General features: G+C 38.1%; 6 protein-coding genes and 1 pseudogene across 10 annotated transcripts; 3 read left to right on the top strand and 4 right to left on the bottom strand.

Annotated features, from left to right (window-relative positions):
- Window positions 1-8,884: 8,884 nt before the first annotated feature.
- LOC306842689 (phosphopantothenoylcysteine decarboxylase-like) lies at window positions 8,885-10,770 on the bottom strand (annotated as a pseudogene). The gene is made up of 5 exons (XR_013785979.1): window positions 10,420-10,770; window positions 9,871-9,966; window positions 9,607-9,735; window positions 9,342-9,510; window positions 8,885-9,102 (listed from the first exon to the last, which is right to left on the bottom strand). The product of XR_013785979.1 is annotated as a phosphopantothenoylcysteine decarboxylase-like (transcript).
- A 13,549-nt stretch (window positions 10,771-24,319) lies between these two features.
- Window positions 24,320-35,615, top strand: LOC306842957 (very-long-chain (3R)-3-hydroxyacyl-CoA dehydratase-like). The gene is made up of 11 exons (XM_079374185.1): window positions 24,320-24,727; window positions 25,985-26,027; window positions 26,109-26,182; window positions 26,295-26,459; window positions 26,563-26,611; window positions 26,717-26,827; window positions 27,366-27,493; window positions 27,605-27,717; window positions 34,056-34,162; window positions 34,308-34,439; window positions 34,683-35,615. Exons 1-11 carry the CDS (start codon window positions 24,647-24,649, stop codon window positions 34,757-34,759), a joined length of 1,080 nt encoding a protein of 359 aa, XP_079230311.1. The 5' UTR covers window positions 24,320-24,646; the 3' UTR covers window positions 34,760-35,615.
- LOC306842956 (integrator complex subunit 14-like) lies at window positions 35,248-41,153 on the bottom strand. Of its 2 annotated transcripts, none has more exons than XM_079374184.1 (12): window positions 41,093-41,153; window positions 40,340-40,620; window positions 40,146-40,253; window positions 39,583-39,738; window positions 39,133-39,251; window positions 38,867-39,009; window positions 38,272-38,364; window positions 37,046-37,190; window positions 36,717-36,850; window positions 36,230-36,348; window positions 36,071-36,136; window positions 35,248-35,908 (listed from the first exon to the last, which is right to left on the bottom strand). In XM_079374184.1, exons 2-12 carry the CDS (start codon window positions 40,559-40,561, stop codon window positions 35,654-35,656), a joined length of 1,560 nt encoding a protein of 519 aa, XP_079230310.1. In that variant the 5' UTR covers window positions 40,562-40,620; window positions 41,093-41,153; the 3' UTR covers window positions 35,248-35,653. The 2 variants fall into 2 exon arrangements, with proteins under 2 accessions (XP_079230310.1, XP_079230309.1); XM_079374183.1 differs by having other exon boundaries at window positions 35,321-35,908; window positions 37,046-37,211.
- A 567-nt stretch (window positions 41,154-41,720) lies between these two features.
- Window positions 41,721-52,619, top strand: LOC306843372 (sodium/potassium/calcium exchanger 1-like). 3 transcript variants are annotated; one of them, XR_013781837.1, is made up of 11 exons: window positions 41,721-41,775; window positions 42,639-43,845; window positions 45,753-45,815; window positions 46,325-46,433; window positions 48,691-48,774; window positions 49,287-49,378; window positions 50,147-50,425; window positions 50,520-50,609; window positions 50,721-50,887; window positions 51,196-51,666; window positions 51,940-52,619. XR_013781837.1 is itself a non-coding variant. In XM_079374821.1 (10 exons), exons 2-10 carry the CDS (start codon window positions 42,808-42,810, stop codon window positions 51,443-51,445), a joined length of 2,172 nt encoding a protein of 723 aa, XP_079230947.1. In that variant the 5' UTR covers window positions 41,721-41,775; window positions 42,639-42,807; the 3' UTR covers window positions 51,446-52,618. The 3 variants fall into 3 exon arrangements, 2 of the variants coding, with proteins under 2 accessions (XP_079230947.1, XP_079230948.1); XM_079374821.1 differs by having other exon boundaries at window positions 51,196-52,618; XM_079374822.1 differs by lacking the exon at window positions 48,691-48,774 and having other exon boundaries at window positions 41,742-41,775; window positions 51,196-52,618.
- A 56-nt stretch (window positions 52,620-52,675) lies between these two features.
- On the bottom strand, window positions 52,676-84,488 carry LOC306843371 (C-myc promoter-binding protein-like). The gene is made up of 31 exons (XM_079374820.1): window positions 84,246-84,488; window positions 78,508-78,853; window positions 77,663-77,909; window positions 77,070-77,139; window positions 76,543-76,712; window positions 75,630-75,868; window positions 75,456-75,522; window positions 75,256-75,314; window positions 74,712-74,856; window positions 74,402-74,577; window positions 73,842-73,942; window positions 72,739-72,960; window positions 71,974-72,119; window positions 71,514-71,540; window positions 67,768-67,901; window positions 66,947-67,079; window positions 66,629-66,835; window positions 66,377-66,505; window positions 64,733-64,877; window positions 62,566-62,688; window positions 60,807-60,923; window positions 59,340-60,229; window positions 59,029-59,254; window positions 57,646-57,737; window positions 57,392-57,567; window positions 57,201-57,306; window positions 56,356-56,574; window positions 56,088-56,205; window positions 55,210-55,363; window positions 55,037-55,101; window positions 52,676-54,505 (listed from the first exon to the last, which is right to left on the bottom strand). The coding sequence occupies exons 2-31, from the start codon at window positions 78,816-78,818 to the stop codon at window positions 54,369-54,371; spliced, it is 5,151 nt and encodes a 1,716-aa protein (XP_079230946.1). The 5' UTR covers window positions 78,819-78,853; window positions 84,246-84,488; the 3' UTR covers window positions 52,676-54,368.
- A 4,953-nt stretch (window positions 84,489-89,441) lies between these two features.
- LOC306843343 (ras-related protein Rab-11A) lies at window positions 89,442-95,174 on the top strand. The gene is made up of 5 exons (XM_079374766.1): window positions 89,442-89,609; window positions 91,214-91,409; window positions 92,367-92,560; window positions 92,701-92,781; window positions 93,271-95,174. The coding sequence occupies exons 1-5, from the start codon at window positions 89,570-89,572 to the stop codon at window positions 93,405-93,407; spliced, it is 648 nt and encodes a 215-aa protein (XP_079230892.1). The 5' UTR covers window positions 89,442-89,569; the 3' UTR covers window positions 93,408-95,174.
- Window positions 95,175-97,591: 2,417 nt separating this feature from the next.
- LOC306842729 (multiple epidermal growth factor-like domains protein 11) lies at window positions 97,592-190,673 on the bottom strand (the record flags this gene model as incomplete). Its single annotated transcript, XM_079373762.1, has 24 exons — window positions 97,592-98,941; window positions 100,068-100,277; window positions 100,873-100,932; window positions 105,095-105,149; window positions 107,403-107,521; window positions 109,213-109,446; window positions 110,000-110,128; window positions 110,376-110,504; window positions 111,252-111,380; window positions 112,001-112,129; window positions 115,995-116,129; window positions 120,640-120,786; window positions 128,411-128,513; window positions 128,648-128,811; window positions 129,852-129,972; window positions 137,998-138,172; window positions 139,557-139,769; window positions 140,773-140,909; window positions 144,450-144,570; window positions 145,642-145,888; window positions 179,583-179,675; window positions 186,433-186,533; window positions 187,062-187,163; window positions 190,558-190,673. 24 exons carry the CDS (start codon window positions 190,671-190,673, stop codon window positions 98,766-98,768), a joined length of 3,345 nt encoding a protein of 1,114 aa, XP_079229888.1. The 3' UTR covers window positions 97,592-98,765.
- Between the last annotated feature and the right edge of the window lie 18,548 nt (window positions 190,674-209,221).

The following is a 209,221-nucleotide window of genomic DNA, read 5'->3' as shown; positions in this document are numbered from 1 at the left end:
AGCGCAAGTCAAGCATAAAAGAACTGCAGTTTAAATGCTCATTTTTTTTATGTTTCATTAGATTTTGCTTCGGTTGCACCTGCACTGAATAAATGAAGCTGTGTTTTAGACAACAACCTAAATAATTTGCTATTACAGAAAGTTAGGTCCAAACTTCTGTGAAAAAAAAATTCTTCCATTTTACATTATATTCTTATTTAAATCAGCATTTATTTCGAGCAGATCATTTGATCAGCAAAACAAATCGAGTACATGATCAGTGTAATAAATTTGATCTAAAAATGCATATTATTTCTTAATTGAATAAAAATAAAATACAAATAATACAACAAATATATTAAACATTATTTAAAATCTCAAATCTCTTTTCCAGTTTTAAATAAGAATAATTTAAAAACAAAACCTGATTGCAGTATATTTCTTGCTACACTGGGAAATATTGTAAAAGTGCTGTAGACTGTGTGCTATTTAGTGATTTACAGTCACTACAATGGTGTAAATTAACATTGGTTTTAACAGGAAACAGTGTACTGATTTAAAAAATGTTGTTACTGCTATCAGACAGCACCTTAACAGCCTTGAGCTAGAACAAACATATCCTGTAGGCCTATATGTGGTTTGTGATGCTTGAAAAGCCCATTCACCCATCTCTCTGTGGAAATATCACTAACTGTCAGTTTTTGAGCTGACATGGAAATCTCATGATACAAAACCTTGCCTTGGTTGCTCAGCTGAAAAAGAAAATGTATTTAGACTAGCTTCTCCAAGCCATTATGTCACTCATGGAGGATGTCAAAGTACCAGTCAGTACTTGGGATTGACATAGAAACTCACCAACACCATCACGTTTTGTCATCTCTTCTTCTTTGCAAAATAATATCAAAAACACAGAGTTCCAGAAATACTAACTTTATTTCTAACTTTATTTCAACACTTATTTTCAGGATTAACACTTTTTCCAACAACAGATGCAAAAACTGAGAACTTGTGTGACATGAGAGTTGTGACAAATGTAGTGAAATACCAAATCAGACTTTATATGTACAGACGACAAAGCTGTGATGCCAGCAGAACATTTACCGATCACATTTGCAACTCGCACCTACATATCGTTTTAAACTACAGATCTCATTACAGGTGCTTTCCTAATTTTTTCTTAACATCTCCCCAGTTGAGGGAGATGTTAATCAGGTTAGACACCATATTGAATTTTGCATCATAGTACTGTCATGAACATGTCAAATTCTGACATGGAAGAGAATAAATTGTTGATAAAGTCATTATTTTTGCTTTCTTTGTGCACAAAAAGTATTCTCATAGCTTCATAAAATTAAGGTTGAACCACCGATGTCACATGGACTATTTTAACAATATCCGTACTACGTTTCTGGCCGTGAACACGGTAGTTGCAGGGTCAGAAAGCTCTTGGATTTAATCAAAAATATCTTAATTTGTGTTCTAAAGATGAGCAAAGGTCTTACGTGTTTGGAACGACATTAGTCTTGTTTCATTCTTGTCAAAAATTAAATAAGTAAGATCTATACTTTTGCAACAGTTATTTCATTAATCTGCTAGTTCGGTTTTAATAGTGACATTCTGCGAATCAGATAAAAAAAAAAATAATCATGCTTTCAACAAAATATGGAATACGCTTGTATAATACATGCCGTTAGATACATATAAAACATTGATAAACATTTAGTAAATAGTAGACTTATAATGTCCTAGTTTGACCTATACTGGCTCTACAATGTTACACATGAGTAATAATTAAAAACACACCATATGAGTAATCTATTTAGTGTGTGGAATTATAATTATAAACCCATAATTAGTATGAAGGGGTATGCTTGTTTGTATATTCCATTCAGTTTAAGGCAGCCGTTTGATTTTTGTAACGTACTATACTTGCAAGTTCACTCCACCTAATTAGTCTAACTGGTAATGCAGGTATGTTATACATAAAGTTTATTTACTCTGAGGTTTGTATGGAATGGTGACTAATCTCATGACATTATATCTGATGTTATATCTGCCCTGCCGGATTTGTGTTTGTTCAATAAACTGCTGTTAGTGCAAAAGTCAATATTGAGAAGAAAAAAAAATGCAGAGGAATACATTAATGGCAGAACAAAGGAGATGATGCAATACCCTCTAACTAACAGGTCTTTGTGTTTCATCTTAGAAGTGATCTAAAAACACATTTGTACTCATCTGAACACTGGCATCCTTCCACATTTCTGTGTAGAGGAATGTAATACTTCCCTTTTTATCTATCCTGAGACACAGATGTGTCCAGTCATCCTGCTCATCCTGATAAAATTTTAGAACAATAGATCATGTTGACCTGAAAAGAATGTAGAACTAAGCATGATATAAGAAAATGAAACAGGAAATCAGATATCATGATTCTCCCATGACCAGGAATGACACAACAATGCCTTAAAGAGTCATCTTCAAATGGATACAAGCAAAAGGTTCAAGACTCGAACACTTGTGTATCACCATAAATTAGAGAAGTCGTGACTCGGTGCAGAGGCTTACTGCTCATGTTTTCCTTCACAAAGTTACTGAGTTGCAACCACCCCATCACCCCCTGTTAGGACTCATAACAGTGCTGATAGGTAGTCCAAACATTGCCGGTGGGAATGATAATACCGTTTCAATGTTTACACTGAAGGGTTCTCGCTTATCGGGAAGTTGGTGCAGCTAGAGAAAAAAGGGGAGGTTTATGTTCATCTACATTCAAACTGATTGGAGTATGAAATAGTCATTCTTATTAAAAATGCACAGAAATTGCCTTTACTAAAGGTTAGTGTGTTTGTGTATGTGTACTGAATAAACCATGTTTTGTATAAAAATAAAAATAATAAAATGTTGCACATCGTGTAAAAGAACACATTATGCTCTGCTAAAATGTGGGAAGAGGAATCCAGAAAATTGTGAAACTACATTGTCACATTAATTTTGTAATACTGCTGTTGTTTTGTTCTTTGAGCCTTATTATTTTCTTAAATATATGCTTATAAATATTTTGTACAATCTCAGAAAAAAAGGTACAACAGCGGTCGCTGGGGTGGTATCCCACCTTTTTGAAAGGTACTAAAATGCACCATTTAGGTATGTACACTTACTAATATGTAACTTTGAGGTACTAATATGCACCCTTTTTGGGTAAATAAAGTAATGTTTACCTTCTGAAAGTGTAACGCCCCTGTGACAGCTTTTGTACCTTTTGGTGTGTAGCCGTACTTTTGACTTTTGGAAAGTTACAATTGAATACATAATAATCCAACAAGTATTATCTCTTAAAGGGACAGATCAACCCAAAATGAAGCTTCTGTCATCATTTACTCATGTCTTTCTTCTGTGGAACACAATATACAAATGTTTTAACTGTTTTATGTCCATACAATGAAAGGCAGTCAGTGCCGTATCTACCATTGAGGACACCGAGGTCATGTCCTCGGTATTTTTTCTCGAAATTTCAAATGTCAATCCAGCAGTGATGATCAATGCCAAACACAGAACCCGGTCCGTGTCCGAATCCATATATGTCGTCTGTATTTTCTCCCAATTAAATTCACATTCTCCGTCTAATCTCTCAGGTGAAATCTCCGCCTCTATCTGTCTTTGCAGGCAGCGGCACTTGACGTCACGTTACCTAGGCTACAGATTCAGAGAGGCGGGAAAGCCGTATGTTTTTTCACGTAAGCTAGTACATCGATCGTAGTGTGGTCTTGAGCGAAATGCAGACATGAAGAGGAACTTGCATCAAACTAAATTAAGTTTTAAAAAGCCAACAACAGAAGGGCAGGGAAAGAGTAGGAGAGAAGGTGTTCAGCACTGTCAAGCGCTAAGTTTCATTTGTCATTAGAATCCACTGATCTATAATAGAGAACTGGATAGCTCATGACGTCATAAAAGTGAAGCCACCGCACCTGTGTGTGTGTGTGGGGGGGGGGGGGGGTTAGAAAAAATGACCTCGGTATTTGAAAAATCCTGGCTATGGCCCTGAAGGCAGTGAGGCCCAATGCAGTTTTGACTTTCATTGTAGGATACTTGTCTCTTAAGGGTGCTTTTCTGAATAATTCTATCATGAATTGTTAATAAGTTTATGCACTTCCAATCCATATGTAAGAGACCTGCTGGAAATACCTGAAATTGACATCTTTTAAAAATAAGAATAAGTGTATATAATGTCACATCTTCAGTGATTGATAGAACTGATGGAAGGAATATTCCCTGCCTTCACTCAGTATGTTCCATTACCTCCTTGTCCTTGCAAAGGTCAGGAGCTTTGCTGTCAATATGCGTGCTAGTATCAAATATATTGTATCATCTTGTATAATAAATGGTTAAGGGCAAACATGCATGGCCAATAACTTCTGCATCACTTCCTCTAATTATAGAAACCCTTATGAATATTGCTCTCTGTAATCACAGAATGATGTCTTAAGTATCTGACCCAGATAAGCAAAAATAAATATTGCTTGGAAGGACAAAGTTGCTTTAATTCATCACCCCATACACATAAATAAGGTACATCAGTTATACATTTACTTATTGCACACAACCATTTACTATACAGCAGATACTTCGACAATAATAGATGAGTACAAATTATTTACAAACCCAAATTTAAAGGGATAGTTCACTCGGAAAATACATGTCCTGTCATCATTTACTCACCCAGGTTTCGTTCCAAACTTGTATGACTTAATTTCTTCTGTGGAACACAAAAGAAGATCTTTTGAAGAATATTTCATCTGTTTTATTCATATAATAGCAAAAGAAAACTTTCCCTTTAAGAAACACCACCTCTAGTCTTACAATATAATATGAGAAAGGGCTAATCTAAAGGATTCTTCAAAGTCTGTTTTTTTCCAAGGAATCTCAGGTTTGACGCAAAACAGATGACAGAGATAAAGTATTCCAGCTGTCTGCTGTTTATTGAAGCCTGTCGTCTTGCTTGAGTTAATGGCTGGACATAATTGATACAGGAGGCCAGAACTAGGTCATTTATTATCTGAATCTACAGTATATTATATGTTTATTTCATAATAATTGATATCTGGAGTGAATCATATTCATGCACACAATATATTTTTCATCACTACTGTGAAGTAGGTCTATTGTAATTGGTATACATTTGTTATATTTTGTATATTGATTTATTTATTTTTTTCTGGAAAGAAAACACAACTGTTGAAAAAAAGAAGTCAAGGAGTTCCAGATGCCAAAATTAGACTTTATTTGTTAAGACAACAAAGGCAAGATGTCTGCAAAATACAATAAGAGAGACTGATTGAGAGTGATACATGTATAATCATTGGAAAATACACCATATATACTAATGCATGTTAATCATTGAGTAAATTGTGGACTTACAATATTATATAGGAAGAATAACCCATAAACAATACAGTACATCTGTCAACTGTGTCTAATTTTTTGCCTGTCGAGACTGCATCTACATAGCCTAGACAAGTTGATGTCCTCTGTAAGACCCCCTGTTCCCCAAGGGATGGTCTTTCCTCAGGAGCAGAGTCTCTACAGTATTTCCTACAATGCCTTGTGCTTCCAGTTTCCATGGTGTTATGTATTAATGCCGATCAACAGATGGCACCAGGAGTTCTATATATAAAACCCTATAAGAGAAGATGAAAACAATGCCCACATAACAAAAATATGTTCTGAGAATGTTTTGCTAACATTCCCAGAGTTATCAAAATGTTATTTCTGAATGTTCAAAACATCAATTTTTTGTGTTTTGAAAATGTTTTTTCTTCATTTTATACAAACGTTATGATAAAGTTCCATTTGATCATTTTGCAAACATTATGGGAATGTTACTTTTGAATGATCTCATTTAAACATTTAAAAAACATTAGACAAATGTCTAACTAAAACATTAAAACATGATTAAAGACCAGATATGTTTTGAATGAACATTATTTTTAACATTATTGAAGACAACATCATCATTATAGGAAGGACCATTGTTTATACCTTTGAGAGAAGCTTTAGCCAAAGTTCTGAGAATATTTTCTATTAGCAAGGTCTTCGCACACCTACCCTCTGGCATTTTGTGTTCTCATTGGTCTAGTATTCAAATTTTTACTTTAAGTATTTACTTTAAAAAGCAAATGTTTTGCGTAAGTTGAAACTTCATGAGTTCAGTATTTTCTTATGCAGAAGCCATAACTGTTTACCATTTTATATAAATAGTCCAAACAGTTCAGGAAGGGAACAATATTCAGAGGGAGAACAAAGGTTGTGAAATAACTGTGGTAGATGAAGGAAAAAGGAAGCCAAAGTATGAGCGCGTCCAGTTAATGTGATGGTTGTGACAAATTAAACCAGTTCTGGAGAGGGGGTGGGGTGTGATGAGATTTTTTGATTCTCAAAAAAAGTATGCACAATAACTCTGATGTTTTTCATGTGACCCTTTGGAGGTTGTAAGGTTTCATGTCTCAATCAGATATTTATTTCACTTAAATATAAACTGTAAGGTGTTTTGCAGTTACAGTTAGGAAATATCTTGGAAATAACATTTTCTGGACAAGGAAGAAAACAACAGAAAATAGCAATAGTTAAGAGATAGTAAAGTTCAATGGTTGCATCTTTCTGCAGGCACATCTTAAAGGAATAGTTCACCCCAAAATGAAATTTTGCAGAAAATGTACTTAACCTCAAGCAATCAAGATGTTTCTTCTTCATATTTGGAGAAATGTAACATTAAATCACCACGCTCACCAATAGATCCTCTGAAACAAACTTTCTATTCAATGGCTTGAGGAAGTGAATTTACATTTTTGGGTAAACAATATTTAGTTTCTTCATGTAGTAATACATTTTTAACAGAGTAAAGTGAGTTGAGTTAATGCATTATAAATGGTAAATTTATAAATAACATGAACCTAGATTTATAAATGCTGTTAAAAATGCTTACTTCTTAGTTTACGATACCTAACACATAAACTCATTTTATTCTCAAATGGTTCACAGCTGTACCTTTTTAGCAGCAGCAGCATTTGTGTTAGTTTGCATGTGTTTACTTTAATCATGTGATACGTTTAGTATGAGTAATGAAACCGTGCCAGCTCAGGAGCTACAGTCAGGAGCCATGAGTTCACTCAGCTGTAGAGTTACATCAGCCATGTCTGTATTACCTCTCAGCTACCTGGGGAAGAAGCACCAAGGGCCTGTCAGCATCCCCAAAGGACTACAAGCAGGAAATGTGACAAGTGTTTATTCAACCTTAGTGACACCTCCAACATCAAGCAATCTGTTGGGGTACACCTGAGCCCCGTGTGTGCATGCGAGTCCTTTGTGTGTGCAGTTTAAAGTCATAAATGAGATTTTCTATGATGATAAAGCTTAATGTACAGGCATGGACAAAAACTGTTAATTATATTACTATAAAATAAGTTTTTTGGTGCACTAAGTCTTCAAAAGCGGTGGACGTAATTGCACCAGAATTGTGCAACATTTGAGTTCTTGACATTTCGCAATATATTTCCCATGTAGTTTCCTGTCACTCCTCCACAAAGTGCATTTCAGTGACCTGGCCTTGACTAACAGATCAGTGCCATCTACAGCCCACATGTGACTAATATTTCACTCTCATTTAGCATGCCAAGAGATAGGAGCCTCCTCCACATTACACTCGGTTGATTTCACTCTTCCAGCACCTGCTTGATAAACGTTTCCCCTCCTGCCGGAGAGCCTGTTTTTAAAGTCTGGCTTGGCAGCCAATGACAAGAGGACACCACATCAGACTGGGGACTGACTACATCTGATGACAACACCTCCGCTGCTTTGCTAAACAAATAAGGATGAAAAAGTGTTTTGATTAAATGTTAAAATTGAATGTGCCAGTGTATGCATCATCTCCCATGATGGTTGTTTGACTGACCCAACAGCTACTGATTCTTTCATATGACGTATTTAGTTCATTTTGACTTAAAAAAAACAAAACAATTATTTGCCCTATTTGGACTTTCTGAAATGATGGGATATATTAAGGTGTACATTGTCGCAAAGGTAACATTTTTATTAAATAGCCTATTTTCCTAAATCTAAACAGAAATGCAAATTTGAACATTAAATGATTAATCTAATAACACATAAATTATGAAAATATTGCTGACAAATACCCTATTTTAATTATTGAATTTTATAAAAGGTTTCTAAAACAGGTCCAAAGAAAGCTGTTTTTGAACAATGTCTCTCTTAATAACAGTTTCACGGATTGTATAAGTGTTCACATAAGCTGTTTATCCCTATACACACATTAGCAGGATGTTATCTATCCTTTTAAACCGCAGTGACATAGATACACCCTTTGTTCTAACCCCAATGTCAGGCATGTGCGTTGACTAGACTTTTATAAATCTGTAGCCTTCAGGAAAAGACACGAAAAACAATGATCGATGAGGGAATAGTTTATGTAGACAGAGTAGGTGAACAAGAGCCATTAAGACTATAAGCCATATAGGTACAACCTATATATACAAATGAATGTGTTTGATTTAACGATTAAAATGTTTCAGATACTGACTAAAATTAATTTCTGATTATAATCTGGTGTCCTTCCCATGACACTCATTTCTATCATTTTTTCTCTGAAAACTCCATTAAATGCTGGCATGACATTAATAGCAGCAATACTGGGGACATTCTTTGTAATAAAAATGTACATGCAAATACTAAATTAACTAAAAGAATGATTCGGGTTTTAGGAAGTGCAAAATAGAATTTCTCCTTTAACACTTCTACTTTGTTACAGACGGGAATTTAAAAAGTCAGGGCAGATGAAATAGCCCAAAATGTTATATTTTAGGAAATGTAAGTTAGAAGTGTAAGATATAAACTCATAATTGCGAGGAAAAGAAAAACACAATTCCCTTTATTATTTTTTTTATTCCGGAATTTTTTTTTTCTTTTCTTTCATTTTTATTAGGAAAAGGGCTTCCATATATAACCTTGTGTCTCTTTACCACTGGTGTGTTTAGTCTGAGGTCACTGAGGATGTTTCTGGATTGTATTGTTTGACAGTTTCAACAATAGATGAAACCTCTGCCATGGCACCTTTACCTGTGAAGACAGCAATACTGGAATGTAAGATGAGCTAAAACACAAGAAACATTAATTCATTAAGTCCTTCTTTGATCAAGGAGCAGGCTTACCAAAGCCTGCCAGATTCCATCTGTTTGATCTTTAGTTAACGAATAATGCGAGTGATTTCACACGTCGATGAGAATTTTTTTTATCTGTTCCATTTTTCCTTATCAAAGCAATTGCCTCATAAAACCATACACTTTCTTAAAAGATACCTTTATCTCCACAGACTAGTGTTTTGGCAATGCATGGTATCTCAACGTAGCCAAAGCTTTTAAGCGTGGCCACTTGCTGTGCAGTGATAGGGTGCTGCCACATGGCTGTGTTCATAGCAGGACAGAAGAGCAGAGGACGGCTGGTGTCCCAAGCCCGCACCACACATGTCTGTCATCAACAAAATGGGTAAACACACTTAGATACTAATGTATCAAAACAAATCCATACAAAATGCCACAACAATGTAATAAATACACGCCCTACCAGGAGGTTATCACATATTCCACTGGCAATTTTACCAAGTGTGTTGGCATCCAGTGGAGCGATTACTAGCAGATCAGCCCAACGTCTAAGTTCGATATGAAGCACGGGGTCAGAGCGCTTTGTCCACATCTAGCATAGAAATATAAAGAAAACCTTTCATATCTTCTATGAAAAATGCTCTTATCAGTAGCCAATCTGGCTACTGATGTTTTTGTTCTTTGAATAGAGAAAATGCATTGCTTCCTCTTCAAAGGCTGTACTTACCTCCCACTCATCCTTATCTGTGTACACACGGACAGGGACTTCATTGATATCGTAAAAATGAGTGGCATGGTCTGTGGTGACCACACGGACATCAACCTAGAGAACAGAACACAAAAAATGACATGTTCACCCCCTAAAAACATATCTTTAAATACAGCTTTTAAGCAAATTTCCAATTTATTTAAAGATAAAAATATGAAGTTTTCATATATTTATTCAGTTATTTATTACTAAATCAATCAATAAAATAAACAAACAAATAAATGTACTCAAGAACAAACATTTTTTTATAACTTCTATTATATTAATTCTGAAAGGCGAAATGCAACAGCTGCTTAAACCAAAATAAATTATTTAAAATTATTAAAATAACCCCATGTTAACTTAAATTAGAACTAAACATAAAAACTCTTAAAAGAGAACTAGCATAATTTCCATCTTAAAAAGGTTTACTTTGTATTCTATAAATTAGGATATACAGTCATATAGGAATAACTTTCTTGGCTCTGTGAAATCAAGCAGAAACTGTTTGAATATATACACACTTACCCCTGGAATCTCCAGCAGTTGTGTTACCAACAAAGGCGCCTTGAGTGCAGCTACACTGCCAGTCAAACCAACTAGAACATGAAATTTTCTACTATTTGTTTGCAAGTCCAGTTGTATATGAGCAGATTCAGAATTCTGCTGCATCTTAAAAACATAAAACTTAACCTTGTTAACTATACGACACTTTTTATATTTGGTTAGTTTCCCCTGTCTAAAGTATTTATCTGATATTTGAATCATTCATATTTGAAATGTACATCGAGATTACATTTTATTGGACAATTAAACTGCATATTTAAGTAGCAGTGAGTCTAGAGTCCGTCTCATTCTTCATGTTTTGTCCACTTCCGTAAACATTGGAGCTGTTATCATCACCACAGCGCCGCCGTGGCTGGAAGCACCGAGTAAAATGACACATGAAGCCATGAAGTGTTGTGGAAAATCGTGCTCTCGTCGATGGTCTGGATCTCAGTCATGCAATTAGAAAGGCTCAAAAACAGCAGAGTTTCAAATGTGAAAGAAAAGACTTTATTATAACAAGACAATAAAGTCGAGAAGCAGCTGTCCCATTGACTGATTCTGATTCTGTGAGTGTTGGTACAGAGTATATATATGTTTCTTATTGCCCATATTTGGTAGTTCCTGTTATTCTCATTGTCTATGTCTGTTTGATTTACCACATTTAATTACTTGTTCACCTTGTCTATTTTTTAATGGTGGCATTCGTCTGTATTCGTCATTTTTAAAAAGTAAAAGTTCTTCTTCTCCTCCCATTGGTTGGCAGTGATCCCAGACGACATACATCACAGTTGGTTACATGTATCTGTCATATTCCTCATATTCTGGAAATCACCCAAAGTTCCCCAGGTTATCCTAAGTTTACTGTACTCCTTGACCGGTGTATACGGCCTATAAAACATCTATACTCAGTATGACCAATAGATGGCACTCTAAGACCATTTATCAGTATTCAGACATCCAGTACAGTAGGATATCACACTTTTGCATAGACTAGTACATGTTTGCATAGAACAGTGCATGAATTACATTTTTGAGCATGTTTTATCATTTTGAATAAGATAATGTTATAGTGAGTAAACAAAAATATACAATATATTCCTCTCTTTGAGACTTTACTAAGTCTCACAATCATGTTCATTACCTAGAGTGCAGTTCCATGAGTCCACCCCTCAGTTTATACCCTCTTTCAGCCAGCGTGTGGCCTCTCATAACCTCTTGTCAGATTATTTCTTCATGATACCGCACTCCAGAGGAAGCCAGACCCAAACATCTCTCCTCACCTTTGACTAGAGGAGAGTAAAAGAATCTGTCTTCCTATCCAACCATACTTTTCGGGATTAATAATTCAATCATTAATGTGTGTGTAAGCATGTGCACAAAATGTTCAAGCCTTGCCCATGGTTGTCATGGTTATGTAGAATATATGAGTGATTAATAAACACATCTAGAAAATAGATTTAAAACACTGGTTTGTCCCACGCAGCCAGAGGAACTCTAGGCATTTCCAGTAGCCTAGAGCGCTATCTGGTGTTGTTATCCTTCGTTGCCAGAGGAGCTTCCTCTAGCCCTATCTGGTGTTGGAGTAGATGGTGGGTTTTTAAACCCCAGTTGAATCTACTCGTTGCCAAGCACTGAGGTGCTCGTCGATCCTTCCTTCTTCCTTTCTGACAGCATGTTCCAGTGTATACAGCAATCATTGTTATAGTAACTAATGGAATGTTAGTGTAATAGCATAAAAAATAAGTATAGAAAAAATACATATTGATCTCTGAAGGCTGGGCTAAATGAATAAACACTGTTATTGCACTCCTGACTTGGGTCAGACCCTCAATCACCTTTCAGATACCAATTAATCCTTCTTTGTCAGTCCCTTTTTCTGGTTGCAATGCCTCATAACATGGACAATGACCTGCTTCATACCCTTATCGTTCCCTTTTTCTTTCAGTATTTACATTATACATTTAAGATTAGTAAATTATTTCAATATAAATGATATAAGGAGTAAATATAAATGATATAAGGAGTAAATGACTTCAGGAAGGGGCATATGCCAAAGGAAAATACATAGTACCCCTATCTCTCTCCCTACACTATCCAACACCTCTAATATATCTACAAAAGTGAAAATAAAGAAGTATATAAAAATTAAAAGGCACCCCTTCCCTACCACTCCGTTGTTCTTTCAGGAAAGGTTTCACAGAATAGTCTCTTCTAGGTCAAAGTCGTCTAGTTCGTCCAGTCCAGGGCCCACAGTGTATCCGTGAGCATATCCAATGTCAACTCCGGTTGGTCTTACTGATATGCTTAGCATCTGTTTGGCTGCAGCACTGGCTAGCATGGATCTGATGAAAGGTATAACACAACAAAACAGTGCAAAAAACACAACAATAGCAATAGCTATTACAATTCCCACCTTAATCAACCACCCTTTCCAAGACCCAAAAATTGAATTTAACCAGTCTCCAATCTGCAGATCTGTTCCAGCATTCAAGGTCACTTCTTCCCTCAGATTTTTCAGTTTATCCATCGCTTGGGTGAACGATCCATCTGGCGCTGTATTATTTGGGATATAGGTACAACAGTCAGAACCAAACATTACACAAACTCCTCCTTTCTCCGCCAACAGCCAATTCAAAGCTTGTCTATTTTGCCATGTCATTTTGCTTGTTGCATCTAATTGTTCTCCAAGAGCACTTAAGGCATCATTGGTGTAATTAATGAACCTCTGCTGATTATAGTAAATGTAATTAATCCATTCAGTGTTTTTGTTGGTGGCTATCCATACAAGTAGAGACTCAAAGCCAGACTTTACCTCATTTCTTGCTTTAAATTTATCTGGTATTCCTCTAGGTTGGCCAATTGCATCTAAGTACACCTTCGGGTCTGGAGCATACGCTCTCTTTGCTCTGCTTACTTGTGATTTGGGGTTCTTTACACTATCTATGTTTCCCTCTATTATTGTTATTCCTTGCATCAATCTTACTCTGGTACAAATACCTTTCCAATCTTTTGGAAGTGTGGTTCGCAATCTTTTTCCTCCACACATCCAATAGTAATCTGCCACGGCTTCTGTTTGATCCATTAGATAATAAATAAAAGGAAAGTGAATTGTAGCTTCTGCACATTTGTCTATTAATCTCACAATTGTCATATTTGTTTTTATAGTTGCGGTAGCATACATTATACTATGAAACTTAACTACATGTGGATTTCGAAACATGAATACATCCATATGCCAAATTACCGCACAGTTGCCCCCAAATTCACCCACATCTTGTTTTCCGTTGGTTCTGTTGAAGCATTCATAATCTAATGTGTAGTCAATATCATAGGCTGATGGGATCTCTCTTTTATTTCGAGCAACTCTAATATTCATCTGATTACACTCTTTTCCTATTCTTATTTTGCCAAAATCTCTATAGTAGCCCTTGTTTCCTAGCATAAGTAAGCATTCTGCTGGACAATATGTGGCATTTATAAAACGTATCCCTTTAGCTTTAGTGTCTTTACAATATTGAGCATAATGTTTACCACATTGGATGAAATCATAGGGACTGGGCACTACTGTTAATTTTTCGAGAGGGGATGGAGAACAAAACACACAACTATCCATTCCTGCTACTTTTGCAGTGTATTCTGCCCATTTGAACCACTCATTGTCATGGGCTGCACCTAGCAGTCCTTCTTTCTTTAAATCTGATGTTTTAGCATTGTTTTCATTATCGTTAGCCCTACTTACTGACCCCTTTCTAACATGTCCGTTTGCATAAATACCTGGTTTCTGATCAGTCATTTTAAGAGAATAATTCAGCAATGGTGTTTGGATCAAGCGTGAGGAATTCATCAGGTTGATATCTGGGTTGAACACTAGTTGATGGCTGTGGTTCGAATGGTCTTGTGGATTGCCCCGCGTCTTGGGCAATCTCTGCAGCAGATATATCATCACCAAGATCACGATCAGTTTCACCCTGACTTTCATGTTCCACTTCCGGAGGCTGCACCCCATCTTCAGTCAGTGCTGCGGCTTCTGCGCGCTCTGTTTCCCTGAAATGAGGTTCATCAGTATTACTTTCTTCCCCCTCCCCGTTACTTTCAGGACTCTGCTCTCTTGGAGGGGGCCCTACTTGCTCATTTTCTTCCCCACCTCTCTCTGGACTGTGCTCCCTTGAAGGGAGCTCTACTATCTGTTCTTCTCGTCTTCTGGGTCTCAATCTGGGTACTCTAGTGCAATGATTTAAATGATACCAAGTTGTGCTACCTTGCACCTGTACTGCTGTTGGGGTGGCTCTTTCTACAGTGTATGGCCCTTCCCTTCTTGGCTCATTCCATTTCCTTCTAAAGACCCTCAAATATACCTGATCTCCAGGTTGTATAACACTAGGTGTTTCCTCTTCCTCTCTTGGACCTCTATTCTGTTCTTGTGTATGGATGGCTTCATGAATTTTCGTCAGCTGTTTCATATATGCTTTTAACTCCATTTGCAACTGTTCAAGGGGCGGTCCTTCATATGGACCTCTCAAATATGGGACTGGCATTGGTCTACCTGTCAGCATTTCATGTGGGGTCAAGTTTGTTATCCTATTTGTTTGCATACGATAACTCATCAACGCCAGGGGCAGTGCATCTACCCAATTTAATTTTGTATCGGCGCAAATTTTGTTCAATTTCGCCTTGAGAGTCCCGTTAACTCTCTCCACGATCCCTTGGGATTGAGGTCTATAGACGCAACCTAGACGTTGCTTTACCCTTAACTGTTGTATTACTGCCTTTACTGTTCTTTGAATGAATGCTGATCCATTGTCTGAACTAATTTGGGATGGTATTCCAAATCTGGGAATTACTTCTCTGGTCAGAAATTTAATCACTGTTTGAGCCCCTTGGTCTGCTGATGGAACAGCTTCCACCCATCTACTAAATCTGTCAATTATAACCAGTAAATATCTTTTACCTCTGACAGTTCTTATCATATCTGCATAGTCCATTACCAAATGTTTGAATGGCCCTTCTGGGACAGGAATGTGGCCTACGGGTGCGGTTGTTCCCTTTCTTACATTATTTTGGGCACAGACGTCACACTCAGACAGATACTCGTCCACCATTGCTTGTAAATAAGGTGACCAAAATCCTTGGCGTTTTACCTTTCTAATCACTTCCCCCCTCGCGCAATGGTCGAAACCATGCGCGTCAGAGATCAGGATTGTAAGCAATGGTGTGGGAGCTATCATTTGTCCTTCATGTGACCGCCAAAGCCCATTTGCGTCTCTTGTCGCTCCTCTCTGTTGCCATACACTGAGTTCATATGGGGTAGCTTGTTGCTGCATCCGTGCTACATCTGCTAATTGAGGCTGAGGTTGAATTAGAATGGACGGAGCCATTATTGCTGTAGTGCAGCCAGATGCTTGTCTAGCATATTTATCTGCTTCATTATTGCCCCTAATCACAAAGTCATTACCCTTCTTGTGTGCTTGGCATTTAACGATGGCCAATCTCTTTGGATGCATCATAGCTGTTATTAAATCAATTATCTGATCACCATGTTGTACTGGTGTACCATCACTTTTCTTAAATCCCCTTTGCTTCCAAACTGCTCCAAAAAGGTGACATACACCATGAGCATACGCAGAATCAGTATAAATATTTGCTGATATGCCTTTAGCTAATTTACAGGCTTCAGTAAGAGCTTTCAACTCTGCCAGTTGTGCTGAGCATGGTTGTTCACAATGCTGCACCACCACTGGAATAAAGTCATCACTGTCACATCTAACAATTGCAAATCCTGCGTGATTACCCAAATGGTCTCTGAAGCATGATCCATCTACAAAGTAATCAACCTGTGCCTCAGAGATGGGTGTTGATTCTAAATCTGGTCTTAATCTAGTGAATGCTAAGGAGTCAGCTACACATTCGTGAGGTATTCCCTCATCTTGCAAAGGTATGTGATTGGCTGGATTGACTGTTGTGCATCTCTTTATCGTTATATCTGGAAAGGTCAATAATGTTGAATATGCCAGACACCTAGAAGGGGTAAGAACGAATTTACCCTGTTCCCACAACTCCACTATCTTATGATGTGCATATATTATGACTGGATAACCCATAGTTATTGTAGAGGCTTTTTCATATGCAAAGTACACTGCTGCTAATCCTTGTTGATAGCATGGCGGGTATCCTTCAGCCACACTGTCTAATTTTGTGCTGTAGTAGGCGATTGGTTGTTTTTTCCTTCCACTACAAGTCTCTTGCATAAGTACTGCAGATGCATAGCCATCTTTTCTATTTGCAACATACAAATGAAATACTTGGTCATATGCTGGTGTTGCTAATGCAGGTGCAGACTGCAATTCTCTTTTTAATGATTCAAATGCTATTAATGCATCTGTTGTCCATGTCAGTGGTGCCCTAAGATTTTGATGACCCACTTGTTTCATTAAGGCTCTTAACGGGGCTGTTTTAATGGCATAGTCTTCAATCCAATCTGAACTAAAACCTGTCATTCCTAGAAAAGTCATCATCTGCCCTACTGTTTGAGGTTGGGGTACTTTGCTAATGCCCTCTAATTGACTGGGTGATATTGCTTTCATCCCATGTGATATTGTTCGTCCTAAGTACTCAACCTGTGGCAGGCAATATTGGAGCTTGTCTTTGGAAACCTTATGTCCCCCCTCTGCTAATTTAGTAAGCACTTTAATTGAGTCCTGATGACACTGTTCCAGAGTTGCAGAAGCAAGAAGCAAATCATCTACATACTGTATTAGGGTACTATCTAACCTGAGGTCCTCTAGATCGGTTTTTAATACCTGATTAAAAATGTGGGGCGAGTGCTTGAAGCCCTGGGGCATTCGAGTATAACTTAATTTTTTACCTTGATAGGTGAACGCAAACAATGGCCTGCTTTCCTCTGACAGGGGAACACTGAAAAAGGCAGAACACAGATCAATCACAGTGTAATAGTTAGCAGTAGATGGAACATTGGTTAGCAGCGTATGCGGATTTGGAACCTCCGCAGGCCAGTCCTCCACAATCTCATTTACTGCTCTCAGGTCATGCACCAGACGCCATTTGGATTTATCTGCTTTAGCTACTGGCAATATTGGAGTGTTGCTAGGACTATTGATTTCAATTAGCACTCCTGCTGTCATTAACCCCTCAATTGTCTTTTTTATTCCTTCTACAGCTTCTGGTTTCAAGGGGTATTGTTTTTTCCTAGGTACTGTAGCTCCAGGTCTAAGTATTATTCTAACCGGGTTAGCTGACTTTACTAGCCCTACATCAGTTTCATGTTGTGACCATAATTCTGATGGCACTTGCCTCTCCATTTCTCTTATTAATTCAGTCTGTTTTGTTTGATGTTCCTCAACTTTTGGTTTGCTTTTTGTATTTACAATCATTCTAGGAACTCCCATCATTGGAGTTGCACATAAAATCTTAAGATACTGGTCATCTGTTGATTGAAATATTAGAGGATTTTCTGTAACTTCCCATTTACTTTTTTCTGCTTTTTTCATCATGGGGCCTAAGTCTTTGGAAACACAGTCTTTATTTACATACAGAGTAACATGGGGAACTGAGTTAGGCACATCAAACCACTCATCAATGAATTCTTCTCTATCTACCTGCAGAGCTGCACCTTTTGGTCCTATCACTATATATTGTGACATCATGGGGATGATTAGTTCTTTTGTGTCTTTTAGCCACCTTTTTTCAAATTCTGGGTCTTTACTTTCATCATACTTCACAGTACAATGAAATTCAGTTTTTGGTAGACTTGGTTCACAAAGTTGTTCTCTTATGTATCTTCCCCATTTGCTAAGTGTTTTTTCTACGTCTTCATACAAATCCCCTAACCAATATATATTAGCACATGGCTCTTGTGTTTGTTGTAATTCTGTCAGATTCATTTGTCTCACTGCCTTATCATTTATATAAATTCCATCTGGAGTACACCATATTTGCATTTTCAATTTACATATAGCATCCCTACCTAACAGGTTGACAGGTGTATGTTCTGAAACTAAAATTGGTAATCTTATTTCTGTGTCTTCTAAACTTATGCTTACAGGGGTCGTCATAGGAAGTAGCTGAGTCACTCCCGAGAATCCTACTGTCTTTATATATTTTCCAGACATGGGGAGGTGCGAGGCATATCTTGGATTTAAGCACGAGTACGATGCCCCTGTATCAAGCATAAGAGTTATTGGTTTTCCTTCAATATTAACTCGCAACATTGGTTCTTGATCGGCATCCGAAGATATCATTGGAAGTTGGTTCCTCCCCTCAGGATTCTCTGGGCAGCCCTAGTAACCTTGATTAGGACCACGCCACGGGTTGACAGGTCCTTGAACTCGGGTCTGCATTGGTTGTTGTTCATAACCAACCCCTGTTGTCATCAGTTGGTCTTGCATCCAAGGATTGGAGGGACAGTCTCTTTTAAGATGTCCAGGCTGATTGCATCCCCAGCATATTCCTGGTCTCTGTTGATTGTTGTTGAATCTGCCTCTACCACGCCCTCCTTGTTGTGGTCTGTTCCAATTCCTGTTGTTTGCTTGCTCTGGCTTGAGATATATTACCACTGGTTGCTGTCCTTGTGGTGCATTCCCTGGTCCAGCAGGTGGCGCCTGTGTTGTCACAATCTGATTTGCTGGTGCAGCCACATTCATTGGTGCTGGTGGATTAACTGGCACTGAAGTGTTGACAGGTGCCATAACAGCTGAGGAGTCTTCTTTTTGCACTGCAAGGATCCTTTTCTTTTTGTTCAGGAGCTCTTCAAGTTGCATTTGGGTCAGTTTTCTTTGTAGTTCTTTTTCTTGATTTCTCATCTTCAGTTCTTGCTTTCTGTATTGTTCCACAGCATGAACCACATGGTCTCTGAATTCTTTGTGTGACTTTGAATTCAGACCTACCACATCTTCCAGCTTCAGTTTTACTGATGCAGGCATGGCTTCCACAATTGCAGTCCTGAAGAGTGCTGTCAGTACTCTGTCTTGTTCAGGATCTCTTTCCAGTTCTTCTTTCCATCGTCTCAGTTGTTTCTGTATGTAGGTGGTAGGATTTTCTATTTCTCCCATTGGCTCTCCCTTCAGGCAGCTTGGGTCAGTTTGCATTGGGTACTCAGCTCTCAGCACCCTCCAAATATCACGTCGATGTTTGTCAAAGGAGGTTCCATCTGCTTCAGGTCTGTCCACTGCATGCAGAAGGCCAGACTGCTTTAGGATGTCATTCATCTTGGAGGCTCCTAGGCACTTTACAAGCAATGCTTTGATGTCACCAAGTGCCAACAGCTTTCCAGTTGTTTCTTCTTCCACTGTTTTGATCCATTTTCCAGCTCCTTCATGAATATCTGGGAGACGGGACACTAGAGAGTCCAAATCTTGACTTGCCCAAGGTATATATTGAGCATGCCCTTGCTTGATGAGAATAGGGCACTGATGTCTTGATTCACCATCCTTGGCTTCTTCTGTTGTTCTTGTTGGAGATCTCGTCGTCCGTGCTGATCTGTCTTCATTTCTTTGTCTTTGCACTTGATGCTGATCTTTCAGTGGCTCTATGTCCTGTAAGGTCAGTATCCCTTCAACTTGTTTGTACTGTTTTCGCTGAACTGGGTAACGCAGACTTGAATGAGGCTGCTTTGACTGAAGATGCAATAATTCATTTGCTTCTTGTTGTAATGATCTCTCTACCTGCTCATATTCTTCTCTTGTCATGTTAATAGCTTGCTTGATTTTCTCTCTTGTCCTGTTGCATCTTTCCTCCATCTCAGCCAGTTCTTCCTGTATTGAGTCAGCAGAGGGCGCTCCTTCCTCAGATGATCTTTCTGACTCACTCCCCTCACTTCTCTCACTGCCGCCACCTGCTGCTGTTTCGCGCTTATAACGCTCTTCCATCTCCTTTAACATTGATTCAAGCTCATGACGTGTGGGAGGTGCTCCTGATTTATTTTTCTTCTTGTGGGCTCCAGCCCCCCTTCCTTCAATTCTTGGCTCTTCTTTGTAGATTGCTGCTTTCTCTCTCTCTCTCGGCTGTGGTGCTGGTGTAGATGTCCACTGCCCCTCCTCCTGTAGCTCCAGCCTTTCCTCCTGTGGCTCCAGCCCCTCCTTCACGACCCTGCAAGCATATTCTTTCTCCCTACTTTCTAATGACAATGATTCTAGGCAGCTCTGCTCTTCTCTCTCTTCGTCTGAGCTTGTTTCATGTACATACCCCTCAAATTCTATGGGTCCTTTTATATCTATTTTTCCCTGTATGATTGGCATCTGATTGACGGCCTGGTCACAGCAAGGAGCATATGGAGGTGGTCTTTCTTCTTTTACTTCACCCGTTTTGTTTCCCCTTTCCAATTTCCATAATTTAATCCCATATTGCTTGAATAAATTCAACACCCCTAATTCTTGTTCCCTCTTGTCATTTCGTTTTCTAGATTTGTCATTGGTCTTGTGATTTTTAATCAGTACTTCCATCTCTCTACACATAGCCACATTAAATGTTCCCTCTACCGGCCACTTGGTGGCCAATTTCTTTGTTCTTTTTGCCCATTTTTTCGAGAGTCCCCCTATATTTTCTTTACATGCTGGATTTTCAGAGGCCAATAATTCTACTGGACTAGACATTATAAAATTTTTCCCTATCAATTTATTTAGCAAATAGTTTTTATCTAATTATTTCTCTGTTTATTAGGTGATTTTACCTCTATAATCCCAGTGGTTTAAAACTTAATAGCTAATTCTTCACCAAGCTCATCAGACGAGGATCACTAAAAGTATCCGACCCCTGATTACACCTGGACTTGTACTGGGCTGAGGACTTTATCACCTTTTTTAAGAAATCTGGTTAGTGTATCTCAAATATTTTAGAATAATCACAATGTGTTTTCTGGTTAATAACTTAAAAGGTAACCCAAAGCCCTTTGTTTCTTTTATCCGAAGATTAGCTTTTGTCCAAATGATGTGTTCCCCCAAGCTGAAAGCTTCAAAACTCCACAGTCTCCTCTCATGAAATTTGCGACCTGTTGCTGTCAATCCTCCTGTCCAAATTGAGTAATTAAGAGATGGCATTAATTCTATACAAAATTCTTTTATCCTAATTATATTGATATTCAATTCATTTCTTGTGCACCACATCGGATACAGAGGTTCCATATAGTCAATCAATAAGCTTCTTTCCGGCATTGTTAAAATTTTTCTACCTCTTTTTCCCCTTTTCTTTTTTCCCTTTATTTCCCCCTCTGCCATCCTTTCTTTTTCTTGTCTTTTTCTAATTTAATTGAGTATTGTTTTTAGCAATTTGCACTGAGATGAATCCGATCTTTCCTGATCTCCGTGAATCTCCACCCTCACGTGACGTATGAACTGAGGCTGTAACTTCTGCTCAATCGTCACTAGTAGGCGCCTCAGAGTTCTGCCAGTCACAAAGAGAGGCTGCGCACTTCCTATCTCTGGTGACTCAAACAACACTCTGGACGTCCAAATCACTTCTCTCGTCTCAGCTTCCACTCTGAGATGGATGTTATCTAGAATTGTAGCTCCTTTTTCGAGCACTGGCCAGGGTGCCCAACTATTTTTAATATACGGTGCTACAACTGGTTCAACTGGGATGTCAATTGCATTTGACTCAGCTCCCATCCAAGGAAGAGCTGCATCCCAAAGTCTAAACAAATTGTATTTCAATCGCCGAATCGTTATATGTTTCATTACCACATCTTGCCAATTTATTCCTGGCCATTCAGCTGATTTTTCTCCCAAATTTGTAATCTTAATCAATTTTCTGAAAAAGATATTTTTCTTGTATTCTGTCAATTTCTGTTCATGCCCATAGAGATCAATAAAGCTGGATTCCAACCAAAAATGATTGCGAATACCTTGTGTCTGTACCAATACTGCCTGAAACTGATTTTCTTGTTCAGTGTCAGGGTCATTCAAATCGATGTGTTTTATTTTTTCTGTCCGCTTCATGTCTCCGTATGGGCAAACTCAGAATAACAGAATCTCTCTCTCCCTCTCCTTCCTTTTCGCACACACACACACACACACTGCTCGAGCACTTCACACACACAGAAAGCCTCAGCCCCCACCCTCGCGGGTCCCCTCTTCTCTCCCTGGCGCAACAATGGGAAAACAGGCGCTCAGATTGCCTTTTTCAATTCTTTTCTTTTTATCAACAATTTAGTTTCACAATTTGGATCACAGCGTCGACACTGTGGAGAATGCCCAAACAAACGACACAACCAATTTTTTGGGGTGTTTCTAGTTCTTTCAATTTTCAATAATCCGTTAAAATATTCCATTCAATACAATATGATCTTTTTCAAATCTTAACGTGATTTTCTTCTGCAGTTTTATCAAATAACCGTGCACTTTTACTTTTAGACAAACATATATTACTCAAGTGTACCAACACTTACATATAACATATAACATATAACGAACAAAGACTAACGGTTTCGTTTCGAAACGATCTGCCCGAGCAGTCACCCTCTGTCCCAGGGCCGGTAACCGCAGATCCACGCCTCTCACTTAGGCGTTTGCCGGCATTCAGCGTCCCTCTTAACTAGACGCTCACACTTCTAGCCCTTCTTCACTAGGCTTTTTCACTACTACTTTATTTTGGCACCATCTGTGCTCTTTTAACTAATGGGCATATCCTTTAACACTTGAAACTCATCAATCCATATGCACCTTTTTACATTTAAATAATTTTACGTCCGTTAGCTGGTGAGGCCCTGTCCCAAAACACCGCCACAGGCTCAACCCTTAGTCAACCAGCAAACAATCTCCTTATATCCAAATATATAAGCAAAACTTGCTTACCTTGAGGCCTCGTAATTTCGGATTGTTTGCGTGTTAACCCAGGTCCCTCGCCTGCAACGGCCCTTCAAGACGCCGGAGCCTCAATCCAGTCCCATCTGGGGTGCCACTTTTATGTTGTGGAAAATCGTGCTCTCGTCGATGGTCTGGATCTCAGTCATGCAATTAGAAAGGCTCAAAAACAGCAGAGTTTCAAATGTGAAAGAAAAGACTTTATTATAACAAGACAATAAAGTCGAGAAGCAGCTGTCCCATTGACTGATTCTGATTCTGTGAGTGTTGGTACAGAGTATATATATGTTTCTTATTGCCCATATTTGGTAGTTCCTGTTATTCTCATTGTCTATGTCTGTTTGATTTACCACATTTAATTACTTGTTCACCTTGTCTATTTTTTAATGGTGGCATTCGTCTGTATTCGTCATTTTTAAAAAGTAAAAGTTCTTCTTCTCCTCCCATTGGTTGGCAGTGATCCCAGACGACATACATCACAGTTGGTTACATGTATCTGTCATATTCCTCATATTCTGGAAATCACCCAAAGTTCCCCAGGTTATCCTAAGTTTACTGTACTCCTTGACCGGTGTATACGGCCTATAAAACATCTATACTCAGTATGACCAATAGATGGCACTCTAAGACCATTTATCAGTATTCAGACATCCAGTACAGTAGGATATCACACTTTTGCATAGACTAGTACATGTTTGCATAGAACAGTGCATGAATTACATTTTTGAGCATGTTTTATCATTTTGAATAAGATAATGTTATAGTGAGTAAACAAAAATATACAATAGAAGCCGTCAAACGGATCATATTCCTACATATAAGATGATACACGCCTTTATTTGCGAGAATGAAATATAATTTGAACTTCATTAAACAAAAAGTAATTCCCAGTGACAAATTGTGCTACCCATAATCCTGAGGGCAGCTCAAGTATAGGCAATTAAATATTGTAAATATTTCATACTTATAATAAAAATCGATAATTTTTTAGTTTTGTATCGAACAATATATTTATTTCTTAATTTCGCATTATTGTAGTTCGATTACGTCATTCGCAGTGCTTCATGGGTAGCGTAGTTCATTGTCCTGTTCTCCGATTACCGGTTCTTTAAATACACGTCTGAAAGTTGTGACTTGTCTCAGGGCCGGGTGGTTTGATTCGAGGCTTAAAATCTCTTACTTTTGACATTTTATAGAAAATGAATTGGATACTTCCGGAACTTGAAAAAGTGGGCGGTGAGTGTTGCGTTCACGACACGTGCACGCACGCGCACTCGAAGAATATTCTGTGCAAATGACAGAATCCTTGGAAACGTCTTCCGGCTGCTTGTTGCAAGATTTACATTGCCTGTCATTCATTGTCAAATCTGAGTAAGGCGCTTTATTTAATGTGAATAATGCAGGTTCTCACACCTCACGTGTATTGGGCGCAGCGGCATGGGGAGATATACCTGCGAGTGGAGATCAGTGATGCACAGGTAAGAAAAACGTGCTCTGGGGCAATTATTCCATAATAGTTCTTTTCTTATTCTGCGTTCTTTGCGCATTTAATATATATGCAAATCCTGATCGTTTGTTACAGAACTATCAAAGTGAATGGTGTTAGGCCGATATTCTGTTGAATAACATCAGCTTATGTAGGTCTGTTGACAGGGCTTGCATCAAGCCTAGATCACTGAGAATAAAAATGAAGATTACTGAATGGGAGATCATGAATTGATCCTGCTGGACCAACTAACCATCTGGCCCAGTTACAATGACAGAGCATGTTTTATTTACAATCCAGTTTCTGACACAGTATCTGCCCCTTTCCCCCTCATTGCTTTCTCAGGGCAGGTTAAAGCATGTTTGACCAGTCTACTAATTAAGGTGAACAGATAGAATATCCTTCTGCCACTGAGTGCTCTGGAACAAACGTGGTATTGCTGTTCTATATTAATAGGGTTGCTTTATGTAAATAAATGTTAAAACAGTTTGGAAAGCTGTCACATTGTTTACCTTAGTTTGTTTTCAATAAGTCAGAATGGCAAAAGAAAAACAAATGCCATACATAGGTCAAAACATTATAACTTTTGGCATTTTAATTGCCAACCCTGTCAACACTAGCCCCAAAAAACATGTAATTTAATTTCATATATAGATTTCCAGGTCTACAAATAACACTTTTATATTTTATAAAAGGTTTATATTTTATAAAAGAAAAAACAGAGTTTAGGGGTGAATTAAAATAACAGATATCAAGATTTTTAGTTGCTTTAGCTTATTTAATGTTTGTTTTGTCTTTATTTCATCTCGCGACCCCCAAGTTTGCTGAGGACCCTTAGTGCGCATTGGCCCCCAGTGTGACCACTGTTATAAACTGAGCAGTTCATAATAGAATTTTACTGAAACCTCATGAAAACAGCAGGGTTTCCATGGAGCAAGAAGAAAAATCTGTGTTATAATATTGGTCTGTTGGTCCTTTGTAGACTAATAAGTGTAATCGTTTAAATCTATTCGTTTCAAATATTGTAACCACTTTAAAATGATGTAAAAAAACATGGAATATCAATGATCAGAAAGCCTGACAAAGTGAATGTGTTTTTCTATTGTAATCCACTGATGCTTTATTAGTTTATAACTGTGTATTTTAATGTCCGTTTTGAGGGCATTGTACTGATAAAACAGGCAGTGGGAGGAGGAGCTTGAAACTTTACTTCACACTTCTTTGTACTCGTTTTGTCTCTATCGCACAGAGTCTCAGTATTGGTGTAGAAGAGAACATCCTTCACTTCAAAGGTACATCTCATGACTAACCATCAGCTGGATGCTCTTTTTTTTCTCGGTTGTGTGACTTCTGTTTATTTTGCTCTTTTCAAGGTCAAGGGTATGGAGCGAAAGGAGAAAATGAATATGAATTCAGTCTGGAATTCCTAAAACCTGTTAAACCTGAGGTAAAAGCCATCTTCCTTTATACTGTTGTGAGAAATGTCTGAAAACATCTATGTAAAGTATTTGGTTACTCAATGAAGCGCAGGAGGAAGAGGAAAATGTTTGTGTCCACAGGTGAAACACAAATCCACCCAGCGGCAGGTGAATATCACAGTAAAGAAGCAGGGGCACGTCTGGTGGGATCGACTCACTAAGCAAGAGAAGAAGCCTCTGTTTTTAGCACCTGATTTTGACCGCTGGCTGGATGAGTCAGATGCAGAAATGGAGCTCAGAGAGAAGGTGAAGAGGTTTACTAATAACCAAAAACACAAATTATTTGTTATACTTGAGCTCCTTCACGGAAGTGCACTGTCTGACGTGTTAAAATGTTTTCTGTACACAGGAAGAGAAAATAAACAAAATCAACATTGAGTCAAGGGTTCGTAAGGACCGTAAGTATATATTTAAGTTTTTCAAGTAGAAAGTAAACAAACTGGGTCAGCTTATCAAATAATAGCCATCTATTCATTACTGTTTTTATGTTACTGTGTTCACAGCTTTTCTTGGCTTGAAAAAAGGTTTTCTCTTTATGTACAACTTGGTCCAGTTCCTCGGTTATTCCTGGATATTTGTCAACATGACTGTACGTCTGTTCATTCTTGGGCAAGGTTAGTCTAGTTTTTTTTTGTTTTCAGTTTAAAGATACACTTCTGCTTTTTAGCTGTTGTTATTGTGAGGAAATGCATCTCATTTGAATTTTTTTCTTTAGAAGGCCTCCAGGTCTGTTATGCAAATGTTTTTTTGGGCTACTAAATCCCTTTCAAACCCAGGTTAAAAAATTTCAATTATCACTGGGCATTTTAGAAGTGGGGTTTTTAACCAGGGGTTAAGAAACCCCTGCTCAGAAACATGGTTAGCACAGCTTTTGCAGTGTTTATGTAAACAAGTTGTATGCTGTGTTCGTCCAATCAATGACACTGACACCACAAATATGCAAATAAGAACGTTAACCCAGGATCTAGGAATGTACAGTGTGAAACATCAGCGTATCAATACCCAGGATTAATTGTTAACCTGGGATGAATTATGAGCAGTGTGAAAAAGCCACTTTAATTGGTTCTCCAAAGTGTAAAAACAGTGAAAATATAGTTGTCTATGTCCCGGAGTTCAGTATGGTCTTTACTGTTTTTTTTCTCAACCCAACAGATTCTTTCTACGATACATTTCATACCATTGCCGACGTGATGTACTTCTGTCAGATGCTGGCAATAATGGAGGTTATTAATCCTGCTGTTGGGTTGGTTAAGACTGGAGTCATGCCTGCTTTCATTCAGGTATGTCTGGTGCACCTCATTCTTTTGTAACCAATTAAATGCACTTCATTATATACTGCTTTGAATAATCAATTTCATCACAGTGAAATATTTACATTTCTCTTGTTAAAGGTGATGGGGAGGAACTTCATCCTTTTTGTCATATTTGGCACTTTAGAGGATATGCAGAACAAGCCAGTGATCTTCTTTGTCTTCTATCTATGGAGTATGATTGAGATATTCAGGTAATTAATAGTGTGTAACACGCATGTTTATTAAGAGCATAGTTTCTGCTGATGGTGAGGAAATGTAGGAGGTTGTGTGATGGGGTAGTCTGCATTTATCTACAGGATATCCTCTTTGTGCTAATATTTCAACTTCCTGTTTGCTAAAGCAAATGCATTTTCTCTTTCCAAAATATACTGAAAATTAGAACCTAAATTGGAATTACAGCCACAGAATACATACTTCATTTGAAAGAAATTTACCTGTGTATCTTTTTGAGCTTGGTATATGTATAAATATGTAGGTTAATGATTTGAGGCCGTTTTTATGTTCTTTGCTCTTTCAGCAGTGATGTGGTTTCTGTACAGCCACAGTTTATCCACACTTCTTCCGCTATCATTCTCTTCCTGTGGGCTCACTAGGAGACACACATCCGTGTGCAAATAGTGAAATGGCAGTACCTCAAAACTAGAGCTGAAAGCAATGTAACTAGTTCATGTGACAATATATAAATGAGAATCCATATCTGAAATAGAATTGAATGTTATATTTTTGTAATTTGTTTAGATTTTTATTTTATAAAATAAATATTTTTTATTCAAATGGATATATACTTACCAGTAACTTCAAAAGTTTGGGGTCACTAAGATTTTTTTAATTATTATTCATTATTATTATTTTAATTATTAATATAATTTGATTGTTGACAATTTCACATGATCTAGGATCATTTGGTTCTTCGAAGCTTATCCTGGACTTGCTGTCATAGCAACAGGTCCATAAATTTAACAGAGTGTCTATTTACACCTGCCTTGTTGGCAAAGGCTATTTACACTAACTCCACCCACCAATGTGTGATTGGGTTAGTCAACACCAAAAAAAGATGCTCATTCAGCATCAGTTTCAATGGCATAGATGGTAAGGTGTGAGCTTTTTGACGCAATCGACCCAAGTTCGAATCCACCTTTTTGATAATTTTTTTTCTCCCTTTTCAAATCTCATATCGCATCGGAAAGGCATTTATTTTCACTACTTGCCACTATTTGCAAAAGTAGTATAAATAGCAGAAAATCTTGCTATTTTAATATAGTGTAAATAGCATATTGTTAAAAAATACTGCTATTTTCACTTGGTGTACAGGGCTCACAAAATTTCAAAATCCCTGGTAGCCCTTCAGGCAGGTACTCTTCAGATTTTGGTAGCCTGAAAATTGATTTAACTAGCCCAATTAAAAAAAAGACCATAAATGTCAATCAAAAACATGTTCAATACACATATCAACGAATATCAAGGAAAAAGTTTTATTTTACTATTTACAGGGTATCTGCAGAATTTTTAAAAATCAATTTAAGGCAATTTGACTGAGCTGCACAAGTAAAATGAACACCGTATGAGTGGGGTTGGACAATATCTGTGGTAACATTAAGCCTTAAAATGACATGATTTACAATTCAGATACAGGTTTTCACAAAAACAAAAATCTTATAAAAAGGTATTTCAGCCTTAACATATGAATTATTATATTAATTTAAAAGATAAATATTACTGTCTAAATTGTTTGGATTTTTAGAAGGCACCCCACTTGAAAAAATACTATAGTAATTTGTAAAGGATTAGCCCTTATTTTAATTTAGCTTTTAGGGAATCTCTTCTTAAGATTCGATATTGATACTTACATGATTAATCGATATTAATCAAAACGTCCAACTTAAACCTTATTAACAATACCTCATTAACGACTTGTCCAGCAAGCATTAAAACCAGTATGTTTTAACAATTCAGATTATTCCTGTGGCCACGATAATAACACCGAATTGATTAGGTAATTTTGAGCATAGGTAACGCGATCTTTGGCAAATAGTTTAAGACTTGAAAATCACATAGCACCAGACAAAGATTTCTTAATAAATTCAAAGTTTATTTGCTACTCTACAACACTACTAAACTACAGCAACACAAAACATAATGCGTAACACACAAACACACACATTGCAGGCAATGAACTTGAAGAAAGCTTAAACCAGCACTCTTTTGCTAGTTACTGAAAACTTTGCTCTGAGGGAATTTCAAACAGAAAACTTGTCTGTCTTTGCTCTTAAATTACTTCAACCAGTTTCCAGCAGAATTAAGGAGATTTGTTTGATATTACTTGCTTTAAATTGAGTTTCCGTTCCTTTCCTGGTTGAGGGAACCCCGGGTGCGGATTGGCTGCAGAAATCGCTGTTGCGTGATGTCACTGGGGATGCCCTCTTGCGATTGGTTGGTTTCTCTGTGACGTGATGACGCTCTTAGGAAGTCTGTTACAGTTCTTACGGCTTCAGATGTTAAAGTTTCTTTAGAAGTTTGACTAAGTCTTGATAGTTGTTCAATGCTCGGCCAGATGTTAATGGCTGGAAGCGCTTAACAGCGCGATCAGAGCAGGAGCCGAAGTTTTAAACAGCACGCGAGCAAGCAAAGAGAGCCGAGACACCAAAGTTGGGTGTCTGTCTTTTAACGGGCTGATTTCAGTCTGCCCCTTTTGCTGTTTGATCCAATCACAAGTGTTTCTGTAGGGCGGAGCCCCGCCCCGCACTGCTCAGTTTTCCGTGCATAAATCCTTTGCTGCGTTATTTAATAAAATAAAGAGCATATCCTAGCAGATTCCTATAAGTGTTTTAATCATACATTATGATTATACAATTTTCATCTACCCCAAATTATTGCTGACGCAACTAGCTTTCATTCGAAATCAAACACCAAGTATTTTGCATACCCAAAGTACATATATCAATTTTATCTTTTACGCGGTTAAGGCATAGATTAAACGATCCTAAATTCTAAATAATCACACCAAGCATGTGAAACTAAACACTAGTGATCGGGAAAAATTAGACATCAAAAGATTACAACAATACCATAGATTCCAATAACACAGCAAGCTTAATTTCATGAAATACAATCTGAATATATATTGTAAATATATTGTATATATTGCTTTTGAGTATATTGCTTTAATAGCAGGAACAATTATAATTAGTTCTTTTTGGAATCCTTAAGCAAGATTTGAGTCTCTTTGTCTGTTAATAAGAAGAAAAGGTGCGTTTTCTTTGGAATGTGAGGAGGAGAGAGGAGAGTTGTCCGGGGGTCATGTGTGTCCCATTGGGCATGTATCTGTGAGACTTCAACGTCCAGTCTCATCATAAAAACGTCTCTCCTGGTTGATACAATCATTGAATTACATGTTAAGCAGTCAGGAGGTCGTGTCCAGATCCAGAGGTCTTTGTCCTGTTTCTGTTGAATTATGTTTAAGTGATAAGAAAGCCACAGTAAAGTCCTGTTCTGGAATACGTCCAGATGCTCCCTCAAATTTATCCTGGTTTTTAGAGGTCTCCTGAGATAAGGAGATTTAGGGCAGGAAATCGGCCAGCCAGTCAAATGCAGATGCTGGGAGTGGAAGTCTTAACTCCTGCTAAGGAATGTGCTGTCTTGAAATTATTTTGTGTGTGTGTCCTGGTCTACTTAGGCACTACAAATTTATAGTAAATACTATTGTGTTTTTGAACCATGCTATAGTAAAGTGTATTATACTGTATATATTATAGTATTTACAACACTTTAATGAATGGTACAGCATACTGTAGTATTAACTATAGTGAACATATAAACTGTATACTTTAGTATTCTTTAGTTTTTACTACAGTAAACTGTAGTGTATTGTAGTATACCCTATAGTTGTAGAAAACTTAGTACAGTATTGGGTAAATTAATTTGTTTATATTACTATAGTTGTTATATTACCACAGCATCTATAGAATTACCACAACAAATTAAAGTACTTTACTATAGTATGGATCAAAAACACTATAGCATTTATTTACTATAAATTACTATATTATTTTTTCATGTGGGACATTAACTTCTTTCACATTTACAACTCTCATGTATTTGCTACGTAAAAACATGGGTCGATCTAAACATAAGATAGGCTTTTTGACCCTGGACTGTTGTTGTGATTTGACGATGACTATTGTTGTTTTTTTTGTTAACTTTTTAAGACCTTAAACTCCATGCCCTGTATTTAAGGCAGCCTGTCGGGCAGGGCAGTGATACATTTTGGTAGCCCGACTGGAAAACACAATAGCCCCGGGACATCGGGCTAGCGATTTTGTGAGCCCTGGTGTAAATAGCATCTATTGCTATATTTACACTTAGTGCAAATAGCCGCTGCCTAAACTTAAACCTGCTCGGGAGCTGGCTTATTTCATGTAAACAGGATTAGATTGCATCTGTTTAAGCAGAATTGATACTTAAAATCTGTCCCAGCCACCGCTACTTTATTACAAGGGAACCCTACTGGTCCAGAGACAATAATTTAAAACAATAATAATTTGAAAATAATATAATAATGTTGTGTAGTCTATAATACTATAGACATAGCCAGTTTTACTCATTGAAAGATTTATTAGTGATGAAATAATTACTTTATAATTGTATTGGAGTCTTACACACATACCATAGAGTTCATCTGAGCCGTGCATTAATTTGAGTGGGGACAGCTATTATGGGAGTGGCTTGAGAAACTTTAATTAATGCTGTCATGTAGGGGTGGGCGATATGGGAAAAATATCATATCACGATTTTTTATAGAAATATCACGATTCACGATTTTTATCACGATTCTTTGTTAGTTTTACTATTTTGGTTTTACAAGTTGTCTGAGCATTACAGCCAAACTAGAAAGACAAAGATGCATGGCAGATATTTAGGCCAAAGTGGGCGAAGATAAAAAATCTTTGTCATTATTTTATTTTTCTTATTAAAAAATAAGAACAAAGATACACATTACAAATACACATAATATACAAATAAAACAAACAGTGCTTTATTTCCAGGTACAATAGGTGTATTTAGCAGAGCATTCAATGAAATTGAATGAACAAATATAAAAATAAAACACTAGATAGACTGATTCCTAAAGCAACTGTATTAAAGTTTTTCAGTCAAGAATAGTGAGTGATTTTTCTCTTTTGCGTTTTGTTGTTTTGTTAACGTTAAATGAATAGTTCCCCCACAAATTAATATTCTGTCATCTGTCTGTCAATTCTGTCATAATGTTGTATTTTTATATCATCATTTACTCAAAAGTTGTTTTAAACCGGAATGAGTTTCTTTCTTGTGCTGAACATTTATAAATGCTATTTTGAAGAAGGTGGAAAACCAAACAGTTGCTGGTCCTCAGTGACTTCCATAGGATTTTTATTTCCTGCTATCAAAGTCAATGTGGACCAGCAACTGTTTGGTTTTCCACTGAGTAAATAATGACAGAAATTAAATTTTAGGGTGAACCATCCCTTTAATGACAGTCGACAGCACGTTTAGTGTCCTGTCCCTTTAAGAGCTGCACGCATCTAATATACAGGCACGCATCCGTTTCTCTCTTAACTATTTACTTTCATTTTAGAGATAACCAACTCAGTCTGTATGTAAACCTTGTGTGTTTTGACAGTATTAGCGCAAAATATAACTTAGTTGAGTAATCAGGCGCTGTTAGACAGGCGTTTTAGTGCGCGTGCTTCAGGTGTATGCACTCAGAACAAGCGCACGTCAGACCAGCGCGCGAATTAAACATTTAACCAGCAAGGCTTGTATGCAAATAATGTACTTTTGCGATCGCGAATAAGTGCAGTGTCCTGTCAGAGTAACTCTACTGCTGTATGTCGTGTTGTACAGTATATAGAGACGGCGGCGCCAGAACTGTATTTGACAATGTGCGCGGTAGCGCGATACTACGATATTTCTTAAAAAGCAGATCGTGGAGACATTTTTATCGTCCACGATCAAAAATCGTCATATCGCACACCCCTACTGTCACGGTCAAATCTGCTTCAAATATCAAATGAAATGAATTGCTAATTACGATATTGAAATAAAAATGTAAAGCCTGTACAAATACTATAAAATCGTGAAAATAAATAATTGGGAATCATGTAAAAATAAATACAAATAAATTAAAAACTGTGCACATTTCATTATGTAGTTTTGTTCGCTTGGCTGTTTCCTTATTAAGGTCCAGAAATTAGTGAAGACTGGAGTAATGACAACTGAAAATTCAGCTTTGCATCACAGAAATATATTAAAATTGAAATAAATAAATTGTAATACTGTTTCACAATATTGTTCTACTATATTTTTGATCAAATCAATGCATTCTTTGTATGACAGACTTAAAAGAACAAAAATCTTACTGACGCCAAACTTTTTGTTTTGCTTTAAAAAGCAGTATTGTTGTAATCATCTGAGCCCCACAGCTCGGTCCTAAAAGGGACCTTATGTTGAATAAAACTGGATCTAATCCTGCATTTGTAAAAATGAACCATAGGTATCCTTTCTACATGTTGGCCTGCATTGATACGGAATGGAAGTTGTTGACTTGGTTGAGATACACTATATGGATGCCACTGTACCCTCTTGGAGTTCTAGCTGAAGGTATGTGTGCTCAAATCATAATCTGTTGATTAGCCCTACCAGAAGGAAAAATCATGATGGGCTGTTCATGAGAAGGTGAGACATTAATGTGTAATGTACACGTGCAACTGACAGCTTTTCTCATGCTCCCTTATATTATGATTAGCTGTGGCAGTGATCCAGTCCATCCCCATCTTTAATGAAACCAAACTCCTCAGCATTCCTCTGCCTAAAGCCATTGGCAGCTCTCTCAGCTTTTCCTACATCCTGCAGCTCTACCTGGTGATCATGTTCTTGGGTAAGGTCCACAAAAAAACACATGCAAAAAAGTGAATCCAGGGTTCTTCCCACAATGTTTGTCCAATGTATTTATAGACATTTTGAACACAAATGCCATTTATACTCCGTTTCATGACGTTAATATTTGAATGTTCATTAAATGTTTTAAATTATCTAATATTTCGAAGTTGTCCATGTCTGTGGGAACCCTGTAAAAGAGTATAACTGCTATGCAATATAAATATATTTTTGACAATTTCAGGCCTCTTCATCAACTTCCGCCACCTCTTCAAGCAAAGGAGTAGACGGTTTCGCACAAAAAAGAGGAAAGCCAACTGAAGGGAAGAGGAAGCCACGTGTCACTCTCCATGTGTATCTCTGTTTTCTTTGATTTAATTTGCCGCCTCCGTTTTCTTTCTTTACATTTGCCCTCTGTCACAGAGAAGTCATCACTGAGGGAAAACTATCTCTCTTCTTTCAAACATCAACTCAAGTGCATTTACTTTCTAGATGCTGAAAGATCATGACTGAGTTGTAGATGATATGGATGATTAATTTAAAACACTAGAAAGAAATAGATCTTATCAAACCAGGACCATGAAGTTATTTATACATTGTATCATTCCACCTATATGCAGTATGCTTGTGTGTTTGATGTTGTACATTAGCTGTGTGACAGGTTTACAGAAGCAACATTTTATTTTCCTGTCATTCCCTGAGATGTGTTGTAGTAGTCATTTCTGTTGACACAGCACTGATAACAACAACCTAGACCATGAACCTCAGGGAAAACGTCATGAAGCGTTTCAATGTCGTTGGATGTGAATGTGTAAATGAAACGGTGAAATGTTTAATTAAATTTCAATGAAACAAACCATTGATTTTCAGATGACTATCATTAAGCATAAACTACAGGCAGTTTCATTTTTATTGTTCATTGTTAGAAAAAGTTATTTACACAAACAGTTGCTGGTCTGAAAACAGATTCCAAAGTCTCTAAATGCATTTTCTTGGAAAACCAATGAATGTTTTTCTTTCCTCAAATTGAGTGTTCAATGTCATAATTTGTCACATGTTTCCAAACCTTTGTGGCACTAATAGAACATTGAAAATGCCACATTTGTGTGATTCTACTGCAGTAACTCATTTCGCATTGAGCAGAGTTTTTAAATAAAGGTACGTTCCTCTATAACTGATCTGGCAGTTGTCCATTGAGCATTGTACCTCCATCCTCTATATTCTGTCGGCTCCTCCACCCCCTGAGAAATCAGTGATCATGGGGGTGATGTTGTGTTCATAGGCTGCATACTTGGAATCTCCACTACTAGCCAGTTTGAGCTGCTGGGCAGCATGAGAGAGCTGGAAGGCGGCATCGGGATGGGCGGAGTCAGGCAGCAGCGTACACTCCCTCTCCAAAAGTTCAGCCATACTCTTTAGAAGCTCCCAGAAACCAAAGGCGAGAGCAGACTTCCGCAGACGGTTCAGTTCCTACAGTGATGAAAATAACATTTCACAACAAAAAATGTTTTTAACTTTAATCAAAAGGGTCATATATCAGCATATGATATCCTTTCTACATAATAAACTTTATTTTTTAAATACGTATATATAGAGAGAGAGAAAGAAATTGAAAAATGTATAAATATCCACCTTATAGAAGGTTTGTGTTTTTTCTGGCAGTTTCCTTGCATTACGGAGAATTTTCTGTACATCCGTCTGTAGTTGTGATTATAAAAATGTTTAGTAAAATGACATTTAATTAGTGTCCCGTCAGATATATTAAATGTAGTGTAGTATTCAGGTGTATACCTGAAGCCCACTGGCTTTAATCCAGACGGTAACATTCTGAGCATAGCTTCTTTTGTTTTTCGGCTGTATGGGAAAAGGACTTTTACTGTCATCTTCGCCATAGGGATTTTCAGCTGCATCTGTAGGTCATGCAAACAAAGAATCAGTCAACTGATATTTATATCTTTAGCCAGTAAGCAAAACCTTATGCAAACAATGAGCAAATATTTTATGTATGTATGTTCCTCCAGTCTCAGAAAGTACTAAAGTGTGAGAGAGGAAAATAAATATTTAATCATGCAAATGTTTGGTATTACTGTTATCCCTGACCCTCGTGTATTTACCTACAAGTTTCCTAACAGAACTCTGAACCATCCAGGTTACTTTTGTTTCAGTGTATTAATTATTAACTACTTGAACACAATGCATAAAACAATACAGTGCAGTTTATTTTTTATGCATTTTTAGTGTGGCTGTTACATAAAATTACTGAGTAAAAACTTGCTACCTGAGGCAGGGCCAAGCTGTGATATTCTGCCCAACCAGGGCAGAGGTTCTGAGCCAAGCTCAAAGAGTGACATCATTAGATTGGACTTCTTCTTACTGTCTGCCTGGGAATAAAGCATCCCAAACCAGTCTGGCCTGACAGAGGAAATATTATGCACAGGAAAACGTTTATTTCACAGTAACTAGATTATTCAGTTCAAATATCCTGGAGATTAAAACAAATCCTTCTCATTTGACAGTGCAATTCACTAAAAGCACATTTATTAATGTATTGCCAACATTTTGAATGCTTATGAAAAGGCAGATGCATATTTTCAAATTGATCCTTACCCTAGTTGTACAAGTGCCACCATGCCCTCCACCTTTAGGCTGCCATGCAGAAGAACACAGAAGTTTGGGCTCTTTCCAGCCATCTGATTTGTGGAGGTCTCTTCCTCTGTCTCATCAGTGGCCCCCGTACCAATCTCATCCCCCTCTGTCAAACCAAAGAACATGCCTGTGACCCCCAGCCGATCACACACACATATATTTATCATAAATTTTGTCGGCTCTGAGAAGTTTGCTTGGTATTTCTCCTGCTCTGTTTCTAGCAAAAGATCACTCATCACTAAATGAAAGCTTAAAGTGAAGGCCTGATTATTTCAGGGGGCCTTGTCACAAGCCTATTGTTTTTGAATTTGTTACTTTTGCAATATTTTCACACTTAAAACAATGATTTGGTGTTCCACTTGTACCATTGTCCTTTTTTGTGCTATGCAATAAGTCTCCTGACAGTTCTCTCTTAAGTGGTTCCATTGTTGCCAGCATTAAATCTTAGAATGATTCAGTGGGCTGTTTAACAATTTTAATTGTCAAGACATTACTTCTCTATAAAAGTTTTGGCTTAACATACTTACCTGTTGATCAAAAATTGCCTTAAACATTTTTTGTTTATTTAGTAACTTTGAGGAAGGTGTACTCATTTTTGCAACACAACATTTTATCACTTTGATTAGAAAATCTTATTTTCCAGAATAATTTTGACATGCTTCTTTGGTAATTGATCAAGCATACTTGCTGGAACATTATATCTCTAAAGAAGCATAACATGTCTTCTAAGTAAAGAGTAATTGCTGAATTTGTGAAGTTTCAGAGGAGGTGTACTCATTTATGCTGTGTGTACCGAGTGTGTGGGTGGGTGTGTGTATATATATATATATATATATATATATATAAAATCAAACACGTATATAACACAAACACACACAAACATTTATGACCAATATAATTTATAAAATATTTTACTAGGTAGCAACTGCTGTGTAATAATACCAATAATCAGGATAATCATGAACAACTAGAACAGCTATTCAAATTAATCGGTTAATAAAGTGTTATCTGTAATTATGGAATTCCATTAAATTATAATTGTTTTCTTTCACCATTTTAATATATTGGCACTTCTTTTTTTGTAAATAAACAAGTTGAACAGCTGTGTCATTACAACAGAAGTAACAGAAAATAAATAAGGATGTAGATAAGATGACCTAGGAAAAAATATGAAACAAAATACTGACCTTTGTTCACAGCAATTGGAAGGACCAGGTGCCTGGATAAAACCGGGGGGCTGGAGATATCTCCAATCTCAATAAAACCAATAATCTCCAAGTCTATATATAAACACAAGGTAACATAACTATCAAGTGCATTTTGATCCAATTTCCACTTTATGTAGAATCTAGCATGATTAGCAATAAATAAAAACATTTATTTACATTTATTGTCTGATTAAAGGCTTTAAATGTAATACTTAATATAGTAAATATAATTTTATATAATATGTAAACATGCTCACATAAAATGCCTTATTTATATGTGTGTGACACACCTGACACACTCGGAGGAAGGCTGAAAGCCGAAATGCATCAGTGTGCAGAATTAGATGGCCAGGATGTGAATAAAGGCGTTTTAACTCTTTTGGACCAGAAGAAGTGCCTTGGATTCTTTTTTTGTAATAGTTGCTTTAAACCCAACCAAAGAGCACCTTCTGGGATTACTTCACAAGGTCCACAAGTAGGTCCTTCACAAGGTCAGCAAGAAGCACTTCAAGATATCTCCAACGATCTATTAACATTAAGGACATGATCATTTCACTAGCTTCTTTGCTCATACCTGTTTCCACTGTTCTGGGCATGGGATCCACTTCCTCATCTATTGTCACTGGCTCTGGCCTGGGAAAGACCTGCACATCAGAGGCCAGGTTCCCGCAGCGCAGCACTGCATGGAAGGGAGAGTATGCCTGGTCAATCAGCTTTCTGCCAACAAAAAAGTAATGTTAACCTCAAAATGTTGCATAAACAGCAAAATGCAATTTATTAAATCAAATACAAGAGTATACAGTATTAAGTAGCATGTATGCACAAAGTAACATTACTCACCCAAACATAGACTGGACACTTTTAAGACAAAGGGGTCCCTCCATATTGTATATCTGACCCTCTCCGTCATTCAAATTAATCAGCTGCTCTAGGTTATCCATGCTATCCGTAGCTTGCAGCTTCAGGGGACATCAAAACAACAAATACATAAAATAAAGGAAGAAATTATAAATATATATATATATTAAAAAAATTATGAAATTAAGTGTATGTTCACAGTTCTTGAGTATGTTCATTGTGATGGAAAAACCAAGTTAGTACAATACAAAAAACAATCAGGAACTAATAAAAACGAAAGAAACAGACAACAAAATTACTAAAACTTGAACTAAAATTAAAACGGAAGATATAAAAATGAAAACTCATTCGAGATAATGATAAAAATAAAATAGTCTTTAAATCATACCAAAATAACATTACTAAGGACACAGTGAAAACAGACTAATGTACCTCTTCTGCATTTGCAATGCACATGACATAGAATTTAGAAGGGAATGGGAATGGCAGTGGAAATTTCTTGTCCTCCACACGTTGTTTCACTGTTTGCAGGGAATGACGCAAAGATCCACGACCAATGCCAAGTGCACCATCAGTAACCAGTACCACCTACAGGCCACCATAAGAACAACATAAACACTGATAAACAACATCAATGCAGACAAATCAAAACATTTAGCAATATATATATAAAATAATCATCTGTAGAAAACAGAATGGAACAATTATCTCAATTGTATATTACAAACATTAATGTTTAAAAGCTAGACATTCTACAAAATCAATCATATCCTTTAACTAAACAGACCTAACCTATTGCCAGCTATTTTGAAAATGTATAATACATTTATATCTAAATGTATAATGTTACTGTATATACTACATTGTGCATAACACTGTATTTCATACTATATTTATTATGGTTGTTGCAATATGTTTATATAAGTGTACTGTATATGCATGCTTCACTTATTGCTTTTTTCATAATATATTGTATTTTCAATATATTTTTTTACCTGGCATGGGCAAGAGGTTCCCCATTCCTGCTGTACTACATTACTAACACCTTGCAATGCAGCCTCTAGGCAGGTTTTATCATAGTCTTCAAGGTTATTCAAGGCTTCCTGCAAAACATTAAATGAGAGATAACAGTAAGACCCCAGACAACTTATATTTTATTTAGGCAGCATGACAACTGGTCTATTTTTACCTGCAGAGTATTGTAGTCTCTGGTGAAGGGCACCATAAGCTCCCAGAGGGAGGAGAAGGCGACAAGTGAAGTGAACTCTAGTCTGTAGTTTGTGGCCATGTGTTCAAACAGCATGGTCAGTCCATGAACTGCCAGGTTCTTTCTCTGAAACTCTTCACTGCCCTCCACTGACACGGGTCGTGTCATGGACAGCGACGAGTCCATAAGAACCACAGTGGGCATGGTTACAAGCTCTTCTCTTTACACGTTGAAGAACAGTTATGAATGAAAGCTTGAGATATCTGTGTAAAAACAGGAGCATATGATAGTGTGAGCAAAGAGGCTTGTGCAGTGGACATCACAAGCAGGTCTGGTTAATTGAAAACGCACATATACAAACATTTCCCTGCTTTTTTTTATTGTTGCACTCTGCTGAAGAAAAAATAAACAAACAAAAAAACAGCGTCTTTGCTGGTTTAAACTGGTCTTCCAGTCTGGCCAACTTACAGAAACCAAAAGCCCTCTAAAAACCAGAGCTGCTTGACCAGGCTGGGAGTCTCTTAGACGTACGTACACAGTTTATTCATGTATTTTCGTGTTACAGAACAACCAAAGTTAAATATGAATGTTGCTATGTCAGTGTCCTGCCAAACGCTCGCACTGTAAATTTGACTCAAAATGATTATAAACGTTTTAATTTCAGTAGATATTTTCTATGTAAGTTAGATATGCAACCCAACTTTTGAATATTTCAACAAAATGTTACAATTTTACCCATCGCTGAAATCGTCTTCTTCACCAAGTGTGCACCGTAATAACCGCCCCGTTTGGAAACAAAAGAAACCTGGCAATAGTTCCTAGTCGAGAACGCGCGCGAATATATATATATATATATATATATATATATATATATATATATATATATATATATATATATATATATATATATATATATTTCAAAAGTTGTATCTTAATATAAATTATCTTATAAAATAAACGGAGAAAAATACAAGAGATAGCCTATACACAAACGTACATATCTAGGATAATGCTGTAGATATTAAAATCAATAAAAAATCTCATTGTGGGCCAATTTAATATTAATCTGCAATCCATAACCATAATTATGCAATAATAATAAACTATTATCCAAAAGTTTAAGACTTCATATTATATTTTTTAATTAGCAGGTTTACGCGTGTTTTCACTTTCTACAATTCTGAAGGAAAAGCATAAGAGTAAAATAATTGGGATAAATGGTTCAAGACGTAATGAGAGTGTGAGGAGAGAGTACATCTAATCCTCTTAAAAGACTTCAGGTATTAGGTATTGTGCTGATCCACGCTGAAGAGCTGTCCTGCGGTGCGTCCTGCTTGACCTCAGCAGCGCTCCCAGCATCCGTGCCTTTCCCTGCAGCCCAGCTGTGAGACAGCAGCGCGAGCGGCGTCCTTCAGCAGGTAGGTTTTATTTGGCGTGTTCTGAATTATTTCTTGCATGAGAGCAAAGCAAGTTTTAATATGCATTTCTTTGTTAATATGCTTCATTTATGGTTGATATAGAAATACCTGCCGCCTCCAAAGAGTTGGTCACACTTTACATTTTAGTGTTTATACTACTGTTTTTACAAAATACGTAATTTCATTGTTTTATGGAGCTTCTTATAATGGCACAATGTTATTAGTAATATATGTATAGGCTTGACAAAAAACTTGAATAGAAACGAGACGGATATTTTCCATGCTATATGTGTTAAAGAAATGCTTCAAGAAATGCTTTTCTTAATCATTTATTCATTCAGAAGCAGTGTCAAAAGTTTTTATTTTTTATTAAGGGACAATATCATCTCTTGAAACAGGGGCTCTTTTATTTTTTATTATGGCGTTTTTCCTAACCATAGACTATATAACAAATAGCGTGCTATTAATTTATGTGTAGATAGATAGATAGATAGATAGATAGATAGATAGATAGATAGATAGATAGATAGATAGATAGATAGATGTGAATGAAATGTATAAAAGGTTGAAAAACTGATGAAAAGGGGCATTTTGCCCAAGCTCAGGTTTTTCTTTATTTCTGACCATCCATCGTAATATTGGATCCACATTTTAAACAATTCACATGCTTCTAACAATGTAATTTACAAGAAGCTAGAGTTGTTAAAATTTTTTTTAATTTTCGTTTTAATTTAATCCAATGCAACGTGTTGGTTAGATGAACAATTTTAGGAGTGTAATGGCCGTTGTAATCTGCTGATCCTGCATTCAGTGTTTCCTATACAACTGTTGCACTCAGTATTCCTCCTTTTATCCACTGTAAGGTCTGTGAGAGGAAACCCGCACCACAGAGAAAATGAGATGAAACAGTCTGAGAGTGAATGCTGTATACCCCTGCATCTTTTGGGTGTTTCTGGATGTTTGGATTCTGGATGTTTTGGGTGTCATTGCCCTAAAAAACAACTTGGTGCCCTTTAGGAAGCATACTAGAAAATGTTCCTGACTCGAAGAAAGAGACTTCACCTTAGCCGGATAATATTTCTTCTGTCTGGGGTTTTCCTTTGTTCTTTATATCAACTCACTATCAGAGCCAGACTACCAGAACCCTGGTCTGAGCCCCAGACAGCAGGAGAACCTGAGGATGGCTCTGAACTTGGCTCTGGAGGGTCAGAGATAACAGTGCTTTTGACTAATTTGACCACTGCTGAGCCAAAGAGCTCCAACCACACAGGTAGTTTCCAGTTGTCAGAACCAGCGACAAATGTACCCATCCCAACAATATCTAGAACAGAGTCACCTACAACAACCACAAACAGGACAATCATCCATTGCATCTATGTGGATCCAGACCTTCCAAAACCCACCCCAGTTCCTACACCAGCAACCGATACAACCACTGTAGTGCCCAACACTACAGCGTCCAGACCAGGAGAGGCACCACACATGAAGGGCGAGTACCCAGAAGACATCTTCTCCGTTGAGGATCGACGCAACGGCTGGGTCAGTCTTCACATCTTTGGAATGGTATACATGTTTGTTTCTTTGGCCATCGTTTGCGATGAGTTTTTCGTTCCTACGTTGGGGGTTATAACAGACAAACTGGCGATCTCAGATGATGTGGCCGGGGCGACGTTCATGGCCGCTGGAGGCTCTGCTCCTGAACTCTTCACTTCCTTAATCGGGGTCTTCATTTCTCATAGCAATGTGGGCATTGGAACCATCGTTGGCTCGGCTGTCTTCAACATCCTATTTGTGATCGGAATGTGTGCGCTGTTTTCCCGGGAGATGCTTCACCTCACCTGGTGGCCTCTTTTTCGGGATGTGTCATTCTATATCCTCGATCTCATCATGCTCATCATCTTCTTCTTGGACAATACCATTATGTGGTGGGAGAGTATGATGCTGGTGGGCGGTTATTTTACCTATGTTTTCTTCATGAAGTACAATGTTCAGATAGAGCACGCCTTTAAGTCTCAACTCAGGAAACACAAGAACATTGTCAAAGTTATCGCGGTCGAAGAACCTGAGAAGGTACGCCTCATTATTTTTGCCTTTAATATTCACTTTAATATTCATAGAGTTTTTTGGTGAATCACATCATATTTAACAACCTAAACTAAACTTGCCTTGTTATAAAAGATTTCAGATTTAAAAAAAATAATAAATAATACAAGTTTATGCCTGACTACTTAATAAGATTTTATTTTACATATACAGTTGTATAAGCCTGAAATTGAATCAAAATTAATCTTAAAACAGAAATGAGGAGGTGTATTCAAATGTATTTATAAATAAGTGTATTCATTGTATTTATAAATTGTCCAAAAAATAGCATCATATTAAATTACGTTTATTCACTAAATATATACCTTTATTCAAAGTGATTAATTGTGTATTTAATAAACACATTTTATCAGTACTTGGAATCGAACCCACAACCTTGTGCATTAGGATGCACGATTTCAAGAACATGGATTGCATGATAGTAATTATCAATTATCAATTTGATGGGTTTTTGATAGTGCTGACGGTTTCTGCAGTGGTAAGCCTTCTAGTGATGAGGAACATTTCTTCTGCTATAATATCTGTGATAACAGAGCTATAATAGCATCCCACTCAGGTGAATGTGAATGTGAGTCGCTTATGTTTATTCATTGAGCAGATACGCATGGGTTGCGTTTTCCTTTGATAAACAGAAATGAAAAGGATCTCTTGTGTCTGTTGGGGCCAGACATTGTTAATGAGTTGCCTTGTAGCAGGCGAGGTATTTGGAGCAGGTGCATTTGGCTCACTGTGACAGCCCCATCTGTATTAGTGACACAATCCCGTCACATAATAAAATTGTGTGGTAATTTTCACAAGTTCCTTTCTTCATCCTGAACATCCGTCAGCTTAGACGCTGTGGTGAGAGAGGGGTTTAGAGAGATCAACACTTGATAATCTGTCATAACATCTCTGTGTTCACACTCTACCTGAGAGGGAGACTTTAAACTGCAGTGACAAACAGTCTATTGATTACAGTAAATATGTCTCATACTGGAAAAAGGTCTATTGATAAATGGACAGCATATCAATAATCGTCTATATGATCAAAATAATAATAATTTCATCTAATATCTGGCAGAGACCCTCTGGACTGGTAAAACAATGACACTCTGATCTAAAGACGTTCACTTAATCCTTTGAGGGCCTGGTGTGATTTACAAACTGTGTAACATATAGAGTGTTTAAATCTGCTAAGTGTGATTGAAGCTTATATTGTGTAAGGAGGCTTACTAGACACAGAGGACCTAGATTTCTGTCAAACTAAACCCACTGGATTGAATTTATCACAGATGACAAATACAACAGTTACAATAAAATTTAACTAAAACTAAATCTATAAAAATTTTCGTTAATTGAAATAAAGCTGAAACAAAATTATATAAATATTAGATGGAAAACTTAAACTTCAAAAACATAAAGAGAAATTATAAATAATGCCTTGGCAAGTAACTGAAATAAAATAAGTTAATGTTGAAGAACTAAAAAAACTAAAACTTAAATTGAAACAATAAATTAAAGCTAATTAGAAATATTAAGAAAAGTGACAAAATCACTAAAACCTGAAGTAAAATTTAAATGAGAACTGAAAAGATAAAAAGTTAATTCTAAATAATAATAAATAATACTAAAATAATACTGGTATTTTATGTTACATCCTCTTATGTTACAGGTTTTCTTCCATTTAGAATAAATAAATTATATTGTAATTTTAAGTAAATACATACATTTTAAAAACACTCCTTCCGGTCTATGAGGGTACATGAATGAATCCTTTGTCAAGTTTGTGACGGTTGTCACCTTTATTCTCCAAACAGTAGAATGAGAGGTGAAGGTCAAAGGTCAAATCAGTGCCTTGCATCCTCTGTAATGTTTCAAACTGTTGTTGCACACAGGACAATGGGACCTCAGGTGAAGAGAACAGGCCGCCTGAACCAGAAGACACGAATAGATTAAAGGTAATCAAAAATATGGAAATATATGAACAAATAATAATAATTCAAAATATGTGATCTCTGATTACTCTTAAAGGAAAAGGGTGTAATCTATGCATTAGTATGCAACAATGACTATTTCCAAAGAGATCACGCAACTGGTTTAGCCAATGTTGATGTGTCGACCTAGACAGAGCAATGTTTAATTAAGCAACATATTTTAACTCCTGAGAAGTCAGCCTACAAATGGCTTTTCATAGTTGTCTTTGAATTACCAACTAAGATATGAGGAAGTATTTTAACATCCAAAAATGACAGACCTTATCTTTAAAAAATCATGAAAACGCAACAGAGACACACAACAGTCTTGATATGATTTGATAAATTTCACATGTCCTGTCATATGAATATGGGATTATTAATTTAATTAACATTATATGAAATAAACAACGTATATATGACATTTATTCTCCATAAAGTCCACATTATTTGCAGGTTCAGATATGAATTGTTTCTCTTGTGCTCTTGTGTAGCTGAAGCCCACACTGCAGCGCGGGGGCAGTTCTGCATCTTTGCACAACAGCACCATGAGGAACACCATCTTTCAGCTGATGATTCACACACTGGATCCTCTTGGAGAGGGTAAGAGCCCTTCAGTGCCTGAACCCTCATAATGATAACTCATTAAGCAAACATTGCACGAAGCCGTGACAAATTTCAATTCTGGTGGTTTAAAGGGATAGTCCACACAGAAATTACAATTCTGTCATCATTTACTCACCCTCATGTCTTTCCAAACCTGTACGACTTTTGTTCTTCTGTGGGAAACAAAAGAAGATATTTTGAAGAACGCTGGGAACCAAACAACATGCCTCCATTGTATGAGCAAAACATTTTTTATTATCTCCTATGTTTCATAGAAGAAAGAATGAAATTGAAGAAAAGATGGTGAGATGATGACAGAATTTACATTTTTGAGTGAACAATCACTTTTCAGATCACAAGGTTTATAAATGAGTTTTTGAGTAAATGTTACTATTAAACAAGCAGGAAAGGTATATGCTAAGTATTTAGTGTTTTTTTATTATTTGAAGACTAAAATTCTGCATTTTATGATGTTTACTGACTGTTGTTTATACAAAGTGATTGATTTAAACACTACTGATTTACTAGAGCTATGGGGTAGATGCCATTTTTGCTTTAGATGCTTTATGGTTACACCTTCTGTACTGTTTTGTATATCGATATTGTATAAAGATCAAAATACCAATCATATAATAGGCCTATACTCCCTCAGGCAAGCGCTGTAAGACATTCAGAAGTGGAGAACAGGAGAGTCCCTTTGTCCTTCTCCCAGTACAAATGGATTAGCAAAGCGTGTCCCACATGATGACAGCACTAAGTCCAGATTGATACTAAGAAGATAAATAGCTCTTTCTCAGTCTATGGAGTGGAGAGTGATTCATAGCAGTGAGAGAAGGCCCACTGCAGTGGCTCTATGACATTTTATCAAGTCACATCAGGGTGTATGTCACCATTTAAACATACACTATATTATTTCCTCATTGCACATGGGCTCTCAAACAAGATGGTATTATCTGCAGAAACACTGTTATTTTAGCATCACAAAAATGTCATCAGAAATGACGGTTCCTATTATAAGCTACAGAAACATCATCATAAATTTGAATTTCATTACATAAATACTATGTGCACTGAAGATATGTTTTCATATGATTACCTTGCATGGCTCCTTGATGGCTGGCATGCATACGTGTAAAGCAGAAGTCCTGGTGCTGAGGTCTCTGCCGGTCAGTGGTCCCCTTGACCTCTCCCGGTCAGTTGGTCCCCTTGACCTTCAGCCTGTCCTCAGGAGGCTGTGCAGCACCTGCGCTCTCAGGGTCCTCACAAAAACCTCCCAGCACTGTGCTGCTCCATCATTAAGCTGCTTTTGATTGAGCTCATAGAGGCTGGATGAGAGCCAGGCTCCAGCAGCTCAATCCTGTTATGGTGATGGGGTCCCTGCTCATTTACAAGCCTTAGTCAATGAGATAAATTTAAAGATTCAGTTGAACATATCTACATTTGACAAGCACGTAACAACTTTAGGACCTCAATTGTATTGCCTTAAAATGCTCTGTATACTCTGCTTATCAGTCTTTTGAATCTCATAAAGAAATGTCTTGGTTATATTTCACCCCAAAATTAATAGAAAATATTTTTTTAAAGAAATGAAGCCTATTGATTAGATCCATTTTTGTTGCATTTTGTTTTCATTATTTCCTTTACAATTAAACACCCCACCCCCAATTTTAATTTCATAATGCAAAATTTAATATAATAAAAAGTTAAAGTTTGAGTCAAAATCTAAAGTTTGGAACAATTACATTTTTTTATTTTAGGTTTTTGAAATAATGCCATAATCTAAGAAATCAGGCTTGATAAGCCAAACATTGCTTCACATGAGATTCACCCTTATGCATTTATACCTTGACCTGCAGATTTTTTTTTTTTTTTACAAATCTATTTTTTTTGGCATACAAGTCAGAGCAGACATGAGTAGTTTGAAGGCCATTAGGAGATGCATTTGTGACACTCACCATGGTATTATTTGTTGTATATAAATATAAATCTACTTTTACTTATTAGAGTCAGTGTTTACTGGAGATGTAAAGGCTAGAAGCTCTTTGGAATGTAAAGGTAAGGGGCTTAGTGTTTGTGATGTTATTCTTGTGATGTGATGCCGTCTTGTAGTAGCCTGTGAGATGTGAGGAAATGACATTTTGTTTTACGTCTGTGAAATGAGGGCTTCTGTCATTTGTGGTACTGCCATTGTTGACCCTGACAGTGTCAGTCAAAGTCTACATTCAAGCTATATTCTTCCTTTCCTGGTTTGCAGTGAAATTTAAAGACAAGGCTCAGATTTTGAACGACATGGCCCGGGGGAAGGTAGAGAACAAAAAGATGGAAAAATCTGGTGAAGGTGAGATTTTATAATCTTAGTCTGTTCTATTATGATTGCACAGAGCTTTGTAGACAGGTCGGTACATTGTCCTACCTCACAGATGAGCTCAGTTGCATATTCAAAATGGTTATTAATGTTGCATTTCCACAAGCGGTAACGCACCAGCTGTGTGCTGGATGAAAGGTACAAAGAGAGGGCAAGCTGCCAGGAGTTTGGCCCGTTTTGCCCTCTTCACAGCATCCCGCATTCCATATTTCCACCTTTTGTTTCTACTTGAGAGCTGCTTTACACATTACCTGACATAATGACCAAGCTCCATCTCATGAATTAAGCATGAGTGGCTTGGAATCAGTGTGGATTATCTTGTGCCGCAACTGCTTTGCTTGAAATTGCCGCCAAGCAATATAGCAACATTACTCACTCCTATTGAAGAAATCTTCACTCCACATCTGAGAGGAGCTTGTAGTATTGCAACATTTAGGAAATAATTGCAAGCTTGACTGATGTTTTATTATTGTGGTTTAAATAAGGTGATGATCAGACGGAACAGTCCAAGGATTCCAAAGACGCGGCTCCAGGAGCCAAAGAAGAAGAAGCTAGTCAAAAGCCTGAGGTAGAAAAGGTGGGCCTATTGCTTCTCGAAAAATGTTGGGAAGAAGAAGGAGGAGATCTGAGACACTTGTGTGCTTTTAATGAGCTCATCAATTCTTTACCTTGTTGCAGAGCTGACAGACTTGGTCTGTCAAACATTGTATGTGATTCATATTTAAGAAATAATTCACCCAGAAATGAAAAGTTATTTAATCACCCTCATGCCATCAGGAAATGTTTGAAGAATGTTCATTACAGTGAAGGAAACCTGGAGGTTTCAAAAAAGGCAAAAACTCACCATAAATTTAAGGTGTTATTTTTCATGATGCATTAACTATGTCTGTTTCATGACCTAATCATACTTTAAATCAAATCTTTCAAATCAACCAGTTCATTCAGGTTACAAAACTGGTCTGAATGATTCATTCACAGTTCGGACTGATCAACTTCTTAAATTCAGATCTCTGACTCAGGTTAACAGCTCAGTGGAGACAAAGATTATCTGTGAATGAATTCAGTGAAGCTATAGCTTCATATTATACTTTTATTGTGCTTTTGCATACTTTTTGAAGCTTGAAAGCTCCCATATCTATGTATTATTAACTGCATGAAAAAGAGCAAGCCTTCTGTGTTCCAAAGAATAAAGAAATTCATACTGGTTTGGGACTAACTGAATGTGAGTAAATTATGATAAAACTTTCACTTTTGGGTGAACTGTTGCTTTAAGTCAGTTCTCCTAATTCTTTTTTTCTGTGTGGGTATTATGTTTTCATCTGTCTCTTTCTTACTTTGTTTTAAGGAAGAAGACCCTGCAGCAGGAGGAGGTTCAGAGAAGCCAGGAGGTTCAGATGATTCAGGGGATGATGAAGATGACAGTGATGAAGACAGTGATGAAGACAGTGATGATGAAGATGATGATGATGAAAATGAGGATGAGGATGAGGCTGGGGAGGAAGGAGAAAATGAGGAACCTCTGTCCTTAGAGTGGCCAGACACCAGACGTAAACAGGCCACATATTTGTTTCTGTTACCCATTGTCTTTCCACTTTGGCTGACAGTTCCAGACGTCAGAAACCCTGTGAGAAACAAAACATCACATTAGCATTATTTTGTTTTATATATGTATTCCATTTCTACAAAATGTATATATATACTGTATGTTGTGCTTACAGGCATCCAAGAAGTTCTTTGTCATCACTTTCCTTGGCTCAATTGTATGGATTGCTATATTTTCCTATCTTATGGTGTGGTGGGCACATCAGGTCAGTGTAGAAAAACCAATATTTGTGGCACTTAAGCCACACTTAAATGTCATTGCATTTGAAAATAAAATATCAAAACAAGTAATCATTCATCAAGATTTTCTCTCCTAGGTGGGTGAGACAATTGGCATCTCTGAGGAAATCATGGGTCTTACCATTCTGGCTGCAGGAACATCCATTCCTGATCTCATCACCAGTGTGATTGTGGCTCGAAAAGGCTTGGGAGACATGGCTGTCTCGAGCTCTGTAGGCAGCAACATATTTGACATCACCATGGGGTAAGACAATGGAAACTTTAAGGTGTTTGTTAGCTGGAAGTGAAATATAGTCATACTACACATACATTCATTCTATATAGAACATAGTTTTTAGCAGTAGCCAAGTAACTACTTATTCAGAAGAAGCACCTATGCGGAGATATGCAGAGAGTATGTGTTTTCTGAACTGAAATGACAAAATAGACAAATTATCTAGTAATATTGCATCTAAAATGTAAGTTACTGAATCATCCCATTGGTATGAATAAATGCCAAATCTCTTATTGTCATTTTATATATCTTAATTATATCCCCTTTCACTGTTACAGGCTGCCGGTGCCCTGGCTGATGTACTCATTCTGCCATTCAATGGCGCCGGTGCCCGTGAGCAGTAATGGGCTGTTCTGTGCCATTGTGCTGCTCTTCCTCATGCTCCTCTTCGTCACTATCTCCATCGCTGCCTGTAAGTGGAGGATGAATAAAGTGTTGGGATTCACCATGTTCATCCTCTACTTTGTGTTCCTGGTGCTCAGTGTCATGCTAGAGGATCGAATCATTATATGTCCCGTGTCCATCTGAGCAAACCTGTGGATACAGTCCTGTCATTTGAAAGGTTCTGAACTGTAACTTCACACATATTTAAAGCATCTCTGGACTCGCTGTTGACTTGTTCTGTATTTTTCAAGATCTTTTGTAAAGGGATGCAATAACTGGCCATAATTTCCAAACTATGTTAACTGTTACAGACACTTGAGTTTTTTTGGTCAACACTTTTGGCTTGTTGCATTAAAATGACTGCAGTAACGGGCCCTGTCCCAAATGGTCACTATTTGTGTTATCCACACTTTGGTGATGTAATGCCATATGGATTGTTGAGTGTAGACTGCTGTGTTGGCCCACCAGAGTAGGCTTTGCAAAAGGGCACATTGAGACCACATACGGTGGCACTCTTGAGCACCCTTTTGAACCGTAAAATGATAAATAAGACACCCTACTGCCCCGTGGACTTGGCAAACACAATATGGTTATGATTGCATAATCAAAGGTCACATCCAGTGTACCATTTGGGACAGGGCCACAGAGTACTAAATATGTAAAATCTTCTTTTTTTTTCGAACTCTCACTTAGTGATTTGTGATGCAATTTATCCATTTAGGTTTATTGGGATGATACCAAGACACACATGCAAAACAAATGGACTATAACCTTATGAGAAGTCAAAGTGTTGCTATAATTTTTTCCAGTGATGAAAAATTGCATTTCATAACAAAGAAAATGTTTCCAAATTGTCTTTGATGAATTTTATATTGTGATTGTATTATTTGATGTTGTGGGGTTTCAGATAGCTATGGGACTACATTGGGAGAAATTGTGAGCTTATTGTAAATGATGTAATTTAATAATTCTGCAATGGAATTATTTTTGTGACATGGGAAAATGTCATTAGCAAGCGTTCTAATTGCAGATCCTGTGCTGTATGTAAGATATGACTTTTTTTTCCATCATAAAAGTAGAATCTCAAGCATATAACAAGACTTCTTTACAAAGTCTAATGTAATCAGTCTGATTCTGATAAAAACAGTTGTGAATTTCCATACAAATGTCACACTGCTGTTTGAATTCACTATTGAATAGAGGCAAGGATTGTTCTTTTTCGAATATTGCACATTGTGTTGATTTCTCTCTTGAGAGTTGCTCATTGTAAATATTCATTTGTTGGTTCAGTGCAAAATTAAATTGGGTTTCAAATGCAAATTTTTTCTCCCTCTATTTCATAGAACAAACCAGAGACAGCAACACAAACACACTGGAGTCGATTTAAATGTTTATTTACAGTTCTAAACAATTTTATAGACCTGGCTCAGATCTGACAAAATGATATATACAAATATAAATAGAAGTAACAAAAGGAGTGATATGTAAAGCACATTGCCCTAACATAAAATTATTTATTAAAGAAAAAACAAACAAACAAACAAGACGAATCACCTTACACATTAACCGCTTTAAATTAGCTTCCATTAAATAGGTCAGTTTGTTCACTACCATGCCATATGGATGTAAAAAGCAGGAGATAGAAAAACTGCTAAACAATAACAGCAGTGTAAATTGTTATTTTGTAGTTTTACACAGCATCAGGTCAATAAAGTTTTTTTTTTCAATAATGTTTAGGGCAGTATTATATTTTTTCCACTTGAGGCGTTAGAATCAGTATGTCATTGTGTATAGTTACATGTATTATTATCTTTTCCATAATCCATTGCATTTTAAACATTTAAACTTCATCAATCCTCTTTCCAACCACAGACTCAAAGTGCATCTTCATTAACATAATGATAAAAAATGAACAGTATTAAAATATAGCAGTTCCAGTTACCGCATGTTTATAGTTCGAACTGAGTAAGTAAGTGCTTGTATGCTTCAGGTACTTTATGTATCTTGACAATGGAAACTCATGTTTATGCAACACTGCACAATATAAAGCAATGTTTCAAAAACAATTATAATTACGTACCTTCATGGCAAACACATTGGATTATGTAAGTGAGTGTAAAATATTGACTTCACATTAACAGTCCATTTTATTTTATATTTGCTATATTACCCTTTATACCCTGTTGTAAAATTGTCTCCGTACTGTTCTTTGCCCCAAGGTAAGGCATTTCTCAATTCAAAATCTTATCAAATATTTTTCTCACCATGTAAACTGTGAGTCAAGAGTTTATATTTGGTCCAGTTCTGTACCTCAAGACGACAGTGTCACTGGCGGTCACCATACGACTGGTCTCCAGGACCAGGACGACAAACAGCACACGCTCAAAAGAGAAACCTATACAATACGAACAGCATAGTCTATACAAATGGAGACACGTCAATTATAACAAATTCCAGTCTTAAAATATAACTGTATAATACAAATATGCAAAATAATAAGAGTATGTACACAAAGTCTCTCTGTATGTGAAATATACAAGTGCCCCTAGATGGCCTAACGGGGACTGTGTTTGTTGGGGCTGCTCATTGTGCTTCTACGCATCCTAAACATGATCGTTTTGATTGTTCTATAGCTACTGGTCCCAAATTCACTCCACAATTCACTGGGCGTGAACAAATGGAGCGATGGAATGACCTGAGCACAATGATATTGCTCCTAATCTACAAATACCTCTAAACTGAAGTTTACCTGAGCGGTGCTAGACGATTAAAATGTGACCCCAAGTTTCCGAAAGGGGTTGAGGGTCAAGACATTAGGCAGATGGAAGAGCAAAAACGAGGGGGAAATGCAAAAATGAGCATGATCACAGACTATATAAAGTGACGTATTCACAGGAAGTGTATGAAGAAGAACAGTCAGGACTTGTGTCGAAAGAAACCTCATCGGAGCCAGAGGTAGCTTTGGTTACGATGAATGTTCAGGATCACATGAATGAAAGTGATCCTTCTTTGGATGCCTTCCTGTGTGATGGATGCAAGGAAAGAGGGATGAATGAGAGGAGGTGAATCAGAGACTGGGTAGCCAAAAGGTTCTCCTGCACTCCATGACTCCAGCGCTGGGTGGACGGTCACAATTGTGGGTCATCTTGACCTGGCTGGGCGTCAAACGGTCATATGCCATTTTGTATTCACGATCAAATGCATCTGTGAGAATAAATGAAGGTGTTAGCAATGATACTAGTGCTCATGTTCAGTGATTTGATAAACATATATTACATTTTAAAAGTTTGGGTCAGTAAATTAAAGTCTTTTATGCTCACCAAGGCTGCATAATAAAAAATGGCAACATTATGAAATATTTTTACAATTTAAAATAAACGTTTTCTATTTTATTATATTTTAAAATGTAATTTATTCTTGTGATGTTAATTCTAAATTTTTAACAGTCATTACTCCAGTCTTCAGTGTCACATGATCCTTCAGAAATCATATCTAATATGCTGATCGAGAAATACTTGTTGAAAATGCTGCTTAATATTTTTGTGGAAACAGTGATACATTTTTTACAGGATTTTATGGTGAATAGAAAGTTCAAAAGAACAGCATTTATTTGAAATAAATGAAAAATATTTTTTAGGCCTATGTGTGTCCTTATTGAATAAAAGTATATATTAAAAAATTCTTACTGAACCCAAACTTCAAAACAAAAGTATAACACAAAAGCAGTCAGCTCACCAATATTTATGCTACTCTTGCCCAAAGCCACCAAAGACAGGAACAGGATATCTCTATATAAGCTCCTGCATATGAAAAAATATAGAGAAATGAGTGATTAAGATTAGCTTGTCAAAAATGTTTATTAAAACCATTTCTGTGTTTAATTTAAACACTTTAGACTTTTCTCATACCGTTGTCTGACGAAGCCCAGTCTGGTGCCCAGTAGCTGCAGTATCTGACTCATGGGCTGGTAGACATCGTTCCTCTGGATGCTCTTCACGACACTCTGCAGCAGCTCTAGGCTCACAGCCTGCTCCTCCTCCTCAGATACTGCAGGATTTGCACCTATTAAAAAACATGAACCTATGAAGTAGATGGCTGGTACATGAAAGCAAAACTACTGCATCTGCTGAAGTGTTCTCAGAGGGTTTAAGTACATTTAGTGGCTTTTGTTAAAACTTTCAATGCTGTTAGTGTGTTCTGTGTGGTTAACTAAAACTATTAAAATCATTTTCAATAATTTAAATAAAGCTTAAATAAATATTATAGATATATCTAAGATAAATATTAGATAAAAAGCATAAATTAAAAAACAAACAAATAGTTTCCCTGTCAACTAATTGAAATAAATAAAGCTGAAGTACTAAAATTGTTAAAAAATTAAAACTGAAATATAAAAATAAATACAAATGACAGATGCATATAATGAAATACTAGAATTTAAAATATAAAACTGCTATTATAGTACATAAATAATATAAATACTGTTAAAAAAATAACATGACTACAACTCTGATATTCTGGCACCTAAATATGATTCCTTCTCCAATGTATGACTAAAATAGTTTTTTCCACATTTTCTCATCCACCAGGAAACATTGTACGTCTGATCTTTAGAAAAATAATGCCACACTTCAGCTTAAGCCTCATGGTTTGAGGCAGAACTCATGTCCATAGCACAAACAGGATAATATGTTGCAAATATTTCCAAGAACCACATTCATGCACATTTACAGCCATAAAGCTCTGTGTAAATGACTTGGTATATATATTTGTATAATATTCTTACAATATGATTTCCAGAGCAAGTAGCAAGGCTTGATGGGGTCCTGATGCAGTCTGGGATTGTCCCACAGGATCTGGACCAAGACATTCTTACTGTCTTCAGATGCACAACTTTGCAGAGGCTGCAGAAAAAAAAAAAGTCAATAATATTTATGCAAGCTCTTATTAAGAAGTACAGCAGCATCACCAACAGCTTCAATGAATTTACAATTATTTATTCATTCAAACACAAATGGGAAGAGGAACATCACGTGAGAATTCTTGAGACCCACCTGAGAATCTCTGAAGTAGTGTTTGGAGCTCAAATAGAGGCCCGGCAAGCTGCTGGCCAGGTCCAGCCTACGGAAAAACCACACCAGATTCCAGAACACAATAGGGTGGTGATCCACAATGGCTGCAGACGAGATGGCCTGGTCCCCCTCATTCTCCAGCAAGCTTTCCAGTTCCTTCCAAAGTACCAGAGGACTCAGGTAGGGCACGGTAACTGGCTCCTGCAGCACAGAAACACTAAAATAACTACCAGCATAATTAACTAAACTAACTTTTGTGTCACAGACATCTCAGATATTACAAAATACTGCATTTTCTGGAAAATATGTAGTGCATAGTGCAAAATGTTTGCATCGGTGTATGTCACATATTACAATAAAAAATAATGTAAAATACCAGTATACAAAATGTGATGTTTACAAACACGATAAACACTATAAACAAGTATTTTAGTTCTCTTCACAACAAATCCATTAAAATGAACGCTATTCAGAAGAGAACACGAATACAAAAACTGCCATAAAACAATGTAAAAGAAATTATGGCATTCATTATAAACATTATTTATTATAAACGCAAAGCCTAAACGAATGTATTCAAAGCAAAACTGAAACTACTGGCATGTGAGAAATGCACAGTATAAATAATTTGGCATTAAATCAAATATGTGTGCTTTGCATGTTTTGCATGCTTGACGTTAATTGCATTTCAAAGTGTAATTTATATTCCAGAAAATATGGTACATCGCACTACATATCATTATAGACGCTATAATAAAGATCTGATGCATTCAAAATATGATTCAGAAACACTGAAATATAATTAAGTCTGAGAAATGTATTCTTACAGGGTCTTTTTTGCCATTGCTGGATATACTGCCAGCCGCATCATAAACTTGCGGTAGTTCATCTACAGTGTCTGTCTGGCAAGTATGTGCATCTTGAGAGGGGGGTCTGATAAGATAAAAAAGAAAACAATTAGAAATGGTGAATATCTCCATAGAAATGTCTATTGTGTGGTTGCAGCAGACCAAATTACCTTTCCTGGTCACCCAGGCTCCTGATGTCCACATTGAGCAGAGGCAGAAACGGAGAGCCGCAAAAGGGGCATGTGCTATTGAGGTTAGAATCGTCAGCTGTCCAACCAGCCATGATCTCTTCATCATACACCAAACTCTCACAGGTGTTACAACGCGAACAACTGGACATACGTACCTAGAAAGTCAAACAAAATTAGCCACAATACTTCCTGCTACAGTAATAATTCACCATAACCGTCATTCAAAAACTCACTTCAACAGCGTAGTTCTGCATGGACTGAGAAAGGCTGGAATCAGAACACGCGTCTGGGGTCTGCAGAGCTTTTATTACTGTCAGCGGTGGACCTGAAGGACAAAAGACAAAAACAAAAGTCACTCTCTGCGGCAAAAGGAGCTTTGAAGAGATGATGTTTTTCATCAGAGAGCAATCTTCTCCAAAAACAAGTCACATTTCAAGGTGATTGCCTGCAGGGATTATGAATGCTAATTCTGATGGCGCTGAATGAGGAGAGAGGCTCTACAGAAGTCTGGGATAAGAGCGTGTATGCGGATGTGAGTGATTGTGGCGCACTCCAGCACAACCCCCGTCAGCCTGATTAAAGAGCCCCTCACAGACCCCATTACTGCAGAGCCAGACACACTCACAGCCCTGTCTACTGGCCTACTTCTGCAGCTGCTGGAGCAGAAACAATGACCAGCCTCATTAAAGACACACAGCACTCCATATGCAAAAACATGCTTAATCACCCACCCAAAGCATCACGAATAATGGCCAGGAAAAGCGGCAAATTACAATAGAATTGTTCACAATTAGAATTATCACTCCGTTACATGCATTTAAACATAGCTCCTTCTCTTTCTTTGGTTCTCTAATTGTACAACATTGTAATCTTAACAAAGGACTGGAAACTAACAAGCATTACTCACGGGAGAGTCTGATTGGTAATTTTCTAGCACACTGTCTATTTTTAGCCAATGTTATTCAGGAGAAACCTCAAAGTTTTACCCGGACAGAGGGAGCCACTTATAATCAACATTATTTATTAATATTAAAGATGTGGTATCTAATTTTTGCCATTTTGCCAAGCTTGCTCACTTCAACATCATGTCCTCAATTCACTATCTAGACAACCTAGAACTAAAAAAAGTAGGTCACTCTTTTGAGCCCACGTGTGTCACATAGACAAGTGTGTGAGATAAATATCAAGCATGAAATTGTAAAAACAACTTTAAAATTAAATAATGAATTTTTATATTGAAATTACAGTAAAATTAGTCAATTATTTTAATGAAACGGATAAACTCCAACACAAACACATAAAAACATATTTTTTCATAAAACTTTACATAGATAAACATTAAACAATATATTATGATTAAAAACAAGAACTGTCAATATAACAAAATGATGTCATACTTTCAAACCAGTCTTTAGAATGCAAAACAAAACAGTAATATAATGTAATAAAATCATTATTGCAATCTAAAAAAAAATCTAAAATATAAAGGATTGTGTCTGGATAAATCTATAAGAATATAGGATGATGCAAAGCATAAAAAATTAGCATGAGTTCCTGGCATTTAGATAACAGTGTTTCTTCAGAAGATCAGTGAACAGTTGATCCTGCAGACGTACCAGTGAGCGAGGACTGGCGGTAGAGTCGAGGTGGTGCAGATGGGCTTTCTAGGCAGTGGTTGCTCCTGTAAGGGCTCCTTTTGGAACGTGTGACCGGCTGAGCGGCGTCGCGCTGCGGGGAAGAGAGCCCATCGGGATCTACACAGTAATCACTCTCAATCAGAGAGGAGCAATCAGGGTCACCTGACCCCAGAGAGGACACACTGACCCGGTCAGAGTTCAAGTCCTGGTGAGGATGAGAAATACAGGTGAAGAGATTCAGCAAGGCCTTCATTATCAGAAAGTAAGAATTTCCAAAACATCATACATACCTGTGCAATGGATGTCTGGGAGGAAAGTCGCGAATACAGTCGGCTGGCTTTCTCAGCGACGCCCTTGCCAGCAGAGAGGAAGCTGCTCTTGAACACGTCCAGGGTCGGGGTGAGCAGAGAGTCCATGGAGAAAGAGGAAGAGGAGGGAGTGGGTGAGGAAGGTGAGGCCAGGGAGGTGGGCCGCTGCTCCCTGACCCTGCGCACGCGGCCCTGAGGGAGGGAGGGCGAGGAGAACAGTCGTGTTCGTGGCTGAGGTTGGAGTTGGGAGGTGCTGGGGGAGCTGAGCGCTGCGGACATGCTGGGAGAGCTGTGAGGGGATGGGGTCTGATGGCCCTTCAGGTCCACACTGAGAGACCGCTGGCTTAACGGGCTGCTCAGGTTGTTCATGTAGTGATGAATCTCTTCAGCCAGGTCTCGGCGGGCGGTTGGGGTGTCTGCATTATCGCCCTCACCGTGGGCTTGAGTCTCAGCTGCCATGAGGGACAGAGGATCAAACCCTGCTTCGATACCTGTTCTCTTAACCACTCGTCCAAGAGCACTGCTGCAGCTCACGCTCCTCTCCACGCCGATATGCTCCCTCTCCACGGCAACGGTGCAGCTATCAGTCCTCTCCACAGCAACTTTAGGTTGGCTCACGACGCCCCCCACTGCTTCCATTTCAATCAATGTTGGAACAGATTCATTGCTGAGTTCTCCTATGGTCTTATCCAGGGTTAGATCCAGTGTGCTTGGCCTTACAGGCTTTCCTCCGAAAATATCCAGGGAGTTTGGCCTTTTTGTCTTTGGAAGGGTTTCAGAAAAGACATCACTGGTTTCCCCATTGGTTGCAGATGGATGGATTCCAACCACAAGAGATGAGTCCTCTTTCTTTGAGAGTACAGTCTGGGACACTGAACATTGAAATGAGATGAAATACAGGGAGACACTTGTTAAAATAAAGCAAATAAAAAAGCAGTTTAATAACTTGCAGTGCCACACTGTACCACTAGGTGGAAGCATAGAGGTGTTCAATGCAACTCATGTTTGTAATCAAATACTAGCGTGTTGCTTACTGCGTAGTTGCTTATTAGCATGCCCATTATTAACATATTGGGTTATAACTACTAATAAACAGCAAATTGGTAGTTTATTGAGGCAAAAAGTTGTAGTTAATGGTTTGTTAATAGTGATAATTGTACCTTAAAATAAACTGTGAATAAAATGTTGAAAATAGTTGTACTGTTTAATAGTTTTGTGGAAACCATGATACAGTTTTTTCAGGATTGTCTGATGAATAGAAAGTTTAAAAAACAGCATTTATTTACATTGATTTTACGGTCACTATTCTGCATGTGACATGTTGTACTGTTAAAGGAAAACTTTTATTTTGGATTTTACTCAAATTCTGTAGAATGAGTATTATAGTAGTACACCATAGTGAACATACCCTGTTTATGTTTAGGGACAATAGCATTCTGTGTTACTCACATGGGCAAGAGTTTCTGTCCTTCTCCTTCATGTCTGGAGAGGAGTTCTGCTCCTCACCTCCTCCTAACCTCACCTCCTCTTTAGACAGTGAATCATAGCCCTGATCAGACTGACCACCTGGAATCAAACAATACATAGAAACACTCCTAAACACTTGGCAAACCATAAAAGTGTGCACAAAAAAACATTTTCATGCCTCACAAATTTGTATAGCATTTTCAGTATTACTTTACGGATTTTGGGTGATTTGATTCAGCTAGATAGAGACTCTAAGGAGAACGGCTTCAAACAAAGTTATTTCAGCATAACGCATGATAACATAACATCAAAAAGGAGCACTGATTTACTCTCTCATATAGCATAATAGGGCAGAAACAGTGAAAGACACTCACAGGATGGCTGCTTCTGAGCCATACTGAGAAAGCTGATAGGGCTCACATCATAGTACTGCCTCCAGAGGTGAGCTAAAATAACACCATTAGTCATTCCTTTCCTTTCTCGCCTCCTCAGTCAGACTCCTGCTACACTGCTGCCTGTGAGTGCTCAGTAACTGCGAGTCTCTTCAGTCAAACCATACATCTCTCAGATCTCCTCCATGGGCATCACTGCCTATAGCATTAGAATACTTCAAAAAGCTAGTCGAACATACAGAGGGGCTTTCTTCTCTGCCTTTTAACATATTCTCAGATATGGGTGTCAGGCACCTACTGCAGTCCTGCTCATTTGTTTTCATTTCATTACATTCCTTTTTCTGTGGAATGCAAAGGTGTACAGTATTTTTTTGTCATGTACTGAATATTAATGGGGCCTGATGCTGTTTTGAACCATATTGACTTTCATTCTACGGACAAATACAACAACAACAAATATGTATCCTTTGATATAAGTAACAAGAGATGATTGCTAGGCCCATTTCAGTTTGAAGATCCTGCAAAAACGTTGCACACTACTGTTTAAATACTTGGGGTCAGTAAGATTTGTAAAAAAAATAAATGCATTAATATGATCAAAAGTGATAGTAAAGACATTTATAATGTTACCAAAGATTAACTTTGAACTTTCTATTCAGCAAAGTGTCCAGAAAAGAATGTATCATGGTTATAACTGTTTTAAGCATTGATAATAATAGGAAATGTCTCTTGAGTATCAAATCAGCATATTAGAATGATTTCTGAAAGATCATGTGACAATGAATACGTAAAGTAATAGCTACTAAAAATTTAGCTGCCATCACAGGAAAAAATACATTTTAAAATGCACAGAAATAGAATTTACTGTTTTAAACTGTATCTTTCATCAAAAAAATGCAACCCTGTTGACCATAAGAGAGTCAAATATATTTAAAATAAAAAGTACAAACCCCAAACTTTTAAACAGTAGTGTATTTCATAATGAAACCATTCATTGTATTAAATCTGGTATTATTTGTTTTGTATTAAATTTGATACATTTTTTTTGTTTTGGAAGTTGCATTCAAAATGCATTTGGATCATCTGAGGGGGCATGTGAATGGGCGTAATGCTTTTGTCCACTGCACCAAATGTGCTATACTAATGTGTGCTTTAAAAAAAAGAAAAGATTGAAAGCGAGAAAAAAAGCGGGAGAGATGTCTTTTCACTCCCACAGTGAAAAATAATGACTCTCCTAGAGACTTCTGACAAGTTTGAAGGAGAGAGAAGCACGTCCTGTTGTGCCGAGAGCGCAGTGGAGAACTGATGATGGAACGAGAATACAGACAGACTGAAAGCAGACCGGGTACCTGTGCTGGATCTGTCATCACTGGAATCCATTTTAGTGAAGTCTGTATCAATGGAAACTTGCTCCGCCGAATCATTAGAGCTGTCCAGACTACCATGGCTGACACTGTCGAGATCACTGGCATCTGCTCGGAAGAAAAGTATGAAAGAAGTTAGCAGGAGAACTAACAAGTAGCATATTTCAAAACACAACAGTTTGCAAACAGTTTGCAACGTAATAAGCTCTCTGGCCAAAGATTGCATCATATTTCAAAGTGGTAACAGAGCAAAAAAGAGCAATGAAAAAAACGTGTGTACTGTGTTTTCTGATCCAAAATGAAAAATAAAGCCTCCCACATGGTGAGAAGGTTGTTGAGGGCTTTCAAATTGAGAATCTCTCTCAAACATACATTACCATTTTAAGCAAAATCTAACAAAAAAAACTTTAAAAGTGTAAAATAAACTTCATTCAAGATACATGCTTAGTCTGTATTACTGTCTTGTGCGGTTCATTTTTAAAGTTATCTTATTTTATGATATTTAGATTTTTGTTTACCAGAGGGAAAAAAATTAAATCTATAACATATATTTCATAATCAATAATCCAGCAATTAAAATTAAAATATACATTACTTTTCAAAAAGTTTGGGGTTGGTAATTGTTTTTTATAGTAATGTAATTGCAAGGTAAATTAACTGTTTCCAATTTAAAATGTAATTTATTCCTCTGATGGTTTTCTCTGCGGTTTGCAGTGTCACATGTTATTTCAGAGGTCTTTTTAATATTGTCATGATTATAATATGGTGCTTAATATTTTGGTGAAAACAGTGACAGTGTTTTTCAGGATTCTTTGATGAATCGAAAGTACAGCATTTATTCAAAATGGATTTTCTTTTCATGCTCATTATGCTTTACAAAAGTCTTTACTCTCACTTTTGATCAATTTAATGCATCCTTGTTGAATAAGAGGTATTAATATCTTTCAAAAGAAAAAAAAAATCACATTGACCCCAAAATTTTGAATGGTACTGTACATTCATTTATTATAACTTGGATTGAGAAGTAAATACATGCAATCTACCAATCAGGTCTTTATTCCCTAAAGTCTTTTAGTGTGAGATAAATTCATTCTGCAAGAAGCCGTTGCAGTTTTTGGGGGCTTGTTTTAATTATGAAAGCCCTATTGTGCCCTTCTCTAATATGCTGTTTACTGTGTGAGAAAGGAGATCAAATCAAGTGCAGACTGTGAACTGTAGTGGCAGAGAAGGCGGCTATCGACTCTTATCTTAATTGGACCCATTAAAGACTTTCTGGTTCAGCAGGCCTGCTGGATCTAGCCCGAGAACTGAGGGGGAGATAGCTGAGAGATGGTACCTCCTCAGGCACAAAACTCAAGTAACCCTGTCTTTGTGAGAAATGATGGAAAGTTTTTCTGACAGTGGGAAATTATATTGAGTCCATGCTCCCCTGCATACTTGGCTAGCGTCTCAAAGGGGATATCTTTTTTCTGAAACAACTCTGATGATATAACTATTTTGAAGCGAAATTAAACGTCCCGGTGAGGAACTGAGTCAGAATGATTATTACTTTGCAGAAGCAGTGAATGTAGTTATTAATGAACTGGCCCAAATTCTATGGCCATTGCCCAATATTGAACTCTGTTCCAAAATCTAGCAAATTACCTTGTCTATACACAGCTTCCTAACCAAAATGAAATCTAAAAAATTAGCCAATTTGGAACCAATTTTCAAAGGCAGCAATTCCAAGCATAATTCCTTCTCATATGAAGCACCTAGAGAGACTCACTCACAATTGATTTCAATAGAGTTTACCATTGCTAATCTAACATACATTGGGTAAAATACTCATATTTTCTAATGTATTTTTATTACATATATGTCATAGTTGAGGACAATGGGTAATTTGGGTAAAATATACTTAGATATTTTGCTGGCCTTGTACAGCATCTTATATTGATTTTGTAACTTTTACAGTGCATTAAAAGACTGTGATCTTATTTATTTATTTTTTCATTTAGGCAATATTACAAGGATAGTAGGAGGCTAGATAGGAAAGAAGCAGCATAATCCTGTGTAATTTTTCTAGACTGGACCTGACTTTGTTTTTACAGAAAATTTCAAGAGTGCGTCCACTTCTGTGGAATGTGTGAAATGGAGTTGGGGGTTTTACCAGAGAGATGGGTGTCTTTTGGGTGGGTGGTCTGCCTTCTCCATACTTGTTTGAACAGCACCACACCCCGAACAACATTTCTCAGCTTTCCCCACAGGAAGTATCCCCCTCTGGTGGTGGAAGGCCATGTGCTCTCCAGAACGGCCTGGGGAGAGAAGAACAGCACAGTGAGACACACACAAACACACACACACACACTCACATAGAGATTAACTAAATAATTCTACAGTGCAATGCCTCTCATTATCTTAAGTAGATTGTGTTCTCTCTCAAGGACTAGCTGTAATTACTCTGATAGAATTGGAACAACACTCAGCTGCCAAGACTTATGTCTCTGTGAGTGTGTCCTCTTGGTATTTTGGGACATCTTGCAAAGCACACACACAAAAATGGTCCCAGGGGAGATGATTGCTAGTCTAAGCTTTTGTCTAATGATAACAGGCATGAGAAATAGAGTCACATGCCAAATGCGCTGCCAGCTCAAGGCTCTTGAGCCTCAGCATAGCACACCTACATAGGATAAATCTGTTTTCTCTCTCCTTCTTCTGAAGAAGTGATTTTACAAAAAGAAATTACACAAATATGTCATCGGTCACCTTTTAATGAAATCTAAAGTGGCTCCAAAATGTATTTACATACATACACTTAAAATTTACTGATGTCATTTCATTAGATAACAAAATGTCAAACCAAGTGGCATTTACAAACCAATTATGCCAGAGCAGCAGTTGGGTTGGGACTCATAAATGGGTTGCAGATCTGTCCTGATTGTGTCTGTTCTAGCTAGTAGGCTAGTAGGAAAAATGCTAAAAAATTGCAGCTAATCATATAATTAGGGGAAGTCGTGGCCTAATGGTTAGAGAGTTGGACTCGTGATCCAAAGGTTGCGGGTTCGAGTCTCCGGCCGGCAGGAATTGTAGGTGGGCAGAGTGAATGTCCAGCGCTCTCTCCACCCTCAATACCACGACTGAGGTGCCCTTGAGCAAGGCACCGAACCCCCAACTGCTCCCCGGGTGCCGCAGCATAAAATGGCTGCCCACTGCTCCGGGTGTATGTTCACGGTGTGTGTGTGTTCACTGCTGTGTGTGTGCACGTTGGATGGGTTAAATGCAGAGCACGAATTCTGAGTATGGGTCACCATACTTGGCTGAATGTCACTTCACATAATTTGACTGCAAAATAAATATGGTTATTAACTTATAAAATTAGGAGAAAACAACATCTTATATCTTTTGTCGTCGATGTTGTTTTCATTTCAGTGCAAATTAATGTCACTTTTGTAAAATATAATAAAATCAAATGATGTGACACAGTTTGCGTGACATTTTCTCATTCTCAAAAACCAGCAAAACACCAAAGAAAAGGAAGTACCACCCAGACAACATTAAAAACAGGTGCACTTATGAGGATAAACATGCCATTTTGATATTTAATTTTAGAATACATTTCATAAATTTAGATTTTTTTTTAAAGGTCACTACATGTATTTGAACAAGAAATAGCAATAAAATTCTGAAATTTTCTATCATGTGGTCTACCACAAAACCAAAAGTATGAATCAGTACAGATAATATATGTATATTTATTTAGTATTATTTAGATTGCAATGTGTCTCTATGTAGCAGAAAAGAAAACTATGCTCACCCTGTTGTAGTATCCATAGGTAATGGCATTAGGCTGCACTCCGGCTTTCTTCATTTCAAAAAGAACCCGGACAGCAAGAACAGGCTGTCCATACTGCCCACACAGCTGCATCAGGACCCGGTAACACACCTCCATTGAAGCAGAAATGAACCATTACTTACAAAACCACAACACCGGTGGAAATTTCCACTGTCTAAGTGCAGCACAAACTGTACTGGCAAAACCAATCAATGGAAACCGTTTCGATTCTACCTCGTCAGGGGGCTGCAACTTTTTGTCCTGCATGTTTCTCAGCACGTCGTAAGCAGTATGCAACGCCCGCACCTTTGAGTGGCAGGCGCTGACATACGCGGGCAGGCACATGAACCACAGGCCGTGACAATGCCTGAGCAGACACTTGGACCACATCTGTGGGATGGAGGAGTACGTCTTAGCCATCCTCTGGGCTGATTTGATCTCCTACAAAGGGAGGATCAGAGAGAGGTTGGGGCATTAGAGAGGAGGGGGAGAGATTTGACAAGCGGCATCATGGGGTGTGATTTGGATGAGACTACTATTTGAAATTTCAACCTGTTGGGAACGCCTGAAAATGGCAGCTGGGCTGATGGGACTGATGTGTCTCACGGCTGATGTTGCTTTGGGGACTCTGGGACCATCCTGAAGCTCACAGAGTTGGGTGTTCAGTACCGGAAACCCACTGTAGCTGCAAGACATCAAGAGTGCATGCTAAGCTTGTACTTGATTGTTATTGTCACGTCAAAGTTTATTTATCAAAAGATGCTACAGCATGCAGCACTAACTGCAGGCAATCGATGTAGTTTCTGCAGCTTTAGAGAAGATTATTATAAAGATAGGATTGCAGATTTTAAAAGTTAAAAATAATATATAATATTAAAGGTAGAAATATTACAATTCAAAAAAATATGTTTATATAATAGAAAATAATATCACAAAATGCTTAACAAAAATAATCGAAAATCTGTCATTTAAAAAAAAAGTTCAATTTTTAAACTATAAATAGCAAGCCACATAAGGACAAACTTGGGCAACAAATATTAATTAAAAAAATTTGATATATGAGATATGGGAAATATTCATCTTTAATGTCAAGACACCCCATTGCCCATTGTAACAAAATAATACCAAATCCCGAAATAACAGATCCACTTAATATTATCACATGCTCTCTGAGGAGTGTGCATTATGCTTTAGTGAGAGTTTCTGTAGATACACGATCCTTAGAGGGGTTTACTCTACACGCTGCACCCTGGGAAAGGTTTAGAAGGGGATTACGCTATTGCTACAATGCCATCTGTAGTGTGGCACACTGTTTATGTGCACAGTGTTGTAGTGTGCATGGAAGTTTGTGTACCCAGAAGCATCTGTCATACCTATAAACCATAGGTGGCTCTTCTCCTTCTGGAACTGCTGGCAGCTCTGGGGGGGTGATGTAGACCGTGTGCTCGCTACGGTGGGATTTGTCAAGTTCAATAAGCCTTGTGTCTTCTGGCTTATCGCTATCCACCTAGAGTAAAAACACACTTTATGAGGTACAGACTGTGTTCTGTTTCCACTAGAACACACAGTAGAGGCAATGAGAAAAGATCAGGTTCAGTTAAGAGGACATATGTTTGCCAACACGGGTCTCTGAATAAAAAGAGGAAAGTAAAATGTCAAAAGAGGAACCGGAGAGAATATTTATAGCAACTGAAAGGCTTAAAAAAGCCTTATCACTTGCTAACTTACTCAGTACTACTATATAGTCAAACAGACTCATCACATATCAATGCAGAGCTACATTTTGGTCAGAATTGGGAACTGAATCTTGAAGCAGACACACATACTGCCATACAACCATGCCAAGGGATTTTCCACTGTCTGGACATGCTGCACTTTGCCAAGTGCAGATGATCTGATCTCAGATCAGATGGAGAACTGGTTTTAGTGTAAATGACCCTGATAATCTCCCACATCGCTGTGTCCGACTGATCTCACATCTGTACCAAGAAGATCTGATCCTCCTAGTCTTAATCCAATCCTCCCCATCTGCCACAGACGCACTACAAGTGCACTGACCTGGACTTAACGCTTAATGTTGTATTGCTTGAGGGGCACGAAACCATCCCAGTGCAATTTATAGGCTAGACAAGGTTTGGAGGAGCCACTGTGCATTTAGCCTTCAGACAAAAGTCTGTCTACAAGCCCTGTAAATGGACCATAAATGCATCATAAAGCCTATGCCACTGTACTACACTGGCTATCAAATAAAGCATGACTTTATATTTATTGATAGAGGGAAAATCAGTTTAAGTATCTGTAAAGCATTCTCAGCAAAAAGGTTTTGGATCATATTGTTACAAAATTAGTAGACAGACTATAAGAGCAACAGAACAGAATCAAGCTCTTGCTGGACTTGCCAAATGAGTTTGAAGGATTTAGATCAATCAGTGGCTCTTTTTACCAGAGAAAAACAGCATTGATGACTGTGGCGTCAATTAGAGCTCTCTGTAATGCACCAGGATGCCAAAAGGCACTTTCCATGAATACGGTACAAAATGAAGTCTAAAGTCCATTTTCAACAAGTAGTCAGTGAAAGCAGGTGCCTAACCTTTAGAAAATGCTAAAAATTGTTCTACCTCAGGGTGTCAAAGTAAATGGAATATGAACATTTTTATTAATAGCCTGATTTTTTTTCATGATATCAATTATAGAGTGGTGTGAAAAAGTGTTGGCCCACTTCCTGTTTTTTTGCATTTTTTTTGCATTTTTGCATCAGGTAATTTTTTTTGCGTTTGTCACACTTTAATGTTTCAGATTATCAAACAAATTTAAATATTAATCAAAGATAACACAAGTAAACACAACATGCAGTTTTTGAATGAAGTTTTTTATTACGAAGGGAAAACAAAATCCAAACCCACATGGCCCTGTGTGAAAAAGTGCTTGCCCCCTAAACCTAATAACTGGTTGGGACACCCTTAGCAGCACCAACTGCAATCAAGCGTTTGCGATAACTTGCAATGAGTCTGTTACAGCGCTGTGGAGGAATTTTGGCCCACTCATCTTGGCAGAATTGTTGTAATTCAGCCACATTGGAGGGTTTTCGAGCATGAACCGCCTTTTTAAGGTCATGCCACAGCATCTCAATAGGATTCAGGTCAGGACTTTGACTAGGCCACTCCAAAGTCTTCATTTTGTTTTTCTTCAGCCATTCAGAGGTGGATTTTCTGGTGTGTTTTGGATCATTGTCCTGCTGCAGAACCCAAGTTCACTTCAGCTTGAGGTCACGAACAGATGGCCGGACATTGTCCTTCAGGATTTTTTGGTAGACAGCTGAATTCATGGTTCCATTTATCACAGCAAGTCTTCCGGGTCCTGAAGCAGCAAAACAGCCCCAGACCATCACACTACCACCACCATATTTTACTGTTGGTATGATGTTCTTTTTCTGAAATGTTGTGTTACTTTTACGCCAGATGTAATGGGACACACACCTTCCTTTTGTCTTGTCATTCGACAGAGTATTTTCCCAAAAGTCTTGGGGATCATCAAGATGTTTTCTGGCAAAACTGAGACGAGCCTTTATGTTCTTTTTGCTCAGCAGCAGTTTTCGTCTTGGAACTCTGCCATGCAGGCCATTTTTGCCCAGTCTCTTTCTTATGGTGGAGTCATGAACACTGACCTTAACTGAGGCAAGTGAGGCCTGCAGTTCTTTAGATGTTGTTGTGGGGTCTTTTGTGACCTCTTGGATGAGTCGTCGATGCGCTCTTGGGGTAATTTTGGTCAGCCGGCCACTCCTGGGAAGGTTCACCACTGTTCCATGTTTTCTCCATTTGTGGATAATGGCTCTCACTGTGGTTCGCTGGAGTCCCAAAGCTTTAGAAATGGCTTTATAACCTTTTCCAGACTGATAGATCTCAATTACTTTCTTTCTCATTTGTTCCTGAATTTGTTTTGATCTCAACATGATGTGTAGCTTTTGAGGATCTTTTGATCTGCTTCACTTTGTCAGGCAGGCCCTATTTAAGTGATTTCTTGATTGTGAACAGGTGTGGCAGTAATCAGGCCTGGGTGTGGCTAGAGAAACTGAACTCAGGTGTGATAAACCACAGTTATGTTTTAACAGGGGGGTGGGGCATGAATATAACCTTCATTTAAAAACTGCATGTTGTGTTTACTTGTGTTATCTTTGATTAATATTTAAATTTGTTTGATAATCTGAAACATTAAAGTGTGACAAACATGCAATAAAATAAAAAAATCAGGAAGGAGGCCAACACTTTTTCACACCACTGTATATATATATATAAATATATATATATATATATATATATATATATATATATATATATATATATATATATATAGATATATATGCTACCTCAGGAGGTGAAAGTGTTATATTAGCTGTTTTATTGAAAGCATGATTTATTTATGTTTTTTAAATGTTTCTTATTGTTTATGTATATCGGTATATAAACTAAAAAATGTACAGTCAGCTATTCTTTACCCACAAAATAAACCTTCACCAGGGCAATGTAGATTGGATTCTGTTTTTTACACAGCTTACCAAGTAAATACATAAACGGATGTTGATTTGAGCAAAAATTTGTTTATTGTGTGAGAGCAATAGTATAACTCTAGCAGTGTAGGAGATTTGTTGCCAGGGACAACAGTGTAATAAAGAGTTTACAAATAGTTTCAATAATATTCCACAGCAGAACACTACAAAATTGTTCAATTATAAGCAAGTATTCGCGAGAGCTGTGTAATAATAATTCATAGTGCTGCAGAATGTTCTTTGAGAGTTTTGAACACACATTTTGAACACAAAGGCAGCACCAAAATCAAAAGTTTTACTCAGAAAGTGATACCCATGGTGAAAAACAAACCACAAAACAAAACAGGTCATGTCTGTCAACTGAGGTCAAAAAACTAGGTTGAGGGTTTTTCTTCCTTAAACAGTCCTAATGTTTTTTTTTTTTTTTTTTTATATTATTGATATAAATAAAGTTAAATAAAATAGTTCTCAGAACAATTAAAAGTCATTTTTTGTAATCAAGGTCAAGTACTCTAGTAACTGTTTTCAGATCTGCAATACATCAGAAGTTAAAAGACCCTGAATTAAGCAACTTACCTTTCCCCCTTTCTCCGTACCGAATAACTGTCCAAGCAAGCAAGTAAAGATAAAAGTTTAAAGAGAAAAGAGAAAAAAGGAAGTAGTGAGAAAAGCAAAAATAATAGGACAGGCTGTTTAGATGAAACACCAGAAAGAAGAAAAGAACAAACGAGAGAACAATGCTCACAGAAAATTAATAACCTGACATAAGTATGCCCAAGGGATCACAGCAGCACAGCTATTAACGACAACATTTCCGCTTACTGTTCTCACAAATCATGCCATGTACACTTCCTTGAACTCTTTGTATTTTTCACATGCTCTTTGCTAAGAGCCTGGAGTGTAGTTTAAAATGGTAACTCTTCATGAGCTTTGCAGAAGCAGTTTATATTGAATCTAATTAGAGGCGGCTGTATTCTGGATAAAGGCATGAGATGTATTTCTTAGCGGGAACTAAATATGTATATATGTTTCATACCTTGTCAACACAGTCATCAAAGAAAGCAAGGCTTGCATCCTTATCGCTGACAAAAGAGCACTCTTCGATGAAACGAATGAACATCTGAGTCTTGGTCATGAAGGAGTAAAACTTTTGATGGGATCGATCACGACTCTTCAAAAAGCCTGCAAAAAAAGCCATATTGAAAGTCAAGGGCATCAAGTCAGAGAGATGGCATTAAGATAAAAAAAGTGATTGCATTCATTATTTGATCACCGCCACAGTTGTCCATTGCGATTAAACATTTAATCAGTCAAATTTAAGAGGGCGTGTTGTGAATTGCGTGTTATTCACTAGACTGTCGTCATTGAGGAAGCCGTAGAGTTTACACAGTGTGAAAGATGCAACAGATTCTAACTCAGGGATTACATAAGAGGCTGGAGATGTGTTCCCAGACATTCTATTAATTATTGCAGATTGCTGGACCTGCCAGGCATGCCTAATTTCCAATGGGGCTTTATCAAAATCGCCACAATAATTTCAAGCTTGATTTAAGCCAGACTCCACGGGCACAGGGCCAGATTTGAGCATTCTCAGCAGCTGCTGAGCTTCAGAATGCCACTAATGTATCACAGTGGACTCACTGCATGTGTTTGGGTCAAAACAAGATTTTAATGCATTGTTTTTTCCGTTTTAACACTGATGAAGCAACTCTATTACAGCTGTTCCTGATGTTCACAAACAACCTGATACATCAGGACAAGAGAATAGGATTCAAGCATCATGTCCATCTTGGCTGCTCACCTTGCAGATCGAAGAGTGAACTGGCGTCAGTTGCTTTTTCAGATGGAGCCTGTGTGATGGGCAACAGGTATGATCGGTAGCCTTTCAAGATGGCTGCCATGAAGCGCAGGAAAGCCTCCTGGATCTCCAGCTCCAAGGTTTCCAGACTTTTCCCACCACTGCCAGGTTCCCGCTCACTCATGAAGGCCTCCGTCTGTCCTTCCTCACGGCTCATATGATAACCTGTGGAAGATCAATGCTTAAATTACTATTTTTAAACTACCATTCAAAAATTTTGAGTCAGTATGATTTTTATTTATTTCCATTTTAAAATGTTAAAACAGAACACATTAAAATTGTAGTCATATTTACTGTAATTATAGTTTGTACTGTATTTTTGATCAAATAAATTCAGCCATAGAATATTACACTAAATTTTACAATGGCAGAGTACAAGGCAACTGTCATACACAAGGAGAAATGTACTGATAATGTCTAGGTTATATACGTAGCATATCTCAATAATGAAGATATAGTAGGCTCAATTTGAGATATGGGTGCGGTACATAAGCTCATTTCACGTCACTTCAGAAAGGTCAGAAAAAAGATCATAGGCTCTGTCTGTTATTAAACATCCACATCAACGGACACATAAAGTTCTCCATAAAACATATGGGAACACAGTCACTTAGCACAGAAAGATACATCATTTTTATTCGTCGTACATTCCATACAGGATGTTTTCAAGAACCAAAAACACATTAAATAACTGAGTTCAAAGTCTGGTTCAAAGACTGATACATGAATCAACTCTCATGTATCAGATAGCATCCCAGCATTCAAAAAAAAACTTTGTGCCTTACTTCGCCTCTATCAAGCTAATTGCCCTCGTCTCTAAATCTCATCATATCTCAAGGATGACTGGTTTTGCTCTTACTCGGTCAAGCATTCATAAAACATTGTTAGGTAATAAAAATGATACTGTCAGAGCCCAAAAGGACAGTAGAAGGCCAATAAGAATGGCACTTTCTGAGCAGTGAAGTGAACTAATATTGCCTTGAAAAGGACAGAAGATAAGTGAAATCATTTCTTTTTTGACACCACAGTGACCCGCCCTCACTAACCCTCATCCAGTTGCTGGTGGAGATTGCTGAGGGTGTTGATCAGATGTTTACAGGCTTTTCTTGGCAGGATCTTCCAGGTCAGGGATCTGCGCTCTTCTTTGCTGAAATAGGCCACACATGTTTATCATTTGAGAGGGTAAACAGCGAAGGGAGTCCATGCCCGTGAACAACATAACTGAGGGCTGCTTTATAGTTTCAATGTAGCTTTTAAAAGGTCTGTAATCTTTAAGGTGAATACTGGAAAACAAACAACACAGGAGCATGTGTTCAACACATGGTGGTACTGAGGGTCCTATCTTTACTACAACATTCCTCACTGCTCATATATCTCCATCCTGATCTTTTAACCATCTGCATAAAGATAAAGAACATAATCACTCGGAATTTCACTTGAAAAATGTTTGCTATTGACACCAATCGTCATCTACAGAGGGAAATTAGTGTTTATTTTGTGATTTTCTGTGGTAAAAGATGACTTTATCTTAACAACATAGGTCAGAAAGGTCAGGAGAGGCTCTCATGGGAACTCAGAACTATGTAGAGGTAAAAAGGTCACTCACTGAGTTATAGTGTTGGTGTCCAGGTCCACACAGCTTATGTCCGTTGGTGGCTCATAGAAGTCAAAGTACCGTGAGTCCACCCCTACAATGAAAGGGCATGGAGCACTGAGCACATCTGCCAGGGCCAGCGGGCAGAGAGGAATGTATGGGCACGGCCAGTGGAAGGGAAAAATCATCTGTGGAACATGTAAAACAAGTTGAGATAAGACACAGCCAAAAGTGGGACAACAAGCAATAGGAAATGATACTGTGAGAATCTTAAAATAGAAATAGGAAAGGCATGAGCGAAAACGAATAGTCTTCCACTCACCGACACCAGGGCCTCAGTAACACTGGTAAGAACAGCTGGACGTAAGGAGTGAACTAGGATTTTATGTTCAGTCACAGCCAACACCAGTAGAGTCGCTGCATTTTTTGGGCCGAGGTTCAACAGCAGTGTAGAGAGCCTTCCGCCACTGTGGGCAGAGGAAATTGGCATGTAAACAACACATACTCACTAAAAATAAAACCAAACCAAAAAAACTAAACAAAACAAAAACAAACCACAACAAAGCATTGCATAGCATAGCATAGTATAGCAGAACAAAACAAAACAAAACAAAACAAAAATCCAAACAAAACACACAAAAAACACAAAGCAAAACATAACAAGACATGAATGATCATCTGCAATGAGATGAGCAATTGATCTGTGTTCAGGTAATTGCAAACTATAGAAAAAGGAGTCTCAACCCACTTTAAACATGTTATAAAGATATTACACTTAACTAGGTCCTGCTGAAGTATCATTTCCACACTTCATGCTTTGATCAGTATTCATCTGACATGGTCAGTGTATCTTGTGTCTGACTTACCTCAGAGGGAGTGGAGAGGAAACAGGCTGGCTCAGCATCAGGCTATCATGTGGAGACAGCTGTGAAAAACAAGCACACAAACAAGCGGTCACAGTGAGATGAGGGCCAGGGTTGGCAGCTATTTGACCACACAATGTAATTTGTTTTGACATTCAAGAAAGACGGTGTTCAGACAAAGATGCCACGTACACAAAACTCACCTGCACCAGGATACGTGGCCTTTGTGAGGAAGGGAAAGGAACCTTGTGCATGAAATGGGAAATATGCCTAAGGACAAACAAAAAAACATTACTTTATAGTGGCCGCAAAATGTTTTTGGACATTAAAATTTCAGCTCTAGCTTGGCAAACTCTAAAATTGTCCTTAGAACTCACTTTTCAATGGGCAGAGTGTGTGGACCTGAGATGGAGTATCTGTAGAGGAAGGTCAGGAAGTTACGGAAAGCATCAAAAAAGGGCCAGTGAGAGAGAAGGCAAATGCTTTTGTTGGTGTGGACAGTCATGGATCCATCAGGCCTGAGCCCGTTAGCCTGCAGGCCCAGCTGAGATCGCTGCTTGTCAGTCAAATGTTCTTCTGGGTAGGGCTCATAGAACTGGATGGCGGCACCATAAACCTGAGAGCAAAAGACAGACGAATGAACGAACAACTACAAGTATTTGGGATGGTTTACATTTTAGAGAAAAAAAAAGCTGTCTTGATACCCGCATGACGTTATTACATTTCTAAATTGCACAATGGCAACTATTTTAGCCTACTTAAAAGCAATCACCAACAGTATCTATTTCAAAACCGCTTTTCTCAAATCCACCCAGTGAGAAAGTGATACGGAAGATTTATTTTTGCTGTCTTTTAGATCAGAAATATCTCAGCTTACCCATGTTTCTTTGAAGCCGCTCACCTAAACGAATAAATTATACAATACTGCAGCACAAATAGCCTTGAGACTTGTTCGGCTGAGGAGAGTGAGCTGAGTGTACTGATGTGTTTGACATAATTGAGCTGACCCAAACAGCACATTAGCAATGCATTATTAAACAGGCCAATTACACATGCTCATCTTATTTTCGATTCTTTTCTGAGACCCGTTAGTTTTGATATTCCGCCCGAGCTAGTTTCTACCTGCTTTAAATTCTTTGCATATTGCTAAACCAGACAAGACAATTCACCTTCTTGTATGTCTGATTTTCTCAAGGAATGATGGTGCTGCAGTGAAAAGAAAACCTACAGAAAATCTAAATGTTTGTGTGTGTATTTGTGGTGCTCATGCATGAATTTTCCTGTCTGTACCTTCTCTCCAGAGGCGCCTGTGAGAACGAATGTCGAAAAGACAGGAAGAGAATATTTGGTATGAGATGGCCAGCACTCAATCGACGCTCCCATCGGCAGGCAAAACAGGGGCACGGATTCAGGCAAAGGAAAGGAATCATAATCCTCCTCTGGATATCTGGACAAAAGACCTGCACACACCCCATATAAACCCTCAATTAGGCTGTATAGCTCCATCAGAGACAACAATTATTACTGATCTTGCATCGCTTGCCCTGTAATTAATTACTTGACCCAGTCTTCCATATGACAAGCTAATCGCAGGCAGCGGTTGAAGCCTAGATCTTTTTGGTGCTGAGAGCACTGAGCTTAACAATGACATAATGTTGTTCTTGCTACATGGGAGTATCAGGTTTCATTCATTTGCAGTCGTCTCCTACTGCTCTGATGTGCCTCTCCCTAACGCATCCTTTCCCTCCTACTGTTCATTGCAAAATGCACAACAAAACACAAACTGTGAAAAACAACTCAAGGCTGAGATACAATACCTGCTTTGAATGCAAGTGTGTTGGTTTTGGCCAAAGATTTTTTGTAGCACAAGTACACAGAGGACCCCCACTGAAAAAGCAGGAAAAACAGAAATTAAGTTGATTTCAAATTTTACACAGATTTGTAAAAGGATGATTGTTGTGGTCTTATTTACTCATAATTTAAGGAAAACTACCCACCTAAAACGCTTTGAGCAGGGATACACCATTATTTAACGCCCAAAAAAAGCATGTCTTAAAGCAGGCGGTAATTTACACTGCTCTTGGTAGATTGCGCTGGTCATTATGGAAATGATCTGGCTGCGTCTGTGTTATTTAATGTGTGCGTTGTCAGTAAATCACACAATAATTTTCCCCTCCCATCAGTGCTTTTATGGAATTGCGCTGTAATGCTATATTGCCCTGTTTAGTAAATCTGGCCCAAAATCTCTACATTTTAATGTAGTTCAAAGCTGCCTAGAGATTGAACAAGGTTCCTTGATTAGCAAGACTTCCATGGACGACCAGCATTGCTAGAAAAACCATCACGGTCAACCAGTTTTCCTCCATCTAAACTTGTAATTTGAGGAGGATAGGGTGACTGTTGTGCTCACCATACTGCTGTTGAGATTCTTGTCCACCTTGCAGAAAGCATGTGGTGGTGTCTCTCCCTTGCCAGGAATAATGACACAGATGTCTGTGACAGCCAGCGTGGTATGAGAGTGATTCTCAGAGGCACGCCGATATGTGATGTAGATCCTTTGGGAGGAGGAGCTACTGATATTAGCGGGGCGGCCAGAAGGTGTAGTCTGTATAATTTGACAATCCGGCTTCAGTTTCTCCTTCCACTCAAAGAGGATGCTAAGAATCATGAAACAAAGGACATGAGGATAGTAAACGTTCTGCAAAACAAAAGTGAAAACACAACAGGTTCCAAAACCAACTGAGCTGCCTGAGCTGTCTACTGCCTACATTAGTAGCTACCTTAAAAGACAGCATCCTAAATGGTACCTTATAAATCAGTGATTTGGAAGCAGCTCCATTAATAGGCATTCCGCAAGTAGCATCAGAGACATGACTCACTTACTGTTGATTCCAGAAGAACTGAGTTTTAGCATGTTGCTAAAATAACTAGTGTTCTAATAAGCAAATTATATAGAATTAAATATTCAATTTTAAGAGTGTAGATGTAACTTTTTTCTTCAAGTTCTATATTTAGCCTTTTTCTTGATACTTTCTAATATCACAAAAATTGGGTATATTTATAGTCAACATTTTGTCTACAATCTTTTTGTCACTGAGTTTGTTGCATGGAAAAGAACAAAAGCAAAAGCAAAAAGCAAAAGCAACAGTTTTAGCAACTGTTTAGAACAGACTTGGCTTCAGGAGGATAACTTCAAATGCTTTCTAAGTAGGCAGCTTACTAGGTTTTGGAACAATCATATCTTAGATGTCTTACCCCAGATCTGTGAGCGGCGGTTTGTCTCTGCCTCTCCTATAGCAGAGGAAGATCTGCGGCCCCATGAGGCTTCCTCCATTCAGTTCGGCAGGAAGTCCAGAGGGGGTGCATTCAACGCAGGTATACCCTCGAGGTACTTCCTCTCCTAGGGAGCGAATCACCACAGCCACATCAGTGATGGGCGCCTTGAGCTGGGCTGAACTCCTATGACCACCATCCTCAGGGTGGACGTCTTCCTCGAGGGGCTTAGATGAGTCGGTGAGTCCTGCCACCACAAAGTAGTCTGCTACACGAAGGCTTTTGTCTTCCATCTTTGATCATCCCCATAAAACGAGGACTTTATATGCTGGGAACAAGAGAGCGATGTGAACAGAGTGAGCACATAAAGAAATGTGAAACTGCAGCCTAGTAAACACTTTTAAACAGTTGCTTAATAATGCCAGGTGTTCAGATTCGAACATCCTCACAAATGAAAACATCCTTCTTTAAACCGGGAGGGATTTAAAAAAAAGCAATCAGCATATGCAGTACAAGTTATACAACACTCCTAGGAAATACCATTTTTACTCTGGTTACATTTGCTCCCTTATGTGCTTAGAAAAGGATATGACCATTACACATCCACAGATGCAGAGCACAACCTCATATAACAATCTTTGTGAGAAATATAAACTGGACAGACAGAAGCAATTTTCCGTTCCTGCTGGGGATAAAAGGAATATGTCCTATTATGCTTTTGAATCATGAGTCATTGAGTTTGTACCTGCAGAGTAAGTGCACAGGAAGGAAGAAAAAAATGTACTTAAAAAGGTCAGACAACAAAGGGAATTCCTTCCGTCTGCATCAATGTGAAGTTTGTCACCATAAGCCTCACTAATACCACAACCACTGATATCTTAATTAGAGATTCCCTTCTCTTTCAGAAAAGGCCTGGTGCTTTTACAATGCTCAAGCTAACACATGTACTCACTCTGAGTCATTACAAGTGACTGACGTTCACATGGCTTCATAGCACCAAAAATAGCAGGGCACCTGCTGGTAGGTTGTAGGTCCAGTTTTATCTTTCTGCAGGGGTCATACAGTCCCACCAAATGACTGAAACCTAAATCTATGGGTGTAAAGTATGTATAATAATTTGTGTTTAAAATCTGACTTTTTAGCAGCCATTACTCCAGGCTTCAATGTCACATGATCCTTCAGAAATCTAATATTCTAATATGCTGATTTTCTACTCAAGAAACATGTTTAATTATTACCATATTGAAAACAGTTGTGCTGCTTAACATTTCTGTGTAAACCAACCACGATAAATGTTTTTCAGGATTCCTTGATGACTACCCTAGTGAAAAAATATGTGCTATATACTTTTACATATTTATGTGCCCAATAAAAATACCCTGCAATTGTACTTCTTGTATACTAAACTGGTATACTTAAAGTCTGCTAAATTGGAACAACTAATTTTAATGCACTTTAATTTTACGGAAGTAGTGCTGAGGTCCAACTAAAAATATATACATAAATATATCTGTGCTAAAGTGAAACTCTTGCAAGTATACTTCAGATATTGAAAATATCTTGCATTGAAGTCCTAGGATTTTTTTTTTACTAGGGTACACAAACATTTATTCGTTTGAGTATTTATTTGTAACAGAAATACATTTCTTTGCCGTCACTATCAATCAGTTCAATGCATCCTTTCAAAATAAAATTATATTTATTATATTTTGGAATCAGTAGTTCATTTTTCAAGTTTAATCTTTTAGAAGTGATTTTTACCTAATAAAGTGTATTCTTACATAAGTAGTAGCCTTTTTTTCCTGATCAAATATTGAACTGTACCAAAAATCATGAACTTAGAAATGTAAACTTTAACACGCCTGGTACCATCGTCATTATAGTGGACACCATCACAAGATTTTTGGTGGCTTGCAGCTTTATAGCCAATGGCTTCTCTGTGATTTAATGGCCAACAGAGTCATGGGACACAGCTTAAGAGTTTAGGAATTGAAACTGACCTACTGACTAGTTCTTTTGCCATAACGAAGTGTCTAGAAGTTTGTCTTTTGAGGAACCAGTGACGCTGATGGTGTGAAATGGGAAGTTACTGTTTCTACCAAATATTTTGGAAATGGTGACAAGTCATCGGCAGATTTCATGATCCCGGTTAGATGCCGAGAATAAATACAGGCCTTAAAACTCTAATCCTTCTCATCCTTATAAAGCTTTGGGCTTTGAAGGAGGGGTCTCTAGAACACTCTCTCTGTCACTTGTCCATTAACACTGACAAAGACCCTGATGCACACTTTGTTCCAGATGTCTCTCCTATAGCTGATTTCACATATTGTGCTCAACAACATCACACAAAGCAAACATAAATCCATCAATCTGCATGCAGAAACAATCAAACATTTCAAGATCCAATCACACCCACATTGTTCTAGACACATACAACAGAAAGTCCACCAGACCCAGTGAGGAGAAAATGTAGCAGATGTGTCACGTTACGTGAGAGATTTAGGATTATATATAGACATAATCTCTCGGTCTAACAACCACGACATCCGCAGAGGCTGGCTGTGCGCTCTCCACCATCAGCAGAGAGAAATTATAATCCTCACCATGGCAACCATGAAGAAAAACCAGCGAATATTCATCATTCGTCTTAAAAATGTAATAGGGGAGAGAAAATACTTGCATAAAACTAATAAAAATGAGTCACAGAGCAGAAAGCTGACTCTTACAATGATACAGTAATGTGGACCTCACAATCACATATCAACAGTTCAATAACTGCTGGGGAGGAAAGGAAACAGAGAAATTCAAGGCAGAGAATTATATTTTTATTATATTGTAATAAGGCATATTGCACACTGGAAAGCCCTGAGGCAAATTTCATTGTTATGTGATGCAATTATAGAGACTCTTGCACTGACTCAACACTTTTCAGACAACTCAGAGGAAGTCACTCCTTTATTGAGAAACACTATGGTAATGTCAATAAGGGACTCAAAAACGCCCGGAAGTGCGTTAGAAATGGCAATTTCATCACAACATGGGTCCTACGCAGCGGAAATCCTGGCATGGAGAACCCATGAAAGAAAATCAGACTTAATGTCTCTGAGCCATCCCATCTGGCTGCTGAGAGAGAAATAAGGAACTCCTTTACTTCCCTGATCTCTGACCGACTTGACACTTGTCATTCCAAAGAACAGGAGTAAGAGATCGATGGTTCCCTTTTCCAGTTTAAATGACTGAACAGTTCCAGTACACACAGTACAGAAAGCACAACGCAACAGAATGACGCCACAGACTTATATAATGGACATAAATCTGAGTTGCAGGAGGCTGTGAGTGTATTCATGTATTCTTTATGTGATCTAGGGTTAGCACTTAAAGTATGGGTCCATTATAAAAATTTAAAATAAATCATTACATTACATAAAATCCATGGAAAAACTGTAAAAACAAAGACACTAAAATTATTTTAAAATCATAATAATGTATTATTCATCAAATGCTAAACAAAATTTGCATCCATTAATTTTTTTTATATTGTCTCTTTTTTTGTTTTATCCAGATATCTATAGTTAAAGCCGCATAAAGAACTTCATAAACGGAAAATGTAGTAGTAATTTTCTGCCAGGATATTATCCAGTAATTTTATAGACAATTACGTTAACCTTAAAACACAATTCAGTGAAGTGCTATTTTTGTAGATTTTTTTCAGTGTAATACTATATAATGTTAAAATACTAGGAATAAAAAAATAAATAATCAGCTCTCATGGTGAGATTTCAACCAAACTGGGCTTTGACCTAAAATGAGTTTGGCACTCCTCATTTACATTAAAACCTCTTCAGCACAGAGTGTAGCTTTCCATGACTCATCATATCGGGGAAGAAAAAGACAAAGTCTTGTCCCAAACAAAACACCCACAACATAACAAACACCATTTTCTAATCATTTTATCTTAGTACTGCTGTAGGAGGCATGCTTTTGACATGATAAGCCTTGCCCTTCTTTCACCAACCTGTGCCGTGTAAGAGCCACAGGATAAGCCAGTTTAATAGCCTGCCCATAAAAACAAGCATGATCTTATCCAGCGGTGCTGGAGCTATGGGCTGTAGTCCTGAGTAAGGGCTCCATGGACCAACAGGCCTGGAGGAAAACACAAGAAGGGGGAACTAATGCAGCACATTTGGCCGAGCATCTGGTCCTGCTTAAGACACGGGGCGGACATTTGATTCCTTTGCACCATGCCGGGAAACAAGCAGACATCTGCATACTTTGGATAGGAGGAGGCAGGCAAGCTATTTCAGTGTGGAAATGTTTTGTCAGGAAGACTTTACTGAAGTACAAGACAGGCAGGAATTCTTTTCTCTTTAAAGTTCCAACTCAACTCCATCTACAACAACTTTTGGGTTAGAAGACACTTATAAAGCAATGCACTTATTCAACCTATTGTCAAGAGACAAATTCTGGCAAACATCTGGAGTTTCAAAACAATTTCTGCGCATGCAGGCTTTCCGAAGTGGATGGGAAGATGAAAACAACCAAGAGTCTTATTTTGATGAAAATGTTTCAACAGACATTTCCCTTTAATATAATTTACTGTAATGTCATGATGCATTTTAATGGAACGCCCAACCGAACTAAAGCATGCATTGTTGAAGCTAGTTAAGCACAGACTGTTAAACTTAACATATGTAATTACAATTGAGCGATGACGAAATGCAATAAACCGGGAAAACTGGAAGGATGCATCATACTTAAAACTCATAGTCATGCTTTAATGAATTTAAAGAGAATACACTGGCAAATATCACACATCAATCTGAAGACATGCTCAAGAATCCACTGCAGGTTTTTCTGAATTAAGATACATATCACAACCGACTCTGAATCCTGGATCAAAGCCAAATCACCACAATACATGATGGATGTATCTCTGAAATATCTTTTTTATGCTTTGCTCAACCAGGCTTTTTCTTTCAAACAACTACAGCGTCACATTATCACAAAATCTCTATCTTTGTAACTCTTATGATCTGTATTTGAGCGTGGCACCCTGTTGAGTAGCTATACCAAAGGATTTAACCCACATATTCAGAATTGGGAGGACAAAATGAACAAATTTACAAATAAATCATAAAAAAATAAATACACGAGTCAACCACTGATATTGATAGCACACATTCCCTTCAATATCTATGGTTGTTATGGCCCTGCAGACCACATCACACCAGTACTGACATTGTAGTGATCCTCTTTTCCAGTATAGATCCATTTTAATTACCAGGAAAGATAGAACATTGCATATTGAGCTATCCTAATAAAAAAAAATGCGGTGAAATAAATATGAAGGTGATGCATCCAGACAGCTGGGCTGGGTCAGTCTTACTATAATTCATAAATCATAAGGGCCATGCCATTTACATCCGAAGCTCAAAATCCTTAATTATACTAATATAAACATATTTCTAATAAACTTCACGGTGTAAGTGATGACTATCATCACATGGTGAGTAAATACACGATCAGAATCAAAACAAGAGCACAATTACCGACGCGTGATGACAGCAGTCACTCCAACGCCGGTCACTCTTATATATTCATTACATATATTGACTTAAAACGTTTCGTATTTATCATCTATCACCTAACGTTTTCCATTTCTAACAGAAGGCAAATTAATGTTCGTAACCAATAAATAGATAGGAGCATAGCAAACTCACTGTTTTAGTAGGACGACGATTCAGAGGACACGCTCATTGAAACACGCACCGTTATTCTGATTATTAATCACGGGACTGAAGAAGGCCCTTATGTATTTCCATCCATTTTCATCAGACAAGTAAAGGATTGCTCTATCACGTATAAACATTCACTCCGGGAGGGCTGTGCCTCATCTTCTCTATGCGCTTTCAGAGATGCGCTCAGCTCCAGACTCTCGCAAGCGCTTATCAAAACCTGCCACTGGGGCACGTGACTGCCAGCAAGCCGTGACGTCTGCTGAACAACATTCCGGGGACCGTCGCTGATTTAATGAGGGGGCGTCCCGACAGGTAGTCCATATAAAGACTGTGCTGCTGAATGTTATTGACAAAACGTGTTTAAATGTGTTGGACTTGGAAGTTGGATTTAAAGATACAGTCCGTGATAAATAACAAAGCAAATAAGCCTTGGAGTTATATGAGAGATACAAACAAAAAAAAGTAAATAGGCTATTCACTGTGCTTTTTTTTTTTTTTTTGATAGATAGTGATTAGACAGTGGACTAAAGTAGACTAGATCATACAATTAACCTAAATTAACAGTGGTAGTGTATATTTGAGGTACTAGTTTATTAATATGCCACCTTGGAATACTAAAATTATATCTGCATTCTGAGCAGTTTTGAAATATTGAGCTCCAAAGTTTATGCATTCCATATACTTTATACATATAGAGAACCCTTTTGTTTTCAAAATAAAAAGTATACACATGATGTAAATAAATTGTCACAGAATATGAATATGTGAATAACTCAATTTTGACAAAAATGTCAGATAAAAGCTTATAATTCTAAGATCTGAATCAGTTTTTCTTTTAATATATTTAGATTTCATCTTAATTTGAATATGGTTTTAGTAATTTTGTTGTGTTTTTGTTAGTTAGTTATTTTATTCATTTTTATTTTTTAGGTTTAGTTAATTTAGTAGGTACATCAATCTGTCGTACATAAACTGAATATAAATGAGAAATGTTTAATTGGCAATTAGCTGCAATAAAATAAGTTATATTATACAGTTATATAAATTCAAATATAACATATTATATATTTAATTTGATTTCTGTTAACATTTATTTCATCTGGGCCTGATAATTAGAATTATTTCAGCCACCCCACTATTTCGATACTGCCCTTCGCCGATAAAAAAACATATCGATTGACCACTAATTGTTACATGTCATAATATGGCAATGTAACATAAGTCAATGTATTTCATTCCATTTTGTATTATTATTATTATTGCTGATGTCCATTAGCAATTATAGTGCGGGGAAGTTTATGGAGGCAATCTCCTTCACATCTGATTCAAGGACAAAGTTATAGAGAGTAGGCCCTATGGGACTCCCTATGTTTGTTTGCAAATCCTGGTCCTGCACTGCTGATTTAACGGGGTTTTGAAAATGGCGATGCAGCCCTCACCAAACAGAGAATTTGCAGACGTTTTTTCTAGTTAATGGTGTGACTGCCAACAAAATGTCCCACTGACTCAGACGTTCCATGCCATTCTAGGTGGTCTGATGAGGGCGAATTTCCGCTACAATCTCAACTACAGCTCCTCAGCTTGTTAAGATAGGTCTCAACTGACATAGCATAAGGTGTTTTCTTGGATCTGAAAAGAACAGGGCAGATATCCACTGACAAAAGCTTACTTTTAGGAGGTGAACTTGGAAAAACTATATATTTGGACATATGCAATGTAGAATCTATAAATAATCTAGAAAACGTGTGGGGGTTAATGTGCTGTAAGAGAATGTTTGTTTAGAGGGTTCAGAGATCAAAAGGTGTTGCAAAGCACAGAGAGAGTACGACTGCTGTAGGCCACCTTCAAAGTCCTTCAGGTATCGTCATCAAGAAGACACCCAGAACACTTCTTAAACCCAGATGAATGATTTAATAAAGCAGTTTAAGTGGATGCTGGCTGGCCACCCAACTGGCTGTGCAAAGCCATAAACATCAGAAGGATTAGGACATCCACCAGCCCCTCGTGATATAGTCCAATAGCTATGTGGTTCCAAAGGCCACACACTGGCCACCCAAATGGCCTGACTAGAGTTTCAACCTAGTATGGCCTTTTTGGCGTCAATCAAGATAAGGTATTTCGAACTTCACTGACTGCCTTATGAGTTTCAGTCTGCTGTGGAATGTGGAGTACAACATTTTTGCATTATTTTTTCACTTCTGTAAGAGTCTTTACAGTGTTACAGAGAAGTTTTCAGTTTGAATTTTTGCATCTGAGACTGGAGTTGAGCTTAATACATTTGGCATGGGAGCAGCTGAACAAACTGATTAGAGCTTGAAGGCTGCTGTCACTGAGTTTGCGCCTACCACAGAGTTTGATGATATCCACTGCGGTCTACCAGAATCATTGCTTGTGATTCAGTGGTATTCAATATGTGGCGTATTTCTACACAACTTCACAGGATTCTCCATTTGTTTAGATATAGCAACTATGTTTGTTAGGCTAGAAATTGTGTTTGTTTGAAATGGAATTTATACACAGCCCACTTGTGGTAGTACTTCGGTTTGCCATAGAAATGTCATCTTGATGGATTTATCTAAGAACTGAGAGGTACAACTGGCAAAAAAATAAGATGTCTGTACTTACATTTTAGTCTACCGTGCTGCACAAAAATCATATTTATGTGTTTGGATATGTGTCTTGTGTTTGTGTCTACCTCAGTGTCTCTATAATTTCCCTGCGGAGCTGAAGTAATGTTATTATCGTACACTGTGTGCTTGTGTATGATTAGAATAACTAATTAACCCAAACTTGAAATTTTAATTCAGGTTGGTGGATAACACTGTTTGGTTAAATGCATGCAACATATGGCAAATAAGTACTTAAAAAGTTTATAAGCATTTTATGCTTAGAGAGTTCTAAAGTAGGGTGATTAGGCATCTCTTTTTTTTGGGGTCCTGTGTCTGAATGCTTTGAACATTTTGTAGCACAATCAACACCTAGCAAATTTCTTTATTGATGTTCTCATAATTCTTTTGTTTTATTTTTGTAATATGGTTTTGTAAAGACATAATTTTGCTATTTGAAATGGTTACTATTGTATTACAGTTTAATGAATTGTATTAAAACCAGTTAATGTCATTTTGAAACGCAAACATCATAATAATTATTCATTATGAAAACAGTATATGGAACCATAACAGTTACAACTAAAAAACAATGTACTGTTCCCATTTTTTTAATTCATAGATAATAACAAGTGAGACTTCAATTATATTTTGAAGACTAAACAGGAAATATCCCCATTTTCCATTTTAGATATTCTAAAATGTAAACCATCCAGTGACCTTTCACTTGCAAAACTACTTTCACACCTTGTAAGTTTCCAACTGCAAGCTCAAAAAAGCTGAAAACTAAACCACCTAAAATGAAAGGCATTGAATTGGCCATTGGTTGGTATAAGAACACATTTTGCAGTGAAGGAAAGCCCCCAACTGTCCAGCAGGCAATTCTTTTCAAATATGAGTCAGCAACATGACTACATTAATAGCAGACCTACAGAATATATATCAAAAATGCAGCTCTAATTACAGTCATGTACAGTTTGCTGCACAGCACCAGAGGATTCACTAGACCTTCTGCACAAAATCTTCCTGGGTCATGTAACAAAAAAAATAAATAAGAAAAAAAACAGGTGTTTTTGTTAAACATGTTGGAATAGTTAAGGAATGTTTGAATGCTGGTTTATTTGGCTCTCTGTACTAGAATCTAAGTACAAAACCTTCTTATAGCTGTAACCTAATTTTTTTGTGTAATCAAATGTAAAATTCTGAAAGAAAACAATCTAGACAAATTAATCTGTATTAAACAGAGTATTCCATATAATTGGAAGAAAAACAGGCCTGGTATACATTGCCAGGAAATGCATATGGTTGTCTATTATGAGTCACAGGCTTGGTTGCTATGATTGTGCAACCAAGTATGGAATTTGACACTTTTAAGAATATAATTGCAGAATGACTAAATGCTTTTGGTGGCATCATTGTCCTTGTCATTTCCACACTATCCACTCAACATAAAATAAATATAGGTGGCTAAGCATGAGATGAATATGCATCAGTTCAAATCTGAAATGTGTTTCTTACTGTATATACCGTGACTCGTAAACCATGGGGACTTTCCCATCACCACTGCAATGCATTGCCTTTCATCTACCTAAAGAAGGTACAACTGTATGTTTTAGATTACTAAATGATAGAATTCAGAAAGCCCCTTGTTTATGTCTATGCAGTCACATATTCAGTGCATTTCAACCATTTTGGGGTTTTTTGTGACTCAAGACATGCACAATACAGCACCCTAGTGGTCATACGTAAAGTTTAAATTTATTAAAAATAAGTTTTATGTTAGAAAACGCTTAACAGAATACGGTTTCATTTAATTTTAGACAATTAATACCTGATTAACACCTTTCCTATTTGTAATATTAAAAAAATGTATGATAAAATAATTATAATAGCCTAAATGAATAAAAAAAATAAGTCAAAAATTTACGGACAGTGTTTGAGCTAATTATTGGCCTTTTAAGCACAGACGTGTCATGCTCCTGTTAACTATTATAGGTAAATCCAAACTAACACTTTCTCAAAAACAATGAAAAGCTAGGTTCCACTGAGATTCGAACTCGGGTCGCTGGAGTCAGAGCGCTAACCATTACACCATCCAGCCAATCAGGTAAAATATACGGGGTTTGATCAAATATGTGGTCGCCTTTGTTGTTATTTTGTTTTTTCCACCAAACCTCCATCACCAGGAAGCATGACCTAAACACCCACATTTACAAGCCTTGTTTGAAAATAACTCTCACGAACACAATGGTACGCCACAAACCTCACTTTCATATCGCTCTCTTGCTATGTTCCCTGTTTTCTGTTCTACAAAAAATCTTTAATTTCTGACAAAGCACATATTTCATATTAAAACATATTAAACATACCATTTTAAACACGAACACACGACCATTTTAATGGTTCACTAAATACAAGATATTAACATATACGTTATGAACTATATTTTTACATTACAATGGTATCTCAACTTAATGAAAGCTTTTTGTTACAGTCAAATTAATATTATAACAAGGCATTTATTTTGGCAGTCTGTAAAGGCTCTAACCCGGAGATGCTCGCTGGTTCGTCTACTTGCTAACTTGTTAGCATGGCTACAGTCTGATCACAAACACACTGCAGTGCAGCTGCGGAGAGGACAGGGTCGGGTCCACTTTTCCTTCACATTCTTCCATTGTTTGCGCTTTTGTTTTAATCGAGATGGGGACGCGAGATGACGAATATGACTACTTGTTTAAAGGTGAGTGCAGAATACATTTGTCTCGAGTGTACAAGTTAAAGCGGCTCCGGTAATCGTGGTTATTGTTAGTTAGTGTGGTTTTATATTAAACACTGAGGGCCAGCTAACCGGCTAGCTGATTTCCAACAGCCCTAACAAACTCCTGCTCCTCGCTTGGATCGTTTTAGTGTTTGCCAATTTATGTGAAATATTCCTCACTTGGGGCACACTTAGTTCACATGGGTGATGGTTATCACATAAAACACAGTTTACCGTTGATCGGACCACACCTTGAAGCAGCTAACGTTAGCTGAAGTTAGCCGAGGCTGTCGCCGGAGGAGGTTAACGGAGCAGGCGGAAACTGGAAACGGCCTGTTTTTCCCGATTGTTTTTCCAAGCATGTGACGGTATGGCTTTCTTTTTTTCTTTGGACGACTAAAGAGTTATTTGGGACAACTTAAACCACTATTCACTTTCATTATATCGTCTTCAGTGCAGTTAAAGTGAATGGAGATTGAGGCTGTCATTACGCCTAACATCTCCGTTTGTGTTTTGTCGACAAGAATAAAATAATACGTATTTGTAAAAACGTGAATAATGACATGTTTTGGTTGAACTGTATCTGAAAAATTGATAATTGTTTGTGTCAGGTTATTGTCTTTTAAGTAAATAAAAGACAATAATGACACGGCCTCTCTTTGCGAGCGTATGTTGTTTTTCCTTCATGAAAGTCTATTTAGGACAAGTCCCTGAAACAAGTTGTTTTCCATTTTAGTGATATTTGCAATGCATTGTTTCAGCAGCTTGTGAGGTTTCACTCCTGTGAGAGATGTTGTCATCAGTTAGGAAATGACGTGCTGACATGTGATTCGTAGTAAACTACCTCTAATCTAGTAGTTTAGTCATGTTCAGGGTACATGTCTTAAAATAAGATTAGAACATTTCTCTTAAATCCACAATCTCCAACAAGTTCGTGCCACAGCAATATTACCAAAAATGGTCATCTCTCCAACAATGACATTTTTTGCCACTTATTTAAATGCACTTCACTTTGTGACATAAGCACTCAGTTTCCTAATGTGAAGAGGTTTGTTCCTTTATTTTATCACTCACACTCCTATTTAAAGGGATAGTTCACCCCAAAATGAAAATTCTGTCATTTACTCACCCTCATGTCATTCAAGACTTTGGTTTATCTTTGAAACACACATTAAAATATTTTATAATGAAACCTGAGAGATTTCTGTTCCTCTGTTAAAAGACCATGTAGGCCTAACTAAAACTTGGCTCAAAAACTCAGACATAGCAAACACCAAGTCTTCTGAAAAGGCTCAAGTGCTTTATGTAATTTAGTCTTTTTATTCATATATAAATATTGATCAATACATGTATATAGAGTATTTCAAATACGGTAAACACGGAACATGCTTGTTTCTGAACTGTCTACATTTTGATGGAGGGTTTTTATTCAAATGTCCTCATTTGTGTTTTGAAGATGTGGAAAATTCTTATGGGTTTACATGAGGGTAAGAAAATGATGACAGAATTAAAAATTTTGGATGAACTAGCCCTTTAAAAAGAGGTCTGATGTCAGATATGAAACCCTGATGTGTTTTATTTTGAAGTGGTCCTGATTGGAGACTCCGGTGTGGGGAAGAGTAACCTGCTGTCTCGTTTCACTCGAAATGAATTCAACCTCGAGAGCAAAAGCACTATTGGAGTAGAGTTCGCTACACGTAGCATTCAGGTGGATGGAAAGACGGTGAAAGCTCAGATCTGGGACACAGCTGGACAGGAACGCTACCGGGCCATCACTTCAGCGTAAGGCTCTTCAAATGTCAAAAATGTTATTCCTAATATTACAGATAACAGTTGATATTTCTTAATTTGTTGTTCTTTTTGATTAAGTCTAAAGGCCCATTCACAGCAAGGACGATAAGTGTGACTATGAAGTTTTAATAAACATTCTAAGTCTAGAAGTCCACACCACAACTATCACATCAGTCACAATAACAACATATGTTGTAGAATCACTTTCAGAATTTCTTTTCTTTCTTTTTTTCCAGTTGAAGAATGTGATGGTCAGAATTCACCTGACTTTAGAGCTCAAGCATTTAAAATGGCACATGAGATAACTGCTATGAATGATGATGATGATAAACAAAGTTATTGTGAGTTGATGTGAACGCAATACCGGTATAGTTAACATTATGGTTATTTTTATAGATATTGTTTTGAGTTCAAAGTCAATGTGAAAATCTTGAAGAAACGCATGAAAACTCATCCCTTCCTTCAGCATCTAACTGCCTTCTCATAAAAAAAAATCTATGCCTTCACCTTTTTTATCCTCTTACTATCCTTTATGCCTTCCTGTCCTATCTTTTACTATTTTGAACGATGACTGAAACCTTGTAAAACAGGCACTTCTCATGATTATTGCCATCTTAAGATAAAGTCGCTTGTATTCCTCAACTGTAAGTTGCTTTGGATAAAAGCGTCTGACAAATGAATAAACATAAATGTAAATAGCACTCCCAACTCATATTAGCATAAACTGATGTATTTTGTGACCACCCCAAAACGAAAGTTGTTTCAGAAGTTTTTACATGACTGATTGACACAACTGATTAGGAAGTCAAATATTTGTATTTCAATTGCAATAACCACTGCATTACTTGCATTATAATCAAGAAGTGTGCACTTTGAGTACGTGTACTCATTGAGCATACTCTTCACTTCTCCATCTACTTCTGATTTGTTCCTCATGTTGGTCTACAGGTATTACCGGGGAGCTGTTGGGGCCCTTCTAGTGTATGACATCGCCAAGCACCTGACCTATGAAAATGTGGAGCGTTGGCTTAAAGAGCTGAGAGACCACGCAGACAGCAACATAGTCATCATGCTCGTGGGCAATAAAAGCGATTTGCGTCACCTTCGGGCCGTGCCCACCGATGAAGCACGTGCATTTGCAGGTTAGATCCACAGTAAAGTAGACTTGTAACTCCTGATAAATTACAGGAAGTGTGTATAGCCAGAGCTTCTTTAGTTTCTTCTTTGCGTACTTTGTTAATTGTTACCATGTCCGTGACTGAATCTCCCCTCATGTTTGCAGAGAAAAATGGTCTGTCCTTCCTAGAGACCTCAGCCTTGGATTCCACTAATGTAGAGACCGCTTTTCAGACCATCCTGACTGGTGAGTGTGCTTTGAAAAACTGCGCAGCGGGTAGTTGAAGGATGATAAACTTTTATTTTTGTAATGAGGAATGCATGAATAAGGAAATGCACACTAAAGAAGCTTGAGGAAGCGACTGTGTGTTTGTCTAAAAGGAAAAGAAAGATTGTAAATGATTGGCTGAAGGCCATATTCTTATGAATGACTCATCAAAAGCCCTGCTTTGGTCGGGTAGGTTTCTCTAGCCTGACGTGACTGCAATAGAGAGTTTCGGTCGTCTTTTGCTCCTCTGTTCAGCTCCTGGCATCTGCAGAGGAGGAAGAAATATAAATGTTTCAAAAGCTTCGCAGTCCGTTGCAATGCTATAATTGCGTTCGCCCCTGACATCCAGTAATAACTGTAGGGTTTATAGGCTTTTATGGCAACACAAAGTCCGTATTCATCACCACTTCTTGGATTGTTGGCACCGTACATTGTCTTAGCATCAATATCTCTATTTCCGTTCTGCAGAAATCTACCGGATCGTATCCCAAAAGCAGATGTCTGACCGCCGAGACAATGACATGTCACCAAGCAACAATGTGGTGTCCATCCAGGTGCAGCCTACTGAGAATAAACCAAAGATGCAGTGCTGCCAGAGCATCTAGCGGCACCCATCCCGTCCTGTCCCGTACCCTCCCCCAACCACCCACCTGCTACACCCCCCTCCTCTTCAAGACTGCTTTGGGTCTGAGATGCAGCTGCACAACTAGGCTTGAGGCTGGTTCCAAAAGCTGGAATCTCAAAGGGTCACCACCTGCAGTCTGGACTAAGCTTGTTTTTTTTGTTTGTTTTTCTCCTTCCTGCCATAATAGGCTTTTATATTGCAGAATTTTAATAATCATTTGTGCCGATCTTCACTGAAATGTCTTTAATATATAATGTCATTCGCAAACGTGTGAGGTTCGCTTATGTATGTCTTTAGTAGCAGCCCCCTTGTCATTGGCGTGTCTGGGGTGGAGGGGAGAAACGTGCAGTATTGGAGGTTTTGCTATATTTAATGTTGTGATTGTAGAGAGATGATGTACCTGTTAGATGACGGTTAGGGCCCAAAGACCACAGTCTTCACCTTTCAGCCATATTCCAAGTATGGTTTACATCGCATGTACAGTCCCTTCACGCACTTGGCACGGGGAACATCGCGTCGCGTTCTTGATTTCACCATCGGGCCAATGGAAGAGGCCTTAAGGCATATAGCTACCGCGCTGTTTTATCATCACCTTCACGTGCTTCGAGGTAGAATAGTGGTTTTAGTGCCTTTTTTTCTGATGGAGCGTCCCACACATGGACGCCTTCACGCATGTGCTTAAAAACGCTGCACCTCTTCAGCTACCCGTGCCGGTGCGAATTGTAATGTAGTCTAACATAAACCTTTTCTTTTTGTATTCCAGCCCTTGTCTATGTATAGCAAAAGTTGAATTTGTACAAACAATAATTGATCATGCAAAAAGAGGGGAAAGTTCTCTTTGAAACACTACCACAGACCTATTCAGTTTGAAATGAGGGAATAGAGACTTCCTCTAAATGTAACAGTATCTTCTTGTCACAACCTTGAACCCATTGTACTTTTGCAGGTCACGCTCTGTCGTTAAAGTCGGAACAGGAAAAACACGCAGCGGTGAATGGCGGCCAGCCGACGGCCACATCACATGAGAGCACTCTAGGGAATAGACTGGATACTTTATCTTTTCATTTTTGCACTGAATGTAAAATCTCTCCCGGTTTGACTTCGCGCCACTACATACAGTTAATGATCTTAAGACCTGTAACTTGTATTGATTCTGTGGTAGTCACTTGAATCGAGTTGTTAGCCTTTAATCTTCGTGGCGAAGTGGTCAGACTCATAAACACAGTGTGATAATTTATGAATGTATTATGTGTTTTAGCCTACAAAAAAGTTGTTGTCCTGAGTCCAGCAGATGGGGAAACTACCACAAGCTGTGATGCTCTTCTTTGCTTAATGGCTGTCTAATAAAACTTACTCAGTGTGACATAAAATATCAGTAAAGACTGAACTAATAATGCATGTTATATAATGGTCACCACGGGTGACTTCGGAGCGGAGGAATACTGTAGACCTCGGCATCTTAGTCTGCAACCCTGAAGTCATTTATTTGCTGGAAATTTCACTTTGGTTATCGATCCCCATGACTTTAATTACTCCAGCCCTAGGTGAAACATAGTTTGCTATGATCATTCTCAGCAGTATCAGAACACATTCCAGGTGGAATTGAAGGCCCTTAAAGGCTGCAATATAATTAGTGAATCAGACTGAACCGACATTACTGCATAAGTGCATGTGAGTCATTTTACTGTTTTTAGTCTCCTGTATCTTCTAAGGTAAAACTCTAGGTCTTATAAGCAGCACATTGAGGTAGTATAGTACTTATCGCCATCAAAAGGAAAAGACCTGTTGATTATACACGTGTCAGGGTCTGCTTGTGCTCGTTTAGGACCCTGACTCTGATTGTATGACTGTTCTTTAGAGGCGGGGGTCTCTGGTGCTAACAGGGGCCAGTGCCAATGATGTGAGGGTACAGATGGCACAACTATGACCTGCCCATGCACTGCACATAGCTGGTGTGTCCTAGTAAGATTACCCGGATTTTTCTTTTCTGACTGTCGGATCTTTCACGTATTGCCTCGAGAACTTTATTTCTTTTTGTTTCTTTTGTCTGCACTGTACTGTGATTTATTTTGTATTGTTATGATTATACTATTACTCTGTCCACTGTAATTCCAATTTAAAAGAGCAAATAAAATATGTAGTTAATTCAAAGTTTGGCTTATCCTGTTTTTTTGTTTGGCTTATCTGTTCGTGTTTGAAGTAATAGTTTACCTAAAAATGAAAATGCAATCCCAGGCTATCCAAGATGTAGATAAACTCATCTCCTCTGGCCAAAATAACATCCCTAATCCATAATGATGTTTCCTCCAATGAAGTCTATCCCCTGTTATCTTATCACTTCAAAATCCACCAACATATTTGTTTAGATCTGTTTTCACATGTAACGAGACCTGTACCATGATGGTAGACGAACAAATTCAGAGTTACAGGATTAGTTTGGAGTTGACAAAACCAAACCACTCCAATCCGGCTTTGTTGGTACCATGATGCTGATCATCAACTTTCTTTGCCAACTCAGGCTTTGATCCTGAGTTTGTGGAGCATGTGCACATGAATGTGACATCACTGGTGAACAGCCAATCACGAGCCTTGGTTAAAGGGTTAAGAGTTAAAGGTTAAGAGATTGAAGAATATAATGAATTTATATGCACTTACAATGGGAAAAAGTACTTGTTCATGAAAGAGGACAAATAAAAGAAAATATCTTTATCAGTGCAGTCACACAAGTGAAACTTAAGTTGGTTTATATAGTTGGAAATATACTCAACATGTAAGGTCATGTAACTAATGTGTTATCTTTTGATTCTACAGCTTATATTACATACGATCTGTATATATTAACATTCATTTAAAATAATTTATAATAACTGTTAAACTAAACTTGCTTGTGTGTAATGGATTAATAATAAAATAAATAATATAATTATCATATAAATTAACTCAATTTTTGATTTTGGCCAGACATTTTTTTTGGTACTAGTGACCTTCAATTTGGAGCAAGAGAAACTGGGGCAGTGACTTTTTTGTGTCAGATATGTGTCACTTTGCTCACATCTGATTGGTCCAATTACAGTTTGAGATTTGCCCCAGAGCAGGTTAGCCATGGAGTGCAAGTTACTATGGCAATGAATGCAGCTAAAAGCCAAGCCACTTACATGGTACCTAATACCCAGGATTGGTGCAAACTAAACTGAAATTTACCTGGCTAGCCAGCTAATCCGGCTTCATGGTACAAGCCCCAGTGCTTCAGATGAGATGACTTTTCCACTGGAGAAAGCAATATTAAAGATAGAAGACTCATATTTTAGTTGCAAGCAACAGGGCTGACATTAAAGACACCACGATGGATTTGTTTCTTGCAAACACTTAGCTTTTAATTTCACAAGACCATAATTGATGGACTGACTCTTATGGATTACTTGTTTATTATTGTGATGTTTATATCAGCTGTTTGTCATTCTGACGGCACCCATTCACTGCAGAGGATGTAATGCTAAATTTCTCCAAATCTGAAAAACAATCATCTACGTCTCGAATGGCCTGAGGGTGAGTAAATTTGGGTTTTGGGCTAACTATTCCTTTAACTTTTCTTTAAAAGGTCAGAGTTGTCATGTAAGAATGTTTTAACCTCATTAACCACTGCTGCTATGTTCTGTGTTACTTTATTCCTTGTTTTTTGGTAAATTTTATTTCAGTTCCTTAAGGCATGACCACTATGTCCTAATTTCTTAAGTTAGTAAAAGTAGTTGGTTTATTGAAAAGGGAGAACTTATATGTAACAGATAATGTTCAGTACAGATGTGGCAATACATATTTTCATAATGGTTGGCTAATATTAAAATCACATTATAATGTACAGTATAAAAGAGGATATTGATTTCAGATTACATTGAACATTACTGTTAAATTATTAAAAAAATTTAAATAATATATATATAAAGTTATATAAACTTAGTATTCTGGAACAAATCTTAAAAGTACGAGAGCAACCACTATTGATCTGTAGAGCTAGTAGGATTGATGAAATGCATTTTTTTCTTTTATTTATGAATGATTGTCACTATGTTATTGCTATTATATGGGAATGCAGCTACTTTAGAACAAAGCTCAAATCAAAGCTGCAAAGCTGTAGTCATCAAACAAACGAAAACACAAGGAATGGGACACGTCTCCAAGTCTATTTATACTAAACTTTTCAGGACACGTATGAGGTCTCGTCTTGTCATGGAGTCTACTATGACATAAGAGCTAACATATAATGTCGACTTTATATATTAATACTGTGCACTAATAGCACAAACACATGAAAATAATTGGTCACTATGGTTATCATCATTTGTTCATGCTACTTTTTTCCCGTTTAAATATGTTTACCTTTTACACTACAAAGAAAAACATCACTTGCACAAACGAGGTATAAATAAATATCATAAATACAGAACCACAAATTAAAAACCCTTCAAGGCCTGCTAACAGATGTTTTAAAAATGTAAACATACAAAGAAGAAAAAACTAAACATGATAGCTTTGAAAAGTGTCAACTTAATCCCACGTTCATAAAACATACACACCCAAATACATGATAGCAACAGTCATAAACTCCTATGTACAGTAGAAAGCACCAGGTTGCTACACAAATGTAGCTCACCCAGGCTCTCCTCATAAACCTTTATAAATATTTCTCGGTAGGTTTATAAGTGGTAGATAAATGATCGGTTCTCGCTAATCTCACACTATGTTTTAATAACCATCTTTATGCAATAAGAAGTCTCATTATTTCTTATTGAAACCATGCTTTGTCACCAATGCCTTGAAGTCCAGACTTTTTTGGGGGGCAAAAAAAAAAAAAGAGGATTGCCCCTTCATGGTCACCCCTGGCTCTTGTTTTCAAGATCGATGCCAACTCCAAATGAAAAGTTCTGGATCACTGAGTCGCATTGATTATCTGTTCCAGTGTGCAGAGCTCTAGTTTTTAAGATTCAACATATCTTATGTTTCCATGAAAGCATCTCAAACACTCCTTTATTTCCTCTAAAAGTCTTTTCATAGACCTATAAACAAAGAATGCTTTTTTACACCTGATTTTATATGCACAGCTTGTTATAAAACGCCTCTGAGAGGGATGGTGAATAATCGCTGGTGTCCAAATCCGTTCTTGTTTTGATGTACAGTCCATTTCCCACAATCCTCAAAGAGGAATACGGTCTTCTCCTGTGTCATCTCTGGTATGGCATGCATCTGTATTTGAATGGTTGTTGAAGAGAAGGAGAGATGAGAAGAGAGATTTTAAAAACCGAGGTCCTTGCGTCTGTCTTTTTGGACTGGGCAGGACTGGGCTCTACAGCAGGGAGCTCGGGGGGCTCTCTGGAGGGGGTGGGGTGTGTGTTGGGCTGTGGCGCATTGGCAGGATGTCGTAGTGGCTGGGAATGTGGCTGTTCCGTGGGAGGTCATAAGGACTCTGCGAGAATCCGGTCGCCAGGCCGTTGGGTCCTTGAAGAACACTCACTGTTGGTTCTGAGGAAGAAGGGTGGCGAGGGGTGAGCGGCTCGATTTCTCAAACTCTCTCTAAATCTTTAAATCAACTGTAGCTCTGTCTATGGTATGCAGTAGATTTTATTCTAAAGATTTTTTTTTATCTTTCTCATTAGATATTTTTACATAAATTGGGGAAAACATAATGGGATTGAATGCTGCCATATGGAAACCTTGTAGTACAACTGAAAATGGTCAAAAAACGTTTCCTTTAAATAACTTTTTTTTTTTTTTAATGAATTGATAAGTTGATAATAAATTGACATTCAAACATTTAAAAACTAAAATTGGTGAATTATTTCTATTTTAATAGGTCTCATTCATTATTAATGCTTAAAAACATAGCATAAATATACTTTATATATAAATATTTCAATATATGTTATTTTATATATTTTATATTGACAGCAGTGTTGTTATTGTTAACTAAATCTATTAAAATTATTTTTGGTAATTGAAATAAAGCTGAAATAAAATAAATATTAGATGAAAAACGTCAATGAAGTTATATAAAATAACAAGCTGAAATAAACAAATTAAAGCTTTTTAGAAATAGTAAAAAAAAAAAAAAAAAAAAAAAAAAAAAAACTGACAAAAGGACAAGTATTAAAAGTGAAATTTTATAAATATAAAGTATTTTATATATATATATATATATATATATATATATATATATATATATATATATAAAATACTTTATATTTATAAAATTTCACTTTTAATATATATATAAATAAATAAATAAATAAATGAAAGTATAACTTCACAGCTCAGAATAATAGTTTTTTTTATTTACGAGTTAATAAGCCTATTGTTATGAGTTACGCAGTTGTCATTTTTCTTTTTTTATTTATGAATATGACACATGGCAACATATATATTTTCATAACTATTTGGACAAAGTTGATCTGTGAACAAAAATGCAAAATCCCTGAATATATCTTTACTATAGGAAGTACAATGCAATTTGTTGTTCTAATTAGTGAGAAAGTGAAGGACAGTGTTTCCATATGGCACTAACAACAATGTTGTGTTTAAAGAGACAAAAATGAGAGAATTGGAGACTTTCTATAAGAAGTAAGTCCCCATCTGCATTCATGAGACTCACCCACGTCATAGACGTTCCTGCTGGCAGTGGTCAGGGTTGTGCTAGTGCTGGAGCAGAAGGTCAGGTCTCTGTGAGCAGGTGACTTCATCTCCACGTAGCTGCTTTCAGTGTGCTTACAGGCCAGGCCGGGCGGATCTCGGATGGTGGCGTACGGATTCTCACTATTTAGGGAGCACGAGCTGGAGCTACACATGGAGGCCTTTATGTAATCTACACACATTACAGAAGAGATATTACTCACATATTCATTTCACTTCATCCTCTGGGAGACAGAAAAAAAGGATATAAATGTTATTATCTGTACGAAGAACTATAGGAAAATGAAGTTACGTTCAAGACAATCTCTAGTCAAAGATGCAAAATAAGCACTTTTCCATGATATACTGTTTAGAAACAGCATCCCAGGGTAGATTTTCACAGTGAAATCCTGTTATACGGCACTGGAAAATCTTGTTACAGCAGCTAAGATCTAATGTAGCTGAAGAAGAGTTTGTGTAAACGATTTGCAGGACGTATTACTTATGTAAAGCATCCGGAAACAGAGGAAGAGATTAAGTTGTGCTCTGTAGAACGAAGGCAGTGATGACAACTGACTACAGTTGAAAACAATGTATTTGTGAATGAAGCGCATGCACATCCAGGTCAGCATGATCTCTATATTGTTTCACTGACTTGAATAATCTTCGAAAGTCATTCTTAATTTACTGAGAGAACGCAGTGGACCATAGCAAAAATGTGAAAGGACCTCTTGTGTATAGTTTGATTTATTCTTATTACAAGAGCAGATGTCCGTTAGAGTTATTACCTTTGGCCATTCGAGTGGTTTTGTTGTCCCTCAGTGTGAGTGTGTCTCCTCTTGATACTCCTAATGAAGCACATGAACACACATTCATGATTCAACAACTGTATAAATAGCCGATGATAAACATCAGTAATGGGAAATCTCCACAGAAATGTCAAAATGACAGTGACGGGAACAGCAACTCAGAATGTGCTCTAGTGTTCCACGTCTGGAGCACAGTGGACATGCTGGTGACTCCACTCTGCCCCATATGTGAAGGTTTGATGGGCTAGGAAGCACATCATATACCGCCTGGATGAGAAACTTGATCCGCTGTGGCTCTGCCTTCCACAGCTCCGCCCATGTCACCTTCCTCTCGATCGCGTTCTCCCATCGTATCCAGGCGGCCTGTTGCCTCATTCCCACTGTCCTGCAGGTTCTCTCCTCCTCGACCACTGCTCTCACCTCCTCCTGGACTAGGCAACGCCTTTCCTTCCTTTTGATGGTGTCAGTGTGGGGAGTTGAAAAGGAACCCAGTCCGGTCCTGCCTCTTGCTACCACTCCCACCAGCCTGTTGAGATCTAATCTTGCCTCTGCTTGTCGAACAGCCCCCTCGGCCTTCCACTTCCGACCAGTCCTAACTTAAATTCCAGCCTTTACCACCTTTGGATCGCTTGAGTCTCTATACTGCAACACTTCCCTGGCTCTCGTTACCTTGAACTCCTCTTCCAAGGACTTGAGTGGCAGTTGCAGTTTGTTGCGGTGCCCATAGAGTGCGATGCTGCTTAGACTTTTTGGAAGCCCCAGCCATTTTCTGAGGTGGCTGCTAACCTTCCTCTCTAAGGTTTCCACAGTTGAGATTGGCACTTCGTAGACGAGGAGTGGCCACAGGATCCTGGGAAGAATTCCATGCTAGTATAGCCTGGCTTTGAACTTCCCTGGCAATCCAGACCGGTCCACTGACTTCAGCCATCTGTCCAGCTCAGTGCAGGTTGACTGGATAGATGCTGCGTTCCTCAGGGTGCTGTCAAACACATTGCCTAAGCTCTTAACAGGCTTCTCGGTGACGATCGGGATTGTTACCCCTGCGACACTGAACCAGGACTTGTCATATACTTTTCCTCTTCTCAGCACCATTGATCTCGACTTGGCTGGTCAGTCTGTGCCCACTCCATTAGCTTTTCGAGATCCTTTAGAATCCACCGGCAGCCTGGAACTGACTCTGTGGTGACTGTGAGGCCATCCATAAATGCTCTTATCGGTGGCTAACGTTGAGCTGACTTCGCCTTGGGCCCTCTACACTCTGGTTCAGCAGACTTTGTGAGCATATTCATGGCCAGGGAGAACAGAATTACGGAGATGGTACAGCTCGTAATGATACCGATCTCAATCTTATGCCAGCCTGATGTCACTGCTCCTGAAGAGGTTATCATCCTGAAGTTGTTGTAATAGTCAGCGATGAGGTCTCGGACCCTAGTGGGGACGTGATGTTTTGTCAGAGTGAGCTGCACAAGCTTCTGTGGTATTGAGCTATATGCATTTGCCAGATCGAGCCACAGCACTGACAGGTTGCCCTTGTTCTCTCTGGCCTCTCTGATGAGCTGCTTCACGACACCTGTATGTTTCAAACATCCAGGCATTCCTGCAGTGCACAGCCGGTTGGAGACAGCACTGAAGAAGATCTTGGCCTCAACACACAACAGGGAGATGATGCGGAACTGGTCAATCTTATTGGAGTTCTCCTCCTTTGGAATCCAGACCCCTTCAGCAACTCTCCACTGTTCAGGAATCCTGCCCCTCCTCCAGATGACACGCAGGATCTTCCACAAGCGCAGCAGTTCTTATACACTTTGTACAAAGTGCTGCTTGGTCCTGGAGCAGAGCTTGCTCGCGCTTTCCCGATGAACTCTCGAACCTCCTTCAGCTGCAGCTCTGCCATGTTGAACTGCACACTTGGTCCTGTAGGATATATCAGAGTGCTACTCTCTCCCAACTCCTGTTCTCTCGCTGGGTCGCTGTATGTTTCCTTCAGGTGGTGATCAATCTCCTCCTTAGAGCAGACCAGCTGGCCGCTACACTTCTGTCCTAACAGTTCCTTAGTGAACTTAAAGGGGTTGGCAATGAATACAGCTCGCTTCCGGGCTCTTTCGTGGCGGCGCCTCTGGTGCCATTCTGCCCGGTGGAGGATCCTGATCTTCTTTCGTAGGATGCACATCAGCTGTGCCAGGCCAGTGCGCTCCTCCTCTCCTGCCTGCTTGTATTGTCGCTTCAGGGTCTTCATCTCCTGCCTGATGTTGTGGATTCTCTCCTCACGTTGATTCTTTGAGTGAGATCCTTTGGAGCCTCCTTCCTTCACCTCTTCACCAAATCGTTCGGATGCGATGCTGACGATGATCGTTGTCATGGCTTGCAATTTCCTGTCAACATCTCCCCTCAACATGGCCTCCAGAATCTGGTCAACATCGATGTCAAACTGGTTCCACAGTGAGGTCATGTTCGCTGCTGGCCACTTGATCTGCCTCCTCTCAGACTTGATGCTGGAGGGAGTCATTTGCAACACTTGGAGGTTACGGGCACTGTGGGGAGACTCCGGGCCTGGCTCCTCCTGCGTCTCACCAGGTTGTGCATTGTGTTGGTCCTCTCCCCACCAGACACTTCATCTTCCCTTGGTGGATCTTTAGACCTCGCTCGTTCTTACAAATCTTGCCACATGTACACTGCTTACTCGTATATATGTAAATAAATATAGTAAAAACAAAACAATACAAAATAATTTAACTTATACATGTCCAAAAAGTAGGAAGAAGAACCCAAATAAACACTATGACAAAATAATCTGTATGAACACCTAATCAGATCCGTTCTTCCTCCTGATACATTCTGAGAATCATACATATATTTTTCAATATATTGATAGTACAATTTCTAGCACAAATGCCAACATTTCCTCATGTTGTCTCCAACCAATATTAAATTCTATTATAAACACCTTTGTGGACTACACTTTACTATTGGATTTTTTGGCTTAATCGTGAATCTAAAGCACCAACAAAATATCGTTAACAGAAAACACAGATAGAAAGGCAGGTAAGCAAGATAAAAAGACAACACTGGAACGCCTGCATATATAAAAGCAAAGTCAAGCTCTTAGATCTTCTCCAGCTTTGTCACTCTAATGAGTATTATGAGTTAACCTTTAACCAAATCACATCTCTAAATCACGTTTCTCAGCTGACTACCCAGAGACACTGACATGCTTTTAGGGTGACGTCAAGATCGATAAATGAAAATGCTCACAAAAAACACCCACCCCGCACTGATAAAGCCAGTGCAATATTAATTTGGATTTTCTCTGTGAATAGTCTAAATGGTGACATGACAGCAGTGGAGTTTCAGTGTACACTCACTGTTCAGTTGGGTTTTTCCTCTATACAAATGTGACGTAGTTTAGTCTGTTTAAAGAAAAGGACAATTTGTACTGTCCTTGAACTATTCTCATTTACTCACATAGACTCCTTGTCTTTTAGTGAACGATTCATCGAGAAGACAATGCCATTGTAATCTTCATCAAAATGTAACAATGTGGCTTTGAAATAACTTTCCATTTATAAACAGGTTGTCATCTATAAGTTAACAACTGCGATCAGAAATCAGGAAAACTTCCTATAAAAGGATGAAATCACTGTCCCACTTTGAACTTGTGGTCACTGGCCCTATTTCACTTCCTCTATGGGCTTGCAACAGAACATGATTGAAATACCCAACCTCCAACCAGAGTCTCTGAGGCCTCGCATGCTCTGCTGAAGCCTTATCAGCAGACCTGCAGGTAGACATAATGGGGTGAGGTGGCATTGGATGGGAAGTCAGAGAGGTAATGAACTCTCTCCCCCCTAGTCTGAGTGACCTTGGATAATATAGGCAAAGTCTGACCTTCCAGCATGTGTGTGTGTGTCACCTAAAGTAGGAGCTTATTAAAAACGCAGCAGGCGGAGGTCTTGCTCCGGTGCCAGAAGCGCTGTCTGCTGTTTGTTACAACCCCCAGGAATGAGTAAGTAGTTTAATTCTCTGGTGCTTCAATGGAAAACAAATGTCTTATTTGTTTTGCGGAATAGGCTGAGCGGAGAAAAGAACGATATATCTGATCCATTTCAAATTGCATGAGTACTTTTCAGGCTTTGTCTGACGGGGACAGACAGAAGATGGTTTGAACAGGGGGTGAGATAAGAAATTAAGTGAGGACACTGACCCAGGTCATTGAGATTGCAGTACGCTCTCCATTCTGAACTGTTCCCGTCTCCTTTCTAAAAGGGAAAAAAGACAAAAAACATCAAAGACAATGAAAGATCATTGCTCTGATAGCCTTGATGAAATGGATTTGTGACCTTTTTTGGTCCACGACCCTTTTTTTATGTTCTAAAGTTCTTGAACTGCCACACACCAGTTGAATTAAGTCCGAATTAAGCTATAAAATTTATCTCACAAGCATGATTATCTAACTAGAAAATTATATTTTTAAGAATAACCACAAGAGTCGATTTTATTGTTATTGACTCTGTCGTAACTATACCACATTGTTTGGTCAGCCTTTATTGGTACTAATCCTGTCTAATGTTGAATTGACTGGGAAAAAAAACCCCCTTTGGAACGTAAACTATGTTTATTGCATATATATCCTGGAAGTGTTTCTGTAAACGCAAACATATGGAAGTTTGTTATAAGCCAAACGTGTAATCGCTTTAGTATGGAAAAACATTTAAAAGACCTGTCCTTTCACAATGGACTCAAGAGATGACTTATAATCTTGCTCTTGAAAAATGAACATATGCAACTAAAGGTAAAACAGAGGCTTTTAAAAACACATGGTCCCTTTTTGTTCAATTCGTTAATAGGCAGATAAAGGGGAATGTGGTGACTGTAATTTGAAATCAGACTTGTTTTAGGGTGTATTATTTTATTCAACTTGTAAATGTACACATTTTGTATTTATTTTACTATTTATTTCTTTATTATTATTTTAAATGCATTTTAGTTGCTTTTTTAGTTTTTGTTTAAGGATACATGTTGGGGTGGGGAAATTATATTCTGTAACTGTATATAGCTTTCTATTCTGTATTGTATAGTGGTTCTAGAACAAAAATAATAAAAACAATTAGTTTTAAAAAAGTCCAATAATGTCCACTCCACTACCATTTAAAAAATTTGTGGTGTGTTTTTGAACATTAAAAAACATTTTTTGTCATGCTCACCAAGGTTTAATTTATTTGATTAAAAAAATATTATTGTAAAATATTATTACAATTTGAAATAACTCTTTTCTATTTTAATATATTTTCAAATGAAATTAACGTGATGGCAAAACTGAATTTTCAGCAGCTATTATTTCAGTCTTTAGTTTCACATGATCCTTGAGAAATCATTCTAATATGAAATTTGGTGCTAAAGAAATATATTTTAGGATTATTAATGCTGAAAACAGCTGTGTTTCTTAATATCTTTTGTGGAAACAGAACAGCATTTATTTGAAACAGAAATCTTTGAAGCATTATCAATGTCTTTGTCACTTTTGATTCATTAAAGGGTTAGTTCACCCAAAAATGAAAATTAGCCTGTGTTTTACTCACCCTTGAGGCATCCAAGGTGTATATGACTTTCTTCTTTCAGCCAAATCCAATCGGAGTTATTTTAAAAATGGTCCTGGCTCTTCTAAGCTCTATTATTGCAGTGGGCAGGTGTTTCTGTTCAACAGTCCAAAAGACATCAAATAAAGCACGCACATTCATAATAAAACGTGCCTCAAACAGCTCTGAGGCCTCCTGTAGCGAATCCATGCGTTTTTTTAAGAAAAAATATCCATATTTCAAATGTAATAAACACTTCTGTCTCACTTCACCTAACTGTGGTACGCGGAAGCCGTTCTGGCGGATGACGTAGGACGTCCGTGTAGCATGATTAGTCACGAACGCAGAGAGAGAACTCCGGGTTCGGGACAAAAATTCAGAGTGTGGTGCCCTCCCCCTTGGACAGTACGCCAAATACGCATAAACTTTACTCTATTTATTATTCGTAAGTGTGAACTCGTGATAAACGCATGAATTCGCTACAGGAGGCCTTTATTTACCCTCCGGAGCTGTGCAAGGCATGTTTTATTATGAATGTGCGTGCTTTATTTGACGTGTTTTGGACTGTAGAACAGAAACACCCACCCACTGCAATGATAGAGTTTAGAAGAGCCAGGATTATTTTTAATATAATTCCGATTGGATTCATCTGAAAGAAGAAATTCATATACACCTAGGATGCCTCGAGGGTAAGTAAAACACAGGCTAATTTTCATTTTTGGGTAAGGTAACCCTTTAAATGCATCTTTGTAAAAAAAATAATAATAATTTCTTTAAAAAAAAGGAGCCATGTTGTAGCATGTTTTTTATGTAATACTCTAAGCACGAGCAGCTGCTATGGCCATGAAAAATTATGCTTATCTGTTGAACCTTCATGGAGTTGCGACCTCAAGAATGGAAACTTCTGCTGTCATGCAAATGTGTCTCTGTCCTCACCTTAAGAGTGAGAGTGCCATCCAGGTTGTTTGTGATGGAGGACGAGATGTTGCACTGTGCCACAGTGTGGTAGCTGGGATTGGAGAAGCACTGGCCACCGCTGCTGCTCTGAGATGTTTCTAAGGAAGAAAGCAAGGCAAAAGTATTCACAAATTCTACATACTACAGTGTAAAAGTTTACTAAACTCCTGTCTGATAATGCATGGCATTCTGTTCCTGCAATAACAGAGTAGAAGAGGGCAGTTTGATGGATTGAAATTTGTGATACTTAATGGAATTGGTCAAGCCATTTATAGCCACATCATCAAAAATAGCCCATGCAGCCAGCATAAAAATGAACAAATATACACTATTTTAGTAGGGCTGGGCGATAAATCGATAACGATAATCATCGTGATATAATTTTCCCAGATAAAACAATAACAAGAGTTTGTTAAATGTTCGATATAATGTTTATGCTCCAAAAGCATAATGAAATAGTGCTACTCATTTGATGCGTGCCACATGGGCCATTTATTCACTCAGCACAAAGTTCAAACGGCAGCGCAAGCTTACTAGAGCACACACGTTTACTCGCTGATGAGTCACGTGAGCACTAAACAGTGCTGTGAGACCCAGTGTGAAGCGCCTGAATTCAGCAAGGAACACAAATCAAACAGCCAGATGAAACAGCGCTGACAAACAGCAGAAACACTGTGCCCAACAAGACAGTCTGAAGTCTTTTGAATCTAAAAATCGCCATAATTTACCATGGATTTACTGTAGTAACACTAACTGCACCATGGTTTTGTGGCAGAAATGTGGGATATATAGTGTTTGTGCATTTATACTAAATGTATTTAGACTACTGTTTTTCATATAAATACCTAGAAACCATAAAGTTACATTTTTACCATGGTATTGAGGTGTTATATGTGTGGTTTTATCATGATCTAAATGTATGATAATATGGAAGAACAATGGTTAATTTGAATAAACCTTAGACAGTCAGAATAATTACACCATACAACACTATAAAAATCAAGGTGTTACCATTTTTACAGATGTTTTTGATAATGAACATAAATTTACATCTGCATCCTATTTCAAGCTACTACTACAGTCAACTCAAGCTACTGTCAAATGTGCATTTCTATGAGACAAAAAAAGTTGTTATTATTATTGATTGATTTATTGATTATTAATGGTTATTATTAATCTTGCAGCCTGCACGGCAAACTGTGCTGAAGACATAATGTCATCAACGCCTGGCAAAACAAACCCGTTTTATGATTTGAAAAAGTATCACTCATTAGAACATGCAGAAACTAAGAAAGTAATTTTTCTTATAAGACATTTATTTTGTTAAGAAAAAATAACTGGAAAAGTGTAAAGAATTAAAAAACATGAAGTGTTTGTCAAGTACTGACCATAAAGAGTAGTTTAAAATCATAATTAACAGTCTGGTTTCTTCAATTTTCACTTAGGAGAAAAAAATCTGCTGTTAAACTTGACAGAAATAAATATTCGAAATGCGATAATTATCGATATCGACTGATATGAAAAAAAAAAAATAGTGTGATATTTTTTGGCCATATCGCCCAGCCCTAGTTATCAGCATATAAAAAGTGTGGTAGCACTGTGATAAACATAATACAGTGCTGAAACTGTTGCTTTTACTTCCAGTTACTGAACAGGCAAATGCAACTACACACCTTTCAAAAATATGAATTATATAAGTCATACTTGTAAAAAACATTCATGGAGCATCTGAAGTTGTTCATAGAAGCTTATTCAATATTTGATGATTAGTCTCAAAGGAAGTTCTCACCAGAGAGGGAGTAGTCAGTGTTGGTGACACGCAGGGCTGGGGTGTACGAGACGCTGGGCATTTCCTGGCCTTTGTCTCTCTGTCTCTGCCTGAACCAAACAAACAAGCTGAGCATAGCCATGATGATCAGCAGCAGGAAGATGATGCCCATCACAGCGCCTGTGGACTGTCGCTCTGAACCCAGAGAAGGACTGATCTTAGTGTAGGGGTTCAGCTCCTCCATCACTAGAGCCGCTGGGACACAGAATACCATTAAAGATCAGGTACTTTATTCCCAAAAGCACAGGTACAATAGAATTCATATGCATGCTAATCTCTTGTATGAGAAGAACAGACACCACAAAAACTACAATAATCAAGGTTTTGATACTTTGTGAGGAAAACTTGAGTGGCGCATCATGTAGTGGTCTGGGTGACTATGCAGTTTCTGAGTAGTTGATAATGTGTTGCTATGTAGTTGCTAAGGGTCTGACTGGTTGTTAGTGTGCTGCTTTGTAGTTGCTTAGGATCTGAGTGGTTGTTACTGTGCTGTGATTTGGTTGCTAAGGGACTGTATGGTTGTTAATGTGTTGCTTTGTAGTTGCTAAGGGTCTGAGTGTTTGTTAGTGTGTTGCTATGTGGATGTTACAGTGTTGTAGGTGGTTGCTAGCGCCTTGCTATGTGGTTACTAAGGTGCCCAACTATAAAACATCAGGTTCTTTCATTCAGTATAAACCTATGGGATTTTTCCATGTTTTTTTTTTTCCACCCCAGATGAAAAAAAACAAACAAACAAAGCAAGCGTTACCCTGGTCACAGCGGATTCCTTTGTATCCCGGGCTGCAGTAGCACGTTCCGGTCACATAGTCGCAGGTGGCGTTGTTCATACATTCACACAGCTGCTGACAGCCATAGCCAAATGTCCCGGGAGGACACTCTGTATAAAAACACATACACCAACACAATTAGCCAAACACCCCGAGCCAACAGCATGTAAAACAAACACTCAGACACATGTTGTGATCGACTGCCTGGGATGGTGGATGAGGAGCACAGTCACACACACACAGATCATCAATCACCACCATCATCATCAGGGCTGCTAAACGTCTCTTTCGAATTGACATTCTCACAACCCCCTAACACAAGAACACACACACTCTTAAAGAGGCTACAACACTCACTCTGTTCACAGTTGGTCCCAATAAAGCCAGTCCGACAGGCACACTGGCCAGTGATATGATCACAGTCAGCTCCATTTTGACAGCGGCACACCTCTGCACAGTCTCGCCCATAAAACCCTGAGGGACAGCCTGAAGGAAAGAGATATCCTGCTACATCACATTAACCTACAACACACAGTTGGTGTACGCTGATGGTGCTAGCAACAGGAATCCAGAGTGAAAGAGAAGCCTCGACATTCGAATTCCACAAATGACCAAAATTTGTTATTAGAACATGTACTTAATTGAATTATATTAGCATGACAGTGTTTCCCCTTTCACGACGGCCTCGTACACTAATAGCAATTCGTAGACAAACACACGTACAGTACATAAACACACAAACACGCAAAGACAGTCTGGCCACTAAAGATAACAAGCCTACTGGAGCAAACATTGCAGCAAAACACAAACTGATTTCATCACTCCTCAAGAAAGAGTTTATATCACTGCCGTCATAAAAAAAGTTTCAAACAGAGTGGCAGCAGAGGAGGGATCAAGAAATGATTGACGTAATGAATGAAAGATGGATTCTGTTTTTTTAGGCGTGATGTTGATGGTTTTTGATTTCAGCCTTGAGCAAGGTCATATAATGAGTTAAATGACTGACGTGAAAAAACGTGCATTTATTATTAAGGACCACTCAGTGGCATCATAACATCATGAGATATCATAACTCCCTGGTGCAGTTCTGAAATACTGCCAACAGATGTCACTGTGTCACTTTATGTCCATTACGTCTGCGGGAGTGAGAGTGTTTGCATGTGTATAATGCTGGCTTGTTTGTACATTTAATAACTGTGAATGTGTGTGTACTTGTGTGTGAGAGAGACTCACGCTGCGTGCAGTAGAGGCCGGTCCAGCCCAGGCTGCACCTGCACTCTCCGTCGTAGGCACTACATTGGGCTCCGTTGTGACAGTTACATGAGTTCAAGCAGTCAGGGCCCCACTGGCCTATGGGACAAACTGAGGAGCCAGAGACATGTCAAATGAAGACTAACACATATGTGTAAAACACGCGTCCAAACGCACATTTACAGGCCCCTAATTGATATAACATGTATACAAAATTATGCATTTGATGTAAAATTAGCATGTTTTGCAAATAAAATGTGATAGAGCCAAAATAAAGAGGAAATCACATCGAAATGAGGGCCATAGCTACAGTATAAGCTGAAATTGTCACTGTTTGGAATTAATAATTGAAGTCCCTCAGCCAGTCCTCACCCCTTAACTTACAGCAAACAGTGTTAGATTAACAGCGTGAGAGGGGAGGGGGGCGCGAGGGCGAGCGATAAATTCTCCGGGACATTGTTGCTCTCGTCTCTATTTCATATTTCCACTCTCTTGCGCTGTGTAAATTATTGAGAGTGTGCTATCAAGTAATTTATTGAAGAAATTGTTGGTCTTGTGGGGTATTTGGCAAAGAAAAACGGACGTGGTCATGATTTACGTGGCACTATGACATGAGACGTCCATGAAAGACAAATGGATGAAAATGGATGGAAAAGAGCAGTAGGTAAAAACACAATAAATGAAGGTGAAACTGAAAATGCAAACAAAGAGAAGAACAAATTGCTTCGTACTCTGTGAACAGTCGTCTCCAGTCCAGCCTGGGAAACATTGGCAAGAGCCGTCAATGGGGTTGCAGGTGCCATTGTTAGTGCACACGCAGATCTCAGCACAGGCTTTCCCGTATTTGCCACTGGGACACACTGACGGGATAAAAACAGACATAACACAGACAATACTTAAACCCGTGAGTCATTCAATGGTAATCACAGCATATCTGGAGGACGCTAACAATGATTTTGCTCCTCCGAACACTGATCTTAGTTCACAATAATGTTATTGTGTTTTTGAGTTAAATATTTGCATTCAAATTACATATCCTTCTGAAATAGCTTTTGCTTTCAATGAAATGAAATGAAGGTGAAGTGTGGCAGCAGAGGCACTAAACAATTTAAGATTGAAATGATGAAAAATAATAATGATTATTTCCCGAACTCTAATACAGCCCCACCCCTGTCAACCATTCTTTTGAAAAAAACAAAATGCTCTTACATTCACCAAGGCTGCATTTATTTGATTAAAAATCCAGTACAAAACCGTAATATTATGAAATATTATCACAATTTAAAAGAACTGTTTTTTATTTTAATGTATTTCAAAATTATATATATATATATATATATATTTTTTTTTTTTATTTTTTTTTATTTTTTTTTTTTCCACTTATTCCTGTGATGGCAAAGCTGAATTTTCAGCAGTCATTGCTCCAGTTTTTAGTGTCCCATAATTTACTGATTTAGTGTTTAAGAAAGATTTCTTAATATGATCAATGTTAAAAATGTTTGGGATACTTAATATTTTTGTGGAATTGTGGAAAAACAGAGATTTATAGAAAATCTTATGTAACATTATAAATGTCTTTGCTGTCACTTTTGATCAATTTAATGCATCTTTATTGAAGTATTAATAAAAAATAAAACTTATTGACCTCAAACTTTTGAAATGTTAATTCAGTGACATACCACATGAATGATATTTAGGTTAAGGTAATTATAGTGTCTCAAGTAAACTTTACTGTAACATCTTGCAATTCACCTTTAAAACTTTTCAAAGATTATAATGCGTTATTATAAGTTCTATAATAATTCTGCATGAGTAGTAACTGATGATAAACCAGAGTGACACGTGCGGGAGTGATTGTAAGTCATGTCTGCGTGCACTTCAAAGCTGAATCACCCTTCAAACACGTGCTTCTGTCACACTGTCCAATTATCCATCTTTGCCAGCTTTGCTCGGCACCGTCAAGAATAGGGTCGACTGATGTACTACGAAATTAAAAATAGAGCTTGTGTACATTTTTAATAAAATGAATATTTCACCACACTCTGACACTTGCCTCAATTAGAAAGTTTTGGTTTAGTTTAAAGCCCATCATGTTTTTCACCCCTCTCTATCCTCTAGTTTCGGTGAGTTCACAGCAAGGTACATACAATGGGATGCGTCCCTTGTGGAAGACAACATCTATTTATCTCCAGCTTCTCATGAGAGTTTAAATACGGCCACATAACAGAGTCAGATGTTGTAATCAGACAGTTCGTCCACTGAGGTGAAGCTGAAGCTAAATCTTTGTGCCACTGACTTTTAATAATTACATTTCCACACTCTTCTCATTTTGTGGAAACTCTTTCAACTAACTCAAAGCTTCCTCTTGTTAGTTAGTGGCCCCCTCATGTCACGAGCTCCGTTTCATTCCAACTGTGACTAGCTGAAGTTCATTAGCTCGTTCTGAGACGGGTGAACGTGGGCTCAAGACATTGGAGGACACCGGCACAGACCAAACTACAAAAAGGTAGGTATGTGGGCTAGCCACGATCCCCCCCGAGGCCTGCCTTTCTTCCAGTAATTATGATCTGGACAAATTAAAACAAGCCTTTTCTCGAAAACCTTTTCCTTCTTTTGCTTTAACATATTAAATATTTATTGACAAGACGGCTCTGAAAGCAATGAAAGTGAATTCTATATATTCATACTGCCTTTCCTTAATTCATGAAAAGACTGGTTAATTATTATGTGACGGTCTATCTATATTTCAATGGGACGTTTCAGTTGGGTGCTGTGGAGTGGGAAGTGAGTGTTAGGGTTTATTAGTTTGAGTTGAAAATCCGCTTAATTGACCTGAAACTTCAATCAGAATCCCGTAACTATGTATACTTGTATATAACAGTCAATATCGCTCTCTTCGGACAGTGAGGAGCTTCATTTGAAAAACTTTTAAAAAGTGAAAATTACAGTAGAGAAATGATCCCTTAAAAAAAAAGTCTATGCAGGGTTTATTCTGGTCAAACCCTACTGGTAGAAAGTCATAACAATGACATTTCCATTGCATCTTTCTCCATTGACAGCCATTCGAAAGTTGCCATGCTTTCTGATGAAATAAATTTGTTTTTCAAGCAACATATATGCAGATATGTCATTATATTACAGTAGATATTTTCCCATCAGCCAGAGATGGCAGATTTCAAACTGCGCACTTCTCAGGGAGGGGGTTATCCATAAGCAGCACAGCTGAATGGGAATGTTAACGGATAGCTCTCTCCAGGCATTATAGACCTCCTAGACGTAAATCTTGAAGCATGAAGTATATTAGTGGAAATTAACAAATTATTGTCTCTACGCGGTCTCTGATTTTCTACAAGAGCTCAACAAAAATGGAAAGCAGTGATATCGACCTGACTCTTCAGTGTTTGTCTCACTCAGAAGAATGAGCTCAGCAATATTCAGATTTCCTCTGAAGGTTATTTGTCAGAGTGTCAGTGATAATGCCAATTATTTTCAGTACGGCGGAGCCGCAGAGTCAGCGTGGCGTTCTGCGGATGGGCATGTTGCCAATGGCAGAGCACACACACAGAATGGCATAACACGCCACGCGGGTCGAGTACAGCTCATTTCAGTGACAGGTAGGTTGAGAGGGGTAAACTGCTATTTATGTGCATCATTTATGTATATAATCTCCAACAGAACTGCAATATCGTCATTACATACCAATCAAAATGCATGTCAACAGTGTCTATGCATTTATGCTTCCTAAAGAGTGCACAATCCAGCCGCATAATTTCATCTACATAACAATCGATTCTGGTTCGCTCTGGTTCATCAGCAAGGGAAGTAGCAACTAGAAAGAAAGACCTTTGATGTCATTACAGTTTGTGTGAATTGCTTCCAGAAGAGTCACCTGCTTATATGGGTCTGAATCATGCATTTTTTAAATGTGAGGAAAAAATCTTCAGCTAGATTTTCTCTGCCAAATTTTTCACTGGCCCCACCACAAAAATGATAATAAATGATTTTATTATACGCATTGTATTTTTATAGACATTTTAAATTTACCAGTAAATGTTCTTTTAATGATACTGATAATTACAAAACGATAAATATAATCTTTTAAGTTTAGAAATTCACAAAAATAATACTACAATTATATACTATAATTCATTAACGCACTGTTGCTGCAAAACAATAACTAGTTTGTAACTTGTGACAAAACTTGTAACTAAGTTTTGAAACTCGACAAAACTTGTGTTAATCTATGTCAGCCAGTTAGACAATGTTACATTGGTGACAAGTTTAAACCAGCAGAATTTGCAACAACACTGTTCAATACCCAAAAAAGTTGTCAAGGCATTATAATTATTGACAGCAACATTTCCATCAGCTGGCCCGAAACATTTTCACATTGGCCCCTGAGAGTTGTGCAAAAAACAAAAAAGTCCACCAGAACTGCAAATCGTGTGTTAGCAACAAGAATGTGTCAACAGTTTTGCAGAAACGGCGTATTTCTGGCACATTATCATGAGAAATGGATGCCTTAGTGTATTGATTCAGTCATAGTTTGCTTCCAATTGAAAAATACTGTAATTATAGTAAAGGTAGTTGGACAGTGATGTGACCATACTTCTCTCGTACCTCTCTCCAAGCACAACTAGCCTCCAAGGATCTGTGTTGAGGTCTGTGGGTGAGAAGGAGAGAAAAATAGAGAGAGAAACAGGAAGAGGAACGAGGGCTACTTGCCTTGGTTGCAAAGTGAGCCGAAGAACCCAGCCAGGCACTCACAGTGACCCGTGACGTGGTGACATGGCCCTGTGCTGTGCACACACTGTGGGCATGACTGGCTGCAGCGGTGCCCGTAGAAACCAGGAGGGCAAACTGTCACGGGGCAAAGGACAGGAACAAAACAGGAAGGACAACAGTTTTGGAAGGAAAGATAAAGTGGGAAAGCAAGAAACAACAAATTAGAGATTAGACACTTAATAAAAGGAAAATATGAATACAAATATAAATTATTACATTGAAGGACTTAGCAAACATACAGGCAACTATAGTTAGAAAAATATTGTACAAAGCAGTTCACATAGTACATAACATTTAGAAACATCAATATCTTTGTCTTGTTATTCAGTAAAATAAAATCTCATGTACAATTTAAAAGTTTTGGGTCAGTATTTTTTTTAATAAATAGTAATAAATTACTACATGTGACCCTGGACCACAAAACCAGTCATAAGTGGCACAGGTATATTTGTAGCAATAGCCAACAATACTTTGTATGGGTCACAATTATCTTTTTTTCTTTTACTCCACAAATCATCAGGATATTAAATAAAGATATTTTGAAAATTTCCTACTGTAAATATATCAAAACTTAATTTTTTGTTATTAATATGCATGGCTAAGGACTTCATTTGGACAACTTTAAAGGCAATTTTCTCAATATTTAGATTTTTTTTGCACCCTCAGATTCCAGATTTTCAAATAGCTGTATCTCATCCAAATATTGTCCTATCCTAACAAACCATACATGAATGGAAAGCTTATTTTTTATTCAGTTTTCAAATGATGTATAAATCTCCATTTCAAAAAAATTGACCCATATGGTTTTGTGGTCCAGAGTCACATATGCTTTTATTCAGCAAGGAGGCATTAAACTGATCTAAAGTGACAGTAGTTAATGTTACAGAAGACTTCAAATTCATCTTTTCATCACAGGAATAAATAAAAAATTTAAACATTAAAATAGAAAACTGTTATTTTAAATTCAAATAATATTTCACAATATTACTCTTTTTACTGTATTTTCGATCAAATAAGTGCAGCCTTGATAAGCATAAGAAAATCTTACTGACCACAAAGTTTTGAATGGCAGTGTATAGAAATATACTTTAGCTCTTCATTTAATAGGTCTGAAACCATTTCAGTAATGTTACAATCTGTGGCCACTTGAGGTCTGAAACATTCTTCCAGGTACTAGCGTTTAACCCTAAACCACGGAGCCACTGTCACCTGTACAACTAATATAGGCAGAAATAATGAGGGGGTTTTGTTGTCCACATGGTCAGGCTCATTGTTTCACAGAGCATGAGGGCTCAGTCTGTCTCTGTCACTCAGCTCTGTCCAAGACGGGAGCTTCTGTGGGTCATTTTTCTTCATTAGAGCTTTGATTCGCTTTAATTGCTGTAGCTTTGTGTAATGTAGGAGAGTAGTGTGTGCTGACCTTTCCACCATGGGTGGTGGACCTTTGTAATTAAGATAATTGTACAACATGAACAGTGTGGTGAAGATTAATCGCATTCCCTTTCCTTTCTCGCTGCAATCTTTGAACACACACCTGCATACACATCTCCTTACTGGGTGAATCTCAAGACACATGTCCGGATCATTTTTCTCCCCAAAATCAAGAGACACAAATAATAAATTATATTTTGCATAAAGAAAACTATTAAGATTTTTTTTTGCATTTTGACAATCCTACATTTTCCTAATCTACTTTCAATGTAACATAAAAAAAACAAAATAATGATATATAATAATATAACATTTTAACTGAATTTAGCAACCTAGCAGTATTCATTGTACACATCATGTTAGTACATATTGTACTGCCTTTAATTTATGCAGTTTTTATATAAAAACATTGTATTGCAGTGTTTCTTTTAACTTTTTATTCCAGATTATTCCAGTTTTTATTTTTATTTTTTTATTATAATTAGTGGTAGTAGTATTTTTAGCCGTAATACAGTAAACTTACTATTAAAATAAGAATGGGAATATAATGAGATTCAATGACAATAATGGAACAGAAAAAAAATCTGAAAAGTAAAACTAAAATGTTAGGTAAATATATTTACTAATTTTCTTGATTAAAAATGAATCAAATCAAATAGAAAGCAGTTATTTTAAATAGTAAAAATATTTCACCAAATTACTGCTTTTGCTGTATTTTTGATCAAATAAATGCAGGCGTGGTGAGCAGAAGAGAATGAAAAAACAAACAATTTTACTGTTCAAAAACTTTTGACTGGTAGTGTATGTGTGTGCGTGTAATGTGTGTGTATATATATATATATATATATATATATATATATATATATATATATATATATATATATATATATATATATATATATATATATATTAGGGCCGGGACTCGATTAAAAAAATTAATCTAATTAATTAGAGGCTTTGTAATTAATTAATCGAAATTAATCGCATTTTAATCGCATATAAATATTTGACCTGTGAACAATGAGAAGTAAGTTTTTTTATATGGATTTTTACATTTCCCATCCACAGGGCCAACCAAAGCGGTCTCATCAGCTTCTTTGTCCATGTTCACTGTGGTTTGTTTTTGGCTGTTTCTCAATATGCGTTCTTCAGCGATCTTGCGTCCTTGTGTTCTCGTTCTACGTCATCATTAACCGTCGAAGTTCAGTTCCAATTCTCAAGAACGCAAGTACAGAGGATGCATGAAAGTGCCCGGATATGTTCTTGAAACTGAGGATGCATCGAGTGCAGACTTGAGAGAATCGAGCCGTTAGAAATCCCAGAAAACGCTGTGGGTGGCCGGTGTACGGAAGCCTGTAAGCTTTAAAGTCGCTCTCACAAATACTTAACGGCTCTTCAAGTTGAAAGTAAACATTTATCGTTTTGTTTTGGTTAATTTTAATAAAGTTATAAGACCCGGAGAAAGTCTGCATTTTTATTGGCATATTAAAATGAATCTTAACAGTAAAACATATAACGCTGTAAAATAAAACAATACAATTATATGAAAGTAATATCTATAATAGTATGAAATGTTTTAATAAGTTATGACATTTTGTAATATTTATTGTTCATTGGCCGTTTCTTATGCTGAGACTATGCGGTCAGTTAAGCAAGAACGCAGTACATCTCAGTTCTCATAAGTGTGCGTTCTGTGTTCTCGCGTCCTTCCGAGTTCGTACCCTAATATATATATATATATATTGTGACGAGTCGGCTGCCTCCCCCCTGTCCATCATCACCACCCCGTCCCTTATTCGCCGCCCTTCACCAGGCTCCCGACGGGAGTGGGTGTGTGAGAGAGAGGAGGGGCGCTGAAACAGCCAGGGCTGGCGGCGTGTGATGAGGCGCACCTGACGTGAATAGAGCCTCATCACCGCCGCCGTTTAAACTCCGAGCGCGCCTCTCCTCGGGAGACCGGTCTCTTCCCCGTGCATGCACGCTGGTGTCCTCGTGGGTCCAGGAAAGGGAGCGTAGAGGGAACTACCTGCCGCCGCCAGAGACGCGAGCGGCCGGACCCGCAGTCCGGCCGACACTGCACCCGCGATACGGCCGTCGGGCAAGGACGCCGGGCCGTGGAATCCCGTCGAGCACCCGGGGATGAAGGAGTTGGACGAAGCCGCCACAGAAGCCACCGTCACCCGCGCCCCGGGACCTCCAGACGGGAGCGCGTGCGGCCGCCGGACTCCGCCCCTTACCTGGACCCTTCCCTCCTGAACACTGCCCTCCTTCACGAGCCCCGCAGCACAACGAGGACACCAGATCCCTGTTTATTTTGGACACTTTTCCCCCTTTGGACACTTTATTTTAAATATTTTGTTTAATAAAAACCTCTCCGAGGCTTGACGCCACGCCCACTGTGTCTGTCGTTGGCTCCTCCCGCCACAATATATATATATATATATATATATATTTATTTATAGTTTATTCTGTACACACACACATATATACACATATATACACATATACATATATATATATATATACACACACACACACAAAGTATATTTATTTGTAATATGAACTATTAATCTATTTATTGAATGCACGTTGTTTATTAGATAGATAACATGTTAGTTAGATAACCAGGACATGTTTTTTCATGCTCACCGGTCTCCTGCTACAGTATATTACTGACTTTACCATATACAGACTATATTTGATCCTTGAAAATGACCAGCAATCAGTCAGCTTATCTGTTGAGGGCACAGTGTGGTAAAGAGAAACAGCAAGAGCAAAACAGTGTCTTAAGAAGCAGACCCTTGAGAGACCAAGTAAACACTTCTCCTCATGGAGAGGCTGATGAGAGCCCCACATGGACACTGCATCTGTACAGCGATCCAGGCCTGAAGTGATTAAGACTTGTGTGATTAAAGATTTGCTCGCACATGTTCATGACTCTTCACTAAGTGCTTCCCTCTTCAACCGTCCCCACTCCACTCCCAGAGGGTCACCGTCTGTATGTAACAGTCGTGACCCCCTCTCATCCCCACCAGTTGTTTATCATCTCGGCTGAAGTGTGTTCAAATAAACTACTTATGTGACAGGCTTTGAGAAGGTGACATTGCGTAAAGAGTGTCACTGGAAGGAGAACGGAAGTTGACAGGAAGCTTACTTCTCTTGCAGGAAGTCCCGCGAAAGCCGGGAGCGCACACGCAGGTCCCGTCTTCAGGAGAGCAGGAGCCTCCGTTCTGGCATGAGCAGGTCATGGAGCAGTTAGGCCCCCAGTAGCCTTGAGGGCAGATGCTGTCACAGTGGATGCCTGTTAAAAACAAATGAGGGAAGTATCAGTGCATGTTCTCCATGTGATTCCTTATATACACTATTATAGCAGAAAACAGAAGTGGGAATAGATGCAAGAACGCGAAACCAACAAAAGCAAAATAAATCAGATGCTTGTTTTGAAAAGAGACATATGCGATGGGGGACGCCTGAACCTAAGGGCACTGCTTTTATAGTAAGCTAGTATCACAATTTCTATTGGGACACCAACAGAGTACCAAGCAGGCTTCTCTGAAAGCACAAGTCCTGGTTTCAAAAGCGTGGGGTGTGTGTAGGTTCATGCATCTCTTGGCCGCAGCACTGGGCTGCTCTGTGCTGTGCTCTGTATGTATTTTTGATCAGACTGGGCCTCCTTGCCAGTGCAGAGTGTTCATTAACAGGGCCAAGTCCCTCGAGTGGTTGAGCCTCCTCTCCCATTCTCTTTCAGCTGGTTTGTGTGTAGAGTTCCAACTAGGGACACGCTCAAGTACGCACACTCACACGCACACACAAATATATAAAGAAGAGACCTACTATATTGCTTCAAAGTGTTGTAATGTAATGACATTAGCTGGTCATGCTGGTGTAACCCACAACTACCCGGTTTTGGCATGCTAGCTATGGTACAAGTGATCTTTTTTTTTTTTCAGGACCAGATATCAGAAGATTAGGTCGATTCACTGGAGTGTATTGGATTGATAACAGAAATTAATGAAAGAATGAATTCAGACGCAAAGGTAAATGTAAATGAAAAGAGGTAACTGAATATATTGTTCTTGAGTAAATTAAAATGATGAAAAGAAATTAAACCCAAATAAACAATGTCAAACAATAGTTCAGTTCATGAGAGATACTGAAATTCAAATGAGAAATATAGATTTCAGAATCAGAATTACATACACCTCAAGTAAAGAATTCAGATTTCAGACATGGAATGTCAAATTCAGTTTCACAATTCACAATTTGTATCCACAGAGAGGAAAAAAAAAACAATTTTAAATGTCAAAGCTCAATGTCCAAATTCCAGTTTGTTCAGTTCCAGTTCAATATGAAAAATTTTAAGCTCAGTCCAGAGAAAAGTCCAAAGAGGAAAAAAAAAAAATACCAGTTCAAGGTGAGTATGTTTTGTCCTACCAGTCCAGCAAAATGATTGTTCTTTTTACTTTCAGGTACGATCAATTAGATGGGTGGCTCGCCATGTCCAAACCACAGAAAGAGCATCCACGAAAGGGACAGATCAGGATTCCCGAGTAGAAATAACAAAACCATAAAACATGGAAGAAAGAGAAGGGAAAAGAAAACCCGGCCAAGGAGAAAAAAAATAAGATGAAAAAGGAGAATAAAGCAGAGTATGTCTTGATTTGGCCTTAATCCAGATAGTTTTCATTGTCTTTCTCGTGCGCGTCTAACTTTCCAACTCGTTTCTTCGTCAGCTTCTATTTCTTTAAAATATGAATTCTAAGGATTTCTTTTACTCAAATAATCAAATTTTAGATTTGATTGATCTAAACCAGGGCTGTCCAAACTCGGTCCTGGAGGGCTGGTGTCCTGCAGAGTTTAGCTCCAACTTGCCTCCAACACACCTGCATGGAAGTTTCTAGTATGCTTAGTAAGAGCTTGATTAGCTGCTTCAGGTGTGTTTAATTAGGGTTGGAGCTAAACTCTGCAGGACACCGGCCCTCCTGGACTGAGTTTGGACAGCCCTGATCTAAACCATCTTTTTAGGGATAATGAACAAATTCAATCTAATCGCGTCGCTCTATGTATTTCTCTCCGTCACCCTCTGCACTCTCTCCTTAACTTACCTCGGAGGCGGAGCTAACCTCTGACCTTAACCAAGTCAAAACTTACTTTGGCAAATTCTTTTTTATTTTTTTTAAAATCTCAATGTGTGTTTGGATATATATAGCAAATTATATCAACATTTCTCCTATTATTAATACAAATATATTAACAAGTAAAATAAACTAGTTATCTTTTTTATCTTTTTCTTTTGACTTAATCAGTGACTTGGGTTACACTGGGGTTATAACAAAAACAGGAAAACAACAAAGCACATGGACACACATTCTCACAAACAAGCTTACAACCGAACCAGCACAGCAGATGAACAGCTAAATGCTGAATACTATAAAACAGATCATTAACAGAAATTAAAAAATACATAAAAAATACATATAAAATGTAATATAACAAAATAATAGAAAAGACACAATATATGTGTATATCAATGTAGATAGATGGATAGATTTTTTATTAGATGATAGATGGATAGTTTTTAAATTAAACATCTTAAATTAATCATAACTAACATTCCTCTTCCTTGCAGGCTTAACATTTGTCTTTTCCTTGCAGGCCTAACGTTTGTAACGCTTTTGATAACTAAATGTACCAACACTTTAGTTAGTATGTTTCTGTAACGGAGCGAACGAGACGTGAGATGTGCGGATCCATTTGCAAGCTTTATTAAACAAAGACGTGGTCAAAAAACACAAGCAGGGTCAAAATATCAGCAAACAGTTATGGCACAGACGAGATACAAGAATAACCCAAAAGGCAAGCATGGGTCTTTGATCGGCGAACATAATCCAGAGGGCTTGACAATACAGGAACTGAACAGAAAACACAGAATGGCTCGGTAAGGCAGCTAACACTAGGGGAGTGCTATACGCAGAACAATACACGGCAATCTGTGAAAAGAAGTCCATGGTTTATAAAGGGTGTGTGATTGTGAGATGGTTCTCAGGTGTGAGCGTGTGATTGAGACAGCTGAGTGTACTTAGTGCAATGAATGATGGGAAATGCAGTCCAGGGTAAAATGTAACAGTCTGTGTGGTGTGAAGGTCAATGTGATGGAGGAGTGACCCGCTGGTGAGTAAACGGAAGTTCATAGACCAGATTCGTGACAGTTGCAATTACGGATGCATATGGACAAGACGGCCAGACGTTTGTCTGAATATAAAAATAACCATAACAACCCATGACATGAGTAATGAGCTGAAGTAATCAAAAACCAAATTTGTTTTGCAAGTAACAGTGTGGAGGTTTGTTGAATTTCACTTATGAAGAACCAATTACATTAGAGAAAAATTATGTAATGAATCTTTGCCATGCACCTATGCTATACAATTTTATTTTATTTATTTTTTTGGGGAGATTTTCTGCAATTGGTATGAGGTCCTCCTGGCCATGATTAAAGCTTATTCAAGGCATTGTCTGGAGTCAGTCTGGTTACTGCTACGCAGCAGGCATAGTGGAACACTAGAGCTCTTAGTCCCAAGTGATAGTGTTCATAGGTGGCGAGACATTGTCTTACTAAGAGTGAGACTCTCCTAGGAGTTAGGAGTTAGGTTCCCCAGTGCGGTCAGAGCTATCAACGATTAGCTGTCAGAAAAGTCACCTGAGGATAATTTTTGATGTCAGTAGTCACCCGATTTAACTTAAGCCAGGTTGCGTAGGGGAATTTCTACAATAATTCTGGTTATTAATATTATTAACATATTAAGAGCCTCCAAGTGGCGTCTGACATTTTCTTCTAAAATGAGCATTTTTATCAAGCTCCAATATTTATGTTCAGTTATTTTACTTTAATTGCATAGAAAAGGACCTACACATTGCCATTAGAGTAAAATTACTGAACTTAAACATAGAAGCCTGATAAAAATGCTCATTTTAGATGAAAATTTCAAACGACAATCTTCATATATATAAATTTTATATATATATATATATATATATATATTTGTGCTGTCAAACGATGTGGCTGCTGTCATAAATTTAAAAAAAGCCATTAGTCATTTGGAACAATGAACTACAGTGAACTGACCACAGATAAGACTAAGTACACCATTTATCTTTGGTAAAATCAGTGTAATGCTCATCCTCGAGTGGCTTATTGCTTTATTAATACAACTTAAATAAATTAGCATCTATATATTTCACACTCCATAAGCAAGATGGCATAGAAGGTTGAAATGGTGCACACACACACACACACACACACACACACACACACGCATTCTCAAGCACATCCTTTCAAGCTGCAGCTCAGGAACCTAATTTACAATTTCCTTTGACAGAGACTTTCTGAATGAGTGGCACGGCCCATTAAAATGGCATTAGTCCCAGGGCTTTGAATTAGACCGGGTCTAAACTTCAGGGACAGGCATCATACCTGCTTCACCTCTGTGGCAGAACAGAGAAGTAGTTGGATGGAGAGGCAACGGGGATGTGCAGTTAAGACAAGCCCAGTCACCGCACATGAAAGGAGGGGCAAGCCTCTTTGAGCTTCTGCTGGGCTGGGCAGAAAAAAAGTCCTGCACTTCCTTTATTGTCAGCAATGAATGAGAATAGAAGAGTGCCCTGAAAGCCTAATGGTGACAAACAGAGGGGCTTTTGAGTAGAGCGAGGGAGAAGAAAGAGGAGAAGTGACTCTCTGCATATGAGACTTTTCTAGAAGAGAACTGCCAGGGGGACTGGCAGCCAATTAATGAGTGAAGAGCAAGTACCATCATATACCATCACTTTCCACCGCACTTTACATGTTAAGTGGACACACGGGTGCACATGCCTGCACACGTAATGCAAAGATTTCTAGAGGACACTGTGTTATACCCATGATCCTCCAGTCTAGAGCCCCTGCAGCACCTAATATCACAAGACCACATTTCTTTGCTTTCTCACTCTATCTCTCTCCCAGTTATTTTGTCTCTTTCGCTTCCTCCTTCCATTAAACGCACACAGAGTTTTATTGAAAGTGACCATTTAATTCCCATCTCACACATCCCTCTCTTTCTCTCTTTTGATAAAACACACTCTCAGCTTGTCTGTCCTTGGGCATATCTTTCTGTATGTTCTACTCCTCCATTCTTTAGTAATACTTTTCATTTTATCACACAAATCTTATAACTGCTGCTCTTCAAAGATAGTCCGTTTACATTCTTACCTTACTGAGTTCATAATTAATATTTTATTTGTGATAATTTATTTGTTATTTTTATTACTATTTTTCACAACCATCTCTGGCTCTTAGAATTAAACGGATATATATATCGCTGCTGTACTATTAAGCCTTCTATGTATATGCTTTTGTAATTATTAAATATTTTTATATAACTCTTTGGCCAATTTTCATAACCTTTCCAGTTTGGGATTACTACAATCCCAAGTATTTGTGAAAATTATTTTGGTTCATATGATTCACTTATGAATTGTTCTATTTGTTTAATGATTTCAAAAGAACAAATGTTATTATAATTATGGCTTGCAAGTTTTAGTGTACACAAAAGCCATATCTAGCCAATGAAACAAACAAAATTAATAATTTGTTTTATAAAAATGCCACAATATTAAAAAATTAACACACACACACACACACACACACACACACACACACACACACACACACACAAACATACACACACAAACTTTCTAAATAAAAAAAATAAAATAAAAAATTAATTATTGCTCCTCAATTTCTTTAAATGATCTTTTGGGACTTGGAGGAAGTTTTGAGAGATACAATTGCAGGGCTTTATAGTTATAGTATAGACTTTATAGTAAAAACTCTTATTTCAGAAGATCAATTCAAATTTGATACGACCTATTTAAATGAGCAACCTGAAAAACATGACTCCATGCGCGATTCCTTATCATACATTCTTATGCAATCACGCTCTCTCTCTCTCCATCTCATGTGTAGCTCATTCTCTTAAAGTCTTAGACCTGACGCTATCTTCTCACATATGCACTATGTACGTCTAGCGCTGTCTCTCTCTCTCTCTCTCTCTCTCTCTCGATAGCTTCCATAAATCACTGCTCTGCATAGTCTCTTTGTTCAGATGCTCACAGTCTCAGAGGCCTATTTGCACCCTGGTGACTCCATTAGGCCTGGCAGATGGCGGAGACCTGGGCAGGATGCAGAGCGTGAGATTTCTGCGAAGCTGTCTCCTTCTTGCAGATAATGAAAGCCACATCATTTCCCAGTACACATGGTCAGAAAGTTATGGAGGGCCTGAAGGCAAAGCCACATCTACCATCATAACCTGCTCCCTTACGTTTCTTGTATAACATGTTCACATGCTGAAGAACTTGTAAACACAGCCCTTCTGTGATATTCAAACATGTCCACTGCCTCTCATATCTCTTTCTTGGACACCCAGTGCTGAGACCACTGCAACAGAAGGTGTAAGCGCAGTGTGAAACCGTATATGCAAACCGCAGAACGATTGCTTCATTCTGGGTCAGTGCAATCTAATTAGTTAACATGATCAGCAACAGTTATTATAAACGCTTCATGCTTTCAGCAATATCATATTAATCTGCCTGTAGGCTGTGTGTCCTATGATAACATCTTTTGGAGACATGGTGGTCCTGTGCAGAATAATCTGAACAATATACGCACACACATATGCCGAATCGGTTTAATTTAAACATACAAGATTAGCAGGAGCTGAAATAAAAATAAGATATTGCTTTGCTATTCAAATCAAATGGGATTGCATTTTTTCATAATTATATTTCAGAAAAAAATCACAAATTTTCCCTCAAGATGAAGGCAGTTGAAAGATTAATATGGTTATGATTACAAAGAAAACACTGACTTTATTATTTCTGGATTACTTTAAAAATTAACACTGAAATATTTTATTGGAAAATCAATTACATTCTAACAATAAACTATAGCAGATGCTTCGGGGTGGATATTATATATTATATTATATGTGTCATGAAGACACATTGTGGTATCTCGAGAGACCTCAATATCTTCAAAATTCTGCCAGCTGATTCTTATAAAGATTAGCAGTAGTATTACTACTAGTAGTAAGTCTGTTTCACACAGCTTGAGCAAGCAGCGCTGCAGCGTAACTGTAACAGCAGGGTCTCATTGTACTTTCACACTGACAGTGTTTCTGCAACGTAACAGAACTGCAGCTCTATACAGAATATAAAGTCATTTCTGGATAACCACACTGAGTATTCCCATAACAACGGCCATAACATAAAATGGGCTACCAATAATTTGTACTCCAACATCTTGAAAACTTCTTCCTCATGAAATCAAAGCGTAGCTATAAACTTAAGTGTTTAATCTAGTGTTCAGATGTTTGGGGTTGGTAATATTTTTAATGTTTGAAATAAGTATTGCATGCTAACCAAGCCTGCATTAATTGAATAAAAAATATAATAAAAAATTTGAAATATTATTATAACTTAAAATAACTTTTCTAATTTAAAATATTTTAAAATATAATATAGTCCTGTGATGGCAAAGCTGAATTTTCAGCAGTCATTGCTCCAGTCTTCAGTGTCACATGATCCTTCAGAAATCATTCTAATATGATGATTTGGTGCTCAAGAATCATTTCTTCTTATTATGAATCAATGTTAAAAACAGATATGCTGCAAAGAATTATATATTTTTTTACGATTCTTTGATGAATAGAAAGTTCAATGTGGATAGTCTTTACTGTCACTTTTCATACATTTAATGTGTCATATGTGCCTGTTTAAATCACATCAATTCTTCTTTCAACAAAGAGTTAGTAATTCACTCCAGCTTCTATGTTGCTTCATAAAATCCTATTTTAACACGCCGATGTGATTGTCACCGGTCTTACACTCACCTGTCCATCCTGGCAAACAGCGACAGAATCCACTCACAGGGTCGCATCCATCAGCGTGGTTACAGTCACAACGCTCGCGACACTCCAGCCCGTATGTGCCATCCTGAATAACCACACACACAAACCATCTTGCTAAGCTTAAACTGCCCTGTCATGACAAATATTTATAAATCAAACGGCCAGTCCTGCTAGCCTCTGGCAGAGAGACAATGGAACCAGTCCCAGGAAGATACTCACGGGGCAGGGCTGCTGGCAGCGTTCTCCTCTCCAGCCTGAGGTACAGGTACAGGAGCCGTCGATTGGGTCACAAGCCGCACCATTGGCACACAAACAAGTCTGGTTACAGCCCAATCCCCAAGTCCCGCTGGAGCACAGGATTGAGCAATCTACACCCTGCCAACCTGTAAAACAATGGGAGAACGGTACAGACATTGCACCACAGGTTCTTTCAGTTGTTTATTTGCTAAAAACGAGGGTTTAACATTATCTTTTTGAGTTCTAGCCAAAGCTTCTCTAGTTTATAACAGTGTTCAATTAATAGAGCGGGAAGAGGGGGAAGTGAGGTCACGTCTTGACAGAAGCCAGAGGATTCTTGTCTCCCTCGGCTCACGCCGCATAGAAGTCAATGAGTTGAATATATGCATGGTTTGAGGTCAACATAAGAGCAGAGTGAGATAGGCAGAGAAGCTATGCACACTGGGGTTCTGCATTATGAATGGGATGAGGATTTTAAAGGTACTGTCTCTAATGAGCTTCCTTCCAAACTGGAGGGACCGGAACGAATACTCTGCTGGTACAGGCCTTTAAGGATGAGTCCATGTTTATGCAACAATAAAGGCCTTCCCGCAGGTACGGTTAGCTGCGGTCAGCCAAAACTGAGCACTCACAGGGCTCTTGTGGATTCACGCTGCATTTTTTATGCTATTACAGCCTAAAAAGGCCATATGTGGATGTAAGTGCTAAGTGGTTATGTATCCTTTGAAAGTGACCTGGAGAGACTTTGGATCCTTTGATATTGAAACACCAGTTTTTCCGTAATGACAGAGATGGATATATAGAGAACGGATGGGGTATTATTTACTGTTGTTTTTTTTTATGTCTGATATCCAGAAAGTGTTTTTGGAGTATAACATGCTTGTCAGGCATTCCTAATTTTTATTTATAGACAGGGTTAATTCTCTAAACACTGACATCTTTTTTAAAGGGAATTAGAAAATTATTAATTAGTCCCAGAGTAATCGAACATAAAGATTTTGACTTTTCCTTAGCATTTGATTGCATGTATTGATTGCTTATTGATTTATTTGTACAGGTCAAGCTATAATCTTGTTATTATGTTGGTTGTAAACCCATAGTCTCTCATGGCTTTCCCACTATTCATGTTAAAATGAAAAATTAGGGAATAAGGATAAAGGAAGAAGGAGAGCATATTATTCTGTACCTTCTTTACAGATGCAGGAGCCATCGATTGGTGAGCAGGATGCCTGGTTGTGGCAGTGGCAGGTGGAAGTGCAGTTAGTACCGTATAGTCCACGTGGACAGGTTTGGGAACAGTCGTCTCCCTGAAAAACACAGAGATGAACTGTTCAAGAAATATATATTAAACAAATTTTGCCCTGGCAACTACCTACAACAATGTATCAAATGTACAGTAATGTGTGGAACCACCCAGAACCTTTTAACCAGTATTGGGGAGTAACTTGCATGTAATGGCATTTCGTTATTAAATTACAAAATAAGGTTACACTTTATTTTAAGCCGTGTTCTTGTTAGTGTAATTATACATTTAAGTACTTAGTAATATTTTTTAACTACATGTACTTACTATATGGTTAGGGTTAGGACTAGGGTTACTTCCATGTAATTATGCATAATTAATTGTAATTATAGTAGTAAGTACATGTAACATGTATCAAGGTCACCTTAAAATAAAGTGTTACCCAAAATAAATGTAACTGTAATCAGTTACAGTTACTGAGAATTTTTTAAAATTAAATTACAATTGCTTATGAAAATGTAAACGATTACAAAGGGGGTTACATCTGAATTGTTTTTAACACATAAGCACACATACAGATTTAATTGATTTCTTTCCCAAATTGAGATACCAATATTTCAGGAGTTTAGGACATATAATTTTTTTATTTCCTGTTTGGATTTATGTGTTTATTAAAATCCTGTTGGATTTTATTTTAAGGTTAACTGATATTTTTTAGGTAGGGTAACTTGTAATCTGTAACCTGTTACATTTCCAAAGTAACCTTCCCAACACTGATTTTAGCAACTATATAGCCACACCCTGGCAAGCACCCACGATAGTCTAGCAATAGAATAGCAATGTGATAAATCCACTCAGAACACTCCAGCAGTCATATAATAATGTGCTAAACCACCTAGAACTTTTTAAAAACTACATAGCAACACCCTGGCAACCACCCACAATAACACCTTAGAAGCCACCCAAATCACCCAACAACCTACAACAATATGCAAAACCACCCAGAACATTTTAACCACTACATAGCAACGTCCTGGCAACCACTAACAACACCCTAACATCGTAGGAGTGAGTTTTGCTCAGACAGGCACACATTTCTTTCAGAAAATCTAAGATTTTAGTTATGTAATTTTACACTCTAACATGAGCACTGTGCGGTGAAGTGTGACTCCAAATCCCATCTGAGAATTCTGTGAAACTTTCTGTGAAAATTTCCTGCAAAACAAATTCTGTGCAACAGGAGGGCATATGAGTTCGATACAGTTCAAGTGAGTAGAGAGGTGGAGAACACATTTGCACAGTAGCAAACCTAAAGTCCGTGTGTTGCTAGTCTCCTTGTTGCAGTCACACAGAGTGTGGCAGCGGACGCTCAGAGCTAAAGGCTCACTTTCCCCAGCTGCATTAATGAGCTGACAGCCCCTGGCCCTCGGAACCTCTGTCCATCCCCCAGAAAAGCATTGCTGATGACTGACAGACACTGTGTTCTTAAGCCCTGTTCCCCAGCCAAACAGCACCAGCCCAATCTCGGTGCTTTACCAGGCTCAGCAGGGGAGTCGCCTTGTATCCCAGTGCCGGCCATCGCCGGTGTCTTTTTGCCTCATCCCTGGCTCTGACTGACAGCTGACAAAATGATTTAGACTCCCAATTAGTGGTGTGTTGCGCGCCTCCTGCCTCCGTCTCCCTGGTGCCGGGGATCGAGCAGCAAAGGACCCGCTCTCTCATTATCATCTGGAACTAGGTCTGAGTGGAAAACAGGATAAGATATGCCACAGGACACCATGGGCACCGAGCGGGACCGACTCTCGCTCTCTCTCTATATATTTTTTGTTTCTCCCCTCTCTCTCCTTCTTTCAATCTGTCATCATTTATCTTGCTCGCTCGCTTTGATACAATCATCTCCAATATTTTCTCTTACTCCCACTCTTTTCTTTCTTGTATGCTCTCTTTCTTTTTCATTCTCACTCTCCCACATTCCCCCATTGTATTCCCCATTTCAAATATTCTACCTCTCCATCTGCTTCGCTCGTCCATCCACTCCCCACATGAAAAGCTTACATCTGTGGATTAATTTTTCATCAATCTACGTGCAGTTATCTTTGTTCCGCTCAAAAGTGACAGCACGCAGACTGCTAACAATGGCAGTTCTGTTCTACGGAAAAAGACTTGGTGCTGGCAACCGAATATGGGGCGAGAAAGTTAGTTTGTTCGACTTTTCAGCAGACCTGCAATTTACTGGTGAATGGGTTAGAGGAGGTAAAAGAGTCTCTGGCTCACAAATGACCACAGGGATTTAGTGAGACCCGTGAATGCTCCAGATTACACTGACACAGGCCTGAGAGCACTCATTCAACTGGGTGACTAAACTTCTCTAAAAGCAGGCTAAAGTCAGACTTATGTTTAGAGGTTAAATATTATTAAATATTCACTTTATAATAAAATCAACAAAAAATCATTAGTACATTCAAAAAGCTAGAAATGTTTTCAAACTTTAAATGGTAAATTTTTATATTCAGTGAGGTCCAAAAATCTGAGACTACATTGAAAATCTTGGATACAGTATTTTTTAAATATTAAAATAATAATTTTTAGGATAAAATATAAAAAAAATATTTTTATATATTTTAATTAATATTAATAAGCAAATTTACTTTGTGCAAAAAGTGTGTTTTGTTTCCATTGAAGCACAAAATAAATGATCTTTGGATAATTCTCACATCATGCTGGAAAACAATTAATATTCTTAAATATTCACTTGATAATAAAATGAACACAAATCGTTAGTTAATTTAATCGTTTAGTTAATTCAAAGAGCTAGAAATTTCTCGAAGCTTTGAATTCTACATTTTCACATTCAGTAGGGTCCAAAAAAATAAAAATAAATAATAATTTCAGGGATTCAGTATTTTTTTATACATCTGAAAATAATCAGTTTAGGATAAAAAACCAACAACACTAATTCATTTTTAAATAAGCAAATTAATTACACTGACCAGTTGAGCTTCTTTGTACAAAAGATCAGATGTTTTTGAGTCCACAGAAAAACAACATGCTTTTGGATCATTTTTAGATCATGCTGGAAAACAACATAAAACATTTGATAACACTTTAGTGACCAATTCTCACTATTAACTAGCTGCTTATTAGCATGCCTATTATTAACATATTGGCTGTTTATTAGTACTTATATAGCACAAATTCTGCATGACCATATTCTACATCCCTGATCCTACCCAATACCTAAACTTAACAACTCCCTTACTAACGATTAGTAAGCAGCAATTTAGGAGTTTACTGAAGCAAAAGTCGTAGTTAATGGTTTGTTAATAGCGATAATTAAAGTGTGAACACTTTCTTAAATGTTATTTTGATGTTATTTATTTTCAGTAATAAAATATTTTTATAATTTAAAAAAATGCTAAATTAGTGGTCATTCATACAGTATCTACAAGTGTTAGTAATGAATGCTATTTTAAAGCATTAAAATCCATACTAATGCATCTGTGCATTCTAGTGAAGTGTCATAAAAGCACACATGAACGGGGCATGTGTGCTTTCAACGTGGTACTATCAGCACATTTGGTCCCTCATCTCCCTACCTGTGCTCTCTCCAGTACCAGCAGCACAAGCATATATATGTTCCTTTCCCACTCCTACAAATATCATTCTCTCAGAACTCTACAGATGAGAATTTTGGTGGCCATTACCCCTCTTATTTTCAACCAGACTGCGGTCAAATTGTTAACCTTTGTTGTTCTATAGGTCCGAATGAAAGAGCTGGCCTGGAAATGGAGCTTTGTGTCCCAATTCCATTGCATCTCGGTCAGTCTCCTTGGCCAAAGCTCCTCAAGCAGTGTTTAATAGAACTGGCAGCAGGCCCCCCAAATCCAACACAAAGAGTAGGTGGTGAAAATTAAGATACAGTCTGTGCCTCCGCCTGCTAGTTCAAATCACTGTAGTAGCTCTGCCACAGGACACTGCAACAGTTACAGCCAAGGCAGGAGTTGGCTACAGCCTCTGGTACTGAGTTTGTCTTAATCATCACTGCCATTCTAGTCTTTACCTGCGGCACTGTCTTAATTTTATCTGCTTTGCAATATTTCCGCTGTTTCTGAATGCAGCAGAAGTGAGATCAGTTCAGTGGCGGGAAGATAACTGAAACTGTAGTTTTCCATGTTACTCATAACTTTAAGTGACGCTACTGATGTACAATACGCTACAAGTTAACAAAAAGTAGCTAGCTACATTTAAGCTACACTAGCAGTAAAGAGTTCGGAGATGGTGGCATTCTTTTATTTTTCAGAAAAAAAGTGTTTTATGCTCACCAAAGTTGCATTAATTTGATCAAAAATACAGTAAAAACTAAATATTGTGAAAGTTTTAATACAGTGTATTATAAAATGTAATTGATCCCAGTAATGACGATGCTGAATTTTCCAAATTTCTCAATACCAATGTTGAAAATAATTCTGTCGAAAACATTTTTTGAGAAATCTTTCATGAATAGAAAGCTCAAAAGGGCATTTATTTAAAATAAAATGACATAGCCTTAAGGACTATGCACTTGCATCAAAAAATAAGTACAATGTACTTGCTGTGTTCATATTGTATTGCAAAACACTTTTGCTGCTATTGAGGTGGGATACGGGTAAGGTTAGGGACAGGATTGGTGGTATGGGTAGGTTTAAGGGTGGGTTAAGGTGTAAGGGATAGGTTAACAGTGTAATTATAAATGTAATTACAGAAATTAATTACAGATGTAATTACATGCAGGTATTTTAAAATATAAGTACAATGTAAAAACATATATGTACACAATAAGTGCATTGTACTAAACAATTAATTTAAATGTAAATGTAATGTAATGAAAATGTAAGTACATATTCGTTAAGGCCACTATTCACTATTCTAATTCATTGTAGCCGTGTGTTTATGTATATACTGTTGTTTTTTGTATTAAGGTGCATCTATTGTATTGTTTGTTTAGTAATTATAGATGTGAATTGATGTGAGACACATGTGTGAGATCCAAGACAAATTTTGGAAAGAATTCCAACAATAAAGTGTAACTGGATTGAATAATTGAATTGAAAAAGTAATATTAAAGTTAACAAATGCCTCTAGATTTATTCATTTAACAGACCTTTGAAGTTTGGGCAAAAACTTATGGAAGTGATGTGTTTTCGTGCATTTAATTTTTTCATATGGTGATTGTGAAACACGAAGCACATTGCTTACATGATTTTATGGAGAAATGTGTTATTTTTAATGTTAATTGGCTCAATTTTGATCAAGAACGATGCACTGTGACTTTAATTCAGAGTAAGCGGCGCAGCAAAAATAGACTCGGCACAGAAATGATCACGGCACTGCTGCTCCGGTTCTGCACTGCCGCTGCGTGCAGTGTGAATGCTCTAATCTGTTAACATTGGCGCAGAAAAAAATATGCGCTGCTTACGCGTGCTGTGTGAAACGGCGTGATTTAGAAGTTGCTAATGCTGCTTTTAGTTTTAGTTACTCCCAAACTATTTTTTTCGTTTCTCGTAGTTCTCCAACTCTAAAGTTACTAGCTCTAGAGGAAAGTACATTTGCTTCTAAGGATGAACAAGATGAACAGGACTGTACGCAATACTATAACGCATTCAGTGAAGAAAAAGAACGAGTCATCCATTTATTTTAACATCTCTCTAAAATAAATTCAGATTACTGATATGATCATCTCTCTATCTGTCTTTCTCATGCTCTTTTCTTGCATCTAATCACTTTCATTTTAACATCCCCTTTGTTCATCAGAGAACACGAAGCTGGGTAGATTGTGTACCATGCGCAACCAACTAGATAACAAAACAATTTGCTATTTATGTCATATAGAGTCTTGCCTAGATATCACAATCTATTTCGGAGTCCTTGTTTCTTGCGCTTCTTTCTGTGTTTGGCAAAGTCTTTGTGTTAAGTCTAAACCTGCTGTGTAATAAGACACAAGCATTGAGAAAGTAGCATTTCTGAGACTCTCACCTTGTTCCCAGCCTCCCTGCAGGAGTTGATGTGTTTATGTGTGTGTGTGTGTGTATGTGTGTGTGTGAGATCATTTTCAAAGCAATAAACTGTATTCGCTGACACTTCTGCTTTAAGTATCAGGACAAGCACAAAAACTTTTCAAAGAAAGATCAAGGGAAGTGCTGACTAGAAAGGTTCTCTGAACGATGCTTCCAGTTTTCACTTAAAATCCACAATCATAAACCTTTATTATGTAATTATGAGTTTTGCCACCTTCATATGTCATATCTATGGCCCTGTTTAGACTTGGTATCTTCCATTTTCGGTCATCCGATCACAAGTGGTGAGCCAAGACACATTGCTGTTTGCACCTGTGTCACATAAATGTGTCTGTGATGGGATTTTGATGGGAAGGTTACTGATTTTGTAAGTATAAACTTACTACATTTCTTACTTACTGCATGGTGTTAAAAGTGTAGTAAAAAAAAAAAAAAAATATATATATATATATATATATATATACACACACACATATAGTGCTGGGGTTAACGCATTGTAAGTAACATAACTGAGTTACATAATCAGATAAATTTTTTCAGGTAACTAGTAAAGTAATGCATTGCTTTTTAATTTACAGTAAAATATCTGAGTTACTTTTTCTAATAAGTAACACCTGTTACTTTGTTTTCCCATTTATTGACTAACAGCTCTCCTGTTCCCATGTTGAGAAAAATCTGCAGTAAGTGCAGAGGTGTTGTGTGCAATGTGTAAATACAATGGTTACTGTAGTTCTAAACTAAATATGAACATGCATTTACTCCTCTCACTTGCACAAAAATAGATTTAGTATTCCTCAAAATGAATAAAAACTGAAATGCAAACTCAGAATATGATGCAAACCTGCAATAATTAAATATGTTAATAATTGAATTTACGTTTCCTTCAGCCGGAGGCTTATTCATTTCACTTTTGGAGTGAAAGGGCTTTTACATATGCCAAAAATATTACTTTTATATATTAAAACATACAAGCAAGCCCAGCTCAGATGAGAAAAAGTAACGCAAAAGTAACATAACGCATCACTTTACTAACTAAGTAATGCAATTAGTTACTTTTTAGGGAGTAACTCATTATTGTAATACATTACTTTTACAGTAACTTTCCCCAACACTGTGTGTGTGTATATATCTATATATATACACAGTATATATATTTTTTTTAATACCACCAATTGGAGGTTTTTATCAGGATTCCCACCTGGGTACTGAAGGATTTTTATCTGAGGACTTTTCTGAGATTAATTAATCATTTATGTCATATATAGGATTAAATAATTCTATGAATTTATTTAATTAATCAGCAAATTATGATATAATTAGGGCTGTAAAATTAATTACATAAACACAATGAATTTAATCATGAAATAAGAACTGGAACTGTACTTTTGCACTGTGTTCATAGTCCAATTATCTAAAAATAGCACAGAACAAATTCAAAAGTTCATCATTTGACAAAAAAGGAGTAATTTCACTTGTAAAATCATTTATTATAAATTTACTATTCTACCACAATCAAATAAAATTTAAAAATGATCAAATAAAATAGAATAATAAATAACAGTAAATAAAATAAATATTATAAATATAAAGTTATAATACACCTGAGAGACTGGGGCCCTGGGGTTATAAAATTATAATAAATTTAAATTTAAACTACTTATATATGTGACTAATTAATTTAATTAATTTTTATTTAATTAATAATAAATAATGAAATTAACAAAATTTATTGGTACCAAAACATTCAGATCTGACAGCTATTGTAAAGCCAGCTATTGTAGGTGGTCTATAACCGTTGTCTAGGACGTATCAGTGTTTACGTTACAAATGAGAGGTTTGAGTGATGTTAATAGCAGGTGTATAGGGGGCCTATATGTCAGGGGGCATATGAAAAAAGACCATCCTAATGTTCAGAACATTAGCATCTATAATCATCAATGCTCAGCAGTCAATTTCATGTGACAATATTTCAGCATGGCAAGATTTACTGGTATTTAATGAATGTAGACAATGATAAATGATAAACATGGACTCACTGTGTAGCCTGGGGCACAGATACAGGCCCCAGTGAGACTGTGGCAGTCTGCTCCATTAGCACACTGGCACGGCACACTACATCCTTCTCCATAGTAACCCGGGGGACAGGTCTCATTGCAGTATAGACCCGTCCATCCTGCTGTACACGAGCATTCACCTGTCAGGGGGTGGCAGCTGAAAAAGAGAAAGACAAATCGACATTTAGGTACAAATATGCCTAAAGATACGTTGTGTATACGGCATCTAAACAGCAACACTTTGGTTTCCAGAACAAGGGAGCCAAAATCTGAGGATTAAAACCATTTGAGTTCATCCATCCTGGTGTCTGTGAGCTCCACTCAGATAAATGGGATGTCCTTTCTCTCCTTCATGTAGTAATGAGCCCCAGTGTCTCAGGGCCTAATCTACCCATACCAGGCATTAACATTGCATTAGTCAGGAACGCGGCTAAGAAATAATGAATGAAGCACAGGTCACGATAAAGAGCAAGTGCTATGCTACTGTTGAAAGGTGTTCGAATTTTTACTTGCAAGTCAAATTAAGTCAAATGGACTCAAATGGAGCTCTTTACTCACCCATGGCTCCAGAGGTTAACTCGAGAAAAGTTGGCTAGAAAAGTGATGATTGTATGACTGAAGGTTCAGCTTAACCATAGGGAACTCTACAAAGATGTAATGTTTGTATGAAATAACCTTGCTGATTTGCAGTCTTGAAAGTGTGAGGAAATTATGATCTAATTAGGGGTGTAATTTAGTATAATTAATGATATAAGCATGATTGAATTTAATCATGGCTTCTTTTTAAAAACAACAGAAAAGAAATGCAAAAATGCATGGAAAATTATATATATTTCTTGATTTATTTGTCTGTGGATTGTTTGGAAAAAAAAAAAATATATATATATATATATATATATATATATATACATATGAAATTAATTTGATTAATAAGCATATAGTGTAATTAATTCAAATATGTTTTACTCAATTGACAGTCCTAGATACATTTACAATGTAGAATTCAGAATGTTTTTCTTTGCAGGGAAACAAAGTGCATTGTAGGGATGCACTGATATTACAGTATTTAAATTACTGCTAAATTCTTATTGAAATTTCATGTTATGGACAATATTAAAATTGTGTACTATTTTGTCTAAATTAACAATAAATAAATAAATACAGCACTAAAACTAAAAATCTTTTAAATGCTACAAATTAATTTAGGCATCACAATATTTTACAATACAACATAAAAAAATTGATATTTGTTTTAAGACTTGCTAAAGATTACATTTAATAGTATTAAAACTAGATCATTAATTTTAAGTGAGAATTAAATGATAACAAAGGTAATCTAACTGTAAAAATAAGGTATATGAGCATGCAAAATTAAAAATTAAATATTGGCCAATATCAATAAATAATACAAAAAACGTTATTATCTGCTGACAACAATTATGGTTCTGATATGCATTCCTAGTTATCAGTTTCTAGTTATCCTAGCAATTCCAAGGTTATCATTCATGCTACCATTACTGATGTGTGGTAGCATGTCTCACCTGAGTGTGTTGGTGGCATTACAGGGGCAGTATTTGTCACAGATGAGACCGTAGAGGCCTGGTGGACAGAACCTGTCCTGGCAGTGAGGCCCTTTGAATCCTGTATCACACAAACACGCTCCGTTGATGTGGTAACACTTGGCCCCATTCTGACAGTCACAGTGAAGTGAACACTGGGGTCCGTATGTGCCGACCGGACACTCTTCCTGGCACCTGGGAACAGTGAGGGAAGAAAATCCAAAAGCAATGTCTTGTATACATTATTCGTTACTCTGTACGAAAAAGCTCTGTAAGAAAAAGGAGCCCTTCAGAATAACACAAGCAGAATTAGTAGACTACAGAGTCATTCTAATCTAAGGGTCAAGGGTCAATGCTCTGGGCATCTTCTTTGGTACCTCAGGTTCATCAGCCCCTTGGCTTTGCCTGGGGCGACAGCAAACTAAGACTGCAGTCATTAATTACCGTGAATACAATTAGACCCCGGCTCATTCTCTCTGTTGAATAGCAAAGTGACTTAAGGAACAACGACTTCCACAAGATCTTCAATATACAGTCCTGGCAGAACATCAATCTTGAGTGTCCAAAGAAGCCATTAGGAGACAGATAAATAGCTCAATTAAATGATAAAATGGACTAGGTATGTTTCATGTTGAAATTACACCAGCATCGTTTGTATCAGGAGAGACGGGTGTGAGAAGGACTTACGGGGAGGGAGGAGGGGGTACTAACGCAATCTGAGATTATTCCTGCTGGGCTAATTCACCTGTCACAGACCAAATGAATGAGGGCAATTTTGTTAAATATTAGAGGATAAGAAGTGTCTGTCCTGAAAGTGTTTTCATTCTGCAGACAATCACTTTACTGCGCTAATAAACCCTAAGCTGCTGCAGAAGACATGGGGAAATAAAGGCACTGAGCAATTTCAATTGGATCCTAATAAAACTCCATTACTGGTAATTAATGGGCAGAAACTTAACAGACCAGTGCGGATCTCGAAGTGGGATCAGTGGACACAGGGAATGTAAACACAGAGCAGTACAATTAACAATTAATGTTAACAATTAATATTAAACATTGTTTTTGTTAAAAACAATTAATCAATTATTCAGCAACCAAATTTTGCAGGCTTGTTAACAAACTGCTTTTGCGGTAGTTTTTTTTAAAGACACAGAGGAATGATAACAGAAATAAGATCAGAACTGGGTATTTATTTTACCTGTGTCCACTGTATCCTGCCATACACTGGCACTGTCCTGTAATGTGGTCACACAGTCCTCCATTGCGGCACGAGCATTCCTTGCTGCAGTTGATCCCGTATTTGCCGAATGGGCATGGCTGGGCACACACAGACCCCTGTCCAGAAAGAAGGCAAAGAAAATTTGAGAATCAAATACAAGTCATTCACGACCACTAAAGCTGCACTGATTTGTAGGATTTCAACAACAATTCACTCAAATAAAATTCTGTCATCATTTACTCCCCATTTCAAACCCATATGACTTACTTTCTTTCAAAAGGAGAAACACTTTAAAGGTCCGTTCACACCACGAAAGATAACTACTGTATAGCAATAACGATACTTTATAATACATTTTAATGGCTACTAACTTCCAACTTTTTAAAGCAGGGTAGCTTCTATCAATGGAAAAAATCTTCTTAAGGTGATTCCAACTTTGGAATTGTTCCTCTGTGTCTTTATCATGGTGTGGTATGGACTTCCTGTTCTCATAGAATTGAAACAATTATTAAAACTTTATATTTATAGTTATCATACTTGGTGTGAATGTGCCTTAACTCTTATTCTCACTTCCGCACATTAAAATTCGTTGTGATGTCAGAAGTCACATGACATGCAATCATCCATCCATGCAATAAATGCGCAGCCTTCAACTGCAATGTCAACTGTATGACAGAAAGTCACTGAAAATCTACAGAAAAGTAAAACTACTTCACTCTAGCAGTACTGGCCATGAGTACTAAGGAGAGTTCACACATTGGCTGGTTAAAAAATGTGTCCATGAGTGCTACGAACGGAGAGCGAGTGCAATCCTGTGACAGGCAGTGGAGCGTGTGAAGGAGAGATGTGAGGGCACGAACAACGCTGTTCAAGGTCTCCATTAATTTGTGCTTGTAGTAATTTAATGTGTAGCCTATATTAAAGCATTGAATCACTACAGAATTTGTTAGATTCTTAATGTTTTAAATAGATTTTTGGCCTAAATCAACAATTCACGATTCAAAAATCCATGTTTCAAGATCGATGCATAAGTATCGTCAGGGTTTGTGATCGATGCATCGAGAAAACGAGCGAATCATTGCAACCCTAATGATCACTATATAATCCAGTCTTTGCTACTGTACCTTTAAGACCTTTAAGCAAGGTTCCTTAATCACTGAATAGGCGTTTATGTGTAAACAGTAGAGATCAACCGATATATCGATTTACCGATATTTTTCCCGATATTTAAGCATTTTTCCATAATCGAATATCGGTTTTGTAATATCGGATTCCCCGATAAACACTTACTATATAACCATTATTTCGTTTATAAACATCTAAATTAATACAACTCTATGGAAATTAATTATTTATTATCTCCGCGATCGATCGCAGTTTGAGTAGCCTATAGTTCTGTGTAAAGGCATAGATAAACCGCGCTGTCAGCAGCATAATTTAGAGCATGCCAGTTGAGAAATGCAATAAAATACAATGCTTGTTATATTCCAATATTCCAGAGAATATTATTCCGTGAATTAACATTATCCAGTGAATTATTCTTCACTCTTTATCCTATTAAACAGCTTATAAACCTACTAAAACTGTAGTTAAAAATGAAGTTGATATGACTCCTTTCCTTTATTTTCTCCATTTGAAAACATTAGACTTTCTATGTTCATTTTGCTTACTGCTAATATTAGTGTTGCTGCTAAAGCTTTTTATAAATAAAATGTTTTTTATTGTTGTAATACGAAGATTAAATTTAACATGACAGGACTCTAGACTGCGACCAAAATGGTAATTGTTTGCGAGTTAAAATTTGACGTGGTCGCATTTGTAGGAGTGCCAGGTCTGCGCTACTCCAAAGCGTCTGCTTCATACAGCGCGCGCTGCCAGCCGCAGCACATTACAGCAGGAGTCAGATTTCACTGATCACGTGAAGAGAGGTGCTTTCAGCACGAGCGCTTAGTGGGTAGAGCCTGGTTCATACTCGCCGCGTCATCACGAGCGTGAAGGTGCGCGTTGCGGATGGAGCGCAACGGATGGATTTGTTTTCAAACTAAAGTAAAAGACCGCTTCTTAAACCAGAGAAGGTGAACGTGCACAGTATTCTTGTAGAAAGTCCTGTCAGCTACAGCCAGTTTAGTTTTACTTTTCTTTTTGTTTTCGTTTTGAGAAGCTTGTTATCTTTGCTGTTTACCTCAGGTTATGCTATGGAGGCTTTCCTTAATTAAAAAAAAATATATATTAATATTTATTTGCTTCCTCAGAGTTTGCTAAACATTCTGTAATATACTAGGTATATAGTACAGCATGTGGTGTGTCCTATGCCATGCCTTGTCTTATTCGTTTTGTTGATAAATGTTATGTAAGAGTTTGTCATTGTCAACGTACTGTTTTATTGTTGTTGCGCTTTTTAATTAAGAATAACAATGAATCCATCTTTTGTTATAGTCTTAAAAAGTTAAAGGTGTATAGATATAAGCAAAACAGACAATGATCTTTTCTTTGTAAAATGTGACACCAAGATCGCAAATTTGAAAGTAAAAAGCGCACGAAAAAAGGAATTCCTGTTCACAAAATTTAAATCCCAAATAATACAGATGAAAAAGAATGAGTTGAATGTTGAAAACTTTTGTTACGATATAACTATAAACTATGATAAAAGTTCATCAGCATGCATTGATTAATCAAATGTTGTAGCAAAAACAAATTGCAACCAAATTATGTGCTCGTGCGCAAATGTGAGATCAGTGGGAAGAATGAGTCTAGAGCCCTGCATGAAAGACTGCTAATTCTCAAAACATTTTTTGTTAAGATGACTGAAAGGAGGAAAAACCAAAGTGAAGTATGGACTTACTTCACGCAGTCATTTATTTACTTTATAACAGTAAATAAATATCGGTTCTGCATATCGGTTATCGGGCACATAGACATGCAAATAATTGGTATCGGTATCGGTTATAAAAAAATCAATATCGGTCGATCACTAGTAAACAGCTCATATGATATTGTGCAGTACTCACAATTATAAGATCAATACTATTACACTACACTACTACACATCTAAATGACCCATTTTTGCAGTTTAGTTTTAATAAACGTTGAACTGAAAATGGAGCGCTGCTTTGTGAAAATTAGAGTAGGTCTACATACCGTATCACATTAAATTATTTTCAGAAGAGAAAGGAAACTTGTGTTTTTGATATGTCCTCTTTACGAGTTTGAGATGATGCAAAAGGAGCAATAATGAGGCTCAGCAAATTCACACAATTTTCTTCCAAATAATAACTTCAGCTGCTCTGCGAGACTCAGATCAGTGTCATTTCTTTCCCACTTAGGTTTGTGCATGTATCTACATTCAGATTCTCCTTCACCCTTCCTTCATTTACCTCTTAAACTCTTTCACCTTCCCTCCATTCACTTAACCCTCCCTTACTCCTTCTAATTACTCTCTCTTTTCCTTCCTTACTTCCTTTTAAGCGTGACTCACCTCTTCCGGCTCTTCAGTATCTTGCCCTTTTACTCTCCTTCACTTTCTGCCCCTCATTCCTTATCATCTGTCTCCTCATCTTTATTCCTCCCTGTTTTTTTCTGTCTTTTATTCTCTCAGTCACTTTCCCTTTGTCCCACACTTCTCCACCCTTTCGGTCCCCCTGTGTGCAGCTTCTTACCGTCCATCCAGCAGGGCAGGAGCATTCTCCAGTGATGTGATGGCAGGTTCCTCCATTCTGACAGGGGCAGCGCTGCTCGCACTGTGGCCCATGACTTCCAGAGGGACATCGCTCTCCACAGCTGCCGAACCACAAGAGCAAACACTTGAAACTCAGGCAGTCATTGCAAAGGATTGCAACATAAAACACAAGAACGTTCAAAGACTTTAGAACAAACGCTTAAAAAAAAAATCCAACCATATTTTTTAAAGTAACCTCACAAGAACTTCACAGTGTTTTCACTATGCTAACAATGAATAGAGACAAAGAGTAAGTATATAGTATGTAGGTTAGTATGGGAGACTGGGGCTAGTTGTCACATAGAACCTAGAAGGTTTTATGTTACAAATCTCCAGGCCCGAAACTATTAATATTTTAAGGATATTCAATTTTTCTCCCCCATAAAAAAAGAGATACACTTCTGTTCAAAGTTTGGGTGACTAAGATTTCATGTTTTTGAAAGAAGTTTATTAATATGCTCAAAAAAAGTTGTATTTATTTGATCAAAAATACAGTAAAAACTGTAATATTGTGACATTATGACAATTTAAAAATAACTTTTGTATTTTAAAATGTAATTTTTTTCTATGACCGCAAAGCGGTCTTCAGTGCATGTAACATGATCCTTCAGAAATCATTCTAATATGCCAATTTGCTGCATTAAGAAGCATTTCTTGTTATTATCAAACATTATAAATGTCTTTACTGTCTTTTTTTATAAATTTATTACATCCTTGCAAAATAAAAGTATTTATTTTTATTCAAAGAACTAAAATTGTACTGACCCCAAACTTTTGAACAGTTGAGTATATTTGAATTATATTTTTTCTATTTTATTTTTCCATGTTTCACGTAGCACAAAACATTATGGTTTTAATTTAGCTAAAACTGACTATTTAATGGTAGGTTCTCATTGTGACAACACAAAAGGTCACAAAAGCTGAATGTGGCTCCTTGGCAAGAAAGGTTGAATAGCTGTTTTGTAGTCAAGAGGGGTGTGCCTATACAGAAATTGTCTTTCAAAAATAAGCCTACCCTTTTCACCAGTCTAACAACTTGCCCTTGTCTCCTCTATATAAAGAATATATTTCAGAAAAGACGTATTAACCTTCATATCTCTATATTGCAAAATGGTTTTATCCCTGGTACTCACATGGGACCCATGTAGCCTGGTGCACATATGCATTCCCCCGTCTCGTGGTGGCAGGTGGCACCGTTGAGGCATTGACACTGCAGCTGGCAGCCCTTGCCATAGTAGCCAGGCTCACATTGATCCTCACAGCGCCATCCTTGGTAGCCGTCTGTGCAGACACAGGCTCCTGTGATGGGGTTACACAGGGCCCCATTCTTGCACTGACAGCGGTTGCTGCAGTGGGGGCCCCAGTGGCCACTTTCACAACCTGAAACACAGAGAAGACACTTTTTATACCAGCCAACTAAAATGCCGCCACACTCCAGTCAGAGCTGAGGATAAAAACTCTTGCTTATCAGTACGACTCGGTTGTATTACATTCCAAACAGTGACCTGTAATCCTGGAATTGCCAACACACAAGATTTGTGAAGTCATAGGATTTTATTACAGAACATATGCAAGTTTGTACAGTGTTTTGTCAATGCAAGTGAATCCCATTGTGAGTGGGGACTAGCTAAAGCATAGATTATTTACATCCCCTTTTATATTCTTTTTAAATTATCAACAAGCTAATAGCATGCTGAAAGCAAACGCTATCAATAAAAAGGGTGAAACTGCAAGGAGCTAATCTTGCAAACGCACCCAAAGTGGCCCAGAGATGCTATTAAAGACTGACATAGTCATTCTTGTGTTTACACGGTATTAGCTAGCATAAACAGGGCCATAACCACCATAGACATCAATTTTGGATTTTTTTTCTTTTACATTTGTTTACACCCTTGCAAAAATTTTACTGCATGCATCTGGAGATATTTTATTTGACTCTAAGAGCACTTGTGGTTTCCCTCACCACATATTTTAAATGTAAGTGCGAACTATTAACTCATGCTAACTTAGTGGATATTTCTGCATCATCACAACTGTTCAAAAGTTTGAGGTCAATAGGACCTTTTTTTTTAAATAAATTAATTCTTTTATTCAGCAAGGATGCAATAAATTGATCAAAAGTGACAGTTAAGACATTTAAAATGTTATAAAATATGTGACCCTGGACCACAAAACAAGTCATAAGTAGCATGGGTATATTTGTAGCAATACCCAACAATACACTGTATGGGTCAAAAATTATCAATTTTTCATTTATGCAAAAAAGTCTTTAGGATATTAAGTAAAGATCATGTTCCATGAATATATTTTGTAAATTTCCTACAGTAAATATATCAAAACTTAATTTTTGATTAGAAATATGCATTGCTAAGAACTTCATTTGGACAACTTTAAAGGCGATTTTTTCAATATTTAGATTTTTTTGCACCCTCAGACTCCAGATTTTTAAATAGTTGTATTTTAGCCAAATATTGTCCTATCCTAACAAACCATACATCAATGGAAATTAAATTTCCAGATGATGTATAAATCTCTCAATTTAAAAAAAATGGACCCTTATGACTGGTTTTGTGGTCTAGGGTCACATATTTCTATTTCAAATAAATGTTGTTCTTTCAAACTTTCTATTAATCAAAGAATCCTGAAAACAACAGTATCATATTTAATGTTTCTTGAGCACCAAATCAGCATATTCGAATGATTTCTGAAGGATCATGTGACTAAGCATGGAATAATGGCTGCTGAAAATTCAGCTCTGCCATCACAAAAATAAATTACATTTTAAAACATATTAAAATAGAAAACAACTATTTAATAGAAATAAATATGACATTTTTCTGTATTTTTAATTAAATAAGTAAGCATAGCATCTAACTGCAATTTCTTAAAGATCCCATACTTTTAAACTGTATCTAGATGATGGTTTCATCCAAAGCAACACACAAATGCATGTTGAAGGTACCATATGATCATATTTAACCACTGAAGTGCCAGATGCTTGACTAAGCTCAGAAGGCTATTTTGAAAGTGGATGAAGCCCTAATGAAGACTGTGTGCTGCAAGACACCAGCATCCGTCGTCTATGCCAGACAAACACGAGGTGGATGATCAGCACTTTGAGAAGACAGCTTGGCACAGAGGGGGGTCATGGAACAACATGGCGCTGTGGCGAGTCTTTCCCAAGAGGTGTGACGTAGGAAACATTAAGTAGCTCAAAGAGGGCAGGAGGCACGTTATTGATTTGAGTAAATCTGCTATGGATGAGTTCTCCAGTCGGTTGAGCTCTCACACCACACAAATGACCAGGGCACATTAAAGGCAGGAAACCTGCGGGAGGTCAGCGAAGACGGATGAGCCGTTCATCGTCTGCTCCGCTCGCAGTCAATCAGCACTCATCACGCTCCTCTCAGTTCTCCCACGCTGATGAGAGAAAAAGAGCAAAAAAACACAACACATCCACCGTTTGCCTCACTCACCGGCCCCCAGACCTCGTCAACTCCCCATCAGCCCCAAAGTGAGCGCTTCACTTTCAAAGAAGCCTCATACTGGGACGCAAACAGTTTCCCTCCCATTCAACACGGCAAATCCAAGTCCGCCGGCCTCTTCATCTGCAGCCATTCTGAATCATTGCGGAGGAGGACAAATAAAGTGGAAATCTAGACAGAGCTTAATTTGCAGAAGTCTTTTTCTCTGGTGCTCAGAAGCAGCACAAAATGTTACCATTGAAGACTCAAAGCCTCTTTTTCCCCCACAGCGAGACGCCTCAGCACATTTCCTCCAAAAGCCCATTATCTTAGCCCGTCTCTTCTGCGTTTAGTTTCAGACTCGCCACAGACAGTCTCTCACTGCGGGCCCTCTGACAGCATTTAGCCATGATTAAAAAGTCAGAGATCATTTGGTGCCACGGGCAAGGCTGTAAAACACACTGTCTTATTCCTATTTCTCTGTGTTTAAAGTATCTAAAGGAAAGCTTCCATAAGGATGAGTCTAATCGGAGAAGAGATGAAGGAAGAGCGGACGAGGGCCCCGTTGGGGCGATGGACGGTGTGTGTGGGCAGAGATTCAATGGTAAGTACACCAAACAGCCGACCTGCAACGCAACCTCTATTAAAAGTGCTGAGCATTGCACAAACAGGCTAATCAAAGGGTGCGCTTGGGGAGACAACCGATGCTCCTCTTCGCAACAAACTTGCACCTCGAGGCATCAGGACCAAGCTGTGAGCGTGTGATTGTGTACTGTACTTTGATAAGCAGAAAAATGTAATGGCCTGATTTGATCAGATGGTTGAGAAAGATCTTGTGCCATGCACAATCTTGTGGGAATACCTTATGCTGCTACTTGAAGTTCTCTCATAAGCATGGCAAGCCTTATTACAAAACAAGTGAAATCCCTTCAGCTGCAGGCCTGATTTAAAAATTATTAAGGCTGACAAGAAAAATACTGTATGTATTTTGGTGCTATGTTCTGCCTAGAGCTGTGTGCACAGCTAAATAAACACGTACATCACAAAAGGCTAATTAGGGAGAATTCCAGCGTCTAAACTCTTGTATTTTCTATGAAGACAAAATATCTCACTCCTGTGGAATATAGAAGCCCTGCTTACGCTGTCTGTTTTTATTAAAAATCTGTTTTGCGTCGGAGCCATAGCCTTCAGGGTAGTGCACCTACATATTTCGCAACTGCGCTTCATATCTCTCCACCTCCATCGCTTCCTTTCTCTCCTCAAACTGTCAAAGTTAATCAAAATATAACTTCAAAAATGAAAAAAAAAAAGATAAAATATTTATATAATAAAAAATGTCTTTTATTATTATTTTTCTAATTTTATTTTTAGTTTTATGCCATATGAAAATCTAAGGCTATTTTATGGCAAAAAATCAGAGTAAATAAAAAAAAGCATCTTCCCTTAGCATTTTCTCTCTCACATGCAAATAAAGGCAAATTTTTTTATTTTATTATTTGGTTGTTTTATGCCACATCTGCATCCAAGGTTATTTTCATTTAAATAATTATGTTAAAATCAGTTAAAAAAATAGTTAAACCTATAAAAAAACAAGTACAAAAACAGTGCTTTGCATCCCTCCCTTCCTAGAATTTCCTGTCTCTCCTCACAGTTAAATAAAGGCAATTTTATATAATTGTTATTTTATTATTTGTTTGATACCACTTCAGCATCAAAGGCTACATTTTATGACTACAATCCGTGTAAATAAAAATGTCCATAAAAACAGGTATGTAAATTAATAAACATCTATAATATATATATATATACATATTTACATACTGTATATTAATAAACGTATTTAAAAACGGTGCTTTGCATCCCTTCTCTTCTCAAAATGACAAGCCAAAATCCCCAAAGATATAATTCCATACAGAAAGATAAAACCTATACAATATCTTTAGATGTACTTTACTAAACTCATCCTTTATTAAACTTTCTGAATAAAATCTCTGTCTGATGGAAAATGGAAGTTTTTCATCATTAAATAAAAACACACATGTAGGTCTTGTATGGCCTATGACATTTTGCATATACCACTTCGTGACTAGATTAAAACTAATATATCAATCTTTTGCCAATCTACCATTTGTCCTTTTATCATCCAATAGATGGACCACAGCCATCTAGATGTTTGTAACAGGGCCAAGGGTTTCTGAATCAGACAGTGTAATAGGAAGCACTGTACAAGAGTGTGATTACACTGTCTCTATCACAGCACACAATGCCTCCAGGGCCAATTACTACTTCCTTGCACCCAGTCCAGCCCATTCCACTCCTTTAATTAAAGCTCTAGCGGTGGAGGGGAAGACTCTAGTCAACCCCTTACACCCAAGTTTTAGCTTTTGTGCTTAATGACTGGAGGAAATGCATCCAGACAATTAAATCTGCAGATAAATGAAGATCCCAAAGCTTGGCAGATGAACTCTTGTGTTTGGGTTCATCTCTGCTATGCCATGATGAATACAGGATGGGAGTTTGTCTCTACATGACAGAGTGTCTTAATTACTGAGCAATGTCACAGCACTGTGTGCTACGTGACTCAAGTCCAACTCGGCACCCGATGACGGTTAGAGTGAGACCTGTTTTGTGCCAGTTAAGTGTGTTTTTAGAGCACAGGTTATACAGAATCCTTATTAAGTCACTGAAGCAGTGTGCAGCTTCAAAGAAGACAAACGTAAATTAAAGTATATGGGCAAAGCTGCATAAAATATAGTTTTAAAATATACAGCGAACGGGAGATCCAAATGTGCTCTGATAAAATATTCTGTCCAGTGAGAAATAAGTGAAGATTCATATTCACCCAGAAACCTTGGCTGATTGGATTTAGACTGCAAGAATAGACATTTTAAACAATTATAAGTCCAGCACTCCTACCTCACAGGTATTCTGATTAGGGAAGAGGGAGAAGAAGAAAACTGCAAAATTAGATCATTTCAATAATAAATTAATTTTCAAAACATCTCACAAAAGTTGTTCACATAGACCTTTTGATGACAATCTTTGGAGATAGAGTAAATGCCATCCAATCATTTGATTTAACTATAGGCTACATACTAAACAACAACATTAGATAATCAAAAATATGGTAACATTTCACTCACTCATTTTTATATAAAAAAACCTACTGACAAAACTCATTATGTTCATCTTTAACTACACTTGGTCATGTAAAACACAACATCAAGCTGTGTGCTGTATGTTTGATTCACTAAAAAGAACATACTCATAAGAGTCATTTGTTTGGGAATCAGACTAAACTGTTTTACATTCAACAAACTGGATCTTACAAGTAATTCTCTCTCTCTCTCTCTCTCTCTCTCTCTCTCTCTCTATATATATATATATATATATTTTTTTTTTTTACATATTTTGTATTGTCCTTTTAAGTTATATTTGTTATCTTTCTACACTGTCATTCTCGAGAGGAGTAAACAAGTAAGAATTTCATTGTACTAGTACATATGACAATAAAGCTCTTGAATCTTAAATCTAATTCATTCAAGATTTGGACCACACAATTTTAATTCATGAAAATATACTTTCTCATAAGAGTTATTTGCTCGGGTATCAGATTACACTGCCTTTCTGTGAAACAAAAACATATAGGGCATGGTTTGATTCACTAAATAGAACCAATTGACTTCTCAGGTAATATGTTTCGTGATGTACATTCAGTAGTGGTGTTAAAGCACATTTAAATAGTGGTGAATTAAACTCTGTGAGTGCAATATTTCATCCACATCTGCAGAAAAATGTGCACCATTAATGGAGCCAAACATCATTCTTTTTTTGGTATTTTGAAAATGGAAAGGTCAGTTCTACTGGCAGAAGTTCCAGAAGGGCGAACATCACTTTTAGTGCCTTTACCGCTCAAATTAAAAACAAACATACGCCTTTTTCCTATCATTCTTTATTTAAATTTCCCATATCCATCTTAGTTCTGCAACAGATGGACAGACCTATAGTGCTTTGAAATACATTTACAAATATAGCTCTTTTTTGGACAAAAGTGCCGATTTTTTAGCACACTAGGATGATAAATGCCTCCTGGACATGCTGTTAAATGTATAGTTGTAAAAGCTGCCAATACTCTCACTGTGAAATGGCCCACTGGGCCGTCTAGAGCTCCACTGACACTTATCACTATGTTATTTATTTGTGTGCTGAAAGAGCCGATTGCTAAAGAATGAATTAGGGATACATTAGGGAATTTGGGATACATTATGTGGGGTGGAGAGCTGATGGATGCTATTCTAAATATACAGAAGGAACTGCCAATAGTCATGTGGGGTGGATAGTGCTGAGTTGTAATAACAGAGGGGGGAGCGCTTGCACTGCAGCTGCCAGGCAGCCTCAACAGACCGGGGCGTCCCTCCTAGCCTAATTTATCTCAGACAAGCCCCTGCTACATGTTTCCTTTTCCCCGGTAGAGAGGAACAGCATGGGACCTGCCAGCCAAAGCCTCAGGGGAGACATGTAGCATAAGGATGTGCTGATGTCGTATCTTTTCACGCTATGACTGTGTTATGGTTCACATGTAAAGACTTTTACTGTACTGTATTGATGTATTACAGTATCTGCAGTAAATTAACATTTTATCAACAAACTCGTGTATGTTAACAGATTAAATTTCTGGTTTAGCAGTGCTCAGTAAGATTGCCCATAGAATGATTGCTCCATAGAATTGTCAAAACTACTTTTCTCACTATACTATATATGTATGTGTATTTGTATATATCTAAATGACTAAAGTAAATGTAAATCTATCTATCTAAAATGAATAATGATTACATTTTTATAATTAACTTTTTCTTAGCAAGAATGCATTGATTTGTTCAAATAAATCGATCAATTATAATGTTTCACAAAATTTATTCTTTTTTTTTTTTAAATAAATGCTATTCTTTTGATTTTCTTTTCCAAAATGTAGCTTTTACTTGGCAAGAATGCATTGATTTGATCAAAAATTGATCAAACTGATAAAAAGTGACAGTAAAGACATTTATAATGTTACACAACATTTATTTTGCTTATTTCTTTTTGATTATTAAATGCTATTCTTTTGATTTTTTTTAATTAAAATAAAATGTATCATGGTTTCCAAAAAATATAAAGTAACATCACCATTTTTTTTTTTAATTTTTACATTTTAAATTATAATAATATTTCACACTATTTTACTGAATTTTTGATTAAATAAAAACCAATGGCTTGGTCATCATAAGAGACTTTTTCAGACACATTTAAAAATGTTTTTGACACCAAAACCTTTGAAAAGCAATGTACTTAAATATTATTTATGATAATACTAAATGACATGCAATATAACACTGCCAAGTGGAAAGGGGGAACACCTAGGAAAAATTGTCCTGTGGCACATGAATTTTAGCAAAAGTCTGGGATTGAATAATTAAAACTATGTAATTATTACACACATTTAGGTTTTAAAAGATGTGATGCTGAAGCCATTGTTAGCTTGGAATTATGTTGTTTTCAAACCCAAGACAACTTAGTGGGCATTAAACTTTTTCTCCCGCTTGAGCACCTTGTATTCAAAGGTGGTTGTTTAGAGACATCTATATCAAATTAAGCACTGACTAATCGCTGTCTAGAAAAGACACTCCCCTGTGGATACAACTAGGTCATTTGTTCAAGCTATATCTAGGATGTGAACTCAGATCAATATCAGCCTTGAGAAGTCACCTTCTATTCAATAGAGTGCTAAAGACCTTTCACAGAGAACCTGCGGGAGGGCACTATACAATCGCAGCATCTTTTGTGCAGGGTGAGGAGATCTTTGAAGTGAATCATGCAGGCACAAGTCGGGTCATTATTGCGCTCCTGAATAATTTGAGAAAAGCCATGACCTAGTGCAGCAAACCAGTAGCTTATTCAACAAAAGTCAGAAGTGTCCTCCTCAGCAGATTGTTACATGGGCCGTTGCTTTACTTAATTAATAATTCTATCTTCCTCTCCTCCCTTGGGAAAAACACAAGCGATTCTCTAAGCCACAAGGCCAACAAGCACGAAAAGAGGCTCTTTTACAACGCTCCACCCAGAAAGGAATGACTCAAAATAAAGATATGCATGAGATGGAGATGCACGAGACAAATGTGAGATCAGCAGTGACCAACAACCGCTGCTCTTGAGACAATGTCAACCCAATAAAGCCCACTAGTGCTGCGCTTAATTTGCACCTATCGATTTCCTATTTTCAATTATTAATTCTAATTAGGATGAAGTAGATGGTGCCATGGGCCGTGACAGAGGGTCGATGATGGAGAGGCCCAGTAGATGTAGGCGAGTGATCCACATACAGGAAAGAGTGTGACTCTACTCTACACCAATGCTGGATTTTTGATAATGATACTCATAGATTTAGTGATTTAAACCTAATTTATAAAGCTTTTTAACATCATTATTTTATATTATCATATATCCTGATCTGAGCCAGGGGGTGTTATGCTCATGTTAGCTTTGATTCCTCACCTAAAAGCGTGAAAGTCTTTCACCAGGGGGCAGTATACCACATAGTTCAAGCACAGGTCAATATGCGGAGAAGGCTGTGCGCCCGCCAATGGTCTGACGTACAGAATGGTGCTTCATGATGTATGTTTAATTATGAAGTTGCTACAATGTGGTGACGGTTGCAGCCCCTCCTCCAGCTAGTGCTGAAAACACAACAACCACTATGATGCATTACCAATAATCCACAATGCATTCATCAAAAAACATGGCCGCCCACTAAGCTGGACTTGCATACACTGGAAAATGATCCTGTTAAATTACAGTAAAAACTGGCAGCTGCAGTTGTGAGAAATTCACCGTAAAAATACCAAGTTCTATAGGATGCGTGTATATTTTACAACTTATAACGATGTTTCATTAGGTTATTTAATGTTAATACTTGATGGGGTGTATAGGTTTTGAAGTTATGGACCTATAGGTTTTGAAGTTATGGCTCGGTATGTTTTCAGTACAGCAGGGGGGAAAAACTAAACATAAAATTGCCATTTTAAATGAAACTTTTTAAAATAAATTCACTTATAATTAAATTTTTTAGGGATAAAAATCTACCTCAGCTTATGCTCTAAACTGTAGGAAGCTCTATTACATTACTCTATCAACATTACTAAGGTTACAATTAACAACAGAGTCCAAACTTAAATTACTATTTATTTTTAAATATAATAATCAACACTAAAAAATATATACAAACATGTAAATTGCAGTTTTTAAATCAACTTCTAAATTATAAAAATATTCTATTTGTTGTTGAAATTATTCATTTACACAGTGGATGTCATAACTTGTTTCATAACAGATGTATTTAAACATACATTTAATAATTAATTAATATTTAGCAAATTTTCTTCTTTATACATTTCTAGCTACAGTAACTAACAAGCTGTGGACACTGATGACTTGCCTGAGGTAAATGAAATGCTACGTGACATTTTGTTTAGAAGCTGTTTCATTGATGTTTTCCCATGGTTAAAACACTGACTGAGTGATTACATGGGGCATGAGATGTTTTTCACCATACATGGTTAAAGTAACTTTACAATAAACATGTTTTTTACTGTAGTAGTCTACAGTATTTTTCTGTAAAAATGAATAAATTTTTTTCAGTGTAGCATTTTATTAAAAGCTACAGCCTAAAAACTAAGAACATGCAGTTCTCTCTTACATAAAGCACAATAAAAAATGTAAGAATAAGGAAGAGTCTTCTAATACTGGGAAATTTTCACTTGCTTTGCATATGTGCCTATTTCGTATACCAGAAGACTGCTTGTTATGAATCCATTACTAGAACCACTTGACCATTCTACCAAAGCAAATAAACAGAAATCAAGACCCAGAATAAGGCAATTAAAACTCATGTGTAGACAGGGACAATGACATAGTAATGTTGCATGAAGATCTCTCCTGACCTACACTGCCAATGCATTATGGGTTTCCATGGCATCTGCACCTGCTGAAAGCTGGGAAGGGGGGGGGGGGGGAGGGCAGAAATTAGGTTATGTTATATATCTTTCCTCGGGTTTGCTGGTAGTCTATTGAGCATGAACTCATTCTGCAGGTGCTGGCAATAGTATACTGCATATTATGTGAAAAGAAAGTATCTCATACAAAAGCCTTATATAGAGCGTGCACAGAAGGGTGAGCTGGAATAACAAGCTATCATAGCAAAACATGCTGGTGTTTCCTTTTAAATTGATTCACAATAACGATGCATTGGCATGTTGGGAAGGATGTTCATGTGTTCAATGTGTCTGTTTAACTGAATGATGTTTACTAACCACTAGTTGTATATTACTGCCACATGGACATCACTCATCTCTGACTGAGAATACTTCCTGATTGTAACACTGATACATGCATTTTCTGTGAAGCAGCTTTGAAACAATGTATTGTGAAACGCACTATGCAAATAAACTTGAATTGAATTATGCAGTGTGAGGAAAAGCAAATATTTTCATAAATGGAATTCGTGTAAGGCTACGGCAAAGTCTTCCTATGACCGCAAGCATTTTGTGCGTGTATATGCATATGCCTACAGGCAAATACAAATGCTAGTAATAGACAATTCTTGGTGGAATTATCTCTCTCAATTCACTGTCTGCTGCTTCCGATTGCAGCTGTGGGAATAAAGCTGCCTGTAACTGCTGTTGTAGGATCTTCTATCTATACTAAGCAGAGCTACAAGGGGAATGGGAAAAGTTGACTGCATGCTCAATGAAAAAGTTTTATAGGGATAGTTCACCCAAATATGAAAATGACTGTGATTTACTCACCCTCAAGCCGTCCTAGGTGTATATGACTTTCTTCTTTCAGACTAATACAATCAGAGTTAAATGAAAAATGCACTGGCTCTTCCAAGCTTTATAATGAATGAGGGTTGAGATTTTGAAGGCCAAAAAAGTGCATCGATCCATCATAAAAAGCACTCCACACACCTCTCGGCAGTTAAAAAAGGCCTTCTGAAGTGAAGCGAGGCATTTGTGAATGAGAGAGTGGTGTTTCCGCAGAAGACGTAGGACATAGGCGTATAGCATAAGCTCCAGTGAGAATATGCTAGTCTTGTGAGAACCAAGTTTTGTTTACAGCAAAGGAAAACTAGTCTCCTCCTGGCTATATCAAAATACCCCCAACATTTTTCTGCACAAATGCTTGTTTTGTACTTGTAATTCGTGACCGGTGTTTTCTTTTGCTGTCTCCTCTGTGCTTACGCATTCGTCACTTCTCACCAGAGCTTATCCTACACCTACACCTTACGTCATCCGCTGGAACGCCACTCTCTCATGAAAATGATTACAACAGTTACCGGAAGCAAAAGATTATGGTTTATAAAGTTTTTACAACTTTTGGATATTTTTTTTACAACAACGCATCAATTCACTTCAGATGGCCTTAATTAACCCCCCAAATTCATGTGGAGCACTTTTTATGATGGACGGATGCACTTTATTGGGCTTCAAAATCTCAACCCCCATTCACTGCCATTATAAAGCTTGGAAGAGCCAGGACATTTTTTTCATATATAACTCCAGTTGTATTCATCTGAAAGAAGAAAGTTTTATACACCTACAATGGCTTGAGGGTGAGTAAATTATGGGGTAATTTTCATTTTGGGATGAAATATCCCTTTAACTTGTGAAATTGTTTTTTTAAATGTTAAAAAGTTTGAGGAATAAAAATTTAATTATGATTTAATATTTGTGTAAAGAAAAAATTGTTTTTATAGTTATATCCTTATCCACATTTAAATCATTGTGCAATCAACTTGAAACAAAACCAACCTGCACTGAAATGATTTTCCAGAATCATTCAGAATCAATCATCACAATGTTATTATGGGCCCCATTGACCCTATAATCACATATAGAATAATGCCAGGTAAAAACGTTTTGAACTTTGGACTTTTCAACAAAACAAAACAAAACAACTGAAATTGAAATGAAATAATAATAATTATAAAAGGTTATTAATAATTACATTATAAATAAAATTAAAATTGATTCACTAAATTAATATTTATTACAATAATTAATAAATAATATATGGTATGAGTAGCCCTGCTGGAATGTGATTGAATCCTATAATGATAAATAATTTGTCTAGGCGGTTTGGCTTGTGTTGTGAATGGTGTACAGAAAGTATGACCTGTAACTTGATATTTTTCATAGAATGTCTCTAGGGGATATGAAATCTATTTTAAACATGTCTTCGGATGAAAAACATCTCCGCCTCCTACACTTCATAGCTTTACCCTGCAGTTTGTTCACCAACTCAACAATCAACATATAAGTGCACAATTCATTGTTTCTCACAACTATCATGCTTGTGTAAATACACTGGAAATGACGGGTGGTCTTTGGGGGCATTCTTCTCCGCACCATGGATCGAGATCCTGCAAGCGCCCCTGGATATACCGCCACATCAGTACACCAAAGCTACAGTGAAAAAGCATGAAAATCTTCCTTCCAAGAAACTTTCCCAGCACTTTTCACCACACATACACACACAGATCAGTATAATTGGCTTTTAATGATCTGACATTATGCTAATGTTCATTGTAAGGAGATAAATCTTTGCGAGGGGTTTACGATTCTCGGCAGGTGGCCGTCTGCCCACCAGAGCCATGGAGATTAAACATGGAGGACAGACTCAGGAGAACAACAATGACGTGCTCCATCATCGAGGGTCAGAGTGCATTGTTTGAATCAGTTTGCGTGGGAAAGCAGATTATCCTTGCAACAACGACTCCATGTGTTTACATCATCAACATTAGACTGAAATGAGAAGAGACGTTTCTGTTGCATTTGTAAATGTTGTCATCGTTGGATTAAACAAGTGGGTTGTTTTAAATCAACCATAACCCATGCAAACAGCCGTTTAAAATTTTAATGCCAAGAATTGAGGTGTTTTGAGAAATATTGGGTTCGCAGGAAATGGCCACTTGAGCGCCATCAGAGAGCTGCCCACTTAAGCAAAGACCACATTAAAGCTTCATTAGCAGAGTGACTGCAGCAGCGAAAGTGGAGGTAAGGGAACAGCCTCAGTGGGCGAAGAAGGCTTTGGAATGAAGAACCGCTTCTGCAGTCGGGGCTCTGAGGGTCCTGTGAAGTGGTCAATGTGTGTCAATCACAGCTGTCCCTCTCCTCCCTCATCCACTCAGCAGTCACATGAATAACCCTCAGGAGAGTCTCAGCCTCTCCGGAAAAGGTTGGCAGGTTCAGAGGCGCAGAATTATCTGGAATGAGCGGCAAGATCTCTGAATGCAGTTTTGTTCTTCCCATCTTTGGGAACTCACCGGGGCCCATGAATTATTCCTGTGGATTCTCAAAGTCACAGTGAAGTCAAAGGTACACATCAGTGACTCCCTGAAAAATCAATTGTGTATCTCTTTCTCTAACTGACAGTCAAAATTAGATTTGAAGAAAAAAGGCCTGTTGCTGGGAAAGTTTTAGTGTGAGTTAATGGATTATTAGTCATGATCTCTTGCATGGCAATAAAACTGCTTGCTACTGAGAACAACTGGAGACTCCCAAAGCAGTTATTTGTTACTTCCCTCGTGACAGACAGAGTTGCAGATGCCTGACGAGAAGACAAATAGAATTAAAAAAAAACCCCAAATCGGATTCATCCATTCTTTGGTAAAGTTTACTAGAGAGAGGCTGCAGTATTGATGTGCTGAGGAAAAAATCCTTTTTATTCCCCTGATGAACAAAAGCAAATGATCTTATCTAAATCGGACTTAAAATTAGTCTAGCTCACAATAGCTGGTATTTACTCTTGTAGATGCGCAACTGGGGAAAAAATAATCAATGCTGGACAAGATATTTAAAAATAATCTTACAAGAGGTAACAAAGACTTTTATTGTACAAAATTTCTCGACTCAGTTGTCAGCATCAATACTGCGAAAAAATTATTTAATTAATCAGCATTTATGCCTTGTTTTCTATTAAAAATATCTAGACATCCTTAAAACAAATTTAATTTAGATAAAATAGAGTAGAATATATTTTGAATATATATTTAAGTATACATAAATATATGATTTAATTAAATATATAATTAAATTGATAAATTAGGCAATTAAATATATTTCCAATTTTATGTTTGTGTATTAAAAAAACATTTTGCCAAACAGGCAAGAAAAATACTACTAACTTAATTCAATAAATATTCTCTGAGACAACATATTAATATTTTAGTATTCTTTTTAAAAAATATATTACTTATCAGATGACTAGACAATACTGATTAAGAGGCTTTTTCAGTTAAGTCTTTATCAACACAATTATTAATAGCAAATCGTTTCTCAATTTCTCAAAGGCAAATCGTAATTCACAATTATTCTTTCATTCAAAACAAGTTTGAGGCATTCCACAGCACACTATTTTATTACAGCCCAGACAGTAACCTTGAATTCCTTTGGAGATTATTCAAAAGAGGAGCACAAGTGTGACTAAACGTTCTTTAAAACTCTCCTTTGAACCTTATCGTCTAGATGCCCTTTCTCAGATGCAGAGATCACAAACCTCGTCCCTTTGTTCCTCTTATTAAGCCTTACCAATGCACACAGGCCTTTCTCTTTCCCTATGCCTCTTGTCTTTTGCTCTGAGGCAAAAGGCAGGAATTTAATTGAATTTCAAGGCTTTTAATGTCTGCATCAGGATAATCAAAGTTGTTTGTCTGGAGTTGTTTATCATGACCTTGGGAGCATCAGCAAGGCCACGTTCATAGAGATTGTCTCCAGCTTAAAAAAAGGAAAACCAAACAGTATTGCATAGGACTGTTAGACTTTGAAGCTCAGTCAGTCAGAAGACATAATGAAAAATTATGAAATAGCAAAGATGCTGTGTTTATACTTCTAAACTGATGGGTAACATCACAAATATCAGAAATAGAGCACTTCAAGGTCATAAAGCCACAGTAAAAATTTAAAACACATCTAGTCTAGGGCTGTCGCGATTCTTCGATTTTAGTCGACTAGTCGATTTTTAAAAATCGTCGACTTCATTTTGCTCGCGTCGACTAACCGGCAAAATACCGGAAGTGGTGCATTTCACGGACGAGAATCCATAAAACATATTTTTAGACTATTTTCCAAGGCTGCATGATATATTAAACCAATTTAAAAATCATAATTAAGCATAATTGTGAATTCACAAACGCTATGATTTAATTAAATAATTATATGCGATGCAGTTCACACAGTATATGCTTTTTAATAGTGGTGGGCAGAGCGAGGCTTCGTGAAACACTGAAGCAGTTGAAGCAAATGTGTCGAGGCTTCGAAACGTTTCGACACCCGTCTCTACAGTGATTTCAAGTACATTTTCAAGTATTGCTCTGAAACAGCGTCGACAAAGAAACAATTGAGCGAATTGACGAATTATAACGTATGTTGTGTTAGTTGGTCTATCAAGTGATTTGGGGGAGTGGTTAGTGTGCTTGACTGGAATGCTGTCTCCTTGGGTTTGAATCCTGGGGGAAGTCATCTTCACAAAATTATAATAAACAATTAAAATGTATGTTTTTATTGTTCTGTTCTTGTAAAGTCTTGAAACATCGGTCTGACATCTGAATTAACTTTTTGTGAATAAATAAGTGTTATTTTGGTAATGAAAAAATAGACAATAAAATACATCAAGCCACAATGTCTTACTTTTTTTTTTTTTTTTTACATATAAAGGTTTTTATTTAAAAATATTAATTGTTCTGCTGTTGATGGACTTAGCCTACTTCTTTTTTTACATAGAATTTCTCCAGCCTTGGAAAAAATCCTCTCACAAAAACCCACGAAGTGAAGATGCGTTAACTCCACTTTTATACTTTGTGGGAGTTAGGTTGAGACAGATGTGCAATTGTGTGATTTGTTCCCGACCCTGTCAATCAAATGCAGAATCGGCAGGTATGCCATGTCTCGAAACACTTGTGACACGCCCCGATGCTTCGAATCGCCTTAGTCACTCAGTACCACGACTGAGGAAGTCGTGGCCTAATGGTTAGAGAGTCGGACTCGTAATCGAAAGGTTGCAGGTTCGAGTCCCCGGCCGGCAGGGATTGTAGGTGGGGGGAGTGAATGTACAGCGCTCTCTCCACCCTCAATACCACGACTGAGGTGCCCTTGAGCAAGGCACCGAACCCCCAACTGCTCCCCGGGCGCTGCAGCATGGCTGCCCACTGCTCCGGATGTGTGTTCACGGTGTGTGTGTGTGTGTGCATTTGTTCACTACTCACTGCTGTGTGTGTGCACTTGGATGGGATAAACGCAGAGCACCAATTTCGAGTATGGGTCACCATACTTGACAATACGTCACGACTTTACTTTTTTTACTTTACTGAGGTGCCCTTGAGCAAGGCACCGAACCCCCAACTGCTCCCGCAGCATAAATGGCTGCCCACTGCTCCGGGTGTGTGTTCACGGTGTGTGTGTGTTCACTGCTGTGTGTGTGCACGTTGGATGGGTTAAATGCAGAGCACGAATTCCGAGTATGGGTCACTTCACTTTATATTGCTTAATAATCTGTTTTTAATTAAACTGAATGATTTTGTGTCCCTGTTTTTCAGTGTTAAATGAAATATGTTTAATTATATTGAATTTATTTTTCATTAAGTGAGTCGCAATGCATTCTGGGATGTCATGCTACTTTACAGTTTGGCTAAAACTAAGCATCTTAAGAGGAAACCAAATTAATTTGTTTACCATTTGGATCAGCCTTTATGTTGGAAGCCTGCTTACGCTTTAAAATGCTGTCTCCGTAGGAAGCCAACTATGTTTTGGAAGCTAAACAGATACATACGTTAAATATATAGTGCTATATACTGGTTGAAAACAGTGATTAAAATATGAAGGCTGTTGTTCCTTGTCCTTAATCATGCAAAAACAAATTGTTCTCTCAACAACCTTCTTAGAGAAAAGTGTGTAACAGCCGACAAAGAAGAATGGAGCAGAATTCTGAATAAAACCCCAGTTACCTTGGGGCCCGAAGCACAATTTGATTAAAAGTTTGTTTTTCTTCCCTCTCCTCAGTTACGGAGGGGGCGCGTCGATGCTGCACTGACAGTTAATTGGACTTGGCAGGGCCAGGAGTTCATTCGTCAGCATTGTGTGGGGTTTGCCAGAAAGGAACAGGACAATCAATGTCCCACAGGACGGCCAGTAATCAGTGCAACACTACCATGGAGTGCGGGGTTAAACATCAGGAGACTGCAGGTGCAGAAGGATCTGAGGCATACCGCTAATACTATAACCCCCCCAACCCACCACCACCTACCTCAACAACATAATCAGCCAAGCACACCCAAGGACACCGCAGAGGCGAGGCATCATGGGGTAGTGCCCCAAGACCAAAGAAGCAATATCACAATTCATTGTACTTTACACTACCAGGAACAGCCTGAGATACCAAAACTCTCTCTCAGTTGGACAGTTGTGCTTCTTTGGAAGTCATTTGAGTCATTCTCACTAACATATCAAGTAGTATGTGAATTTGGCATAATAAATAAATAAAAATGTTTCCCTTAACCATAAAAGGGGAGCAAATGCAAAACATTGGTGCAAATTTACAGAAAACATACAAGTATATATTGTTATTGCTGACTATTGCAACCAAAAATAAAAATAAAACTATCAAAAATTTTAAATTTCGCCTTGGAAACTAGTTGAAATAACTTGAAGTACTAAAATTACTAAAACTATAACAAAAAAATGAAGTAGAAATGGAGTATTAAGAGAAAATATTATTGCAATTACAAAACACAACAAATTTAGAAAAACAAACAAAATTGAAAATGAAGACTGAAAATATAAAAATAAAAATTCTAGTAGTAGTATGTACTAATTGCATATAAAGTACTAATTGCATATAAAATACTAATTGCATATAAAATACTAAAATGATACACTGATAAACACTGATACACTTACATATTGCAAAAAATATTTGCTGTAAGTTAAGATATCATCGTCCAGGAAGTGAACTAAAATTTTATTTTTGGTAGGAAAACAATAGCTCAAATAATATTAACAATATCACTATTAACAATAGCCATTCTGATAAATTGGGTTTGTCTCACTTTCCATCATTCCATCTTGTTTGATAAAATCTCAGGATTCTACATATTACCAAAATATTTAAAAAATATCAAAATTAACTTCAAGATGACACATCGAGGACAAAGAGGGCGAACTTTACAGTAGCTCTTTATTTGCACCTTCTTAGGTTCAATCTTGTTCATTGCCATTGTGCAATAAAGTTATAATTTAAAAAAAGTTTAAGTGCCCAAGGTTAGCCAGACTTTTCTGAAAGTCTGGTAAAACATTTTATAAAAAATACTTTAAATTACAGCTGTGCATATTAATTTTAGAAAAGTTTGAGAATTCAAAAAGTACTCCAATAAAAAAGGCACAGAAATGACCCAACAATAATAGACATAAAGAATACCCGCAGTGACTGCCGGTACCCTTGAAATCAAGGCCCAGAGACTTGTGCGGGGGCATGTGCTCTACAGCTCCATTAAGAAGAGAATCCAGTTCCCTTTCCTGCCTTCACCTCATCACAACATGACCTCTAATGCCAAGAGCAATTTCTGCTCAGAAGCTGGAGAATTAACATCACAGCGAGTAAAGAGATCATCAAATGTAATGATCAATGAAATAAATTGAATCCTGTAGTGCTAGACTTCATAAACATGGAAATCAACCCCCAAATCAAGTGTGACTCAGACTATGAAATGACCACAGCAGAGCCTGGCCCTGGATTAGTATGCTACCAGCACCTTGTGGTTGCACTGTCATCACAACATTTTAGCTATTTTAGACCCCACAAAGAAGTGATAGAGCTTTATAATGTCCTTTTTCAATTACGAAACCTAAATGCTGTTTAGGCTACAGACAATATTCTACAATCTGGCTTTACATCCTTTGTGGACATCTATTTGATGGTTATATCTAGCGAAGGGAGGCATAAATGATTCCTGTGCAATCACAGGCGCTGCTATCATCTCCGACACTCATCAAAATAGCTGGACCTTTTCTAAAAAGCCTTCATTCGAGAAAGCCGCTGACTGTGTTCAGAGAAGATATTGCTGTTATCAACAACGCGCAATATGGAAATAATCACGGCAGAGAAATATGAGTGCTACAATAGGCCGTATGGGACATTACTCTAAAATTAATTGTGCTTGAATACAACAAAAGGCTGATGAAAAAACGACCTAGGTTACGTATGTAACCCAGGTTCCCTAAGGGAACGAGAGCTGCGTCCGAAGACGCTATGGGAACGCTCTCAGCGTCATTCCGCTCTGAATATCGTATGCAATCAGTCCAATAGAAGGGCGAAGCGTCACGGGTGGGGTGACGTCACGACCAGGAAGTATATAAGCACGTGAGGCGGCGCCCGCGTTAGCTCCATGTCATGAAGCAAGCGCTGGCAGGGATGCCGGAAGACGCAGCTCTCGTTCCCTTAGGGAACCTGGGTTACATACGTAACCTAGGTCGTTCCCTTTCAGGAACGTCGAGCTGCGTCCGAAGACGCTATGGGAACGCTATACCAACGCCTCCATACTGACAAGTCCCTGTCTGTGTCAGGACAAGAGGACAGAGGAGCCCGGAGTGGCTCGGACATCAAGGTTGTAAAACCTCGCAAAGGTCAGGGGCGTGGACCATCCCGCAGCGTCGCAGATGTCCTGTATTCTGACACCTGCCCAAAGGGCCTTTGAGGCCGCCATACCTCTAGTTGAGTGCGCTCTGACTCCCAGCGGATACATCCACAATCCACCTACTAAGAGTGGGCTTCGTAGCAGGAAGACCCCTCTTAGGCGGACCATAGCATACCAGCAACTGGTCCGTCTTTCTCCACAGGGCAGCTCTGTGGATGTATGCGCCCAGTGCTCGCACTGGGCACACACAGTGGTGCTTCTCCTGGTCAGGCTCCCTGAAGGGAGGAGGACAGAAGGCCTGCAGTACGACCGGCTGTGGTACGACTGTCGGGACTTTAGGAAGATACCCCGGACGGGGGTAGAGAAATACTTTCGCCATGCCGGGCGAAGTCAATGTGAGAAGGGGCCGAAGAAAGAGCCTGAAGGTCCCCCACCCTCCTCAGAGAGGTGATGGCCAACAGGAAGACAGTCTTAATAGTGAGGAGTCTATCAGTTATCTCCTCAAGAGGCTCGAACGGCGCCCTACTCAGAGCCTCCAATACCACAGCCAAGTCCCACGTAGGGACTCGTGGTCGCACCGGAGGCCTCAGCCTCAGTGCACCGCGGAGGAAACGTATCACCAGGGGTTGTCTGCCCACTGACTGGCCATCGATAAGGGCGTGGTATGACGAAATAGCAGCCACGTAGACCTTAACCGTGGAGTGGGTTAACCCTGCGGAGAACCGGGCCTGCAGGAACTCCAGCACTGTACCAACTGGGCAGTTAACTGGGTCAAATTGGCGGTCTCCGCACCAGGAAGTGAAGAGTTTCCACTTCAGGGCATACAGTTTCCTCGTAGAGGGAGCTCTGGATTGAAGGAGGGTCTCAACAACCTCAGTTGACAGACCGGAAGCTACGAGTTGCGCCCCCTCAGAGGCCATACCCACAGCTTCCATAGCTCCGGGCTGGGGTGCACAATGGTGCCCCCTGCCTGTGAGAGGAGATCTCTTCTGACAGGCACCGGCCACGGGGTGCCGTCGAGAAGAGCAATCAGGTCCGAGAACCATACTCGGCCTGGCCAGAACGGTGCTACTAGCAGTAGACTGACCGCGTCCCGGCGCACTCTCTCCAGAACTCCCGGGAGCAGAGCGATCGGGGGGAAGGCGTACAGACGCAGCCTCGGCCACGTCTGTACCATAGCATCCAGACCCAGCGGGGCTGGCGGAGCTAGAGAGAACCAGAGGGGACATTGCGCTGACTCTCGAGTGGCGAAGAGGTCCACCTGTGCCTGGCCAAAGACCTTCCAGATCTGCTTCACCACCTCTGGGTGAAGCATCCATTCCCCGGGCCTCAGCCCCTGCCTCGACAGAACGTCTGCTCCCACATTGAGATGCCCAGGGATGTGAATAGCTCTCAAGGATAGGAGCTTGCCCTGGGCCCACACCAGGATCTGGCGCGCCAGCTTGTACAAGGGGCGCGACCTCAGAACTCCTTGGTGGTTGATATAAGAGACTACTGCCGTGCTGTAGGTGCGCACCAGCACATGGCGGTCTCTTAGGTCCAGGAGGAAGTGCTTGAGTGCACGGAACACAGCTAGGATCTCTAGCAGGTTGATATGCCACGACTGGTGGCGTCGACTCCACAGACCACGGGCAGGGTGGCCACTCATGACCGCACCCCAACCGGTGAGGGATGCGTCCGTCGCTAGCGAGACACGGCGACACGGAGCTCCCAGCACCGGGCCCTGAATCAAGAACTGAGGATCTCTCCACATGTCTAAGGCACGGACACCACGGCGTGACACTTTGACAGCGCGGAGCGAGTCTCCCCTCAAGGAGACCCCCCTGTTCTTGAGCCACCACTGTAGGGGCCTCATGTACAGCAGGCCAGAAGGAATCACGCTGGACGCTGCTGCCATAAGCCCTAGCAGCCTCTGAAACTGCTTGACAGTGAATGGCTGGCCTTGACGCACTCTCTTGACTGCCGTGAGAATCGACTCGATCCGAGCAGGGGTCAGCCACGCCTGCATCGTGGTCGAATCTCACACCACGCCTAGATAAGTGGTTCTCTGAACTGGAGACAGCACACTTTTCTTGGCGTTGAGTCTCAACCCCAGCTCTCTCATGTGGGCGAGAACGACATCTCGATGCCGAACCGCCAACTGCTCTGTCTGAGCGAGAATCAACCAATCGTCGATGTAGTTGAGTATGCGGATGCCCTGCAGTCGCAACGGGACCAGTGCCGCATCCACACACTTGGTGAAAGTGCGGGGTGAGAGTGCTAGGCCAAAAGGAAGAACCCGATACTGATACGCTTTGCCCCCGAAAGCGAACCTCAGGAACTTCCTGTGAGAGGGAAGGATGGATATATGGAAATAGGCATCTTTGAGATCTATCGAGACAAACCAGTCCTCGGACCTGATCTGATATATAATCTGCCTGACTGTAAGCATCTTGAACTTCAGCTTTCTGACTGAGCGGTTCAGAGCTCGCAGATCCAATATGGGCCTCAGCCCCCCCATCCTTCTTTGGAACAATGAAGTATCGGCTGTAGAAGCCGGCGCGAGTCTCGTGAGGAGGAACCAACTCGATGGCTTCCTTCCTCACTAAATTCTCGACTTCTTGTTCCAGAACCAGAGCCTGCTCGGGGCGGACCGTAGTCACGCAAACCCCGTTGAACGGCGGAGGTGGCCCATCGAACTGGATGGAATAACCACGCTCTACCGTCCGCAGGACCCAAAGAGACACATCTGGCAGCCGCTGCCAGGCCGCCAGATGATCTACTAAGGGAATCAGTCTCTCGAGACTGACCTCTGGTGTTAGAGATATGGCCAGACCACTGTCTTGCTGCGGCTCTCCGGAGGAAGACGCGGTCTCTGGCGCTTGAGGCGAGTTTCTCAGGCCCGCAGTCAGAACCGGCAGGGAACTCTGAGAACAGCACTCGCTGGGACCTACTGTGCCCTGGAACTGCAGGGTTGACAGACAGATCCCCGGAGGGCACCGAGGGGAGACGGTCACCGGGTACTGCGGTGTAAGCCGCTCCACCCCAGTAGGGGCCGCCCTCCGAAGTCCTGGAGCACGCCCATCAGGACTTGTGTGCCGAGGACCTCCTAGCCATAAGGGTATCCCGAAGATCAGCCTTCGGCTTAGAGGTACTCGGCGCAGAGCGCCGCCGCACTCGGCTCCGCCGCGGGGGAGCACGAGTGGCCACGCTCTGCTTCTGCGCAGCCCGGTACGAGGAGCTGGTATGCGGAGGGGACTGCTCCCGCCCAGCAGTCCCCCGAGTTAGAGATCGGCGAGGGAGAAACCGCTGAAACGCCTCTGCCTGCTTACGAGCCTCCTGAAATCTGTCGACGACCGGGCTGACTGCGTCGCCGAACAGACCAGAAGGCTGAAGCGGGGCGTCCATGAGGCAGAACCTGTCTTTCATCTGAATTTCAGACAGGTTCAGCCACAGGTGCCTCTCCGTCGCCACCATAGCTGCCATGGAGCGGCCGATGGCACGGGCCGACTCCTTGGTAGCGCGGAGGGCAAGATCAGCGGTCTTCCTCAGCTCAGAAATATCTTCTGGCCTGGTACGCCTGTAACACCGCCATGGTGTGCAGACACGCACCGGCCTGGCCTGCTGCCGCATACCCCCTGCCCACTAAGGATGAAGTCGTGCGCAGAGGCTTAGTAGGCAGGGTAGGAGCCTTCAAGGACGACGCCGTGAGCGGGGACAGATAGCTCGCAAGCGTCCGTTCAACCCGCGGCATCGTCCTGTACCCGCACGCGTCCAGGTCCCGCACATTGCCATAATAATATGATGCGGGGACGAACGGGCGGGACGAGAACGGTCTCGACCACGATCTCGACACCTCAGCGTGGAGATCGGGGAAAAGGCTCTTGGAAGGCTCCTGCGGTGAGGTGGTTGCCGCGAGCGCAGAAAACGCTCATCTAATAGACTTGGCTGCGGCTTTGTTGATTTTTCGGGGGGCCAACTGATGTCAAGCTTGGCCACTGCCCTAGTAACCACCTCTAAAAGCTCCTCGTACTGTGGGCGGCGAACCCTCGTCGGCGCTCGACGCCTCAGCCTCCTCAGAGGACGAGAGACGGAGTTCCGAGCCCTCGTCTCGAGAGGAAGGAACCGCTCCCTCAAGAGACGGGGCACCAGATCTGGCGGTTACGGGAGGAGATCTCGTCAGATCTCTCACTCTCGTCCGCCAAATCAGCCTGTGAACCCCACGAGTGCAGCCGCCGCTCTGCCTCGGCAAAAGCGGGGCCAGCACCGCGTGGGACACTCACAAAGGCTCCCTTCTCAAAGAGAGCCCTCCGGGTGCGGAGTGTGCGCAGCGAGAGCCGCTCACAGTGCGGGCAAACGGCTCCCTCGAGAGCCGCTGCCGCATGCTCCGCACCCAGGCAGACCACGCACAGATCATGTGTGTCCTCACCCGTAATGTAGCGCGGGCAAGGACTAACACACAACCTATAACGTGATCTGAGATCACCCCCTGCCTTGGTCTTAGCTTTAGGCATTCTTGTCACTTTCACTCAGGACAAACAACAGTAAATAAGACTCACAAGACAGATTGGACTGACACACACACAGAGCGCTTGCTGAATGACAGAAAGCTAACGCGGGCGCCGCCTCACGTGCTTATATACTTCCTGGTCGTGACGTCACCCCGCCCATGACGCTTCGCCCTTCTATTGGACTGATTGCATACGATATTCAGAGCGGAATGACGCTGAGAGCGTTCCCATAGCGTCTTTGGACGCAGCTCGACGTTCCTGAAAGGGAACGACCTAGGTTACGTATGTAACCCAGGTTCCCTAAGGGAACGAGAGCTGCGTCTCGCAGCCATAGCGTCTTCGGACGCAGCTCGACGTTCCTGAAAGGGAACTACTTTCCTAGTGGGATAGCAAAAATGCATTCAGGGTTAAACAATACCATAGGGGTAGTTTTGGGGAGTTTCTGTGTGTGAGAGAGTGGCCTATAAAGAGGGCACAGGGTTTGGCCCATTACAGCTGGTCAATTAATAAGTGCGAACAGTAGGAAACAATCACATGGTCCTCTCAACTCTACTGATAGCCATTAAAAACACTACTACAATGATTTATATAACCAATTTATTTAAAAACACATCATCTATCAATGCTCTAATCACACACACACACACCTTGAATCTTGAATGATTGGAGCAAACTCCCTTCAAGGACTTTCAACCGTTTCTCCATTATATTTCTATTCCATCCTCATCCAGAGAGTTTTGGGGTCAGTCACAAACAGCAGCCCCCAGTCCCTCGCTTTTGACAACAGAGATGCAGCGCCGGCTCATAAGTGAGCAGGCTGCCAGGCTCGAGGGGCTGAACTTTGTGACTGCAGACACACACACACACACAAACACCTGGGCAGTGTTTAGGTCACAGAGCGAATCTCACTCCCTTGCCACCTCTCACAGCATGCTTTGATTCTTCAAAACCAGAGAAAAGTCTGTATCGATGATAATTTTTCTGAAAGCTGCAGGTTTGGACCGTGAGAAAGAGATGCTGTCTGGCTTTTTAAGGAAACCCTGTGCGTAGCGAGCGATCACATTCATTCAGCTATATAATGAGGTATCCCACTGATTAACTTTTGTTTTTCCTCCAGCACAGCATAAATGATTTGTGCTTACAGATGAGACAGATGAGTTGTCACTGTGTTTGGAATGCACAATTACTGTGAGTGATCAGGTTCTGGACTTTTCTGTCACCTTTTTTGATTTTGCATGCACGCTACTAGACCAGAAGAAGGAGGCACACTAAAAGGCCCAAAGTGTCTGGACACTTGAACAACACACCTATACGATGTATATACTTGGTGTGCATTTAATTTCAAAAACATGAGAATTAATAGAGTTGGTCTTGCCTTTGAAGCTAGTTTCCACTCATCTGGGAAGGTTTCCAATTGATTTAAGAATGTGGCTGAAGGGGCTTTCTTTTAAAGGTGCATTTCGGAAGATTTTTTGGGGCCAAACTTAACATAACAAAAAACATCTGTTTTTAAAACCTGTGTTCTTCATCTGGTTAAATACAGTAAGTCTATGATAATGATTTAAATTTAAGGGGTCATGAATTGAGAAATTAGTCCTGTAAGTTTCAAAATCCGAAATTTCTTTTTTGTCCAAAAACAGATTTTATTGAAGCTGCCAAGCTGCCAAAATGATTTGTTTCATCTCAATATGACGTCATGGTGCGATGAAAGACGGTTTTCGCAGAAGATCTACGCCTACTTCTACATCATTACCTCTTTAGTTCGCCCACCGATTCAAGCATGTAGTAGGAGTAAGTACATTCCAGACCTTCAGTAAGTCACTGTTCATTTGTTCACTTCGTTTTACTGCAGCCGCTTTTAAACAAGACACATTTCTACAGGCCTTTCAGAGAGACTGAAACTAAAAGAGACGCAGTGCTGACTAGATTGGATCCGACAGTAATGTCACAACACAAGTGTGACTATTGTGTCACTATTGCTTTGTCGGTTACAGATCATTTGATATGAACGTACAACACAGCAGCGTCCATCTATTATTTTAATATGCAAAACTGTTGAATGTGGCATGGCTATCAAAACAGAGTGTTTCAAGGAGAGGGTGAAAAACAGGATAGAAAATAGCCTATTACTACTAAATTATGTTTTTTTGATGTAAAAAGACTAACTCATTGGAGAAGTATGGAATTCGTCACTGGAAGATAAAGTTATGGCATTTTGATTAAAGTCGCGATGAAACAGAAGTAGCAAAAGATCTTTCTTTTGTGAGGAGAAGTCCTGCATATGTGACCAGAGTGAATTTCATCATGAGGTTCATTAAACATTACAAGGTCAAAAAAAAAAAATATATATATAAACCATATTGGATAAATCATTCACAGTAAAATCGATAACATGCATGCCTGCCTACCTGTGTTATTGAATGTTATTGCATGTTATTGATGATTTTTTTTTCCAAATTATGTTTAATTTTTAAAAAATGAATTTAATTTTTTTTCATGCCGACTTTAAATTGAACCACCTAGTAGGTGCAGAAGGTTTAGAGTTTTTTCGCAGTACATACAAACTCCAAAAATTATTCACAAAACAAAGGCTGTAGTAAGTCAAACTAGTGTCCTATGATTTCCATGATGTGGAAAACATGGACGGAATCACAGAATCGCGGAGTCATGTCACGGAATTTGTCAAATTTTGGATGAATCTGTGAATACTAAGCTGCAAAAATACTACTTAAATATGAATCCTGCATGCTCTGCATATCTCTGTGTGAATGAATGGTGTAGACACGCAGTACCAGAAAAAATATTTACCAGAAAAATGTAAATACACAACAAATTTGTGAAAATAAATAAGTAAAATAATATATATATATATTTTTCATAAAATCAATGAATTAAAGATGCTTTTGATTATTAAAATTTAATCAACCCATTAAAATGGAATCCAGAAAATTTAATTGTGTAATAAATTGTGTAATTTTTATGATTTCAATGAATTAGACATGCTTTCTGATTAATATTTTTTAATTTAACCATTAAAACGTAGTCTAGAAAAAAAAAAAAAAACAGAATCCAGAAAAAAACAAACAAAAAAAAAAACACGGAATTTGGAGAAAACAATTAAACAGAATTTGGGAAGTTTTATAGGGCCCTTTAAAACTAAAATATATACTAATTTAAATATGTGTAAAATGTAAAGAAGAAAAACCCTTTTAATAAGGTTGAAAAAGTATTTTAAAAAAAGCTGATATACAGTACAGCTAATACCAAAATAAAACTCATTGATTCATTAATTCATAATTAAATCATAATAGATCTATAAATCATTATTAAAAAATAAACATATTAATTTAACGAAAAGTGAAATCAATGAATGGCTGTGTCACCTGCACTGCAATTACCTTTCCAATTATTCCAAAGGTGTACAGTGGGGTTCAGGTCACGCTTTGTGCAGACCAGTCAAGTTCTTTCACACCACACTCTGTAAACCATTTAGTTTTGCACCTTATTTTGTGCACAGGGGAACTGCCGGTCATGCTGGAACAGAAAGGTATTCTACTAATAACAATGGCTGAAAACTCATTGATTAGAAGCAGATTTACACATACCTTTCGGCCACCATGTAGTGTATATGCAACACACACACATACTGACCTCAAACATAAAATTGCTCCACATCTCCTTCCCTCACTCTCTTACATACACAGAGAACCTCACACAAACAAAGCCAATAAAGCTCTTATGAGTGTGAGCTGAGAGCACTTCCTGGTGCGGAGTGTCTGTATGTGGAGCTTTTGAGAGCACAGCAGCAGCAGTGCTGAGAGATTAAAGGAGGCAAAGAGAGGAGAGAGGGATGAGAGAATAGGGAATGAGAGAATGATTTATTTAACTGCTTTGTAGATGACAGAGGAGAGTCGGGCGAGAGTGTGTCCTTCTTTCCTGCCAACTTTCCCTTCTTGCCCTCTGTTGAACACTGAATAGGTCTTCGATTTCTTTGTGGTGTTTGCTCCTTCCATGTAAATTTTCATCTCTGCCTTTTTCCCTCACTCTAATCACACCATCCATCTGTCGCATTTAATTCAATTCAGTTAAATTCAAAGTTCAGTTCAGGTACGTTCAATTCACTCTCTCCCTTTGACGGCGTATCATGTCAACGTACTTGTGCGGATCTGGAATGGCACCATCTGTTTGAGGGCCTCTGTTGATAAATGAGGTGTCGTGAGCAGGTGAGCCCCGAGGCCCCCCACGACCCCTTCCCTTCCACTTCGCCTTCCTTCAAACCAGCGCACATTTCTTTCACATCGTCACAGACTGCACTAATGCGGAAAAATTGGCTCCTAAACACTTCCCAAGACAACTGCCATTAGAAGTCATTAGTTTAGAGTGCGCTGCATAACTACCATCACAATCTGGCTCAACCAAACAGTCAATCTGAGGGACTGCATCACAGTACGTACATTCCCATCTGAAATGAATCATTTGAATAACAGTGTAGAAGATAAAAGATAAGTGAAGTGTTAAAAACAAGCACCGGTTGCTATGATTTGTACATGAACACAAATCAGACATAACCTGTCACTCTTAAACTGCTTATTTTCACCTAAAATGAAATAATGCTTTGCTCAGTTGCCAATAGGTCCTGCTGTTTGTTGCCATGGCAGTCAAGCTGCCACAGAACCTGACAATAATATTCTGCAATGCAAATGTATCTATGTCCCACTGGGCAATGTGGGGGAAAAAATCAAGATATATTGTGTAACTTCACAGAGAATCTCATTAGCACTGCATACAGTTCACTTACAATTTGCAAAAACATTCTAAAATAATATTTACAAGCATTTAATCTACAAACAAATTTAGTAATTTGCCCATTTATTTGTTTTATTTCAATAAATACAGTATTTAAAGGAATTAATTTTACTGAAAATGACAGGCAAGGCAAAATAAAATGTAATATATTTTTTTAATTATATATATATATAATCATTTAAAAAACAAAAAAGCAAAATATAAGATCAAAGTAAAGCTGTCAAGATTTAAGTGAACATAAAATGAAGTGAAAAGATAAACGGCCTGAAAACTTTTCTAACTTTTTGATGCCAAGCATCTACAAATGTGAAAAAAACAGCATATTAGAACAATTTCAAAGAATCATGTGAGACTGAAGACTGAAATAATGTCTGCTGAATCAAGTTTTGGCATCACAGAAATCAATTACATTTATAAAATATATTAGATTATAATATAATTATATTAAATTAAATTACCCAATATACTGTTTCACTGTATTTTTTATCTAATAAATGCAGCTTTTCGCTGTCCTCTGTTTGAAAACCCCTAGCTTACAAAATATTACAGTATTGCTTGTGTGTTGAGCGTTCTAAGTGCAAGGTAAATGCTTTTTGTCCTGGAAACTGTGCAAACATCAAACATAACTAGAACATACATCTACATCGGAAACATACATCTACATCGGAACACCTACTGTATAGAGACAGCTTTTTTTCAGCCTCCCCATTTCAGACTTTCACTGCATGCCACTGCTTCAAACGCTGTCCCATTCCCTGAACAGACAGATTTGATTGACTGCACTAAATCAGAATAAAATATATATGTATGTATGTTGATGTGGGTGTAGCACTCATTACCATGTTTATTCATATTTAATAAAAGCTTTGTGCCAATCTGGCATGCATGTTTCAGGCCATAATGACAAGCTAGAGACTGATGAAGATGTAGCCATCATAAAGACTGTAGCTGCTGAGATACTGTATCAAAACCTATTACACAACATCCATCCTCACCCCAGGCTAATCAATATGGAGAAATCTGTAGATGCATTCTGGAAAAAACTCCCCAAAATCAGCATTCTCTTTGGTCCTCCAGTCCACCATTAATTCTCACGCTTTGAACAAATTATCAAATAGAATGAAACTCTGTTGCCAAAGCAGCAGAAATAAATTTGAGACTGGAATCTTAAATAGACTGCGTGAGACAAGTGCTTCACTGTAAGAGCATAATTCAGATTTGTGTGAAAGCCTTTATGTCGCTGATGACCTTGCAGTGACTTTTAGCACCTGAAGCTTTTGGGAGGGTCCAAGGTTATATCTCACATTTGCAGTCTGACAAACGTGATGGCTACATTGTCTTTAGGCAATGGCAGATTGACCTCAGCGGGAGTGAAATGACAGGCTTCTTCTATTCACCTCGCTCCCTCTCTTTCTCATTCTTTCATTTAATTTTATTTTTATCCCTTCATCCTTGCGATAAGCTCCACCTTTCACTTTTCATTTCTGACCCAAATAGCAGGCTACTAGTGGGTGCTGCTCCAGTAACGCTGGCCAGCCTCTTTGATGCTGCTCCAGAGCGTCAGCGCAAAGCTCGTCACTTCAACTCTCAAGCTCTTCAGTTGCCCAAAAGCAGCTCTGTTTTTCACAACCACATCATCCCTATTGCTTAGCATTATCCTATATACTCCATTCATTCAGAATGCACATAATACTCGGTTTTATCTCACTCTCATACCTTCTCATTGACTCCACCGGCAGGCATTTGTGCCGGTGACCCAAAGCCCTGATTGTGATTAACGATCTATGACTATTTGTCTCTGTTGGATCGCAGGATCCTCGAATGTGATGACAGAATCCACCCCAGGACAGCCGATGCTCACAGAGAGAGAGGGAGAAGAGAAATTTACCTTGAATGGCAAAAAAAAAAAAAAAAAAAAAAAATGATGCACCATTTATGTACGAGTGAAAAAAGAGGTCAGATTTAATTTAAAAATTGGCTCCCATTCCTCATTTCTACAGATGAAAGCTCATAAATGAAAAAACCTGGCCTAACGCCCGGTATGGAAATATTAAAGTTATGAATAATGCTTCTGTCTCAATCACCAGGTCTGTTTTAATAAGGTGGATTAGTACAGAACAGCACCTGCTCAGAAGAATGCATGGTCCTCAGACAGAGACACCCAGGGGAGGATCTTGAGCTTCAGAGGTGGATTCCTTTCCTCTGTTGCCCACGAGGAACCCTGCTAAAACTAACGAGTAAAGTTCAATATAGAAAATCGGTCTAGGTCATTAGTGCCGGTTGTGTCTGTGCCTCCTTCGCTGTGGCCGGTGCCTCCGAAAGAAAGCTGGTGATTTACAGACTGCTGGTAATCATGAAATGGCTCCTTTGTTAATGAAAATGCCCATAGATCCATACACAGCCTTCTGCAGCCATCATTCACTGGTAAATATGGGCAGCGAGTGAGCCACAACCAAGCCGACAAGCCAGAAAAATTAACGAATCGGGTCAAAACACACGCCTTGAATGAGAAAATCAGCGTCATGTACATTGACGTGGGCTTGCACATCAGTTATCGATGCTGAAGCAAAAACGACTAAGGACATTAACGTGCCTACTTCAGCACAGAAATTTGCGCCCCTGCTGTTCTTCACATGAAAGAGCTTTAGATTGTTGTCCCTCTTTCCTTCAAGTTCCTCAACACATAAATATTAAACAAGTCGATATCTCTTTCTCTCTCAACCTCTAGTCTCTCCTACTACCTGCTTTTTCATCATTTAGTTGATGAGAGAGTGAATGTCGATGGCTTCCTATTTTGTCTGGCAATGTTTCAGCCATTGAGGTAAAGGCCTGTTAACCAATTCATCTTGAGGATCCAATGACAGTCTGTTTGTTTTTCACATGCAGATTGATTCCACACTGTGCACTACTTATCATTTCAATTATGATAAAGACCATTTCACCAAGTACTGGGGCAAGAAATCCATCTATCCATTCACCAATCCACCCACCCCATCCATCCATCCATCCCACCTCCATCAAACTATCAATCTAGCAATCAACCCATCTATTCATCCATCCACTCTTCCATTCATTGGTCCATCCGTCACCTATCACCCTGACTAGCTTTGTATTGAATAGGGTTGGAACAACTAGTCAATAAAATTGATAAACAATAATCAAAATAGTCAACAATGAATTTAAATTAGATTTTAAAATAGCAGTAGTAACAGCTTTACAATAAAAAACCAATGAAAAAATAGCAGAACATAAAGCAAGAGACAACATACATTTTACTGTTATATTGATTTTTCAGAACAGTTTCTAACATTACGCAAGCAATTGTTGCTGTCATTGCCAAACTTTAAATACTTCACATGACAAGCTTGTCAATCAAACAGAGAAAAAAAGCACAATTATTTTGGACAAAACAATTCATCATTGGATTTCACATTTAGGTTTTAAATGAACCATAATTAATTTTAATCCTATATGTGAAGCAAGTAATTTGATGGTATAATTGTGGTCTGTATAATGTATGCAAAACACTGAGTGGAAATAAATGTGTAAAATGAATGATACAAAAAAAAACACAGTTTGAAAACAGCCAGAATCAAAATAACCATTAAATTCTTTAAATAAAATTATAAATAAATAAATTTAATTATATAAAAGCCAGAAAAAGATTTTAGATTTTAAAAATCATGATTATTTTAATATGTATAAATAACCATTAAATAATAAAAATAAATTATAATTTATATATATACATACACACACACACACACACACACAACAATACTGAATTCAGTATTGTTAGTAGGCTTCTGGTAAAATTGTTGAAGTGTTCATCTTGAATGCCGCTGTTATAGATTTAAGGCAATAAAAAAAAAATATTTTAAAACGCCTCCTTCTCAAATAACAATTCAAGTCCTCATGTTTATTTATGCAGTGAAAAGCGTATAAATAATTAGTGATACAGTGTGTAATTAGTGATACGACTGTTCATTATGCCTCAAACGTCCGTCTTGTATAAATTTTGTCTAGGCTTAATGCCATTTGTTAGGAACAGTGATTCTTTGCGGCAGATTTCCGTTTAAAAAGCTAATAAAATACGTAAACTAATTTTTCAACTATTTTTTTTGTCTAATTATTTACATATGTGGCAAGTAGCTATGTAATAAGCGGGATAATACACTATCCTTTACATATTAAAATTAAATGTGTGTGTGTGTGTGTGTTATTTATTTATTTATTTTGGCATTACACATTTTTTGTGCACAATGTTTTGGGTACAATTAGCAAATTGGCAAAACATGGAACAATTCCATAGTCTGAGAAATAACTAATCAAAATAGTGTTTTTTCCTCCCAGAGCTTTAGCAGAAAAGTAACTTGTTAATGCAACTGCATAATTGCACATCTCATTCGTCCTTCATGATTTCCAGCTTTACTTTTTAATACAGCTGGCAAAAGAAGAGAGGGGAGCGAGTAAGTGAGAAACATGGTAGCTTTGCAGTGGCGTCTGGGGACTGGTGCAGCCATTAACTATGTGAGAGTGAGAGGGCCTTAATGAAGTGAACTGTGCTCTCAGAGTTAATGAGAGAGTGAACTCACCACTAGAGCAGTCCAGTCCTCCCCAGCCTGGCTCACACTGACATGTATCAGGAGACACACACCGACCATGGGCACACTCCTCAGTACACCGTGCTATCAGAGAGAAAAGAACAGGAAGACAAAGAATGCTTTAAACACAGCAGAAATAGAAAAGGATTCTGGCAAAACACTTTGCAGAGAATAAATGGAGCTTGAGGTCCAAACACAAATAAGTTGTTGGATGCATCTTGCATAAGACAGGAATGTGAATTAGCACAGGATGCTATCCAGACACTGTAGGTCTGAGCCTCCCGCAAGACATCATTTAGCCGCCCGCAAATGTCTGCTGATGTGCTGATATGGAGGATAATGACTACACTGGCCATTTTCCAAAGATGGCTGTCACCGATGCCTCCTCGCTAGTGCTGTCGAACACAGAGCAAAGCCCTTCTTATGGTCGCACATTCAAAATGCTCACTCTGACCAAAAGCTAAACGATTTCCTAAGAGATTGAGCCCTTGGTCAACATCTCAGTTTATCACACGAACCGGTTGTTCTGTGCAAAACGAGCCGACGTAAGCAGCCACAGCCACAAGGAAACAAGCTGTAAATCCCTCCAAATTTGATCAGCCTGCACTTTGCCACAATACTCTAAGGCAGCGCTAGCCAGCCTTCATGCTGTTTACGAAGTGTGCAGTTTTCTTGATCATTCCTATTGAACAACACAGCATCCAATTGATTGTCTATAGCATTAGTATTCCTGCCCGGGCCCTCCTATTCGGTCAGATATTTGGATTCAGACAAGTAATAAAATGACCTACATGGAGTTTTTGCGAGTCTTTTTTATTTTTTATTTTTTAAGGATGATGAAAAAGATGAATTAGAGGGAAAATACATAGGCGTTAAGCATGAATAATGCTTAAGGGAGTGAAGGTCACCTGGCCAGCAGGACTCAAACCGACAGGCTCTTATCGGAGTCAGGAAACAGTCGACCCCCAAAGCTTCTGTAACAATCCACTTTGATTGGAATCAGCATTAACTCTCCAAGTATAGGCAGAAGAGAGCATGTACTTCTAGAGATTTTAGCGTGAAGAAGGTAACAAAAAAGTGTCAGATGCTATGGTATGCCCTTATCTTTGACCATGAAATATGTGAAGGTTGGTTCTATAAATAATGGAAAGTTAATGTGGCCGGTCATGCATTTCGTTGAAAGAAACCTGATAAACACAATGTGATGACCAGCATTTATCTTGTCTGGTTAATACGCATATTATGATTCTCTTGGGAAACAGTGAGAGAAGTCTTCCCTAACCTTAAAGTCTTCTAACCTAAACAAACTCAAAAGGTAATGAATTCAGGTTCTCATAAAGTGTTATGCAGCAATACATTGGAGTGTGTGTTAATCTGAATAAATAAATTCAGAGTGAACTAAGGGATTGGTACTGGCTACTTCCCCCTCTTCTACGCCAATGTGTTCCTCCAAACCACACAAGAGCCACTCAGTAAGGAGCTATATTTCAAGTTCTGTCACGTTCACAGGAGCCCCGAAGTATGACACAAATCTTAAATGTCAACACTTCGGGAACAGTGAATTATTTTGGCAAAAGCTGCCCGCAGATTTTGTGGTGCTTATGATAATCTGGTTTTTACCAGTAACTTGTTTTGAAATATTACTATGCATTTTTATACGGAGGGAAAGGGCTGCAAATTTCTTCCATCTTTAAGTAACGAAAAAGAGTAAATGTTTATGCATTTAAAATGCACTGTACACGAATGAGGGTTTCTACTTTTATACCATGTGAAAAAATATCTTTAAACATAATTTTCACACTCCCACTAGTTTAATTTGTTGATCAACCATTAAATAACAACCATTAGTTATATACATTCATATGTATGTATGCACTAATAATAGAATAGTAACTAGAACAATTCTTCAAAGATCCAATAATATTCATAGTATTTACTTTGACTTTTCTTTTTTTCTTAGCACATTACATCTAATTTTATTATGGGGCAAAATTGTTGGTTGTGATAGAAATGACAGCACAGCTATCTGATAATAATGATAAAAATGGAAATGGATTTTCATAGCTAAAAAAGGGTTAAAAAAATCTACACCTCACAGCGAATGTGACCTTCACATTTCAAAAAGAAAGAAAAGCCAACACCATAAAAGTGCCAGAAGTTGTTTGTATGCAGACATTGCAAATTGCCTTTTTGGTTGAAAAAGTTGAGACAAGCCTCTCGGAATGAATCTAAACATTTTTGTGCATGCAAATAAATCACACTCATAAGAGTGAATTAATGTGTGTGCATGTTTTGATGCTGGCACACACTAAAGCTGGCTGCATTAGGTAAAGGATGAGGCAGGACTTGCCCTCATTCCAGGCCAGCACGGCTATAGATTATCGCTCTTTCAGCCTTCACCTGGGTCCTCAATATTGGACATAAGCACAGGAAGGGGATGGGAGAGAGGGAGAATCCCAAATACCCAGAGGATGGTGCTTAGAGCAGAAATGCTCCACACACAGAAAATGCTAAACCTGCCACTGGCAAATAATGCAGTATGGATTTACACAGCACTGAGAACCTGATATTCAAGCATGCCAGTTCTCCTCCGGCTTAAGAAAAAAGAAAAACCCTTCACATTTTGTGCTGACAAAGACATCAATTTGACTTCTTGAAATCAATGAAACCACGCAACGTGCTCAAAAGCGAGGTTTAAAAAACTCTGGTGATGAAATGATTGATTTTTGTTACAATCAGCAAATTCTGATCAGACAACAGAGACGAAATGCTAATTTGTCACATCTTTTCAGCAAATTAAAATTAATTTATGTAACGTAGGTGAAAGGATAAAGCGTGCCTTCTCCCGAGAGCTGAATTGATGTACGTGTCTATAATACTTCAGAAAATAGGTCCTGCATTTTAATTAAAATTCATTGAATCTTCTTCCTTCTACACAGAAAAAGTCTATGTCTGCAGGCTGTGGTGAAAAATTACGTCTTTCATTTTGATAAAAGGCTAATCTCATTACACACTGGCGTTATCATACCGTGTAACAATAGAGCTAATTGTAAATGTCATGCATTATTACACTGAATACTCATCAGGCCAAAGATTTAAACATACAGTTTGACAATCAGTCAATCATTTAACACATTAAATAATTCAAGGTTATTACTGTATGCGTCTATCATAAAGGATCTGCTTTATATCCTAGTACAGTGTATAAGCTTTTTAATAACAAACCTAAAACAGGATTTGGAATCAAACATCTAATCCATCATTAAAACTAAGAAGTGAAATCTACTTTGCGATGGTGCATGGGACTTTATTAGAGCATCTAATTCTCCAGTAAGAAGCTGCAGCATGCACGTAGCATCATTAATACTGCATCACTAACTATTTGAGACTCTTCTGACCAGATGGCGTAAACTGCTTTGGCTCCATGTACTGCTTCCTTCTGCAAAGAAAAGTAATTTTTGCTCAGTATGAGCAAGATCGCCTTCTCAACATTAAATGCACAATCCACACTTGCAAAAACAGTGCTGGTGTTATGAGAGGAACAGACTCACAGGCTTCCAACATTTACTACAGACTAAGTCCACTGACAGTTTGGGATTGATAGGAGTAGTGCATGCAGGTTAAATGACTCACATGATTCGGGCACATAAAACAAGAAAAAAGGTGTTTGATTGACCTCCCTATGGACACAGAATGTAACCCGCAAACATGTCGCCTTCAAAGCCACTAGGCTGTGTTGGTTTAGGCCATTAATGAATTATGCCTTTAAAATGCAGCCAATGCACTAGGGACTGATTCTACTAGGAAAGCAGCTCATAAAAGGCCCATATGAGAGGATAAACCCTGAGGTGTTCAGATTGAGAAGAAAAGCAAAGATCCACATACATGTAATGAAAATGGCTTTAATACCTTCTCTTATCCCGGTGAAGTGAACATAGCTAGTTCTACAAAGCTCTTAATCCTGCCAGTGAGAGCAGTAGGATTATTCACAGAGCAGATACAGCAAAAAACAACCCGAAAATCCACAGACCTCTCTAAGGTGACCACACCATTGCACAAAAACTCCTTATTAGACTTCTTGCTGGCACCACACATTAAGTGGTTAAATTATACCTGGAAATCAAATGAAGTCTGAACAAAAATGAAGGCCTAGATGAAAAAATATTTTTAACAATTTACATTTGTTTACATTGATTTTTAAGTAATTAATGATAGAATTTTCATTTTTGGGTGAACTATCCCTTTAATATCCACAATAAACAATTCTTCTGCCAAGTAATTAGCCTAAAATGTAGCATCTTGGTGCACGAACAACTTATTTGACCTATTTTACCAATCAGTGTTGGAACTACTCATTTTCATTTTGGTCAACTCCATGTTCAGCCACGTTTTAAACAGCACAGAGGCAATAAACATACCATGAGGTCACTGAGGGGAAAAACATTATGCCTACCATCTTCTCCACAGATGGTGTGGTTCCATTACAGCAACAACTGTTAACATGAAATTGTTGCAGCTATTGTGTGGTAATGAGAACATTATTGATTATTGTCATTGCCTTCTCCCACTCAGACCACCAGACAATGTCAAAACTGATCCCTATCCCAGCTGCACCTAATCCCATGGTTGTTAGCAGTGCCTTCAGGCTACAGACAGAGCTGGACACAATCCCACTCAATAAGGACAGAAACATGAGATCAACTTTATCTTCAACAGACCATGGTCACTTGCATTCAGCCATAAAAAAATTCCTGTTACTAAAGGTCATTGTTGAAACCTCCTCCTTTCTACAATGACCTTTAGTAACGAAAGAACAACATCTGGTGAACAAGCTGTTGATTTACAAGAGTGTTACAATGCATGTATTATTCTCTTTTGGCACTTATTGTTCAATATTATACATTTCATTCCAAAACATTCAAGAGGATTTGGTCATTTGGTCAATTAGTTTATAGTTCTTAGTTTAAGAATAGTGAACCCCAAAATAAAAATTGCATCTTCATTTACTCAAGCTCAAGTTGTTCTACACCTTTATTTATTTTCTTATTTCTCTGCCATTCAAAATGAAAAAAACTTGAAGAATGCTCATGCTGCTCTCTTCCACTATATTGTATTGTGTTGTATTGTATTAGGTAAAAAAATCAAAAAGTGGACCTTGGACATTGTGCTGTAAATTACTATATTATGTTCCACCAAAGAAATAAACAGGTCTCGAAAAACATGATGGTGACTAAATGACAGAGTTTTTATTTTTGGATGAATTAATCTTTTCAAAGCTAAAAAGAGAAACGGTGTGAGCAAATATATCAATTAAATAACTGCTGGAAATATCAAATTGCTCAATACCTGCTGTCATGAGAGCGAGGTGTGAAACCGTAAAATTAAAAATGTCCTTGGATCATAAAAAGTGTTTTCTGTGGCATATGTAAATGACTAGGCTTTTAAATCAAACTACAAAGACTGACAATGCCGGTTATGTCCCTGTGACACGACGACAGCAAAACAGCTGCTGGGTCTCATGGCTCGTTCCATGGTAAAGTGTAAAATTCTCTTTGATACAGTGAAATTAAAATTTAAATTAATTATGAATTAGTGTGTGAATTTATATAGCAGCATCGCAGGTTAGTAATCAGCATTCCAACAGTCCACAGCGTCTGCATCTCATCCTCTTCTCTTCATAGCATTGAACTGAAGTAAAGCTTTATGATTCCCGATGAGCTGAATATCACAGCAGCCCATATCACGACTTAATGTAGGCTGTTAATTTCTTTCATTCTCATGGGAGTTCATTTAAAACGCACAGGCTGAAGAATTACGTGACATTATGCTTATTAACGCCTAGATGTTTTAGTAGTGGACACTGAGTTGAGACCAAATACATTTATCATAGCCTTACATATTTAAAGCCTAAAAACATGGCCATAGGTATTAGTTTCATGCAGACATAGCTGTCCATAGTTAGCCATCCATCCAGAAACTGACATCTATCAGAAAGCCTGTCCCTCCCTCTTGTTAATAATGCCGAGTAGCTGTGAGGGCATCAAATCCCATTTGCTCTTAAGCTACATGTACTGATTTTTATCCTCTCCCTGGAGCTCGGTAAGACTGTCATTTACCTCATCACCTTGACACGGTCCTGTGCAAGGTCCTTTCACGCAGAGATTTTTGCATATTGTCAAACAACTGCTGAACCGTGTGAGCCAAAGGTCTGAGCTGACTGACAGGATTCACTCACTCGTGATTAAAACACATTAAGGAATAATGAGTCTGGCCTACACAATAACCAATCCTGAGAAACAAAACACGCATTTACAGTCTTGGCAGTGCCAAAAGATAATAAACTAGTATAAAACCTGACATTTTTGACATTCACTGCTCATAAAATAATCGCTAAAATCTATCATTCAGACCACAGCAAGGGAAAGTTGTTATTTCCTTAATTAGCCTATTATCTCCAGAACGGGAGGAATTAGGACAATGTATTTGCAGTGAATCACTCAAGATTCTTTTTTCGAAAAATGAGCGATAACTGAATGCTATTAATGCCGTTGTAATGGCGTACTGGCAGCGTTAAAACTGAAAATATGAGCAAACCCAATATGAGTAGGACCAGTAATGAAAGGCACAAATTATGCCTACAATATGCAGTTGCAAAAATGCCTCAAAGATAGCTGAGATTTTGATGAATGCACCCAGAGAATGGAGCAGGGTTCAAGGCTTAAGAGGACATCGCTCAAGCAGATGAATGCTTTTATTGTGCTCATAACCACTTGCAAGAAAGAGAAATTGAACTGTGCTGATTTAAGAGGAAATAAGCGAGCGAAATATGAAAGACACTCACGGACACACAAGTCTCCGCTCTCGAAGTAGCCAGGGCAGCATTGAGAACGCCGACGGTACATGGTCCTCACCCCACGCCGATAAGCTGTCTTGTAGCTTGTCCTGAGATGCAAACACGTACACAAACGTTCAAGAGAAAGCATGAACATCAATAACCTGGCAGATGAACTCCACAAGGGCAGAGTCACAAGGACATTATGGTATGCACCTAGCTACCGTTAGCTTTTCTATTTGTGTCTAATCCAAGCTACATCCTAGAGCTGAAAAGGGGAGAAATAAACATAATTAAAGTGAGTTAAGAAAAAGTTTTCATGTTCGGTGAAGGACAACTTGCCTCTGAATGCAACATTGCAGCACAGTGACTCATTGAACCCACAGCTTTTAGCCGGGACACTGACGATAAAGTCTTTAATGCAGCAATTAAAACCAATGTAATGTCGGATGACAGTCAAACAGCCATTTCCATCCCGACTCTGACCGCTACAATCACGGCTGGTAACATTAACACTTGGTAATAAAGACACTGGCACACCGGCACCTTGATTTTTATGTGTCTAGTAGGAGAGTGCTGCTTGTTGCCATAGAGCGGAATCGTGACAACTGTAGTTCAAAGGTCAGGGTCATGCTCACCTGTGTCTGGTGCATTTAAACCAATTGAGGATGTCGGTGCACCTGGTGTAGTAGATCTGGTCAAAAGGATGAGCGTAGGACTCCTGAACAGTCACTGCGTAGCTGAGAAAGAGAAAGACCAAGGAGAAATTTAAATCTCTCATGCTTATGTAAAAATCTTTTTTTTTTTTTTTTTGCTTTGTTGAAATAGATTTAGGTTCTCAACTCTTTAGACTTGAAGGCCGCCACTTGTCCAATACAATATTAAAAGGCCCCCATATCGAGGGAAAATACTAATACTTTTTCTGGAACTTCTGCTATAATTACGAACAATGCTTTTTTTATTAACAGAAACTGGAAGTGTATATATTAAATCAATTAAATAATGAATTTTGTGATGCTACAAAATTCAAGAATCTGATTTTGTATGTCCCAATAAAAATAATAGTTATTGAGGGTAAAATTAAATATGATTTGAGCATATAAAATAATTAAGGCATCCTATGGCCCCTTGCCACCCTCATAAGCCGCGGCTCCCTGGGTAAGTACCAACTGGGCCAATATATAGCTTACACATTTCTGCTGTAGGGTGCACTAAATGCATACATAATTAGTTTATTGTATATTAATTCATTTTGCTGAAATCGCATTGTAACAACTTAGCCTATATAGCGCAACAACATTCCCCACTATTAGCGGTGGGCGATATGACCAGAATCTTATATCACGATAAGAGTCATTGTATTTCACGGTAACAATATATATATCACAATATAGATATTTTTGATTTAAATAAGTCAAAATGATATCATATAAATGTCATAATTGTAGTTACCAGTGTAAATATCACAAAAACTAATACAAGCCTAAATTTAAAAAAAGCAAAACAAAAAAACCCTCAAGCTCACTGAAGACAAGTAAACAGTCAGTGATTAAATAAGAATAGGAAACTAATTACAAGCAATAGGACAAACTACAGTAGAACCAATGAATAAGAAAAGCTACATACATTGTATAATGTATAATAACACTGCATATTCTTCACTGTGTAAATTAAATATATATATTTCTTTATTTATACAAAAGTGATTTAGTCAAGAGCAGTGAGATTTTCTCTCTTTTGTTGTTTGATTAACATGAATGACAGACAGCAGGAATATTAGACTGCTGTCACTTTAAGAGCTGCCCAGATCCAATATAGTGTTACACGTGTTTTCTTTCTCAGCTGTTTGCTTTCACTTAAGACCTACTGTGTTTACGAGGATACTTGCAAAGACAAGCATTTTGACACATACTAGTGTTTGCATTTAACCATTCAAGGCCTATAAAGCAGCAAAAATAACTCAATAAATAATTTCAATACTCCCGAACTCTATGAGCACCATCTTTGGTCCTGGGCATTAACAGTGCAAAGTTTGAGCTTTTTTGTACATTTACATATTTGCATATACAGCAATAAACCTACACTAAGAAATAGTCACTAGAGTAAAAGCTGACAACTTGCCGTGGGGACCCCTACCTGAAATTGCCCAAACATGATTATGCTGCAGAGAAACAAAACATTTGCTGGTCTGAAGTCTATAATTAATTGTACCGTGAAGGTACTGTATCCCAAGAAACAAAACCATAAAATACTGAAATGTAATATTCAGGCAAGTATCCATCTATTTTGCTTGAAGTTCAAAACAATGTGTTATCTCTAATAACAAGACTAGCATAATATTTCCCTTTCAAAGCTACAGTAAATCTAGAAAAACAAGATGTGTTGTCTTAACTTCCTTGAAAAAACATTACAAAACTGTTGCCAACAAATGACATTAACGCTCCGAAATATTCCCTTTCAGGGATGCAGTGCTAAAACTCATTCATCTCTGCAGCCCTCTGTCCTCCTCTCTGCAGAGGCAATTGCTCCTGCTTATTTGTCATAACCGATAACACCCTTTACAAACAATAATTTTTCAGGCAATAGGTTCAGTCAAAACAGATTGTTCTGGTCAACTGGATGTTGTTCTGCCTGCTTTATTTTAGCAACTTATCCTTTTTATCCTTATCCTCTCTCTCTCTCTCCCTCCCTCCCTCCCTCACACACACACACACTACAAGGTTAATAATAAGAACATCAATATTGTTTTGTGCGTTTAGTGACTGAACCTAATACCTGTAGGCAAGTGTAACCAGATCAACACTCCCAAACACAATCCTTTACATCGCTTTAGCTGTGCCATTAAAAGTGAATACAGTCAATACAGGAACAAACAAATGTAAATCCCCTAAATCTCTGAGATAACAGAACAGAACTATACATTGTTTGTTTTTCGACTAATCCAAACAGCTCGTAACCACTTATATCCCACCTTATACAGAACAAAAGTTTATCCACTGTTAGTGTTATCCACTACATTTTCATCAAATATCCATTCTATTAATCTGTTTCATTCTGACAAGTATGCATCTATTACAAAACAACTTTTTATTTCAGCAATCAGTGTTGGGGATTCATCTAACTTGACACAAAATCAACACTATTTTGAAAAACTAAGCTACATAAAATATAGTTATATTAGTATTCTCACTTTTTATAGTACTAACATGACTTCATTTCTCTATAGCACAGTTGTTTAAAATAGTGTCATTTTTTTTAGTAACAAGCATTCAGCAAGTAGCAGGTGACTTGACAAACACAGTAAGTCGTATTTAACATCAAATTCAATTATTGTATTGGCAATGTATAGAAGGGCACTTAAGAGAATACATACAGTACAGCTTTTCCTTTCTGTCAGATGAAGCACTGGAAAGTCCAATGCATTCTAGTGAATCAGTTTGTTTGGACTGTTTGAATACATGAACCGATTCAAAACAACTCACCAATTCAAGCCCCACAAAATATTAAATGAAATGCTCATTGCAATGTATTCAACTCAGTTACATAAATTAGGGTGTATTCTAGTGTATTTGCTGTAAATGTATCTATTCAAGTTAGATGCAGTCACCCTAACTGAGATTGTCATATAATAGTACTACAAAATAGTAGCTTGGCTGTAGTTGAACGAATTTAAATTATGAGTAACCAGTGAGCAGCATCACAACATTGTTTTTAAAGTTTACAATGTAATTATATAATATATATATATATATATATATATATATACACTTAATTATTATTATTAATTTTTTGTTTGCAATAACAATACTATCAGTAGTAGTAGCAGTAGTAATATTTAATCTGAATATTATTATTATTATTTCTCATTAAGTATCAACACAATGTGCAATTTTTGTACACTAAATAAATTAATCAAAAAAATTATTCATTTATTTATTTCAGCCATTATTATTATATTACCGACAACGCAAACAATCAAACAGACATAAACCACTTCCCCGTTAAGTTACAATCTTCTTTTGACCAAAACATCCTTCTGGCATATCGGAGAGGAATAACTACGCTATGTGAATCCTGCAATGGATAAACGGAAGGTAAAACGGAGTTTAACACTGGAGAGTGCCCCTCTCTCACCTCTCCCAGTGACTGCAGACATTGGGGTCATCTGGGTTGAGGCTCCATGCGCTGATAATGAGGCCCAGAACAGCCAGCACAGGCAGGGCTAATGGGTAGGCCCGTACCGGCCCCATGACTCCTCCTGAGAGAAAGAGAGTGAGAAAAAGAGAGAGAGTGAGAGAGAAAGAGAAAGAGACAAGGACACTTTTTGTTCTTTATCATTCTTCTAAATTAGAGCCCTTGGAACATTCTTGTAAGTGCAGTGAAAAGAGATGACTTTTTAAGAATAATATCAAGAAATGTTACAGGAATTCGATAAGTGTGTGACCGTGTGTCTTTGTTATCAGCTGAACGAAATGGGTGAATAACCAAAAGGTGGTGGCAGATGGCTGATATAATGGTGTGAAATGTGTGTGCTATAGACTAATACAATTTAATTAAAACAAATGAGATGTACACAAACCCTTTTTTTTTACACAATATTTACTTAATAATCTCAAAATGTCCAAATATTGTGGGATTCATTCATCTGGTCTTTATGCACATTCAATTTTTGGGCATATTTGTGTGACTGTGTGTGTTCTGTAACACTTAGCACAGGATATTAGTCCCATGACAGTGATGAAGGACTCTTTAAGACCACACAGGGAGAACCGTTTGTTTAAACTGTCAAGATATTTCATTAGACACATGATGGGAGATGAGCATGTGTGTGATGAATTGACATGACAGAGACAGATGTAGAAGGGCACATGAATGACACACTGCTCAAGCATGGGCCAGCGAAGCGTGAAAGCACTGATTATGTTAAACGGCAGGGGGTATTCACAGAAGGACACAAGAACAACAGTTTGCTTGATTCTAGGCAACTCTAATGTATCTGATCAGAAAAGAAGCACTAATGCAACCGTTAACGTCCTGGTGAGGCGTAAGTGAGTGTGCTTGTGACATTTTTATGATATTGTGCTTTGTTTGGACTGTATACCTGATCTGTTAACAATTTGCATGACTTGTCTAATAAAACTCGCTTCACTCACTTGCCAACCTGACACAGGTCATTCTTGTGTGAGAGAAAATCAATATTGATTTCACTTCCACTATATAACAGTTCATTCAAAGGCAGAGACTGAAGTCATGTTCATTTCTGGAAAAAGGTTAATTTACACAGTCACCCTTTGAAGGCTTCGTATCATTCCACACTAGGACTGCAGCTGTAAGACATCTCTACTAGAGGAAAGCTGTTATGATATTCTGCTCAGCTGTACAAACAGCTGTTCCCTATAGTGAATCACTAAAATGACAGCTTGGAAGTTAAAATGATGCACACTGGTTTAATCTGTATTCCTAGATAGGTGGACATTTTGCATGCTTGCATAGACTTTGAAATGTACAATAACTTAAAAGATGCAAAATATTTATAAATCATCTGATGATTGGTCAGAACCGCAATTGCTAGAACCTTTACAAGGGCACCGCAGAACTGATTTCAACTGAGACACAACCATATAGCAGGAAACTTTACTCTTTATTGGCAATTTCTTCATAAATAAAATCCAAATTGAACTAAGAAACATTGTTAATGTTACAGTTGTTTACTGAACTGTGCGTTTCTATGCTGTGGTTCTGGAAAGTCTTTAGAAATCACACTGAACAGAATGAGCCTCAAAAGATTAAAAAAGATTTGCACGTGTATGAATTAAATTAACCAAAAGTCACACACTAAAGACACGGTAAAGAAAGTTCTTTTGAACTTTCTGTTCATGAAAGAATCTTGAGCAAAAAAGTATTACGGTTTCCACAAAAATATTTAACAGCACACAACTATTTTCAACTGTGAATATAATAAGAATTGTTTTTGAGCACCAATTCAGCATATTCTAATTAGCATATTAGAATAGACTGGAGTTATGGCTGCTGAAAATTTAGCTTTGCCTTTTCAAGAATTAATTACATTTAAAAAAATATTTAAATTATTTTAAATTAGGGCTGCCACTAATGACTATTTTTATTTCGATTAATCTAACGACTAATTTTCGATTAATCGATTAATCTAAACGACTAATTTCCTGCGAAAAAAATCAACAATTTTATATAAAATATTTTATTAAACCAAATGAAATCTAAATTTCTATGAAATCCTTTTTTCAAGCAAAAGTGAAGTGCAACATAAAGTGTAAGAAGCAAGTGTCCATCTCATAGTCCAAATCACTGAAATCCCAGTTCAGTATTATAGTGTGAGAATGACAACATATCCACGTGTTCTAGTCTAATAATAATATAATTATAAGCAAAAAACACTTTTTAAAGGAGTATTCACCAGAAATATTATTTACCAGAATTTATTTAGGTGAAAAATGTAAATGTGCAGTATTTCTGAAAAAAATACTTTTTTTAATATAAAATCAATTAATTGGAGATGCTTTTTATTATCAAAATTTAATGGAACAATTAAAATGGAATCCAGAAAATAATGGAAAACAGAATTTGGTATGGATAAAACTGTAAAACTCAATTAATTAGACAGGCTTTTATTGAACAAAACTGTTAAAATACATAATGTATTATAACAAAGGCCTGCAGGGGCGCCGACGGCCTGATGATTATTTTTACACATTACTGCAAGATCTAATCCTTGTTTAATATTGACCAAGCACCCTTTAATTCAAATGTCCACTTGATCTTTAATATTTGGCCATTTCTTTAGGACAGAAATGCTACAGCCGCTGTAATTAAATGAATATGTGGACATCAAACCGTGTAAACTCAGAGTGAGGGTTTGAGCTTTTATTTTGAAATCGTGATGTATTCTCCTGTGTTTGTGTAGATTTATAAATGATTTACCTTACAAATCTGATGAAATGGCGCACGTTGCGTCCCCAGATGAACGCTATAATAAACCTAAACTCACAACAACATGCAGAGATGGAGTATGAGACGCTCCACATGTAAATGATAACAGTTTCTGTGGAGCTACTGTGAGACGCACGAACTTAACCTACACGCATGTAAATAATTAAAGCGCTTATACTGCATCGCATATAATTATTTAATTAAATCATAGCGTTTGTGAATTCACAATTATGCTTAATTATGACTTTTAAATGGGTTTAATATATCATGCAGCCTTGGAAAATAGTCTAAAAATATGTTTTATGGATTCTCGTCCGTGAAATGCGCCACTTCCGGTATTTTGCCGGTTAGTCGACGCGAGCAAAATGAAGTCGACGATTTTTAATAATTGACTAGTCGCGACGAATCAACAAATCGCGACAGCCCTATTTTAAATTGTAATAATAACTCATAATTAGGGATGGGTATCGTTAAGGTTTTAACGGTATTACTACTCTTATCGATACTGCTTATCGATCCGGTACTTTAACGGTATTCTTATCGGTACTTCTTGTTTTACTTTGTTTCTTTGTTCATATTCTTACAGTATCTTATCTTATGTATATAAAACACTAAAAATGCCTGCACTTCATCAATTTGTAAGTGCACCAGTGTGCAGGTATTTTTAGTGTTTTATATACATAAGATAAGATACAGTAACAACATGAACAAAGAAACAAAGTAAAACAAACTGACAAATACAATAAAACAAACACACAAACGAAATGAAATAAACAGTGCTTTCATTTTTCCATGAAGGTCTACTAATATTAATGTTCAGGTAAGTAATAGTTACAAAAGTAATCAAATGTAAATGAGCACTGCATAGTTTTCACTGTATGTACTGATAGATTTATGTTTATTAAAGCTATAACGTTGTTCAGATTAAGAGCTGTGGGTGATTTTCTCTTTGCATTTTGTTCTTTGATTAACATTGATGGCTCAAGCTCCAGTCGGACACTTTAAGACAATATACTGACACGCATCGGATTTTCTCCCAACTGTTCTCGTCCACTTAAAACATAAAAGTGAAGACTCTCATAACCGGCCATTTTGACACATTGTGTGTGTATTTTTTGGCATATTTGTGTGTGTTATTTCGACGCGCCCGAAGCTCAAAGTGTACTTTGCTTGTTCGTTTTGGAGCACGCTGCCGCGCAGGCACACGCGCGCACACACATTTCAGCCTGGGGAACAGCAGATTGTACTTTCAACGTTTTACTATCAAATATGTCCTGCAATGTAGCAACAGTAAAGACGGCATTTTATAACAATCACTGATTGAGCTGATTCAGATGTTAAGTTTTGGTTCGGAGGAACGAATCCGCGCCGCTATGAAGGGAAGGGAGTTGTGAAGAAATGCGGCTATAATCCTTGGAAGCCAAAATCGAAAAAAAAAAAAAATACTTAGCTTAATATAACAGCCATAGGAAAGTGTGAGCAGATGTTTGAATAGTTGGTTCTCTCTTCTATCATAATTAAACAGGACTTTCATGTTGCGTGTGCTGAAGCTCCTCCGCGTGAGCGCGATCTGGCTTCTGAATTGCGCATAGCAAAAATGCATCACAGACAAATGTTTGAATATTATTGCACATAAAAACAGCTGGCGACATTATATATATATATATAGAGAGAGAGAGAGAGGGGGAGAGGGAGAGAGAGAGAGCAACAATAAATGTATGTGTGTTTTCTTAACTTCTCCAATACCGACAGAAGTACCGATAACGTCAGAGCTTATCGATACTCCGGTCTTTCATAATTTAGCCCCAAGACCGATTTAATACCGAGTTTCGGTACCCATCCCTACTCATAATATTACAGTTGTTTTTACAGTAGTTTTGATAAAAGCAGCCCCTGTAAGAGTAAGAGACTTGCACAAATATTACAAAAATCCTACCGAGCTCAAACTTTTTAAAAGTAGTATACGTTGAAACTAAATTTAAAAGTTGGATCAGGTAGAAACAGCCAAAAAAATAAATAAATGCAGGTTACCAAGTGCCTGTTGATTTGTCCTAACCTTTTAACATGGTCCAATTTTAAAGCATGACAGTTATTGTAGAATGTCTGCTATAAACATGTATGGATGGCAAAAGCAATAAGTTTTAAGGGATGATCAGACCACTTTTTCTGTAATGAATTCCATGTATTATGAATCACTGATTTGCACCGTAAGATCACTTAGCCTTTAATCAAAATGCATCTGCGGCTCTCTGTTATCCCCATAGATTTGCGGTGGTTCTCGAGCATGAAAAAGATTGTACTTTTGTCATGGCTTAAGTAGGAGTACCATAATGAGGCATCTGACATCAAATTATTCTGTTCTTCCTCTTGAAGTGTAGGTGACTCTAATGAACACTGATTTCTAAGAATTAAAGCTGCGTGGATCCGACCGGCATAATAGTGATTGCGAACGAGGAGAGACAGGAGCAAAGGCGATGGATCCCAGTCGGACTCACCTCAGACCACGGGCTACAATCCCTGGAGATGTCTGCTGTGGAAGATCACTGCTTGCCCGAACCAGACTACCAGACACAGAAGAGCTGGAGACCAGACAGACCGATAATCAGGCTCAAAGCAAAGAGAGGGCACCTGGGTATTGAGAAAGAGAGAGAAGAAACAGTTAGTGTTCAACTTCAGAACAAGAGAGCACAAGAGAGCAGGGAAAAGGTCTAAACGACAAAAGAGAATGAAAAGATTGAGGAAAAGGGACACTCAGGAAAGGGACTCGAGCATTAGGAGCTCCCCAATGCATCAGCAGCTAAATCCCCCATATTAAATCTAAACCGCACTTCCAGTTCGGAGGGGATGCAACATCGGGCTCATTCGCCTCCTACTAACACACAAGGGTGAGAGCTTACATTACCTAAAGAGCATGGAGAGTCAATGCCTCTCATCACCCCGCAAGCACCACGAGAGCATTCTCAACCATAGCAAAAGGAGAACAAGCTATTCATGGCCATTAACAACACAATGACAAGTGCCGCCGTGCCGACAGCTCGGGTCTAACTAGGAGCCTCATATTCCTCAGCCTCATTACGCAGATCTTCATTATGCCTGTGTCGGGCCTTGGGTCATCTACGTGGGGTTCAGAAAAAGATGAGAAAAATAACACTGCGGGTGCAAACAAAAGATTCCGTTTCCTCGCTATCATCGAGATTCATTATTTATTCTCCTTCTCCTTCAGATTCATAAGAGGCCAGGCAGAAAGCCGCAGGCGAGGACACGGAGTGGAACAAGAGCAGGAAGACGAGCTGGAAGCACACTGGAGGGGACAGGCTGTCTGGAAGTGACCTCTTCCACCGTTGTTCTGTCTACAAGCTGAAAAGTTCAGCAGTCGGCCTCTAAAAGCTACTGGGTTTTGTTTGTCTGCCCAAGTAGTCCATGGAGCATCACTGAGACATACGCAGTTTGAAGATACTAAGATGTGACGGAGGTGCAATAATCCACGTCTCATGTTCTGTTGGATTTACATAAGAAGTATTCTTTACAATCCCGAGGGGAAATTCTACGAACAAACGATGCTCTGAATTCTTCTGTTTATTAGTAGCAACAAGCCTAAGGGTGCAAAATGGGATTGCATATATTACCCCAATGAGGCCCTCAGGGTGGAATGTATAGGCACATCACTGGACTCATTACAGAACATAATGAAGTGTGTAATTGAAAGCTAACTGAATGAAAGGTGAGAGTCAGATTGAACCGAAAGTGGAATTTCCATTTGAAAGAAGCTAACTCTGTAAATAATAAAACTGAACACTGTAGTATGACAGTATCTTGCTATCACAAGGCCACTCACATATATCAATTTATATTTCAGCATCACAGTGTTGGATAAATTATTCTGAAAGTCTTTTATGCTCACCGAAGCTGTATTTATGTTAACAAAATGCAGTTATAATTTTTCTATTTTAATATATTTGAAAATGTTATTTATTTCTTGTTACTGCAAAGCTGAATTTTCAGCAGCCTTTACTCCAGTCCAGTGTCACATGATCCCTCAGAAATCATTCTACTATACTGATTGCATACTCAAAAAACATACACTGAACAAAATTATAAACACAACACTTTTGTTTTTGCCCCCATTTTTCATGAGCTGAGCTCAAAGATCGAAGACTTTTTCTATGTACACAAAAGGCCTGTTTCTCTCAAATATTGTTCACAAATCTGTCTAAATCTGTGTTAGTGAGCACTTCTTTGCCGAGATAGTCCTTCCACCTCACAGGTGTGGCATATCAAGATGCTGATTAGACAGCATGATTATTGCATAGGTGTGCCTTAGACTGGCCACAATAAAAGGCCACTCAATTTTATCACACAGCACAATGCCACAGATGTCGCAAGTTGTGCAATTGGCATGCTGACTGCAGGAATGTCCACCAGAGCCATTGCCCGTTAATTGAAGGTTCATTTCTCTACCATAAGCCGTCTCCAAAGGCATTTCAGAGAATTTGGCAGTACATCCAACCGGCCTCACAACCGCAGACCACGTGTAACCACACCAGCCCAGGACCTCCACATCCAGCATCTTCTCCTCCAAGATTGTCTGAGACCAGCCACCCAGACAGCTGCTGCAACAGTCGGTTTGCATAACCAAAGAATTTCTGCACAAACTGTCAGAACCCGTCTCAGGGAAGCTCATCTGCATGCTCGTCATCCTCATCGGGATCTCAACCTGACTGCAGTTCATCATCGTAACCGACTTGAGTGGGCAAATGATCACATTCAATGGCGTCTAGCACTTTGGAGAGGTGTTCTCTTCTTGGATGAATCCCAGTTTTCACTGTACAGATGGCAGACAACGTGTATGCCGTCATGTGGGTGAGCAGTTTGCTGATGTCAGCGTTATGGATCGAGTGGCCCATGGTGGCGGTGGCGTTATGGTATGGGCAGGCGTGTGTTATGGACAACGAACACAGGTGCATTTTATTAATGGCATTTTGAATGCACAATGAGATACTGCACAATGAGATACTGTGACGAGATCCTGAGGCCCATTGTTGTGCCATTCATCCACGACCATCACCTCATGTTGCAGCATGATAATGCACGAGCCCATGTTCATAGAAGCTGAAAACATCCCAGTTCTTGCATGGCCAGCATACTCACCGGACATGTCACCCATTGAGCATGTTTGGGATGCTCTGGATCGGCATATACGACAGCATGTTCCAGTTCCTGCCAATATCCAGCAACTTCGCACAGCCATTGAAGAGGAGTGGACCAACATTCCACAGGCCACAATCAACAACCTGATCAACTCTATGCAAAGGAGATATGTTGCACTGCGTGAGGCAAATGGTGGTCACACCAGATACTGACTGGTTTTCGGACCCCCCAATACAGTAAAACTGCACATTTTAGAGTGGACTTTTATTGTGGCCAGCCTAAGGCACACCTATGCAATAATCATGCTGTCTAATCAGCTTCTTGATATGCCACACCTGTGAGGTGGATGGATTATCTCGGTAAAGGAGAAGTGTTCACTAACACAGATTTAGACAGATTTGGGAACAATATTTGAGAGAAATAGGCCTTTTGTGTACATAGAAAAAGTCTTAGATCTTTGAGTTCAGCTCATGAAAAATGGGGGCAAAAACAAAAGTGTTGCGTTTATCATTTTGTTCAGTGTAATTATTATCAATGTTCAAAACAGTTTTGCTGCTTAATACTTTTGGGAAAACCATTATACATTTTTGTCCAGAATTTTTGGAAGTTAAAAAAAGAATAACATTTGAAATGTTTTTTCAAACACCTATTAGATTTCTTTACTGTCACTTTTGATCAATTTAATACATCCTTGCTAAATAAAAGTATAATTTATTTAAAAGAAATTGCACTGACCCCAAATTTTAAAATGTATTGTAGGTTATATGCCAATATTATGATATAGTTTTTAATTTATCTGTATCAGCCAGCATTTGATTTTGATGTCCTGATGCCTTGTAGCATTGAAAATTACTCATTTTATTTTTCAGTATTTTATTTTTATTTAGACAGAACGATATTGAATTTTAATATCCGCCATTTATAATAATAAAGCATAACATGACAATAATTAATCAGCTGAACGGTACTGAAATTTTAATGTCAAGCATCTCTACTATTAGAGAGGTTGTATTAGTTTAAAACACTACACCTCCATCATAATACCTCTCAGTCAAACAGCTTAGTGTTATTGAAATGACAAAATGCATTAGGCTCTGTTCTGCTGCCATGTATATCAATGGTTGTAGTATTACATGACAACCATGAAACAAATGGGCATTTCACCGGAGACCGTGATACTGAAATATGAAGCCATACCATTTCACTTCTCATTAATGAGTCTGTGCACATAGAACAATAACCTAAAACTCAGATCAATATGGTGGGCCATGCACAATGTGTATTTGTTGTCTCCTCTGCCTGCCTGGCATCACAATAGGAACAACATGTTTCATTGTCTTCATTTCACACACTAAAGATCATTTTCATAAAACTAAAACTCCCTTTTGGATTCTTTTATCATGCTTCACTTATTTTTGGCTTTGGAATACAACAATGCAGTAGTCTTCATTGCCTTTGATGTATGTAAATAATAAAAAGATCACCAGGTGATACTACTCTGTGTCCAGACTGTTGAGAGCAAAAGGGTCCTTTAAAATACTCAAACCAACTCTGTATTCCCACCTTGTCAACCAAAGGAGACATTGACATGATTCAGGACATGCACGTATTAGAGCTCAATGCAATTAACCGTTCAATTCTCTGATCCCCCTGCATCTGAGCCCCTCTGTGAGTGATGTTATGGGTCTGCTGGCAGCTCTCTCAACGATAAAGTAAAATCAACCCATCCACTCAGACAGGAGTCATGACCGCATCTTAAGTTTATGTCAGCATGTCACCATGCAATGGTTATTTATTTCTGTCCTCATTTAGGAGAAGCTACTGACCATTTACATATAATAATTTAGAAACTGAAGTGGTTGAGATGTTGGAGCGAAGACACAGATTAGAACTGCTGACATGATACTTAGAATTTCAGTAGTGATTGATTTCATACACAGTAAAGCACAGTGTTCTACTGTACTACACGGTTCCATCCGTCACATGATTTCTGTCTTCATGTACAAAACTAGATTAGATTTGTTAACACTGCATGCACCACTTCCGGCTATGTTTACACTGCAAGCTTCATGCTCAATTCTGATTTATTGCTCAGATTCAATTTAGTTTTTGGCTGTTAACTTAATGTTTTTTTAAACGTGTCCAATTTCAGATATGTGTGAACCTGTCACAGCACTCAACTGCCCCGCTTTTTGCAAAAGAACAATAGCAAAGATGCCACATAGCATGCTGTCATGCAAGTAAACACGGAGGCCACTGAAGTTGGCACTTACGTGTTCATTTATAAGGTGATGTGTCACAAAAGCTAGTAAATCTGTACGCAGATGATAAGTAGGACAAAGGAGAGGATGAGGGGGAAGAGACAAGAGAGCTAAGTTTCTCACATAGTTTTTCCTCAGGTTTTGTTTGTTGTCACTGTAATACTTGAGTTGTAACACCTCACTCTCCCTCCACAAAGTACCATCGCAGCTGTCTTCCACATTAGTGACCAAAGAACTACCAATGTGTTAAATCTTTCAATTGAAATCTTTCAAATTGCATGAATTCTGTTATGACTGTTCAGACTGAGGTCGCATTAGACATGTATCTGAATTAGGAGCACATATGTGACCCTGGACCACAAAACCAGTCATAAGTGTGGTCATAAATTTATCATAAATTTATACATAATCTGAGGGTGCAAAAAACTCAAAATATTGAGAAAATTGCCTTTAAAATTGTCCAAATTAAGTTCTTAGCAATGCATATTACTAATCAAAAATTAAGGTTTGATAAATTTACAGTAGGAAATTTACTAAATATCTTCATGGAACATGATCTTTACTTAATGTCCTAATGATTTTTGGCATAAAAGAAAAATCTATAATTTTGACCCACGCAGTGTATTTTTGGCTATTGCTACAAATATACCCCAGTGACTTAAGACTGCTTTTGTGGTCCAGGGTCATATATGAAAGTAGAAAAAATTGTTTAAAAAAAATCAGATTCCAAGTGGTTTGTGCTGGAAAAAAATAAATGAAACAGATCTGAGTCTTTGAAGAAGACAACAATTTAAAATAACTGCTTTTAAAATACTATTCAGTTTCTCATGATCAGAAATCATTCTAATATGCTGATTTGAAGCCCAAGAAACAGGTCTTATTTATTATTATTATCAGTGTAGAAAACAATTGTACTGCTTTTGGTTTTTGTGGAAAACTTTTTTTTTTTAGGATTCTCAAGAATAGAAATGTTAAAAAACAGCATTTCTGAAATAGAAATATTCTGTAATATAAATTTTACTGTCATATTATAGCATTTTAATGTCCTAACCAAACAGAAGTATTGAAGTAACTGAACTTCAGTCTTTTTAACAATACGATTTATACTTTGTTTTCATATCCCTGACTTTTTTTAAATTTTGTAAATCCAGATTAAAAACATACATTTGCGTCATACACATTCAATGTTCTGCACATACGAAGAGCCATATTTAGTGTCAATGTTATCATAGCACTGTGAAGCCTGTGAGACCTGTCAGTGTTCCTGTCACGAGAAAGCAACAACGTCAGCTGATTAAAGAATTTTGGCAACTCAGCATGGCACCCCAGTGCATAATTGGCTGGTTTGCCTTAAATTATGCCAAGAAAGCTTTCTCCTCATTTTTCTAACTTTACTTAACAAATGTGGGATTTAGAAGCAGCTTCCTGAAATTCAATCTTGTTTAAACTAAACCACAATTACTTGAGAAGCCATCTTTTAATCCATTTGTATGAAATAGTCAGATTAAAAGTTTCACATGCTAATTAATCATTTATTTAAAGGATTATTTGAGAAGCAAATGGAAAACATAATATCTGAGGTTCAAATATGAAGCTTTTCATTCCAGCTCAGCCCTGCATGTAAACATATCTACTGTGTGAATTCACAATAAGATGAGCAAATAATCATATGGCTGTAACTAGTGGTAACTCAAGCAAAAATAATAATGTACTCTCTCTGATTATTATTACTAAAGCTGTTTTCAACCAAAAGGTCACAGACTTTCTCACATGAACCATGTGATTGACCTGAAGGATCTAACTGGTAAGATAGCCTTGTCTTGTCTCATTTGGAAGCATGGACCATTAAGAGTGCCATGGTCTGTTAAATTGCAGCAGCCAAGTAATTCCTTCCTCTATCTGAATGATCAGTGTGTGTGTTTGGACCTAAGTGCTCATGCTTCCTTAACCTATAAGCAATGGCTATCTACACACATTAGTTCAACAGGTACTAATCTGTCCTGATTTTCTGCCTTAAAACTTTCAATCGCTATCAGTCTTGTTACAAAGACTGCCAAATGCTATTATACAAAAACAACAAACAATATTTTGCAAAGGGCAAACAAACAGAGTCAACAAATAAGCCAATCTCTTGATCAGCAGCACTCCGTCCTGAATGAAGTAAGTGTGGATAAGAAAGCGTGGAACTGAAAAACACAGCGGGGAAATTTAGCGAATGCTCTAGGTCACTTAATTCTGGGGACATGGATTATTCATGTGGCAACCACTGATCATCATGACCCTCATAAATCAAACAATGTGGCATCTTGCACCACCACTGAGCCCGGTTACAGCCTGCTAATCTCAACTCCATCCTTCATCACTGTAACCTTTCCTTATCCGCAGTCTACACCCCAAGACAGAACTGAGTTTGAGGGGACAGGTCTTTCACGCTGATCTTATTTCACCTGTTTATGCAAAGAACAATGCAAACTTTATCTCTCCTGTCATGCTGTGTGCTCTACTCCTGCATAGGCTATCAAAGACCTCCAGCCATCTAACTCAGGACACCTGGTTGCGGCACATTGGATGCCGCAGGCTTACAGGAGACTAAATATAATTTAGGCCATGTTTATCTCTCGTATTAACATCTATCCAATCACAAGCGCTCAACTGAGACTATTGTGCATCGAAAAAGCATCTTCAGTGACTACTTGTGGTTGGAGGGTCTCTGAATTCATATATGCGTATACATCAATTATGTCAGCGCCTCAGTGCATATTTACGAATATCCAAAAAAGTAAACATCACAAAGGTTTTGGACTCTATTTACATAAGCTGTTATTGGATATTTAATTGTGCACACTCATTTTCTCCATTTTTACATTTAAATGACCTTTTCTGTGATCTAACAAACAATTTAAAATTAATAATCAATTATTTAAAATATTGAGGCAAATAAATATTACTAATTTAAAAGGTTAATCCACACAAAATCTTCACTTACTCATCCAAATCTGTACAACTTTTATCACAAAAGAAGATATTCTGTAGAAAGTTATCTAAACAGTTTTGGTTACTATTTCCATTGTGCAGCAGACAAACAAAAACAAAAATATTTATTTTATGTCCCACAGAATAATTATAATAAGAATCATATAGGTTTGGAACGACATGAATGTGAGTAAATAATGACAAAATATTCATGTATGTGATATCTATTTTATAATGCTGTTAAATGCAATCTGTAGCAATTTCCTATGTTTTTGTGATTCTAAAATTCACCTCTTACTTTTTATTTAGTTTACTTTAATTAGTTGTAGTTTTTACGTTCCAGTTATCTATGTATTATATATACTTCAGTATAGCCAATAACATTTATCATCTTACTGGTATAGAACAGTTTTCTAATAATGGTGCATCCCTAATTTATACCAGGTGTAAGCAGGGCCTTAAATGTCCAGTGGGAAAAAGAACTTGACCTTTCATAACTTTTTAACAGACAACAGTGGCAGCATTATAATTAAAGGCTGCTAAGAATATAATGTACCAACAGATCCACAATTTTCTGGAGCATAAATACAAAGAAAGCAAAGATTACAATCATTACTGAAGTATTAATGAAGAAACCAAGAAGTTGAAGGCACAAAAAACCCAGACAAGATCAACACTAGTGAGGGATATATTTAACAGTGCTCTGCCTGTTAATGTACCTTGTGCTCATTTGCTATTTCAGTATGGTACGCCCTATCTTGTGTCAAATACGCCAAGTCTTACAGTCTTAACTGGATTTATTTTGAGCAAGTGACTGAGACCCTTCTTCCTGAACTCAGTGCTGCTCCACAGTTATGATTCATAATGTCTACATGAGCCTGAAATAAACAGAAAAAAGCTCAATTAAGCAGAATAAAAAGTCAATAAGGTCATATTACAGCCTCTCTGCAATCAAATGCATTTGCTTGTTTGATAATTCTGTGAAAATGAATAACACATAAGTTATTGACCAGTCTTCATACTGTCAAAAGCTTCACACCCACTCAAGCCTTGACACGGCATCCCGCTGCCCCAGTCAGAGGGCAACGGCAGGGGTTCCTTGTCTCCTCACCAACCCCCAGCAGGTTCCAAACAAGCTCGCCACAGCCCAGTCAATTACTTCCCCTGTGACTTCTCACATAATAATAGGATCATATGCATCTGGTGCATGTCATCTAGCAAATTAGAACAAATTAGCAGCGTGTCGGCGAAGGAGGCGGCGTTATGTTTGTATACGAAACACCTTCGCACTTTCAGGTGCAGCCTTGAGACAGAAATTATAGTGGAATATTAAAGCTCTTAGGGTCTGGTTGTAGTGCCTTACAGTGGTGCATACAAAGCAAGGCAAGTGGTTATTGCTTTATAGTTCCGGCAGACTCTCAGGCCAGGGCTTAAGTCAGCACGAGCACAGTAAGGCAAGGTATAGAGATGGGTGGAGAGAAAAAGGTGAAAAGGAAAGATATGGAGAGGTAGGGAAGCAGGCTGAGCAGCTCGCCATGAAATGCTGAAACAACAGCATGGCTGCCAGGGCAATTTTACAGCTCAGTGGTTTCACACCTCAGCCGTCGCCCTTCCAACTCTGAACATCCAAGTCCATTCTGCGTCTTCATTTATTTGGTGTCAGCGTCCGAGGACGCGCAAGGAGGAGCCCGTCCCAAATGTCTTCGGATAAGTGGTGTGTGAAGCTGACAAGAGAGCGGAGAGACAAAAAAAAAGACATTATTCGGCTTCCCGAAACCATGCCATGGGTGACTCTCTCCTACATTCGGCAAATCATTATTAATGAGCTTTGAACACAAAATACACACCCAGATCAGCCTCGGCACATTTGCTTCAAACTTGATTTAAGTGAAGCTGTCCATCTTCGCTTAGTCCTTGCAGGACAGATAAATTCATTCGGTCTAAATCTAAATGTCCATTAGAAATAACAAAGGAGGGAGGCGATCTATGGTGTCCCTCAGCGTGGAGGCCGAACTTCAAAATTCGATGTAAGCACTACGATTTCTGGACACGTCATGAATTTGATGAAACAATCCACTGTGTAAATGTAGCTTGCTACATTGCTTCCCCCCTAAACTTTGACTTTGTCAAGGTCAAAGCTGTGAACTAATGGTTTATTAACCTGCGCTGTTGCTGCTGCACCATTGACAGGGAAGTAAAAACCTACGATCATGACATGAGTGCGTGAAATATGGCAGTATGATTGGTACTTAAAAGACTAAGAATAAGGTTGATGTGCCGTGGCCTTAGAGAGGTGACATATTCACTCCATCTACTGTACCCACACTATTAAATATACATGCTCAATTCATCGCAAAGTCCTCCTTAATTCCTTGAGGAGCATTGGGGGGGATGACAGTTACAAGTAACAGACGTTACATAATCCATGATGGATATGATGGAGTGCTGTACATACGTGCTTACTACAGAAATGTGACCCTGGACCACAAAAGCAGTCTTAAGTCGCTGGGGTATATTTGTAGCAATAGCCAAAAATACATTGTATGGGTCAAAATGATCCATTTTTCTTTTATGCCAAAAATCATTAGGACATTAAGTAAAGATCATGTTCCATGAAGATATTTAGAAAATTTCCTACCGTAAATATATTCAAACTTAATTTTTGATTAGTAATATGCATTGGTAAGAACTTTATTTGGACAACTTTAAAGGCAATTTGTTCAGTATTTAGATTTTTTTTTTGCACCTTCAGACTCCAGATTTTAAATAGTTGTATCTCGGCCAAATATTGTCCTATCATAACACACCACACATCAATAGAAAGCTTATTTATTCAGCTTTCAGATGATGTATAAATCTAAATTTCAAAAAAATTTACACTTATGACTGGTTTTGTGGTCCAGGGTCACAAATAGTTTTTAAAACGTAATCATAAAAAAGTAACAGCAACATTTTTTGTTATAACAAAAAATGTTAAAACAATCAAGAAAATTGCTTTCTGTTGGTTGTGCACAAGAATTATAAGAAAACTAATTTTCTTTTCGAAAAATATTTCGTAAACTTTATATATAATTTTGGAACATTTATGGAACACTCTTACAGAATTTGATTAATTGTTTATGTTTTATTCTGGTATAAGATTGATCAGAAATCATGACATTTATTGCAATTATTTTATTCTTTTGACAGCACAATTCTTTTACACAGAAAACAAATCTGTTTCTTTATGTATTTTAAGGAGTATTATATAATCTAACATCATTTACAATGGGTAGAAAAATATTTGCTATATTTCAGTAGATAATATTATTTAGAGTAGAGTAGGAACATTATCATGTTGTCTTTATTACACTAAATGTCTTATAGAGTACAGTTGCTATGCTTGATTTGCAAGTGTTTTTATATTTGTAATAATAAGTGAATTTTTTGCTCTGGACAAGTATCTCTACGTCATAGTTTAAATACAGTAACTTATAATCTATAGCAGGTGTTTTCAAATGTTTTGATGGCCCTCATTAGCGATTGCTGATTTGTATTTGTACTCAAACTGATTTATACAGTGCACTGAGAAAAATGTTGTCAAAACAATTTTCACTCAGAAATTGCAAGTACATTTCAGAAACAATTACAAAGAAAATAATTTGCATATTTAATTTTAAGTGGAATAACTGTGGAATAGTAGTGGAATAGCATTTTCTTGTAAAATGCACTATTCATTTTTGTATTATTTACACCTACCAAAAAAAGACTCTTAACAATGAGTAAAAAGTACCACAAAAGTACCTCAGTGCATTATTAAAAGTAACAATGCAACATGAGCAACATTAGTAATGAATAACACAACATTTTGTTCATTTTTAAATGTGATGTTCCCAAACACTGTCCTTGAGCACTAAACATGAAGACACCTCTGCCAATATTACACTGTTATACAAAAACATCTAGATGGAGGAGAGTGCACCACACACACACACACACGCACACACACACACACACACACACACACACACACACACACACACCACACACACATTCAAGAATGCATTAACACAAATGCTTCTCAGAACTTGGCTGAGTGACATGGAAAATGTGAGAATTCATTAGGAACAAATGTAGTCTAAAGAAAGGAACATCTTAGAAGAATCATCTGATGAGCATTATTGCAGTCTAGGGCAAAGTGAGGTAGTGCGATTAATCCAACGCCACGGCTTCCTCCGCACAGGTCATTACGAGGGGTCCCTCACCACACACAGGCAAACAAATGAGCCATTACTGCCATCACTCAGGCTCCAATTAAACAACCCATGCAGCCCCTGCGCCTCACAATCACTGCCAATTAAAGCCCAACTGTGTGAATTCCAACACCACTAATTACATGAACGTGATAGAACTTTCTGACATTCCTCTCTAAAATTAATTTACGATATTGTTCAAAATTAATAATTAAATCTGCTCTACCCAAGGTAAGCCACGCTGCGCCTTCATGTGAATTAAATCACGTTTTTTCAAAGGTTTAAAGCCAAAATCTCACAAAGAATGTTTCAAGGTAAATTGCAATTATTAAATCAAGGTAAATGTGTCTTGTCTGGATGTAATTTGCAGTAGAAGCAAAAGCTGAAGTGTTAAATATTTAAAAGCTAATGATTAAATTCTACCTTAATATCTGAACACTGGACCCCATGAGGTGGCACTTAGAAGACGAGTCCCAAAAAAAGTTTTCACGTGCACATTCTCTCATTAAATAACTTACCGGTAACTCTTTCACTCAATTTGTTCTCCTTTGCTAACTCCAAAAAGACAGCTGATGGGACAGTCCACGGTTACCAGAAGTAGTAGCTCTCATCACCACCTCCATTCTCATAAGTGAGACTGATAGGAGTAAAAGTGGCCTGGTCAGAGATCACTGAATTATTCATATGACTGGCAGGTGTTGTTGATAGGGCAGCTCTTATGCATTTCCAAGTCCCAGATGTGGTTTTAACAGCTCTATGTTCACAGCCCTGCCTATAGCTGCCATTGATTGCAGGCTAAAGACCCTGCTGCTGAATAAGCAAAGGAGCTTTATAGTGGCACATGGTGCATCGCACCAATAACACTACAGACCCATCACAGCCCATGACACCCACTGGTGTGGAGGGGAGGGAGGGACATCCTACAGTACCTCTGGGTTTAGAGTTAAAGACAGAGCAAAGAATAAATGACATTCAAACAGGACTGTTCAGCATGATTGAAGCTAATCTAATATCCCACCGTGCTTCTGATGACCGCTGACTAGGGAGACACAGATTTGAGTACAATACAAAGCTGCAATAAAAAAAGCATCTGGACTCCGTGGAGTCATGCATAATAATGTGACTCTGAACTAGGGCTGGGCGATATGGCTGAAAACTGTATCACGATATCAGTGTTTCATATCGGTCGATATCGATAATTATTGATTTTTTTTTTTA

The sequence above is a fragment of the Barbus barbus genome (genome assembly GCF_936440315.1).
Source record: "Barbus barbus genome assembly, chromosome: 23".
Taxonomy (NCBI): domain Eukaryota; kingdom Metazoa; phylum Chordata; class Actinopteri; order Cypriniformes; family Cyprinidae; genus Barbus; species Barbus barbus.
Note: the sequence above shows the minus strand (reverse complement) of the source record. Positions and strands in the feature narration are given on the sequence as shown.

What these genes read in the sequence shown, in the direction of transcription:
- LOC306842957 (XM_079374185.1), top strand. Translation starts at nt 24,647, where the DNA reads ATGCAGGTTCTCACACCTCACGTGTATTGGGCGCAGCGGCATGGGGAG. An exon ending in GAACATCCTTCACTTCAAAG is followed by an intron (nt 26,028 to 26,108) that starts GTACATCTCATG and finishes GCTCTTTTCAAG; the next exon opens with GTCAAGGGTATGGAGCGAAA. An exon ending in CCTGGTGATCATGTTCTTGG is followed by an intron (nt 34,440 to 34,682) that starts GTAAGGTCCACA and finishes TGACAATTTCAG; the next exon opens with GCCTCTTCATCAACTTCCGC.
- LOC306842956 (XM_079374183.1), bottom strand. Translation starts at nt 40,561, where the DNA reads ATGCCCACTGTGGTTCTTATGGACTCGTCGCTGTCCATGACACGACCC. An exon ending in TCCAATTGCTGTGAACAAAG is followed by an intron (nt 37,212 to 38,271) that starts GTCAGTATTTTG and finishes TGGGGGTCACAG; the next exon opens with GCATGTTCTTTGGTTTGACA. An exon ending in AAACACAAACCTTCTATAAG is followed by an intron (nt 35,909 to 36,070) that starts GTGGATATTTAT and finishes TCATCACTGTAG; the next exon opens with GAACTGAACCGTCTGCGGAA.
- LOC306843372 (XM_079374821.1), top strand. Translation starts at nt 42,808, where the DNA reads ATGTTCCTGACTCGAAGAAAGAGACTTCACCTTAGCCGGATAATATTT. An exon ending in ACTGGATCCTCTTGGAGAGG is followed by an intron (nt 46,434 to 48,690) that starts GTAAGAGCCCTT and finishes CCTGGTTTGCAG; the next exon opens with TGAAATTTAAAGACAAGGCT. An exon ending in TTCCAGACGTCAGAAACCCT is followed by an intron (nt 50,426 to 50,519) that starts GTGAGAAACAAA and finishes TTGTGCTTACAG; the next exon opens with GCATCCAAGAAGTTCTTTGT.
- LOC306843371 (XM_079374820.1), bottom strand. Translation starts at nt 78,818, where the DNA reads ATGGAAGACAAAAGCCTTCGTGTAGCAGACTACTTTGTGGTGGCAGGA. An exon ending in AGAATCTCAACAGCAGTATG is followed by an intron (nt 77,140 to 77,662) that starts GTGAGCACAACA and finishes CTGCTTTTTCAG; the next exon opens with TGGGGGTCCTCTGTGTACTT. An exon ending in TTCACTCTTCGATCTGCAAG is followed by an intron (nt 72,120 to 72,738) that starts GTGAGCAGCCAA and finishes CTTTTTTTGCAG; the next exon opens with GCTTTTTGAAGAGTCGTGAT.
- LOC306843343 (XM_079374766.1), top strand. Translation starts at nt 89,570, where the DNA reads ATGGGGACGCGAGATGACGAATATGACTACTTGTTTAAAG. An exon ending in ATATGACTACTTGTTTAAAG is followed by an intron (nt 89,610 to 91,213) that starts GTGAGTGCAGAA and finishes TTTATTTTGAAG; the next exon opens with TGGTCCTGATTGGAGACTCC. An exon ending in TGAAGCACGTGCATTTGCAG is followed by an intron (nt 92,561 to 92,700) that starts GTTAGATCCACA and finishes TCATGTTTGCAG; the next exon opens with AGAAAAATGGTCTGTCCTTC.